Source organism: Oncorhynchus masou, chromosome 9 (assembly GCF_036934945.1).
Source record: "Oncorhynchus masou masou isolate Uvic2021 chromosome 9, UVic_Omas_1.1, whole genome shotgun sequence".
Classification (NCBI taxonomy): Eukaryota; Metazoa; Chordata; class Actinopteri; order Salmoniformes; family Salmonidae; genus Oncorhynchus; species Oncorhynchus masou.
In genome coordinates, this window is record NC_088220.1 from 30883786 (window position 1) to 31127578 (window position 243793).

The 243793-nt window shown below is 44.0% G+C and overlaps 7 protein-coding genes across 15 annotated transcripts; 3 read left to right on the forward strand and 4 right to left on the reverse strand.

Moving 5' to 3' along the window:
* Nucleotides 1-86841: 86841 nt before the first annotated feature.
* Nucleotides 86842-88542, reverse strand: LOC135545836 (transcription factor Sox-3-like). Its single transcript, XM_064973761.1, has one exon. The coding sequence runs from the start codon at nt 88345-88347 to the stop codon at nt 87454-87456; it is 894 nt and encodes a 297-aa protein (XP_064829833.1). The 5' UTR covers nt 88348-88542; the 3' UTR covers nt 86842-87453.
* A 29066-nt stretch (nt 88543-117608) lies between these two features.
* LOC135545837 (P2Y purinoceptor 4-like) lies at nt 117609-121653 on the reverse strand. 3 transcript variants are annotated; one of them, XM_064973762.1, is made up of 2 exons: nt 121549-121653; nt 117609-120185 (listed from the first exon to the last, which is right to left on the reverse strand). In XM_064973762.1, exon 2 carries the CDS (start codon nt 120140-120142, stop codon nt 119039-119041), a length of 1104 nt encoding a protein of 367 aa, XP_064829834.1. In that variant the 5' UTR covers nt 120143-120185; nt 121549-121653; the 3' UTR covers nt 117609-119038. The 3 variants fall into 3 exon arrangements, with proteins under 3 accessions (XP_064829834.1, XP_064829836.1, XP_064829835.1); XM_064973764.1 differs by lacking the exon at nt 121549-121653 and adding an exon at nt 121328-121542; XM_064973763.1 differs by lacking the exon at nt 121549-121653 and adding an exon at nt 120724-120896.
* Nucleotides 121654-134849: 13196 nt separating this feature from the next.
* LOC135545838 (phosphatidylinositol 3,4,5-trisphosphate 5-phosphatase 2B-like) lies at nt 134850-167610 on the reverse strand. Its single transcript, XM_064973765.1, has 26 exons — nt 167079-167610; nt 164061-164124; nt 157198-157478; nt 156904-157044; nt 156693-156780; nt 155421-155510; nt 154945-155151; nt 154594-154708; nt 154409-154509; nt 148558-148660; nt 148144-148340; nt 146735-146852; nt 146458-146554; nt 146130-146268; nt 145907-146006; nt 145276-145364; nt 144762-144843; nt 141933-142016; nt 141718-141831; nt 141541-141629; nt 139994-140081; nt 139367-139519; nt 137619-137700; nt 136687-137479; nt 136418-136527; nt 134850-136320 (listed from the first exon to the last, which is right to left on the reverse strand). The coding sequence occupies exons 1-26, from the start codon at nt 167213-167215 to the stop codon at nt 136221-136223; spliced, it is 3762 nt and encodes a 1253-aa protein (XP_064829837.1). The 5' UTR covers nt 167216-167610; the 3' UTR covers nt 134850-136220.
* Nucleotides 167611-181768: 14158 nt separating this feature from the next.
* Nucleotides 181769-205170, forward strand: LOC135544991 (arrestin-C-like). The gene is made up of 18 exons (XM_064972666.1): nt 181769-181905; nt 182035-182355; nt 185839-185924; nt 186315-186450; nt 186553-186624; nt 194845-194890; nt 200705-200767; nt 200998-201058; nt 201271-201315; nt 201431-201624; nt 202311-202370; nt 202489-202565; nt 202675-202810; nt 202956-203040; nt 203275-203347; nt 203501-203638; nt 204548-204655; nt 205113-205170. Exons 1-18 carry the CDS (start codon nt 181769-181771, stop codon nt 205168-205170), a joined length of 1896 nt encoding a protein of 631 aa, XP_064828738.1.
* Nucleotides 205171-211802: 6632 nt separating this feature from the next.
* Nucleotides 211803-219466, forward strand: LOC135545839 (ras-related protein Rab-6A-like). 5 transcript variants are annotated; one of them, XM_064973769.1, is made up of 8 exons: nt 211803-212071; nt 212976-213034; nt 213891-213944; nt 214940-215045; nt 215515-215626; nt 216504-216597; nt 217178-217244; nt 217462-219466. In XM_064973769.1, the coding sequence occupies exons 1-8, from the start codon at nt 211993-211995 to the stop codon at nt 217524-217526; spliced, it is 636 nt and encodes a 211-aa protein (XP_064829841.1). In that variant the 5' UTR covers nt 211803-211992; the 3' UTR covers nt 217527-219466. The 5 variants fall into 5 exon arrangements, 4 of the variants coding, with proteins under 4 accessions (XP_064829841.1, XP_064829839.1, XP_064829840.1 ...); XM_064973767.1 differs by lacking the exon at nt 214940-215045 and adding an exon at nt 214294-214399 and having other exon boundaries at nt 211806-212071; XM_064973768.1 differs by lacking the exon at nt 216504-216597 and adding an exon at nt 216042-216135 and having other exon boundaries at nt 211806-212071.
* Nucleotides 219467-220735: 1269 nt separating this feature from the next.
* LOC135545841 (START domain-containing protein 10-like) lies at nt 220736-229318 on the forward strand. Its single transcript, XM_064973770.1, has 6 exons — nt 220736-221198; nt 222872-223019; nt 223524-223627; nt 226063-226180; nt 226321-226373; nt 227563-229318. The coding sequence occupies exons 1-6, from the start codon at nt 221010-221012 to the stop codon at nt 227776-227778; spliced, it is 828 nt and encodes a 275-aa protein (XP_064829842.1). The 5' UTR covers nt 220736-221009; the 3' UTR covers nt 227779-229318.
* Nucleotides 229319-230028: 710 nt separating this feature from the next.
* On the reverse strand, nt 230029-234389 carry LOC135545842 (PDZ domain-containing protein 11). Of its 3 annotated transcripts, XM_064973774.1 has the most exons (7): nt 234325-234389; nt 232105-232208; nt 231858-231998; nt 231641-231739; nt 231285-231345; nt 231082-231144; nt 230029-231007 (listed from the first exon to the last, which is right to left on the reverse strand). In XM_064973774.1, the coding sequence occupies exons 2-6, from the start codon at nt 232195-232197 to the stop codon at nt 231110-231112; spliced, it is 429 nt and encodes a 142-aa protein (XP_064829846.1). In that variant the 5' UTR covers nt 232198-232208; nt 234325-234389; the 3' UTR covers nt 230029-231007; nt 231082-231109. The 3 variants fall into 3 exon arrangements, with proteins under 3 accessions (XP_064829846.1, XP_064829843.1, XP_064829845.1); XM_064973771.1 differs by having other exon boundaries at nt 230029-231144; XM_064973773.1 differs by lacking the exon at nt 234325-234389 and adding an exon at nt 234050-234300 and having other exon boundaries at nt 230029-231144.
* Nucleotides 234390-243793: the final 9404 nt, after the last annotated feature.

Below are 243793 nucleotides of genomic sequence, written 5' to 3' on the forward strand. Positions count from 1 at the left end.
TTGTGGTGGTGGTTGTGGTGGGGAGGGATTAATGGATGGGGGGGATTACTGCTTTGCTTAGAGGGTACCAATTCATAGGCAGTCCAGGCCTCGTTATTCACTGAATGCATCCAGTGCAGGAATGCAGCAGCATCAATTAGAATGTGTTAGCAGCAGATAGCAAGGCGCAGAAGAAAACCCTTTCTCTCCCTTTTGGTTCCAGGACAACACAGTCCCACTATAGGAGGTGTCAAAGCCACAAAGCCTTTTTTTGTGGCCCTCTCTCCATTACATTACCAGTGCAATATGTAAGGTGGAGACTCTTTTGATTGAAATTAAGTGGAAAAAACACTAAATCCTATTTTTTATTCAGCAGGAATAATGGTGTTATAGTCTATAAAGGTCTTTAACTTCTTATCTGTGGCTTGAAATCTCCCCCTGGCTTTTTCTCTGCTCTCTCAGTGTCTTACTCTCATTCGGAGCATTATATTTATTCAGTGGTGGAGGGTCAAAGACAGACTGTTCAACAGAGCTGCTTGTAGCCTTAACTGCCACATCACTTCTAATGTGTATCAGTGGGTCAACGGTGTGTTGTGTGTCCCCCTTTAAGAAAGGGAGAACGGATATGAATTCAAACAGTATCTTGTAAGCCATTGTTTGTTGTGGGTACAGGCCTCCACTTCAGACACTGAGGGGCTGGTAGATAATGAGTTGTTCTAGAACTTTCCAGGGTAAAGGATATAAAAGAAGGGAAGGAGTGGGAAACACTTTGACCATGATCAGATGTCAGGGAGACACACCACTTCGTTTTGTTTTACAAACAAAGATAATGGGGCCATATTTAAACTAATTAGCCTGCATTTAATTGAACGCTTTGTCAAGGCTTAACAACACTAAAGGTCCACAAAATTAAAATGTCAAAAATAGAAGATTTGTTTATATTCATCTTTGAAATATTTATTAATGTACGGTTCAAGCTATGTATTAAGAAATGACTTTTAAAAGCATGAAGTCTTAGTATCTATAAAGCTATAGGCATAGAGTAAGAGTATGTGTTTGGCCTCCAAGTAACTCCAAAATACAGTGACTAACCCAGGCTTGAGTGGTTGTTGTACGGTAAGAATGTTCAGCATCCATTTCATCACCCATTTCCTTGCTCTTACTACCAAATGGCACAGCTGCCACGTGAGAATTTTAGATTTTTGTTCTCCTATGATTTAATGTGCGCTAACTGGCAGGAACCTCTCGTTGAAAGGTGTACGCTTCGCTATGAGCAATTAAGCTGCATTTGGAGCTGAGTGAGGCAAAGCACCTTAAGAATAGGAAAGTAGAGGTAAACTGAACAGTGCAGAAAATTGGGACAAACAGAGCAACATGCAGAAAAGCATCTCGGCTCTAGTTGTGTAATTGTAGAATAGCTGTCTAAATGCATCTCCCAATTAAACGTGCTTCTTCTGCCAGGCAAAGAATTGGCAGGGAACTATGACGAAAAGTATTGCCACGTTTTAAAAGCTGCCTCCTTCAGAGTTAAGGGGTGACGGGTGGGTGTGGGATCATTTGCACCAAAATGGAAAATCTGCTTTAAATATGGACAGATGTCTTCATACAGTACATGTGATGCGGGGGGTTACGGCGGGGGTGAGACCAAGACGGAAGGATGGAGCTCTCCTCCAGGAGATGGTGCTTCCTGAGTGATGAGAGGGCACAGGAAGGAGAGGGTGAAAGAGGAGAGGAGGAAAGAAGGGAAGAGAAGAGAAGGGGAAGTTTACACTCTCAGTGGGGGGAGACATTTCCCTGAACACCAGTTGATGGGTCTCTCTGTCCCACAAAGAGTGGAGTGGTGCTGTCTACAGAGCTGCAGAACAGCCCTGTCTCTGTCTGGATTAGACCCTGCCTGGGTGCAGCACACAAAGGAGAGCTCAAGTAAACGGTTCATGAATGCTGATTAATTGATGCCATTTTTCTGCAGTGTGCCATGGAGATTTAGAGGGATGGGGACTGGGGAGGGTGTGTGGGAGGGGGAGAGTGTTCAGGGTGTTAGGTTGTTGTTGTCTTGGATGCTCACTGTCTAAGTAGGACTACCCTACTTCTGAGTTTCAGAAGTCATTTTCCTGCAAAGTACTGTAAGCACTACTTCTTTGAAATAAAAACAACAACCTCAACTTCAAATATCACACTGCCCATCTCTAAACCCTCTGTGATAAACTTAATTAACAGTTATTATTGCCATATTTAACCAGCACTGTCTTCCAGTCCAAGCTCAGGTGGAACCGGCTGAGATGGAGGTTCCCACGATGGGGTTGAGGGGTACAGGTGTCCTGGGAGAGTGAGGGTGGCCCGGGGGATGGAGGGGCGAACCACTGGCCCATAGCCCGCCTCAATGGAGGGATCCCAGGGGCCAACTCAAAAGGCCGGGTTCCACTTGATGGAGAAAGAAAAGGGCTGTTTCAGCCACTGCCCAGCAGGAAAGATCTGGTTGTGGAAGACCTCTTTCAGGACTCTCTGTTTGTCTGAAGGCTGTCACAGCAGATGAGTACTCAGCAAACAGCGTGAACAAGGATTTGAACCAGAAAACCAACAGAGCCTTGACAATATTGTGATTGGGACTTGTCTCTTTAGTGGGGGCTGAAAGGCGAATTGAGAGCAGGGACAAGTGCGCATTCAGAGCTGGACGTGGAAGCTTTCGGGTTGTTTTTTGATGGATTCTGGCAGATAAATCGCAGTCTGTATGTGTTGGACAAAGTTAAATCATGTTAATCTCCTCTTTCGCTCATTTAAGGTAGAATGGGTGTGAACCTGATCCACTTCCTGTCCTCTTCTTCATTGAGGTCTCACAAAGTCATTGGGTAATCTTATGTCCACTTTGTTCTGTCTTGAAAGATTTGGGTGTCCTTGTCAAGTCGCCATGTTGGCACTGGCCACTATCCCTCTGAAAATGTATTGAAATAAACATCAATCAGTAGATGATTCAATAAATAATTTAAATTGATTTAAATGTACAGTTCAACATCATTTCAGTTTCTAGCTTTTCCATTTCTTGTTCCTGACCCTGTCCTTCTGGCAGGCGGATGCTGCAGTGTACCACTCAGAGCTGCCGCTGTGTGGAGCTCAGAGGTAACCTATGACCTTAGAGTTTAACTGTCTGGGGTTAGGATTCACCTTTCCTTGTTGCTTTAGGCACCACACGCGAGCATATAAACTCACACACAGACACACACACACACACAGACACACACACACACACACGCACACACACAAATACGCTCATGTGTATACACAGACACTCACACGCTCACGTGCTTCCGTACACACCTGTCACCTGGAAACCATACAGAGGGATTAGTGGGGAAGCCTCTGCTTATTACACTGAAGGAGAGGAATGGGCCTAGATTAACCTCCATCTCACATAGGGGGTCTGTCTATCATGCAGCTCAAATGAGACATCATATTTTCTGGTAAAATTGTGTTTTATAAAGTGAACCTCATTTGATGCTATTGCATTGCTTTTAGTTTACCTCAATATAATCCCAGTTTTTGTATTTTTTCTAAATAAAATGTTCACACTAAGAGTGAAAATGACATTAAACGTTAAAAACGAACAGAAAGAGCAGGCTGGATCGGTGGGAGTAGATTACACATAAAAACGAACCGATTTTATGCTACTATTTTGTTTCCTTTTTGACTTTGTATATATTAATCAACCTATTTATCCATTTGATGGTGGGGGTGGAGAGGCTAAGAAAGAGCAATGTTGTCTGTTGGATGAGTAGCTCGAACTTTGAAGGTTTGTGAAGAGAGAAGGCTTGTGATGGAATGGGCCTGGGAAGGACTGTGACTTCTCCATTGAGAATGAAGGGGCACGCTGAATTAGCTTGATTTGCCTGTGAATGGGAGCTTTCCATTGTTCCTGTTAGGGAGCTGTCAGATCCAATAGAGAAAGTGAAAACCTCCTTTTATCCACCTTTTCCAAGTGAAACTGAACAGGCAATCAATAACTGAATTCAGGCCCTGGGGAAAGTCAAACGGAATGATATGGAGGTGTTACAAAGGGAGTATTTGTCAAATTGCTAACGGGGAAAAAAGAAAATAACTGATGTCATTTGGGTACAGTTTGGTAGTGAGAATAACAGCAAATTGAAAATAACGCATCAATCATCCCAGCAAATTGAATGATTATGTCTGGGATTGAATAACTAAATACTACTGAAAAGAAATACAATTATGGCTATTTTATTTTATTTAACCAGGCAAGTCAGTTAAGAACAAATTCTTATTTTACAATGACAACCAACCCTGGCTAAACCCTCCCCTAACCCAGACAACTCTGGGCCAATTGTGTGCCGCCCGGGTCTGTATTGATGCCTCTTGCACGGAGATGCAGTGCCTTAGACCGCTGCGCCACTCGGGAGCCTTACCAAGATAAACTGATTTCATAAACATTTTAGGTTATTGTGATCTTATGTTGATGTCATTAGCTATATTTGTTTTAAGTCACATGATTCATTGCAAGTCTGGAAACATTCATTAGAAAACTGCAGGATACCTGTTTTGAGAATGTAAAATGTACTATACACATTCAACACAAGGATTTACTTTTTAAATCAAACTTGATGAGATTCCATTCAATCTGTTCTAACCAAAATGTAGATGTTTTGGGAAAAATTCCTAATGAATAAAGAGCTCACAGCATATACGGAGACTATTAACAACAGACAGTAACTATTTGTGATTATTTTTTGAAAGACACTCCGTATATCACTGTCTGTAATAAGACAGAATCATTGGGAGTGTCAAACTTTCTTAATTAAAGGAATGACACCATATTATTTTGGGGTTTCATTATATTGACCTTATTGTGCTATTGTCCCGTCCCTGACACCATGATAATGCCTGAATACAGGAGGAATTATGCTGAGGATAAAAAGATCCTATAGTGGCATCCCGGTTCAATTATCCCTCTAAACACCGACAACATGGAGAGAATAAAACACAAGCCACAGTCCAAGCTGCTCCCAAGACCTCTCTTCTTTGTTATAACAACCATTGTTACAGACCTGAGCAACATTGTTACAGACCTGAGCAACATTGTTACAGACCTGAGCAACATTGTTACAGACCTGAGCAACATTGTTACAGACCTGAGCAACATTGTTACAGACCTGAGCAACATTGTTACAGACCTGAGCAACATTGTTACAGACCTGAGCAACATTGTTACAGACCTGAGCAACATTGTTACAGAACTGAGCAACATTGTTACAGACCTGAGCAACATTGTTACAGACCTGAGCAACATTGTTACAGACCTGAGCAACATTGTTACAGACCTGAGCAACATTGTTACAGAACTGAGCAACATTGTTACAGACCTGAGCAACATTGTTACAGACCTGAGCAACATTGTTACAGAACTGAGCAACATTGTTACAGACCTGAGCAACATTGTTACAGACCTGAGCAACATTGTTACAGAACTGAGCAACATTGTTACAGAACTGAGCAACATTGTTACAGAACTGAGCAACATTGTTACAGAACTGAGCAACATTGTTACAGACCTGAGCAACATTGTTACAGACCTGAGCAACATTGTTACAGAACTGAGCAGCATTGTTACAGAACTGAGCAACATGAATACAGAGGAGAATTTGAGGTGCTTACTTTTTCAGTTAGTTACACACACTTGCTTGTTTATCTTTTGTCATTGTATTTGATTTGTGTTCAACGATTTTTGTATAATATATATTTTTTAAAGTTAATTTAAAAGACAAAATCCTGGTGTACTTCAGCAAATATTATGTCAAAACATCTAAACAAAAACACAACACTGACTGTGAAACAAACAACGTATTGTGAGAAATAGAACACATATAGCAGGACAAATATACTGAAATTATCTGTGAATTGTGTTTATCAAGAACACGTTTCCTACAGAACTGTGAGCTGAGAAAATAGAGAGAAACATTCAGTGTATATTACTGTCCCCTGGGTTCAAAAGCTGTTCATATCGGCTTCTTAAATACATTCATCAACTAATTTCCCTATATTGGTGCTTCCAATTTTTACGCTGGATGGAGAAAATGAATCGGATCATTTGGCCTCATCAATCAATTTAGTAATTGAGGACTTAATTGATGGCAGTGATCTACAGTTAATTGAGCACCTCTATTTTAGCTTGTCATTGTTAACGGTGCTCAGATACACTACCCAGCAACTGGCCCAAGTCTTTGGGTGAGTTTGGACAAAAGATACAAGTTTTGTTTCCTGTTCCCATTCTCTGAAATAAACGACCAAAACAAACATCTATATTGTTAAACCGCCAAAACAAACATTTATATTTTTAAACAGCCAAAACAAACATTTATATTGTTAAACAACAAATACAAACTCCAAAAGATTTTTCCTCCATAATAGCAAATTCAGTTACTCAATCAAAATTTGGGTGTTTGAAATTGTTGATGCAATTTTACAATGTGAAACTACTCTTTTCCTTCCAATGACGAGGGAATGTGAGTTTTTCATCAAAGTAATAGTCAGCCATCCATCTTCTGTGCACTGTGACGCGATAAAACTGTGTGACAAAGCAATCATTAGGTTTAATGAGTGTCTCAGTCACCTCAGACTGGGAGCCTGGTGGACAGCCCTGCACCGCAGAGCAACTATTCCCAGGTATTCCACTTCACTGTCCTCCTTTCTCTCCACCTCAAAACCCTTATACCTTTACACTCTCCCCCAAATCCCCCCTTTCTCAGAGTAACCAGTCCAGTTAAACACTTTAGGCCCTGGGCTAAGAGAGTGGTCGGGAGACCATAAAGAGGGTTAAGTCGCCAAGCTCTCCCAGGATCGAGTCACTCTCGCCGGGGCTAGCTAGGTAGGGCTGTGACTAGGGCTGAGACTGTGGTGCTGGAGGGCAGCACCCTTAATTGGGTTAGAGAATACTTTAATTACGGCAGGTTCCCACATTCCTGCTCCGGGGAGCGAGGACGCCTCCAAACACAATACGAGCCTGAGCCTGGGTGAAAAAAAACAGCGAACTCCAGGCCCGGAGTGCAGCTGCGAGGCAATTATCATCAAGCACTCCCACATCTGTGTACAAACAATCCCACAGCTGCTGGCATTGATACTGTAGATGCAGAGCAGGAGAGTGAAAGCCCAGGTCGCCCTCCAGGGCCCCAGTATCGCCTGTGAGATGGGTGCCATGCCTCTATTCATAACAGTGAGGTATCTGTGACACCTCAGAGCATTGAACCTGTTTACAATTTCAAACGAACTGTCACACACTGGCAACAGAGTGTGCTCATTGTTGACATAGAGTGTTGGATAAATGTTTATTTCATTATGCAAAACTCCCAGGAGACTTTATAGGCCGGCTAAGTGCTGAGGGTATACAGCCCTTGTCAGCCTTAGCGACAGTGTAAACTCCCACCTGCCCCAAATCTGCTATTTGCTGTTGTAACGGACACTTCCTTAAGAGGTGATAGGCCTTGGAGATGGAAATGTCACATTAACAACAGCAGCATCAGCTAGAGGAGAGGTCCTATAACCGGAGAGGCCTGAAGTTTTGTTCCCCCAAGATTATAGCATATTGTATTCACACTTTCTACATTTTTAGGAGTAGATTGTCAAATAATTTTCCTTTCATAAAAATGTCTTTGTTATCTGAAGTAGGGCTGGTAGTCAAGTGGTTGTTAGTACAGTAGTAATCTTAGTAGATGTGAGGTCGTATTATATATGGGTTGGGTACTAACAAAGTGTTTATTGATTATTTGTTTGGCAGCATACTATGAAAATGGGGGAGTGTGAAGCTGTGAGAGTATCTGAACATGTTTAGGTAGTGTAAAAAAGTGTGAATTTGGTAAATGTGCTATAGCATTGTAGAAATGTGTTTGGGTGTGAACGATTTGAGGAATGGGGTGTATGTGTGTGAGGGGGCTGTGAGTGTCAGTGAGTGGGCCCGTTTGTGAGAAGAACTTATCCCTACCATGACAGAGAGGGGTTAGTGTGGGAGAGGGTAGATGAGTAGGGCTTTACACAGAAGGGTAGAGGGGGTGTAGTAGGGGGTAGATGGGCTGCCCTGCCTGTCAGAGCTGAAGGCTGCTAGAAGACTCAGCGGGAGTCCCGCTTGGCCCCCAGGATGCCCTGTTGCTACGGCAAGGCCCCGGAATGCGACCAGCACACAATGGGTTCTTAGGGATCAGAGGGCACTCCGATTTGATAACCACATTAAAGTCCCAGCAACATCTGTTGGGGTGCAGGAGAAAGGGCCTATCACCAGGCTCTAACCCCCCAGAACAACAATCATTAACCCCAAACCTTGAGAGAGAAGGGGGACAACGGCCCTCTATTTGTCAGCCGCCCTGCTCCGGGGGCTAATGTTTTACCACCAAACAGCGTGAGAAGAGGAGCTGGCAGGGGATCCATGCAAACGAGAGAGGGATGATGGAGAGAGGAGAGAATGATGGAGGGAGGAGAGGTTTACCATAGTTTACTCACATCATTAGCGGAATGGCATCATAATTTATGGGACCTACCCATAAACACCCCCACACCTCCACAAAAGACCTCCATCTTGAAAAACGGCAATTAAGTTGTCTCTATTCAACTGCTAGCAAGCATTAATTCAAGTCAAGTTCTATAAGAAATAAAAACAATACTCAGTTCATATTTTATATAACTATGGACACAAGGGGGTAAATGAAACTCTGGAACCCTGACACACTACATGGACAAAAGTATGTGGACATCCCTTCAAGGTAGTGGATTCGGCTAGTTCAGCCACATCCGTTGCTGACAGGTGTATAAAATCAAGTGCACAGCCATAAAATCTCCATAGACAAACATTGGCAGTAGAATGACCCATATTGAAGAGCTCAGTGACTTTAAATGTGGCAACGTCATAGGATGCCACCTTTCCAACAAGTCAGTTCATCAAATCTCTGCCCTGCTAGAGCTGCCCCGGTCAACTGTAAGTGCTGTTATTGTGGAGTGGAAACGTCTAGGAGCAACAACGGCTCAGACGCTGATGTAATTGGTAGACCACACAAGCTCACACTTGGCGCCTAAAATCATCTGTCCTCGATTGCAACACTCACCACTGAGTTCCAAATTACCTCTGGAAGCAATGTCAGCACAAGTCCTGTTTGTCGGGAGCTTCATTAAATTGATTTCCATGGCCGAGCAGCCGCACACAAGCATAAGATCACCATGCACAAGAACAAGCATCATCTGGAGTGGTGTAAAGCTCGCCGCAGTTGGACTGGAGCAGTGGAAATGCGTTTTCTGGAATGATGAATCATGCTTCACCATCTGATAGATCAACAGACGAATCTGGGGTTGGTGGATGCCAGGAGAATGCTACCTGTCCAAATGTACAGTGCCAACTGTAAAGTTTGGGGGAGGAGGAATAATGGTCGGGGCTTTTTTTCATAGTTCGGGCTAAGCCCCTTAGTTCCAGTGAAGGGACATCTTAACACCACAACATACAATGACATTCTAGATGATTCTGTGCTTCCAACTGTGTGGCAGCAGTTTGGGGAAGGTCCATTCCTGTTTCAGCATGACAATGCCCCCACGCACAAAGCGATGTCCATATAGAAATGGTTTGTTGAGATCGGTGTGGAAGAACTTGACTGGTCTGCACTGAGCCCTCACCTCAACCCCATCGAACACCTTTGGGATGAATTGGAACACTGACTGCGAGCCAGGCCTAATCTCCCAACATCAGTGACTGACCTCACTAATGCTCTTGTGACTGAATGGAAGCATGTCGCTGCAGCAATATTCCAGCATCTAGTGGAAAGCCTTCCCAGAAGAGTGGAGGCTGTTATAGCAGCAAAGGGGGGACCAAGTCCATATCAATGCCCATCAGTGGAGGCTGCTGAGGGCAGAACGGCAAATAATAATGGCTGAAACAGAGCGAATGGAATGGCACCAAACACATGGAAAGCATGTTGATGTATTTCATACCATTCCACTTATTCTGCTCCAGCCATTACCATGAGCCCGTTCTCCCCAATTAAGGTTCCACCAACCTCCTGTGATGCCCATGATTTTGGAATGAGATGGTCGACGAGCAGGTGTCCACATACTTTTGGTCATGTGCTATATGTCCTGTTGGTAATAAGATTTGGCAAGGTCTGGAGAAAGACAAGAGGGCCGAGATGGTGAAAGAACAGGTGTCCTGTCACAAAGGGGCTTCTCAGGCTCTAGGATGCTCCTGTGTGATTCGTGGGTCAGCAACAAGCCTCATCATCCGCCTCCACAGGTTTCAAACGAAGGCCGTCTCTCTTGGATGAATAATTAGGAAACAAAGGCTTATGGGGGAGGAAAGGAAAGGAGAGGCAAGCCAAGGCTACCAGGCCAGATGCAGAGGAGGAGGTAAGCTTTTAGCCCTGTGGTCCATCCATACACACACACACACACGCACACACACACACACACACACACACACACACACACACACACACACACACACACACACACACACACACACACACACACACACACACACACACACACACACACACACACACACACACACACACACACACACACACACACACACACACACACAGCATCCACCTCCTCAATGTATTCCCTGGAGATGAAGGGCCTGCAGGAGGTGCCCCAATGCACAGGCTCCTCAAGTGCCTCCACACAAGTAATCCCATTCACTGCAGCTCATTACATGGGCAATTAAGTGCTGGCTTGGGGTGGTAGGGTGGTAGAGGTGCGGTAGTGGTGGGGCGGTACATTAGTGCAGTGTGGGGGGCGTTGGTACATTACGGAGGCCGGGTATGGGGGGGTCGCCTATTGGTCTAAGGACCCCCCATCCACACACACACATGCCTCCCTCCTCCTCGCCATCCCTGCTCTTTCTTCACCTGGGCCGGCTTCATGTGGACACCTGCCTCTCCTAATGAAGATCCATTGCTTCATTTCCATTTCTGGAGTCATATCAGAGACAGTGAAGCAACAAAACAAGCCTGTTTCCTCCCCGCCCAGGCCTGGAGGGCCAGATTGAATGACATGGCTAAGTGCTCTGGCGGAGCAGGGGCAGCTGCGGAGCCTGAAAATGGGATTTGGTCCGGGGGGCTGATCTGAAGTGGGGGGCCTGGAGGATGGAGAGGGATGGATAGGGCCCTGTGTTTGGATTGGCTACAATGGCAGCCGTGTGCTACCTCAGCAGCTCCTTAACAGTAATGAGGCTTTCTGCAGAGCAGGATGAGGAGAGGAGGAGAGCAGAGGAGTGGGGGTGCCACTACACACCTACCTCACACACTGCTCTCACCTCCTTAGCAGACAAGAGCCACGCTACTCTGACACACACAATAACATGCACACTCGCGTACAAGCTCAAACTACACCTCCAAAAATCCATTTAGACAATAAATAAATTACAAAACACATGGGTGTACAAAAATATGGGGTTTTAGACAATCTCAATATGGTAGCAGCTGTAATCTGAGTTTAAAACATATTTCTCAGGACCATGTATCATAATGAATAGTGTAGTTAGTAGATGAAGTAGTACAAGGATATTAAATGTAGTCAAGTTTAGTCCTACCCGGGCAGGACGGCTGCTTGTGGGAACCTGAGCTTTTAACCTTGTCAACAAGCTTTGAACAAACAAACAGCAGGCCGTCATTACTGTATGAGACCACAAAAAGTGAAGGGGGGGGGGGGCAAGATCGAGACCAGAATGGGGACAAGGGTTCTGAGACCGAGTCAAGACCATAACCAGAATAATGTGAGTCCAAATGAAGACCTTGATTGTAATTTTGTAAATGACCCCCATAATAAGAGTTTGAAATGTCCAGTATTTCTGTGTTCATATTTCAGAACAACATATGGATTCTTCAGAATAGTGAAAAATCCATGCTGAGATAAAATAGAGCCACTCTACAAATTATTACTAGCCCAAACACAATGGGCATCAATGGCACTTCTACGCCTTCAGAGAAGGGCTCGGGATTTATAAAATAATGATAATGATAATGTTATTACTTTTTTCGACATTGTTCGGATTTCATCTCTTCAGTTTTTGTTGGAAAGGAAATGGTTAACACTGAAGAGAAAATGTTTGTTTTTTTGCTGGTCTTTGGGGAGATAAATCTAGGTTGCAAGGTCAGCCATTGGCTAGGTGTCAAGGCTGTGGGTAACTGGTGAAAGGAGTCAGGCACAGGAGAGCTGAGATGTGTGAACAAGGCATTTAGTACAAGATAACACCAGTATAAAACACTATACAATGTTTTATGAAATGACAAGCAGGTGTGTATGAAAACAAGACAAGACAAATGGATATATGAAAAATGGAGCGGCGATGGCTAGAATGCCTGTGACGTCGATCGCCGATCGCCGCCCGAACAAGGAGAGGAACCGACTTCAGGGGAAGTCGTGACACCCAGGAGGAATATGACACTTATTTTTAAAAATCTGACAAGCAACCACTTAGATATGGTAATTTTCACGTTTTCATAAATTCTTAGAATGTTTGGGAATTACGTATAGTAATGCATTTGTGAAAATTCTATAGCAATATAGAGTTGGAAAGTGACCGTGCGTTTGGACAATTAATAGACACTGCAGTAAATAAAACCGAATAAAAACATCTGTCTTGTCCAGGACTAGAGTCTACGCAGACCAGAGCTACAGTAGACCTTTATACAAACAAGCCAATTGCCACATGGGCCTGTCATCATTTACTTTGAACTAGACTGTGTGTTTACAGGCAGTTGCAACAATGCAACTTTAGATCATTAGAACGATCATTAGTTGGCCATCAAAATTGCACTGATAAACAATGGGGAATTGTAGCCTCTTAATCCTTCTGCAGCTTGCCTGCCAATGCATGCTTGTCCCAACCAAGCACCTAAGCTAACTGAAGACCTTTAGGTTCACTACTGTACTAACCTGTCACACTGAAAACCTATAGGTTCACCACTGTACTAACCTGTCACACTGAAGACCTATATGATCACCACTGTACTAACCTGTCACACTGAAGACCTACAGGTTCACCACTGTACTAACCTGTCACACTGAAGACCTATAGGTTCACCACTGTACAAACCTGTCACACTGAAGATCTATAGGTTCACCACTGTACTAACCTGTCACACACTGAAGACCTATAGGTTCACCACTGTACAAACCTGTCACACTGAAGATCTATAGGTTCACCACTGTACTAACCTGTCACACTGAAGACCTATAGGTTCCCCACTGTACTAACCTGTCACACACTGAAGACCTATATGTTCACCACTGTACTAACCTGTCACACTGAAGACCTATAGGTTCACCACTGTACAAACCTGTCACACTGAAGATCTATAGGTTCACCACTGTACTAACCTGTCACACACTGAAGACCTATAGGTTCACCACTGTACAAACCTGTCACACTGAAGATCTATAGGTTCACCACTGTACTAACCTGTCACACACTGAAGACCTATAGGTTCACCATTGTACTAACCTGTCGCACACTGAAGACCTATAGGTTCCCCACTGTACTAACCTGTCACCCTGAAGGCCTATAGGTTCCCCACTGTACTAAGCTGTCATACTGAAGACCTATAGGTTCACCACTGTATTAACATGTATATAATAGATATAGGATGTTTAGATATTCATGTTTCATTGGAAGCTGATAATTGTTAGTTTTTTACTTCGCTGGTCTCGGCTGGTTTCTGCCCTAGACCGAGTCAAGACCAAATACAAATGTATCCGACACAGAGACAAGACCAAGACACTCAATGTGTGGTCTCGAGACTGGACTCGAGTACTACAACACTGCTTTGTTGTTTCCATCAAGTACACAACATGTAATGGCCCATTTGATTACTAATCAACTTCTAAAAGAGCAGCAGCAATCCTGTCATTTCTTGCGTCATGCTTTCTCATGGTGGACCTTTTCCCCCTCCCTGCCATATGCGTATGTCTGTCAGTACAGTGGTTTAGGCTTCCCTTGTTAACATGTTCTAGCTCATTGACTCCTCTCAGCACCCTGGGGGCCTCAGAGCTGGGCCAGGTGAGAAAGGGGAAGACGGAATCATAACACACTAAGAGGAACTCAATGTCACAGCTTCCTGATCCTATGACACTCCTGTCAGGATTTGGCCAGGGTTGTTCCGGGTTTTGGTCAGTAGATGCCCCCATTGTGCTTTTTGTCCCTATGTTTTTCCCTTGATCCCCATTATTATTTGCACCTGTGTCTCGTTTCCCCTGATTGTATTTAAACCCTTTGTTTCCCTCAGTTCTGTGCTCTGTGTTTGTATGTTAGCACCCTGCCCTAGTGTTCTGTGTGCTCTTGGCGATTCCGGGTGACGTTCTTGTGGTATTCTTTTTTTTGTTTTTGTTTATTTTTGGTGAGTTTCTTTTGAGGTCTTTTTGTGTTTTACCTACCACCTTTTGGATTTGCCATTTTTTGTATTTTAGGATTTTTTCTTTATTAAATACACCGTCTTAAGTACTGCTGTGTCTGCCTCATCTTCTGGGTTCTGCTGTCTATTCGTGGCTCAGTTGGTTAAGTGACTGTTTCTCACTCCGGAGACCCAGGTTCGAAACCGGGTCCTGACAACTCCTGCAGTGTGGAAGAATTCAGCATTTAGTTCTACTTATTTTATTCAATTAAGAGTTTAGACTGTGAATTGTGCAGATTTTTGCAGTGCAGTTTTAAGCTATCATACCTTTGATATAAGATATCATTAATGGTATCCTGGATACAAGGATGCTCTGAATTCACTGAGCGAAGAGAGAAACTCTGCCCCTCCCCCGGAGGCTGGTTACCCGCCTGTCAAGGGTTAGTGTCAGGCCGATCCACCCAAAGTACCCCCCTTCTCTCTTTTCCACAGGACTGAGAGATATACCCTACCTATGCAAATTTATCAACACAACTTTTTCAATGTCCTTATTATCAGTCATTTTACTTGTGATTTCAACTGTAAAGTGATTTTGTGTGCTTAATGTGTGTGTGTGTGTGTGTGTGTGTGTGTGTGTGTGTGTGTGTGTGTGTGTGTGTTTGGGGTGGAGGGGTAGGTATAGGTTGGAGGTTGGTTGGTTGTGTTTGGTGTCATTTTGCAGGTCCCTCTGCACTCACCTGGAACACAGCACTTCCCCTCCATTGGTCTTATCAGGTCCCAGAGGAAATACCTGACACAGGTAAACACGACCCCTCGGCCATCCGCCCGGCCCCAACCCTAGCCTGGATGTTGTTCTTTATGCATCACTGAGGAGCCCCACCCACCATTCCTTACCCTCCTCCTACACCTCCACCCCTCATCTCTCTGTCTCAACTGTAATCGTATCTACGTATCAGCAGGTGTAACCGTATATCCTGCTCATCAAGCCGCAGTGTCTTCAGCTCTGTTTTACATTGTCACCGCAATGATATATGGGAGTCTTGTCTGACAGAAATAATACAAAATTGGAAGTATTTTTTTATAGAAAAGTAGTCCTGTACTAATGTAATGAAAACGAAATCAATTAAAATGTGATTTTTTTTCAAGGATGATGATGATGATGATTAACATACAGAACTGTTCAGTCCTACATTTAATGGCTTTAGAATGTAATTCATTCTTCATGATCTATCCTGAGGTGGATAATAAATGTGGGGGTGGTGATTCATACATCATATGAATTATTTCCTACAGATTAGTAATACAGGAGTTCTCGCTCTCTCAAATAAGACACAGTTGATAATCCCAAAACAACATCACACAGCCTGGTCAGTTTACAAACCTCCTACCCCCACCATGTACACTCGCACACGCACTCGCACACTCTCGCATACACACACACACACACACACACACACACACACACACACACACACACACACACACACACACACACACACACACACACACACACACACACACACACACACACACACACACACACAGAGAGAAACACTACCACCACTCTGCTCCTCTTCATATGACAACCTGTTGTCCAGTCGGAGGGGGAACTGAGTGATGCCATGTCCGTCTCTCATCTCATGAGGGGAGATACACACCAGTGACACGAGAGTGAGACTTCACCTTTAGAGGTGGAGGGGAGATTGGGAATCAACCCGGAGATATTTCAACAGAAACAACCACAAACACACTCCTGATTAGTTCATTGTGATCAGCCACAGCAGTATACCTGCACATACAGATAACAGCTAAAATAATGGAAACACTTGAGTAAATGAGGGTTCTGTCGGCCCTGTTATGGTGTGTGGAGCTTTTTCCTGACAAGGTTTCTGTCCCCTCTAGCCTTTCGAGGACAGGGTTAACACCAGTAAATAGACAGCCATTCTGAGTAATCTGCTTCAACCTATGATGAATAATTTTAATCCTGATGGAAGTGGATGACAAACTGTAATTTGTCAACGTATTGTGACGTGGAATCTACGTAGAAAATACATCAGATTTGAAAAAAGTAATCCAATTGTTGTTTTAAGGATGAAATGTCTATCACGGGATTGTGTCATCACGGCAAACAAATTTTGACATAAACAAACCTTGTATAAAATATGTTGAATTTCTACTTTTAAAACAGCATTCGATTTTCAGCGTTATATCCACGATCAGAAAAATGTACAAAACAGTCTGGGCAGCACCTTCTACTGGATAGTTGATTTAACGACAGCTATCCCTTGGTCTCCCATTCAAGGTTTTAACCAAGCCCTGCTTAGCTATGACACGTCACTGACTAATACCAACATGCTATCATGATAATGATTGTTAAAAGATCTCCACTTAAAAACTAAATAGATTCACTGTTGCTATCAAAGTCATTCCAAAGGGTAGGTTTTAACAGAGCAAATTACATGTGTAAAGTCATCAACAGCAATTATTTAAATTCAAACCAGAATTCAACTAAGAATAGACAATAGAATAGGCTTAGGGTTTAAAGCTCTGGTTGATTTCAAATGGAATGATATTTAGTTATATTGAATTGTGTTTGGTTGTCAACACAACCAAGATGTATCTTCTGCTTGGATAGTTCCATCTGTGTCACTGACTTAGTCTGGATTTAAAAGAATGATGGAGGCCACTCTGTTCTTGGGGACCTTCAATACTGCATACATTTTTTGGTAGCCTTCCCCAGATCTGTGCCTCGACACAATCCTGCCTCAGAGCTCTACGGACATTTCCTTCGATCTCATGGCTTGGTTTTTGCTCTGACATGCACTGTCAACTGTGGGACCTTATATAGACAGGTGTGTGCCTTTCCAATCATGTACAATCAATTTAATTTACGACAAGTTGACTCCAATCAAGTTGTAGAAACATCTCAAAGATGATCAATGGAAACAGGATGCACCTGAGCTCAATTTCAAGTCTCATAGTAAAAGGTCTGAATACTTAGGTAAATAAGATATTTCATTTTTTAATTTTCTTTTATAAATGTGCTAAAAATGTGCTATAAATGTGCTAAAAACCTGTTTTCGCCCCATCAGTATGGGGTATTGTGTGTAGATTGCTGAGGATTTGTATTTATTTAATTTATTTTAGAATAAGGCTGTAACGTAACAAAATGCCGAAGGCTCAATCCCCAAAACATATCACTACAATTCTACTTTACTATCAAGTACTTTAAAGTTGAAACAATGCAACAACAAAAAAACATTTTGCAGTATTTTACAGTATAAAGGACATTCTATGTTTTTGTTCTATGTTTTGTATTTCTGTGTTTGGTCTGGTATGGTTCCCAATCAGAGGCAGCTGTCTATCGTTGTCTCTGATTGAGAACCATACTTAGGTAGCCTGTTCCCACCTGTGTTTGTGGGTAGTTGTTTTCTGTTTTGTGTGTCTTTGTTAAGACTAATGAGTGAGGAGGTGTGGAGTCAGGCGCAGAGAGCAAAAGATGTGGGGAAAAAACACGCTTTAATGTCCAGGAAAAATAACATGAACAAAAGTAGAAAAACAAATGATCAGAAAATAATAACGGACAGCGCGAAACCCATAATACAAACAAAATACACTCAAACACAAAACAGACGAACAAGCCCGCACGAAACAGAAGTGGTCTGAACAAACTATATATAACCCCACCCTAACAACCAAACAAGAAACAGGTGATACCAATCAGACAAAACCAAAGGAACACAGAACAACGGATCGGTGATAGCTAGTAGACCGGCAACGACGACCGCAGAGCGCCACCTGAACAAGAAGGGGAGTCACCTTCGGTAATATTCGTGACAGTACCCCACCCCTGACGCGCAGCTCCCGCAGCGCGCCGACGCTGGCCTCGGGGACGACCCGGGGGCCGAGGCGCCGGGCGATCCAGACGGAGGCGATGGAACTCTCTCAACATAGATGGATCTAGAATATCCCTCACCGGAACCCAGCACCTCTCCTCCGGACCGTACCCCTCCCAGTCAACGAGGTACTGCAAGCCCCTCACCCGGCGTCTCGAGTCCAGAATAGCTCGTATCGTGTACGCCGGGGACCCCTCGATGTCCAGAGGGGCGGAGGGTCCTCCAGAACCTCACCTTCCTGCATGGGACCAGCTACCACTGGCCTGAGAAGAGACACATGAAACGAGGGGTTAATACGATAATACGAAGGAAGTAATAATCGATAACAAACCTCGTTTATTCTCCTCAGGACTTTAAATGGCCCTATACACTGCGGACCCAGCTTCCGGCAGGGCAAGCGGAGGGGCAGGTTTCAGGTCGAGAGCCAGACCCTGTCCCCAGGTGCAAACACGGGGGCCTCACTGCGGTGACGGTCAGTGCTCTTCTTCTGCCTTACACTCGCTTGGCGTAATGACTCTTGGACAGCCCTCCAGGTCTCCTTAAAGCGCTGCACCCACTCCTCCACCGCAGGAGCCTCAGTCTGGCTCTGATGCCACGGTGCCAGGACTGGCTGGTACCCCAACACGCACTCAAATGGTGACATGTTGGTAGAGGAGTGGCTTAGTGAGTTCTGGGCTATATAGTACAGTGGTGAACCAGGGAATATATCTCGCCAACTCCCCTGGCCGGTCCTGGCAATACGACCGCAGAAATCTACCCACCTCCTGGTTCACTCTCTCCACCTGCCCATTACTCTCCAGGTGATACCCTGAGGTCAGGCTGACCGAGACCCCCAGACGTTCCATAAATGCCCTCCATACACGGGAGATAAACTGGGGGCCCAGATCAGAAACTATATCCTCGGGCACCCCGTAGTGCCGGAAGACATGGGTGAAAAGAGCTTCCGCAGTCTGTAGGGCCGTAGGGAGACCGGGCAATGGGATAAGACGACAGGACTTAGAGAACTGAGAGGGGGGAAGGTCAGTAAGAAAATCCACAGGACTTAGAGAACTGAGAGGGGGGAAGGTCAGTAAGAAAATCCATCGATAGATGGGTCCACGGCCGTTGTGGAACGGGAAGAGGTTGTAATTTACCTCGTGGCAGGTGTCTAGGAGCCTTACTCTGGGCACACACCGAACAGGAGGAGACATAGAATCGCACATCCCTCCTCAAAGTGGGCCACCAGTACTTCCTCTGAAGACCTCGCACTGTCCTAAAAATACCTGGGTGACCCGACGAGGGTAGACAATGAGCCCATCGAATCAATTGATCACGAACAGCAAGCGGCACATACCTACGACCCTCCGGACACTGTGGAGGCGCAGGTTCCTCCCTTAGCGCCCGCTCGATGTCCGCGTCCACCTCCCATACTACTGGTGCCACCAGCTTAGCTGCCGGAATGATGGGAGTAGGATCGATGGACCTGTCCTCAGTGTCATAGAGTCTTGACAGCGCGTCGGCCTTCGTGTTGAGGGAACCTGGTCTATACGAGATAGTAAAACGAAATCTGGTGAAATACATGGCCCACCTTGCCTGACGAGGATTCAGTCTCCTAGCTGATCGGATATACTCCAGGTTACGGTGGTCAGTCCAGATAAGGAAAGGGTGCTTAGCCCCCTCAAGCCAGTGTCTCCACACCTTCAGGGCCTTAACCATAGTCAACAACTCCCTATCCCCCACATCATAATTCCGCTCCGCTGGCCGAGTTTCTTCGAAAAAAAGGCACAGGGGCGGAGCTTCGGTGGCGCACCCGAACGCTGTGAGAGCACCGCACCAACCCCAGCCTCGGATGCGTCCACCTCTACTATAAACGCCAAAGAAGGGTCCGGATGCGCCAACACCGGCGCCTTAGTGAACATCGCCTTCAACTTACGAAAAGCTCCGTCCGCCTCTGCTGACCACTGTAAACGCACCGCCCCCCCCCCTTCAGCAGTGAGGTAATAGGGGCAGCTACCTGACCAAAACCCCGGATAAACCTCCGGTAGTAATTGGCAAACCCCAAGAACCGCTGCACCTCCTTTACCGTGGTCGGAGTCGGCCAATTACGCACGGCCTTTACGCGGTCACCCTCCATTACCACCCCCGAGCTGGAAATGCAATAACACAGGAAGGAAACTGATCGTTTGGAAAACTCACATTTCTCCGCCTTCACATACAGGTCATGCTCCAGCAGTCGTCTAAGAACCTTGCGCACCAGAGATACATGCGCAGTGCGTGTAGCGGAGTAGATCAAAATATTGTCAATATACACCACTACACCCTGTCCTAATGGTCGACTATCTAAAGAGTGCACGGGAAAAGGGGGGTCTACTTTTACTAACGGAATCCTCAACCTCTGAGCGAGTCCGCAATCTATAAAGTTTCCAGCTGCGCCTGAATCTACCAGTGCCTTATGCTGGAAAGAAGGAGAATAATTAAGGAAACAAATTAATAAGAACATGTGACCAACAGGAAACTCTGGGAGAGTGTGGTGCTTACTCACCTGGGGTGACCGAGGAGTGTTCTGCCTGCCTTCTCGATTCCCAGATGAATTCCTCCAGCACCGACCAGATGTGTGCCCTCTCCGGCCACAACTGGTACAGGAGGAGCTTCCTCCTCCGATCTCCCTAGACGCGGTCCCTCCTAGCTCCATCGGGATAGGAGCAGGAGCGTCAGGAGGTAGAACTGACAGGACCCTTTCAGAACGTCCGCGAGCAGCTAGCAGATGGTCCAACCGGATCGACAGGTCTATCAGTCCATCCAGGCTAAGTGTAGTGTCCCGACAGGCCAGCTCCCTGCGGACGTCCTCTCTCAGGCTACACCTGTAATGGTCTATCAGGGCCCTGTCGTTCCACCCTGCTCCAGCGGCCAAGGTCCAGAACTCCAGCGCGAAGTCCTGCGCGCTCCTCGTCCCCTGTCTGAGATGGAACAATCTCTCACCCGCCACTCGACCTTCTGGAGGGTGATCGAACACGGCCCTGAAACGGCGGGTGAACTCCGGGTAATTGTCCTTTGCTGAGTCGGGCCCATTCCAGACCGCATTATCCCACTCCAGGGCTCTACCCGTAAGGCATGTGATGAGGACCCACACTCTCTCCTCGTTCAAGGGAGCCGGCCGAACAGTGGCCTAGCTGACCTAAGACAGGGAATTTTTACTGGGATTAAATTTCAGGAATTGTGAAATATATTTGACTAAGGTGTATGTAGACATCTGACTTCAACTGCATCTATTATTTTGAATGCTAGAAAGTAAACAAAATTATTTAAGATATTGTATAGTCATTTAAAACAAAGATGGCTATTCAAATACTTCAAAAAATTATTACAAATCAAATATGCATCCATACGTTTTATGTCATTAACTTTGCCGCATTGACAATCATTCATCACAAAGATATACAAGGACCTTGAGCATTCCCTCCAGTGGCAAACTGTGATCGGAGAAAGGGTCTATGTTGAAGAAAATTATTCGCTTATCACACCCTTGCAGTATGTCATACATTTGAGGATTCCATTGATATTTTGACGTGTCTAAATGAAAAGTGTATATAATGTTAATCAACTTAAATGAAGGGACATTTAATCGTGAGCACAATGAACAATCTAATTATTTTTAAAGGGTTAATGACCTGATATTTGAGCATCTGTGGCCTCCATTTAAGAACATCCTGAATTACCATTTGTTCATTGGTGTTGCTACACCTACTGGTGGCACAATGTTATTGTAATGGTAAAACAATTATAAAAGTAATTTAAGTATTTTAAAGCTACCATATTACTTCATTTAAAATGAGAAGATTTACCCAAATACCTTTAAGTAAATGTTTTTCAAAATGCCATGAACAAATGCCACTGCATTTCAATAATTTCCTGTCGTCAGTGATGCTTGTGTGTGATCTGGATGGTGATTGAACTGGCACTTCCAGCCCTGTGCTGCTGTAGTGAGGTGAGGAGGGGGGGAGAGCTACTGCTGCCACTTCCGGAAAGGGGAGAGTTCTACTGGGACCAGCTGGCCCCATTATAAAGGGAACATTCCCACAGTCTCAGTCTGCCTCCAGGACAGAGGGGCCAGGAGGGGCCAGGCCGTGGGGCCGAGGCCACCCTCCCCCTCCCTCCTCTGGGCTGGCTAACCTCTCTGGTTCTCACCCCTGGGCCTCCACCCCATTTACCCCCCACCCCCATCCCCACTGTCACCTGAGCCACACAGGTAAATGCCTAACTTTATTTGATGGATGCGGTTTCCCACGGCAACCCCGCGTCAGATTCTGGAGTGGGGTGGTGATTGCGGGCTGATAACCCCCATGGAGCACCTCTCTCCTGACCGCCAGGACGGGGTGAGAGAAACACAAGACAAAACATCCTGGCCGTGTCACACACCTGTGTGAACGCCTCATCAGCCCGAGACAAAGGGCGCTCCGTCCCTACAATCCAATTAAGAGCTCCTGCCCACAGCAAATAACACACGCTTACTGCTTGACATAGATGACACTGTCAGTGATCGTATTTCCTTGGGTTTTCAGATGGATAAATCCTGTGTTTCATTTAAATCTGACGTTTTCTCTGCCAAGGCTGGGATATTTGCCAAGTGATGTCTCCATGTTGTTTTGATGTGTAAAGGAGTGGAACGTCCAACGACTGGCTGACTCAACACCGTCCGAGCTTAGCTGACCACTGACCCATTCCACCGCGTCGACTACTGGCTGCTGCTGCTGCAGCGCGCGTGTGTGTGTGTGTGAGAGAGAGAGAGGCAACTGTGCATTGAAATGTGTGTGAGTGAGAGAGATTTGTGACCTGTGGCCACAAGAAATGGGAAACCAGTGAAGAACTAACACCATTGTAAATACAACCCATATTTCTCTTAATCTTTACCTTTTGTACTTTAAATATTTGCACATAATATGAAATTTGTAATGTCTTAATTAATTTGGAACTTTAGTGAGTGTAATGTTTACGGTTCAATTTTATTGTTTATTTCACATTTGTTTATTATCTAGTTCATTTGCTTTGGCAATGTTAACATATGTTTCCCATGCCAATAAAGCCCTAACATTGAAATTGAATTGAGAGAGAGAGAGACGCAGACAGACAGACAGAGACAGAGGGAGAGAGACGCAGACAGACAGACAGACAGACAGACAGACAGACAGACAGAGGGAGAGAGAGAGACGCAGACAGAGACAGAGGGAGAGAGAGAGAGACGCAGACAGACAGACAGAGACAGAGGGAGAGAGACGCAGACAGACAGAGAGAGGGAGAGAGAGACACTGACAGACAGACAGAGACAGAGGGAGCGAGAGAGACACAGACAGACAGACAGACAGACAGACAGAGACAGAGGGAGAGAGAGAGACGTAGACAGACAGACAGACAGACAGACAGACAGACAGACAGACAGACAGAGGGAGAGAGAGAGAGAGAGAAGCACCACAGCCTATATTTGTGTTTATTTATTTTCTCTATTTTTTTAAATATATTTTTTCTCTCTTTTGTACTTTAAAAATTTGCACATCATTACAACGTGACATTTGAAATGTCTTTAATTATTTTGGAAGTGTAATGTTTTGTTTATTATCTATTTCACTTGCTTTGCCAATAAAGCTCAAGCCCCTTAAATTGAATTGAGAGACAACAGTGCATTGAAATGTGAGTGATGTTATTGTTTATTTCACTTTTATTTATTATCTACTTCACTTACTTTAGCAATGTTAACATATGTTTCCCATGCCAATAAAGCCCTTAATACACTTAATTTTTTATTGAGAGAGATGAAATTGTGCATTGAAATGTGAGTGTCTGCGTGTGTCCACACTAATCAAGCAGTAATCTTAATTGGTGTTTCTTCAAGATTAGTATGGCATGCCCCTATCTTTCCTCTCCTTCTCAGATAGACAAAGTAGTAGAGGGGATTTGGGAACAATGGCTTAGAGGTGAAGACCTGTATCATTTTTTTATTTATTTTACCTTTATTTAAGTCAGTTAAGAACAAATTCTTATTTTCATTGATGGCCTAAGAACAGTGGGTTAACTGCCTGTTCAGGGGCAGAACAACAGATCTGTACTTTGTCAGCTCAGGGGTTTGAACTTGCAACCTTCCGGTTACTAGTCCAACGCTCTAACCACTAGGCTACCCTGCCGCCCCATGCCTGAGTCCTATCTGTTCCCTCATCTCCATGGTGTCTCATCTCTGTCAGAGGATGTCGATAAACCAACTCAAACATCCTGCAGCCGCCTGGTGTCACGTGCTCCGGCTACCCCCCCCCCCACCTCTCTTTTATTGCCCTTCACACTCAGTCTATAAGGCCAGGCTGCTGTGGACTCTTCTCAGGCCTAGGGCCCAGGGATGTTTGCTGAGGTGAGGTGGGGAGTGTGGAGGTTTCATGGTCAAGCCAGACTAAACACATAGACCTGCACTACAGCAGTATGAGAGAGAGATGAGAGACAAGAGAGAGAAAGAGAGAGAGAGAGAGAGAGAGAGAGAGAGAGAGAGAGAGCAACATCATGTAAACAAACCTGCTAAAACATTACCTATCTAAAAGAATAGGAAAATCCTTCCGTATTCTATTCGGTATGAATCTACTGTCGTTGTGACTGTAGACAAGCTTTAGTATGACTTCTGGTGTCCAACCACAAGTGTGGATGCACATACACACACAACCCTTTTCCACACACACACACACACACACACACACACACACGTCTAGAGCAGCAGGAGGAGGAAGTGCCAGTGAATGTAGGTTAATATCAGGAGCACTTGACAACAATAGCGTGTTATGAAAAGCTTGGTCTGTAATAAGGTCTTCGTTGGGACTTTAGAGCCACATCACATCATTACTCATCCTGCTAGCCAATTTGCCTGTCGGCATGGCAACCGGCCCAAGCTGAAGCCAGAGGCAAGACTGGAATCTTAATGCCTGCCTGGTCGGGGAGAGAGAACACACAGAATGTTCTCGTGGAGAGAAAAGTTCACAAGTGGCCACAGTGACCCTTCACTGTCCAAGCCAAGATCTCAGAAATGGGGGTTGGAGTTGGTCAAGAGAAAAACTTCAACATAAATGTAATCTTTTCTAACATTCAGCACGCACAGCATCCGCGGAATGCATACATTTACTCCTAAGACACCATCTGGATGTAACCAACCAGTTGCTGCCTTGTGTGACTGTGTATATGTATACACTGCAGTGGTGGTAGGCGGGCAGGAAAGCAGGCAGGCTGTGACAGTGGAGGTATTCGGCGGGGGTGTGTGCTGGGTGGGTGTGTGTGCGGAGTTATCCTGCAGGTCGCGGAGTGTGTTGGGTCAGTGTGGAGCGGTCAGCAGCTGCTGCCTGGCCTGGGTCCCACGATTCCCAGGCTAGGGGAGGTAGTGGAGGGATGGATGGAGGGAGGTGGGGGACTGACAGGGCCGTAATAAAATCAGGCGCCGTGGTTGGGCTGTGTGCGGCTCATTGTTCCCTGGGCTGGGCCCGCGGCTGCTGTTTACTTTCTCCCATATGCATTATTCAACGGCACAGGAGCTCCCAGAGAAAGGGGCCCCATTCAGGGATCCTCTTGCCCTTGTTTTGTTTTGCTAATTTTCAATTAAAATAAACCAGCTCTCGCCAGGGCCCGGGCCAGGCTGAGCCGAGCTGAGCTGAGTGGGAGAGAGAGACAGGGGACGGGGGACGGCGAGTCTAATGCTGGGGCGTCTGAGAAGATTAGGCTGATCATACGGATGAGGATAAAATGCTGCTTATCATCTATTACGGCTGTGGCAGGGATATGTTTTCTTGCAGTGGGGTTTAAGGCAGACAATGAGATGGGATGCTGTTCAGTTGAGAGCGTATTGGCCTCTTAGATTCTGTTGTTGTTGTCCCGCTAACATGACCCACTTATCATTGTTCAAATGTCTGTTTCCGCTTGATCCATGTCAACATACTCAAATGTGTTCATAATTCTACATATATCAACAAGTACATTTGTTTTGCATTGATCCATTAGGCTACAGACGTTCTGATTCAATTTTCCCACTGAGTGAGACACAGGATTACCATATGCCCAGTGAAAGAATGAACTAATCACAAAGACAAAGCCTTGTCAATAATGAGTCCCAGAGGTCATTAAATGAAGCTCGCCAGGGCAAGCTGGACTAATCAATAAGTCCACTGATAGCTCCTGCATTCACACAGGAGGGGGCAGAGCCAAGGGGGACTGAGGAGGGGACATTGCCGGGGACAGATGCGGTGACAGTGGGAGTGAGGAGCTGTTAGGAGTGTTAAAGATTCACCACACATCTGCCACTCCAACAGGGAGGGAAGCAGCTACCCAGGGTGGGTCTGCCCCCGCCGACAGCCTGCCTCCATGACTCCATGCCTACCTGTCTCTGTGTCGGTCTGTCGCTCAGCCTGCCTCTCTGCCTGTCATTCTGTTAGCCTCCCTTCACGACTCCATCACTCTATCCGCCCCGTTCCCAGTCAGATAACTGATACAACCTGTTACCTAACCATGTTCTCCCTCCAGCAAGTGCCTCTTAAAAATACATTCAAATGTTCACAAACATCCCACCACTCTCACAGAAACTAGAGTCTCCTGATCATAATTACAGCTGTCGGCAGCAACCTGTTGCAGCCTGCTCTGCACTACACTGTCAGCGTCTGTGTTGACTGAACTCTTCACCATTAAAGCTGTGTTCTAGCACTAACAGCTAATAACGATCCCAGGCCATCCCAAACAGGGAGGGATTCTCTTCTTTGACAGTGTCCCTGCTCCCCATTAGTGCTGCTAGTGAGTGGAGGATGAATGTGAATGTGGAGGGCCTCTTGGCTTGGATGGATAGAAGCTGTTCCCTGCTGGGTGCAGGTGAGCTCCCAATGCCTCCCCTCGCACCTGGCCTCTTTGTTCCCCACTGATGGCTTTATGGCACAAGACGAGGGGATCTATCCGTCTGCCTCTCTGTCTCTCGTAAAGCCGGCGGCCCAGCAGAGCGCTGTAGAAGCCCAGTAAAGCCCACACTGCTGCCAGGGCATTGTGGTGACCCAGTCAGCCAGAGAGAGAGAGAGAGAGAGAGACCCTCTCAGCACCCGCCTCCCCATACATACACAAAAACATGTTCACGCACAAACATATTCACTCGTTCACACACGCACACGCACACGCACACACACACACACACACACACACACACACACTACCTGGGATCAACTAGATTCAGCCACAGGCCAATTTTTTTTGAGCAGATGGTCAGGGGGCCGGAACTTAATTACTAATCATTTGTAGACTGCAAATTGACCGCAAGAAACCCAAACAGACATTTGACTAAAACATAATAATTTCAAACCTTCAAACATTTGTCAGATATGCTGCACTACTGCACACTACTACACTGTTGGAGCTAGGAACATTTCGCTACACTGCGATAACATCTGGGAAATATGTGTATATGACCAATAAAAATGTGATGACTCGATGATATGTGTGGGAATACTGTAAAAAAAATTACATGGAGCTGATTTGCTGGTGTTTTCACAGTCTTTATGTCCAACAATTAAATTAAATAACAATAAAATCCTGCCTCCACACCTCGGTGAAAAACAGTGGTCCCCCCTAGTGTTTCCCCTAACATCACAGATGAGATGTCAGTCAATGGAAGATAGGGATATAAGTTGCCCATCAACATCTGTAGCATAAAAGCATGAAATCCACATCTGACACAAAAAGATGGATTGACATTTAATGCCATGGTAGATAGTAATACTAACTCCTTAAGCAGATGAAACCTGCACCCATTTGACTGACAAACAGCCAGCCCCCTGACTCAATACAGCAGGCCAATGGCCGCGGGAAGTCAAGGATTACACATCTTCAGCGGGTTCGGAGAAAACGGAAGCATCTGGAAGAATCTGTTTTCTTTTTCAAGGGGGAAAAGCAGAGAAGAGGCGAAGCCTGAAAATGCTTCCGGGTTTCTTCCAACCCCGCTCAGGCTTTTCTTTTACACCTCCTACATTAGGTTAATGATTGCACAGAAATAAGCAGCACATTAAAGTTCAATTTATATGATTTTCCTGGATATGAAACGTTACTGATACGCTCAAGCAAATTAAGTGTCTGAAAGGACGTCCACAAGCAGCTTTCTATTTAAGGTTTGCTAAGGCTTTGAGTGGGGGCATCTTCAAAACCAATTACCAGACAAGAAATAGATCAGATTTTTCTCTCCAGGTTGGGGGGGTTGGGGGGCTACAATAAAGACATAATCATCTCCCCTCAACTTTTCCTTTCCAACTTTCAGATTTTAATTTGCAGACTCTGAAGTGGTACCTAATTTACTTTTGCCTCGTCCCTTCAATGCGCCATTGTTGCTGCCGCTGAGACTCGGAACTTCCTCTCTTAGCTCACCTCGGCGTGAAATTGGTTTAATGAAGCTGAAAGGTATGGGCTCTCACAACACTGCAGATTCCAGCCGTACTGCTTCATCCAACCCTCCCTCCCTCCCCTCTCTCTCTCTCTCTCTCTCTCTCTCTCCACTCACTCGCATTACAGTGACAATTTATAACACCGTGCACAAAAGATTCCTATCTCACACATTACATCAGTGGATATTACTGTCCCCTTTGAGAGGAGCCAACTCTTAGGCAAACACTAGGGGTGACCACTACAGAGTGGCCAATGGGCTTTGGGCATGCATGAGATGCTTCAAATTAGCAGCAGATACAAATATTAAAATGGATCAGATGTGTTGCAGCAGCCCTAAGGTGAGAGATAGAGAGAGCGACAGAGACAGAGAGCGAGAGAGGATAGCAGGTATGGAGAGGTGAAACTATTCTTTGAGCACCTCACTGCTTCCCCACCTCTTCCAATCTGACTTTGTGAAAGGTGTTCTCCTGTTACTTCTCCCCCTGGGTGTGGCTTCTAATGGGAATGGGAAGGAAGTCCTGTGGGATTATTGTGTTTGTGCGTTACATTAATATGATCCCCGTAGTCATATCGCTTACTTCTTCTTGGCCCCTTTAAGGACAATCGAATGGAAATACATCCGTAACCAAATATTCTGGCTGCCACTGCTCGTTTCTGGTTGGAGGCCCAGTTTGGAGTTTGGTATTTGGTAAAGAGGAAGAGAAAGTAGGCTGGTTGAGTGCAGTGAAGCTGCAACATAAGGTGTGAGAGAGACTGATGGACATCTGTTTGGTAAAGGGGGGTGTGTGTGTGTGTTAGACCTTCGACTGAGAGCCTAAGGAAAGCAAGTGGGGGAATAGGGTGACTTCTTCTCTTACACTCTAATGATACATTATGTGGAACTACTTTCACTACCTCAATGGCCGCTATAACTCAAACAGAAAGACCACTTTTTGTGTCTGTGTGTGTGTGTGTGTGTGTGTGTGTGTGTGTGTGTGTGTGTGTGTGTGTGTGTGTGTGTGTGTGTGTGTGTGTGTGTGTGTGTGTGTGTGTGTGTGTGTGTGTGTGTGTGTGTGTGTGTGTGTGTGTGTGTGTGTGTGTGTGTGTGTGTGTGTGTGTGTGTGTGTGTGGCCATTCCTGTTTGTCTTTCCAACAAGGCTGAGGCTGCTAGCAGTGCGAATGTGAAACCCCCAAAGGACTGTCAAATTGTCATCTTCCTTTTTGGTGCAATCAGCTCTTCTCAGGGTAAAATTAGTTCTAAACCTTTTCTTGTTGATTGCCAGTTTAGGCCAGTTTAGCGCATAGGATAGTTAAGCATTTTTAAAGCTGCTAACACACACACACACACACACACACACACACACACACACACACACACACACACATACACACACACACACACACACACACTTGAGAAAGCTAGTGGTGCTGCTGCTAAACTGTAGTGTTTAGCCCCTGCTGTGATAAAACCTGATCTGCAGTGGAACCGGGCAGGTAAGATTAGCTGTACTGAACCATGGGAGTGCTATATTTTACACCTAATTACTCAATTATCATTAAACACTGTCGTAGCAGACACAATGCCAGAGGAGAAATCACACATATCACAAACTGCTTCAATTCAACAGCGCTAGTTCATTCCTGGTTGCCTGCACAGCGTGGTTGGCTCTGTCAGACTACAGGCAAATCATTGAAAAGACTTTACAGAGCAGACTTTTCATAAGAGAACGGGAACCATCTTTTTGATAGTACTGGCTGTTCGAATACATTTTGAAATATAAGACTCAGAATGTATTTCAGCACCTTCAAGTGGGGAAATGCTTGAATATGTAGAGTCACAAATAATGTTTAATCATAAAAAGATCAAAGATTTTAAAAATTATAAACATTTTAAGGTATTATATATCCATTAAAATATCAAAACATCCAGCTTGCAGTACTTCTACCTTCCACTGGTGGGGGCTAGTAAACAGGTGAGAGGCTACCAGATTATTCTGTCGTCCCCACTGATTTTTCCTAGCCTTATTTGAACAGTGTTGGGAACCAATAGTGATTTTATGGGTTTGTTCAAAGACAAAAGGTTGACAAAGGTTAAGACACAGACAGTCAGGTAGACAAGTAGAGAGGGTAGATTGACGAGGCTGGGTGTTCAGTTACACTGATAAAAGCTGAAAGGACGAGCAAACCCACGAGTCCCCAGACAAATGCACCAATATCAAATCAACAATCAACAGAGCATACAAGTGTGTCTCCGCTCGCACCTCTATTGTTCCTCTCTAAACATTTAACAAAGATTATCAGTGTGGATAAGACCTAATACTAACTTATCTGCATCTGACCTTATCATAGGGCTTGATTGGTGAGCATGCTAAAGTCTGGCTGAGGTTCTTCAGAGATTCTCTTTCTATATAGAGTAGTCAGGACAGAGACACACACACATTCAGAAGAACCCAAAGTGTGGGTCACCTGCATGACCCATGTGGTCAATGGTCATACACCTGGCTGCTGGCTAACTCCCTCCCGCAGTGAGCCCCTGTGGTCCAACACGCTCACCGCATGGCTTAATACACACTTACAACAACACAGTGGCCCGCACACACAAAGAGGGAGCCCCGGAGGCGTCCTAATCTCCGCTGAGACACAGCCTACTGTGAGGTAATGAGGAATTAGAGACGAGGAAGGAGGACGAGGAGAGATTTACTGGGGTTTACCTCACGTTACTGTCACACAGGAAGACCCAGAGGCCGTGGAAACACAACCACCACCTCACAGCCACTTTATTGCCATCTCATAACCACAACACAACCGCGGCTGATACCATTACCTCCGGTCCTGCACCCACAACCACACTCAGAGAGACCCATTCATTCAACTACTATCCTCAACACGCTTGAGTACTGTCAAAACAAGCGGCATCACTACACCAAGTCTGCTACACCAACACAAACAGACACACTAGGCATGCTTCAGAGGGCTTGACACTTTACGTCTCACAGCAACATGCCACTCTAATCATTTTCACTTACGTTCATTAGACAAGATCCATTAGTTAGCTTAACAGCCTATCAGCTAAGATCCCTATGGGCATGTGTATGACATGACCATTCTCTATAGAGGACCTAGCTATCTGTAGGGCCATGGGGGAGGTATACGTTGAGATGAACATTGATATACAATGATAATGACGGACAGATTAGGGGCCACCCTCTCCTCCAGTAACGACACTCAGCTGTACCCGAATTGAACAGGTGTAGACTTGCTTACTTGCGAGCCCATTCCCAACAGTGCAGAGTTAAAAAGTACAAGAAATATTCAGTAAATAAAAAGAAAAGGTAAATAGTAACATACTAAAAAACAACAAGGCTATATACAAGGAGTAACGGTAACGAGTTCATGTGCAGGGGTACTTGGTATTTGAGGTAACACAGTGGGTAGGGGTAGAAGTGTACATTAATATACACTGATAATGAGGATCTCTTCCAGCTAGGTTATTTTATGCTCTGTGGATGGGCTTACACCCAGTACAGGTATGTACCATGTAAGTACTTGTACCACACTAGCTCGGAGCATGTACTAATGATGGCGTTGTCTGCTATTTAACTGTGGGGGTGGCAGCACCAACCGCTTTAAAGAGAGACCACTAGCAACAGCTGACTCATTCTGAGTTGGGTGTTTCTCTAGGTGTGAGAGAACGCATGGTGAGAGTATTTCCGATTTGTTTTTATTTCTACTAATTTTTAGAGCTTTATCTCTTTATCTGTTTCAGTTAGTTTTCAGATTTGATTTACTAGTTTTTATTTATTTACAATTTGGTTAAAAAAAAATGTATATTTGGTCTTTATATTATTTAGTTCGAGTATTAGTTTTAGTTAGGGACAGAAAGTAGCCTACACGCTTAGAAAAAGAGATAGGTTATCTATAACCTAAACATTTCTTTATGCTGTCCCCATAGGAGAACCCTTTGAATAACCATTTTTGTTTCCAGGTAGAACCATTTTGGGATCCACAAAAGAACCCTTTCCAAAGGAATTCTACCTAGAACCGAAAAGGGTTCTACCTGAAAAAAAAGAGGGCCAATCAGGTCTGCTTATTGCCCCCTCCCCGATCAGAAATAAATTGCTAGTGCGATGTTTCGCTTTGGGGCACCCCCTCCACAGGGTGTGAGCAAAAAGCAGACCAGAGTGGGCCTGCCCTGATCTGAAAAAAATGATGGGGTGTCTCGCTTTCTCTACTGTCTCTGCCCTGGATTTGTTCCCTTTTGTTAGCTAGTGATAGCAAAGATGATCAGGATGTACAAGTAACCGCTCTAACAATGAAAACACATGTCCTCAAAAGATGGAAGGCAGGCGGGATGAGACGAGATCAGGTGGGACCATTGTAGCCAATGAGAAGGCAGATAGATACATGTGTGAAGTAAGTTGTTTTTCAAGTTGCCGAATGCCACGTGCGTCGACTTATATCAGTACTTTTGTAACAATCTAAAACACAACCCTATTAAAAACTACGTTTTAAGTGAGAAGTAGGCATTGGTCTGAAGCCAAAAAGGAAAGGAAATTCACATGCATATTCCACCCATACTCTCCCAAGGTTTTCCAGGACACAGCTTTGACCTACTATAGTGGCTACAGTATGGTGGTCTATTGTACTTCAAACAATGTGTAGGCAAGTATTCAAACCTTCTCAAACAGCCTAATTCATATTTTTCGGGAAGATGCCACATACAAGGTAAAGTATTGGATTCTTCACGCACCACACTAAGACATTATCCCATTCCACTACCTTTTCAAGTTTTGAAACCAAGCTCTGCTTTCATATTTACGAGACGATCAGGCCTGATGGAGTGAGTTGTTATGTCTTGTAGTAATGTGGTGCCTGCCTGTGTTTCCTTCATCTTCATCATGGCAGTACATATCATTGAGAAAAAACATCATTTTTGGGGTCAGTAGGTGCCCAACATAACAAAAGGTTTGGACACAGTCAAGTATATCTATATAATGAGCTAGTCTGTATTCCTGATTTCTGTAACTGTTAGTTTACCTGTGTAATATTGCCATAAACTCAGATCTACTTGTTTGGCAAACAAGGTCCTGTTTATTCCATTTCTGTGCTGATCAAAGGGTAGTTCATTACCTCTGTCAAATGGATATGTATATTAAAGTTGTGTGTTTTTGTATTTCTTTTTGTAATAAACATGGTGTCACAAAATGGCGCCGACAGAGATGGTCGACTCGCTTCGAGTTCTTAGGAAACGATACAGTATTTTGTTTTAAAAAATATATAATTTCTTACATTGTTACCCGAGGAAATCTTAAGTCTTATTACATACAGCCAGGAAGAACTATTGGATATAAACTCAGCAAAAAAAGAAAAGGTCCTCTCAAAGTCAACTGCGTTTATTTTCAGCAAACTTAACATGTGTAAATATTTGTATGAATATAACAACAACGGAGACATAAACTGAACAAGTTCCACAGACATGTGACTAACAGAAATGGAATAATGTGTCCCTGAACAAAGGGGGGGGGGTGTCAAAAGTAACAGTCAGTATCTGGTGTGGCCACCAGCTGCATTAAGTACTGCAGTGCATCTGCTCCTCATGGACCGCACCAGATTTGCCAGTTCTTGCTGTGAGGTGTTACCCCACTCTTCCACCAAGGCACCTGTAAGTTCCCGGACATTTCTGGGGGAATGGCCCCAGCCCTCACCCTCCGATCCAACAGGTCCCAGACGTGCTCAATGGGATTGAGATACGGGATCTTCGCTGGCCATGGCAGAACACTGACATTCCTGTCTTGCAGAAAATCACTCACAGAACGAGCAGTATGGCTGGTGGCATTGTCATGCTGGAGAGTCATGTCAGGTTGAGCCTGCAGGAAGGGTACCACATGAGGGAGGAGGATGTCTTCCCTGTAATGCACAGCGTTGAGATTGCCTGTAATGACAACAAGCTCAGTCCGATGATGCTGTGAGACACCGCCCCAGACCATGACGGACCCTCCACCTCCAAATCATCCCGCTCCAGAGTACAGGCCTCGGTGTAACGCTCATTCCTTCGTCAATAAACGCAAATCCGACCATCACTCCCCGGTGAGACAAAACTGCGACTAGTCAGCGAAAAGCACTTTTTGCCAGTTCAGTCTGGTTCAGCATCGGTGGGTTTGTGCCCATAGGTAACGTTGTTACCGGTGATGTCTGGTGAGGACCTGCCTTACAACAGGCCTACAAGCCCTCAGTCCAGCCTCTCTCAGCCTATTGCGGACAGTCTGAGCACTGATGGAGGGATTGTACATTCCTGGTGTAACTTTGGTCCCAGCTCTCTGCAGTTCATTCACGAGGTTCCCCGTGTGGTTCTGGGATTTTTGCTCACCGTTCTTGTGATCATTTTGACCCCACGGGGTGAGATCTTTCGTGGAGCCCCAGATCGAGGAAGATTATCAGTGGTCTTGTATGTCTTTAATTTCCTAATAATTGCTCCCACAGTTGATTTCTTCAAACCAAGCTGCTTACCTATTGCAGATTCAGTCTTCCCAGCCTGGTGCAGGTCTACAATTTGGTTTCTGGTGTCCTTTGACAGCCCTTTGGTCTTGGCTATAGTGAAGTTTGGAGTGTGACTGTTTGAGGTTGTGGACAGGTGTCTTTTATACTGATAACAAGTTTAAACAGGTGCCATTAATACAGGTAACGAGTGGAGGACAGAGGAGCAACTTAAAGAAGAAGTTACAGGTCTGTGAGAGCCAGACATCTTGCTTGTTTGTAGGTGACCAAATACTTATTTTCCACCATAATTTGCAAATAAATTAATAAAAAATCCTACAATGTGATTTTCTGGAGAAAAAAAATCTCATTTTGTCTGTCATAGTTGACGTGTACCTATGATGAAAATTACAGGCCTCTCTCATCTTTTTAAGTGGGAGAACTTGCACAATTGGTGGCTGACTACATACTTTTTTGCCCCACTGTATTCAATGGCTCCCTATCCCAGTCTGTTGTCCCCGCCTCCTTCAAGATAGCTACCATTGTTCCTGTACCCAAGAAGGCAAAGATAACTGAACGAAATGACTACCGCCCCGTAGCACTCACTTCGGTCATCATGAAGTGCTTTGAGAGACTAGTCAAGACTCATATCACCTCCACCCTACCTGACACCATAGACCCACTTCAGTTTGCTTACCGCCCCAATAGGTCCATAGATGCCACAATTGCCATCACATTGCACACTGCCCTATCCCATCGGGACAAGAGGAAAACCTATGCAAGAACCTATGACTACAGCTCAGCATTCAACACCTTAGTACCCTCCAAGCTCATCATCAAGCTGGAGGCCCTGGGTCTCAACCCTGCCCAGTGCAATTGGGTCCTGGACTTTCTGACGGGCCGCCCCCAGGTAGGAAACAACATGAAGTTAGGAAACAACATCTCCACTTCGCTGATCCTCAGCACTGGGGCCCCACAAGAGTGCGTGCACAGCCCCCTCCTGTACTCCCTGTTCACCCATGATTGCATGGCCATGCACGCCTCCAACTCAATCATCAAGTTTGCAGACGACACAACAGTAGTGGGCTTGATTACCAACAACAACGAGACAGCCTACAGGGAGGAGATGAGGGCACTCGGTGTGTGGTGTCAGGAAGTCAACCTCTCACTCAACTTCAATAAAACAAAAGGAGATGATCGTGGACTTCAGGAAACAGCAGAGGGAGCACCCCCCCTATCCACATCGAAGGGACAGCAGTGGAGAAGGTGGACAGTGGTAAGTTCCTCGGCGAACACATCACAGACAAACTGAAATGGTCCACCCACACAGATACTGTGGTGAAGAAGCGCAACAGCGGCTCTTCAACCTAAGGAGGCTGAAGAAATTTGGCTTGTCACCCAAAACCCTGATAAACTTTTACGCACAATCGAGAGCAACCTGTGGGGCTGTATCACAGCCTGTTATGACAACTGCTCCACCCTCAACCGTAAGGCTCTCCAGAGGGTGGTGTGGTCTGCACAACGCATCACCAGGGGCAAACTACTTGCCATCCATGACACCTACAGCACCTGATGTCACAGGAAGGCCAAATATATAATCAAGGACAACAACCACCCAAGCCACTGCCTGTCCAGACCGTTACCATCCAGAAGGTGAGGTCAGTACAGGTGCATCAAAGCTGGGACCGAGAGACTGAAAAACAGCTTCTTTCTCAAGGCCACCAGACTGCTGAACAGCAATCACTAACTGCTGCCTACATTGAGACCCAATCACTGGCAACTTTAATACATTGATCACTAGTCACTTTAAAACACTGGCACTTTAAATAATGGCACTTTAATTGAACTTACATTACCTCTATCACATGTATATACACTGTAATTTATACCATCTACTGCACCATCTATCTTGCCTATGCCGCTCGGCCATCATTCATCCATATACTTGTATGTACATATTCTCATTCACCTCTTTAGGTTTGTGTGTATTCGGTAGTTGTTGGGGAATTGTTTGATTACTTTTTAGATATTACTGCACTGTCGGAACTAGAAGCACAAGCATTTTGCTACACTCTCATTAACATCTTCTAACCATGTGTATGTGATCAACAATATTTGATTTGATTACAATAAAATACCATTACAATTGGCCAATTTCTAAAAATACATACAGCCTCATACATACAGCCTTTTATACACACTACATGACCAAAGATATGCTGACACCTGCTTGTCGAACATCTCATTCTAAAATCATGGCATTAATATGGAGTTGGTCCCCGCTTTTCTGCTATAACAGCCTCCACTCTTCTGGGAAGGCTTTCCACTAGACGTTGGAACATTGCTGCAGGGACTTGCTTCCATTCAGCTACAAGAGCATTAGGGAGGTAGGGCACTGATTTTGGGCAATTAGGCCTTGGGCAATTAGGCCTGGTCGGTATTCCAATTCATCCCAAAGGTGTTTGATAGGGTTGAGGTCAGGGCTCTGTGCCGGCCAGTCAAGTTCTTCCACACAGATCTCTACAAACCATTTCTCTATGGACCTCGCTTTGTTCACGGAGGCATTGTCATGCTGAAACAGGAAAGAGCCTTCCCAAACTGTTTCAACAAAGTAGGAAGCACAGAATAGTCTAGAATGTCATTGTATGCTGTAGTGTTAAGATTTCCCCTTACTGGAACTAAGGGGTCTATCCAAAACCATGAAAAACAGTTTGCTTGTGTGTGTGAGGGAGATTGACTGGAGTGAAGGTGTTTACATGGGTGTGGATGTGAATGAGGGAATGATGTCGAAAGAGTGTGTGTATGTCTGTGTTTGCATGCATGCATAGGTGGGTGTAATTGTGAAACTATACATGTTTTTGAGTAAGTTTAGTATGTTTCATGTTGTGTGTGTGTTTCATGTGCGTGTATGTGTTTTGCGTGTGTGTATACCAATGTCTGCAGGGCGAGGTGGAGGACGACGTTTGGCAAAGGGTCTGGCACGTCTTTCAGGTCTCAACCTGCAGACAGAGAGAGAGAGAGAGAGACAGAGAGAGACAGACAGACAGACAGACAGAGCACGAGAGAGCACGAGAGAGCGAGAGCAGGAGAGAGAAAGCGAGAGCACAAGAGAGAGAGAGCACGAGAGAGAGCGAGAGCACCAGAGAGAGAGCGAGAGCACGAGAGAGAGAGCATGAGAGAGAGAGCACTAGAGAGAGGGCGAGAGCATGAGAGAGAGAGAGAGCACTAGAGAGAGGGTGAGAGCACGAGAGAGAGAGAGAGCACTAGAGAGAGGGCGAGAGCACGAGAGAGAGTGCACGAAAGAGAGAGAGAGCACTAGAGAGAGGGCGAGAGCACGAGAGAGAGAGCGAGAGCACTAGAGAGAGAGAGAGAGAGAGAGCACAAGAGAGAGCGAGAGCACCAGAGAGAGGGCGAGAGCACGTGAGAGAGAGCATGATATAGAGAGCACGAGAGAGAGAGCATGAGAGAGAGAGCACTAGAGAGAGGGCGAGAGCACGAGAGAGAGAGAGAGCACTAGAGAGAGGGCGAGAGCACGAGAGAGAGAGCACTAGAGAGAGGGCGAGAGCACGAGAGAGAGAGCACTAGAGAGAGGGCGAGAGCACGAGAGAGAGAGCATGAGAGAGAGAGGGCGAGAGCACGAGAGAGAGGGCGAGAGCACGAGAGAGAGGGCGAGAGCACGAGAGAGAGGGCGGGAGCACGAGAGAGAGCACTAGAGAGAGGGCGAGAGCACGAGAGAGAGAGCATGAGAGAGAGAGCACTAGAGAGAGGGCGAGAGCACGAGAGAGAGAGCATGAGAGAGAGAGCACTAGAGAGAGGGCGAGAGCACGAGAGAGAGGGCGAGAGCACGAGAGAGAGGGCGAGAGCACGAGAGAGAGAGCGAGAGCACGAGAGAGAGAGCGAGAGCACGAGAGAGAGAGAGAGAGAGAGAGAGAGAGCGTGCAAGCGAGAGAGCATGACCAAGAGAGCGAGAGACAAAGACAGATGTGACGTTTTCACTATTTCTGCCTTCCTTTTGTCCTTTTCTATTTGATATTCTTCATTTCAACTGTGGAACCTATACCCCTATGGCTGTACGGCCAGCATTAGAAAGAGAGGGATAGTTGGTTAAGAGCGAAAACAAAGGAGTGAAAGGTGGAGGAGAACCCAGGTGAGGTGTTGTGGTGCTGGGTGTTTGCTCAGCTATGTGGTATTCTGAGTAACTTGGCAGGTAGACTTCTTCATCTTTTCCCTCTCTCTGTCTGTCACCCACCTCTCTTTTTTTCTCACCTTCTCGCTCTCTCTTACCCTAGTCAATTCTATTTGCACAGGTAAGAGGAGCCCAGCCCAATACATATGTGTATGTTAGTATGGGAGACTTGAAAGTCTGGTTTGCCCAGTATAAGAGAGCTCACCTGTGGATGGATGGTAGGGGACACCCTTTGTCTGGAGCATCAGCCAGCCTGAGGAGCAGGATTGAGAGAGACAGAGAGAGACAGAGAGCGAGAGAGGGGAGGACAGAGAGAAAAACAGAGAGAGAGAGAGACAGAGAGCGAGAGAGGGGAGGACAGAGAGAAAAACAGAGAGAGAGAGACAGACAGAGAGATGGACTGGTGTAAGAGAGTGGAAGATGGAAAATGAGTGAGAGAATGAGAGGAAACAAGAAGGGCAGATATAAAAAAAAAGGGAGATGACAGGGTAGAGGAAGAGTTGGGGAGATAATAGAGGGATGTAATGAAGGAAAGTATGAAAATAGAGGGAGTAAATGAGAGAGGGAGAGAAGGAAAGAGGGAGGGAGAGGGACTCAACAGGGAGGGGGGCAACTATGCTCCCAGGGCCAACAGTTCAGTGAGCGAGGAGGGCAGGCAGGCAGAGTGGGGCCCAGTGAGGCAGGACAGGTAGGTAATCCAAGCCACCATGTGCCAGAACCTCACGTGTTTCTCTCATTGTCTCAGGAGTTGCTGGCTCAGGTTTCTAAAGCCCTGAGCTTCCTGGGAGCTGGCATCCCATCACCACCGCCCCCTGCCCCACAATACACACACACAATCTGACGCACACAGCAAAACACATACACACAGCAAAATAAACACACATACAGCAAAAAGCATACACACACATTGAAATAAACACATGCCTACACACACACACACACACACACACACACACACACGCACACACACACACACACACAGATACCCACACCGCTCACTCGCACATACAAATATAGCAGCTGCCACATAACCACAAAATGATTAACATGTTCCACTCTTTTGCTGAACATTCTGACCCTCTCTACAACTCTGTGACACGTAGAGAGACAGACAGTAAACTTGATCATGATTACTAACAGAGACAGTCCTAAGAAGCGGAAAGAAAGACCAGCTCAGACACATAGCGCAAGATTACACCGGAGGCCCATTTATGCTCTCTCTCGCTCCATCTCTTTCTGTCTCTCTCTGTCTCTGTCTCTCGTTCTCTCACTCTCTCTCTCTCACACACACACACACACACACACACACACACACACACACAGTAATTCCTAGAGAGGACCTGTGTCTGATTCCTATATCTGACAGTAAATTATATTCTTTGAGTATCTCCTCTGTTTCTAGGGTCAGGTTGCCAATGCGACCAGCTTCCTTTCTGGTTTCCCATCACCGATGAACCAGATATGTCTTATAGCATTAGATATTTCTACATAGTATAAAATGTGGTTCATTCAATTATTCAAGCGCAATTTAATGCAGCCTTTACAGCATTCACAGTAAAGGCTGCATATGTCAGCTCAATCGGAAATGACCTATGCATCTATAATGGGGTATAGGGCAGATCTTCAGCACTACAGATTGAATCTACCCCCTAGTCTGAATGAGATAATGTTGTTCTAAATATAGGAAGTTTGGCACTTTTTTCGTTCCGCCCTATGTACAGCTTTTGGTGTTTCCCAAGTGGGAGACAGGTCTGCTGGATGTTTGTACATTGTGGGTTGATTTGGCTAACTATAATAACCCAAAACACTCCACATGACCCCCCCCCCCCTCCCTCTGACTCTCCCCTCTCTCCCCCCAATACCCCAAATCTCTCCCTATCCCTCTCTCTCTCTCCCCCCTCCCCAACAGCTCTCACTCAACCCCCTCTCTGTCCTCCCCCTCGTACCCCCTCTCTCTCCACTGATCCAACTCTTTCATCTCTCTCTCTCTCTCTCTCTTCTCTCTCTCCTCTCTTTCCTCTCTCTCTCTTTGTGTGGAGCCAGACATGAGGCCTGTCCAGAGCTGAGTGGTCACTAAGCGCACTAGAGCCTGGGCAACTGTGATGTCACCAGGATTCCACAAGGCTCTAGACAATGGCTGTCTCCGGGCATAACTCAGCCAGAGAGAGAGGTTGAGATGTGTGTGTATGGTTGTGTGTGTATGTGCGAGCGTTTGGGTGTGTATGTAGGGGGGGGGGGGGCTGCTAATCACAAGCCAAACACACTCACTCAACCGCTCACTCTCTAATTCTTTCTCTGTCTCACAGATTCACAGTCTCACAAACGGAAACCAACTCAATTCACTCACTTGATGATATCGCCACTCACAAAGCTTGATGATATTGCCACTCACAAACCCATTTTCTCATCCCTACCTATCTAAAACCACAGACACAGAGCACATCAGACCTTCTCCGTAGGCATCACGGTAAGACACCAGCCACGGGTCAGTCTCTGATTGCTGCAGAGTACCTATGGAGCCCTCATGGGTGAGACACAGAGTTGGGGAGTGAGCTTCATACTGTGTTCAGTCCCAACCCACAAGACACAATTGTAAACAACAGAAATGTCTCTTATCTAAAGAAATCTAAACCCAGACGGACCAGTCTCCAGTGGACCAACCCGCTAGTCTGGAGACCGTTCGGTTCCAGTCAAACCACTTGTGAGGACTCTCCTCCTGAAGCCCAGGGTCTCAGCAGAGGTGAGGTGAGGTGTGAATGCTAATACAGCTCTATCAGTGTGCCATCCAGAAAACAATCCATGCTAATGCCTCCACAGACAGGAGTCCAGTTAGCCCAATCAGCCAGGGGAATCATCTGGAGTGGCGAGGTGAGGGCTCCAGGAGCCATGGGGCCCTGATTGCGGGCCGATTTACAGGCTGCATGGATAATGGCTGGCAGGGACAAGGTTATGATGGAGAGGGCTCTGACTGCACTACTGGAGGTGAGGTAGGGCCAAGACAACCTGTACTGTCCAGAGACACAAATGTACGAGCTCTGGGCAAAACACACCTTGTAGGAGTGATGGTAAAGAAAGTGTGATGTGGATTTCCTGGGTTGACCCTAACAGTTCACTACTGTTATATGACCTATGCGTGGCCCTGAGGGCTTTCGATGAGTTTGACCCTCTAGTTCAACATCACAAAAGATAACATAAAACAACCCAGCAAGCTACTTCCTAACCCGGTTGCTAACAACCAGACAAAGGGGACACTGCCATTGGGCCCTACAGTGGGGTTTGTAAATAGATGTGAAAAGGGTGAGGTCCGCAGGAATGAAGAGGGTTTTCAAATGGTAAGTGTGTATATGAGGGGAGGTGAGAGGGAGGAGGGGTGATGGGGGAGGGGGGTGGCCAGGATCGAGAGGGGAGTTTCTATAGAGCATCCCTTTGATGTTCCTGAGTCCACCTTGCATTAGAGGGGTGAGGAAGGGCCCGACGAGCAAGAGAGGCCTCTTCAAAATGGCCCTGTGGCCCTTTGTGGTTTTGGTGACCAGCCAAGGGGTGGGCCAGGGGACATCCATGAGTGGAGGCCATCTGGAGGTTATCTCCATGGAAACACTAAGACATGTATCTAATGCAGACATCTCACTGGCTGGCTGTCCCCACAGTCAGTTTGGGACAGAAGGAGAGATCCAGTATCTAGTTGAACCCAAACAGGCTAAGTCCCATTGGCGTAGACCAGAGTGATACTACTACTAGAATTCTGTTTGGAGTGGATGTGCTCCAGAAATCAAATGAAATTGTATTTGCCACATGCGCCGAATACAACAGGTGAAATGCTTACACTGAAATGCTTACTTACGAGCCCTTAACCAACAATGCAGTTTCAAAGAATATGCATAAGAATAAGAGATTAAAAAGTAACAAGTAAATAAAGAGGAGCAGTAAAAAATACAGGGGGGTGCCGGTACAGAGTCAATGTGCGGGGGCCCCGGTTAGTTGAGGTAGTATGTACATTTAGGTAGAGTTAATTAAAGTGACTAGATAATAACAGAGAGTGGAAGTGGTGTGTTGGGGGGGGGCAATGTGAATAGTCTGGGTAGTCATTTGACTAGATATTCAGGAGTCTTATGGCTTGGGGGTAGAAGCTGTTTAGAAGCCTCTTGGACCTAGACTTGGCGCTCCGGTACCACTTGCCGTACGGTAGCAGAGAGAACAGTCTATGGATAGGGTGGCAAGAGTCTGACAATTTTAGGGGTTTTCTCTGACACGTATAGAGATCGTGGAGGGCCTTTCTCCTTTGTCTTGATCACGTTGAGGGAGAGGTTGTTGTCCTGGCACCACACGGCCAGGTCTCTGACCTCCTCCCTATAGGCTTCTTGTTGTTGTCAGTGATCAGGCCTACCAATGTTGTGTCATCGGCAAAATTAATGATGGTGTTGGAGTCGTGCCTGGCGTGCAGTCATGAGTGAACAGGGAGTACAGGAGGGGGGCTGAGCACGCACCCCTGAGGGGCCACCGTGTTGAGTATCAGCGTGGCAGATGTGTTGTTACCTACCCTTACCACCTGGGGAGGCCCGTCAGGAAGTCCAGGATCTAGTTGCAGAGGGAGGTGTTTAGTCCCCGGGTCCTAAGCTTATTGATGAGCTTTGAGGGCACTATGGTGCTGAGCTGTAGTCAATAAATAGCATTCTCACATAGGTGTTCCTTTTGTCCAGGTGGGAAAAGGCAGTGTGGAGTGCAATAGAGACTGCATCATCTGTGGATCTGTTGGGGCGGCATGCAAATTGGAGTGGGCCTAGGGTTTCTGGGATGATGGTGTTCATGTGTGCCATTACCAGCCTTTCAAAGCACTTCATGGCTACAGACGTGAGTGCTACGGGTCAGTAGTCACTTAGGCATGTTACCTTAGTGTTCTTGGGCACCGGCACATGGTGGTCTGCTTGAAACATGTTGGTATTACAGACTCGGACAGGGAGAGGTTGAAAATGTCAGTGAAGACACTTGCCAGTTGGTCAGCACATGCTCGCAGTACACGTCCTGGTAATCCGTCTGGCCCTGCGGAATTGTGAATGTTGACCTGTCTAAAGGTCTTACTCACATTGGCTGCGGAGAGTGTGATCACACAGTCTCTGGTACAGCTGGTGCTCTCATGCATGTTTCAGTGTTATTTGCCTCGAAGTGAGCATAGAGGTAGTTTAGCTCATCTGGTAGGCTCGTGTCACTGGGCAGCTCTCGGCTGTGCTTCCCTTTGTAGACTGTAATGGTCTACTGGCCCTGCCACATCTGACGAGCATCAGAGCCGGTGTAGTACGACTCGATCTTAGTCCTGTATTGATGCTTTGCCTGTTTGATGGTTCGTCGGAGGGCATAGCAGGATTTCTTATTAGCTTCCGGGTTAGAGTCCCGCTCCTTGAACGCGGCAGCTCTAGCATTTAGCTCAGTGCGGATGTTGCCTGTAATCCATGGTTTCTGGTTGGGGTGTGCACATATGGTCACTGTGGGGACGACGTCATCGATGCACTTATTGATGAGGCCAATGACATATGTGGTGTACTCCTCAATGCCATTGGAGGAATCCCGGAACATATTCCAGTCTGTGCTAGCAAAACAGTCCTGTAGTTTAGCATCTGCTTCATCTGACCACTTTTTTATAGGCCGAGTCACTGGTTCTTCCTGCTTTAATTTTTGCTTGTAAGCAGGAATCAGGAGGATAGAATTATGGTCAGATTTGCCAAATGGAGGATGAGCTTTGTATGCATCTCTGTGTGTGGAGTATAGGTGATCCAGAGTTATTTTCCCTCTGGTTGCACATTTAACATGTTGATAGCCAATTCCTCCTTTGGTTGTCTTTCCTTCCAGTTCTCTGCTGCCCATGACTGGAACGAATTGCAAAAATCTCTGAAGCTGGAGACTCACATCTCCCTCACTAGCTTTAAGCACCAGCTGTCAGAGCAGCTTACAGATCACTGCACCTGCACATAGCCCATCTATCTACCTACCTCATCCCCATACTGGTATTTATTTATTTTGCTCCTTTGCACCCCAGTATCTCTACCTGCACATTCATCTTCTGCCAGTGTTTAATTGCTATATTGTAATTACTTCGCCACCATGGCCTATTTATTCCCTTAACCTCATTTGCACTCACAGTATATAGACTTTTTGTTTTATTTTGTTCTACTGTATTATTGACTGTATGTTTTGTTTATTTCATGTGTAACTCTGTGTTGTTGTATGTGTCGAATTGCTACGCTTTATCTTGGCCAGGTGGCATTTGCAAATGAGAACTTGTTCTCAACTAGCCTACCTGGTTAAATAAAGGTGGAATAAAAAATAGAAAGTAGGTAAAACTGATTTAAGTTTCCCTGTATTAAAGTCCCCGGCTACTAGGAGCATCGCCTCTGGGTGAGTGTTTTCTTGTTTGCTTATGGCGTAATACAGCACATTCAATGCTGTCTTAGTGCCATTCTCTGACTGTGTTGGTATGTAAACAGCTGCAAAGAATATAGATGAAAACTCTATCGGTAGGTAATGTGGTCTACAGCTTATTATGAGAACTCAACCTCAGGCGAGCAGTAGCTCGAGACTTCCTTAGATATCGTGCACCGGCTGTTGTTTACAGGAGGCTGCTGAGGGGAGGACAGCTCATAATAATGGCTGGAACGGAGCAAATGGAAAGGCATCAAACACATGGAAGCCATGTGTTTGATGTATTGATACCAAGCCACTGATTAGTGGTTGGTTTAGAGTGGTCATTTCACTCAGGTCTTCTCTATGAAGAGTTAGTGGTTGGTTTAGAGTGGTCTCTTCACTCAGGTCTTCTCTATGAAGGGTTAGTGGTTGGTTTAGAGTGGTCTCTTCACTCAGGTCTTCTCTATGAAGGGTTAGTGGTTGGTTTAGAGTGGTCCCTTCACTCAGGTCTTCTCTATGAAGGGTTAGTGGTTGGTTTAGAGTGGTCTCTTCACTCAGGTCTTCTCTATGAAGGGTTAGTGGTTGGTTTAGTGTGGTCTCTTCACTCAGGTCTTCTCTATGAAGGGTTAGTGGTTGGTTTAGAGTGGTCTCTTCACTCAGGTCTTCTCTATGAAGGGTTAGTGGTTGGTTTAGAGTGGTCCCTTCACTCAGGTCTTCTCTATGAAGGGTTAGTGGTTGGTTTAGAGTGGTCTCTTCACTCAGGTCTTCTCTATGAAGGGTTAGTGGTTGGTTTAGTGTGGTCTCTTCACTCAGGTCTTCTCTATGAAGGGTTAGTGGTTGGTTTAGAGTGGTCTCTTCACTCAGGTCTTCTCTATGAAGGGTTAGTGGTTGGTTTAGAGTGGTCTCTTCACTCAGGTCTTCTCTATGAAGGGTTAGTGGTTGGTTTAGAGTGGTCTCTTCACTCAGGTCTTCTCTATGAAGGGTTGGTGGTTGGTTTAGAGTTGTCTCTTCACTCATGTCTTCTCTATGAACAGTTGTGGTTGGTTTAGAGTTGTCTCTTCACTCAGGTCTTCTCTATGAAGGGTTAGTGGTTGGTTTAGAGTGGTCTCTTCACTCAGGTCATCTCTATTTATTTATTTATTTCACCTTTATTTAACCAGGTAGGCTAGTTGAGAACAAGTTCTCATACACAACTGCGACCTGGCCAAGATAAAGCATAGCAGTGGGAACAGACAACAACACAGAGTTACACATGGAGTAAACAATTAACAAGTCAATAACATAGTAGAAAGAATAATCTATATACATTGTGTGCTAAATGCATGAGGAGGTAGGCAATTAATAGGCCATAGGAGTGAATAATTACAGTTTAGCAGATTAACACTGGAGTGATAAATGATCAGATGAACATGTGCAGGTAGAGATACTGGTGTGCAAAAGAGCAGAAAAGTAAATAAAATAAAAACAGTATGGGGCTGAGGTAGGTAAATTGGGTGGGCTATATACCGATGGACTATGTACAGCTGCAGCGATCAGCTAGCTGCTCAGATAGCAGATGTTTAAAGTTGGTGAGGGAGATAAAAGTCTCCAACTTCAGAGATTTTTGCAATTCGTTCCATTCGCAGGCAGCAGAGAACTGGAAGGAAAGGCGGCCAAATGAGGTTTTGGCTTTAGGGATGATCAGTGAGATACACCTGCTGGAGCGCGTGCTACGGGTGGGTGTTGCCATCATGACCAGTGAACTGAGATAAGGCGGAGCTTTACCTAGCATAGACTTGTAGATAGATGACCTGGAGCCAGTGGGTCTGGCGACGAACATGTAGCGAGGGCCAGCCGACTAGAGCATACAGGTCGCAGTGGTGGGTGGTATAAAGTGCTTTAGTAACAAAACGGATGGCACTGTGATAATGAAGGGTTATGAAGGTTTAGTGGTTGGTTTAGAGTGGTCTCTTCACTCAGGTCTTCTCTATGAAGGGTTAGTGGTTGGTTTAGAGTGGTAATGCTATACAAATTCTATTTCTCTCTCACTCTTTCTCCCTGTCTCTCAAACACCACAGGGCCCTCAGCAATCATTCACTGACATGACTGTAATGGGGAAGTTGAAAAAGGAGGATATAGAACAAGTTCCTCAAATAAAATGTCAATTTCAGATGTCAAATTGGATCTCAAATATGGATGAGATTATCTGTCCCACCGTTTCATTCCAAACGTACAGTATATGTTGAAAGTTTGTGAACTGAGCCGCAAGTACTTTGTGTCTATTTTAGGATGTCAGCAACACCTGTTAGTTAGACAGAGACAGAATGCTCACAGGCCAGTTTGATAGGAATTTAGGTCAATGGTGACTACTGATACATACTATCTACGTATTTTGGCCACTTTGAAGACAGATTCATGAAAGTAAAAACAACAATGAGTTTGCAGGTTCAGTTGTTGTATATCCCCCCAGCCCACATACATCCCAGGAGGACAGAGTGGGAAGAGAGGGGTACAGAGGGGGAGAGGGGTTGTAGGGAGTTTTGGGGATGCATGGAGTATTTGGGGCTAACTGGATCTATTTAGCCCCCAGCCATACGCACCCCATCTCTCCACCCCTCCTCCTATTCCTCTACCACCCCTCTCCTCTCCTCCCCCTGGCTTTGTGCGCCCTGAGTCCACTCCTCCCCCTTTTGTCACCCGGCCATTCCGCTTTGGTTAGCACACACAATGGCCGCTCAGTGCTCAGCCTCCTGACGCTGCATTCTGCCTGAGCACCGGGGTGCGGGCCAAGGGAGGCGTGTGGGAGGCAGAGGGGCTCCTGCAGGGGGGGCGGGGGGTGACAGCAGAAGCAAATCCCATGTGACTAAATGCCCCCTCCTCACCATCACCATCCAACTTCAGCCCCCATGCCCCATCCACAGTTCAACACATATGGGCCATAAAACAAGTGCCATTGAACCAGAGCACAGTTCAAAACAAAAGCTCAACTCAGCTGGTCAAACAAACAGGTGTCTCCTATGGCTGGCTATCTGCATGGGTGTGTGTTGTTGTAGTTGTTATAACCAACCAGCTTCTCAGACAGAACATGTGCCCACCCCCCATCTACCTGTGTGTTCTCTTCATTATATATAAGCTATTGGGCACACATCCCAAATTGAATATTAGAACCTGGCTTCAAACATTTCTGTCTGAAAATGAATCCCCAACTTTCACCAATGTGAGTGTAAAATTGGGACAATTAAAATGGACTTTAGACATTTTTATCAAATATTTCCCTGGAATATTGTTAGTGTAGGTTTAACTCGATGTTATGTCAAGTCAGTTACTGTTTCCCTATCACAAACACTTGTTCAATTGTGATTTAAACAAATATTCTTCAGCATATGTCATTGTGGAAAAACTACAAACCATATAACTGTTGAACGTTGTAAATGAGCATTTGTAAGTTTGAGAAAAAGTTGCAAAATTAGCATTACAAAGAGTGGCTTCTCTGGTATAGGTAAGACAGGGGTATAGAGGTGTGAGTGTGAGTGTGTGTGTGTAAAAAGGGGGGTCAGTTGGAGTTTCAAAGCCCCTGCTTGTTCATCCATATTTCACACCATGGTGACATCTTAAAGCCTAGACGGGCCTGGTTGCTTCGCCCTCTCTTTCACTTTCTGAGGAAAAAAGGGGAATTGGGAGGCCAGGGGGGGTGGCAAAATATATGCAAATGGACACCAGAGGGGATACGAATTTTATGGGTTTAGAATTTAGTTCAGCCAACCTGAATAATGAAATGTCTGAACAAAAAAAAAACAGCCCCTCCCCAACTCCCCAACTCTCTACCTCTCGTTCCCACCCCCACCTCAGGCCTCGTCTCTCCTCCCTCCTGCCAAGTTCCTCACATCTGAGGAGCTCAGTACATCCAAACTCTCATTAGGATCTCCTTACTGGCCAGGGAGAGGGAAGGGAGTCACGGGCAGGGAGGAGAGGAAGGGAGGAGGAGGGGAGAGAGGGAGAGAGAGGAGTGGGGGCCAGCGTACCTGATCAGGCAGAACATGTGGCTCCTGATTACGACACTATTTTCTCAGCAGGTCCCCCAGCCTCAACCTGGGCATGTGAATATAGAGCAGAGGCCCAGCCAATTGCCTTAGCACTGCCTCTCGCTGTCTCTCATTGCCGATCGCCTAATGGTAGAATTAAGGCCGTACAGAGTGATTTCATCAGCCTTTGTGTTTTTTTCTTTCAAAGAGAATCTTTTTTTTCTCCTTCTTCCAAATAGCTGTATTGTAGTGTGGGGGGTCTAGAGTGCATGGGGAGTGGGCGAGCAGTTCTACAAGACTGAACATAACGTTACAACAGGTGGGGTGGAGACGTAGAGTGGCGCCGCTACGACGATCTTAGGGAACATCATGGCTTTGATACGATCTACATGTGTTGAAGTTGTGAGGCTGACCTCCAAAACAAAAGGTTTATTAAGGAAACAAAACACAACGTATATGATCCATGTAGATTAGATTACCCTGTGGCAGTTTGCTCAACAATACGGAATGTTTCAGTACTATACGGTCCTCTGTTCTACGTACCTGTTCTACCTACATATCTGATGATGTTACTGTAGGTTACATTCACTAAGCTGAGCTGAAACACCAGATTGTTTAGAGGACAGGCATATTTAGGGTTAATCGGTTGTTAGCTGTCCCTTCATATAGATTAGTATTGACACAAACCTAGAAAGGTTACGTTATGGGACAGCTTTAAAGACTTGCCGTATATCTTATGTTTCACCTGAGTCGTGGCTGAACTATGACATGGATTACATACAGTTAGCTGGGTTTTCGGTCCATCGGCAAAATAGAACACCTGCCTCCGGTAAGACAAGGGGTGGCGGTCTATGTATATTTGTAAATAACAGCTGGTGCATGAAATCTATTATTAAGGAAGTCTCAAGGTTTTGCTCGCCTGAGGTAGAGTATCTCATGATAAGCTGTAGACCACACTATTTACCAAGAAAATGTTAATCTATATTTTTTGTAGCTGTCTACTCGTAGCTGCCTACACAAACCATTGCTGGCACTAAGACGGCACCCAACGAGCTGTCTAGGGCAATAAGCAAACATGAAATGCTCATCAAGATGCAACGCTCCTAGTGGCCATTGACTTCAACACAGGGAAACTTAAATCCGTTTTACCTAATTTCTACCAGCATGTTAAATGTGCAACCAGAGGGGGAAAAAACTCTAGACCACCTATACTCCGCACACAGAGATGCATACAAAGCTCTCCCTCACCCTCCATTTGGAAAATCTGACCATAACTCTATCCTCCTGACTCCTGCTTACAAGCAAAAACTAAAGCAGGTAGTACCAGTGACTCACTCAATAAGGAAGAGGTCAGAGAACGCAGATGCTAAGCTACAGGATTGTTTTGCTAACACAGACTGGAATATGTTCCGGGATTCTTTTGATAGCATTAAGGAGTACACCACATCCGTCACTGGCTTCATCAATAAGCGCAATGATGATGTCGGTCCCAGTGACCGTACGTACATACCCCAACCAGAAGCCATGGATTACAGGCAACATCCTCACTGAGCTAAAGGGTAGAGCTGCTGCCTTCAAGGAGTGGGACTCTAACCCAGACAAGAAATCCCGCTAGGTCCTCCAATGAACCATCCAACAGGCAAAGCGTCAATATGGGACTAAGATCGAGTCATACTACACCAGCTCCGACGCTCGTCAGATGTGGCAGGGCTTGCAAACTACTATGGACTAAAGTGAAGCACAGCCGCTGCCCAGTGACATGAGTCCACCAGACGAGCTAAATAACTTCTATGCTTGCGTTGAGGCAAGCAACACTGAAGCATGGGGGCCTCCCGGGTGGCACAGTGGTTAAGGGCGCTGTACTGCAGCGCCAGCCGTGCCATCAGAGACCCTGGGTTCGCGCCCAGGCTCCGTGGGGCGACGCACAAGAAAAGGCCTGCTCGCTGAGAAAGGGAGCGTTTGACAGTGATGAGTGGAGCGTTTGACAGTGATGAGTGGAGGTCGCTTGACTGCTGACCCCTTACGGATGCAGGCAATAAGGCAGTGATCGCTGAGATCTTGGTTGAAAACAGCAAAGGTGTATTTGGAGGGCAAGTTGGTTAGGATGATATCTATGAGGGTGCCTGTGTTTACTGCCTTGGGGTGTTACCTGGTAGGTTCAATGATAATTTGTGTGAGATTGAGGGCAACAAGCTTAGATTGTAGGATGGCTGGGGTGTTAAGCATGTTCCAGTTTAGGTCACCTAGCAGCACGGGCTCTGAAGATAGATGGGGAGCAATCAGTTCACATATGGTGTCCAGAGCACAGCTGGGTGCAGACGGTGGTCTATAGCAGGCGGCAACGGTCAGAGAGTTGGATTTTTAAAAGTAGAAGTTCAAATTATTTGGGTACAGACCTGGATAGTGGGACATATCTCTGCAGTAGATTGCAACACCGCCCCCTTTGGCCGTTCTATCTTGTCTGAAAATGTTGTAGTTTGGAATGGAGATTTCAGAGTTTTTGGTGGTCTTCCTAAACCAGGATTCAGACACGGCTGAGTGTGCTAAAGCAGTGAATAAAACAAACTTAGGGAGGAGGCTTCTAATGTTAACATGGATGAAACCAAGGCTATTACGGTTACAGAAGTCATCAAAAGAGAGAGCCTGGGTAAGTAGGAGTGGAGCTAGGCACTGCAGGGCCTGGATTCACCTCTACATCACCAGAGGAACAGTGGAGGAGTAGGATAAGGTTACGGCTAAAAGCTATGAGAATTGGTTGTCTAGGACGTCCGGAACAGAGAGTAAAAGAAGGTTTCTGGGGGCAATAAAATAGTTTTGGGGTATAATGTACAGACAAAGGTATGGTATGATGTGAATTCAGTGGAGGTAAACCTAGGCATTGAGTGATGACGAAAGAGATATTGTCTCTAGAAACATAATTGAAGCCAGGTGATGTCATCACATGTGTGGGTGGTGGAACTGAAGGGTTGGATAAGGTATAATGAGCAGGGCTAGAGGATCTACAGTGAAATAAGACAATAACAACTAACCAGAATAGCAGTGGACAAGGCATATTGACATTAAGGAGAGGCATGCTTAGTCGAGTGATCATAAGGGTCCAGTGAGTAGTGAGGTTGGTTGGGGTCACGCCGATTCAGACAGCTAGCCGGGCCATCGGTAGCAAGCTGGCAGAGGATGGAGGTCTGTTTTTAGCCACCTCGTGTGTTTCCGTCGGTAGATTAGTGGAGTTCCGTGTGGTAGAGGGGACCAATCCAATTGGCAAATTAGATATAGTTATAGTGACTCAATGAAATTGTCCGATAGACCTATTCAGATAGCAGCCGATAAGACAGCTAACGATTAGTGGGCTGCAGATGGGCATTCAGGTAACGTCGCGACGGAGGGGCCAGTTGGATAACACCCCCGGGCAGAGGGCCTCCACGTAAGCCGTAAAATTGGTCTGGATAGGTGATTGTAGCACAGGAGTGGCTGATGGAACTCTTCAGCTGATGTTTGCTCCGGGACCGACGTAAGCCAATAGTCACTCGGATAGCAGCTAGCTAGCTGCAAGATCCAGTTGTAAATGTAAATGCTTGGGGTAGAAATCCAGGGATATGGAGAGAAAATAGGTCCGGTATGCTCTGGTCTGGGTCGCGTTGTACAAAACTGGCAATAGCTTTTCGAGCTTAAGGATAGCTGATGACCACCAACCGTGGTTAGCTGAATACTAACGTTAGCCAGTAAACTGGCTAGCTTCTACTGTGGATTTCAGATTTGAGGTGAATAGTTTTTTTTCTAATTGGTGAGGCAGGTTGCAGGAGAGTGTTTTGAAGTTGAGATTTTTAGAAAAAATATATATAAAAAGATGCGAAGAAAATATGTCAATATACAGTGCCTTGCGAAAGTATTCGGCCCCCTTGAACTTTTCCAACCTTTTGCCACATTTCAGGCTTCAAACATAAAGATATAAAACTGTATTTTTTTGTGAAGAATCAACAACAAGTGGGACACAATCATGAAGTGGAACAACATTTATTGGATATTTCAAACTTTTTTAACAAATCAAAAACTGAAAAATTATTCAGCCCCCTTAAGTTAATACTTTGTAGCGCCACCTTTTGCTGCGATTACAGCTGTAAGTCGCTTGGAGTATGTCTCTATCAGTTTTGCACATCGAGAGATTAAATCTTTTCCCATTCCTCCTTGCAAAACAGCTCGAGCTCAGTGAGGTTGGATGGAGAGCATTTGTGAACAGCAGTTTTCAGTTCTTTCCACAGATTCTCGATTGGATTCAGGTCTGGACTTTGACTTGGCCATTCTAACACCTGGATATGTTTATTTTTGAACCATTCCATTGTAGATTTTGCTTTATGTTTTGGATCATTGTCTTGTTGGAAGACAAATCTCCGTCCCAGTCTCAGGTCCTTTGCAGACTCCATCAGCTTTTCTTCCAGAATGGTCCTGTATTTGGCTCCATCCATCTTCCCATCAATTTTAACCATCTTCCCTGTCCCTGCTGAAGAAAAGCAGGCCCAAACCATGATGCTGCCACCACCATGTTTGACAGTGGAGATGGTGTGTTCAGGGTGATGAGCTGTGTTGCTTTTATGCCAAACATAACGTTTTGCATTGTTGCCAAAAAGTTCAATTTTGGTTTCATCTGACCAGAGCACCTTCTTCCACATGTTTGGTGTGTCTCCCAGGTGGCTTGTGGCAAACTTTAAACGACACTTTTTATTGATATCTTTAAGAAATGGCTTTCTTCTTGCCACTCTTCCATAAAGGCCAGATTTGTGCAATATACGACTGATTGTTGTCCTATGGACAGAGTCTCCCACCTCAGCTGTAGATCTCTGCAGTTCATCCAGAGTGATCATGGGCCTCTTGGCTGCATCTCTGATCAGTCTTCTCCTTGTATGAGCTGAAAGTTTAGAGGGACGGCCAGGTCTTGGTAGATTTGCAGTGGTCTGATACTCCTTCCATTTCAATATTATCGCTTGCACAGTGCTCCTTGGGATGTTTAAATCTTGGGAAATCTTTTTGTATCCAAATCCGGCTTTAACCTTTTGGAACTCTAGGGGCGCAATTTCATTTTTGGATGAAAAACGTTCCCGTTTTAAACAAGATATTTTGTCACAAAAAGATGCTCGACTATGCATATAATTGCTACTGTTCGAAAGAAAACACTCTGACGTGTCCAGAAATACAAAGATCTTCTCTGTGCGTGCCCTTTAACGTGAGCTTCAGGCAAAACCAAGATGAGATGGCATCCAGGAAATGACAAGGATTTTTGAGGCTCTGTTTGTCATGATCTCCTTATATGGCTGTGAACGCAAGAGGAATGAGTCTGCCCTTTCTGTCGTTTCCCCAAGGTGTCTGCAGCATTGTGACGTATTTGTAGGCAGATCATTGGAAGATTGACCATAAGAGACCACATTTACCACGTGTCCGCCCGGTGTCCTGCGCCGAAATTGGTGCGCAAAAGTCACCTGCCAGTATTTTTCCAAACAATACAGAGAGTAAAGCAAGCTTCCACGAACTGCATGTCAATGAAGAGATATGTGAAAAAACACCTTGAGGACTGATTCCAAACAACGTTTGCCATGTTTCGGTCGATATTATGTAGTTAATCCGGAAAAAGTTTTACATTGTAGGTGACTGCATTTTCGGTTCGTTTCAGTAGCCAGGCGCAATGTAGAAAACGGAACGATTTCTCCTACACACAGACGCTTTCAGGAAACACTGCGCATTTGGTGTGTAACTGAGAGTCTCCTCATTGAAAACATCAGAAGCTCTTCAAAGGTAAATGATTTTATTTATTTGGTTATCTGGTTTTTGTGAAAATGTTGCGTGCTACATGTTATTCAAAATGCATTGCTAGCTTTGCATACTCTTACACAAATTAGTCAATTTCTATGGTTCAAAAGCATATTTTGAAAATCTGAGATGACAGTGTTGTTAAGAAAAGGCTAAGCTTGAGAGCAGATGCATTATTTTCATTTTATTTGCGATTTTCAGAAATCGTTAACGTTACATTATGCTAATGAGCTTCAGGCTATAACTGTATACAGGGTTTTTTCATAGCCAAACGTGAACAAAACGGAGCGATTTGTCCTACACAAATAATATTTTTTTGAAAAACTGCACATTTGCTATGTAACTGAGAGTCTCCTCATTGAAAACATCCGAAGCTCTTCAAAGTTAATGATTTTATTTATTTGGTTATCTGGCTTTTGTGAAAATGTTGTGTGCTACATGCTACACAAAATGCTATGCTAGCTTTGCATACTCTTACACAAATTAGTCAATTTCTATGGTTCAAAAGCATATTTTGAAAATCTGAGATGACAGTGTTGTTAAGAAAAGGCTAAGCTTGAGAGCAAACGCATTATTTTAATTTTATTTGCGATTTTCAGAAATCGTTAACGTTGCGTTATGCTAATGAGCCTGAGGCTTTAGTCACGATCCCGGATCCGGGATGGGGAGTTTCAACAGGTTAAACTTATTCACCACAGTATCTCGGACCTGCCTGGTGTGTTCCTTGTTCTTTATGATGCTCTCTGCGCTTTTAACGGACCTCTGAGATTATCACAGTGCAGGTGCATTTATACGGAGACTTGATTACACACAGGTGGATTGTATTTATCATCATTAGTCATTTAGGTCAACATTGGATCATTCAGAGATCCTCACTGAACTTCTGGAGAGAGTTTGCTGCACTGAAAGTAAAGGGGCTGAATAATTTTGCACGCCCAATTTTTCAGTTTTTGATTTGTTAAAAAAGTTTGAAATATCCAAAAAATGTCGTTCCACTTCATGATTGTGTCCCACTTGTTGTTGATTCTTCACAAAAAAATACAGTTTTATATCTTTATGTTTGAAGCCTGAAATGTGGCAAAAGGTCGCAAAGTTCAAGGGGGCCGAATACTTTCGCAAGGCACTGTATATATACACGGGACACGAAAAGACGAGGACAAAGGACGTCTGACTGCTATTCCATCTTGGGGAAGAAAAATTGACATTGACTCTGTACCCAAATCCCCCAGATACAGCCGCGCTACTATTATTGTATTTTTGTTCCTTAATTATCAATTATATTTCACATTTTTTCCCTTAAAACTGCACTGTTGTTTAAGGGCTTGTAAGTAAGCATTTCACTGTAAGGGCTACACCTGTTGTATTCGGCGCATGTGACATATTACATTTGATTTAATAACACCTCCCCATATCAAAAGGCAGTACTTAGAAATGTGCTGTTTAATAGAGTCCCCCTCTAACCCTCAGAAGACCCCAATCCCTCAGCTCTATGGCCTGGACTTAAGGTCTGCAGGTGCATGGCCTAAAACGAAGAGAGTGGAGTGGATTGAGGAGAGAGAGAGGGGTGAAGGGTGTGAAACTGAATGGTCAGAGGGGAAGAGGGGAGATGAGAGGGAACACACCCCTACACCCCTTCCCTCCTCCTTTACTCTCTCCCTTTAACCCCCCTCGCTCTATACCTCCCTGCTGCCACACGAGAGAGAGAGTGTGAACTGTGAATGGTGCCGCCTGGCGCTACCAACCCTTCCTGGGCGCAGGGTGGGCAGGCGAGCAGGGGGAGGGCAGCCATGCGGCAAGGAGCCCCTTTCTTCCCAGCCACCAGAGGAGCAGTAATGACAGTGGGACTGCAGCTGTGCTCGCTGAGGCCTGTGTTGGCCTCTGCACCTCACCACACTCCCAAAACTAACTCCCCTACCCCTGGTCCTGCCTCACAAACACCACTCAACCACCGTGCGCTCCCCTAGCCACTACCCACCATGATAGGATCATGCTGTCAGATAGAGTTGGGGTCAAATCCATTGGACAATTGGACAATTTGGACAATTTCTTCATAGGAGAGTAAGTCTGTTTTTGGATTGTCAGGAATTTAGATGGACTCAACCATAGATTTGGTATGGGAAGGAGAAAGGGAAGTAGACCAAAGCCCTTATCAAAGCCTGAGTGGGCCTCTAAACCCACCTGTCAGGTGGTAGGGTACTCCAATGTTGCTTCTGACCTTCTCTGGGTTGGGTGGAGGATTTCCTCTGCTTCTCTTCAAACCTACACCTCCAATGGGGTTTACATGGCTACCTGTGAACAGACTAGATCACACAATATCCTGTTAATTTAATGTAATAAGCACAACGTTTTATGCCAAAAATATTTGCAAGCACAAAATATGTAATCCAAAAGGCAGACATCATTGCCTTCTCCACAGACCCAAAAGACCCAGCAAGCACATAATGTTCTGAGAACCATATGTTTCTTAGAGCTTGGTTGTCCTATGGTCAACCTTGCCACAACTTTCTGGGAATGGTGAGGGTTCGTTACTTGGCTTTGGAACATTCATAGTATGCATTTAACCTCTTAAATGTAATGGCAATATGTAGATTTCTGCCTAAATATACATACCCAAAAGTAACTGCTATTCATGTGGAATTACAAAAACGTGGTACATTTGGAAAGACGACATCTGGGAAATTGTGAGGAAATGATCAGAAGATAGGAGTTACATAGTTCAGAATACACACGATCAAGCACTCACAAAATAACAGTTTTTGTTTTGTTTTTTGAAAGTCATCTTTCAAATCAAATTGTATCTGTCACATACACATGGTTAGCAGATGTTAATGCGAGTGTAGCGAAATGCTTGTGCTTCCAGTTCCGACAATGCAGTAATAACCAACAAGTAATCTAACTAACAATTCCAAAACTAATTTCTTATACACAGTATAAGGGGATAAAGAATATGTACATAAAGATATGAATGAGTGATGGTGCAGAGCAGCATAGGCAAGATACAGTAGATGGTATCGAGTACAGTATATACATATGAGATGAGTATGTAAACAAAGTGGCATAGTTAAAGTGGCTAGTGATGCATGTATTACATAAGGATGCAGTAGATGATAGAGTACAGTATATACGTATACATATGAGATGAATAATGTAGGGTATGTTAACATTATATTAAGTAGCATTGTTTAAAGTGGCTAGTGATATATTTTACATCCTTTCCCATCAATTCCCATTATTGAAGTGGCTGGAGTTGAGTCAGTGTGTTGGCAGCAGCCACTCAATGTTAGTGGTTGCTGTTTAACAGTCTGATGGCCTTGAGATAGAAGCTGTTTTTCAGTCTCTCGGTCCCAGCTTTGATGCACCTGTACTGACCTCGCCTTCTGGATGATAGCGGGGTGAACAGGCAGTGGCTCGGGTGGGTGTTGTCCTTGATGATCTTTATGGCCTTCCTGTAACATCGGGTGCTGTAGGTGTCCTGGAGGGCAGGTAGTTTGCCCCCGGTGATACGTTGTGCAGACCTCACTACCCTCTGGAAAGCCTTACGGTTGTGGGCGGAGCAGTTGCCGTACCAGGCGGTGATACAGCCCGCCAGGATGCACTCGATTGTGCATCTGTAGAAGTTTGTGAGTGCTTTTGGTGACAAGCCGAATTTCTTCAGCCTCCTGAGGTTGAAGAGGCGCTGCTGCGCCTTCTTCACAATGCTGTCTGTGTGAGTGGACCAATTCAGTTTGACTGTGATGTGTATGCCAAGGAACTTAAAACTTACTACCCTCTACACTACTGTTCCATCAATGTGGATAGGTGGGTGTTCCCTCTGCTGTTTCCTGAAGTCCACAATCATCTCCTTAGTTTTGTTGACGTTGAGTGTGAGGTTATTGTCCTGACACCACACTCCGAGGGCCCTCACCTCCTCTCTGTAGGCCGTCTCGTCGTTGTTGGTAATCAAGCCTACCACTGTTGTGTCGTCCGCAAACTTGATGATTGAGTTGGAGGCGTGCGTTGCCGCGCAGTCGTGGGTGAACAGGGAGTACAGGAGAGGGCTCAGAACGCACCCTTGTGGGGCCCCAGTGTTGAGGATCAGCGGGGTGGAGATGTTGTTGCCTACGCTCACCACCTGGGGGCGGCCCGTCAGGAAGTCCAGTACCCAGTTGCACAGGGCGGGGTCGAGACCCAGGGTCTCGAGCTTGGAGGGTACTATGGTGTTAAATGCCGAGCTGTAGTCGATGAACAGCATTCTCACAGTTATTCCTCTTGTCCAGATGGGTTAGGGCAGTGTGCAGTGTGGTTGAGATTGCGTCGTCTGTGGACCTATTTGGGCGGTAAGCAAATTGGAGTGGGTCTAGGGTGTCAGGGAGGGTGGAGGTGATATGGTCCTTGACTCGTCTCTCAAAGCACTTCATGATGACAGAAGTGAATAGGTGAATTATTGATGACTAGAGGTGGAAACACATCAGATGGCTTCCACAACATGTGAACAATATTATTGAAAAAATGGGATTAATAGACCTAACAACTAGAAATGGCCAGATGTTTTAGTAAGTGGTGTCAGGTGTGGTCACTAAACGTTTCCAAGTCTCTGAGCGAGGAAGCAATAGTTCACATCATGCATAAAAGGTCCTAGGCCTTGCTTTATCCCACCCTGGTCAACTGCATATCCCTGGAAAGCATATCTCATTGGCTACAAGACTGTCAAGGTGCATAGTAGCCAATCCCCTGTGAAATGGATAACTACAGAGTGTAAGCAGGCAACATCATATATTTTTGATGGGAAAAGTCACTAAGCGATGGGCTAGATTTGTTCCTACCCACCTAAGGTTTAATTTGATACCCCAAATATAGCTGGAGCTCAAACACAGACCAAATTGAAGCTTACCTTGTAAGATGTATGCTGTTTGATGAAAATGTTGTGTAAAATAAACATTTTGACTCTCGGAGCTGGTGATCAATAACGGTAGGTCACAGGCAGACAAATAAGATATCCTCATGATCTGTGGCGTCCCGGCTTTCGGTGTGTGTCAATGTATTGTGTATGATGTGTTTATTTCGTTTATGCTTCACAACACTAACCGGAATGTAGGTAGCAGACATCTTGAAATGAGGTCATCGGCTTGGCCTGCCCTTATACATCCGTATGCCCATATATAAGACACATGAAAGATCTGAAGGCACCAATCAATAGCCAAGACTCTCAGCTTTCCGGAAACACCGTGCTTTTGCAGATAGGGGCTACCGTTCTCATACCAGACTGAATAAAATGAAATAAAATCTAATAGGGTCCACAAATGTGGGGACTTTACACTTAAGAGGTTTAAGTAACTTCACAAAAAAAAAAACATTTTCTTGGTATTTCATTAATTTAACGGAATGTTTCCTAAAAGTTCTAACATGCTTACATTACATTTCAATTTTGGTAATGTTCTAGGAACATTCTCCAACTGGTTTGACATGGGAGATGTTTTCAAATAGTTCAGAGAACGTTAAGAAACAACTTTCTTCTGTGGGAATTTCAGTACTTAAGTCAAACGTTTCCTACAGGTTTCCTCATGGTTCTATTTAAAGTCATGTTCGTAAATTGTTCCAAGAACGTTCATAAAACTTTCCATAAAAAATACAAGAATACTTTAGTAAAGTTCAGAGAACATTCTAAGAACGTATTTAAAAAAAAAAATACATTCCATTCTCAGAATGTGACGAAAACGTTAATTAACGTCCAGAGAACGTTGTAATAATGTTATTTAAAAGCATGTACATTCAGTTTTCAGCATCAACAAAACTCTCTCTATCCTCTATCTTGTTAAGTATGTTGGCAGCGTGCACTAATTGGCCACACCTGATCTTAATCTTGCTTGTTTCCTCTGAAATGGGATCTGGTTGGGTCCTGGACTTTCTGAAGTGTCGCACCCAGGTGGTGAAGGTAGGAAACAACATCTCCACTTTGCTGGCCCTACAAGTGTGCGTGCTCAGCCATCTCCTGTACTCTCTGTTCACCCACAACTGCGTGGCCATGCACGCCTTCAACTCAAACATCAAGTTTGCAGATGACGGTGGGCTAGATCACCAACAACGACGAGACAGCCTACAGGTAGGAGGAGAGGGCACTCTGAGTGTGGTGTCAAAAAAAAATAACTCTCACTCAACGTCAACAAAACAAAGGAGATGATTGTGGACTTCAGGAAACAGCAGAGGGAGCACCCCCTATCCACATCAAAGGGACAGCAGTGGAGAAAAGGCACAGATAGTGTGGTGAAGAAGGCGCAACAGCAGCAGCGCCTCTTCTACATCAGGAGGCTGATGAAATTTGGCTTGTCACCCAAAACTCTGACAAACGTTTACACATACACAATCAAATCAAATCAAATGTATTTATATAGCCCTTCGTACATCAGCTGATATCTCAAAGTGCTGTACAGAAATCCAGCCTAAAACCCCAAACCGCAAGCAAAAACCTCTCTAGAAACCTAGAGAGGAACCAGACTATCAGGGGTGGCCAGTCCTCTTCTGGCTGTGCCGGGTGGAGATTATAACAGAACATGGCCAAGATGTTCAAATGTTCATAAATGACCAGCATGGTCAAATAATAATAATCACAGTAGTTGTCGAGGGTGCAGCAAGTCAGCACCTCAGGAGTAAATGTCAGTTGGCTTTTCATAGCCGATCATTAACAGTATCTCTACCACTCCTGCTGTCTCTAGAGAGTTGAAAACAGCATGTCTGGGACAGGTGGCACGTCCGGTGAACAGGTCAGGATTCCATACCCGCAGGCAGAACAGTTGAAACTGGAGCAGCAGCACGGCCAGATGGACTGGGGACAGCAAGGAGTCATCATGCCAGATAGTCCTGAGGCATGGTCCTAGGGCTCAGGTCCTCTGAGAGAGAGAAAGAAAGAGAGAAAGAGAGAATTAGAGAGAGCATACTAAAATTCACACAGGACACCGGATAAGACAGGAGAAGTACTCCGGATATAACAAACTGACCCTAGCCCCCCGACACATAAACTACTGTAGCATAAATACTGGAGGCTGAGACAGGAGGAGTCAGGAGACACTGTGGCCCCATCCAATGATCCAAACAGGAAGTATATAACCCCACCCACTTTGCCAAAGCACAGCCCCCACACCACGAGAGTGATATATTCAACCACCAACTTACCATCCTGAGACAAGGCCGAGTATAGCCCAAAGATCTCCGCCACGGCACAACCCAAGGGGGGGCGCCAACCCAGACAGGAAGATCACATCAGTGACTCAACCCACGCAACCGACGCACCCCTCATAGGGACGGAATGAAAGAGCACCAGTAAGCCAGTGACTCAGCCCCTGTAATAGGGTTAGAGGCAGAGAATCCCAGTGGAAAGAGGGGAACCGGCCAGGCAGAGACAGCAAGGACAGTTCGTTGCTCCAGAGCCTTTCCGTTCACCTTCACACTCCTGGGCCAGACTACACTCAATCATATGACCCACTGAAGAGATGAGTCTTTAGTAAAGACTTAAAGGTTGAGACCGAGTGTGCGTCTCTCACATGGGTAGGCAGACCATTCCATAAAAATGGAGCTCTATAGGAGAAAGCCCTGCCTCCAGCTGTTTGCTTAGAAATTCTAGGGACAATTAGGAGGCCTGCGTCTTGTGACCGTAGTGTACGTGTAGGTATGTACGGCAGGACCAAATCAGAGAGATAGGTAGGAGCAAGCCCATGTAATGCTTTGTAGGTTAGCAGTAAAACCTTGAAATCAGCCCTTGCCTTGACAGGAAGCCAGTGTAGGGAGGCTAGCACTGGAGTAATATGATCAAATGTTTTGGTTCTCGTCAGGATTCTAGTAGCCGTATTTAGTACTAACTGAAGTTTATTTAGTGCTTTATCCGGGTAGCCGGAAAGTAGAGCATTGCAGTAGTCTAACCTAGAAGTAACAAAAGCATGGATACATTTTTCTGCATCATTTTTGGACAGAAAGTTTCTGATTTTTGCAATGTTACGTAGATGGAAAAAAGAGTCTTGATACAGTCTTGATATGTTCTTCAAAAGAGAGATCAGGGTCCAGAGTAATGCCGAGGTCCTTCACAGTTTTATTTGAGACGACTGTACAACCATTAAGACTAATTGTCAGGTTCAACAGAAAATCTCTTTGTTTCTTGGGACCTAGAACAAGCATCTCTGTTTTGTCCGAGTTTAAAAGTAGAAAGTTTGCAGCCATCCACTTCCTGATGTCTGAAACAGGCTTCTAGCGAGGGCAATTTTGGGGCTTCACCATGTTTCATTGAAATGTACAGCTGTGTGTCATCCGCATAGCAGTGAAAGTTAACATTATGTTTTCGAATGACATCCCCAAGAGGTAAAATATATAGTGAAAACAATAGTGGTCCTAAAACGGAACAATCGAGAGCATCCTGTCGGGCTGTATCACAGTGCATCACCGGGGGCAAACTACCTGCCCTCTATGACACCTACAGCACCCGATATCACAGGAAGGCCAAAAATATAATCAAGAACAACAACCACCTGAGCCACTGCCTGTTCACACCGCTATCATCCAGAAGGCGAGGTCAGTACAGGTGCATCAAAGCTGGGACAGAGAGATAGAAGCTGTTTTTCAATCTCAAGGCCATCAGACTGCTGAACAGCAATCACTAACTCAGAGAGGCTGCTGACTACATTGAGACCCAATCACTGGACACTTTAATAAATGGATCACTAGTCACTTTAAACAACGCCACTTTAAATAATGCCACTTTAATTGTGTTTACATATCTTACATTACTCATATCACATGTATATACTGTATTTTATATCATCTATTGCACCTTGCCTATGCCACTCGGCCATCGTTCATCCATATACTTATATGCACATATTCTCATTCACCCCTTTAGGTTTGTGTGTATTAGGTAGTTGTTGAGGAATTGTTAGATTTACTTGTTAGATGTTACTGCACTGTCGGAACTGGAAGCACAATTATTTTGCTCCACTCTCATTAACATCTGCTAACCATGTGTATGTGACCAATATAACTTGATTGAATAGACTAAAATGAACAGCTTTGTACGCAGAAAAAAACATGACATGCTAGTGCCATACTGGTGGCTCAGTGGATTTATTCCATAGATATAGAACAGAAGATTATTGGTTCAAATCTCACTGATGCTGTGTAACAATAAAAAATAAAAAAAATATGATTTTGCATGATTGATGTCTAAGGAAATGAATTTGTGTTATTAAAAGTCATATTGAAACATTAAGTGAAAATTAAGGAAGTTACTCAAAAACCTCCAAACGACATATAATTTCTGTTCTCAGCGCGTTAATAAAACCTCCTAGGAAAACCTTCACGGAACCAGACCTCCCTGCAACCTAAAAATAAACTCTCACAGAAAAGGCTAAATGTTCACTTCTGGTGAAACCAAAAACATACGTTCTCACAACTTCCAAGGAACCAAATGTGCTCGCTGGGGTGTGAGTCACACACGCTCGCTTAGACAGTAGCATAGTGCCACAGAAGAGGTAGCAGTAACACAGAGGGTAAAAAATATATATTTAGCTGCATAGTGGAAGGACAACTGAAGTGGCTTAGTTACTGCAACTCTTGAACTCGGCCAGAAAAACTGTATCCGTCACCTGTTTTAACCGTTACGACACACACACACACACACACTGTCCTATGTCACTAGAGCTTCTCCAAGTGCAGAGAAGAGAACACACCCAAGGGACAGGAATAACAGGCCACTCCAGCAGCAGCAGCACGCCGGACACATCGGACACAGTGGCACCACACAAGAGCAAAGGTGTGTCAAAAGGGCCTGACTAACCAACATCTCCTTATCTCCATCTCTAATCCCCTGCCATCTCACCAGCACCTTCTCCTGCTCCACAGCTACTGTTTACAGGTCGGACAAGTAGGGGGGAATGCCGGCTTGACTGCCGAAAGTAGACATCTCTTTCAAAGAAAAGTCCTGGGCTGAGAACAGAAGAGTTATACAAGAGAGGAGTAGGAAAACGATGAGGGAGAGATTCCAATTTACATGACAACTTAGTAAAAATGTTTTTTTTATTACTCATTCAGCCCCTAAATCACTCTGCTTCCCCGCTCTTTCCCTTCTTTAGCCTGTGCTATTAAATCCCCTTCTTGACCCCTGACCTGGGGCCTGGGCCATAAAGAGCCCCTCACGGGTCACAGGCCTGATTGTAGCATTTGAATATGAAATGGCCTCCATCCGTCAGGCATGGAAACAGCCCCCTGCTCTGAGACTCCTGAGACATAGGCTGACCCCCAGGAAAGAGGGGCTCCCGCCGTTCAGATCAGCTCAGCAGCCCCGGGCACAGCCACTCTCTATCTCAATTTAATTCAATTCAAGGGGCTTTATTGGCATGGGAAACATATGCTTACATTGCCAAAGCAAGTGAAATAGATAGTAAACAAAAGATAAATAAATGATATTCCAAAAAAATAAAGACATTTCAGATGTCATATTTCAAATCAAATCAAATTGTATTGGTCACATACACTTGTTTAGCAGGTGTTAATGTGAGTGTAGCAAAATGCTTGTGTTTCTAGCTCCGGCAGTGCACCAATATCTAACAAGTAACGGTGTTGTAACAAAGTTCAAATAGTGAAAAAAAAGGAAGATAAACATAAATATAGGTTGTATTTACAATGGTGTTTGTTCTTCATTGGTTTCCCTTTTATTGTGCCAACGGGTCACACATCTTGCTGCTGTAATGACACACTGTGGTATTTCACCCAGTAGATATGGGAGTTTATCAAAGTTGGATTTGTTTTCAAATTCTCTGTGGGTCTGTGTAGTCTGAGGGAAATATGTCTCTCTAATATGGTCATACATTTGGCAGGAGGTTAGGAAGTGCAGTTCAGTTTCCACCTCATTTTGTGGGCAGTGTGCACATAGCCTGTCTTCTCTTGGGAGCCAGGTCTGCCTACAGCGGCCTTTCTCAACAGCAAGGATGTGCTCACTGAGTCTGAATATAGTCAAAGCTTTCCTTAATTTTGGGTCAGTCACAGTGGTCAGGTATTCGGCCACTGTTTACTCTATGTTTAGGGCCAAGTAGTATTCTAGTTTGATCAGTTTCTTGGTTAATTCTTTCCAATGTGTTAAGTAATTATATTTTACTATTCTCATGATTTGGTTGGGTCGAATTGTGTTGCTGTTCTGGGGCTCTGTGTGGTCTGTTTGTGTTTGTGAACAGAGACCCAGGGCCAGATTGCTTAGGGGACTCTTCTCCAGGTTCATCTCTCTGTAGGTGATGGCTTTGTTATAGAAGGTTTGGGAATCGCCTTTTAGGTGGTTGTAGAATTTAAAGACTCTTACCTGGATTTTGATCATTACCGGGTATTGTCCTAATTCTGCTACGCATTCATTATTTTGTGTTTTACGTTATACACAGAGGATATTTTAGCAGAATTCTACATGCATAGTCTCAATTTGGTGTTTGTCCCATTTTGTGAATTCTTGGTTGGCGAGCGGGCCCCAGACTTCACAACCATAAAGGGCAATGGGTTCTATAGTTGAGTATTTTTAGCCTAATTGTTATGTTGAATTTGATGTTCCTTTTGATGACATAGAAGGCTCTCTCTCTCCCGCTTCCTCTCGGTCCTTGGGAGGATGAGAAGGAGTGAAGGATGAAGAGAGAGGAGGAAAGGGGGGCCGAGAGTGAGGGAGTGGAGAAAGAGAGGGGATGAAAGGGGGGCGAGATTGAGGGATAGGAGAAAGAGGGGAGGAAAGGGGGGCGAGAGTGAGGGATAGGAGAAAGAGAGGAAGAAAGGGGGGCGAGAGTGAGGGATAGGAGTAAGAGAGGGGAGGAAAGGGGGTGAGAGCGAGGGATAGGAGAAAGAGAGGGGAGGAAGGGGGGAGTGAGGGATAGGAGAAAGAGAGGGGAGGAAGGGGGGAGTGAGGGATAGGAGAAAGCGAGGGGAGGAAGGGGAGGAGTGAGGGATAGGAGAAAGCGAGGGGAGGAAGGGGAGGAGTGAGGGAGTGGCGAAAGAAAGGGGAAGAAAGGGGGGAGAGAGTGAGGGATAGGAGAAAGAGAGTGGGGGAAAGGGGGTGAGAGTGAGGGATAGGAGAAAGAGAGGGGAGGAAGGGGAGGAGTGAGGGAGTGGCGAAAGAAAGGGGAAGAAAGGGGGGAGAGAGTGAGGGATAGGAGAAAGAGAGTGGGGGAAAGGGGGGTGAGAGTGAGGGATAGGAGAAAGAGAGGGGAGGAAAGGGGGGTGAGAGCGAGGGATAGGAGAAAGAGGGGTGGAAAGGGGGTGAGAGTGAGGGATAGGAGAAAGAGGGGAGGAAAGGGGTACGAGAGTGAGGGATAGGAGAAAGAGGGGAGGAAAGGGGGGCGAGATTGAGGGATAGGAGAAGGAGAGGGGAGGAAAGGGGGGTGAGAGCGAGGGATAGGAGAAAGAGGGGTGGAAAGGGGGTGAGAGTGAGGGATAGGAGAAAGAGGGGAGGAAAGGGGTACGAGAGTGAGGGATAGGAGAAAGAGGGGAGGAAAGGGGGGCGAGATTGAGGGATAGGAGAAAGAGAGGGGAGGAAAGGGGGGTGAGAGTGAGGGATAGGAGAAAGAGAGTGGGGGAAAGGGGGGTGAGTGAGGGATAGGAGAAAGAGGGGTGGAAAAGGGGTGAGAGTGAGGGATAGGAGAAAGAGAGGGGAGGAAGGGGGGGTTATTTGAATATGAGACAAGAGGCGATTTGTGTTAGCATGACAAAAGAACCCACCCTCTCCCCTGATTGGTGTCACAGCTCAGGCACTAAAGTCATGCAGGCCCCCTGGGTGGGGTGATGTGGGGAGCACTGGCATATTTATGCATCCGAGGTGTGATATTGGGGATATTTTGAAGAGCCGAAGTGTGCACAGCTACTAAATGGAGAAAAGTTTGCATTTCTTGAAGAACTGCCCAAGACTTAAACCCCCCTCGCTTTTTCCTAAAATGGAAATAAAGCAGACTACACCTCACTGCTTTGACAGGTGAGAACTCCAGGCCAAGCCCACATTAACAAACGCATGACAGCCTTGAAAAAAGAGGAGCCAAGAAAGGTTTTGGGAAGATCTCACGCACTCTAACCCTCCATAGCAACCGAGCAGTGCTTTGACTTTCCTTATTTTCTATCTTCTGCTCTCCGTCTTCCTTCATGTCCCATGTCTCCATGTATCCACATGTGGCCCTGGCTGAGGTACATAACAAGCCTCCCTTCACTTGGTGGACTGTGGCCTCTGGGCTCCAACAGGGCAGTTTGCTACTGCAGGTGAAATCCTGGCACTGCAGGGTCCCTCTCATTCAAAATGGGTCTACAATACCTTTTTGTCTCTGACCTCATGACCAGGGACAAGAATTTTCTCTGACCTCAAATTACCTGGCCAACAAAAAAATGATCTGGATCATAGTCATCGCCTAAACCTATGGCCTAGAGTTTTCCTGGTTAGTTGGCATAGTCATGAAAAATGTACGACCCCACTTATGACCATAACAAGAACAGTACAGAGATAAGTGAAGCTGGATCATACAAGATATCAACCCAGCGGAGCCACAGGACTTCACAGTTCAATAACTAGAGACCATCTATGTACAATCCATGTCATCATCTGACCCCATGAGACTGGCTGTGTGCATATTGTCACCAAGATGGAGGAGATGGATAGGGCTCCGGAGCAGATTAACTGTAGCTGATTCAGCTTTGGGAAAGCCACTTGCTTAATGACGCAGACCTAGAAACAACTGAGACAAGACCAAAAGGAGAAGATGGAGAGAGTGAGATAGGTCACAGCCCTCTCCAGACAAATTGTGGGCAGGCTAATCTGGGCAGCCCTGCCTGGCCTCCAGGACACACCTCCAGCCGGTCGGGAGGGAGGGAGAGAACACTGACTAACTCACCATGGCAATTAATCAATAAGTGACAGGGTCAGTCAGAACTGAACGTGCCCCACCTCCCCCACGTTCCCAGGGTAACCAACGCTCCCCACCCGGCAGGACAAGGCAGGAGGTGTCTCCCATAAACACCTCACAGATCAGATCAGGGAGGGAACTTTATCCCCCTCTGCACAAGACTTAGTGTGGGGGTCAGGTGTCTGTGGAGGAGGGTGTGTGTGATATGTGTGTGAGGTGGGGCGGGGGGGGGGGCGTTGTGTGTTTATGGGTTTTGAAGGGGGGTTTTGTATATATGTTTGCACGCGTGTTTGTGGGAGGTTGTTGAATGGAGGGGCGGCATGGGTATTGAGTTTGAAACAGGTCACAGCCAGCAGCTTAATGAACACTGATCCCGACAATAAGAATATGATCAGGAGCCATCTTATGGGGCTAAGTCGCCGCGCAGCCATTGTGTGTCTGTCAATCTGTGTTCCTTCTCACTGTCCCCCAACCAACACTAATCAATATCTGTAGCCTAGAGGAGAGTCTGCCCCCCGCATCGCCTCCCTCCTACCTCCATTAACCCCTGCGCCCCAGTCACTGCATTGTCCCTGCATTGTCACTGCATTGTCTTTATACTGTACCATTTTCAGATTGTTGTCACTGGACATATGACATATGTACCTCGAGTGTAACTTTCACACACTTGGACCCATTTTCTAGGCTCTCAAGACGGGTCAAGTAGGGTCAAAGGATTACTTCCTGCTCTTGGTGAGTAAGGTGAAACCCCACTACACGCTTTAGTGTTGGTAGACAATGTGAAATATGACAACAAATGAATATGGCTTACAGAACTTGGACCATCTTCAGGGTTGGATTTCACACTGGAGAGGTTGCCCTCAACAACTCTGATATTATCCCTGACGTACATGACACACAACCGTCGGTATGCTATGTCATTTCTGCATGCAGGTATCCCTCTCGGCTGTATGTATGTGTCATCCACCAATCACATGCAGTCATATTCCCAAAAGTTCAAGTGAACCTCAACAACAGGGCTTCATGGAACACGAGACCCAAAAAAATCCCTGAAGGGAGAACCCTCTACAAACATCCCTTCGCTAGAACAACAACCACCAGCACCAGCGAATACTACATTAGCCCTGCGTGGGATCTGTGTGTTTTCTTTGGGGACAAAGGAACTATAAAACCTGTCTCCTATTCACACGCACCTGCTGTTCTAAAACAAACAGTGCTGGGGATTCAGACACCTTAATGGATGAGCCGACCATTAGGGACTAAGTCTGGGTAAACCAGGCCGTGGGCGCTTGGGTTCTGTTGACGTACGTACGCTAGACTCAGGGGATAGGGACGGGGATGGGAACCGGCTAGGTGCTGGGTGTTGTCGAGGAAAGGTAACTCTAGTGTGGCACCTAAGGTCACTTGGCTGGCAGCCTGGCACGCCCCCACACTGCTGAGTCATAGGTGAGGTATGTAAAAACACACAATGGCAGTGGGTAATATGGAGAGGAGATACTCTGGTCAGGCCTGCTTTCGTACTATTTCTGAGTGGGCAGGTTTAAAAGGGTATGTTGAGTATAGCATGTGAACTGAAGTTATAAATCTATATTAAATTCATAAATAAAGTTAGCCGATTTCCCTTTCTGTTTTCTTTCATCTACTTCCTGAATAGAATTGACATTCACCCCAACCCTGAGTGAGTGGATATGGATTCCACACGCCTTATCAGGTGAAGACTAACAATATCAGCATCTCAACCAAAGCTGTTGGACAACAATCCTCGATTACACAAGATTGCCATTCTACAAGACTGCCAATAGTTTCTCCCTGTTAATTAAAGGGAATGCCACAGTTAGAAAGTGGTGCAGGCCTAGACAGATAACATAGTGTGTATGTTTAATTGAAAAACAAGTACAATTATTTATTTTTAACTTGAATTCTTTCAAAGAACCCTTCCCTAACACACGTCTTCACATTTATACCTAAAACCTGTCCAATGTCTATAAACCTTTCATTCTAATAATGTACCTTCCTACTGACATCAATGGAAGTCATTTGGTCCTAAGGCCCTGCTCTGATTTGGAAGTGGCGGTGGCTTTGAAGCGTCTCCCACTCTGCATTCTTTGTGGTTGTGCAACGCATGGTGATACAACCATAAGCTGTAATTAACAAGAGACTTTACGGAGCACGTCTGTTAGGCGGATCGGTGCTGATATCCTCTCAGGCAGAGGAGTATTGAGTTGGTGAACAAAACAAATTGGATGAGAACAGAGAGGGAAAATAACGTGTCCAGTGTATTGACTGAGGCCTCTCTATCAGTCAGTTAGGGTCAGTGTATTGACTGAGGCCTCTCTATCAGTCAGTTAGGGTCAGTGTATTGACTGAGGTCTCTATCAGTCAGTTAGGATCAGTGTATTGACTGAGGTCTCTCTATCAGTCAGTTAGGATCAGTGTATTGACTGAGGTCTCTCTATCAGTCAGTTAGGGTCAGTGTATTGACTGAGGCCTCTCTATCAGTGAGTTAGGATCAGTGTATTGACTGAGGTCTCTCTATCAGTCAGTTAGGATCAGTGTATTGACTGAGGCCTCTCTATCAGTCAGTTAGGATCAGTGTATTGAATGAGGTCTCTCTATCAGTCAGTTAGGATCAGTGTATTGAATGAGGTCTCTCTATCAGTCAGTTAGGATCAGTGTATTGACTGAGGTCTCTCTATCAGTCAGTTAGGATCAGTGTATTGAATGAGGTCTCTCTATCAGTCAGTTAGGATCAGTGTATTGAATGAGGTCTCTCTATCAGTCAGTTAGGATCAGTGTATTGACTGAGGTCTCTCTATCAGTCAGTTAGGATCAGTGTATTGACTGAGGTCTCTCTATCAGTCAGTTAGGGTCAGTGTATTGACTGAGGTCTCTCTATCAGTCAGTTAGGATCAGTGTATTGACTGAGGTCTCTCTATCAGTCAGTTAGGATCAGTGTATTGAATGAGGTCTCTCTATCAGTCAGTTAGGGTCAGTGTATTGACTGAGGTCTCTCTATCAGTCAGTTAGGGTCAGTGTATTGAATGAGGTCTCTCTATCAGTCAGTTAGGGTCAGTATATTGACTGAGGTCTCTCTATCAGTCAGTTAGGATCAGTGTATTGACTGAGGCCTCTCTATCAGTCAGTTAGGGTCAGTGTATTGAATGAGGTCTCTCTATCAGTCAGTTAGGGTCAGTGTATTGACTGAGGCCTCTCTATCAGTCAGTTAGGATCAGTGTATTGACTGAGGCCTCTCTATCAGTCAGTTAGGGTCAGTGTATTGACTGAGGTCTCTCTATCAGTCAGTTAGGGTCAGTGTATTGACTGAGGTCTCTCTATCAGTCAGTTAGGGTCAGTGTATTGACTGAGGTCTCTCTATCAGTCAGTTAGGGTCAGTGTATTGACTGAGGTCTCTCTATCAGTCAGTTAGGGTCAGTGTATTGACTGAGGTCTCTCTATCAGTCAGTTAGGGTCAGTGTATTGACTGAGGTCTCTCTATCAGTCAGTTAGGGTCAGTGTATTGACTGAGGTCTCTCTATCAGTCAGTTAGGGTCAGTGTATTGACTGAGGTCTCTCTATCAGTCAGTTAGGGTCAGTGTATTGAATGAGGTCTCTCTATCAGTCAGTTAGGGTCAGTGTATTGAATGAGGTCTCTCTATCAGTCAGTTAGGGTCAGTGTATTGAATGAGGTCTCTCTATCAGTCAGTTAGGGTCAGTGTATTGACTGAGGCCTCTCTATCAGTCAGTTAGGATCAGTGTATTGACTGAGGCCTCTCTATCAGTCAGTTAGGGTCAGTGTATTGACTGAGGCCTCTCTATCAGTCAGTTAGGATCAGTGTATTGACTGAGGCCTCTCTATCAGTCAGTTAGGGTCAGTGTATTGAATGAGGTCTCTCTATCAGTCAGTTAGGGTCAGTGTATTGACTGAGGTCTCTCTATCAGTCAGTTAGGGTCAGTGTATTGACTGAGGTCTCTCTATCAGTCAGTTAGGGTCAGTGTATTGACTGAGGTCTCTCTATCAGTCAGTTAAGGTCAGTGTATTGACTGAGGTCTCTCTATCAATCAGTTAGGATCAGTGTATTGAATGAGGCCTCTCTATCAGTCAGTTAGGGTCAGTGTGAGTGGATGAGGCCTGGCTGAAGAGGAAAAAAGAGAGAGGGCGGGATGGATGGCTCTCAGTGGGTCAACACCAAAGCCCTGACCCCAGGAGGATTTGATGCCATTTTCCCACGCAGGGAGCCGACCTGAGAGTAGCTTGTTAACAACATCTGCCCCAGTTCAGGGAGATTAACCCCCACCACCACACCTCCACACATACACACACTGACTGACTTGACACACACCCCTCTCTGCTGGCTGTGAGTCTTGACAGTCCCGCACGAGTGTCACCACTTCGGACAGGCCTGCCTCAAGCTGGACATACAGGGTGCTCCAGGTCAAGCCAGCTCAGAGGGGAGGGCCTCCTGGAGAGGCCAGCCACAGCAGATCAATACCAATACAGCCTGTGTCTGCTTCTGGTCTGGATTGCAGCCTTACAGACAGACTGAATTGAACATCTCATCTGAGTTTCAGTCTCACTGCAACAGTCACCTACTGTATCTGGCACAAAACGAACCAGATTTACTTCTAACTATGTGGGTTAATTTTTGGAAAGAGGTGTGTCCTGATAGGTGTCCACGGAGACAGAGAAGGCGTGAGATGTCTCAACATCAGTCAGTCTGTCTGGCACAGATTTTGACAACAACTTTTCCACACATCACAATGACGTGGACAGAACCTTCCAAAACACCCACTCATATTCCATCACACCACCTAGTTCACATACTGGGACACCCATGTAACTTGTTATAACGAGAGAAAAAACGCACAGTATATCAATGGAAGTATGACACTGAAGCGCTGCAACACACACATAGAACAAGTATTTGATACACTGCCGATTTTGCTACTTACAAAGCATGTAGAGGTCTGTAATTTTTATCATAGGTACACTTCAACTGTGAGAGACGGAATCTAAAACAAAAATCCAGAAAATCACATTGTATATTTTTAAGTAACTTAATTTGCATTTTATTGCATGACATAAGTATTTGATCACCAACCATCCAGTAAGAATTCCGGCTCTCACAGACCTGTTAGTTTTTCTTTAAGAAGCCCTCTTGTTCTCCACTCATTACCTGTATTAACTGCACCTGTTTGAGCTCGTTACCTATATAAAAGACACCTGTCCACACACTCAATCAGACAGACTCCAACCTCTCCACAATGGCCAAGACCAGAGAGCTGTGTAAGGACATAGGGGATAAAATTGTAGACCTGCACAAGGCTGGGATGGGCTACAGGACAATAGGCAAGCAGCTTGGTGAGAAGGCAACAACTGTTGGCGCAATTGTTAGAAAATTACCGTCATCTTGAACGTCTTCCAATCACCCTCGGTCTGGGGCTCCATGCAAGATCTCACCTCGTGGGGCATCAATGATCATGAGGAAGGTGAGGGATCAGCAAAGAACTACACGGCAGGACCTGGTCAATGACCTGAAGAGGGCTGGGACCACAGTCTCAAATAAAACCATTAGGAACACACTACGCCGTCATGGATTAAAATTCTGCAGCACACGCAAGGTCCACACATAGGGAAACAATCATTTACCAGGGTTGGGGTCAATTACATTTAAATTCCAGTCAAGTCATAAAGTACACCAAGTACATTGGAAGAGAATTGGAATTTCACTGCACTTTCTTAATTGACTGGAAGTGAAATGTAATTGAACTCAAACTGATCATTTAAACACACAATCACAAGCACCACACAGAAGCAGATAGAAGCCTCTGGGAATCCACTGAATTTGTGTTCTACAGGGTTGTAATTACATTCATTTTTGAGAAGGTTAAACAAACAGGCCCAGTGAGGTCATAGGCAGATGGAAGTGGGGATATGCCCGCACTCGCTCAGTGGGCACAGTGCTCCACATGACAGGCCCTGAGAGAGGCCCTCTGGGTGCTGCTCAGCGAGAGGGCGGAGAGGAAGGTTGTGTGTGGGGGGGGGGGGTTAGCTACTGAGGGTTTAGCTACTGAGTTACACAGTTTTAGCCATGTTTTAAGTGTCCTCAGGAGAAGCAATACAGATCATAGGAAGTGGGATCTAGGAAGTTACATACATTGGAAAACAAAGCTTAAGACTCAGTGCAGCAGTAAGACTTTGATAACTGTTGCATCATATTTCCTGTAGGGCCTTGCTATCCTAATGGAAAAGTACCACAAAACTGAACCCTACAAACGATGAGGGCTGAGCCTGGAGGCCGCTCCGCTTGGGCATCACATACCAATTGACTGATCTAGCACATTTTGACAGATGGCACAGAACCGTGACTCTCTCTGACTCTGACCCAGTGCAAACACCTCTGACATGGCCAACCGGGAAGGGAAAAGCTGCTTAATTGCAAAAAACTTGGAGAGGGTGATTAGCTGATAGGCAGCCGCTATCGTACTAGAGTGACATAAGACCCTGTCAGTGAATGCAGGGAGGTCCGGATAATCTTTCCCTCCACAAAGGTGCATGGGGCTAATCCAGGCCGCTGTACTGAGCTCTGGATCAAATCCTACAGGGAGTGTGGGAAGGCCCGCTGGGACTGCCAATGCTCTGGCCCTCTTCGTGGCTGGGGTAGCCTATCCCAGGGTGCTTTGCAGCAGTATAGGCATACCTGCTGAGAAGGGTCTGACTGCAACCTGCATCCAGGGAAACCCCAGGGAAGAACAGCCCAGGTTAACCACGCCCCCTCTTGCTTCTCATTCTATTGGCTCCTTCCTCGTTCTATGGGTGACTATAGCATTGTAGCTAAGCCTAACCCTTTTCCTAACCTTAACCTCATTCTCAACCTGCTACGTTAGTTCTCCTCACCTGCTGCGTTAGTTCTCCTCGCCTGCTGCGTTAGCTTTCCTCGCCTGCTGCGTTAGCTTTCCTCGGGTGCTGCGTTAGCTTTCCTCACGTTCTGCGTTAGCTTTCCTCACGTGCTGCGTTAGCTTTCCTCACGTGCTGCGTTAGCTTTCCTCACATGCTGCGTTAGTTATCCTCACCTGCTGCGTTAGCTTTCCTCACGTGCTGCGTTAGTTCTCCTAACATGCTATGTCAACAAGAACCTTGGGCGGTTCTTCCTTGGGCAGATCTGCCCCGGAATTTCCCTGGACGCGGGTCGCAGTCAGACCTTATTGTGTCTGCTTGCTCCATAGCTCTACTGTAAGCACGTTGGATAGAGGGAGTGAGCTGGGATGCCAAGAAGCAGGGTCTCAGAAAAACTCATAATGAAACTGACTGGAATGGTTTTGCGTAACAGACTGCAATGAAGCCTACGATAGGCCATAGAGGTGTCTGGGTTAGTGATTTAATAGTAAACTCATCATGTAGACCCAGCAGTCATAGTAAAGAACGGTGTCCCACCGCTGCTTATCTAGGCATCAAAGACAAGAAGAAAGTTAGCGTTTGTGTGTGAGTATGTGTGTGTTTCAAAGGGATTTATGAATTCCAGTGCCTTTGTAAAGTATTCAGACCCCTTGACTTTTTTCCACAATTTGTTAGGTTACAGCCTTATTCTAAAATGTATGAAATTGTTTTTTTTCTCCCATCAATCTACACACAATAAACTCGTATGTCAAAGCAAAAAACAGTTGACATTTTTGCTAATATATTTTTTTTAAATCAAATGGCAATATCACATTTACATAAGTATTCAGACCTTTTATTCCCGAGTGACGCAGCGGTCTAAGATACTGCATTGCAGTGCTAGAGGCGTCACTACAGACCCTGGTTCGATTCCAGGCTGCATCACAACAGGCCATGATTGGGAGTCCCATAGGGCGGAGCACAATTGACCCAGCATCATCCGGGTTGGTGTTTAGCCGTGGTAGGCCGTCATTGTAAATAATAATCTGTTCTTAACTGACTTGCCTAGTAAAAAAAAGGTTTAAAAAAATTACATACAAAAATAAGTGACTCAGTACTTTGAAGCATCTTTGGCAGCAATTACAGTTTTCTTGGGTATGAAAAACAAGCTTGACACACCGGTATTTGGGGAGTTTCTCCCATTCTTCTCAACAGATCCTCTCGAGCTTTGTCAGTTTGGATGGGGAGTGTTGCTGCACAGCTTTTTCAGGTCTCTCCAGATATGTTCGATTGGGTTCAAGTCCGGGATCTGGCTGGGCCACTCAAGGGCATTCAGAGACTTGTCCATAAGCCACTCCTGCGTTGTTTTGGCTATGTGCTTTGGGTTGTCCTGTTGGAATGTGAACCGTCGCCCCAGTCTGAGGTACTGAGAGCTCTGGAGCAGGTTTTCATCAAGGATCTCTTTACTTTGCTCCGTTCATCTTTCCCTCGATCCTGACTACTCTCCCAGTCCCTGCTTCTGATAAACATCCCCACAGCATGATTCACCGTGGGGATGGTGCCAGGTTTCCTCCAGACATGATGCTTGGTATTCAGGGCAAAGACTAATCTTGGTTTCATCAGTCTTTAGGTGCCTTTCGGCAAACTCCAAGCAGACTGTCAAGTGCCATTTACTGAGGAGTGGCTTCTGTCCGGCCACTTTACCATGAAGGCCTGATTAGTGGAGGGCTGCAGCGATGCTTGTCCTTCTGGAAGGTTCTCCCATCGCCACAGAGAAACTCTGGAGCTCTGTCAGAGTGACCATTGGGTTCTTGGTTACCTCCCTGACCAAGGCCCCTCAGTTTGGCCGGGCGGCCAGCCCTAGGAAGAGTGTTGGTGGTACCAAACTCCTTCCATTTAAGGATGATGGAGGCCACTGTGTTCTTGGGGACCTTCAATGCTGCAGAAATGTTTTGGTACCCTTTCTCCGATCTGTGCCTTGACACAATCCTGTCTCGGAGCTCTAAAGACAATTCCTTTGACCTCGTGGCTTGGTTTTTGCTCTGACATGCACTGTCAACTGTGGTACCTTATAGAGAGGTGTGCGCCTTTCCAAATCATGTCCAATCAATTGAATTTACCACAGTTGGACTCCAATCAAGTTGTAGAAACATCTCAAGGATGATCAATGTAAACAGGATGCACCTGAGCTCAATTACGAGTCTCATAACAAAGCGTCTGAATACCTATGTTAATAAGGTATCTTTATTTTTAATACATTTGCAAACAATATATAAAAACCTGTTTGCACTTTGTCATTATGCGGTATTGTGTGTAGATTGCTGAGGATTTTACTTATTTAATCCATTTTAGATTAAGGCTGTAATATAAAATGTGGGAAAAGTCGAGGGGTGCAAATACTTTGCGAAGGCACTGTACATCCAAATGGAAGGAATGGAGTCTCTCTTCCTAATAGCAGCAGAAACTTAGCGGAAACCTGAAGGAAACCTTTAGGAAATGGTTTCAAATTCAAGCGTTTTATTCTGTTTGTCAAGTCACATTCAAAACAAGGATATGACTAATGCAAGTATATTAAGAGCCACATTCAGACAAATCATTCAATTATTTAATCTAATAATATTCTGCTTTTTAATTTTCTGACAAAACATGCCTCGTAAAATAATTGTCTGGAAATGAAAGATTTCAAAAAACTGAATGAATCAAGTTACTATAGGCCTACTTTGTCAATAAAGGGTGTATAGGCCTATGAATTCCCAAATAAATTGGAATTCTTTCTTGTTCATTAATTTAGTCAAAGTATAGACTAAGTCTATATGATATGCCAAGTCCTGCAGTCTCTAGTTTTCTTATCTTGATTATTGTCCAGTCATACGGTCAAGTCCTGCAGTCTCTAGTTTTATCTCGTCTTGATTATTGTCCAGTCATATGGTCAAGTGCTGCAGAGAAGGAGCTAGAAGAACTACAGCTGGCCCAGAACAGAGCGACATGTTTTGCTCTTCATTGTAATCAGAGGGATAATATCAATACTATTAAAATCTAAAAACTAAGTTTTAGGTGAGAATAAGCATTGGTCTGAAGCCTATTCTACAATGCTCTACCAAGGTTTTCCAGCACACAGCTTTGACCTACTGCAGTAGCTATGTTGGTATTGTACTTGGAACTATATGTACGTACGTTGCTTTGGATTCAAACCTTCTCAAAACAGCCTAATTCATAGTTTTAGAGGTGCTTCCACAATAATGGGATTTGTACCACATACAAGGTAAAGTATTGAACTATTCCCACACCACACTAAGACATTATCCCATTCCACTACCTTTTCAAGTTTTTTTTATTTTATTAAATGAAAGCAAGCTTTGCTTTTATACTTACAAGACCATCAGGCTTAATTGAGCCGTTTTGTCTTGTAATAATGTGGTACATGCATGTATTCCCTAATCCTTTATTTGAACAAAACAGGTCATAAAGAAAGCTTCATAATCCGATTCTTTATTGGTCAGTAGGTGTCCAACATAACAGGCAGTGGTGTGTTGGACACAGTATCTCAGATGGAGTCCATCTGCCTTCCTGATTTCTGTAGCTGTTATAGCTTACCTGTGTAATATTTACTCAGAACCCCTTGTTTCAAACATGGTCCTGTTTTATCAAATTGCTGTGCTAATCAGTGGGTAGCTCATTGCTTCTGTCAACTTAGTTGTATCTCCTTGAATTAATTGTTGCATTAAAGATGGTAATGCCACAATAATGCACATTTACAATAGGACTATATCTAAAAAAAATACACCGAACAAAAATATAAAACGCAGCATGCAACAATTTCAAAGATTTTGTGTGTGGATTAATTGGCAGAGTAGAGGACCTTGAGCATTTCAGGCAAAATAACGCAATGATATTTTAACCTGCGTGTCGTGATTGCGTTTGGTGTGGGGGGACAAAATAAATGTATGCACGATGGCACGCGCGTGCAGCCGGCTTGGGTTCCGTGTAAGCCACCTGTCTACACACAGTTTGAAGTACAATACCAACAAAGCTACTGTAGTATGTCAAACCTTGGTAGAGCATGGGTGGAATAGGAATTGTGGTGGTCTTGTGAATTTCCTTTCTTTTTCCGCTTCAGCCCAACGCTTATTCTCCGTTAAAACTGTTTGTTTTTAATTTCCATGGTTTTTACACCGGAAGGTGATTATGCAACATTATACAACATTGTAATTAAGCAATAAGGTACGAGGGGGTTTGGTATATGCCCAATGCACACCTAATGCCTGGATACAGCGCTATTGGCCATATACCACAAAACCCTGAAGTGCCTTATAGCTATTATAAAACAGATTACCAACGTAATTACATGTATATAGAAGTACAAATAAATATTGTCATACCCTGTGGTATACGGTCTGATATACCATGGCTTTCAGCCAATCATCATCATCGTTCAGGGAACAACAACCCAGTTTATAATACAGCGTAACACAGCAATAAAAGTAAAGTAAACAATGACAGACAATGTAGTTCATATTTATTTAATATTAACAGCTGATTTTCCAGATGGAAGGAAAAAAACAGAAACCCACTTATGTCAATACGGAGAAAACTGTAGAAAACAAATCCCTGATCTCCCTTAAGACAATTGAGCAAGCTCCTGGAAAACACACACATAAATCAACAAGTACCCATGAACTAATTTACATGAAAATATACCTTCAAGTTCACTGAAGGCCTAGTACTACATTACCCAAAATTCACCACTAAATAACATTTACAAACCAAATGTACACTCATCAGATATAGTCAACTTTGTAAATATAATTCAGGGATGGCCACAATTGCTCTTGACAAGCCACATGTTTATACAGGCTTTTTATTCATGGTCTCGATAAACATCTGACGTCTCGATAAGCAACTGAGTAGTAGAATCAGGTGTGGTAGCACTGGGCTTGAATAAAAAAAGCCTGCATAACTCTGTGGCTAATCAAGAGCAATTTTGATATTTCCTGCTATAGACACTAAGGAATGGGAAACACTTGTCAAATACAAAAGTAATTAGACAAGTGCAAAACTGAAGAAACATACAGTACAAATCAAAAAGTTTGGACACTCCTACTCATTCAAGGCTTTTTCTGTATTTTTACTATTTTCTACAGTGTAGAATAATAGTGAAGACAAACTATGAAATACCACCTACGGAATCATGTAGTGAGCAAAAAAAAAGTGTTAAACAAATCAAAATGCTATATTTGAGATTCTTCAAAGTAGCCACCCTTTGCCTTGATGACAGCTTTGCACACTCTTGGCATTCTCTCAAACTGCTTCATGAGGTATTCCTTTGGAATGCATTTCAAGTAACAGGTGTGCCTTGTTAAAAGTTCATTTGTGGATAATCTTTCCTTCTTAATGCATTTGAGCCAATCAATCAGTTGTGCTGTGACAAGGTAGCGGTGGCATACAGAAGATGGTCTTTTACCAAATAGGGCTAAGTTCATATCATGGCAAGAACAGCTCAAATAAGCAAAGAGAAACAACAGTCCATTACGTTAAAGACAAAGGTCAGTCTATACTGAACATTAATACCTTTGATAGTTTCTTCATGTGCAGTCGTAAAAACCATCAAGCGCTATGATGAAAAACTGCCACTCAGGAGGACCGCCACAGGAAAGGAAGACCCAGTGTTACCTCTGCAGGACCCACACCCTCCGACTACTTTTTAACTTGTTGATGGCAACTTCAGATTTTCTGGGAACACACTGAAAAGTAACGACACTTAATCAGTCAGCACAAATGTGGATTATAATGACTAGGCAGGAAAGGGAGCTGGACTGTATTCTCCATGTTTGAAACAGCTATTCTGGACAGTGGCAGCGCAACACAGGCTCATGTTCACATGTGTGTTTGGGGGTTCAACCATCATTTGGCCAGGGGGCTTTACTTGGCCCTTTGCGCTCTAGTGACTTCTTGTGGCGGGCCAGGCGCCTTCAGGCTGACCTTGGTCGTCAGTTGAACGGTGTTTCCTCTGACACATTGGTGTGGCTGGCTTCCGGGTTAAGCAGGCGGGTGTTAAGGAGTGTGGTTAGGTGGGTCATGTTTCTGGGTGCGTATGACTCGACCTTCGCCTCTCAAGCCCGTTGGGGAGTTAGAGACAAGAGCGAAATTGGGGCTACATTTTTTAAAATCTAGGCCCTACAAACTTATTCAGTCTGAAAAGGTGGCAAGTCTAATTGTCACTTTATGTACTCAGTTGTCTAGTTCTTATGATGCCTAGATATTGAGCTGGCACAACCACCTATTGAGTGTAAGGGGGCAATTACTTGTTCACACAGGGGCATTGGGTGTTGCGTAATTTTGTTTATGAAATAAGTATGTAATGGTTGTGTTATTGGTTCACTCAGGTTCCCTTTTTCCTATATTAAGTTTTGGTTGAAGATCTGATACCGTTCCGTGAAAAACGAAATATGCAAAAGTAGAGAAAATTAGAAATGGGAAAAATACTTTCATGGCACTGTAGCTATATGCCCCGGGGGCAACAGTTTTGATTCATTTCTAATCGCTCTCACGAGCTCATTTTTGTCCGTTAAGAACAAACAATGTGCTACCTTTTTGTAGCATTTCTGACAATGCTAATATGTTTTCAGGCTAATCTGAGTTCTAATGCCCGGTGGTCAAATGCTCTGCAACACGGCTGCTTGCACCATGCTACCAGTCATTAGAAGTGTATGCGAACAAACCTAGGCTGCTGTATATAGCTAACTATATGATGGTATTCAATATGAGGTTAATCAATAAAATGCAAGCAGTTATTGATTAGCTAGGTAGCTAACTAGTTAATGCTACCTAGCTAACGTTAGCTTGCAAAGTCCGGCAGCTAGCCTCTCTAGCTAGCTAACACCAGTCAGCTGAAAGCTAGCTAGATAACAAACAGGTAAATGAGAAGGTAGCCAGCCAATAAATGTGTTTTTGTTTTGATTAGCTAGCTAACTAGTTATCTGACGTAATGTTATACCAATCAGATGAGCTAATGTTGGCTAAGTAGCTAACCAACAAACAAGGAATGCTAGATGGCTATATTTTGCCAAGTATGAAATTTATAAAGCCCTTTTTTTACATCCGCAGATGTCCCAAAGTGCTTATACAGAAACCCAGCCTAAAACCCCAAACAGAAAGCAATGCCGATATAGAAGCAAGGTGGCTAGGAAAAACTCCCTAGAAAGGCAGGAACCTAGGAAGAAACCAGGCTCAGAGGGGTGGCCCTTCCTCTTCGGGCTGTGCGATGTGAAGACTAAGTACATGGAAATGAAGGCTAGATCGTTCAAGATGTTCAAACGTTCATAGATGACCAGTAGAGTCATCTAGCTAAGGTTTTTAATATAAGGCTAAAGTCATCATGTGTAAAATGCTCATCTAGACACTTGGGTGTAATCGTGGCACAAACATGATTGAGAACATCCTTGGCTGCTATAATAGCCAGTTAACGTTAACTAGCTAGGTAACGTTAACCAACTTAAAACTAATGTTAGATAACGTGTATGGCAAGTTCATTCACCACAATATATCCTACTTTCTTACACAAGACATAGCTAGTTAATGTTAAGTTTACAACCACCAAACTTTGGGAAACTGCCACGCTGTTCATGTTAATTTGCATTGCACAGACCAAGCGACAGTAAGACAAGGTAGCCCGATTTTAGACAAGAAAAACAGGAGTTATCTAGACATTTCCTCAACTAAGAACAATCCAGACCACAAACCACAGCTGAGAAAACAAATGGCTTTGAATAAACAGTAAGCTAGTTATTAACCGCATATACAGAGCTGTGAAAAAGTATTTGCCCTCTTTGATTCTCTCTTTTTATACTGAATGTGATCAGGTCTTCAATCTAATATTAGATCAAATGGAACCTGAGTTCACATACTTTTTATTAACAAAGTTATGCAACACCCAATTCCCCTGTGTAAAAAAGTAATTGCCCTCTAACACGCAACTGGTAGTGCCACCTTTAGCTGCAATCAAACGCTTCCTGTAGTTGTTGATCAGTCGCTCATATCGCTGTGGAGGAATGTTGGCCCACTCTTGCATGCAGAACTGCTTTAACTCAGTGACATGTGAATTTAAGCAAGTCCTGTCACAACATCTCAATTGGGATTAGGTCTGAACTTTGACTAGGTCATTCCAAAACTTCAAATTTGTCTACATTTCCATGTAGACTTGATATTTTGGGTCATTGTCTTGCTGCACAGACAGATGGCCTGACATTCTGATGCAGAATTCATAGTTCCTTCTATTAAGGCAAGTCTTCCAGGTCTTGAGACAGAAAAGCATCCCCAAACCAAATGTATTTAAATTAGCCCCTTCTTACATCAGCTGATTAAAAAAAAAATGTTTACCTTTATTTAACTAGGCAAGTCTGTTAAGAACAAATTCTTATTATCAATGACAGCCTAGGAACAGTGGGTTAACTGCCTGTTCAGGGGCAGAACGACAGATTTGTACCTTGTCAGCTCGGGGGTTTGAACTTGCAACATTCCGGTTACTTGTCCAACGCTCTAACCACTAGGCTACCCCACCTCCTCATATCATATCTCAAAGTGCTGCACAGAAACCAGCCTAAAACCCCAAACAATGCATGCGTAGAAGCATGGTGGCTAGGAAAAACTCCCTAGAAAGGAAACCATCACACTACCACCATCATGCTTGACCATTGGTATAAGGTTCTTACTGTGTAATGCAATGTTTGGTTTTCGCCAGGCATAATGGGGCCTATGTCATCCAAAGCAATTGTCTGACAACCCTAATTTTATTTATCCTTTATTTAACTAGGCAAGTCAGTTAAGAAAATATTTGTACCTTGTCAGCTCGGGGATCGATCTAGCAACCTTTCGGGTTACTGGCCCAACGCTCTAGCCACTAGGATACCTGGCGCCCTCATGCTAACGACCTTGTTAAAAATCTGCTCTGTGGTTCTCGGTAACGGACGAATGGCTCATGAGAGGCAGGGAGTGTGTTCATAACCTACAATCAAATTGATTTGCGAATTTTCATAAATATTGGCGTCATATTGGCAGGGACATTTGAATTTAACACCGAGCTTCAACCAAGGGCTATAATAGACACGACAATAATGCATGCCAGTCTCGCATGGCCAAGAGCTTCTTGTTTTTATAAGAAACATTGTTGAAAATTTCAAATTGTTTGTAGTCAATTTACACACCCTACAGGGGGTCTTTTCACAGTCCCCAGGTCCAGAACAAATACAAGGAAATAAAGTATATAGAGCCATGATGGTGTGAAACTCCCATCTCATATAGCGCAAGTGGACAGAAAACCTGGTTCCAAAAACAAATAAAGTCACACCTCACTGCAAAACGCTTCTCCCCATGCGACCTACTTTTTGTGTATGTATAACAGATGCATACACTGTTTTAATGTATGTAACTTGTAAAGTATTTTACCTGGTGTCTTTTTGCTTGTGTCTGACCCTAGTAAGACTGGACATCTGGAAGACTAGCCGTCGCTATTGAGGATCCTAATAAAATATACACACAAAAACAAAACTTCAAATATGAATCGTCACACTCAGTCACCCCGTTGAACATGTTGGCGTTGAACTGTGCACAATAAAGGAGTGGATTTACAGGTAGGCCTACCTAGATTCACCTTGCCATCTGATATGACTATGTATAAAGGATCCAAAGTCAATATTGGAAAGACTTTGCTGAACTCCACACTGAAAAGGAGCGTTAACGATTAGATTAAGAGTCAACGCAGCCTTCATAGTTCGCCATCATTTATGGCAGAACCATTCAGTGAACACATTCCATGGAGTCAACCAGACTACAGTAAATATACCCAATCGACAAAACATTCCATTTCGAAATACACTATATTGAGTAGCCTTAGTTGTATGTCATGGCTTGGTAAGAAGCGAAAGTTAAGCCCAATGGGCCTTACAAGCAAATCAGTACGTTAAATTCAGATGAGTAAATTAAAACAATTTCGCTTTTCAGAAAAAAATCAAGTCAGCAATAAAAGGAAAACGTTAGACCGACACTTTATAGGACCATTGTCTTCTACATATTTTAGGTGCTGCCGTATTTCTCATGTCCCAGCTATTCAACAAAATTGCATAAGTGAGTAACTAGTCAGATACCGGTGTATTTCGTTAAGCCAAAATAGTCATGGCAAAAAAAATAAAAATTCACCGCAACCAAAGTTAGGAGGGGAAAAAATCCTATATTTCGATAATTGGAAGATATGCTGATCATTAAATTAACAGAATTATGCAAAACACTAAATTGGGCTATGCAACACTATACAAAATATAAATGAACGTATATTTTATTTACTAAAATTAGTGTTTGCAGTAGGCCTATTTTAAGTGGACGAGATTATGAAAATTTGAGTTATACAAAACCGTGTTCATCCGTCATGTTTGAGTTCTCATTAGTCACACTTCGTTAGACCCATCGCCTAAGATAAATCACTTTGCTTTTCAATGTTCCACTCATTTCATTCTGTGAAGCGGCATCTCCCATGATACCTGACAGATTTCACCCATCAAACTCACGTCCCCTATCGACAAGTACTCATGAGGTGGCTCATATACCCACACAATTACCAAAACACACGGACTCAGTAATCTTGTTTCGTACAAATTTATTCATCATTTAAGAATAGAGGATGGTCTTAAAATAAGTAGAAACGTCAGTTTTAAATAAAACCTCCTGGCCCATGATGGGTTAACCTGACTAAAAAAAAATGACAAACAAATGGAACATAACAATTTTTTTTTTTACTATAAATAAAAACTTGCACCCCACAGTCTTACATTTCATTAAAACCTAGGTCATGAAGAAAAAGACTACAAAGATTTGGACACAGCCGACACTGACATTCTACAAATTAAGTGTAAACACGTATGAACCAACTCTCAATCCAGCTTTTCTGAAATACAACGCCTCTTCACGAGGCCAGATGCCTTTTTCAGAGAAAATATGATGGCATTATTAAAATAGAAGTCCAATTCTTCTACAGAAGTTGATTGCTTATAAATCATGATAAAAGCCTATTTGCAATGCAATTTACTCTGGTGGACTGAACATTCAGTTTCAGCCCAGGATATGTAGTTTTAAAATGGACAACTCAATGAAATAAAAATCAAATGCCTTGTTTTTTTTAACTACTGAACGGCGATTATTTTAGCAATCAAAATGTTCAAGTATACGAAGTACTTAAGTTTATAGTCATTTTTTCAAATGTGGGTTAGGGGTAGCGTTCCGTTCACGCCAGTCCCCGCGGTCTGATAGTGCGGATGTACACTGTGTAACCGACTGGTCTGCAGGGACGGGTGATCCGAGCTGTCGCCACCGGGAGGCAGGTACATGCTGATCATATCCCTCAGGTCCCCCAAACACGCTCTCTGGGAGTGAGAAGTAATCGCCGGAGGTGGTGAGCTCGGCTCGGTCTTGCACACGGAGGCCATGGAACCCAAGCCCATGGCACTGGAGGTTTGCTGCGTGTATGCGGGGGACATGCTGTACGTGGATGCTGCGTTCATGTAGGTCTGCGCCGAGGACATCATGGGGTACTGGAGCCCTGCCATCTCATACCGATGCATCTGCTGAATCTGTGGGCTGTGATGCTGAGGGTAGGCCAACTGGTCCTGCATGAGGGAGTACGCACTGTTGGTCCAGCCATTCATGTGAGCATAACTGTCCATCCGCTGTCCCACTGAGACGCCGTTGTTGACAGCGTTGGCACCTGGCGCCAGAAGTCCTCCAGGCAAAGAATACTTGTCTTTCTTGAGCAGGGTCTTGGTCTTCCTGCGGGGACGGTACTTGTAATCCGGATGCTCCTTCATGTGCATGGCGCGCAGACGCTTGGCCTCGTCGATGAAGGGTCTCTTCTCCGCGTCGGTCAAAAGTTTCCAGTCTGCACCGAGCCGCTTGCTAATCTCAGAGTTGTGCATTTTAGGGTTCTCTTGTGCCATCTTTCTCCGCTGTCCACGGGACCACACCATGAAAGCATTCATAGGCCGCTTCACCCGGTCCTGGTCGTTGGCACTGTTGTTCTTGTTGCCCGCCGCTGAACCCGAATTGGACTGCGGGAGTGGGCTCTTGATCTCAGTTTCCATCATGTTATACATTCGAACGGCTTTGAAATGTTCACTCTCAGGCGTTGATAAAGTTCAACAAAAATACCATCAAAGACAAGAGAGATAGAAATAGTACTGACCAGTCTCATGTGAGGGAGAAAAAAAAGTTGTCAAAAGAAGCTCAGGCAATGTTAGTTTGTCAGGTGCTTCCAATTTTTCAGTGCTCATCAGTTCGCTCTGAAACAGAACTCTGCAAACTTGTCCGCCAACCTCAGCTGTTATTAGTTCCCGGGTCATGTGATTTGGATTGACAGCGAAACAATGCGTTGCTCCCGACCAATCACAGCACGGCTTCGTCTACCGAATTGAGTTGGACAGTGCTCTGGTTGGAGTTGTAGAAGGAAGGGGATAGATTCAACTTTATACATAAAGAACATATTATAAAACAGTTAATTAGATAAAAAAAAAACTAGGTGGTTCGATCCCGGAATGCTGATTGGCTGACAGCCGTGGTATATCATACCGTATAGCATGGGTATGATAAAACATTTATTTTATTGTCTAAATATGTTGGTAACCAGTTTATAATATCAATAAGGCACCTCTGGGTTTGTTGCGTCATGCATAAGAACAGCCCGTAGCCGTGGTATATTGGCCTTATACCACACCTCCTCTGGCCTTATTGCTTAATTATAGTTCATCTGAAGTAATTCAAACAAACTATACATATATATATATATTATATTATATATTATATATATATATTGAGATGTTAAAATGTAAGTTACTTCACATGCAGGAAACATTTTAGAAAATGGCTGAAATCTTACGGAAACAAACTGAATCATAGCCTATATAGGGTTTTAAAATGAAACGAATAAGTTTGATGGAACGGATCAAGTCGACAATTCAAGTCACCTTGAACATCAAATATATTATCCTAATAGTTAAATATATAGGTTTGAGGTGTAGGTGCTGCAGACATGACTGATCATAAATAAACCATTTATAAAACTCTAGCAAATCATGTCATTACAAACTTCATCATTTGTAAGCGGTCTTGGTAAAGAAAACTGTGGAAATCAAATAATCCCATTCAAGTGGTGACTGGAGGCGGGGTCCCAATGCCTGTATAGATAGACCTATGAATGCAAGGCAAATATAGAGGCAGAAAAGTCCCTCTTTAAATATCAAGATGATATATTAGAATTGTAGATTGGCATCTATATATAACTTGAGGTTCCTGTATGAAGGGTTTTTGTAAATACCATTTCAATTGCAGCCAATGTCAGACAACAAACAATTTGTTAATATATTTAAAATGTGTGTGCTTGTCATTTTCAAATGGGAATATATCATGAATTGAGTTAGAATGTATTTATTACATTAACATATTGACAAAAAGTCTGATTAATCAAAACAGCATGACACAGAAGATGTTTTAAATTTAAATGTGGGTTACTTAAAATAAACTGCACAGCAAGTGTGCGTAATTGGTACAGTATTGGATTAAATGTTTTGTTTACCATGTCCATCGATGTTTGCAAATGCGGATTCATTTTCTATTTCTCGACTAATTTTGGTTAATCTCAGTTGCCAATTCTCAAAACAGCCAACATTGGGAATGGTACAGCGGCGAAAGATAAAAACGTGATACATCAACGACCTCTTGTGGAGAAAACTGCTTACAGCCTACCTCTCAAGAAGGAAGGAAGGGTTGATTGGTGCTCTGAGAAAGTTCATATATATTTACGCTACTTCGTCGTGAAATTCGACAGCTCTTGTGCGTAAAACGTTTTCACTCTGCAGTGCTAATGGTTATTAATATGGTCACCGCAAAGACCCAAAACACACAGTTCCTGTTTTGCAGTTGAAACAGAAGTGAGATTTTCTCCCAGCCCTCGGGGAAACTTGACACCTGCTAATGACTACACGCGCTTCGTCTATCAAAAACGTCCTAAATGAACACCTCCGCCACTCAATTTTGAGCACCACAGATCTGGGAGCGATTAAGGATTTTTTTTAAATATTAACGAAAAGGAATTCTGCACACTAATGACTTCACTATTAAATCTAAAGAAGTTCCAAATGTCTATGTTTTATTCTAATTTATTGAAATCATGGGTAAGAATATTTTTGCATGTGAATTGGATTTCAAAATCGAAAGGGGAGATTATTTGATATCAAAACTTTAAATAACCTATTGTCACCTCTTTTCAACAGAATAGCATACGATTTACAACAAAATAATGATCAAGGATGGAAAATACACAGGCTTGACATTAAATAATATAATTTATAGTCCATGTACCCATAACAATATGCTGTAATAAACAAGCCTACATTTATTTTCTCCCTTTATTTAACTTGCCAAATACTTATTTTTAATTACGGCCTAGGAACAGTGGGCTAACTGCCTTGTTCAGGGGCAGAACAACAGATTTGTATCATGTCAGCTCAGGGATTCAATCTAACAACCTTTCGGTTATTAGTCCAACGTTCTAACCACTAGGCTACCTGCCGCCACACCCAAGCTGATGAAATATAGGGGGATATTGCATTTTATTTAAAAGCCAAGTGCAGTCAAAAACCTGATTTCCCCATGTTTTATATATGTTTCCACACTATGAGGTTGGAATAATACTGTGAAATTGTAAAACGTATGATAATACCCTTTCAGTGTAAGAGCTGTTTGCAAAGACCACCTGAAATTTCAGCCTGTTTTGGTGGGATGGAGTTTTGGCCTGCTTGGTGACTTCCCTGGGTGGTAGATTAGTTAATAGACCAATAGGAAAGAGAGTTCCAAGCCCCTGTCAATAACAGCTAGTTTTCAGTTTTCCCCTCCCCACTCAGGCCACTCCCAGACGTCCTAGCAAAATTACTGAGAAATTGCGGTTTGCTAAGAAGCAATTGTAGTTTATTTTTCACAATTTTCATTAAAAACCATCACAGTGTAAAGTACTTAATTGTTACCCAGAAATGATTTGATATTGAGATACAAACGGCTGCATTGGACCTTTTAATACATTTAACGAATGGAATTCACTTACAAAACATGTCTGTCAGAGAAAGAGTAGCCTACATTGAATTTAGTTGAAGACACAGTATTAATGTAAATCAATACCATAGAAACAGTTCAACACTTGCTATCCAGCTCATATAACACCATATTGATTTACCTAGACGTTAATAAATTGAAAAGCTTTGTTGATTGATCCGCCATCAACAGAGCACAGGACTTGTCGCTAACCTCTAATTAGTGCTTGGGTTAACCCATCTAATTCAGAAAGCAGTTATTTGTTTATCTGTCAAGATTCACAAACTTATCCGCTTGTAATCTTCTTATGGAAATCGACCAGACAGCGGGAAAGGGAAAACTCGAAGTTACCCGGGGTACGGTAATGAGGGCCTCTGTGCACCTCATTTCCTAATTAACGAAATCGGAGGGCGAGGAGGACCACCAGCAAAGCCTGCCAGTGTTCGGCCTCAGCGAGCTCCATGCCCCTCGGGCCCCATGGCCTGCAGCGTCACGGCTTGCAGAAACACACTGTTGAAAGTGTTTGGAGGAAATGTGTGTATGTTCATGTATGCAGAGTAATGTGCAATCAACAATGCCAGTTGAGCTACCATATCTGATATTAGCGTATTTCTAAACAAGCCCTTTATTTTAATTTGATTAACTTGTCATGCAACACCAAGGGATGCAGCAATTGAGTGACAAATGAAAAAACTATATTTTTAATCAAGTCTTATAAAGTATACACCAAGACACACTAAAGTCTCTTTCGATAAACTGCATCAGCCCCCACAGAAGGCCTCTCAGCAACAATTGGCCAAGAGCTCCCATTCATTGACAGGAACAAGCTCGGGCAACCCATCAAGTCATTTTTCTTTTATAGTCCAATGTATACCATTTTTTTAAATAAAAATGATTGAATAAAAACGTATTCCTCAAATGAAAGACAATTAAGACATTTATGACCCATCATGTTGAATAATCTCTATTTCACTCCTGATCTGAATCGTATTAATGAGCAGTAAATAAACAATATGGAAATGACAGAAAGGCACGCTATCGCATATCCGCACAATATGATAAGAGGATATAGCCTACTAAAAAGTATATAATGAACAACGTTATTTGCGCAGGGCTTCAGGCGAATTAATATTCATTCTAATTCGGTCTAATTGACACAAAAGATGCATTAATTCCCCCATTGAAAGGGCATGCAGTTAGTCTGCACAATGCCCCTATGCAAGCTCACTGAATAGGGCTTTTGGTCAGAGAAATTTAATTCAGGACGGACAATGTGCTGGAAGGCGCATGGTAAACTTAATATTCTATAATATCCCCACTGAAAGAAATCTATTAGACATGGCAGTGTATTTGTTTTATAATTTGAATAAAGACTATATACTGATTTAAATCCCCCAATATGAATAGAGAGAGTTATATGTGGTATTTAACTAGCCTTATCAATAGACTGATTCCTATATAACAGTGGTTTGGTTGCTGGCTATAGGCTTTGTTGGCATACATTTAAAGAGAACACGTGCGGTTAGAAATGCGAAACTGATCCCCACCGTTCTTTATTTAATCCAAGGGGGAAAACTATCATTTTGGCCTGGGAAAATATGAATATCCCCTCAAACAGACTATAAACCATTGCGTTAGATGTCCATTTAAACCCCTCGGCCTCTGGAATCAATAACTTTTTTGTTTCAGCTCAGTGACTGCGGACAAGGCCTTTGCGAAACAGTAATTAACAAAGAATGGGTTTTCAATTACAGCCACAATAGAGACTGTCTCATTAAGATTTGCATGATTTTTGGACCAGGAATGCAAATGAAGATGCAATTTACACACGGTCTGCTGTTCCCATTGTGTCAGTGTAAATGGTTGCGTCTTCCCTCGTTTTACCACAGGTAAAATAATATGCACGGGTCACTTCAAGGAAGGGCAGTAGAGCGGGGTTACTACCCTCATTTGTTGTAAAAGTCGTAACATTTGAACGAACTCATGCTCCTGTAGATATTTAATGTTATTAACCGCATGCCTTGCTGCATATATATTTTAATGTGTTTAATGTCTGTATGTAATGCAAGGTCATTACTGACTGTGGAATCATTTTAGCTTCTAATCACATTTCACCAGAGATTACATAATGTGCTAATTACATTGACAAAATGACCATAGCTTTGAATCACCCAAATTAATGATTTTGCAAAGTTAAATAATCATGAATATATAATAAAAATACATGTTCTATGTCTATGAATACAACTAAAGGCCATACATTGTTGTTAATTAAATGATCAAATATTGTTAATTTATATTTATTATTCTTATTCATATTTTTGTACAGTATATTTTCAATCGGCTGTTTATAGACTGTTATTAAGACAATAACGTGCCTTGCGTAATAGCCTATGGAACACCAAAGGTTAAGTGTCAGTGATAGACTACAAAATACTAAAATGTTGCGGTTTATTGCTAACGATGAACAACATCATCACTTGCGAATTATTGACTGTTTAGTAATCCTAACGATATATGTCACACTAGTTCGCATCATGCAGCAACTTGTACATACATCCCTGGAGCACATCAAGTAGTTGGACAGTGCACTATTAGCAGTGATTCATTTGTTCACGGTTAATTTAACATTTATCCATTACGTTAGCACCATTTCGTAAAACAGTCTATGACAAGGAGTGTAAGCCATCTATAAATACATATTTAGGAATATGTTAGCTCCATAAAAGAAAAAAGAAATAATTTGATTTCAAAATAAAACACGCTAATGGTAGAAGAGGGGCTTGTGTGTATAGCATCACTGCTCTCAGTGCATCCTCATAGTGGGTGTAAAGGAGGGCTGGGGGAAGTGGTTTTCATGACAAGCTGAGTGAGTGTGAACCAGAGAATGCTGCAGTGGCAGTGGATGTGTCCTTCACCGCTAACTGTCTCTGCACCCACACTTAAACTCGTGGTTCCTTCATAGCAAACCTATTGCCATGTAGTCTGGCCTAATGAATCGAGAGAGATGGGGAATGGAGAAGGGGGGTCTATTCAACTCACTGTGTGTTGGGTTGTGTGACTGTTAGAGCATCATTTCTTCCTCAGGGACGACCATGTTGTTGAAAGCCATGTCTGTGAGTCAGTCAGTCATTAAGACAGAGGGCCTGTCCTCCATACCTTCAAAGAGAAGAAAAACAATCATTCAGAACAGAACTCATTCCCCTTTTTCACAGGCAGCCAACGAGCTTTAGTGTTGTGTCGTCTGTCCACCAGGGCTAATGAAAAGGTCTTGCCACTGCTTCAGATGAGTCATTTGGTGTGTTGTCATTGCACCGATGAGGCTCAGCTCAGCTCTGAGACGTTATATTACGTCTGAACTCACCACCACCAGCCAACTGGCCACCTTGTTGGGCCCGCTGGAATGTAAGCGTCTCAATTGAGCTGATAAGCAAAGACAACATGCAACATGTTATTTCCCCCCTGTAGCTGTTTGTGAGGAATGCCACCCCCCCCCCCCCCCCCCCAGCAGCCCAAGCATGTCGTTGCTCATTGTGTTCCAGTGTGAGGAGGGCCGGGCCACGGCTGCTGACACACAGAGACCCCGGTGTAATCTCTTTAACCCGTCACTGTCATCAGCAGACAAGGCGTGACCACCCAGCACTCTCTCTGCTCCATCTCACTTAGCCAAAGAGAGTGTCCTGAGGCTCGCCACCTCGGGATTTATAGCTCTTGCTTGGTGTCGTACTCGTGGTCGCATCCATAAACACTTTTTCTCAAGCACACCCACCGACTCGCCTACTCACCGATACACATCCACACACTCACTGAGAAGACAGCAACACACCTTACAGACACAAGATGCAGTCACTTTTGAGCTACAACTCTCAGGCCCAGTGAAGGCTGCCTAGGGGAGGACGGTTCATAATAATGTCTGGAACGGCTAAAGGGAAGGGCATCAAAACATGTGTTTGATGTATTTGATTCCATTCCACTGATTCTGCTCCAGCCATTACCACAAGCCCGTCCTCACCAATTAAGGTGCCACCAACCTCCTGGGCACAGGCCTAAATTTAGTCAAGCTGTAACAATAGCTGCTTCCTCGCTAGAAGAGGTTATTTTAAATGACTATGGTGAACACTAAAACAGAATGGGTTGTTTACTTGTCTTTTTAGAATAGATAACACACACTTAATGTGTGAATATGTTGAATAGACTTAGTCAAGGCAATGAAAGGCAATCATTTTGTGATGCCTGAAGGACTCCTTAAGTAAAATGTGCATTTTATATAAGGGTTATTGGCCAATGTACCTCAAAGCTTTAATGAACATATGTCACATAAAAAAGGGCATTAGAAAATAAGCATTTTAAATGAATATAGGCTTTCAATTTGCTCCCTGGAGCACATTTTAAAACAATAATCCCTTACTTTTAGTATGGACAATTAAAAAAACATCCATAACATCACATTTGGTATATGATGCGTTAAATTAAAAAAAAAAATACTGAAATACCCAGAATATTAGATCATGACCATTCAAAGCAAATTTTGATTCAGTTTTAATTAAGCAGAAAATGTCATATGTTTTTTTCTACTGAGCCACTGAGTCAAGCTGGCTGTTATAACAATGCATTGTTTTGAAATGAGGATGTAACATGACTACTTCTATGTTTGCATGAGAGGAGATTCGGTTGCTGAGAACTTCCTCAACTGAAAAGGCCCTCGTATTAAAATGTGTTGTAATCTCTTGGATTGCCAGTCAATCATATTTGCACCTTCGTTTTTTTGAGAGGTTCTTGGAGGAAACTTTTAATGGTTCAATGTAGCAAAGGATTCCTTGGAGGAATCCTGGAGTGGAGGCAAGGCTTAGTAGGGGCGTGGCTTTAAGATAGATATTAACATAAATGTGATTTCTGTTCATCTGTTCTGCTGTATATGTTCATGTTGAACACTGACAGTTTTGTAGCTTCAATTCTGGTTAGAACCTTTACACAGGGGTTTGTCTAATACGCTTTCAGAAGGGGATCTTGAAAGACCATTTTCAGAGAGGTTTTCTCAAGGAGCCTCCGGTGTGGCAACCCAAAAGGTTCTTCAAGACACCTTAACTTCTAAGAGTGTACAGTATGCTTAATGTCATTGTTCAACCCCAGGCTGCTGAGTTCCTAACACAATACCCTGTCTGTCTGCAGGCTGATGATGCCATCCTGTTTAGTGACGTTGACGCTTGTAAATCACCTTTTATGAACCACCTCTGTCTACTCTACATTATCATTTTAAAGACTGTTATTGCCTACTGCATGGCTAATTACAGCACTCATTATTTCTCGTGTATCTTTTGAATCATTGCCATGTTCTACAGTTCCCCAAAAACAATAGAAACGTTCTCCTTTTTTTGTTTGGGAGAAAGTGCTGAAGCATCATCTTCTTTCTTTGCGCCCTGCCCTAGCAAGCGGCTGGCTTTTGTTTTAGACATAATTGAGATCCCACTAATCTGGCCCCTTTTAAAAAAAATAAGCAGTCTCTTTGTCGAGCCTTCATTAGTTTAAGATAGTATTGTGAGAATGCGCAATTAATTTTCAGAGTGTATATTGAATTAATTAAAAACATCCAATTTTGTAATATGATTAATACCATGAAGTTATCTGTATTTTCTCCCCAAAAATGACCTATAATAGGAATACTTTGTGCATTAATTGCAGAAACGGAGGCTTTTACAGTAGCCAAAGCTGGTTGAGGTAATTACAAAATGTAATTTATTATATGTTTAAGAGAGAAACAAACAAGTATAAATTGATAGATTAATCATGAGCGTCATTAAACCTAATCTGCGAGTGATTTGGAGGAAAATGACAAATCTCTGTTGCGCACCAAGCACTTGATAATGGAGATAGTGGCCAGACATTTAGTCTCAGTCACGGTCTCATTAAAAGAGGCATAATTTAATTAAGAGTTAGCCATCGCCCTCCAAATATATTAATTACCTTGAGCGTGACGAGATGCGTTTGGGTGATTACTGGTGGTTTCATTACAGACAGTGTTCTAAATTGAGCCCAAACTAAGGTGGGGAGGTAGGAGTGTTGACAGGATAATGGATGGCCTGGCCAGTCTGAAAGGAGTGTGCTGCTGGTGGCACCTTTCCTGAGGTAACGAGGAGTGAGCTGAGCTCACTTTGAGAGGTGAGACAGAGGACTGTGCTGCCGGCTGGATCTCCAGAGGTAGCAAGACATCAACTCACTCACTGCCTTACCAGGGTCTATAAACATGACATCAACTCACTCACTGCCTTACCAGGGTCTATAAACATGCAGCGCATTGGAAAGTATTCAGACCCCTTTACTTTTTCAAAACGTTGTTACATTACAGCCTTATTCTAAAATGTATTATATCGTTTTTCATCTACACACAATACCCCGTAATGACAAGCAAAAACAGGTTTTTAGAAATTTGTGCAAATTTATGAAAAACAGAAAAAACACATTCACATAACTATTCTGAACCTTTGCCAAAAATGTCTAAAAACCTGTTTTTGCTTTGGGTATAGGGTACAATAGGGTATTGTGTGTAGATTGATTAGGAAAACAATTCATTTGATCCATTTTAGAACAAGCCTGTAACGTAACCAAATGTGTGAAAAGCAATTGAACATGGACAAAGTCTACATAAGCAGTAAGGAACGTCTGGAATGAGGAGAAATCTTTTTTGGGAGTTTTAACACGGAACATTAGAAAATACAGCTACCCCCTCAAAAACACACTTCCCACCACATGCCCTTTACATCAGGACTGACACCATTCTGGAAAATAAACAGACCACAGGAGGCTGGTGGCACCTTCATTTGGGGAGGACAGGATCGTGGTAATGGCTGGAGTGGAATCGTTGGAATGGCATAAAATATATCAAACACATGGTTTCTATGGGTTTGGTCCCATTCCATTTGCTCCGTTCCAGATATTATTATGAGCCGTCCTCCCCTCAGCATCCTCCACTGGAACAGACAGGATCCTCAGCATCCTCCACTGGAACAGACATTAGGTTCTGTATATTATTGACAGAGAACATTGAATGGAGGAAACAGGCTTTTAGGAGTACTATCAATGTCTAGGAATAGACTTACTAACGTATCTATGGTCCAGTACTGGGTGCTATAATCCTGATGGTTTGTCCTGGTGTGCTTTGTGACACTACGTTCAGAGCCAGTGTCTTTCACTTGTACAGGGGATTGAATGAAGAGGATCTCAGTCAGAAGGGCACATACACTATATGACCAAAGGTAGACCTGCTCATCGAACATCTCATTCCAAAATCATGGGCATTAATATGGAGTTCGTCCCCCGTCCTTTGCAGCTATAACAGCCTCCACTCTTCTGGGAAGGCTTTCCACTAGATGTTGGAACATTGCTGCGGGGACTTCAGCCACAAGAGCATTAGTGAGGTTGGGAACTGATGTTGGGCAATTAGGCCTGGCTTGCAGTCGGCGTTCCAATTAATCCCAAAGGTGTTCGATGTGGTTGAGGTCAGGGCTCTGTGCAAGCCAGTCAAGTTCTTCCAGACCGATCTCAACAAACTATATCTGTATGGACCACACTTTGTGCACGGGGGCATTGTCATGCGTAAACAGGAAAGGGCCTTCCCCAAACTGATACCACAAAGTTGGAAGCACAGAAAAGTCTAGAATGTCATTGTATGCTGTAGTGTTAAGATTGCCCTTCACTGGAACTAAGGGGCCTAGCCCAAACCATGAAAAACAGCCCCAGACCATTAGTCCTCCTCCATCAAACTTTTTGCGGCTGAGCTGTTGTTGCACCAAGACGTTTCCACTTCACAATAACAGCACTTACAGTTGACTGGAGCAACTATAGCAGGAAAGATATTTGATGAACTGACTTGAAATGTAGCATTCTATGACAGTGCCACGTTGAAAGTCACTGAGCTTTTCAGTAAGGCCATTCTACTGCCAGTGTTTGTCTGTAGAGATTGCACGGCTGTTTTCTCAATCTGATACACCTGTCAGAAATGGGTGTTGTTGAAAAAGCCAAATCCACAAATTGGAAGGGATGTCCACATACAGTATCAGTCAAAAGTTTGGGTTATTCTTTATTTTTACTATTTTCTACATTGTAGAATAAGAGTGAAGACATCAAAACTATGAAATAACACCTACGGAATAATGTAGTAACCAAAAAAGTGTAAACAAATCTAAATATATTTGAAATTCTTCAAAGTAGCCACCCTTTGTCTTGATGACTAGGCAAGTCAGTTATGAATAAATAAAATCAAATTCTCAATGACAACCTAGGAACTGTGGGTGTTACCTTGTTCAGGGGAAGAACGACAGATTTTTACCTTGTCAGCTTGGGGATTTGATCTTGCAACCTTTTGGTTATGAGTCCAACACTCTAACCACTAGGCTACCCTGCAACCCCACAGTGTAGTGATCCCTGTACCTGTACACAGCCAATCTGTAAATGGGGGCGGCAGGGTAGCCTAGTGGTTAGAGCATTGGACTAGTAACCAGAAGGTTGCGAGTTCAAACCCCCAAGCTGACAAGGCACAAATCTGTCGTTCTACCCCTGAACAGGCAGTTAACCTACTGTTCCCAGGCCGTCATTGAAAATAAGAATTTGTTCTTAACTGACTTGCCTGGTAAAAATAAAAATAGCACACCCAACTACCTCATCCCCATATTGTATTTTATCTTTTTGCTCTTTTGCACCCCAGTATCTCTACTTGTACATCATCTGCACATCTATCACTCCAGTGTTAATGCTAAATTGTAATTATTTTGCCTCTATGGCCTATTTATTACCTTACCTCCCTAATCTTCTACATTTGCTCACACTGTACATAGATTTTTCTATTGCTTATTGACTGACGTTCGTTTATGTGTAACTCTGTGTTGTTGTTTTGTCGCACCGCTTTGCTTTATCTTGGCCAGGTCGCAGTTGCAAATGAGAACTTGCTCTCAACTGGCCTAACTGGTTAAATAAAAAAATAACATTTCAGCTGTTCTTGCCATAATATGGACTTGGTCTTTCACCAAATCGGGCTATCTTATGTATACCACCCCTACCTTGTCACAAAACAACTGGTTGGCTCAAACGCATTAAGAAGGAAAGAAATTCCACAAATTAACTTTTAACAAGGCACACCTGTTAATTGAAATGCATTCCAGGTGACTACCTCTTGAAGCTGGTTAAGAGAATGCCAAGAGTGTGCAAAGCTGTCATCAAGGCAAAGGGTGGTTTTATTTGACTCTATGTAAACTGGAAACCACATATCCTGAGGCTGCATTCATTGTAGCTGGGGATTTTAACAAGGCTAATCTTAAAACAATACTCCCTAAATTAGCATATCGATTGTGCTACCAGGGCTGGTAAAACACCTGGAACATTGTTATTCTAACTTCCGGGACGCATATAAGACCCTCCCCTGCCCTCCTTTCGGAAAAGCTGACCACGACTCCATTTTGTTGCTTCCAGCCTACAGACAGAGACTAAAACAAGAAGCTCCCGCACTCAGGTCTGTTCAACGCTGGTCGGACCAATCTGATTCCACGCTTCAAGTCTGCTTCGATCACGTGGATTGGGATATGTTCCGCATTGCGTCCAACAACAACATTGAAAAATACGCTAATTCGGTGAGCGAGTTCATTAGAAAGTGCATTGGCGATGTTACACCCAACATTCCCAAACCAGAAACCGTGGATTTATGGCAGCATTCGCACGAAACTGAAAGCGTGAACCACTGCTATTAACCAGCATACAAACAGTGTAGCTATTCCCTCCGCAAGGCAATCAAACAAGCTAAGTGTGAGTATAGAGACAAAGTAGAGTCGCAATTCAACGGCTCAGACACAAGTGGTATGTGGCAGGGTCTACAGTTAATCACGGATTACAAAAAGAAAACCAGCCCCTTCGCGGACCAGGATGTCTTGCTCCCAGACAGGCTAAATAACTTTTTTGCTCGCTTTGAGGACAATACGGTGCCACTGACATGGCCCGCTACCAAAACCTGCGGGCTCTCCTTCACTGCAGCCGCCGTGAGTAAAACATTTAAACGTGTTAACCCTCGCAAGGCTGCAGGCCCAGACGGCATCCACAGCCATGTCCTCAGAGCATGCGCAGACCAGCGACTGGTGTGTTTACGGACATATTCAATCAATCCTTATCCCAGTCTGCTGTTCCAACATGCTTCAAGAGGGCCACCATTGTTCCTGTTCCCAAGAAAGCTAAGGTAACTGAGCTAAACAACTACCGCCCCCCGTAAGCACCTACTTCCGTCATCATGAAGTGCTTTGAGAGACTAGTCAAGGACCATATCACCTCCACCCTACCTGACACCCTAGACCCATTCCAATTTGCTTACCGCCCCAATAGGTCCACAGACGACGCAATCGCAACCACACTGCACACTGCCCTAACCCATCTGGACAAGAGGAATACCTATGTGAGAATGCTGTTCATCGACTACAGCTCAGCATTTAACACCATAGTGCCCTCCAAACTCGTCATCAAGCTCGAGACCCTGGGTACTGGACTGGGTACTGGACTTCCTGACGGGTCACCCCCAGGTGGTGAGGGTAGGTAACAACATCTCCACCCCGCTGATCCTCAACACTGGGGCCCCACAAGGGTGCGTTCTGAGCCCCCTCCTGTACTCCCTGTTCACCCACGACTGCGTGGTCATGCACGCCTCCAACTCAATCATCAAGTTTGCGGACGACACTACAGTGGTAGAATTGATTACCAACAACGACGAGACGGCCTACAGCGAGGAGGTGAGGGCCCTCGGAGTGTGGTGTCAGGAAAATAACCTCACACTCAACGTCAACAAAACAAAGGAGATGATTGTGGACTTCAGGAAACAGCAGAGGGAGCACCCCCCTATCCACATCAACGGGACAGTAGTGGAGAGGGTAGTAAGTTTCAAGTTCCTCGGCTTACACATCACGGACAAACTGAATTGGCCCACCCACACAGACAGCGTTGTGAAGAAGGCGCAGCAACCTCAGGAGGCTGAAGAAATTCGGCTTGTCACCAAAAGCACTCACAAACTTCTACAGATGCACAATCGAGAGCATCCTGTCAGGCTGTATCACCGGCTGGTAAGGCAACTGCTCCGACCACAACCGTAAGGCTCTCCAGAGGGTAGTGAGGTCTGCACAACGCATCACCGGGGGCAAACTACCTGCCCTCCAGGACACCTACACCACCCGATGTCACAGGAAGGCCATAAAGATCATCAAGAACAACAACCACCCGAGCCACTGCCCGTTCACCCCGCTATTATCCAGAAGGCGAGGTCAGTACAGGTGCATCAAAGCAGGGACCGAGAGACTGAAAAACAGCTTTTATCACAAGGCCATTAGACTGTTAAACAGCCGCCACTAACATTGAGTGGCTGCTGCCAACATACTGACTCAACTCCAGCCACTTTAATTATGGAAATGTATGTAAAAAATGTATCACTAGCGACTTTAAACAATGCCACTTAATATAATGTTTACATACCCTACATTACTCATCTCATATGTATATACTGTACTCTATATCATCTACTGCATCTTGCCATCTTTATGTAATATATGTATCACTAGCCACTTTAAACTATGCCACTTTATGTTTATATACCCTACATTACTCATCTCATATGTATATACTGTACTCTATACCATCTACTGCATCTTGCCTATGCCGTTCTGTACCATCACTCATTCATATATCTTTATGTACATATTCTTTATCCCTTTACACTTGTGTGTATAAGGTAGTAGTTGTGGAATTGTTAGGTTAGATTACTCGTTGGTTATTACTGCATTGTCGGAACTAGAAGCACAAGCATTTCGCTACACTCGCATTAACATCTGCTAACCATGTGTATGTGACAAATAAAATTTAATTTGATTTGTGTTCCTTGTTCTAAATCTGATCTGTACAAAATACATTCCTGTCTGGTTTCTGAAATGTAAAAAGAATATACTTCATTTGATTTCATTTGATTTTACGTTGTTTAATACTTTTTGGTTCCTACATGATCCCATATGTGTTATTTCATAGTTTTGATGTCTTCAGTATTATTCTACAAAGTAGAAAATAGGAAAGGAGATGAGATGTCTCACAGACTCACTGACAGTAACACAGTGACACTAAGCTACCTCCAACTGGAGCTCTCTCACTCTCATTGATCTTTTCCTCTTGCCTTTCCCTCCCTCCCTCCCTCCCTCCCTCCCTCCCTCCCTCCCTCCCTCCCTCCCTCCCTCCCTCCCTCCCTCCCTCACTCACTCACTCACTCACTCACTCACTCACTCACTCACTCACTCACTCACTCACTCACTCACTCACTCCCTCCCTCCCTCCCTCCCTCCCTCCCTCCCTCCCTCCCTCCCTCCCTCCTCCCTCCCTCCCTCTCACTCACTCACTCACTCACTCACTCACTCACTCACTCACTCACTCACTCACTCACTCACTCACTTGCGCAAACGTGGATGCATGTGCTTGTACAAACACACGATCAGCCGCGTAAACACATGGAAGCATTCAAGCGTATGAAGGGAGGAGTGAATCGTGCCATGCATTACGTAAACTGTTGCCAGCTTTGTCTTTGAAGTTTGATTTAGATTTTATTACATCCCTGTGCACTAGGTTAACATGTCAATACATTACAGTCAAAAAGCTGTAGTGGGTCTGTTAAACCATCACATTTATTTTGAAACCACCAAATTGCCATTAGTTTGAGTTTGAGCTCTGATCTAAAGCGACATACCTGCTTTAAAAGTAACTTTAATCACATGATCTCTTCTGTTGGCCCTGTCCACCTTGTGTCTTGACATTTTGCCTGATAATTTTTACTAACTTACCCCTCAATACACACACAATATACAATCATGGCATCCGGACCAATAGGTGAAACCTTTACAGAAAATGTCTGTATCTGTATCATTTGTAGTCATTTGATATTTTTGCCAGACTGGACATGAAAATGTTTTCATGATTTATCTTACAGTGAATGCATTCCTACCCAACAACTTTGTAAATTAAAACCCTATGACTCAGATGGACCGCAAACTTTTTGCCGTTAGATTTTCTGCTGTCTTGGAGCTGCATAGAGCTACAGAGAACATGCCATCTCTCTCTACACCACCCTCCCACTTTCCTCCCTCACAACTCCCAACCACCACCATCTCACACTCAGACACTCACCCAGCTCAGACTGGCCTCTGGGGCTCCGGGGGGTCCGGCTCTCTGATCCCTGGGTGAGGTGTCACACGTCCAGTGGCTCCAGGCGACATGTCCAGTGGGATGGGGCCTTGGGATGAGGAAGGGCTCGCGGCGAGGACTGACGAGAGGGTGGAATGCCCAGCCCCATGCAGACGCAACCGGCTGGGTTAAGACAGGGACGAGAGGGGCGGCTGCTCCTGCCTCCTCAATCCCACCTGCAGCAGAGCAAGAGAGGGAGAACCAAGCAGGCGTCTGTGGTGTCTCTATGCATGCTACAGCCGAGCCCTCCCTGCTCTGGGACCCATCTCATTCAGCCAAGATTGCTTCATACAAAAGTTGACAATGCACCAGTGAAAGCCATTGTTGATATTCAACATTTTTTAAATAGCTGAGCAGAATAGACAACATGGCAGGCCGTAAAACTTGGAAAGGGAAACTGACCTGGAGCTTCTCATTTTTGAAAAGAGCTACAGTGCAGCGGGAGAGAAGAGAGAGGAGTCTCTGTGTCAAAAAGGAGTGCTGGTGTGAAAAGAGGACACAAACAAAACGTCTCCTATCCCAGGGGAATGGACAACAATGCTTGTTGTGTGGCGTTGAAAGGACAATACCCTCACCGGGTCAGAACCATATTAGTATTCAACAGATCGTATTAATAGATATATAACAATGCAGTCAGTGTTATCAGATTCACTGTAATACAGGATGTTGCAATTCTAGACTTCATAATATCCTCAGAAGTCATCTGAGCAGGTTAACTTAATTCAAGCATATTAGTGATTATTGGAGTTAAAACTACAAAACCATTTTCGGTATTTACAGCAATGCCATTAGTGGCTGATCTAGCCCTAATGTCCATAGAGATAGTGACAGTGAGGGCCATCCATCCACTTCTGGGATGTTGTTCTGATGATCCCCCTTGACGCATACTGACAGCTAATGGTGTTCTGTCACCGTGACAACCCTGCAGATTGATATAGACATTTAAGAAGCCTTTAACCTCCCATCTGTCAGAGCATGAGGGCCCAATGAAGCTCTGAGAAGGAGCTATGCTACCGTGCTATGAAGGGAGGCAGCAATCGATAAGGCAGTCAATGTTATACTCGGTAATGATGTATGTTTGTGTGAATGTGTGACAATTCCTGACATTTAATCCGAGTAAAAATTCCCTGTCTTAGGTCAGTTGGGATCACCACTTTATTTTAAGAATGTGAAAAGTCAGAATAATAGTAGAGAGAATGATTTATTTCAGCTTTTATTTATTTCATCACATTCCCAGTGGGTCAGAAGTTTACATACACTCAATTAGTATTTGGTAGCATTGCCTTTAAATTGTTTAACTTGGGTCAAACATTTCAGGTTGGCTTCCACAAGCTTCCCACAATATGTTGAGTGAATTTTGGCCCATTCCTCCTGACAGAGCTGGTATAACTGAGTCAGGTTTGTAGGCGCTTCCACACGCCTTTTCAGTTCTGCCCACAAATGTTCTATAGGATTGAGGTCAGGGTTTTGTGATGGCCACCCAAAACCTTGACTTTGCTGTCATTAAGCTATTTTGTCACAACTTTTTAAGTATGCTTGGGGTCATTGTCCATTTGGAAGACCCATTTGCGACCAAGATTTAACTTCCTCACTGATGTCTTTTGATGTTGCTTCAATATATCCACATACTTTTCCACCCTCATGAAGCCATCTATTTTGTGAAGTGCACCAGTCCCTCCTGCAGCAAAGCACCCCCACAACATGATGCTGCCACCCCCGTGCTTCACGGTTGGGATGGTTTTCTTTAGCTTGCAAGCCTCCCCCTTTTCCTCCAAACATAACGATGGTCATTAAGGCCAAACAGTTCTATTTTTGTTTCATCAGACCAGAGGACATTTCTCCAAAAGGCAGAGGCACTGAGTTTTAAGGTAGGCCTTGAAATACATCTACAGGTACACTACCAACTGAATCAAATTATGTCAATTAGCCTATCGGAAGCTTCTGACGCCATGACATAAATTTCGGGAATTTTCCAAGCTGTTTAAAGGCACTGTCAACTTAGTGTATGTAAACTTCTGACCCACTGGAATTGTGATACAGTGAATTATAAGTTAAATAATCTGTCTGTAAACAATTGTTGGAAAAATGACTTGTGTCATGCACAAAGTAGATGTCCTAACCGACTTGCCAAAACTATAGTTTGTTAACAAGAAATGTATGGAGTGGTGTAAAAACTAGTTTTAATGACTCCAACCTAAATGTATGTAAACTTCTGACTTCAACTGTACATAACTGCAAATTAGTGTTTGTTTTTCACATGTGAACTTGTAATTCCACATGTGAGGTGAAAACATGTTATTCTCCTCATATTTGAAAAGGTGGTGTTAACATTTGAACTTTAAATTGTACAATTTTATAAAAGGCAGTGCATAATATGAATTTTATCTCTCTCCCTAACCAGGAGAAGGAACATAGTCAGACTTGTTCTGCCATTGTCTTCCCAGACATACAGGCTGATCTCTGTGTGTGTGTGTGTGTGTGTGTGTGTGTGTGTGTGTGTGTGTGTGTGTGTGTGTGTGTGTGTGTGTGTGTGTGTGTGTGTGTGTGTGTGTGTGTGTGTGTGTGTGTGTGTGTGTGTGTGCGTGCGTGCATATGTGCATGTATATGTGCGTGTGTGTGTGGAAGATTTATCAACAACACAGAACAGGACTGGTCTGGCCCATTGACATTAGGGAGGGTGGGGTGGAGAAGTATAATTATATTGATCAGGGAGAAATTACAGCTCTGAGAGCAGAGGTTGGGCCTGTATAATCTTTTCAGGTGTGTCAGTGTCAGGGCCAGCTCCAGGCATAAGCGGTCGATAAGGGCCCCCAGCCGCTAGGGGGCCCTAAGCAAGGAACAGGGGTCAGGGGTCTCAATTTACTATTGAGAGAATATGAATAGTAGAATACACGCATCAGCAGTTTTTCTCTTGTTATGTCAGTCACTCAATTAGATGACAATTATCCATGTCACTTTTCAGATTGGTAGTTAGCCTAGCAAGCTTCTAAACTTCTAGTAATCATGGTGAACACTAACCGGGCACGCAGGGCATGTGCCCAGGGACCTTGAACTCCTGTGGCCCCCTATGGATTTTGTTAGTCATTCTCACTCAGATATCATATTAACATGGTATGTCATGGCAAAATGTGTAGAATTGCATTACATTTGTTAGAAAATTCTCTCCGCCCCCATGGCAAAAGCAGCAATTTAACTTTAAAACGTGCATTTTTATCTCCATTGTCAAGAAGGGGGCCACTAAAATGTTTTGCCGTGAGGTGGAGGGCCCCCCAATCAAATCTCGCTTAGGTCCTCCAAAAGGCTAGGGCCGGCCATGGTCAGCGTCCCTGTCGGGAGAGAGAGAGAGACAGAGAGAGAGAGACAGAGAGAGACAGAGAGAGAGAGAGACAGAGAAACAGACAGAGAGAGAGAGAGAGAGAGAGAGAGAGAGAGAGAGAGAGACAGAGAGAGAGACAGAGAGAGACAGAGAGAGAGAGAGACAGAGAAACAGACACAGAGAGAGAGAGAGAGACAGAGACAGAGAGAGAGAGAGAGAGAGAGAGAGAGAGAGAGAGAGAGAGATAGAACAAGGCCAACAACCTGCAGTGTCTTTACTGGAAGTCCCACATCAGTGCCACCCGTCACATAATGTTAACTGCCATCAAAGCAATCATTTTACTCTAGCATTACACCCCCTCCCTCCTCCATCCTCCCTCCTCCCTCTCCCGCTGGGCTGGATGGCGAAGGCTGGTGGGAAAACGACATTCAATCTGCTGGCCTCCCCATTCAGGCCAAATTGGCAAATGACAGCTCTCCGCCTCTCGGATTTCGGGAAGTGAAAGGTACCACCGCCACCGTCTGCCTGAGCCATGGGTAACAGAGGAGTTGATGGAGGGGGCGGTAAGGCCGAGGGGTGGGGGTGAGGCGGGTGAGGATAAAACGTTCCTGTCTCCTCCCCATGTCTGCTACCTAGTTCTGGTGTGCAGGTAGAGAGGACAGAAAAGGGGAGCAGAATGCCGGCTCAGCAGATCAAAGGAGCTTCCCTGTAAAAAAAAAAAGTTTACACACCAAACATTCCCACTGTAGTCTGAGCTTTACACAGAGCATTTGACCTTATAGCAGATCAGAGCAGGGAAAGGAAGAAAAAAATAATATTATTTAGATAAACACATGCTTACACAACACAGGCCTGTGTGGACAGCTTTTCACATGATGGCAAAACAAGCTTTTTCATGGCTGCAGTTCAGAGCAGATATCTGTTTTTGGTCATTCAAAACAACATATTATCCTTCAGCTCAGCTACAGCTAACCATGAAGATATAAACCCACTCGTTCATCCCAAAGACTTAGCGGTAGAAGAATATCAAATGAACATCCGATGTACAATGTAGAGAACACAGCAAACGCCTGGCAGGCATATGCAAGCAGGCATAGCATACATGCACTTTGCACACACACACACACACACACACACACACACACACACACACACACACACACACACACACACACACACACACACACACACACACACACACACACACACACACACACACACACACACACACACACACCAAACACATGCGCTAACAAAAGACACACTGAGAGACAGAACCAGAACATATTGTGTTGGACAATAACTGACCCCTATCTGAATGGTACTCTTACTGCTAATAAGTGCTAATGGCAGTCCCCCTGCAGAGAATACTCATTCATGCTCCATTCTTCTCCTGAGTGTGTACTTCACTACTTCAACACAGGCTGATGAGCAGAGGCAGGAGACAGATTTGTCTTCACCCTGGCCCAGATGGGTTAAGAAGGTGGTCCATTTTGTGGTTTGGGAGTGCTGGGTGAAGAAGAGGGAGCTTCACGTCCCCATTGCTCCTAACATAACCCCCCACAAAACTGGAGAGGACTGAAGGTGTTGAGAGAGCCAGCCCATTGACACCTCTAGAGTGGAGCCTCAGTCAACAACATGTATCTACACTCAGTGGCAAGTTTATTAGGTACAGTCATCTGGTACCGGGTCAGGACCCCCCTTTGCTTCCAAAACAGCCTGAATTATTTGGGCATGGAAACATTTCTCAATTGGTATCAAGGGACCTAACGTGTGCGAGGAAAACCTTCCCCACACCATTACACCACCGCCACCAGCCTGTACCTTTGACACCAGGCAGGATGGGGCCACGGACTCATGCTGCTTACGTCAAATCCTGACTGGTCCGACAAACCAGGCAATGTTTTTCCACTCAATTGTCCAGTGTTCTTGTTTTTAGCTGTTAGGAGTGGAAACCGGTGAGGTCGTCTGCTGCAATAGCCCATCCGTGACAAGGACCAACGAGTTGTGCATTCCGAGATGCTGATCTGCACCCTACTGTTGTACTGCGCCGTTATTTGCCTGTTTGTGGCCCGCCTGTTAGCTTGCGTGATTCTTGCCATTCTCCTTCGACCTCTCCTCATCAAACAAGCTGTTTTCGCCCACAGGACTGCCGCTGACTGGATGTCTGACAGGAGGCCAGCCATTTCTGAGATACTGGAACCGGCGCACCTGGCATCGACATAGCACACTCAAAATCGCTTAGGTCACTCATTTTAACATTCAGTTGAACAGTAACTGAATGCCTCGATGCCTGTCTGCTTTATATAGCATGCCACGGCCACTGAGTGTATAGTATAATAAGTGTACGCTGCTGTATGTGATGACAGAATAAAGGACAAGGCCAGTCTTTAGATAATGAACGCAAACTGTTCCAACTCATACAAAATACTAACATGTTTAATGGCTGTAAATCGCTACTCCTCACCTACTACAAAAATTGCTTTGTTCAAGGACATTTGAAATGGTGAAGGTCCAAAACCTATTCCTCATATGTTAAATAAAAGCATACACAACCTTATCACCTTGTAAACAAATACAACCTTGTCACCTTGAAAACAAACTGCCAATGTGTGCATATTTGAACAATGTTCATGCACCTTCAAAATAAATAAATAACTATAAACATTGAGTATTGCATTTATTCTAAACCAATAAAATTGCTTCTTGGAAACTGCTGATGTCTCATAGGAAATGACTCCAAGGTGATATAGTTTCTACCTCGGTAAGCATATGCACATCAAAATAAATACATACATACCACATTTGGAGGCAGACAGCGTGTGGGGGAATCAGATTCAAAGTGTTAAAGAATGAGTGAGTGCGCAAGTGCGTGCATGTGTGTAAACATAGATTAAGGACGGTATTGGAATTACCTGAGTGAGATAATGGCAGGGCATTAGATTAACTTTCATTCCTTAAATGCAACACATTTAGGTAATCTTGTCCCCCAAAAAACACGCCAATGGCGTGAAAGACCTCCCTCTCGCTATCAGGGGCCTCTGGTCCCCCACACTGATGCAGCTGGCAAGGCGCTACCGTCGACTGTCAAAACGCAGCAGCAGATCTAGTTATAAAATAATTGAATTTTCATATCAGAGGGGACCAGAGTCCCAGCAGACAATAGGAGTGCTGAGTCCTCTCTGATATTGGCTCAGGCCCTTTGCCACGCGCATGAAATCAGTATGTTAATGTTCTGGGAATTTATTTTTTGAAGGGCACTTGTGCTCTCTGCAATGTACTACCGATGCGGTTTAAAAAAAAATGCAACTATTGATAAGTAGTCTCCCAGCAAACCCCCCCCCCCCCCCACACACACACACACACCCCAGCTCCCCACGCGCACTCCTCCACAACCTCCCAACCAAGCAGGACTCCAGACATCCTTGCACCCCCATCCTACACCATTATTAAAATTGTAATTTATTTTTCTAAATCAGAATGACAGCTTGCTTTCTTTTCTCTGCAGCAGGCGGTGAATCACAGAGCTTTAATTACTTTCGTAACTTCACTGACCCTGTGGGCGTGCGGCTCCGCTGGAGAAAATGGTCCTCTAACAAAGGCCTTCCACAGCCACAGACGCCTCTGTTCATTTAAAATGGGAGAATTTATCAAACTCTGGATTTGATAAGATTTAGTTAATATTTCACATATTTTTTTAACCTACAACTCCCCTCCTTGCATCTGCCCTGTAACCCCAATCTTATGACCCACCTCCTGAAAGGAAGAGGTGCACACAGGATAACTAAATAAACTCACTATTATCATGTGTGATTGTGTGTGTGTGTGAAAGAGAGAGAGAGAGAGAGAGCGACAGAGTGTACGTGTGTGTGTGTGTATATGTGTGTGTGTGTGTGTGTGTGTGTGTGTGTGTGTGTGTGTGTGTGTGTGTGTGTGTGTGTGTGTGTGTGTGTGTGTGTGTGTGTGTGTGTGTGTGTGTGTGTGTGTGTGTGTGTGTGCGTGTGTGTTTGCCCTCTTGTGTGTTTAAGTGCATGCCTGTGTGGATAAAGGCAACAGAGTCCCTCCAGAGGCCAGTAGCAGGCCAGAGGTCATCCTAGTCGTAGACCCTCAGAAGCCCCTTCATATCCAGGCCACGGCCCCACAACATGATGACAGACAGAGCAGGGTCCGGGGCCACAAAGACCAGATCAACAGGGATAAATGATGCACTTGATCACTTCACAGACCTTTGGCCCACATTGACCAGGTTCAAGCTGCAGACAGAGGAAGCAATTCAGAGTCTATCGCAGAACTATCAGTAACCATTTCTGACCACAGGTCAAGACAGGATCGGACTTACTTTGATGCTTTTCAAGCTGACCGCAAAGCTGTCTCAATAACCGTAAAACGATACGTTGATCGGCTCTATCACTGACTTTCAAGATGAACAGAAAAAAGTACTTTGTTTTAAGATGGTGCACTTTTTCATTTCATATAGCTTTCTTTGTTGATAATGATTCCAGTAGTGCATCTTCTTGTTCACCGGCAGAGTCAGACCCCTATTGGTTCACAGGGTGCCCGCCATCTGTCTTATTAAAGTTGCTAATATGGTGTAATCCCCACTATCTCTCTCCCTTTCTCACTGGCGCATCTCTGTTGTGGCCCCGGCGCTGGTGAGAACTAGGGGAAGGCAGGCGCGATTGGTCTTTCGTTGACTGTCTGATAATTGAATGAGCGATTATCCCTCCCATTAACAGACAATGATACAGAAAGCACTGTCATATGTCCGGAATATTAATGAGTGGCTGCAGCGGCCCAGATAAGACCAGGCACCATGCCTTTGCTGTAATAGGGGTTAAAACTATTTGCCAGGAGTGCCACAGCCCCATCTTGCCCACCCGCCCACAGAGTGAGCCCGCCCGTGTCTCCCTGCCTCTACCCTATGCTAATGCCTGGTCCCCACTAACTAGGCCTCCATCACACCCCACGGGCTGCCCTTGTGCTTCGGCCTGACCTTGCTGCTCCCGGGGCCATGAACACCATTGTGTTGCGGAGCTCACTGAAGGCCACTCTGAGGCATGATGACATGCTGATGGCATGAAGCAGCCTGTGTTTGGGATTTATGGGATTTTACATAAATGGGATTTATGGGATTTCTACCAGGGGTTGAGGGGGAGGGAGGGTTGACGCTGAATATCTGCCTCTTAACTTGTCCAATTACTGTCTACATAATGTTAGTGATGAAAGAGCAAACATTGATGTTTGAAAATAACAAATCATACCAAGTAAAACAAATGGAAAAACAGATATCACCGTTGGTTTCTGAATTTCAGCGCAAATTCAATATCCACACCTCTGCACGCACTTCCACTCTCCTGCCTTTCCCAGTTAGTTTAGTGTGTCAGCGATGGGCCACTGACGGCCAGTGGGAATCTGATGAGTTCCAATTATTTGTGGCCCCCTCCACCATCAACGTTGCACATCCCTGTTCTAGTGTCTAATAGGTGTTTTTCCACTACGAAATGACATGTTATGATCAGTGAGAGAGAGTTGAGAGAGTCTAGATCCTCAGTGCATCGCAGAGACATCAGGGATAACCTCTGAGCCACTCATGTCCAAAGTCACCATTTAACAGGCTGGAGAGTGCCAGGTGAAACATTTAGGGCAAAGCTCTACATGAATCGCCATGCCAATCAATATCTAACATCTATTAGCATTGGAAAGCAATATTTCCTCTTTTTTACCTTGCAAATTGCTTAATGCTGTGAAGTACCTTATCATAGGTCTGAAAGCAAAAGAAAGGCCGGTTCCCATGGAGACTGTAAAAGCCGTTGGTTTCCTTTTCACCTGGATAATGAACTTCTCTCCTCTTTATGTCACTCTTCCCCTCCGCTCTCAGCCTCTCCAGTTCAATTCAAATCCACACATCCTTGAAATCCTACATTTCTTCCAAATAATTTGTCCCTTTACAGAAATTGCCTACAGACAAAGAGAGAACCTTGAAGCTCAACAAATACCATATCATAGGATATATCATAGGATATTGACTCTAGAAATCTAAACATAAACTCAAGTGTATTTGCATAAATAAAACTCAAAACTAGTTTATGTTTAAATACATTAAATAAAAGAGGGTAGGTACCCTACACTGTTCATTCTATGCTAGTAGGCTAACAAACAGTCGTATTAGGCAAAACACTGACCTCCAAGACTGACCTCTGTTCAGCAATGCAATGGTTTTCTTATCTTCTCCAACGCTCATGACTTGTGTAATTTCTCTGACACTTGCCCTACACCAAGTTATAAGTACATTTGTTGTGGGCCTAACTGATAAACATGAAACATTTATGAATCCAAAAGTATGAAATTCACTGGTGGAATGATTGAACAAATTGTGTCAACAAGGCCAACGAAAATGTGTGAGTTCAATTGACTTCGAGCACCTACTGTTTTGGCGCATTTTTTTCAGTAGGACTCAATTGGGGAGATGAATTAAGATAGGCCTAACTGTATTTTCTCATTTCTAGAGAATACAGACATTATATTCCGCACTTGCCAAATGCATTAATTATTTCCTCAGGCCCCCTCGTTCATAGCTCGATATCATGTCTGTTTTACAAAAACATTTCTGACCATTCTAAACATATCATTTGGATGCTACCACTGTCGATGGAGTTCAATAGATAGCCTCTATGGCAGATTCCCTAGCAGAACTCACAGAATCATTTTATTGCCGCGGTAGGCCTGACCCACTGGACGCACACTAGTTGAATCAACGTTGTTTCCTCGTCCTTTCAATGAAATTACGTTGAACCAACGTGAAATAGACGTTGAATTGACGTCTGTTCCTAGTGGAGAATTATGAACCTGTTATTAGTAGTAATAGTAGATATTTGAAAAAGTATTATTATATAAAAAAAGACATGCACCTTTCAGTTGACATAGGCCTATCAGTTCCCGCTTCTTCTGTGGACCTATCAACTCAACTTTAGGTTTCGTATGCCAAACTCCTTGGGATGTCCCACCCCAATTGAAGATTACATTTAAAATAGGTAGTCTCACACGAAGAGATTTGGAAAGACTCCTTAAAAATTGGGTAACATGTTTTTATTTTATGTATCTAACAAACATGATGGAGAATATTATTTGCTTCGCCTGGAGAAGTCGATTTACTGCGTCTTCTTCCTTTCACACTTGATATAATAGTCTATGATTAGAAACGTATTATCTGTTATTTTTCGCATAGTCTGGTGTCTACAATACTGTGACCATGAGCATTCAACACAGATTTTCCTCTCACCTGTGCAGCGCCGGATGGCCTTGGAGGGTAATGATCCCATCACAAGAAAAGGATTTGCGCGAACCTCCACTCCACCCGCGCGGATCCTTCTCTTGTGATGGGATCATAACTTAGTGGGTGAAAAATAATACATGCAATTCCATATAGAATTAAATGCAGCTGTTTATCTCATGCAATACATTAAAACACTGCATGTCAGCAAGCCTAATATCAAAACAAAAATATTCGAATTAAAAAAGGAAAAAAAATATGGGGCCGAATGAAAACATGCAGCAAAAATATTTTCTGTGTTTATTTAAGTATATATATTTCAATTAAATCAATATATTTTACGTTTTTGGTGGAAAGTATATATAATCGACAGCTGATACGTTTTTATGGAGCCCATCAAGCTTTTGGAATTTATAACCCCATATCCTGCAAAATAGCCGAGATGTTTAGAGATCATTACGCTTTAAACATGAAATAACTCAATAAAAAAATTATACAAGTTCTATTAAAATATGTTTCGCGTAATATTCTGAAAGTTGTAGGCTATAACAACGCATGGTTTCCATATGCATGTGGATGTATGCTAATATTTACATAATACTTTAATTTACATCTATCAAAATATGCTATTCGCAAATTACAAAGGTTATTGTATACGTCCATTGCAGCCTTCATAAATGTATACAAATATCAGAGAACTTATTGCATTAATACATGTTCTGCATGTGCGTAGTCCTTACAAAATATGAAGGGACAATATTCACAGATATTTACAAAATAGAGGTTTCAAATAAGTATGTTTGCATTTTATTTAATTTTATACCAACTTCTAGCATTGAAATATCGTTTGTGGTAAATTAATTACAGAGACTAGGCTGTATAAACTTGCTTTATGATAAACGTGATGGTTTCTCCATTAAGCCTCCTCCTGTAGCAAGCGATACAGAGCTTTTTTTACTTGGCTGTTTACACTATACCAATTAAAATGTATAAATTCCTCATGTTTTGTTGATATATGAAATATCGAGACCCTTCATATAGTCAATTTCCGTAAAAAACAAACATTGGTTTGGTCCTGACTGAAAAAAATATTGTTGAAGCCCCTCATTGTAAAACGTTTCCTCTTTTATCTATTTTATTTCTGGTTAAGATTATTATCAACTCATCATCACCCCGAACAATATCAGCCTATATCCCAATAAGAGTGATAAGCTCATACCTAAATAACTGATATGGTTTCACGATGCTCATGCTTCAGTAAAGAAGCCAATGGGGACACCTACTGACCAAGCTGAGAACATCCTACATGCAACAACAAGCTGCTGTAAAGAGGTGCAGTGAGAGGTGCATTGATATAGTATATAGCATAATGGCATTTTATGTGGTTGGTTTACACAATATTATATATCCTAACCACCGAGTTGATCATATATTTTGTTAGGCCTAAGACTTATTTTGTAAAAAAAAAAATGTTTTTTAAAAGTCCTTGAAATGAAATGTAAACATTTTTTGAGAAAGATATAGTGATTAGTACTAAACCATTTAGGCCTAGGTTACATTTTTATTCCATTGCTCCATTTCTATTCCATCTTCAAAGGCACCAATGCACACCACTAATCCATCTTGTCTCACTCAGCCCACAGAGAGGCGCTAGTGCTCATGGCATTCCTCTGACCCAGAGAACAAATGTTCAGATACATATCCATGTAAAACATATTCTTCCTGGGGCTTGCATTCACATCACTGGACGACTGTAGCAACTGGTCTCTTTGAGCATAAATAGGTGTATTTCAATATGCCCGTTGATGCAGCCTTTTGGAAAGGAGAGCATCGACTAGTAATGCCCAACAGAAAGATGGAGAATACACCTGCTGTGTACTGCGGAGAACATAACATTATCTATTCCTTTATGGAGAGCTGGTCTTCCCCACTTTCAGATCTCAATGTCAGATTATTTCTGGATGATTACAATGGACAATCAAGACAGAGCCTTGTCTGGAAAGAGGAAACACAAGCTCTTTTCCATGGTGTGTTGGTGGGACCAGCTTTGTTTTCTTGGCACGGCCCAGGCAGGGAAAAACCCAAACAGTACAGTACCATGACCAGCTCACTTCCTGGTCCTATTTCTCTGTGCTGCCCAGTTCTGTCCTCCCGCTTCCTCAAGTCTCCCCTGTCTGATTAATGGAGGACCTACACCCAGTAACGCCTCATGTTTCGGTGAGACACGCAACCGCTCATCACTTTCCCACACACCCCCTCTACCATAACCCCATTCAAGTCTGCAAGACACTGCGGCATGGAGTTCAATTTCATACACACACACACAAACTTAGATTGTGGTTAATCAACCGATGTCATGGATGGTTATTGACATTGCACAATAGGGATATTGTTATTACTTGGTAATAGTTGGTGCAACAATAACATGATAACCAGTAAGCAAACAAAAAAAGTAGATATATAAAACATATATTTAATGTCATTATAATGTTATAGACCTATAGAACCAAGTGTTTTCCTATCATACCTTGAACCTAGGTTATAATGCCCTTTATAAACATACTAGTAGCTTAAACATGACAGCAGTAAAGTACTTTAAGTACCCTTAGGAACGGACCTCTGACTTGCAATCTACTTTACAGAGACATCTGCTTTGCCATGGACAGACTGTCCACAACAACAACAACCAAAATCAGTGAGAAAATAGCCATGTTGTGTGCAAGTCTACGTCCCAATTGGATAATGAAGGAAAATCCCCCATTTATCCGTAGTGTGGGTTGTTGGATGGAGTTGATACTCCGGCCTACACACCCATTCAGTCTCTCTACTCCCCCACGCCACCCCTCCCCTGGTTTCCTCACAGCAGAGACAGACAGAGAGACAGCTGTGGAGGCTCTGCGCTGAAGGACAAAAACAGCTGGGAGAGGGATAAAGCTCCAATATCTACCAGAATGAGTCTCCTGGTACATGCACTGTTTCTGTTAAACTGTTTCAGATTGCCTCACAATATCTGAGCCTGTTGCTAAATATGATGTCACCTCCACTCTTACTGGAAGCCAGCGGAAACCCTTCGATCATATGTCTAAATAATGTTTTCTAGGATTTTGACCGTCTCTCTAGATGATCACAATAACACACTGTTTTTAACATCTGTCATATCCATTCACAAATCTTCTCTCTGAGTACGTTCTGCCATAATAACACAAGTCCAAACATTTAGATGACAGATCGCATACATTGTTTTTCTTTCTGCTCTTCAGAGTTCTGTAGCTATTGTACAAAACAGGCTTTGTTCCTGTAGTTCCTCAGTCTGTGGTAACAGTAGGAAACTACAGTCTGGCTCAGACAGAGACACAGAGACTGTTTTGTTTCCCTGGTTGAAAGGATTTTAACTCTGTCTTCCAAACACTACAACCGCCACAATGAAAATGAGGGAAACTGACGGAAAAGCATTCAGAGTAGGAACTAGAGACTGTATGTAAATGTATAAAACAGACTTGGTTTTCACATAGATTCTTGCTAACAAGGGGGAATGTAGATAGGATTTAACGGTACTGCACCCAACACTGCTGCAAAATGCTGTTGGTGATAAGGGGTCTGTTTTCTGACCAATCCCAAGCCCACTTCTTCATTCCCCTTTAAGGAAAGGCTTTGCCCCAACAGCCTTATAGGAACTGAACCTCTCACAGATCTGGGCTCTGTAATGAGGCCCTACCGATCAGCATGTAGTCATCCGGTGTCCGAAATGACAGAACAGCATCCAAAGGAGGTGCAGCTGTGTGGTGGCCAGCCCAGGACTGTTAACCGTTTCCTCCGTGTTTATATTACGGAGGTTAGCCATATCTATATATGATACCCCATAGATGTCCATATGAATGACCCACTATCTCTCAGGTTCACCACTGGCTTTCGAGTCTGAGTTCTTATAGACCAGGGCGATCTCATGGTTGTTACTGGGGCGGTTTTGCAGGTAAGCAGCAGAGCGACTGGTGGTTGTCTGTCTCTTACCAGTGAGAGCTTTGACCAGCTTAGCGCGGTAGTGATCCCCAGCCAGGAAATACAGGAGGGGATCAATACAACTGTTCACACTGGCCAGGGGCCTGGTGATCTTATAGGCAAAGTTAACGATGTTCAGGAACTCACATTTGGCATCCAGCACGCGGTAGGTATAGTAGAGGGTGCGTGTGATGTGGAAAGGTACAAAACACACGGCGAACACCACCAGCACCACCACAATCAGCTTGATGGACTTGGTGCGTGAAGGTGATCTCCGCTGGCTTGGTGAAAGCCCCCGTCTTGGCCGACACAGAGCCCTCGCCATCAGACAGTAACAGACCATGATGACCACGAAGGGAACGCCGAACAACAGGACCATGACCGTAGAGCTGTAGTCCACATACTCCTCAAACTGCTCCGGACTGGTCGTATCGTGACACAACGTGTCGTTGTCCCTCTGACTGGTGGTGACGAAGATGAGGTTGGGCACCAGACACGCCGTGACGGCAGCCCACACCATGCCACACACGGCATGGGCATGGCGCGGCTTCACCATGGTCAGGGCCTTGATGGGGTGGCAGATGCCCAGGTAGCGGTGGACGCTGGTGCAGGTGAGGAAAAGGATGCTGCAGTAGAGGTTGGCGTAGAACAAGAAGCGGACGATCTTGCAGGCGGCGACGCCAAAGGGCCAGTGGCTGCGATTAGCGTAGTAGTAGATGAGGGTGGGCAGGGAGAGAACGTACAGGAAGTCTGACAGGGCCAGGTGAAACATGTAGACGGTGCTGGGGTTCCACGGTCGCATCTTGGTCAGGAACATCCACAGAGCCACTGAGTTCAGCACCAGACCCATAACACACACCAGGCTGTAGGACACAGGCAGTAGGATGTACTTAAACTCCTCATTGAAGCGACAGGTGTCGTTGGAATACCCAGCATGCAGAATCAGACTGGACTGGTTCCGCACAAGATGGCTGTGGATAGCTGAGTCCATCTTCTGTCTTTTCAGCAGAGAGCCAAAACTTGTCTTGTAATATCTGTGGAGAAATGTAACAAATTAGGTATCCACATGGCATCACTGGGAAAATACTGGTTTCGCTCAAAAACATGAATTTGAATTTTGAAGCAGTCCCCGATTCTTTTCTTCGGGACAAAATATAACAGCATGTTCTGTTAAAAATACAAAGCGTCTTGTTGGCATCTTTGATGAATTAACTGATGTTCGTTGCCAATTAAAGTTCACTGCACTGCGTATAGACATAGCCTAACCTAAACAATAGTTTTATCTTCCCACATAGCCTACCCTGAAATGCACCCCACCTCCCCGAGCTATAACTATAAACTGACAACATTGGTGTTGTATCTAAATCTCTTATCCAACTAGCCCGGTGGGAACATAGTTTACAGAGAAACGCGCGAATGCACTATTTCATTCCATAGAAAAAAACTGACGACGATGCGGACTTCTAGATAACCTAGTAACCGTAATAATAGTACTATCGCGAATTAACCTGACATAAGGAATATATAACTTAAAAGTTTAATTTAAGTCCGAGATATTGGTGTACAACTTACCCAGTTAAGATCCCAATGTGACCGCTGCAGTGAGTGCACTATCTTTGCAAACAGTTTGGATAGATAGGATATACGCCTGACTGACTGTGGGTTGGGTTGGACCGTTCGGCAAATAAAGGAAATAGACCCCTCTCCTCGTCCGTCCCCCTGAAATCCAACTCCTATAGGCGATCACTGAGGTAGGTTAGGCCTATTCGTATCAAAGCCGATATTCAATCAATGTTTATTCATTATAATAACACCGATTGAAAAAACATTTTGACATTGATTAATAGCATTTATTTTATTATTTAATATTTTTATAATAACATGATGTTATGTTATTCATAAAATAACATTGATTTCAAACATTGACTTTCAACGTCTAGATTGCTACGACTTTTTTTTAGTAAATGTGCCATATGTTCACAGGAACTTGTGATTAAGCCTCCTCGGAAACAAATTGTTCACAGAGAACCGCAACCACTCTATAAAGCAAATCAGTAGATTAGCTGGAAATTACGTGCTTAGCCTATAAACCAGATACATAAAGACATACGGCACATTGAGAAGTGGTGTCAGGGACCAAATTAGGATATTGATGAGATGAGATGACACTACATACCTGATCTCAAAAGTATGTAACTTCCTTTCAATAGCAGGGGAATTAATCCTACCAATTTCATGAGAACTGGCACATAACCAAAACCCCTGAAATATTATGGCTCAACATGCGGGCGACCCACTGTGTATTTAATTGCATACACACTGTAATACATCAGAGTGGAAATACAACGAACTGCGATTAGCTGTATAATGATCTTGTAACGACTGCTTCCAACTCACACTCTCAAACACGTAGATCCCCTGAACGCAGCTCACTTTCCAGCCCACTTTCCAGCTCACACTCAAACACAGATCCCCTGAATGCGGCTCACTCTCCACGTCTCAATCATCTGAACCCCCCCCCCCCCCCCCCCCCCCCGTAATTTACTCCTCCCGTATATGATAGCTGTTGCCTGTCTCACTGACAACGCCTTTTGCCTATTCCCTACCTGTACTTTAGCCTATCGGATTTCCTGTTATCAACCTATTGCCTGATCTCCCAGACAACATTACTAGCCTTTTCCCTGCCTGTACTGTTGCCTTTTTGGACCCCCTGTGTATGACCTTCTGCCTGCCTCTGGACCCAGCTACCTGCCTCCACCTGTGGTCCTTTACAGTAAATACCTGCTGCACCCTCTCCTTGAAACCTGCTCTCTATCTCCCATCGTGTTCATTACAGACCTAGACTTCCACTAGCCACCTAATTGCACTCGCTTACTAATAATTGACCAGAGCAGCTGTCTCAATATTGAGAATAAAGCATCAGTTTGTTCCCATTTAAATAACCATTGGTTGTTGGTAATGTATTTGATTTTCCAAATGACTGATAAGGTTAGTATAAAGTGAAAGGGATTCATCAGACTGTGTATTCTACCAGAAAGTAGTCTGCTATGTCTCTCCACCTTGTCCACCTCTATCCCACCTCTATCCCACTAGTTCTCATAATCATGCTTCTCTACTGCCACCCACGCCTTCCAGAATGGCAGCTTACTAAACAGTACATCTCTCCCTGGGTGACACATTGCTCCAGTTTTGTTTTTATGAAGTTAATATTTACACAGTTCTGTAAATGTTTGTCGCAAAGTACCACATTTACACAGCGGTTGATCCTGGCGTGATAGGAGAAATTGAATATTGTCTCTGGACAACTTTCCACATCACCTGCCCGATTTTGCCTTGAGATGTGAGTGATAAAATTATAAACATGATCATAAAGAAATAAATGTGGGCAGCATGAGCAGTAACCTTGTGTTGGAAGAGATACATAGTACAGTTCTTATCTGGCTGGGAATGTCAGTTTTCTCATGACTCGAAACGGGCCCACCAGAAACCACAATATGTATTCTCCTAGAGATATACATTAGACCAAGGGTCATAATTACCAAGTGTTTTAGAGTATGAGTGCTGATCTAGAATCAGCTTTGCATTTTCGTTCACAATGACTAAGATTGTATTGACAGGGAGGACCTGACCCTAGATCAGCACTCCAACTCTGAGACGCTATGTGAATACGGGTTCAGATTCCGTTACTGTACAATAGATAGTGATATTTAGACAGTGTGTCTACAAAGCCATAGGGCTGGCCCTGTAGGAAAATATAGATTTGATTTATGGCGCCTCAAGTGTGTTTATCTAAGTGAACATATTCCTGCAGGAATTCCGAAACAATGTACTGACTCATACAGTAAAATAACATAGGGACACACCTCTGCAGGAAGAGAGATCCCTATACATCATTGTGATCACCAATAACAGGATGCTAACGCTGAAAATGTTGAAATGTGCCTTTTGTTAAAACCTCTATGGGATCGGTGTCCCCCCTGCGGGATGTTGAGCTAACAGAGGCTAATGTGATTAGCATGAGGTTGTAAGTAACAAGAACATTTCACAGGACATAGACATATCTGATATGGGTAGAAAGCTTAAATTCTTGTTAACCTAACTGCACTGTCCAATTTACAGTAGCTATTGCAGTGAAAGAATACCATTGCTATTGCTTGAGGAGACTGCACAATTATGAACTTAAAAATGTATTGATAAACCAGTTAGGCACATTTGGGCAGTCTTGATACAACATTTTTAACAGATATGCAATGGTTCATTGGATCAGTTTAAAACATGGCACATACACTGCTGCCACCTAGTGGACAAAATCTAAATTGCGCCTGGGCTGGAATAATACATTATGGCCTTTCTCTTGCATTCCAAAGCTGATGGGGGGTGGGGAAAAACACAAAAAAATCATGTTTTTTTCTTTGTATTATCTTTTACCAGATCTAATGTGCTATATTGTCCTACATTAATTTCACATTTTCACAAATGGTATCAAGAATATGCCTATCCTTGCCTCAGGTCCTGAGCTACAGGCAGATAGATTTGGATATGTCATTTTAGGCGAAAATTGAAAAAAAGGGTCCGATCCTTAAGAGTTAAGTTAATATTTTTGCCCTTACAGATGCCCTGCAAAAACAACATTACTTCCACACGTGAAAGATTGCTATGGAGTATTTCTACTGTGAATGACTATTGATGATAAATGTGCAAATTCGGATCTTCTAACAGATCCGGTTCATTTAAGTGTCATGGTGTCATGGTGCTAGTTTGCTATGCATTCTTTCAGTGGGTCCGGCAGTGTTACTACTTATATCCTGGGGCCAGTTCAGCTTTGGAGAGGAGCCAGGGTTGCGATGGTAATTTGCCCTCCTGCCCATCCTCTGCCTTACCCTTTAAAGCCTGACCCCTGACCCATGGAGATGTCAGTACTGCTGTGTATGTGTTGTGTGTGTTTGTATGCACACTACAGAAACCCATTCAATTTGCCCTCCTGCTCCGCCTCTCCAGGAGGGCAGGCAATATGTCCCCAGTGATGCGTTGGACTGACCGCACCACCCTCTGGAGAGACCTGTGGTTGTGGACTGTGCAATTGCTGTACCAGATGGTGATACAGCCTGACAGGATGGTCTCAATATTGCATTTGTAGAAGTCTATGAGGGTGTTGGGTTCTGAAAATATGAAATATATTTATTCATGTCACGGAGGGAGAGAGGGGAACGTATAATGTTTACATTCTGTCCGGATATGTTATTTTTAGCCATCAGGGATCCGATGGGAGGAGAAAAGACACTGTCTGATAGGAGTAAACATGACAGCCGTGAGTTGGGGCAGAGGTCAGGTCAGATGAAGTGAGGAAGAACAGATATCACTAAGGTTCTGTCTAGCAACAGAGATGCATTTGCTGTTCAGATGTGTAGGAGACTCAGCATAGGATCAAGGTTTAAACATCAGTGCTTCTGTGAATATGTATTTTGTCTTATGCAGCTGTATTGACCCAATTGGTGAATAACCTTGGTTGGAGCTTTCATAGTGTCCGTCAAGTTCTTATGCTGATATTTAGAACCTAACAAGAGGGAGGATATCTACAGGGGGTACCGGTAGAGAGATTAACTGTGCGGGGGCACCGGTGTCGAGGTAATTGAGGTAATATGTACATGTAAGTAGAGTTATTAAAGTGACTATGCATAGATAATAACAGAGAGTAGCATCAATGTAGAAGGGGGGGGGGGAGTCTAAGGCACTGCATCGCAGTGCTAGCTGTGCCACGAGAGAACCTGGTTAGAGTCCAGGCGGCCGCGACCAGGAGACCAAGGGCATGGCCCACGATTGGCCCAGTGTAGTTAGGGTTAGGGGAGGGTTTAGCCGGCAGGGATATTCCTGTCCCATCGCGAACCAATGGCTCCTGTGGGGGAATGGGCGCAATGCACACTGACACGGTCGCCAGGTGTACGGTGCGTCCTCCAACACATTGGTGCGGCTGGCTTCCGGCTTAAGCGGGCGTTGTGTCAAGAAGCCGTGCGGCTTGGTTGGGTTGTGTTTTGGAGGACGCACAGCTTACAACCTTCGCCTCTCCCGAGTCCGTACGGGAATTGCGGCGTTGGGACAGGACTGTAACAACCAATTGTATACCACGAAATTGGTGAGAAAAAGGGGTAAAAAAATTAGGAGGCTTATGGCTTGGAGGTAGAAGCTGATGAGAAGCCTCTTGGTCCTAGACTTGGCGCTCCGATACCGTTTGCCATGCGGTAGCAGAGAGAACAGTCTATCACTAGGGTGGCTGGAGTCTGACAAGGGCCATTTTAGGGCCTTCCTCTGACGCCGCCTGGTATAGAGGGCCTGGATGACAAGAAGCTTGGCCCCGGTGATGTATTGGGCCATGCGCACTACCCTCTGGATGAGAGGGGAGGATGAGCAATTGTCATACCAGGCAGTGATGCAACCCATCAGGATGCTCTCGTTGTTGCAGCTGTAAAACCTTTCGAGGATCTGAGGACCCATGCCAAATCTTTTCAGTCTCCTGAGGGGGAATAGGTTTTGTCGTGCCTTCTTCACAAATGTCATAGTGTGCTTGAACCATGTTAGTTTGTCGGTGATGTGGACGCCAAGGAACTTGAAGCTCTCAACCTGCTCCACTACAGCCCGGTCGATGAGACTGGGGATGTGCTCGGTCCTCCTTTTTCTGTAGTCCATAATAAACTCCTTTGTCTTGATCACGTTGAGGGAGAGGTTGTTGTCCTTGAACCACACCGTCAGGTCTCTGACCTCCTCCCTATTGGCTGTCTCATCGTTGTCGGTGATCAGGCCTACCACTGTTGTGTCATCCGCATACTTAATGACGGTGTTGGAGTCGTGCCTGGTCGTTCAATCATGAGTGAACAGGGAGTACAGGAGGGGACTGAGGGGTCCCCGTGTTGAGGATCAGCATGGCGGATGTGTTGTTACCTACCCTTACCTCCTGGGGTGGCCTGTCAGGAAGTCCATGATCCAGTTGCAGAGGGAGGTGCTTAGTCCTAGGGTCCTTAGCTTATTGATGAGCTTTTAGGGCCCTATGGTATTGAACGCTGAGCTTTAGTCAATGAATAGCATTCTCAAATAGGTTTTCCTTTTGTCCAGGTCTGAAAGGGAAGTGTGGAGTGTAATAGAGATTGCATCATCTGTGGATTTGTAGAGGTGGTATGCAAATTGGAGTAGGTCTACAGTTTCTGGGATAATGGTGTTGATGTGAGCCATGACCTGCCTTTCAAAGCACTTCATGGCTACAGACGTGAGTGCTACGGGTCGGTAGTCATTTAGGCAGGTTACCTTAGTGTTTGTTGGCATAGGGACTATGGTGGTCTACTTGAAACATGTTGGCATTACAGACTCAGACAGGGAGAGGTTGAAAATGTCAGTGAAGACACTTGCCAGTTGGTCAGTGCATGCTCGGAGTACACGTCCTGGTAATCTGTCTGGCCCTGCGTCCTTGTGAATTACTCAAATCGGCTGCGGAGAGCGTGATCACACAGTCATCCGGAACGGCTGGCCATGCCTTCCTCCTGGCTACTCCAACCTCGGTCAACAGCTCCGCCCCCCGCAGCTATTCGCCCAAGCCTCTCCAGGTTCTCCTTTACCCAAATCCAGATAGCAGATGTTCTGAAAGAGCTGCAAAACCTGGACCCGTACAAATCAGCTGGGCTTGACAATCTGGACCCTCTATTTCTGAAACTATCCACCGCCATTGTCGCAACCCCTATTACCAGCCTGTTCAACCTCTCTTTCATATTGTCTGAGATCCCCAAGGATTGGAAAGCTGCCCCAGTCATCCCCCTCTTCAAAGGAGGAGACACCCTGGACCCAAACTGTTACAGACCTATATCCATCCCGCCCTGCCTATCTAAGGTCTTCGAAAGCCAAGTCAACAAACAGGTCACTGACCATCTCGAATCCCACCGTACCTTCTCCGCTGTGCAATCTGGTTTCCGAGCCGGTCACGGGTGCACCTCAGCCACGCTCAAGGTACTAAATGATATCATAACCGCCATCGATAAAAGACAGTATTGTGCAGCCGTCTTCATCGACCTTGCAAAGGCTTTCGACTCTGTCAATCACCATATTCTTATCGGCAGACTCAGTAGCCTCGGGTTTTCTGATGACTGCCTTGCCTGGTTCACCAACTACTTTGCAGACAGAGTTCAGTGTGTCAAATCGGAGGGCATGCTGTCCAGTCCTCTGGCAGTCTCTATGGGGGTGCCACAGGGTTCAATTCTCGGGCTGACTCTTTTCTCTGTATATATCAATGATGTTGCTCTTGCTGCGGGCGATTCCCTGATCCACCTCTACACAGACGACACCATTCTGTATACTTCCGGCCCGTCCTAACCTCCAAACGAGCTTCAATGCCATACAATACTCCTTCCGTGGCCTCCAACTGCTCTTAAACGCTAGTAAAACCAAATGCATGCTTTTCAACCGTTCCCTGCCTGCACCCACACGCCCGACTAGCATCACCACCCTGGATGGTTCCGACCTAGAATATGTGGACATCTATAAGTACCTAGGTGTCTGGCTAGACTGTAAACTTCCGCAACAAAGCCTCCTTCACTCACGCCGCCAAACTTACCCTAGCAAAACTGACTATCCTACCGATCCTCGACTTCGGCGATGTCATCTACAAAATAGCTTCCAACACTCTACTCAGCAAACTGGATGCATTTTATCACAATGCCTTCCGTTTTGTTACTAAAGCACCTTATACCACCCACCACTGCGACCTGTATGCTCTAGTCGGCTGGCCCTCACTACATATTCGTCACCAGACCCACTGGCTCCAGGTCATCTACAAATCCATGCTAGGTAAAGCTCCGCCTTATCTCAGTTCACTGGTCACGATGGCAACACCCACCCGTACCACGCGCTCCAGCAGGTGTATCTCACTGATCATCCCTAAAGCCAACACCTCATTTGGCCGCCTTTCGTTCCAGTTCTCTGCTGCCTGTGACTGGAACGAATTGCAAAAATCGCTGAAGTTGGAAACTTTTATCTCCCTCACCAATTTCAAACATCTGCTATCTGAGCAGCTAACCGATCGCTGCAGCTGTACATAGTCTATCGGTAAATAGTCCACCCAATTTTACCTATCCCCATACTGTTTTTATTTATTTACTTTTCTGCTCCTTTGAACACCAATATCTCTACCTGTACATGACCGTCTGATCATTTATCACTCCAGTGTTAATCTGCAAAATTGTAATTATTCGCCTACCTCCTCATGCCTTTTGCACACAATGTATATAGACTCTATTTTTTTCTACTGTGTTATTGACTTGTTAATTGTTTACTCCATGTGTAACTCTGTGTTGTCTGTTCACACTGCTATGCTTTATCTTGGCCAGGTCGCAGTTGCAAATGAGAACTTGTTCTCAACTAGCCTACCTGGTTAAATAAAGGTGAAATAAATTAAAGTAAAAAAATAAAACAGCTGATGCTCTCATGCATGTTTCAGTGTTACTTTCCTCAAAGCGAGCATAGAAGTAGTTTAGCTCATCTGGTAGGCTCATGTCGCTAACAGTTCTCGGCTGTGCTTCCCTTTGTAGTCTGTAATAGTTTGCAAGCCCTGCCACGTCCAAAGAGTGTCAAACCTGGTGTAGTACGATTAGATCTTAGTCCTGTATTGATGCTTTACTTGTTTGATGTTTTCGTCTGAGGATAAAGCAGGATTTCTTATAAGCTCCCGGATTAGAGTTCCGCTCCTTGAAAACGCTTTAGCTCAGCGTGAATGTTGCCTGTAATCAATGGCTTCTGGTTGGGGTATGTATGTACAGTCACTGTGGGGACGTCGTCATCGATGCACTTACTGATGAATCCAGTGACTGATTTGGTGTACTCCTCAATGCCATTGGAAGAATCCCGGAACATATTTACAGTCTGTGCTAGCTAAACAGTCCTGTAGCTTAGCATCTGTTTCATCTGACCACTTTTTTATAGACCGAGTCACCGGTGCTTCCTGCTTAAATTTTGGCTTGTAAGCAGGAATGAGAAGGATATAATTATGGTCAGATTTTCCAAATGGAGGGCGAGGGAGAGCTTGGTATGTGTCTTTGTGTGTGGAATAAAGGTGGTCTAGAGTTTTTATCCTCTCTGGTTGCACATTTAACATGCTGACAGAAAGGGCCTCCGTCAGGGCCCTCACCCCCCTCATTGTTGTTGGTAATCAAGCCTACCACTGTTGTGTCATCAGCAAAGTTGTTGATTGAGTTGGAGACGTGCACGGCCACGCAGTCATGAATAATATTACTGAATCCATGTTTGGTCTATATGAACCTTGTTCTCTGAGCAGAACTTTGATGCCATCTACAGTTGAAGTCGGAAGTTTACATACACTTAGGTTGGAATCATTAAAACTCATTTTCAACCATTCCACAAATTTCTTGTGAACAAACAATAGTTTTGGCAAGTCGGTTAGGACATCTACTTTGTGTATGACACAAGTAATTTTTCCAACAATTGTTTGCAGACAGATTATTTCACTTATAATTCACTCTATCACAATTCCAATTGGTCAGAAGATTGTACCTGTGGATGTATTTCAAGACCTACCTTCAAACTCAGTGCCTCTTTGCCTGTCATCTTGGGAAAATCAAAAGAAATCAGCCAAGACCTCAGGAAAAAAATTGTAGACCTCCACAAGTCTGGTTCATCCTTTGGATCAATTTACAAACGCCTGAAGGGTACCACATTCATTTGTACAAACAATTGTACACAAGTATAAACACTAAGGGGCTACGCAGCCGCCATATCGCTCAGGAAGAAGATGCGTTCTGTCTTGTAGAGATGAACATACTTTAGTGCGAAAAGTGCAAATCAATCCCAGAACAACAGCAAAGGACCTTGTGAAGATGCTGGAGGAAACAGGTACAAAAGTATCTATATCCACAGTAAAACAAGTCCTATATCGACATAACCTGAAAGGCCGCTCAGCAAGGAAGAAGCCACTGCTCCAAAACCGCCATAAAAAAGCCAGACTACGATTTGCAACTGCAAAGTCTGTAACTGTTTTGATGTCACCATTGGTCTCATGGTGAAATCCCTGAGTTTCCTTCCTCTACGGCATCTGAGTTAGGAAGGACGCCTGTATCTTTGTAGTGACTGGGTGTACTGATACACCATCCAAAGTGTAATTCATAACTTCCACCATGCTCAAAGGGATATACCATGTCTGCTTTTCTTCATTTCTACCCATCTACCAATAGGTGCTCTTTGCGAGGCAAAGGAAAACCTCCCAGGTCTTTGTGATTGATCTGTGTTTGAAATTCACTGCTTGACTTATGGACCTTTCATGTACAGTGGGGCAAAAAGTATTTAGTCAGCCACCAATTGTGCAAGTTCTCCCACTTAAAAAGACGAGAGGCCTGTAATTTTCATCATAGGTACACTTCAACTATCACAGGAAATTTGTACTGAAATTATTTGCAAATTAACAGTCAGTCATGTCAGGATGAGCCTGCAGGAAGGGTACCACATGAGTGAAGAGGATGTCTTCCCTGTAACGCACAGTGTTGAGATTGCCTGCAATGACAACAAGCTCAGTCCGATGATGCTGTGACACATCGCCCCAGACCATGATACAATGACGTACCCTCCAGCTACAAATTGATCCTGCTCCAGAGTACAGGCCTCGGTTTAAAGCTCATTCCTTTGACGACAAATGCGAACCCAACCATCACCCCTGGTGAGACAAACCGTGATTCGTCAGTGAAGAGCACATTTTGCCAGTCCTGTCTGGTCCTGCTACGGTGGGTTTGTGACCATAGGCGACGTTGTTGCCGGTGATGTCTGATGAGGACCTGCCTTACAACAGGCCTACAAGTCCTCAGTCCAGCCTCTCTCAGCCAAATGAGGACAGTCTGAGCAACTAATGGAGGGATTGTGCGTTCTTGGTGTAACTCGGGCAGTTGTTGTTGCCATCCTGTATCTGTCCCGCATGTGTGATGTTCGGATGTACCGATCCTGTGCAGGTGTTGTTACACGTGGTCTGCCACTGCGAGGATGATCAGCTGTCCGTCCTGTCTCCCTGTAGTACTGTCTTAGACGTCTCATAGTACGGACATTGCAATTTGTTGCCCTGGCCACATCTGCAGTCCTCATGCCTCCTTGCAGCATTCCTATGGCGTGTTTACGCAGATGAGCAGGGACCCTGGGCATCTTTCTTTTGGTGTTTTTTAGAGTCAGTAGAAAGGCCTCTTTAGTGTCCTAAGTTTTCATAACTGTGACCTTAATTGCCTACTATCTGTAAGCTGTTAGTGTCTTAACGACCGTTCCACAGGTGCATGTTCATTAATTGTTTATGGTTCATTGAACAAGCATGAGAAACAGTGTTTAAACCCTTTACAATGAAGATCTGTGAAGTTATTTGGATTTTGAAAGACAGGGTCTTTTTTAAATTTTATTTAACCTTTATTTAACCAGGCAAGTCAGTTAAGAACAAATTCTTATTTTCAATGACGGCCTAGGAACAGTGGGTTAACTGCCTGTTCAGGGGCAGAACGACAAATTTGTACCTTGTCAGCTCGGGGGTTTGAACTTGCAACCTTCCGGTTACTAGTCCAACACTCTAAGTTGCGAGGCATTGGAAAACCTCCAGTTTATATAACGAGTTGTCATCTCTAATATCTGAGTTTTGGAATGTGCCCCTGGCTGTCCATAAATTACAAAAACAAGAAAACTGTGCAATTGTCGTTCCCGGGCAGTGATACAAACCGACAGAATGCTCTCAATATTGCATTTGTAGAAGTTCATGAGGGACTTAGGGGCCAAAAACATTTCTTAAACCCCCTGAGGTTGAGGAGGCTGCTGTTGTGCTTTCTTCACCACACTGGATAGACCATTTCAGGTTGTCAGTGATGCGCACGCTGAGGAACTTGAAGATTTTCACCCTCTCCACTGAGACCCGTCGATGTGGATGGGGTGGGGGGTGGGGTGCTCTCTCTGCTGTCTCCTGAAGTCCACAAATATGTGCGTTTGTTGACGTTGAGGTAGAGGTTATTCTCCTGGCACCACTCCGCCTGGGCCATCACCTCCCTGTAGGCTGTCTCATTGTTGTTGGTAATCAGGCCTACCACCGTTGTGTCATCAGCAAAGTTGTTGATTGAGTTGGAGACGTGCACGGCCACGCAGTCATGAATAATATTACTGCATCCATGTTTGGTCTATATGAACCTTGTTCTCTGAGGAGAACTTTGATGACATCTATATGGATGTATGATGTTTGACATATCTCTGTGGTCCTTTTATTCTCTAACAACTTGTTCTGTATGCAAGAGGTTTTATTGCCCTTCTTAGGAATGCTGCCTCATCTGCATTGGACCGAACCCCCAGAAAAACCTTTGGATGCTGTGACCTCCTGTGTGGAGGTTGGGCTAGCTAGTTTAATGTCAGTGTACCTTGAAATGGTCTGATTGGTCTATGGTGGTCAGTTTTGGTTTGAAAAAGTCACACCTTCATAGGAATACATTGTTCTGTCCTGCTTCTTCTTGCATCCTGTCCTTGGAGAAAAAGTCTTCTGAGGAATGCTCTCATTTCTAGGCTACTAGTCTTATGGCCCGAGTCGGACCGATTTGTTCATGCTTTGTCTTGTAACTTTACGATGTACAACAAATGCCTAAACTAATGCCTTGTTGACAGTAATGTCTTGTAACTTATGGTTTTGCCTTGTATAATGTAATTAATTCCCTTTATAATGTTATTAAATAGTTGCATTTTATATTCACATCTAATGACCATTTCTTGATCTTAGTCAGCTAAACTATTAATACTTGATTGCACATTGTTTAATCCTAATATCTAAAGGAGTGAAATATATTATATGCATATTATTCAATATAATTTAGCCCTACGTGTGTGTGTGTGTGTGTGTGTGTGTGTGTGTGTGTGTGTGTGTGTTTGTGTCCGCGTGTTCCAACGTGTGTGTATGTGATGGCCAGTTAATGGCTCATAAGTCTGGAATGTGAGTGGGCCGCTGACACAGCACACTAGAGAAACCCATTCAATTTGCCCTCCTGCCCCTCCTCTCCCTTCCCCTTTAGAGCCTGACCCCTGACCCTTGGATAAGTCAGTACTACTGTGTGTGTGTGTGTGTGTGTGTGTGTGTGTGTGTGTGTGTGTGTGTGTGTGTGTGTGTGTGTGTGTGTGTGTGTGTGTGTGTGTGTGTGTGTGTGTGTGTGTGTGTGTGTGTGTGTGTGTGTGTGTGTAATTTGAGTGGGCCAGTGACACATCATACTACTGAAACCCACTCAGTACCAGTCAAAGGACAGGCTGACTGGCTTTATATAGCATTCACAGACAGACTGTCAGTGTACTGTATTTCCCTTTAGATCAAAATCTAATACATTGTTTAGTAGACTACCTTGGGAATGAGTTAGCATCAGGTGAGCATTCAGACAGTCTCGCTGAATCACAGCCACACAGAATCACAGTCACACTGTATCACAGTCACACTGAATCACAGTCACACCTTATAACAAGCGCACTGAATCACAGTCACACTGAATCACAGTCACACTGAATCACAGTCACACTGTATAAGACATCTTTGTTCCAAATCTGGCATTGAACCAACCTCCTGTAGTGGCAGGACAATGGCTGTTTGTTTTTATAGAGAAGCAGGCAGGATCACTGTTTTGACAGTATGCCAAATGTCCCAGAATCACCTGAGGACGTCCTGTGATGACATCACGAGAGTTCCACCGTAGCCAGTCTGACTGGGGGTCTTATCACCCAGCGGAATCTGAATCCAGGAGAGGAGACCAGTACACGTTTGCCTCAGCGGTTAGCCAGGCGGTCACTGACCTGCTGTCAGGGAATCAGAGGAAAGTGTTGGCTCGTGATATAATGACCTGTCGTGTTGTATACACCACCACAGAAGATAGCTAACACAGAGACCAATAATATATACAGATTTCTCATAATCTCACACAGACAAACACATCATCCACTCTTACCTGTTGTTAACTATAGAAGTAGAATGAGTAGGACTGACAGAACTAGCTAACCCACATACAGTTTGCTTGTATTGGCAGAACATTTGCTGTAAGGACTGATACTTGTTATTTTCACATGATGACTGTTGCTCAATGGTTACATTCTTGGAATGGCACAATTTACATAAACATGCAGGCCTTGATCTACTGAGCTACCGGGTCAGTGTACCACAGAGACAGAGTAGTGTGGTTTGTGGGTGTAAGTGACGATATAGTGTGAAAACAGACACAGGAAGTTCTGCTTCAAGTCTAAACGAGAAGATGGTTAATGAAGAAAGACTTTGACAAAAGTTACGATTAGCAAATTAAACAATTATAAATTATTACTAAACCTGTGATGATTTTGCAAATTAAGTGAGTGATGAGAGTTATGCAATTGTGTTTCGGGTCAAGTCTATGATTGGAATGTAATTGTGCTTATACCTAGCTTTCTAGCCTAACGATTATATCAAGGTGTGGTCTTCTGGATTGGCTTTTCCACCGTTGGATGTTTGTACCAGCAAGGTGTTTGTCATAAAGAGAGGAATAGCCCAGTTGGTGCGGATAGTTTATAGTTTTCTATGTAGACAAAACAAACATGTTGCCATAGTGCAGTCTGTGATGTCAAACCTCCCAATGCACAATCTCATTTGTTTTGCATGGTCCCTGTAACATTCATCGTTAAGGGTAGACCAAGGAGCAGCGTGATTTGAGTTCATCATATTTTATTGAAATGTGAACCAGCAAAAAAAAACAATAAACAATACAACGAACGAAAAGCTTCGTAATGCAAAAAATACATGCAACCAAGCAAAGACAAGATCCCACAACTGACGGTGGGAAAAAGGGCTGCCTAAGTATGATCCCCAATCAGAGACAATGATAGACAGCTGCTTCTGATTTGGAACCATACTAGGCCAACAAAGAAAAAGAAAACATAGATATACAAAAACTAGAGTACCCACCCTAGTCACACCCTGACCTAACCAAAATATAGAGAATAAACAGGGATCTCTAAGGTCAGGGCGTGACAGGCCCAACTGTCCTGATAAATATGTGCAATCCATTTCATAATGTTGTCACAATATTGTTTTATTCATATCGTCTCCCATTGGGTTGAATGAATGTAATATACATGGAAAACTGATGAACTTCCTTCAACAACCTTCAGAGAATAAAGTTGTAAAGTGCCAAGATCCACAGTTAAGTGGCACCACTGACAAATAACCACAGGCATCAAGAACAGGTTTAACGCAATAGCAATGTCAAAGAACCCACACTATCTGTCACTCAGTCAACAGTTCGTTTTATACAATTCTGTTTGAAAAGGCAGTAAAAAAAATATTGAACAGTGCACAGAAACACATGTTAAATGGGTGCGTGGCCCTTGAAGAGCGCACAAGAGTTATGGTCTAAGAGGGAGATAACCAGATAGGGAAACAGGATATACAATGTAGGAGTAAAGGACAGAATGTAAATAAACTAGCCCAGGGTTCACTAATTCCTCCCAATGGATTCTGCTCTTATCACTAAGAACAACTACACCCCGGTTATAACATAATGCTACCATCAGACAGCAAACAGAAAGATAGGCACTTTTTTCATATTAACTTTACAGGCCATGTTTAAAAGTGTACTGGCAAATATGCACAGCTATATATTTCCCCCTCCGTGGCCCTTATTGAGTGCTTTAACAAGCTCCGTGCTGTTCTCTATGTCGGTAGAGGAGTGGAAAGAGCAGGGGAAGAGGTCATGGGTGTGAATGCTTAGTAAACACTACATTTTGGTGACTGCTGAGGAGACACATAATCAATATTTGGCTATGTGGATCTAAATTGGATATAAAAATGTTTGACAGTGGCTTGAATCCACATCTCTCATTTGAAGGTGTACCCGTGAATGGTAAGGGATGTGAGATGAGGATTTCATGGGACATTGCATTGCGTCTTTTGTATGTTTGCATAAAAGCAACTCGTTGTTACTGTAAATTAAATGATGGCGTGGAGACTTATATTCCATTAGGGCAAGTAACTGTCACTGATGTCCTTCGGCTTCAGTTTGAAAAGTCAAACAACGGAAGTAGGTCTATAGTGAATCCCAGATCCTGGGTAGGTTCTCCAGGATCCTCCGGCGATGCGAGGGGTTTGACACTCCGGCTGCACGCAGGTCCTCCTCTGTGATGCCACTGTGGAGAGGGCAAAGGTCATAAAGGTATCCATAACTGACTTAGACCACTGAGACCAAAATAATCCGTTTCCATTGACTATTATTCTTCCTCTCACCTGAAGTAGTCCAGGTCGTCCCAGCCATTGAGGCTGAGTCCCAGGGTGTAATTCTGCAGACCCAGGGTGCTGAGTAGCTCCCGCACTGTCTCTGGAGCCCCACGGAGGACCTGCATTAGACACCCCCCCCCCAAAACATCCCTCTCAAAATGAGCCCAAACCAAAGTGTTTGTTGCCATATTATTGAGGATAGGAGTTTTTCCTGATCAAGTGAACTTTAAGAAAAACCATGACTAGACCCACTCTACATATTGTGTCTAGTCACCCACCTCTTTCTCCCAGCAGTAGCCTCTCTCGGTAGACATGGCCAGGTCATTCCTCTGGGCCGGTCTCTGGACTGGTGTTGATGGAGCCCTGAGGTCTACAGGGAAGAAGTCCACCTCACTTAGTGACTTGGCAATCTGCAGGGCTGTGAGGGAGTGGTCCCCTAGGGGCTCAACTGGCTGCTCCGCCACCCAGGGGGCTGAGGCCTGGACGTGGGGCACATGGGTGGATACATAGGGGTAGAGTGAGGTGGGTTTGCTGCTCCTTACAGGGCTGGCTCGTTCCTGTTGGTGCACCCTAGGCTGTTCTCTCCTGGAGGTCTCTCTAATGACAGCGGAGTGGTTCGTGTACATGTTCCTCAGGTACTTGGCAGGCAGGATGGCGTCCTGGACAACATTGTTTTTGCTTGGTTGTGGTTGTATGGGCTGTTCATGATAGTGAGAGGTGGTGGTGGGGTTCGGGGCAGGGGGGATTGGCAATGTTTTTTTTGCTGGGAAGAGCTGATAGGAGGAGTTGGCCTGGGGAGGATGATGGTCATTGGAGGAGGAGTAGTGGGGCAGGATGCCTGGAATCTCGATTTCAGTGAAGTCCGACCTGCGAGTGGACTTCCTGTCATAGCCACGCCCCCCAGAGAGCTTTGGGAGCTGCAGCGCTGAGTCGCCGGCCCAGACCACCTGGGGGTCCCTACGAGGGGGTGGAGCCTCCTCCACCCTGCGCAGGACAGACACACCTTCAAATATGAAGTAAGCAGGGTTTGTGTAACTGCTAGGGGCTGGCTTGGGTGGAGGGGGTGAGGATCTGAAATGAATGGACAAATCATAATGAGACTAAACCATAACTATTTGCCCATCACTAACCAACTACATCTTTAATCAAATGTTGACAATGTATGTTAGTTTCACTGTGAGCGTCTTGAAAAACTCCAAAATATCCTCACCGGCTGATAGGTGCCTGAGTGGACTGAGGAGACAAGCGTCCCCTCACCAGACCCTTCTCATCCTTCTCGAAGCAGAACCACTCTGAAAAAGCCAAACAGGTGTTTACTGGACATACTCTAACTCATGTCTTCTTCATATGTTCTGTGTTGTCTGGGGTTAAGACCCAGACTAGCATGTGGTGGCTGTGTTTGCGTGTTGCCATGGCAATGTGTGAGGATTGACCTATAGGGTTAAGGGCACCCACTCACACTGTGTCCTTTGAATGTGTCAGGATGCATCTCGTCAGGCTCAGCCAGGGAGGAGCCAAAAGAGGAAGTCAGGGCAGAGACCAGAGAGAGAGAAAGCCTTGGGTCATTGAGGAGATAAAAAATAGGAAGTCAGGGCAGAGACCAGAGAGAGAGAAAGCCTTGGGTCATTGAGGATCCAAAAAGAGGAAGTCAGGGCAGAGACCAGAGAGAGAGAAAGGCTTGGGTCATTGAGGAGCCAAAAAGAGGAAGTCAGGGCAGAGACCAGAGAGAGAAAAAGGCTTGGGTCATTGAGGAGCCAAAAAGAGGAAGTCAGGGCAGAGACCAGAGAGAGAGAAAGGCTTGGGTCATTGAGGAGCCAAAAAGGAAGTCAGGGCAGAGACCAGAGAGAGAAAAAGGCTTGGGTCATTGAGGAGCCAAAAAGAGGAAGTCAGGGCAGAGACCAGAGAGAGAGAAAGCATTGGGTCATTGAGAAGCCAAAAAGAGGAAGTCAGGGCAGAGACCAGAGAGAGAGAAAGCCTTGGGTCATTGAGGAGCCAAAAAGAGGAAGTCAGGGCAGAGACCAGAGAGAGAGAAAGCATTGGGTCATTGAGAAGCCAAAAAGAGGAAGTCAGGGCAGAGACCAGAGAGAGAGAAAGCCTTGGGTCATTGAGAAGCCAAAAAGAGGAAGTCAGGGCAGAGACCAGAGAGAGAGAAAGCATTGGGTCATTGATGAGATAAAAAATAGGAAGTCGGGGCAGAGACCAGCGAGGTACACGAGAGAAATCCTTGGATCATTGAGGAGCCAAAAAGAAGAAACCAGGGCAGAGACCAGAGAGAGAGAATGCCAAGATGTGGATCATTGAGGAACCAAATAGAGAAAGCATTGAAAGATACACAGGAGAACCAGAGGGCACATGGACTGTCACGATGGAAACACAGCGAGAAGCAATAGTACGAGCAGAGTGAAGAGAGGAGACTAAACGAGAGGAGAGCAGAGTGAAGAGAGGAGAGCAGAGTGAAGAGAGGAGAGCAGAGTGAAGAGAGGAGACTAAATGAGAGGAGAGCAGAGTGAAGAGAGGAGAGCAGAGTGAAGAAAGGAGAGCAGAGTGAAGAGAGGAGAGGAAGAGTGAAGAGAGGAGAGGAAGAGTGAAGAGAGGAGGGAAGAGTGAAGAGAGGAGACTAAACGAGAGGAGAGCAGAGTGAAGAGAGGAGAGCAGAGTGAAGAGAGGAGACTAAACGAGAGGAGAGCAGAGTGAAGAGAGGAGAGCAGAGTGAAGAGAGGAGACTAAACGAGAGGATAGCAGAGTGAAGAGCAGAGTGAAGAGAGGAGACTAAACGAGAGGAGAGCAGAGTGAAGAGAGGTGAGCAGAGTGAAGAAAGGAGAGCAGAGTGAAGAGAGGAGACTAAACGAGAGGATAGCAGAGTGAAGAGAGGAGAGCAGAGTGAAGAGAGGAGACTGAACGAGAGGACAGCAGAGTGAAGAGAGGAGAGGTTGGCAGGATGGCAGCAGGCTAACCCACCGTAGATCTTCTCACGTGTACCTCGCCGGTCCTTGGGCACGTGGACCCTGACCCGCCCACGTATGGAGCCCATCTCCTCGCCCCGGTGGGTCAGAAACATTTCAAACAGCTCCGCCGCGCCGATGAGGGAGCGCAGCGCCACACAGCACTCACCTACAGGACCAACAGTAGGATCAACAGTGAAGTGGGATGAAGCTTCTTTCTCCCGTAATGGTTAAGATTAAGACTTGGAGAAGGTAAACTGGTCATTGATCTGTACCTAAAATACACTTGTCAATTAATAGGTTTCAAGGGGGCGTTGATTGACTTCTTGCGAAATGACTGATGAGAGGCAAAGTAGTGAATGGTGGTGGTTATGAACATGAAGGGAAGGACTTATGGGCTCTGGAGTGGGGCAGTGTTCTAAGGCACTGCATCACAAGGCTAGCGGCATCACTACAGCTCCTGGTTCAATCCCGGGCTGTATCACAACCGGCAGTGATCGGAAGTCCTATAGGGCGGAGCACAATTGGCCCAGCGTCGTCCTGGTTAGGGTTTGGCCGGTGTAGGCCGTCTTTGTAAATAAGAATTTGTTCTTAACTGACTTGCCAAGTTAAATAAAGGTGAAATAAAAGACTCATGACCAACCGTATGACTCAAACCCATCACATGACTTGACGCACAGCAGGAGGTGCTGATCCTGAAGGAACTCCATGTCAGAGACGATCGGGAGAAGCTATGATATGTAGACACACACAAAGGTTAGCTACAGTGCATTCTCAACATTTTTTGTTTTTTCTCCTCATCAATCTACATTTTTTGCAATATCACATTTACATAAGTATTCATACCCTTTACTCAGTACTTTGTTTAAGCACCTTTGGCAGCAATTACAGCCTCAAGTCTTCTTGGGTATGATGCTACAAGCTTATCACACCTGTATTTGGGGAGTTTCTCCCATTGTTCTCTGCAGATCCTCTCAAGCTCTGTCAGGTTGGATGGGGAGTGTCGCTGCACAGCTATTTTCAGGTCTCTCCAGAGATGTTCGATCAGGTTCAAGTCCGAGACCTGTCCCGAAGCAACTCTTGTGTTGACTCGGCTGTGTGCTTAGGTTTGTTGTCCTGTTGGAAGGTGAATCGTAGCCCAAGTCTGAGGTCCTGAGAGCTCTGGAGCAGGTTTTCATCAAGGATCTCTCTGTACTTTGCTCCGTTCATCTTTCCCTCAATCCTGACTAGTCTCCCAGTCCCTGTTGCTGAAAAACATCCCACAGCATGATGCTGCCACCACCATGCTTTACTGTAGGGATGGTGCCAGGTTTCCTCCAGACGTGATGCTTTCCATTCAGACCAGATAATCTTGTTTCTCATGGTCTGAGAGCCCTTTAGGTGCATTTTGGCAAACTCCAAGAGGGCTGTCATGTGCCATTTACTGAGGAGTGGCTTCCGTCTGGTCACTTTACCATAAAGGCCTTATTGGTGGAGTGCTGCAGAGATGGTTGTCTTTCTGGGAGGTTCTCCCATTTCCACAGAGGAAATCTGGAGCTCTGTCAGAGTGACCAACGGCTTCTAGGTCACCTCCCTGACCAATGCCGTTCTCCCCGGATTGCTCAGTTTGGCCGGGCGGCCAGCTCTAGGAAGTCTTGGTGGTTCCAACTCCTTCCAGTTAAGGATGATGGAGGCCACTGTGTTTTTGGGGACCTTCAAATGCTGCAGATATTTTTTGGTACCCTTCCCCAGATCTGTGCCTCGACACAATCCTGTCTCGGAGCTCTATGGACAATTCCTTTGACCTCATGGCTTGGTTTTTGCTCTGACATGCACTGTCAACTGTGGGACCTTTATATAGACAGGTGTGAGCCTTTCCAAATCATGTCGATTCAATTGAATTTACCACAGGTGGACAGCAATGAAAAACATCTCAAGGATGATCAATGGAAACAGGATGCACCTGAGCTCAATTTCGAGTCTCATAGCAAAGGTTCTGAATACTTATGTAAATAAGGTATTTCTGTTTTTTATTGTTCATAAATTAGAAAAAATGTCTAAAAAACTGTTTTTGCTTTGTCATTATCAGGTATTGTGTGTAGCTTTATGACGAATATGTGGAAAAAGTGAAGGGGTCTGTATACTTTCCTAATGCATTGTATGTGTCTTTGGGATGGGTCTGGTGATCTATCTCCAGATTGATTTATTTACCTTGGGCAGCTGCTTGGAAGACCAGCCCAGTTTGAGGAAGCAAGGCACGTCACAGCTCTGTGAGTCATTCTCTATGGAACGGCGGATCTCTGCAAGAAAACAAAGTCATTCATCACATCATTATATTATAGAACTTCAGATGAACTATCTGAGAAAATGTTATGAAGGACAAAGCACCGTCAAGGCAGGATGAGTGAAACTCAATGAAGAACTTGGCTTTGCCGGCTGTCTTCACAATAGCCTCGATGCCCTCTAACTCTATCCAGGCCCTCTCCATGCTCAAGCTTGGCTCTGTTTGGAGGCATTAAAAGGCCACAAGCGAGCATAAACATTATATTGTCTTACGTGTATTCATTAAAACGATCATGCCAAAATAACTACAATGACTCCACCTATTTTGAACTTTGATGTCACCCCTACATGGAACGTGGCGAAAACAGGCGAATGGTCACTGGTGAAGATGTCATCTGTACAACCTGGAGACAGACACAGAGATCTCAGTCATAATGATACAGCCCTGTCATAATGATACATACCAGTCATAATGATACAGCCCAGTCATAATGATACAGACCAGTCATAATGATACAGCCCTGTCATAATGATACAGACCAGTCATAATGATACCGACCTGTCATAATGATACATACCAGTCATAATGATACAGCCCTGTCATAATGATACAGCCCTGTCATAATGATACAGCCCTGTCATAATGATACAGCCCTGTCATAATGATACAGACCTGTCATAATGATACATAACTGTCATAATGATACCGACCTGTCATAATGATACCGACCTGTCATAATGATACAGACCTGCCATAATGATACAGACCTGTCATAATGATACAGACCTGTCATAATGATACATACCTGTCATAATGATACATACCTGTCATAATGATACAGACATGTCATAATGATACCGACCTGTCATAATGATACCGACCTGTCATAATGATACCGACCTGTCATAATGATACAGACCTGTCATAATGATACAGACCTGTCATAATGATACAGAACTGTCATAATGATACCGACCTGTCATAATGATACAGACCTGTCATAATGATACAGACCTGTCATAATGATACCGACCTGTCATAATGATACCGACCTGTCATAATGATACAGAACTGTCATAATGATACAGACCTGTCATAATGATACAGCCCTGTCATAATGATACAGACCTGTCATAATGATACAGCCCTGTCATAATGATACAGCCCTGTCATAATGATACAGACCTGTCATAATGATACCGACCTGTCATAATGATACAGACCTGTCATAATGATACCGACCTGTCATAATGATACCGACCTGTCATAATGATACCGACCTGTCATAATGATACCGACCTGTCATAATGATACCGACCTGTCATAATGATACAGACCTGTCATAATGATACATAACAGTCATAATGATACAGCCCTGTCATAATGATACAGCCCTGTCATAATGATACATACCTGTCATAATGATACATACCTGTCATAATGATACAGACATGTCATAATGATACCGACCTGTCATAATGATACCGACCTGTCATAATGATACCGACCTGTCATAATGATACCGACCTGTCATAATGATACAGACCTGTCATAATGATACAGACCTGTCATAATGATACAGAACTGTCATAATGATACCGACCTGTCATAATGATACAGACCTGTCATAATGATACAGACCTGTCATAATGATACCGACCTGTCATAATGATACCGACCTGTCATAATGATACAGAACTGTCATAATGATACAGACCTGTCATAATGATACAGCCCTGTCATAATGATACAGACCTGTCATAATGATACAGCCCTGTCATAATGATACAGCCCTGTCATAATGATACAGACCTGTCATAATGATACCGACCTGTCATAATGATACAGACCTGTCATAATGATACAGACCTGTCATAATGATACAGACCTGTCATAATGATACAGACCTGTCATAATGATACCGACCTGTCATAATGATACAGACCTGTCATAATGATACAGACCTGTCATAATGATACCGACCTGTCATAATGATACCGACCTGTCATAATGATACCGACCTGTCATAATGATACCGACCTGTCATAATGATACCGACCTGTCATAATGATACCGACCTGTCATAATGATACAGACCTGTCATAATGATACATAACAGTCATAATGATACAGCCCTGTCATAATGATACAGCCCTGTCATAATGATACAGCCCTGTCATAATGATACAGCCCTGTCATAATGATACAGCCCTGTCATAATGATACCGACCTGTCATAATGACACAGACCTGTCATAATGATACCGACCTGTCATAATGATACAGACCTGTCATAATGATACAGACCTGTCATAATGATACCGACCTGTCATAATGATACCGACCTGTCATAATGATACACACCTGTCATAATGATACAGACCTGTCATAATGATACCGACCTGTCATAATGATACCGACCTGTCATAATGATACAGACCTGTCATAATGATACAGACCTGTCATAATGATACAGCCCTGTCATAATGATACAGCCCTGTCATAATGATACAGCCCTGTCATAATGATACCGACCTGTCATAATGATACAGACCTGTCATAATGATACAGACCTGTCATAATGATACAGACCTGTCATAATGATACCGACCTGTCATAATGATACAGACCTGTCATAATGATACCGACCTGTCATAATGATACCGACCTGTCATAATGATACCGACCTGTCCGTTATCATTATGCTGTTAAGTGTACCATCAAATGAGCACTCTTATGTCACTGATGATGACTTCAGTACTCTATGTTGTTCGACATTATCATCAAAACCTGTGGCATAGACTAAACTAGCCATCCTTTAATGACTGTAATGGTGTATGGTGAGTATACTGTGTTTGCTGATGGAAGTCAAAAGCATGGTCCTGGAGTCAGGGCCGCGGTGAGGAAATGACTGTTCGTCTGAGGACCACAGACCAGAGGACGTAGGAGTTGCCAATCATACCTTAACAGGGCCTCTCACATTTTACAGGAAAACAATGAAAGAAATGGCCACGAAATGTCTCATTTTGGAATGCCACAGGAAATAATACTATGATATCCAATTTGCTGTGTCTAAATGCTAAACCACAATGCTGTTATGTCTGAGGATAATGTTATGCACCTAAAAAAAATGTCCGAAACAAACCCACCATAGGAGTTGCAGGTGATATGTGTCTCTGAGTAGGACTTCCACAGAATCCGGTCACACCATGACGGCACATTGACACGCACCTGTTGACACAGAACAGAATAATGACTATATGTAAAGTCTGTTTTTGTTAGATGTGAGGTATGTAAAAATAGCATTGATTCAAAATTGAATTATACAACGAAGGGAACCCTGCACTCCAATCCTACCAGCCATTTCAGCCTGTGAGGTATTATTAGCCCCGTGACCCCTGTGACCCCCATTAAAACTGATTGGGTTACGCATAAAGGAAGTCCGGTAGGGAGCTATAAGTCTCTGTTTAGTCTATTTCGGGGTGTATGGTAGCATTATGACATGTACTTATTTGTCGACTTCTTCACAAGACTCACAGGTAATGCTTGGTGTGAATTACTCATCACTTTGGGATTTAAAGTCATTCAGACAACAGCATGACGTGGGACATGATGCAGCTCTGAGAGGTTGTGTCAGAGAGTGTCACAGGGAGGTAGACTCACGCCAGAGGTCTTGTACTTCTGCCACAGGTAGCTGTCCCTGGACCCCCTCTCGTACCGATAGGTGGGCGGAAACACAATCTTCTCTTCCTCTTAAACCAGGACAAAGGGAGAGAAATGGAGAGAGAGATATAGGATATAGAGAGATAGGAGAGAGAGATAGGAGAGATACCACAGTGTGCCATCACAGAGGCAAGATTTGTGACCTGTTACCACAAGAAAAGGGCAACCAGTGAAGAACAAACACCATTGTAAATACAACCCATGTTTATTTATCTTCCCTTTTGCACTTTAACTATTTGCACATAATATGACATTTGACATTTGAAATGCATTTATTCTTTAGAAACTTTTTTGAGTGAAATGTTTACTGTTCATTTTGCATTGTTTATTTCACTTGTGTTTATTATCTATTTCACTTGCTTTGGCAATGTAAACATATGTTTCCCATGCCAATAAAGCCCTCGGAGAGAGAGAGAGATGGGAGAGAGAGGGGGTAGATTCTGAGACAAAAGCAATGAAGAGGAGAAATTGACTGAGCAGAATCAATAACACAGCTATTTTCACCCACACATAAACAAACAGCTTGACATCAACTGGGAGGAGGATGAAGGAGCTGTAGGATGCTACTCACTGAAATGGAGAAAGGCCTTTCTCTTGTGTCGTTCTTGTGTTAGCTGATCAGCACACATGAGCTCATCAAACTCCCGGTTGGACACATGTTTCAGAATGTCCTGTAAAACGGGGAACTCAGCTTCAGTGTAAGAGAAAGTAAGGCAAGGCTCTGTTTTCCGGGTTACACGACATGTGATCTATTTTCTGGGGGCACAATGAAAGAGGAGACGGGTCTGTCTGACCTGTACGTCCAGGTCCAGCCTGTAGTTGAGGTCTCCACACCAGAAGAGATGTGTGAAGCGCAGGCTCACGTCAAAGACACTGAGCTGCCGGTCACCCAGGGACAACAGCCTGACGATGTCGGCAAAGTTCTGGTTCCTCCTGACAGGACCACAAGCACAGGGACATTTAGGGGCACACATAGATATGCTGCACGCATAGAGTAGGAACATTCACACACTGTGCAGCCCTGGCATGTCACACCATACACATCAATCTGATGACATCTGTGTTGAACAGCCAAATGTTCTACCAGTCAACCAGCTGGACATAGGAAATTGCTGTGCATACCTGACTACTTTCTCACTGCCAGAGGTCAGATGGCAGTTGACAAACCCAAAAGAGGTACTGTTGAAGAGGAAGGAGACGCCAACAGCACCCTTGTTTCCTGGAAGCAGATCCATTTGAAAGGTTAAACTGAGTAATTAAAAACACATTTCATTCCTCTTAATGACGATGCTCTGATGTCTTAGGAAGTTGGCCACCGTGTGGTTTTCTGAGAGAAGGAGGGTGTGGTGTTATGGGTAGCCAACCCATAAACGACCCAAGTAGAGGCCTGGCATCATACCCAGTGTGTTCCCCAGGCCAGTCTTCACACTGGCTGTGTTCACATGGCTGATGCGACTCTCGTGCTCTGGCTTCACAAACACTGCCAGCCTCATGTTCCACAGGGACTGTACTGCCACCTGCAGGACACATCACCACAGTACACTATAACAGAGCAATTTTATTTTTCCTTTATTTAGCTAGGCAAGTCAGTTAAGAACAAATTCGTATTTACAATGACGGCCTAGGAACAGTGATTTAACTGCCTTTAACAGGGGCAGAACTATAGATTTTTACCTTATCAGCTCAGGGATTTAATCTTGCAACCTTTCGATTACTGTCCCAATGCTATAACATCTAGGCTACCTGCCGCCCCAATCAAGACATAGGCATAGACATATGTTGACAGTACTGCTGTGTAAACAAGACTAAAGTAATTATAACATACACGGTGTCTTGATTTTTCATGAAAGTATCGTAATCACAGACATTTGTTTTTAGAAGTTCTCTTGTCAAACTCCAGGAAGAATCTGGTAAATGAATGAGAACTCAATGTCAACATGTTATTTTGTTATTTTATAGACATACAGTTTCTACACCCTGTGTTGTGTACCTCTGGTCGACAACGTGCACATACAGAGAGCAATGGCAAGCAGTACTTGACTTGGAACAGGAGATCACCGGAGCTGAGTACCGGCACCATACATGTTCTACTGCTTGAGCTCCTGTTCCTCTTACAGAATGTTAGCTAAAATATATTGTGCAGCTTCTGCACCTAAATATAAACAGTACCCAAAATGAGTACAGGCACCTATTTCAGTCCAAGTCAAGCACCATGTACAGTAAATTAACACCAATCATTATTTCAGGATGAATGGGTAAAAGAAAACGTACATCAAACAAATATCCCATAAGGCAGGGATCCCCAATTTGGCCCACGGGTGGTTTTATTTGGCCCACGGGTGGTTTTATTTGGCCCACGGGTGGTTTTATTTGGCCCACGGGTGGTTTTATTTGGCCCACGGGTGGTTTTATTTGGCCCACGGGTGGTTTTATTTGGCAGGAAAAACAACAGGAAATCAGCTCCAAGTGATTTTTATTTAAGAAATCTATTTCCAAGTATTCCCACCCATAATAGAGAGACAAGTTATCGTGCACTAATGTCGGCAAGGTTTGAAATGATTATGTTTTAGTCCAACATTAAATCTGTTTGGGCTTCTTGTGGTCACTTTGCAGTCTACAAATGATTAGTAGTTGTGTTCCGGCCCCCCGACCATCCGCTCAAGGAAAGAAAATACCCGTGGCTGAATCTAGTTGATGCACATACAGTAGAGAGCGAGAAAGAGAAAAGAGAAAGAGAGCGAGGCAGAGCGAGAAAACTGAGATAGATGGCGATAAATGGAGACCAAGAGAGGGAAAACTGATGCTCACCTGTTTGTACTCTATGTGAGTGTAGCTGTGTAGGGTAGTCTTGACGTGCTCGGTCCACTCCTTCTCCCCCTGAGAGTTCTCCTGGGTACCCAGGGCATAGATGTCATGAGGCAGCAGAGCTGTGGACTCATCTGGGGTTCGACCCAGACCACAGCACGTCACCCAGGACTGCAGACTGCGAGGGGGAGGGGAGCCACCTGAACACACAGGCATTAAGATCATTTGTGAGGGGCTAACATAGACCAACATCTAGTGCTCATGTTTCCAATAAGATAATTATGTCTCTCCAGTGTAATAACCCTGTAATAACTTAGCTAGCCGTAGCTAGCGCTACCAGTGATAGTATTGATGTCAGACAGTAATAGTGAAAGACATTGCTCTAGGACAGCGAGGTGCCATAGGTGTCTTCGTTACCCATGTTCCAGCTGCCCACAAACACAGAAATGAGGTCAGGTTCACTCAGACGGGAGTGCCTGGTCTTCATCAGCTGTAGCAGCTGGCAGAACGCCTCCCGTTTCTGGAGGGAAGAGAGAGTGTTCTCAGTCAATGTAAAGACTACAATGGAATCCGATGGATAGAAACATGCACATCAGAGGGGGCACAAAGTACATGGGGATGGCTGGGATAGAGGCCCCTCACCCCCTTGACTGTAATTCGGAGAATTTTAAATGTTTCAAACAGCTTTTTCCTGCAATCTAGAGCCATAATCACTTTGTTTAAAGGAATGTGAGTCTTATTCAAGACATTGCTTGCTTTTCTGAAGTCCAACAGCCATGCTGTCAGGACCCGGTTTCGAACCTGGGTCTCCGGAGTGAGAAACAGTCACTTAACCAACTGAGCCACGAATAGACAGCAGAACCCAGAAGATGAGGCAGACACAGCAGTACTTAAGACGGTGTATTTAATAAAGAAAAAATCCTAAAATACAAAAAATGGCAAATCCAAAAGGTGGTAGGTAAAACACAAAAAGAACTCAAAAGAAACTCACCAAAAAATAAACAAAAACAAAAAACAGAATACCACAAGAACGTCACCCGGAATCGACAAGAGCACACAGAACACAAGGGCAGGGTGCTAACATAGAAACACAGAGCACAGAACTGAGGGAAACAAAGGGTTTAAATACAATCAGGGGAAACGAGACACAGGTGCAAATAATAATGGGGATCAAGGGAAAAACAAAGGGACAAAAAGCACAATGGGGGCATCTACTGACCAAAACCCGGAACAACCCTGGCCAAATCCTGACAGAATCCCCCCCCTAGGAACGGCTCCTGACGTTCCTACCAGCTCTCTCAGGGTGGAGGACCCTGAACTGACGAATGAGGTCAGGGTCCAGGATGTCTTTGGCAGGAACCCAGGAGCGCTCCTCAGGACCGTAGCCTTCCCAGTCCACCAGATACTGCCAGGACCGCTGCACCCGGCGGGAATCCAGTATCCGGTGGACGGTATAAGCCGGCTGGCCTCCAATGACACGAGGCGGAGGGGGAGGTCTGTCTGCCGGGACAAGGGGAGAAAAAACAACAGGTTTTAACAATGACACATGAAATGTGGGATTAATCTTAAGGGATCTGGGTAAGTGTAGGCGATAAGAAACTGGGTTAACTCTCCTGGCAACCTTGAAGGGACCGATGTATTTTTGGGACAGCTTGCGAGACTCCACCCGTAGAGGTAAGTCTCTTGTGGAGAGCCAGACTCTCTGGCCGGGGCGCAGGGTAGGCCCGGGACGGCGACGTCTGTTGGCTTGTTGTTGATACCTCTGTGAGGAACGCATCAGATTAAGACGGGTCTTCCTCCACATAAGCCGACAGCGTCTGACGAACCTTAAGGCTGAAGGCACTCTGACTTCTGCCTCCTGGTCCGGGAACAATGGAGGAGCATAGCCAAACTGACACTCGTGCGGGGACATACCAGTGGAGGAGGAGCGCAAGGTGTTGTGCGCGTATTCGGCCCAAACAATAAAGGATGACCATGTGGACGGGTTGTCACGAGTCATACATCGGAGGGTGGTTTCCAGCTCTTGATTCATCCTCTCTGTTTGGCCGTTGGACTCCGGATGGTACCCTGAAGATAGACTGGCAGAAGCCCCCATGAGTTGGCAGAAGGCCTTCCAAAACCTTGAGGCGAACTGGGGACCTCTGTCAGAAACCACATCTTGAGGAATGCCGAAGACTCGGAACACATGATTAATTACCAACTCAGCCGTTTCCTTGGCAGAAGGTAACTTAGTCAGAGGGACGAACCTGGCCGCCTTTGAAAACCTGTCGATTATGACTAGGATAGTAGTATTGCCATGGGATGGAGGAAGTCCAGTAATAAAGTCCAATGAGATATGGGACCAGGGTCTGTGGGGAACAGGTAAAGGGTGAAGGAGTCCTTGAGGGCGGAGGTGAGAAGATTTGCCCTGGCAGCACACGGGGCAGGCATTGACGAAAGTGGCAACGTCTTCTCTTATGGTAGGCCACCAGAACTTACGCTGGATGAACTCCAAGGTGCGACCTACGCCCGGATGACAGGTGAGGCGAGAGGAGTGCCCCCACAGAAGGACCTGAGTCCTCACTGCCTTGGGGACAAACAACCGATTGGCAGGGCCTCCTTTAGGGTCCGGTTCGCTAGCTTGAGCACGTCTCACGGTATCCTCAACTTGCCACGAGATCGGAGCCACAATCTTAGCAGCAGGAAGGACAGGCATGTCCGTGTCATCTCGAATGGCAGGAGCGTAGACTCGGGACAGGGCATCCGGTTTGAGATTCTTCGACCCGGGCCGATAGGTGAGGATAAACTGGAATCGATTGAAGGAAAGAGACCATCTAGCTTGTCTAGAGTTCAATCGTTTCGCCTGCTGGATATACTCCAGATTTTTGTGGTCCGTAAGCACTTGAAACGGGTGAGAAGCCCCCTCGAGCCAGTGTCTCCATTCCTTCAATGCCATCTTAACCGCTAGGAGTTCACGATCCCCCACATCGTAGTTCCTCTCAGCCGGGGTAAGCCGGTGTGAGAAGAAAGCGCACGGATGAAGCTTCTTGTCTTCACCCCTCTGAGACAGGACAGCTCCAACACCAACCTCTGATGCGTCTACCTCCACCACAAATGGTTCATCCGTAGTCGGTAGTATCAGGATGAGAGCAGAGAGGATGCGCTGCTTGAGTCCTTGGAAGGCCGTCTCAGCTTCTCTTCCCCAAAAAAACCTTGCATTGCCACCTTTGGTTAAAGCTGAGAGAGGAGCTGCCACCAAACTGAAGTTCTTGATGAACTTGCGGTAAAAGTTTGTGAAGCCCAGGAAACGCTGAACATCCTTAACGGATTTGGGGGTGGGCCAATCCGCTACCGCCCCTACCTTCCTAGGGTCCATTTGGATTCGACCGGGTTCCACTACAAATCCCAGGAATTGTACTCGGGATGAATGGAATTCACATTTTTCCGGCTTAACGTACAGATGGCTGTCCAGGAGGCGTTTGAGTACTTGTCTGACATGCTTAGTGTGTTCTTGAAGGGAGCTCGAAAAGATGAGGATGTCATCCAAGTAAACGAACACAAATATGTTAAGCATATCCCTAAGCACATCGTTTATGAGCGCTTGGAACACCGCTGGGGCGTTGGTCAGGCCGAAGGGCATCACCAAGTATTCATAGTGACCAGTAGGCGTGTTGAAAGCGGTCTTCCACTCGTCACCAGGTCTGATCCGCACAAGATGGTATGCGTTCCGCAGGTCAAGCTTAGTGAAAACAACTGCTTCCTGGAGCAGCTCGAAGGCTGTGGCCATAAGGGGTAGCGGGTAACGGTTACGGACGGTTATGTCATTGAGTCCCCGGTAGTCGATGCAAGGACGTAACCCACCGTCTTTCTTGGCCACAAAGAAAAACCCTGCTCCCGCCGGGGAGGTGGATGGACGCATGAGGCCTGCTTCCAGAGCGTCCTTGATGTAGGTATCCATAGCAGCTCGTTCGGGTGGAGATAGGGAAAAGATCCGACCCCTGGGGGGCAAGTGCCCGGAAACAGGTCGATGGGGCAATCGTAAGGTCTATGGGGTGGTAGCATGGTGGCCCTCTGTTTGCTAAACACCAGTTTGAGGTCATGGTAACACTCGGGAACTCGGGTCAGGTCGATGGATTCTAAAGACTCGGGAGTAGAACTCGGGAATTCTGGAAAATACAAGTAGCTTGGCACGTAGGACCCCACTGCTTGATAGTGCCCACAGACCAGTCGATGTGAGGGTTATGGCTGTGAAGCCAGGGGTATCCAAGGACGAGAGGGAACTCGGAACAGGAGATCAAATGAAAGTTCATCAATTCCTGGTGTTGTGAAACTGAAAGTCTCAAGGAGGTAGTGACATGAGTGACAAGTCCAGATCCCAAAGGGCTTCCATCCAATGTAGTAACCTTCATGGGGTCACTTAGAGGTTCAGAGGGAACGCCATTCTCCTTCGCCCAGACACCATCCATGAAGTTACCTGCGGCTCCAGAGTCTACCAAGGCTTGAAGGTGAAGCTTGTGGTTGTCCCAGGAGAGGGTGACTGGAATGAGCAGATGGGAGTTGGACGGATGGGAGGAGGTTATGTTTCCCGTTACAGTTCCCCCCGGTCTGTACGGGACAGAGCGTTTCCCTGGAGCCCGGGACACGTGGAACGGAAATGGCCCGGTTTGCCGCAATATAGACAGCGTCGCTCCCTCATCCGGCGGTCTCTCTCAGCCTGGGAGATGCGTCCAATCTGCATGGGTTCCGGTGGAGCCAGCGATGATAAAGGTGGGGACTCGGAGCTGGGACTGATAGGGGCTAGAGGTCTACGGTTGAGTTCTCTCTCTCTCAGACGCTGGTCAATGCGTGAGGCCAACTTGATCAGGGACTCGAGATTGTCCGGTGGTTCCCGAGTGGCCAGTTCATCTTGGATAGTGTCGGAAAGGCCTTTCAGAAAGCACACCGTGAGCGCCTCGTTGTTCCAGCCACTCGCTGCTGCCACCGTGCGGAACTGGATGGCATAGTCCGTCACGCTGCGCCAACCTTGATGGAGAGTCAGGAGCTGTTTGGCTGAGTCAGAACCACTGCTTGGGCCTTGAAACACTCGTTTGAATTCCTCAGCAAAGGCAGAGTAGCTGGCACAGCAGGAACTATGGGCATCCCACACAGCAGTAGCCCAGGCCAGGGCTTTTTCCGACAGCAGGGTGATGATATATGCGATCTTAGACCGGTCGGTGGGAAACGACGAGGGTTGCAGCTCAAAGGAGAGAGAACATTGAGTGAGAAACCCTTTACAAGCACTTGGATCACCTGAGAACCGTTGGGGAGGTGGAAGACGAGGTTCAGCCAGGGGGTTAACTGCCATGGGTACTTGAACTTGAGGTACTGGGACGGGAACTGTTGCCGGGGTAAGTCGATCAGATATTTGCTTAATGGAAGTCAGCATCTCCGACAGAAGATGAGAATGTCTAGCCATTAAGGCCTCTTGCTGAACCAGGGCGGCTTCGTGGCGTTGGACAGTCTCCTGGTGGTGGGACAGCGTGGCAAAAGGTCCTGGGAACTGGCTGCCTCTGGGTTCATTTTTGGCTCTGTGTTTCTGTCAGGACCCGGTTTCGAACCTGGGTCTCCGGAGTGAGAAACAGTCACTTAACCAACTGAGCCACGAATAGACAGCAGAACCCAGAAGATGAGGCAGACACAGCAGTACTTAAGACGGTGTATTTAATAAAGAAAAAATCCTAAAATACAAAAAATGGCAAATCCAAAAGGTGGTAGGTAAAACACAAAAAGAACTCAAAAGAAACTCACCAAAAAATAAACAAAAACAAAAAACAGAATACCACAAGAACGTCACCCGGAATCGACAAGAGCACACAGAACACAAGGGCAGGGTGCTAACATACAAACACAGAGCACAGAACTGAGGGAAACAAAGGGTTTAAATACAATCAGGGGAAACGAGACACAGGTGCAAATAATAATGGGGATCAAGGGAAAAACATAGGGACAAAAAGCACAATGGGGGCATCTACTGACCAAAACCCGGAACAACCCTGGCCAAATCCTGACACATGCCAGCTAGGCTACTCTAACTTGATGGATCGCCTGAAATGGCATCTTGGCAGCTAGTTATAAGGTTGGGAGATTGGGAAGCTATCTGGGCTGAAGACAACTTCATAAAATTGCTCAGTGGCTCGAAGTATTACAGAGAAACAACAACAACAACAAAACATTATTAAGTACATATTTTTTGGACAGGACACATTTAAGGGGGGCCCCTGCATACAGCTGAATGTAGAACTTGATGTACCCTTGCACTCTCAAACATGAGCTCCAGTGGGTTGTTGTGATGACTGTCCACGACCATGCGCAGCTTGGCTGGGCTGCTCTGGAACATGACTAGCTGCAGAACTGAAAAATAGGTGAAGCATTTAAGATCACTGAACCTGAGCAAACTCAGTCAAGTAGCATTAGATGTCGTTGTCGTGCTCCTACTCTGTTCATGTGAGACCGTCTCCACTCCAAATGACCCGGCCTTCCTGTCAAACAGCAGCACTCCTGTGTCCACATCCAATGACACTGTCTGTCTGCCATAACGCACCATCTTAATCTAGACACACACACACACAGAAGCACACACACAGATAGAAGCACACACACAGACAGAAGCACACACACAGACAGAAGCACACACACAGACAGAAGCACACACACACACAGACAGAAGCACACACACACAAACACACATAAACACACACACACAGATGATGAAAAATAGGAATCACTGTACCTCAAAGATGATCAAAATATCCCCCCTTAAAAGTTTCCCTTGTCGCTCTCTTTCACCTGAAAGGAGCGGACAGGTATGGGCCTGGAATGGTTCTTGGCTACAGGGACAGGAGCTGGAGCAGGAGCTGGAGCTGGAGCTGGAGCAGGGGCTGGAGCTGGAGCTGGTCCAGGGGCTGGAGCTGGAGCAAGAGCGGGCTCAGGTGGAGGGGCAGGCTGCACAGCCAGGTTGTGATTGGTCACAGCATCTTGAAGAGCTTTCAGCACCTGCACAGTCAGAGCATAGAGAGTGTCAGACTGTATAGGCCAGTGGTCCCCAACCTGTTTCGGTTCCTGCACCGCCAACTGAATTTTCCTCTGCCCTGAGTACCCCTGAAGTACCACCTCATGTGCATTTTGCCAATCGTGAGTCTTCTCAAGTACCCTCTATTAATAAGCCAAGTAAACCCAGGGGTCCTTGGGAACCACTGGTCTAGACCATGAAACTATGACTGATATGTACTGGGCAGGTAGTGTGTGAGGATGTGGGTACCAACCCTCTTCTCCAGGGAGGAGAGCAGGCTGACCAGGACAGAGATCTTACACAGCAGGCTGTCCAACTCCATGTCCTGACCTTTACCCGTGTTCTGAAAGGAGGTACATTAATATAGTAAGTTGCTGTGTGCTATGTGGAATACAGATGGACATACACTGAGTGTACAAAGCATTAGGAACAACTTCCTAATATTGAGTTTCACCCCCTTTTGCCCTCAGAACAGCCTCAATTCATCAGGGCATGGACTCTACAAGGTGTCGAAAGTGTTCTACAGGGATGCTGGCCCATTTTGACTCCAGTGCTTCCCACAGTTGTGTCAAGTTGGCTGGATGTCCTTTGGGTGGTGGACCATTTTTGATAAACACGGGATACTGTTGAGAGTGAAAAGCCCAGCCGCGTTGCAGTTCGTGACACAAACGGTGCTCCTGGCACCTACTACCATACCCTGTTCAAAGGCACTTAAATATTTTGTCTTGCCCAGTCACCCTCTGACTAGCATACATACACAATCAATGTCTCAATGGTCTCAAGGATTAAAAATCCTTCTTTAACCTGTCTGCTCCCCTTCATCTACACTGATTGAAGTGGATTTAACAAGTAACATCAATAAATGATCACAGCTTTCACCTGGATTCACTTGGTCAGTCTATGTCAAGGAAAGAGCAGGTGTCCTTAATGTTTTTTACACTCAGTATACTGTATATTGTACCCCATGAAGGGAACATAGAGCATTTTTATTTTCAATTGGTGCACTAGAGGGCGTAACAAAGCAGATTTCCATTATTTTTTGTCTTTTTAGTTTGTAGGTCCCCTGTGGACCATAGTAGAGTAGACAGAGGGTTACAGACAAGGTATGACTGACAGGCAGGACAGACAGGACAGGACAGACAGGACAGATAGGGTAGGACAGACATGACATGACAGGACAGACAGGACAGGGAAAGATAGACAGGGCAGGACAGACATATAAGGACAGACAAGGTAGGACAGTCAGGACAGACAGGACAGGACAGACAGGACAGGACAGGACAGACAGGACAGGACAGGACAGACAAGACAGGACAGGACAAGACAGGACAGACAGGGCAGACAGGACATGACAGGACAGACAGGGCAGACAGTACATGACAGGACAGGACAGACAAGACAAGACAAGACAGGACAGGACAGGACAGGACAGGACAGAACAGACAGGACAGGGCAGACAGGACAGGACAGACAGGCCAGGACAGACAGGACAGGTCAAACAGGATATATCACAGAAGGGATGTACCTGTGGCTTGGTGGAGGTTAAAGGGCAGATAGGATGGTCAAACACTTTGGCCAGCGTCTCCAAACTGGACATGATCAGGTCAATCTCACTGTGGATCAGAGAATCCATTTAATTTTCTCCTCATGATAACCAACAAAATCCTCACATCCCAAACACCAAATGACGCAGATCACTTGAACTGTAATAGCAGTTATAACATGGTGAAACCCACCTGTTGAGCCCCTGGCATGCGGTGCCCAGGGTTTGGTGTAGATGGCGTAGGCCTGTTGCTCCTCTACGTAGACCCTCCACATCCAGAGGCAGCTCACTGCGCAGATACTCACTGAGCAGCCCAACCACCTCACCTGCCATGCTGTGAAACCAGGGGACCACAAACACCACTCAAGCAAGTTGCAGAGAGACACCACAGGAAAGTGCTAAAGTACTTTCATCTCTAAATCCCCAGACCAATGTTACACATTTTGTACATCTATATACTCATGGTGTGTGATGGGGACTTCTGTACCTGGATGTGTTGAGCTCCTGTAGCCTGTGGAGGAAGAGGAGGTGTGGGGACGGGGTCACTGGGAGTCCTGCGGGGGGAGATATACTGACCGAGACTGGGAATGGGCTGGGACTCCACACCAGCCCTGGCTTCTCATCATCACCTGAGCTCTCATCCCCAGGCTCCATGTCCCTCCCCACAGGGTACAGCAGAGGGGTGACCAGACCCTTATGGGGGTGCTGGTACCCCAACACCAGGTCCCCCAGTGTACGGAAACAATTCACCTGCACCCCCTGAGAAGTCTGTGGGGAAACATACACACAGACATACACTGGGTGTACAAAGCATTAGGAACACCTTCCGATTATTGAGTTTCACCCCCTTTTGCCCTCAGAACAGCCTCAATTCATCAGGGCATGGACTCTACAAGGTGTTGCAAGCGTTCCACAGGGATGCTGGCTCATGTTGACTCTAATGCATCCCACAGTTGTGTCAAGTTGGATGGATGTCCTTTGGGGGGTGGACCATTCTTGATACACATTGGAAACTGTTGAGTGTGAAAGCCCCAGCAGCATTGCAGTTCTTGACACAAACAGATGCCTCACAAATCCTCAACTGACAGCTTCAATAAATAGTACCCACAAAACACCATTCTCAACGTCAACAGTGAAGAGGCGACTCCGGGATGCTGGCCTTCTAGGTAGAGTTCCTCTGTCCAGTGTCTGTGTTCTTTTTCCCATCTTAATATTTTCTTTATATTGGCCAGTCTGAGATATGGCTTTTTCTTTGCAACTATGCCTAGAAGCAGCCAGTTGAGGACTTGTGAGGCATCTGTTTCTCAAACTAGACACTCTAATGTACTTGTCTTCTTGCTCAGTTGTGCACCGGGGCCTCCCACTCCTCTTTCTATTCTGGTTAGGGCCAGTTTGTAATGTTCTGTGAAGGGAGTAGTACACAGCGTTGTACGAGATATTCAGTTTCTTGGCAATTTCTCACACGGAATAGCCTTCATTTCTCAGAACAAGAATAGGCTGACGAGTTTCAGAAGAAAGTTCTTTGTTTCTGGTCATTTTGAGCCTGTAATCAAACAAACAAATGCTGATGCTCCAGATACTCAACTAAAGAAGGCCAGTTTTATTGCTTCTTTAATCAGAACAACAGTTTTCAGCTGTGCTAACATAATTGCTAAAGTGTTTTCTAATGATCAATTAGCCTTTTAAAATGATAAACTTTGATTAGCTAACACAACGTGGCATTGGAAAACAGGAGTGATAGTTGCTGATAATGGGCCTATGTATGCCTATGTATATATTCCATCAAAAAATCTGTTGTTTCCAGCTACAATAGACATTTACAACATTAACAATGTCTACATTGTATTTCTGATCAATTTGATGTTATTTTAACTGACAGAAAATGTGGTTTTCTTTAAAAAACAAGGACATTTATATATTTAAGCATTAAGGCCCGGGGGGTATGGTATACAGCCAATATACCACGACTAAGGGCTGTTCTTAAGCGCGACGCAACGCAGAGTGCCTGAACACAGCCCTTAGCTGTGGTACATTGGTCATCTATCACAAACCCCCGAGGTGCCCTATTGCTGTTATAAACTGTTTGCCAATGTAATTATAACACTAAAAATAAGTGTTTTGTCACACCTGTGGTATACGGTCTGATATACCACGGCTGTCAGCCAATCAGCATTCAGGGCTCGAACCACCCAGTTTATAAATATATATATATATATATAGCACCTACACAACACAGGTGATCATCATGTTCTTAAACTGTTCGTAAAAGCTCCTAAAGCTTGGAAGACTGTCTCAGATATGCAGTGCATCTGTTCAGTGTCAGCATATGTTGTTCTAACATTATCCACAAAAGAAAAATGGCTGTTGATGTTTTGAATGTGACTGCATGTCTCCAGAGCTCCTCGTGTCTGGAAGCCTAAATTACCTGGATATACTCAGAAGGGACCTTTGGAAAAGAGGTGCTAATCTCCTAGATCCTGGAGGTGCCAAACAGAAGCCACAGCCCCTCACCTCTGTTTGAATGGCCAGTGCAAGAACCACATCAAACACACACCATCCAGCGGACTGCAGAAACCCCTACTATCCCCACAGGCCAGGAGATGGTATCACAACCAACCACCCACGTCCTGGTCACTGCCAATATTGGCTGCCATGAGTCACAGTGTTCCAGCAGTTTACTAGCCGACCTCTGTGTCCTGAGCCAGTCTACCGTACACACCCGCTGCCCGATATAAACAACACTCCAACCGACAGACGCCTCAGACATGTACAGTAAACACGGAGGGGGAAACACACGTTCACCAGCCATAGACAAACACATTAAGGTGCCAGTCAAAGACACAAAGAGTGTTTACACTAAATGCACTCATAATACCCACAACGCTGCAGGCACAGACCTATTAGATGTCATAGACAAACTCAGACACAAAGCCCACAGGGGCACTCACTGCAACACCGCAAAACAGAGAAAACATGTTCTTCATTTTAGAAGTGTTTGTTTTTCTCGTGTGGTTTGATTTTTTTGGTGGAGGGCAGACATTACCTGTCCCAGCTGCCAGGGATTTCAAATGATTGATGAATTTTTTTCGAGGAGCTCTTGAAAAGTGATTATAAAGCAAATAAGGACAGAATGACACAAGGAGACAAAAATGGCTTCTCTTTTTGCTCAAAATATCCCTCTCTTTAAAATAACTCTCTCAGAAAAACTAGGAAGCAACCCCCCTAATCCCTACGTGGTAATGGCTTCAAAGCCAACTAGACAATCTGCTTATTGGAGACTTTAGTGACTTCAGGGGAAAACAAATGAAGCTGAGATACAGTATGTGGATAAAAGCCCTGATCTGACAATAAAGTATTTGAGCTGTTGTCTTTGGACTTGCGCACATAGTCACGGTGAAGGAATGTACAGGCTGCCTAAAACCTTTTAGTTTTTGTCTGTGTTGGTCCTGATAATAATTAGGACCAGACACTGCGGCTCTTGAATTGAGTCGTCCCCAATAGTTACTGTGTCTAATACACACACATATAACCGCCACACACCAACCAATCCCAGCCACCCCTATCCTCTGCCCGGCTAACCCTCAACACACACATCCCTGTCCATGACACACACACACACACACACACTCAAAGCACAAACAGAACCAACCCCCTTTGGAGCACTGGTCAACGACCCAGTGCATGGGTAGCGCAGGAATTTGTGACACACACACACACACAATTTGTCCTCTGTGCAGCTGAGGTCACGCTCGGAGCATGTGGCAACATGGCAGAAAGAGATGCCGTTCAAACATCAAGGTCTGTAGCAGAATGAGCCCAGTATGTGAACACAAGACGCTTCCTGTTTCCATTAAAACAGACAGCACAACTCTGTTGTCGTAGAGTAATGATAACAACTACAGTATTGTACTACGCATTCTTTCTCGTTAGTGGTTGCTACAAGAGGATACTGTTGCACTTGAACATGTAGGTTACAGTATATTAGCTTATTTACCAGGCACAGATAAGGGTCTACCTGTGGCCGAGAACTTGCGCCTTTGCCCTCCCACTCGCCAAGTGAGTTTTGGTCTTATCTTGCTTCTTGCTAGCTTGATGATAGTTGTTTGTACCCTTATGGTACTGTAAATAATTCAATCATTTATATACACAGTCCCAGTCGAAAGTTTCAAGGGTTTTTCTTTAATTTGACTATTTTCTACATTGTAGAATCATAGTGAAGTCATCCAAAGAAGGAACAGTTGATGTTGAGATGTGTCTGTTACTTGAACTCTGTGAAGCATTTATTAGGGCTGCAATTTGGGATGCTTGTAACTCTAATGAACGTATCCTCTGCAGCAGAGGTAACTCTGGGTCTTCCTTCCTGTGGCGGTCCTCATGAGAGTCCGTTTCATCGTAGCGCTAGATGTTTTTTGCAACTGCACTTTTCCGGTTTGACTGACCTTCATGTCTTAAAGTAATGATGGACTCTTGTTTCTCTTTGCTTATTTGAGCTGTTCTTGCCATAATATGTACTTTTACCAAATAAGGCTATCTTCTGTATACCACCCCTACTTTGTCACAACATTACTGATTGGCTCAAACGCATTAAGGAAAGAAATTCCACAAATGAACTTTTAACAAGGCACACCTGTTAATTGAAATGCATTCCAGGTGACTACCGCGTGCATCTGGTTGAGAGAATGCCAAGAGTGTGCAAATCTGTCAAGGCAAAGGGTGGCTACTTCGACAAATCTCAAATATAAAAAATACATTGATTTGTTTAACACATTTTTGGTTACTACATGATTTCATAAGTGTTATTTCATTGTTTTGATGTCTTCACTATTATTCTACAATGTAGGACCATGTTTGGGACATCCTGATCTAGAGAGTTTCCTAACCCTGGTCCTTGAGTACCCCCAACAGTACACATTTTTCATTACAGCCGTGGACAAACACACCTCATTCAGCTCATTGAGGGCTTGATGATTAGTTGACAAGTTGAATCAGGTGTACTTGTCCAGGGTTACAATAACAATGTGTACTGTTGAGCGTACACGAGGCCAGGGTTGGGAAACACCTCTATACTCTAGCTAACCACCATATACTAAAATATCCACAGCCAGCCATAAATCATGAGTTAGAAGATTATGAAGTTAGTTATTAGTTAAGAGGAATGAAGATAAATCACAATCAGTAAAAAAAAAAAAAATCTGATTTTTCATCTACAAGCATTTCGCTATTACCCGCATTAACATCTGCTAAACATGTGTATGTGACCAATCAAATTTGATTTGATTTTGATCAATGATCAGCAGATAGCCCACCCTCTTTTCTCAATGTCTTTAGGAGGCACTGTAACTTCCTTGCTTATAATTTGCGATGAGTGTGTGCTGCTGCGGAAATAAATAGGCCAATGCTCAAAATGTAAATAACAAAATCACAACAGAAGCGGTTATTATGTTATGAACTTTGAGATATGAATGATGCAATAGGGGGGTGCCGGTGGGTGCCCTTATTCATTTTGAGATATGAATGATGAAATAGGGGGGTGCCGGTGGGTGCCCTTATTCATTTTGAGCACCTGCCCCCTGACAGGTCTGTGCACAGCCCTACTAGTTCAGAGATTCTTTAAAGACGGGACAATCTCAACTGTTTCCCACACATATTTGTCTTAATAGTAATTGTGTTAATATTAACACAGTTTGAAATAAATATCTTGATAGACCAAAGTATCAGCTATTTATTTTCTCAGAAATTTGCAACTAACTGGATTCATGTCACCTTTGTCAGACACCATAAAAGGCTAATTTCGTTAGCATTTTAGCACGTTTTTGTTTTTACATAAAACAACAATCATGCCTCCCGAGTGGTGCAGTGGTCTAAGGCACTGCATCGCAGTACAAGCTGTGCAACTAGAGATTCTGGGTTCGAGTCCAGGCTCTGTTGCAGCCGGCCGAGACTGGGAGACCAATGGGGAGGTGGACAATTGGCCCAGCGTCGTCCAAGTTAGGGGAGGCTTTGGCCAGCAGGGATGTTGTTGTCCGATTGCGCGCTAGCGACTACTGTGGTGGGCCGGGAGCAGTGCATGCTGATATGGTTGCCAGGTGTACAGTGTTTCCTCCGACACATTGGTACGGCTGGATTCCGGGTTAATTGGGCATTGTGTCAAGAAGCACTGCAGCTTGGTTGGGTTGTGTTTCGGAGGACGCACGGCTCCCAACCTTCGCCTCTCCTGAGTGCGGGAGTTGCAACGATGAGACAAAACGGTAACTACCAATTAGATACCACGGAATTGGGGAGAAAAAGGCAAACTTTTTTAAAAATAAATAAATACAAATAAAAAATAAAACGACATTCATAAAGCAAACATTATCACAAAAGTGTGAACATATTGTTGCAGAACAGCGATTTTTTTATGAATATTGACCCCAAAACAATATTTTGAGGGAGTTTAGCCATCAGTGATGGATTTAACAAGCCACTGACGGAGTTGAAAACGATACTCAAAACATTTTCACCCCTAAAAATTAAAGTTCAATACAAACATTTCTAAAACATGGATAATTATTAATTTGAAAATCCCCGATAAAAACATGACCATTCCATCAGATCATTCAACATAAATAAATCGGATGGAGTTGACAGCTCATTCAAGTCATATATACAGTAGCAATTTCATTTTTCCTCAGTTGCTTTATGATTCAAAAATTCTAAAACCTTATTAAATCTAACATTTTTGAACCAGAATTCATATTATATCTCGATCTATCAGGCAGATGGAGTTGACAGTTTATGGTTGTGACCATGGAGATTTCAATATTGTTTGTTTAAATCTATCAAAAGGAGAGAAGTTTACAGACTATGAGAAGTCTTGTGACACGACAACAAGGGGTCCTTATGGCATAGCTGCCCCTGCTTATTCCTGATTCATTTAGGATTTTAGACATATTGACCAAATCTCCGGGCACATCGTTTAGGAATCTGAGTTTTGAGAGAAATGTTCTTTAAAGTCCCAGAGGGTTATTGCAAGAAACTACATAAGATAATTGCTCAGTTAATATCTATTATTGGCAGTTTATAGAATTCAAAACACTTTTTTGAAGGGTTTCAAATTGAGATCCTTTGCTCCAGACAAAGGCATTTCCATACTATAGAGCTGACATGGAAATGACTAACATAGAAAATATTTAGAAAATTCCCAAAACAGATCTTTTCCCTTATAAAATTATCATCAATATTTTTTAAGCTCAAATATATATCTTTTGTAACTATAAAAACAATGTTTCCCTGTCGAACAAGGATTGTCCCGACTTTCAATGTGAGTGGGGTATGGAAACTCGAACATGAACTTTAACGATGGTCACTCACCTGAACAGCTAATAGGCCATCTACATCAGGAAGAATACGATAAGTGTGAACGTGCCGTTGGAACCTGAAAGGGGGAAAATAACATTCATAAAGGTACGATGAACTCCAAGACATCACAACAGCACTATACCACTGCCTTTGGGACAGAAATAAACTGAGGAAGAGCACATGTGCTGCCCTTGTTAAAAAACACTGCAACTTTATAAACAAGACGCCAATTTGTTGATGGTGTGACTCATTTACGTGGTTATTTTAGCAACTTCACAGTCCACTGCGGTAGCATGAGACGACATGACTACCCATAGACCTACTGTTCTTACACACCACTGTTTACACAAGCCACAACTACACAAACCGTCCTGAGGGGTGTCACTCGCCTGAAACATGTGGGCTTCATGTTCCATAATAATCACTTGGTAGTAAAATCATACCACTTTGTCTTTGTCAAGTACACAAAGGAGAGCTAACTTTTATCTCTACTACCTCGCACGACCTTGAGACACAGTACAGTAAATGCCTGTAACTCCCCCTCTGTTAATAAGCCCCCTGTTGAAAGCCTTCTGTTGAAAGCCCCTTGTTGAATTTTATTTATCCATTATTTTACCAGGTAAGTTGACTGAGAACACATTCTCATTTGCAGCAACGACCTGGGGAATAGTTACAGGGGAATGAATGAGCCAATTGTAAACTGGGGATTATTAGCTGACTGTGATGGTTTGAGGGACAGATTGGGAATATAGACAGGACACCAGGGTTAACACCCCTACTCATACAATAAGTGCCATGGGATCTTTAATGACCTCAGATAGTCAGGACACCTGTTTAATGTCCCATCCGAAAGACAGCACCCTACACAGGGCAGTGTCCCCAATCACTGCCTTGGGATATTTTTTAGACCAGAGGAAAGAGTGCATCCTACTGGCCCTCCAACACCACTTCCAGCAGCATCTGGTCACCCATCCAGGGACTGACCAGGACCAACCCTGCTTAGCTTCAGAAGCAAGCCAGCAGTGGTATGCAGGGTGGTGTGCTGCTGGCATAAAAAATCCCCTTGTTGAAAGCCCCCTGTTGAAAGCTTGGGGGGGGGGGGGGGGGGCATCAAATTCGACATACCAATTAGGATCTGGATAAAAATATTTTTCACTTCTAGAACCCATTGCCCTTTATGGTTGTGAGGTCTGGGGTCCGCTCACCAACCAAGAACTCACAAAATGGGACAAACACCAAATTGAGACTCTTGCAAACGCATGCAGAATTCTGCAAAAATATCCTCTGTGTACAACGTAAAATAACAAATAATGCTTCCAGAGCGGAATTAGGCCGATACCCGCTAATTATCAAAATCCAGAAAAGAGCCATTAAATTCTACAACCACCTAAAAGGAAGTGATTCCCAAACCTTCCATAACAAAGCCATCACCAACAGAGAGATGAACCTGGAGAAGTGTCCCCTAAGCAAGCTGGTCCTGGGGCTCTGTTCACAAACACAAACACACCCCACAGAGCCCCAGGACAGCAACACAATATATTTTTTTAATTTAACCTATATTTACCAAGGCAAATCAGTTATGAACAAATTCTTATTTACAATGACCGCCTATTAGACCCAACCAAATCATGAGAAAACAAAATGATAATTACTTGACACATTTGAAAGAATCAACAAAAAAGCAGAGCAAACTAGAATGCTATTTGGCCCTAAACAGAGAGTCCACAGTGGCAGAATACCTGACCAGTGTGACTGACCCAAACGTTGACTATGTACAGACTCAATGAGCATGACCTTGCTATTGAGAAAGGCCGCCGTAGGCAGACCTGGCAGACCCATATCTACTGGGTGAAATATCACAGTGTGCCATCACAGCAATACGATTTGTGACCTGTTGCCACAAGAAAAGGGCAACCAGTGAAGAACAAACACCATTGTAAATACAACCCACATTTATGTTTATTTATTTTCCCTTTTGTACTTTAACCATTTCCACATCGTAACAACACTGTATATAGACATAACATGACATTTTAAATGTCTTTAGTCTTTTGGAGTGTAACTTTTACTGTACATTTTTATTGTTTATTTCACTTTATTCATTATCTAGTTCACTTGCTTTGGCAATGCTAACATATGTTTCCCATGCCAATAAAGCCCTTGAATTTAATTGAATTCAGAGAGAGGGAGCAAACGAGCGAGCGAGGGAGAGAGAGGGAGTGAGAAAGAGAGAGGGATTGAGAAAGAGAGAGGGAGTGAGAGAGAGAGAGAGGGAGTGAGCAAGAGAGAGGGAGTGAGAAAGAGAGAGGGAGTGAGAAAGAGAGAGGAAGTGAGAAAGAGAGAGGGAGTGAGAAAGAGAGAGGGAGTGAGTGAGCAGCATGAGCAGCAGTGGGGCTCAGCTTTCAGGAATGTGTCTGGCTCAGGGCCGCTTTGCACAGAGAGCCATGTGGTCACAGCAGCTCCCTCCCTCTTCCAGGGGCCCCAAGGAAGACTGAATGAATGAGAGAGGAGACGAGAGGAGAGGGGGGCAGGGAGCCCTAACCAGGGTTACACACACACACTGGCCAGGCTGGGTTGGGCTGTATCAGGACAGGGCAGCCTGACTGTTCTTGGGCTGAGCCACAACCTTCTCCCTGCCCACCGGCCCAGCTCTGGGTGAGACTGATGGAGATGACAGAGAGACAGGCTGCTGAATACAATACAGACATTGAGACAGTCATTGAGTCTATAAAACTTGTGAATATGAGGTTAGTTCCCCTTCCACTGACATGTAGGGGAAAGTTACCAGTGTCCCATGAGCAGGTGTGGGTGTCTGACTGCGAGCACCACTGGGTTCATAATGACCATACACACTCAGAGGTGGAAAATAAGTGTGTGTGTGTGTTTGTGTGTGTGTGTGTGTGTGTGTGTGTGTGTGTGTGTGTGTGTGTGTGTGTGTGTGTGTGTGTGTGTGTGTGTGTGTGTGTGTGTGTGTGTGTGTGTGTGTGTGTGTGTGTGTGTGTGTGTGTGTGTGTGTGTGTGTGTACTCACAGCAGACAGAGGGCGTAGGCTCCAGGCACCGACTCACTGTCCCTGACAAGGAAGCTGCCGTCCCTCCCAGCCCGGGCCAACAGGTCCTCTGCATGCACACGGCTGATGTCACGGTGGTACCATGCCGCCATCGCCATGACATCCGACGGTGTTGTTGTCCACCTGTCAGTCAGTGGAGTGTCTGTCTTTCCAACAGAGTAAACCACAGTAAGGTAGAAGGTCAGAGGCGACACACACAGTCTGTCTCAGACACCTGTGTCATGGCACCATGGGACCCTCCAATCAGGAGCTCACGTTGTGCTGTCCTCTTGAGTGTTCACAGCTTCTCCAGCATTCTGGTCCTAATTAATAAGGTCAACTCAGGAACATCAACAGCAGCCCTCCTCATTTACTACAGGCACCCCCTCCGGGGTCTTACTGGGTTACGCGTCCTGTTGTGGTTGAGGATTGTTGCCGTTGTAGAGTCAGAGTGAATAACCCTCCCACAGATTTCTGTGTGTGTCCAGATTCCAGAACTCCAGTTGCTTCCTCTAGATGAACTTTGGCCCACCTTGCTGTTAGCTCCCCCTCAGAAAGACACCGTCTCAGTGTGCAGGCTGCTGCCAGCCGGATGTTCGTCTCAGGCAGACAGAGCCCATTGTGGAGGAGAGAGAGAGAGAGAGAGAGAGAGAGAGAGAGAGAGAGAGAGAGAGAGCAATTGTGCGTAAAGCCAACCACCCCTGGGGGCACTGACAGCAGTGCCTGTAGCCTCACCACAAACACCAGCAATGCTCCTGCCTGCTGTCCCCTCAAAAGCCCTGCATGCAAACAACACAGAAAAGAAGAACCAAAAGCAGTCAGTCAGCCACACAAACAAACCCTGCTGCACAGCCTGCTGTGGTGGATAGAAGTCAGCGCCCAGGCAGCCGTGCAAGAGAAACCAGACAAATTCAAATCATTTCCCAGTTGTTTTGCCATATAAGGGAAAGGGGGAACACCCTACAGAGAGTTCATCTGATGGTTGCAGTTCTCTCTGGATATCAGTCTCTCTCTCTCCCTCTCTGTTTTCAGACGTAGATTCCAGAGGGTGGGTGGGGGGTGTTGGTGGGGGATGTCCAGGGTCCCTGGTCGGTCCTGTGCTGAGAGTGTTTTGGGGAGGTCCCATCCCCCTGGGGTAATGTGTTCCGTATCTCTTTGGAGTATCGTCAGAGGAGGAGGGGAAGGGATAGTAGAGGACGAGAGGACGAGCCCTGTTAAAGCACAACGCGGGCAGCACAGACAGAGGAAGTGACTCCCCGCTCCAGATGTGAGTAAGAAGGAAGAGAGAGAGAAAAAAACTGACGGAGCAGCCAAAATAATTCCTGCGAGTGACTATACTTCATTAACCAACACTGCCAGCAGACTCCTTTCTCTGGGCTCACCCCTCCCTTGTCCTCCTCCTCCCCCCTCATTCTCTTCCATCTTTTTCCTGAATTTTCAAAGACCAAACACAGCAATGCCGTGCACACTCAGGTGGGTTGCTTGGCACAGCCACTGTCTGTCTCACTTGTGCGTTCTAGTCCTCTTTTCCAGACTTTTTTCCACTGTGCTGGCTAGCTTTACCCCTCTCTCTTTATCCCTCCAACCGTCTCCTTCTCTTCCCCTCTCTCTTTCTCAACTCTCTCTTTCACCTCCCCCTCTCTCTTTCCCCTGCCCCTTCTCCATGTCACTCTCACTAACTTCCCTGCCTTCTCTCCCTCCTTTCTCAGCAGAAAAGCAGCCTCCATATGAATTTGATCATCCCTTACTTTCTGAATCATATTTTTGTCCTCCACAACAATGCCCCTCCTCTTCTCCCAGGGTATTGTGGTCAGTTTTTTTGTCTCCAGCTGTGCTGCCTCTTACTACTCAGCAGAAATCCATCACACACACCATTGCCCACCCTCCCAACTCCTCTGTTTATTACAGGCCCAATGCCATCTCACCACTTTCTGAAGGTCATAAACCAGTCATTGTTGTGCCTCCATGTGGCTGCGTCTTATTTTTATAACCTTTATTTAACTAGGCAAGTCAGTTAAGAACAAATTCTTATTTACAATGATAGCCTAGGAACAGTGGGTTAACCGCCTTGTTCAATGGCAGAACAACAGATTTTTAACTTGTCAGCTCGGGCTTCGATCCAGCAACCTTTCAGTTACTGGCCCAATGCTCTAACCACTAGGCTACCTGCTGGCCCTTATTGGACAGTGACTGCTGAGCCCCACACCACTCTGCCCACCCATCCTAACCCGGTCCTGTCCTTTCTGGTCCTGTCTGGTCCTGTCTGACCCGGTCTTATTATTACCCTGGGCTCATCCATCACCTGTCGCTGTCCGTTTAAATACCAGGGCTAATATGTTTAGGGAAACACTGGATTTACACAGGAATCTATAACAACCAACCTGCCCTTTCTTGTAACTTAGTTATCTACTTTCACTTTCTATAATGGCCCTAAGTTCTGCACTGATGGAGGAAGCCTGTCTACCATATCAGCTCGACGAATGTATCAGCGCTAGCAAACTATCACATATTACAGAGGGAAATCCAGCTGCAAGCTACCCAGACAAACTAAATGCCTTCTATGCTCGCTTCGAGGCAAGCAACAATGAACCTTGCGTGAGAGCACCAGCTATTCCAGACGACCTTGTGATCTCGCTCTTGCGAATGTAAACATGTTAACATTCGTAAGGCCCCAGGGCCAGATGGAATACCGAGCATGGGCTGACCAGCTGGCAAGTGTCTTCACTGACATTTTCAACCTATCTGTAATACCAACTTGTTTTAAGCAGACCACCACTGTACCCGTGCCCAAGAATGCCAAGGTAACCTGCCTAAATGAGTATCGCCCCGTAGCACTCACATATATAGCCATGATCCCAGAAACCCTAGACCCACTCCAATCGCATACCGCCCCAACAGATCCACAGATGATATCTCTTGTACTCCACACTGCCCTCACCCACCTGGACAAAAGGAATATCTATGTAAGTATGCTGTTTATTGACTACAGCTCACCATTCAACACCATAATCCTCTTCAAGCTCATCACCAAGCATAGGATCCTGGGACTGAACACCTCCCTCAAAAGATCCTCAAAAAGATCTACAGCTGTACCATTAAGAGCATCTTGACTGGTTGCATCACCACTTGGTACCGCAACTGCAAGGCACAGACGGTGGTGAGTACGGCCCAGTACGTCACTGGGGCCGAGCTCCCTGCCATCCAGGACCTCTATACCAGGCGGTGTCAGAGGAAGGCCCCCCCAAAAAAAGACTCCAGCCACCCAAGCCATAGACTGTTCTCTCTGCTACTTCATGGCAAGCGGTACCAATGCACCAAGTCTGGAACCAACAGGACCCTGAACAGCTTCTACCCCCAAGCGATAAGACTGCTAACAAGACTGTTAAATAGCTAATCAATTGGCTATCCGGACTGCCTGCATTTAACCTTTTTTGAACTAGCTCTCTTGCAATGACTCGATGCACAAACACGGGACTCTACCCACGCACTCACACGTACTTACACTGACACCCTAAAACAGACATACGCACTCACTACATATGCCTGTAACAGGGCGGAGGTGCCACTATTTTAGCAATTACTGTTGTCCTCTGAATTGTAGAAGCGGCTCTACAGAATGCACCTCCACCTGTTCCTACAAACCGGTGGTGCATTTCCTGGAGCGGGAGTAGGGAAAGACAGCGACAGACTGCTGCTGTCTCCCAAGTTACAAACCAGACCAAGAGTAGCTTGCAAACTCACAGATAACATCTTTTATACAGTCTCTGTGTGTTTGTGTTAATGTGCGAGCTGTAAGTATCCAGAGTACACTTGGGTTTGGCTGTGTGGACTTGGAGACAAGTCAACAATGTCATTCTTGTGTTTGTAATCTATTGTGTCTATTGCTACAGTTAAGGTCTTGCCTGTTTATTGCTTGGGCGCTTTAGTCTGTGAAGACCTTTTGATGTTTAATCCTGATTGAATACTGTGAGCTTTGCTGTGTTACACTAGGATCTGGTTTGCTGTGTTACACTAGGATCTGGTTTGCTGTGTTACACTAGGATCTGGTTTGCTGTGTTACACTAGGATCTGGTTTGCTGTGTTACACTAGGATCTGGTTTGCTGTGTTTTCCACCTGTTTGCTGTGCTGGCTAGGATACTTCCCCTGACATTGCATGCAACTACTCAATTATTGGTGTAGCCATTTTGTACTGAAGACTGAGACACACTGTAACTTGCCTTTTTGGTATGATTCCAAGCCCAACCAGTACAGCCCTGTTTGTACATTTTCACCTGATATCTTTGTAATAAAAGGATATTATTGATAATCCTGTGTTGCGTTTCTATACCAGTACCCAGTTCAAGTGTCTATTGATCCTGCCTTATCCTAAAACCTGTGGTGGTTACATTTGGTGTATTAGGCATTTATGTGTAAAATCCCCCACGTTACATGCCCACACACACATAACATACTGACACCACACACACACACACACACACACACACACACACACACACACACACACACACACACACACACACACACACACACACACACACACACACACACACACACACACACACACACACACACACACACACACACACAACATACGCTGCTGCTACTGCATCTATCCTGTTGCCTAGTTACCCCTGCTATTTGCATTTAGCTACCTCCATTAGCTCGTACCACTGCACATCAACTCGGTACTGGTACTCCCTGTATACAGCCATGTTATTTTGACTTGTTATTGTTATTCCTTATTCGCTGTGTATTTATTCCTTATGTCACTATTTCTATTTTTTTTATCGATTTTTAACATATTTTTCTTTAACTCTGTATTGTTGGAAAAGGGCCTGTAAGTAAGCATTTCAATCAATCTAGCAATCAATCAAATGTATTTATAAAGCCCATTTCACATCAGCAGATGTCACAAAGTGCTATACAGAAACCCAAAACTGCAAGCAATGCAGATGTAGAAGCACATTGGCTAGGAAACACTCCCTAGAAAGGCAGGAATCTAGGAAGAAATCTAGAGAGGAACCAGGCTCTGAGGTGTGGCCAGTCCTCTTGTGGCTGTGCCGGGTGGAGATTATAACAGAACATGGCCAAGATGTTTGACCAGCAGGGTCAAATAATAATCACAGTGGTTGTAGAGGGTGCAACTGGTCAGTACCTCAGGAGTAAATGTAAGCTGGCTTTTCATATCTGTGCATTCAGAGGTCGAGACAGCAGGTGCAGTACAGAGGGAGAGAGAGTCGAAAACAGCAGGCCTGGGACAAGGTAGCATGTCCAGTGAACAGGTCAGGGTTCCCTAGCCGCAGGCAGAACAGGAGCAACAGCACAACCAGGTGGACAGGGGACAGCCACGAGTCATCAGACCAGGTAGTCCTGAGGCATGATCCTAGGGCTCAGGTCCTCCGGGAGGGGAGGGATGGATAGAGAAAGAGAGAGAGAATTAGAGGGAGCATACTTAAATTCACAGAGGACATCAGATAAGACGGGAGAATTACACCAGATATAACAGACTGACCCTAGCACCCTGGAACATAGACTACTGCAGTATAGATACTGAAGACTGGAGACTGAGACAGGGTTGGGTCGGGGGACACTGTGGCCCCGTCCAACAATATCCCCGGACAGGGCCAAACAGGCAGGATGTAACCCCACCCACTTTGCCAAAGCACAGCCCCCACACCACTAGAGGGATATTAACAGACCATCAACAGACCACCAACTTACTATCCAGAGACAAGGCTGAGCATAGCCCACGAAGATCTCTCCCATAGAACGAACCCGAGTGGGCGCCAACCCGGACAGGAAGATCACGTCCGTGACTCAACCCACTCAAGTGACACACCCCTCCTAGGGACGGCATGGAAGAGCACTAGTAAGCCAGTGAACAAGCCACTGTAATATGGTCAGAGGCCAGTGGAAAGAGGGGAGCTGGCCAGGCAGAGACGGTAAGGGCGGTTCGTTGCTCCAGTGCCTTTCCATTCACCTTCGCACTCCTGGGCCAGAATACACTCAATCATAGTTCAGTAAAGACTTAAAGGTCGAGAACGAGTCTGCGTCTCTCATAGGCAGACCGTTCCATAAAAATAGAGCTCTATAGGAGAATGCCCGGCTGTTTGCTTCAAAATTCTAGGGACAATAAGGAGTCCTGCGTCTCGTGACCATAGCGTACGTGTAGGTATGTAGGGCACGGCGAAATTGGAGCAATAGGTAGCAGCAAGTCCATGTAATGCTTTGTAGGTTGCAGTAAAACCCTTGAAACCAGCCTTGGCCTTAACAGGAAGCCAATGGAGAGAGGCACTGGAGTAATATGATCAAATGTTTTAGGGGGGTTCTAGTCAAGATTCTAGCAGCCGTGTTTAGCACTAACTGAAGTTTATTTTGTGCTTTATCCAGGTAGCCGGAGAGTAGAGCATTGCAGTAGTCTAATCTAGAAGTGACAAAAACATGGATTCATTTTCTGCATCAACCAACTGAAGACACTGTTGCATCAACACGTCCTGATCTGTCCCAAAGTCAGACTTAATCTGTTGGAAATACAACAAAAGAGGAAGCAGGGCAGAGGAAAGGTCAGAAAGAGAAAGGGGGAGAGAGAGAGAGTGAGGGAGATAGAAGGGAAACCTTGGTTACCAACCAAGTGTTTCTGGATCCAATGGTTATGTTAATACCCATGGTATTTCCCAAGAAATGTGGTCCCTGGATATGCGTATGTCCTAGTAGATCTCTTGGCACTGTTCTACATAAAGATAGGGACATCACTCTTTTACCCTGGAATTTCTCCAAGCCTGGTAATCCTAATCTGACAATTTAGTGACCCTATATATCTCATAGCTAATACCTGCCTGCCCATCACCACTGAGAAAGTATGGGAGGACACAGAAACAGGTGGACCTCATGGCTGACGTACGTTGCTCAGTACTGGTGCTTTAGTTGGGGGTCTGACTACACGTTGTATTGATATAGATGAGTATAGTGCAATATAAAGTCAATACAGAGTCCTACACCACAACTGTTTGAATTGGTCATTTTGATACATGTGATAACATTTTCAAAATATACACATTTGTGTTTTATTCATACACATTAGTCTCCTTGCATATCGATCAGTGTCCTGTTCTTCACTCTCCATCACAGGACGTTGGTGGCACCTTAATTGATGCCTTTCCATTTGCTCTGTTCCAGACATGATTATGAGCCGTCCTTCCCTCAGCAGCCTCCACTGGTTTCCATGGTTTCCCTGTGTTTGATACCTTTCCATTTGCTCTGTTCCAGACATGATTATGAGCCGTCCTTCCCTCAGCAGCCTCCACTGGTTTCCATGGTTTCCCTGTGTTTGATACCTTTCCATTTGCTCTGTTCCAGACATGATTATGAGCCGTCCTTCCCTCAGCAGCCTCCACTGGTTTCCATGGTTTCCCTGTGTTTGATGCCTTTCCATTTGCTCTGTTCCAGACATGATTATGAGTCGTCCTTCCCTCAGCAGCCTCCACTGGTCTCCATGTCACTTGTTGTGGCTTTTATAATCCTGCAGGGTGTGGTGATTTTGTGTGTTATAACTGGTCTCTCCAGCGGTCCGGGACATTGATTAAGTTACTTTTTGTCTATATCAAGTTTTCAACCACATGGAGCGCAAATGGGAGCGAGTTTAGCTGTAAGGGGATTAGATGAAGACATACTTTGTGATCTCCTTCCTTCAGCTGAAATTGGCAGGCGAATACCGCGAAAACTCATTATATAACCAAGGGAGAGGCCTGCAAATACAACTATGGTGTTGGATGTTCCTGGACCAAGCTTTTTTCTGTGTACCTTAATCCCTCTACATCCTTTTTTTTTGGCACCAGCTAAAAAATAGGAGATAAATAGGAAATACACATTGATTGAATTGATTTCATTATACAATTCTTGTAATGCTTACAATGCAAAGTATGGACCATACTGTACCAACAACACATTGGGATGGCATCCTAGTCCACACATTCAGTGCACTTCAATTAACGGTGTCTAAAAGCAGCACTGAGTCCAGTTAAGCCCAGTGTGAATGAGGATAGGCGATTTTCTACACACTTATAGCAACTTAGGCTTTCGTTGAGAAGTGGAGAATCAAGCTGCCAGAAGTGCGAGGCGTAAGAGGCTTATCAATAAGACACAGCCAATGATTTCACACTAACATTGCTATTCTGGCATCTCAAGTCCAACGATATCTCTCATCGATAAAGAAATCACACACAGTGGATATTACGATATCAATATCTGGACTTGCACCACCTTGATTTATTGGAATAGAATGGAAGGAACATCTGTCTTAACCTTTCGTTACATATATCATTTATCAAGGGTCTTTAAACTGACAGTAGGCACAGAGTATTATCAAAAAACTGTTGTAGAATAGGGTGGATTTTTATCAACTTCTTTGAATGAACAGTCGCGGCCAAAAGTTTTGAGACTGACTCAAATATTAATTTTCACAAAGTCTGCTGCCTCAGTTTGTATGATGGCAATTTGCATATACTCCAGAATGTTATGAAGAGTGATCGGATGAATTGCAATTAATTGCAAAGTCCCTCTTTGCCATGCAAATGAACTGAATCCCACAAAAAACATGGTTATCTGCAAGGAAGCATGTTCCGTCATCATTGCTTTGCACAAAAAAAGGCTTCACAGGCAAGGATATTGCTGCCAGTAAGATTGCACCTAAATCAACCATTTATTGGATCATCAAGAACTTAAAGGAGCACGGTTCAATTGTTGTGAAGAAGGCTTCAGGGCGCCCAAGAAAGTCCAGCAAGCGCCAGGACCATCTCCTAAAGTTGATTCAGCTGCGGAATCGGGGCACCACCAGTACAGAGCTTGCTCAGGAATGGCAGCAGGCAGGTGTGAGTGCATCTGCACGCACAGTGAGGTGAAGACTTTTGGAGGATGGCCTGGTGTCAAGAAGGGCAGCAAAGAAGCCACTTCTCTCCAGGAAAAACATCAGTGACAGACTGATATTCTGCAAAAGGTACTGCAGACTGCTGAGGACTGGGGTCAAGTTGTTTTCTCTGATGAATCCCCTTTTCCGATTGTTTGGGGCATCCGGAAAAAAAGCCTGTCCGGAGATGACAAGGTGAGCGCTACCATCAGTCCTGTCATGCCAACAGTAAAGCATCCTGAGACCATTCATGTGTGGGGTTGCTTCTCAGCCAAGGGAATGGGCTCACTCACAATTTTGCCTAAGAACACAGCCATGAATTAAGAATGGTACCAAGACATCCTCCGAGAGCAACTTCTCCCAACCATCCAGGAACAGTTTGGTGACGAACAATGCCTTTTCCAGCATGATGGGACGCCTTGCCATAAGGCAAAAGCGATAGCTAAGTGGCTCGGGGAACAAAACATCGATATTTTGGGTCCATGGCCAGGAAACTGGTTCTCAATCAGAGGCAGGTTTTATCGTTGTCTCTGATTGGGAACCATATTTAGGCAGCCATATTCTTTAGGTCTCTTGTGGGTGATTGTTCCTATCTCTGTGTTTGTTGCACCAGATAGGGCTGTTTCATTTTTTTCACATTTCTTGTTTTGTAGATTGTTGTACTTTCATCTTTATTAAAGATGTACAAAACTAACCATGCTGCATTTTGGTCCGCCTCTCTTTCACCAGAAGAAAACCGTTACAGAAACTCCGCAGACCTTAATCCCATTGAGAACTTGTGGTCAATCCTCAAGAGGCGGGTGGACAAACAAAAACCCACAAATTCTGACAAACTCCAAGCATTGATTATGTAAGAATGGGCTGCCATCAGTCAGGATGTGGCCCAGAAGTTAATAGACAGCATGCCAGGGCGGATTGCAGTGGTCTTGAAAAAGAAGGGTACAACACTGCAAAAATTGACTCTTTGCATCAACTTCATGTAATTGTCAATAAAAGTCTTTGACACTTATGAAATGCTTGTAATTATACTTATTCCATAGTAACATCTGACAATATCTAAAGACACTGAAACAGCAAACTTTGTGGAAATTAATATATGTGTCATTCTCAAAACTTTTGGCCACGACTGTACAGGACATGTGGTGCCCATTTGAAATATATGAATATGTCACCTGTATTGGCAGTGGTTGTAGAATGTTTAAAATAGCAGCCTCAGTCAGATCTAGACATTGCACAGAGTTAACTCAGACTGAGCTCATTTTAAGCAGATTTTAACATATTAACATTGCGCTAACCAATTTCATTTAGGCATTAGCAAAATCTCCTCGAGTAGCTTTACTCCTTGCCGCTTGGTTAATGCCACTTATGGAGTATACTTCAGACAAAACGGGAGGGATCTTTAAGTGTGTCTATGTACATGAAGTCTTGAATTTGTTAGGACATCCATGGGGAAGAGGATGGATTCAGAAGTGAAATGTCTTAATCTGAACTCAACTCAGATTAAGGGACCAATGCATTGTTCTGGTAATCTCAACTCCCAGTGATTAGCTACACTGGTTTACATTCATACACTTAGACAAAAAGGTGCTATCTAGAACCTAAAAGGGCTAATCGGCTGTCGAAATAGGAGAACCCTTGGAAGAACCCTTTTTTGGTTCCAGTTAGAACCCTTTTTGGTTCCATGTGGTTCTATCTTATGGGGACAGCCGAAGAACCCCTTCCTTTGGAACCATTTTTTCTAAAAATGTATAACGATATCAACATCAATAAAATAAATATAGTTCCTAAGGTACGAATTCACTTTGCCACAGACCTGACCAATAGACACTAAGATACAGGAATGAGGAAGTGTTTGTTCCTTTTAGTTAGTGCACACAGAGCAGATGCACTCGAAAAAGAAAAGGTTCCTTGAAACCTTACCTTAAATTGAGGAGATATTAAACATGTTCAGTTAAGTGCCTGCACCTGCTGTTTTTTCAGTTTGGCAGTTAGGTTCCTGCAAGAACCCCCAAGAACTAAGAAGGTTCCTCGACTAACCCTAACTCCTATGGGGTTCTTGGAAGTACCTTTTGGGGGCATTTTTCAGTGTCAATAACCCTAATGTTCTTCAAAGAACTTTAAGGACCTTAGGAGAACCCTTGTTTGAACCCCTCATTTTTTGTGTGTTCATTGTTCTTCGTCATCATTGAATGATTGACTATACTGCAGATGCATCGTAACAGGCCCACAATGTGGTTACGATGTGGATGTATTTTGACTGTTTTCACTGCCTAACATTTAGAAGTAGTCCCTTTTCAGGTTTAGAAGAAGTGACTGCTAAATGCTAACCTCCGTTCATATATAAACGGATAGCATAGCTAGCTTAGAGAAATCAGTGATGGGAGTCAAAATCATTTTTAACTGTAATGCAGTTGATAGGTGACGATGACGTGAACATGTATTGTGCTTGACATCCATGTAAGCATTATACTCCAATTTTTACCTCAACATAGTGTGAAATACACACATTGTATAAACAGTAGCCAAAATGTAGGCTAATTTTGCTGGGGGGCAATGAGGCATCTCTTTCCCCCATGGCATCTTTCCCCCACACGTTTCCATGGCATTTCCATTGTTTTGTTCGAATTCCATTTACCTCTTCACTGTATCTATGGCATCACCCTCATATGGAGAGTCATACTGAAATCAATGGAGAAAATAACCTAATCATGCTTACTGAAGGCCCGGTAGAACCCAAAATGAACTGTTTTAGTGGAATCAACTTTCCTTTTTTGTGTTGCGTGGCTTGAATTCATACCCGATTGAAACTCAAGATAGAGCTGTTGCATTGTCTGCCGCAGTGTCTTTCCTGGAGTGCCAGGTGTCTTTCAAAGAGCTGTACAGTACACATAAATAGAATCATTCTATTCTTTGCTACAGTAATATGTTCAGTAGGAGAAGGGGTAGTGAGGTTACTGAGGAGGAGTACAGGTCACAGGTATTAACGTACTTACAGGTATTCCCAGTTACCCTTCTTCGGCCGGCCTCCTCTTGATCATCTCAACCTGCCCTCATGATCCGGCAACGTAATCCCCAGCAGGTGTCCTTCTGTCTGGTTACATTTAAGGAAATCCCAGCCTTTCTGGCCCATGAATGGCAGCAGGCAGGGCCGGGCCATCTGTTGATAAGCAACTTCTTTCTAAGGTTAGGGTTAGGTTTAGGTTTAGAATAAGGGTTATGGTAAGGGTTAAGGTTAAGGTTCGGGCTAGGGTTCAAATCAAATCAAAATCAAAATGTATTGGTCACATACACATGGTTAGCAGATGTTAATGTGAGTGTAGCGAAATGCTTGTGCTTCTAGTTCCGACCATGCAGTAATATCTCACAAGTGATCTAACAATTTCACAACAACTACCTTATACACACAAGTGCAAAGGAATGAATAAGAATATGTACATATAAATATATGGATGAGCGATAGCCAAACGGCATAGGCAAGATGAGGTAGATGGTAAAGAGTAGAGTATATACATATGAGATGAGTAATGTAGGGTATGTAAACATTATATTAAGTGGCATTGTTTAAAGTGACTAGTGATACATTTATAACATCCAATTTCTAATTATTAAAGTGGCTCGATATTTGAGTCAGTATGTTGGCAACAGCCACTCAATGTTAGTGATGGCTGTTTATCAGTTTGTTGGCCTGGAGATTGAAGCTGTTTTTCAGTCTCTCGGCCCCAGCTTTGATGCACCTGTACTGACCTCGCCTTCTGGATGATAGCGGGGTGAACAGGCAGTGCCTCGGGTGGTTGTTGTCCTTGATGATCTTTTTGGCCTTCCTGTGACATCGGGTGGTGTAGGTGTCCTGGAGGGCATCTGTAAAAGTTTGTGAGTGATTTTGGTGACAAGCCAAATTTCTTCAGCCTCCTGAGGTTGAAGAGGTGCTGCTGCGCCTTCTTCACTAGGCTGTCTGTGTGGGTGGACCATTTCAGTTTGTCCGTGATGTATACGCTGAGGAACTTAAAATTTTCCACCCTCTCCACTACTGTCCTGTCGATGTGGATAGGGGGGGTGCTCCCTCTGCTGTTTCCTGAAGTCCATGATCATCTCCTTTGTTTTGTTGACGTTGAGTGAGAGGTTATTTTCCTGACACCACACTCCGAGGGCCCTCACCTCCTCCCTGTAGACCGCCTCGTCATTGTTGGTAATCAAGCCAACCACCGTAGTGTAGTCTGCAAATTTGATGATTGAGTTGAAGGCGTGCATGGCCACGCAGTCATGGGAAAACAGAGAGTACAGGAGAGGGCTGAGAACGCACCCTTGTGGGGCCCCGGTGTTAAGGATCAGTGGGGTGGAGATGTTGTTTCCTACCCTCACCACCTGGGGGCAGCACGCCAGGAAGTCCAGGACTTCAGTTGCACAAGGCGGGGTCGAGACCCAGGGTCTCGAGCTTAGTCACGAGTTTGGAGGGTACTATGGTGTTAAATGCTGAGCTGTAGTCGATGAACAGCATTCTTACATAGGTATTCCTCTTGTCCAGATGGGTTAGGGCAGTGTGCAGTGTGATTGCGATTGCGTCGTCTGTGGACCTATTGTGGTGGTAAGCAAATTGGAGTGTGTCTAGGGTGTCAGGTAGGGTGGGGGTTATATGATCCTTGACAAGTCTCTCAAAGCACTTCATGATGACGGAAGTGAGTGCTACGTGAGTCATAGTCATTTCGCTCAGTTATCTTAGCTTTCTTGTGAACAGGAACAATAGTGGCCCTCTTGAAGCATGTGGGGACAGCAGACTAGGATAGGGATTGATTGAATATGTCCATAAACACACCATCCAGCTGGTCTGCGCATACTCTGAGGACGCGGCTAGGGATGCCGTCTGGGCTGGCAGCCCTGCGAGGGTTAACAAGTTTAAATGTTTTACTCACGTTGGCTGCGGTGAAGGAGAGCCCGCAGGTTTTGGTAGCGGGCTGTGTCGGTGGCACTGTATTGTCCTTAAAGCGAGCAAAGAAGTTGTTTCGGGTAAGGGTTAAGTTTAGGGTTAGGATAAGGGTTAAGGTTAAGGTTAATGCTAGGGCTTGTAGATAGTTTAAATGTTATTGATAGTCTGTATAGCATCTACAGATGGACCAGTGGCGACCCCACATATTTTGAGCTCTACCTGCTTAGAAAAAAATAAATATATACAATACCAGTCAAAAGTTGGGACACACCTACTCATTCAAGGGTTTCTTTATTTTTTTCTACATTGTAGTATAATAGTGAAGCCATCAGAACTATGAAATAAAACACATGGAATCATGCAGTAAGCAAAACAGTGTTAAACAAATCTAAATATATTTTAAATTCTTCCAAGTAGCCACCCTTTGCCTTGATGACAGCTTTGCACACTCTTGGCATTCTCTCAACCAGCTTCACCTGGAATGCTTTTGCAACAGTCTTGAAGGAGTTCCCACATATGCTGAGCACTTGTTTCCTGCTTTTCCTTCATCTTGCGGTCAAACTCATCCCAAACCATCTCAATTGGGTTGAGGTCAGGTGATTGTGGAGGCCAGGTCACCTTTTGAGCATTTAGTCATGAAATCTATGCACCCTACTCAATCCCTTTATATAGTGTAACGATGTACGCAATATCAGGGAGTGAGTGTTTTAATAAATAAATTAAACAAAACATGTAACACAAACAATGCACAGACATGACCCAGGAACTGAAACAATGATGACTGGGGAAGGAGGTCAAGAAGGTGATGGAGTCCAGGTGAGTGTCATTATGCGAACACGCGTGTAACGATGGTGACAAGTGTGCACCATAACGAGCAGCCTGGTGACCTAGATGCCGGAGAGGGAGCACATGTGACAGTACCCCCTGCCAACTCGCTGCTTCAGCTGCAGGATGCCGACCAAGATGATGATCCTGGGGATCAAGAGTGGACTGGTCACCTCTGCTAAGCCGCGGGAACCTGTCGATCCAGCTGAGGTGCGGGAGCGCGGCAACCTAGAGCGCCGGAGAGAGAGCATACTTGACAGTACCCCCTCCCCGGCACATTCGACTCCAGCCGCAGGACGCCAACCACAGGAACAATCCCGGTGATCCGGAGCGGCCCGTACGCCTCCCTTGAGGCGCAGAAACCTGATGAGCTGGCTGAGACTTGCCTCGGTCGACGCATGGAACCTGTTCACCCAGCTGAGGCATGGGAGCCTATCGAACCCGCTGAGGCATGGCAGCCTCTTGAGCCAGCTGAGGCATGGAGCTTATCAGTCCCGCTGAGGTATGGAAATCTGTCGAGCCAGCTGAGACAGGGGATCCAGCTGAGACAGGGGATCCGGTCGAACCCGCCGAGGCATGGGAATCCGACAAACCGGCTGAGACCTTCCAGGTAGCTCCGGCTCCAACACCCGAACCCGACATCACCTCTAACACAAAAACAAAACAAAACACGCCCTGATGCTTCCCTTAGTTGAGTCGTTATTCTGTAACGATTTACGCTGAGACTTGGGAAGCAAGTTCAGGGAGTGAGGGTTTTAATAAATAAATGAAACAAACACATAGCACAAATAACAAATAGACATGACCCAGGAACAGAAATAATGACAACTGGCGAAGAAACCAAAGGGAGTGACACATAAAGGGCAGGTAATCAAGGAGGTGATGGAGTCCAGGTGAGTGTCATTATGCGCAGATGCGCGTAACGATGGTGACAGGTGTGCGCCATAACGAGCAGCCTGGTGACCTAGTGGCCTTAGAGGGAGCACACGTGGCCTCCTGGGCCGTATACAGCATTCCAAACTGAGTTTCCTGAATTCCTATCGGACCTTGTAGTCATGGCAGTTAATATTCACATTTTTGGTGATTCTAAAATTCACATGGAAAAGTTTACAGACACACTCCAAAAGGCTTTCGGAGCCATTATCGACTCAGTAGGTTTTGTGCAACATGTCTCTACTCACTGCCATAGTCATACCCTGGACCTAGTTTTGTCCAAAGGAATAAATATTGTGGATCTTAACATTTTTCCTCATAACCACCATCTTATTACGTTTGCAATCGCAACAAATAATCTGCTTAGACCCCAGCCAAGGATCATCAAAAGCCGTGTTACAAATTCTCGACAACCCAAAGATTGCTAGATGCCTTTCCAGACTCCCTCCGCCTACCCAAGGACTTCAGAGAACATAAATTGGTTAACCACCTACCTGAGGAACTAAATGTAACTTTGCGTAATACCCTAGATGCAGTTTCATCCCTAAAAACCACTAGATTCAGTCGACACACCTAAGAAACTAGCTCCCTGGTATACAGAAAATACCCGAGCCATAAAGCAAGCTTCCAGAAAATTGGAACGGAAATGGCACTCCACCAAACTGGAAGTCTTCCGACTAGCTTGGAATGACTGTACCGTGTAATGTTGAAGAGTCCTCTCTGCTACTTGATCATCCTATTTTTCCAGAGAGGAGAATAAGAATGATTCTACATTTATTTTTGATACTGTCGCAAAGCAAACTAAATAGCAGCATTCCCCAAGAGAGGATGGCTTTCAGCAGTGATGAATTCGTGAACTTCATTAATGAAAAGATCATGATCGTTAGAAAGCAAATTACGGACTCCTCTTTGCAGCTGCGTATATGTCCTAAGCTCTATTGTCCTGAGTCTGCACAACACTGCCAGGACCTAGGATCAGTGGAGAAAATCAAGTTTTTTAATCCTATACCTCTTGACACATTCATGAAAATAGTAATGGCCTCTAAACCTTCAAGCTGCATACTGGACCTTATTCCAACTAAACTACTGAAAGAGCTGCTTCCTGTACATGGCCCTCCTATGTTGAACATAATAAACGGCTCTCTATCCACTGGATGTGTACTGAACTCACTAAAAGGGGCAGAAATAAAGCCTCTCTTGAAAGAGCCAAACCTTGACCCAGAAAATGTAAAAAAAGATTGGCCTATATCGAATATCCCATTATTCTCAATAAAACAACAACTGTTGCGTAGCAACTCATTAACTTCCTTTAGACAAACAATGTATACAAAATGCTTCAGGCTGGTTTTAGACGCCATCATAGCACGGAGACTGCCCTCATAAAGGTGGTAAATTACCTTTTAATGACATCAGACAAAGGCTCTACATCTGTCCTCGTGCTCCTAGACCTTAATGCTGCTTTTGCCAACATTGATCACCACATTATTTTGGAGAGATTGGAAACCCCTAATTGGTCTAGACGGATAAATTCTGGCCCGGTTTAGATTTTATCTGATGGAAGGATATCAGTTTGTCTCTGTGGATGGTTTGTCCTCTGACAAATCAGTTCACTTCCGGCTCTGACAGAGATGGCCGCCTCACTTCGCGTTCCTAGGAAACTATGCAGTATTTTGTGATTTTAGGTGTTATTTCTTACATTGGTACCACAGGTAATCTTAGGTTTCATTACATACAGTTGGGAGGAACTACTGAATATAAGAGCAACTGCAACTCACAATCATTACGACCAGGAATGTGACTTTCCCGAAGCGGATCCTGTGTTTTGCCTTCCACCCAGGACAATGGATCGGATCCCAGCTGGTGACCCAAAACAACGACGCCGTAAAAGGGGTCAAGCGAAGCGGTCTTCTGGTCAGGCTCCGGAGACGGGCACATCGCGCACCACTCCCTAGCATACTACTCGCCAATGTCCAGTCTCTTGACAACAAGGTTGATGAAATCCGAGCAAGGGTAGCATTCCAGAGAGACATCAGAGACTGTAACGTTCTTTGCTTCACAGAAACATGGCTCACTCGAGAGACGCTAACGGAGTCGGTGCAGCCAGCTGGTTTCTTCACGCATCGCGCCGACAGAAACAAGCATCTTTCTGGTAAGAAGAGGGGTGGGGGGTATGCCTTATGATTAATGAGACGTGGTGTGATCATAACAACATACAGGAACTCAAGTTCTTCTGTTCACCTGACGTAGAATTCCTCACAATCAAATTTCGACCGCATTATCTACCAAGGGAATTCTCTTCGATTATAATCACAGCCGTATATATTCCCCCCCAAGTAGACACATCGATGGCCCTGAACGAACTTTATTTGACTCTATGTAAACTGGAAACCACATATCCTGAGGCTGCATTCATTGAAGCTGGGGATTTTAACAAGGCTGATCTGAGAACAAGACTCCCTAAATTCTATTAGCATATCGATTGCGCAACCAGGGCGGGTAAAACCCTGGATCATTGTTATTCTAACTTCCGCGATGCATATAAGTTCCTCCCCCGCCCTCCTTTTGGAAAATCTGACCACGACTACATTTAGTTGCTTCCAGCCTTCAGACAGAGACTAAAACAAGAAGCTCCTGCGCTCAGGCCTGTTCAACGCTGGTCCGACCAATCTGATTCCATGCTTCAAGACTGCTTCGATCACGTGGATTGGGATATGTTCCGCATTGCGTAAAACAACAACATTGACGAATACGCTGATTCAGTGAGCGAGTTCATTAGAAAGTGCATCGGCGATGTTATACCCACAGCACCGATTAAAACATTCCCAAACCAGAAACCGTGGATTGATGGCAGCATTCGCGTGAAACTGAAAACGCGAACCACAGCTTTTAACCAGGGCAAGGTGACCGGAAACATAACCGAATACAAACAGTGCAGCTATTCCCCCCGCAAGGCAATCAAACAAGCTAGCCGTGAGTATAGAGACAAAGTAGAGTTGCAATTCACCGGTTCAGACACAAGAGGTATGTGGCAGGGTCTACAGGTAATCACGGATTACATAAAGAAAACCAGCCCCATCGCGGACCAGGATGTCTTGCTCCCAGACTGACTACTACGTGAGAATGCTGTTCATCGATTACAGCTCAACATTTAACACCATAGTACCCTCCAGACCCTGGGTCTCGGCCCCGCCCAGTGCAACTGGGTACTGGACTTCCTGACGGGCCGCCCCCGGGTGGTGAGGGTAGGTAACAACATCTCCACCCCGCTGATCCGCAACACTGGGGCCCCACAAGTGTGCGTTCTGAGCCCTCTCCTGTACTCCCTGTTCACCCACGACTGCGTGGCCATGCACGCCTCCAACTCAATCATCAAATTTGCGGAGGACACTACAGTGGTAGGCTTGATTACCAACGAGATGGCCTACAGGGAGGAGGTGAGGGCCCTCGGAGTGTGGTGTCAGGAAAATAACCTCACACTCAACGTCAACAAAACAAAGGAGATGATTGTGGACTTCAGGAAACAGCAGAGGGAGCATCCCCCTATCCACATTGACGGGACAGTAGTGGAGAGGGTAGTAAGTTTTAAGTTCCTCGGTGTACACAACACGGACAAACTGAATTGGTCCACCCACACAGACAGCGTGGTGAAGAAGGCGCAACAGCGCCTCTTCAACCTCAGGAGGCTGAAGAAATTGGGCTTCTCACAAAAAGCACTCACAAACCTCGACAGATGTACAATCGAGAGCATCCTGTCGGGCTGTATCACCGCCTGGTACGGCAACCACAACCGCAAGGCTCTCCAGAGGGTAGTGAGGTCAGCTCTACGCATCACCGGGGGCAAACTCCAGGACACCTACACCACCTGATGTCACAGGAAGGCCATAAAGATCATCAAGGACAACCACCACCCGAGCCACCGCCTGTTCACCCCGCTATCATCCAGAAGGTGAGGTCAGTACAGGTGCATCAAAGCAGGGGCCGAGAGACTGAAAAACAGCTTCTATCTCAAGGCCATCCGACTGTTAAACAGCCACCACTAACATTGAGTGGCTGCTGCCAACATACTGACTCAACTCCAACCACTTTAGTAATGGAAATTGATGGAAAAAATGTATTACTAGCCACTAGCCATATAATGTTTACATACCCTACATTACTCATCTCATATGTATATACTGTACTCTATATCATCTACGGCATCTTGCTATCTTTATGTAATACGTGTTTCACTAGCCACTTTAAACTATGCCACTTTATGTGGGTCGGCAGGGTAGCCTAGTGGTTAGAGTGTTGGACTAGTAACCGAAAAGTTCAAATCTCTGCGCTGACAAGGTACAAATCTGTCGTTCTGCTCCTGAACAGACAGTAAACCCACTGTTCCTAGGCCATCATTGAAAATAAGAAATTGTTCTTAACTGACTTGCATAAAGGGGAAAAAAATAATGTTTACATACCCTACATTACTCATCTCATATGTATGTACCATCTGCTGCATCTTGCCTATGCTGTTCTGTACCATCACTATTCATATATTCTTTATCCCTTTACTCTTGTGTGCATACGGTAGTAGTTTTGGAATTGTTAGGTTAGATTACTCGTTGGTTATTACTGCATTGTCGGAACTAGAAGCACAAGCATTTCTCTACACTCACATTAACATCTGCTAACCATGTGTATGTGACAAAGAAAATTGTATTTTATTTTATTTGTAATTTTCGGTGTTCCTCAAGGTTCCGTTTTAGGACAACTATTGTTCTCACTATATAATTTACCTCTTGGTGATGTCGTTCAGAAACATAATGTTAACTTTCACTGCTATGTGGACGATACACAGCTGTACATTTCAATGAAACATGGTGAAGACCCAAATTTGCCCTCCCTGGAAGCCTGTGTTTCAGACATGTAACCTTTATTGAACTAGGCAAGTCAGTTAAGAACAAATTCATATTTATAATGGCGGCCTACACCGGCCAAACCCGGACAACGTTGGGCCAATTGTGCGCCACCTGGCCAGTTGTGATACAGCCTGGATTCGAACCAGGGTGTCTATACTGACGCCTCAAGCACTGAGATGCAGTGGATGACGACAAATGTTTTACTTTTAAACTCGGACAAAAAGGAGATTACTATTCTAGGTCCAAAAAAACGAGATCTTCTGTTGGATCTGACAATTAATCTTGATGGTTATGCAGTCATCTCAAATAAAACTGTGAAGGACCTCAGCGTTACTCTGGACACTGTTCTCTTTTGACAAACATATCAAGAATTCAAGGACAGCTTTTTTCCAACTTCGTATCATTGCAAAAATCTGAAACTTTTTGTCCAAAAATTATGCACATCTAGATTAGACTACATCAATGCTCTACTTTCTGGCTAACCAGATAAAGCACTGAATAAGCTTCAGTTTGTGCTAAACATGGCTGCTAGAATCTTGACAAGAAGCAAAAAAAAAATATTAAATTACTCCAGCGCTAGCCTCTGGCTTCCTGTTAAGGCTAGGTATGATTTCAAGGTTTTACTGCTAACCTACAAAGCATTACATGGGCTTGCTCCAATTTGGTCCTACCACACATACCTACATGTACGCTACGGTCACAAGAGGCAGGCCTCCTTATTGTTCCTAGAATTTCTAAGCAAACAGCTGGAGGCAGGGCTTTCTCCTATAGAGCTCCATTTTTATGAAATGGTCTGCCTTTCCTTGTGAGAGACGCAGACTCTGTCCTGATCTTTAAGTCTTTATTGAAGACTCATCTCTTCAGTAGGTCATATGATTGAGTGTGGTCTGGCCCAGGGGTGCGAGGGTGAACGGAAAAGCATTGAAGTGAAAAACTGCCCTTGCTTTCGCTGCCTGGCCGGTTCCCCTCTCTCCACTGGGATACTCTGTTTCTGACCCTATTATGGGGGCTGAGTCACTGGCTTACTGGTGCTCTTTCATGCCGTCCCTAGGAGGGGTGCATCACTTGAGTGGGTTGAGTCACTGACTTTGGCGCCCCCTCGGGTTTGTGCCATGGGGGAGATCTTCATGGGCTATACTCAGCCTTGTCTCAGGGTAGTAAGTCGGTGGTTTGCGGATGTCCCTCTAGTAGTGTGGGGGCTGTGCTTTGGCAAAGTGGATGTTTATCTTTGGATGGGGCCACAGTGTAGCTGTGGAGCCAGGCTAGTAACCATCACCCTCTGTCTTCTTTCGGTGGTGTAGCTACTGAGCCAGGCTAGTAACCATCACATTCTACCTTCTTCCCGTGGTGTAGCTGTGGAGCCAGGCTAGTAACCATCACCCTCTGTCTTCTTCCTGTGGTGTATCTGTGGAGCCAGGCTAGTAACCATCACCCTCTGTCTTCTTCCTGTGGTGTAGCTGTGGAGCCAGGCTAGTAACCATCAACCTCTGTCTTCTTCCTGTGGTGTAGCTGTGGAGCCAGGCTAGTAACCATCACCCTCTGTCTTCTTCCTGTGGTGTAGCTGTGGAGCCAGGCTAGTAACCATCACCCTCTGTCTTCTTCCTGTGGTGTATCTGTGGAGCCAGGCTAGTAACCATCACCCTCTGTCTTCTTCCTGTGGTGTATCTGTGGAGCCAGAAAATAAAAATAAAAGAGAGCCGCACACTCTTGGAGCTCAGATGCAAAAATTTTAATACCAACGTTTCGACAGCCAAGCTGTCTTCATCAGGGTATAATCACAAACACTGCGGGATGACTCGTTTATATAATGTCAAAGGACACAGGTGTCTGTAATCATGGCCAGGAGTGGCCTAATATCATTGGTTAATAATCAAATATTAAAATGTCATACAAAGAACAGCATACAAACAAATGGATAGCATACGATCATAGATTAATTTGACTATACAAGTTTACACACAATTACAATGGCAAAGTCACAATAATCACAAGAATGGCTTCAGATCAAAGTCTACGTTGAGACCGAAGGGCGCAAGGGTCTTTAAATTAAAGATCCAGGCAGCTTCTCGTTTTAACAATAAATTATCAAGGTCACCCCCTCTCCTAGGGAGGGTGACATGTTCGATGCCAATATAACGCAGAGACGAAATCGAGTGGCCTGCCTCCAAGAAGTGGGCCGCAACTGGATAAGTCAAGTTTTTACACCTAATGGTGCTACGATGCTCTGAGATAAGTACTTTTAATTCACGCTGTGTTTTACCTACATAATTTTTACCACAAGGACAAGTTATAAGATAAATAACTGCCTTAGTGGAGCACGTAATAACACCTTTTATTGGGATCGATTTCCCTGTTTGTGGGTGTTTGAAGGATCTACATTTATAAGTGCCATTGCATTGAGCACAGCCATTACATTTGTAATTTCCATCCAGTAGGGGCGCAAATAGACGTTGTTCAGGAATATCTTGGGGTGGTAAATCAGAGTGTACCAATTGGTCTCTGAGATTTCTGCCCCGCGAGAATACGACCAAGGGAAGGTCCAAAAACACATTACCAAGACTATCATCGGATTTTAGGATGTGCCAATGTTTGTGAACAATTCCCTTAATTTGTTCAGAGCACTTTGAATAACGGGTAGTTAGAACGCAAGAATGCGTCTTTTTGCGAGACTTACCTTGAAAAAGGTCATGTCTCGTTTTGTTTTGAATTTTCTCAATGGCAATATTAATCTAATCATTCTTGTAGCCCCTCTCCTTGAACTTTCTTTGCGTCTCAGCCATATTTCTGTCGAAATCGGACTGTTTTTTGCAAATTCTTTTGATTCGACAGAATTGGCTGTCGGGCAAACTGTTTTTCAAGGGAAGTGGGTGACAACTATCAGCCCTCAACAAACTGTTACGATCAGTAGGTTTACTGTAAAGATCAGTGTATAAAACATTATCTTCACACAAGATCAGAAGATCAAGAAAACTGATTTGACGTGTATCAAATTGCATAGTAAATCTCAGATGCTCAGAACAGGAGTTAAGAAAAGCATGGAACGCCTGGAGCTGTTTAGCATCACCCCTCCATAGAACATATCTGTGGAGCCAGGCTAGTAACCATCACCCTCTGTCTTCTTCCTGTGGTGTATCTGTGGAGCCAGGCTAGTAACCATCACCCTCTGTCTTCTTCCTGTGGTGTATCTGTGGAGCCAGGCTAGTAACCATCACCCTCTGCCTTCTTCCTGTGGTGTATCTGTGGAGCCAGGCTAGTAACCATCACCCTCTGCCTTCTTCCTGTGGTGTATCTGTGGAGCCAGGCTAGTAACCATCACCCTCTATCTTCTTCCTGTGGTGTAGCTGCTGAGCCAGGCTAGTAACCATCACCCTCTGCCTTCTTCCTGTGGTGTATCTGTGGAGCCAGGCTAGTAACCATCACCCTCTGCCTTCTTCCTGTGGTGTATCTGTGGAGCCAGGCTAGTAACCATCACCCTCTGTCTTCTTCCCGTGGTGTAGCTGCTGAGCCAGGCTAGTAACCATCACCCTCTTCCTTTTACCGGTGGTGTAGCTGTGGAGCCAGGCTAGTAACCATCACCCTCTGTCTTCTTCCTGTGGTGTAGCTGTGGAGCCAGGCTAGTAACCATCACCCTCTGTCTTCTTCCTGTGGTGTATCTGTGGAGCCAGGCTAGTAACCATCACCCTCTGCCTTCTTCCTGTGGTGTATCTGTGGAGCCAGGCTAGTAACCATCACCCTCTGTCTTCTTCCTGTGGTGTATCTGTGGAGCCAGGCTAGTAACCATCACCCTCTGTCTTCTTCCTGTGGTGTATCTGTGGAGCCAGGCTAGTAACCATCACCCTCTGTCTTCTTCCTGTGGTGTAGCTGCTGAGCCAGGCTAGTAACCATCACCCTCTGTCTTCTTCCTGTGGTGTATCTGTGGAGCCAGGCTAGTAACCATCACCCTCTGACTTCTTCCTGTGGTGTAGCTGTGGAGCCAGGCTAGTAACCATCACCCTCTGACTTCTTCCTGTGGTGTAGCTGTGGAGCCAGGCTAGTAACCATCACCCTCTGTCTTCTTCCTGTGGTGTATCTAGGCTATTAACCTTGAACACAGTTCAATGCCAGACAGATGTTGCAGGAGCTTTGTGTGATCTACTAGATCAAAGGCTTTGGACATATCAGCTGTTAACACCCTCACCATTGTTGTTTTTGTGGAGTCTGTAGCTGTCAGCCAGGAGTGTGTGGCTTTCACAAGGGCAGTAGTAGTGCTGGAATTTGGTAGGTAGGCATACAGATTTGAGCACTCAGATAAAACTGTTGGAATTCGTTTTTTTAATGAATATCTCCTGGATCTCCTGGGACCATGCCTCAGGACTACCTGACCCGATGACTCCTTGCTGTCCCCAGTCCACCTGGTCATGCAGCTGCTCCAGTTTCAACTCTTTTGCCTATGGCTATGGAACCCTGACCTGTTCAACAGATGTACTACCTTGTCCAGGACCAGCTGTTTTCAACTCTCTCTCTCTACCGCACCTGCTGTCTTGAACTCTGAATGCTCGGCTATGAAAAGCCAACTGACATTCACTCCTGAAATGCTGACCTGTTGCACCCTCTACAACCACTGTGATTATAATTATTTGACCCTGCTGGTCATCTAGGAACGTTTGAACATCTTGGCCATTAACTGTTATAATCTATTATCTAATAAACTATTATATATAGGAGATTATTTAATTTAGCCATCCTTTGCTTTGAAGACAGCTTTGCACACTCTTGGCCTTCTCTCAACCAGCTTCATGAGGTAGTCAACTGGAATGCATTTCAATTAACAGGTTTGCCTTGTTAAAAGTTAATTTGTGGATTTTATTTCCTTCTTAATGCGTTTCAGTTGTGTTGTGACAAGGTAGAAGATAGCCCTATTTCATAAAAGACCAGGTCCATAATCTGGCAAGAACAGCTCAAATAAGCAAAGAGAAACCACAGTCCATCATTACGTTAAGACTTGAAGGTCGGTCAATTCGGAAAAATTCAAGAACTTTGAACGTTTCTTCAAGTGCAGTCGCAAAAACCATTTTGCTCCATGATGAAACTGGCTGTCATGAGGACCACCACAGGAAAGAAGACCCAGATTCACTTCTGCTGCAGAGGATACGTTCACTGGAGTTATCTGCACCTCAGTTTGCAGCCCAAATAAATGCTTCACAGAGTTCAAGTAACTGACACATCTCAACATCAACTGTTCAGAGGAGACTGCATGAATCAGGCCTTCATGGTCAAATTTCTGCAATGAAACCACTACTGAAGGACACCAATAAGAAGAAGAGACTGGCTTGGGCCAAGAAACATGAACAATGGACATTAGACAGGTGCAAATCTGTCCTTTGGTCTGACGAGTCCAAATGTGAGAATTTTGGTTCCAACCGTCGTATATTTGTGACACGAAGAGTATGTGAAAGGATGATCTCCGCATGTGTGGTTCCCATCGTGAATCATGGAGGAGGGCGTGTGATGGTGTGGGGTGCTTTGCTAATACACTGTCAGTGTTTTATTTAGATTTCAAGGCACACTTCACCAGCATGGCTACCACAGCATTCTGCAGCGATATGCCATCCCATCTTGTTTGCGCGTAGTGAGACTATCACTTGTTTTTCAACAGGACAATGACCCAACACTCCAGGCTGTGTAAGGGCTTTTTGACCAAGAAGGAGAGTGATGGAGTGCTGCATCAGATGACCTGGCCTCCACAATCACTTGACCTCATCCCAATTGAGATGTTTTGGGATGAGTTGGAGCGCAGAGTGAAGGAAAATAAGCCAACAAGTGCTCAGCATATGTGGGAACTCCTTCCAGGCTGTTGGAAAAGCATTCCAGGTGAAGCTGGTTGAGAGAATGCCAAGAGTGTTCAAAGCTGTCATCAAGGGAAAGGGTGGCTACTTTGAAGAATCTAAAATCTAGAATTTATTTAGATTTGTTTAACACTTTTTTGCTTACTGCATGATTCCATGTGTGTTATTTCATAGTTTTGATGTCTTCACTATTATACTACAATGTGGAAAATAATACAAATATAGAAAAACCCTTGAATGAGTAGGTGTGTCCAAACGTTTGACTGGTACTGTATATTGTGAAGGAAAATGTTGTGTTTGTTCTTTTCTGATAACCAATTTGACTGGGTTCATGCAAGTGACTGATTGATCGTGCCTGGGAGGAATCCTCACTATCAGTATAAGCAATTTGCCAGTGTGCCCAGAATATTGTTTTGAGAACAGGTGTCTCAGTTTCAAGGTCTCAGCTTGGAGAGAAGAAGCCTCGTGAGGTATTGGTCGGTCACATGCATGAACCAAATGTTAATGATGAATTAATTATGAATAATGAATCATGTAAATCATGCAAATATAAGTTGTCTGTGTAAGCAGTATATAAGAGGCTGGCTTCCGGCGGGCATTGTATCAAGAAGCCTTGAGGCTTGGTTGGGTTGTGGTTTGGAGGACGCACAGCTCTCGACCTACGCCTCTCACGAGTTCGTGTGGGAGTTGCAATGATGAGACAAGACTGTTGGATACCAATTGGATACCACGAAAAGGGGTAATATATGTATATATATTAACAATCATCTAGGACGTCATTGTATGCTGTAGCATTAAGATTTCCCTTCACTGGAACTAAGGGGCCTTGCCCGAACCATGAAAAACAGCCCCAGACCATTTACAGTTGGCACTATGTATTTGGGCAGGTAACATTCTCCTGGTAACATTCTCCTGGCATCCGCCAAATCCAGAATAGCCCTTCAGACTGCCAGATGGTGAAGTGCGATTCATCAATCCAGAGAACACGTTTCCACTGCTCCAGAGTCCAATGGCGGCGAGCTTTACACTACTCCAGCTGACATTTGGCATTGCATATGGTGATCTTAGGCTTGTATGCGGCTGCTGGGCCATGGAAACCCATTTCATGAAGCTCCCGACAAACAGTGCTAATGTTGCTTCCAGAGGCAGTTTGGAACTCGACAGTGAGTGTTGCAACTGAGGACAGGCAATTTTTGCTCGCTACCTGCTTCAACACTCGGCAGTCCCGTTCTGTGAGCTTGTGTGGCCTACCACTTCACAATAACAGCACTTACAGTTGACCGGGGCAGCTCTAGCAGGGCAGAAATTTGACAAACTTGTCACATCCTGATCTGTTTCAACTATGTTTCACCTTTGTGCTTGTCTCCACCCCCACCAGGTGTCTCCTATCTTCTGCCATTATCCCCTGTGTATTTATACCTGCGTTTTCTGTTTGTCTGTTGCCAGTTCGTCTTGTCCCGTCAAGTCCTACCAGCGTGTTCTCTTGTTGCATGTGTGCTAGTTTTTTCTAGTCTTCCCAGTTCTGAACTTTTTGCCTGTCCAGATCCTGCCTGCAGTCCTCCACCTGCCTGACTGATTTGGATTACGACTCTTTGCCTGCCTTGACCTACCGATTGCCTGCCCGCCTGTACCAGCCTAACTCTGATTTGGATTATGACTCTTTGCCTGCCCCTTGTACTGTAATAAACTCTGAGACTTGTACTATCCACCTCCTGTGTCTACATCTAGGTCTTTGCTGTGCGTTCGATTTTATACACCTGTCAGCAACGGGTGTGGCTGAAATAGCCGAATCCACTAATTTGAAGGGTTGTCCACATACTTTGTATATATAATGTACCCATTGATTATTGAAGGATATAACTTATACATGCCTCATGAGCTTAGTTCAACTGTTGTACCTGATCAAAACCTCAAATATAAGCTTGTTTTACTCCAATGTTTGTAAACATTGTGAATGTAAACAAACACTGGACTGTATAGCCTGAAAACCTGTTTAAAACTATAATTTGATATATTGGATGGTCAGCCCTTGCATCCATAGATATGTCTATCAATTTGAAAGTGGTTACATTTCTCCAGGCCCATCCCTTAGCGTTTTACCAAAACAGAGGAGGGAAGGCTGTTTCCACTGTTGATTTCCCCTTTGAGTGACAACTAGATTTAGATTCAGACATGTCCACTAAGTGGCTTATTATGAGTCAGAGACAGACAGACAAGTAGAAACATACATACATACGGACAGACGGACAGACAGACAGACAGAGACACAGACAGACAGATAGAGACCGACAGATACAGAGAGACAAACAGACAGACAGACAGACAGGCAGATAGAGACCGACAGATACAGAGAGACAAACAGACAGACAGAGACACAGACAGACAGATAGAGACTGACAGATACAGAGAGACAAACAGACCGACAGACCGACAGACCGACAGACAGACAGACAGACAGACAGACAGACAGACAGACAGACAGACAGACAGAGACACAGACAGACAGATAGAGACCGACAGATACAGACAGACAGACAGACAGACAGACAGACAGACAGACAGGCAGATAGAGACCGACAGATACAGAGAGACAAACAGACAGACAGACAGACAGACAGACAGGCAGATAGAGACAGACAGATACAGAGATACAAACAGACCGACAGACAGACAGACAGACAGACAGACAGACAGACAGACAGGCAGATAGAGACAGACAGATACAGAGATACAAACAGACCGACAGACAGACAGACAGACAAACAGAGAGGCAGATAGAGACCGACAGATACAGAGAGACAGACAGACAGGCAGACAGACAGACAGACAGACAGGCAGGCAGACAGACAGACAGACAGACAGACAGACAGACAGACAGACAGACAGACAGACAGACAGGCAGATAGAGACCGACAGATACAGAGAGACAAACAGACAGACAGACAGACAGATAGACAGACAGACAGGCAGGCAGGCAGGCAGACAGACAGACAGACACGTGGCTTGTATGCCTCACATACACACACTGAGGGAGAGAGCATAGCCAGTTGTGTGGTGGCGTCCCCCAATGGTATTGTTATCCTTCTGTACTGACTCATAGTGCAAGCCAAGGCACCACAGAGAATACAAGCCCAAAATGGACCCAGACAGGATAACATGCACACAGAGATGTAGACTGACAAAGGACAAGACCTTTGTCTGGGATTAAGACCAGCAAGACAAACTAAAATAGCCCGCTACCAAAATCCTGCGGTCTCTCCTTCACCACAGCTAACGTGAGAAAAACATTTAAACGTGTTAACCCTCGCAAGGCTGCCGGCCCAGACGGCATCCCCAGCCGTGTCCTCAGAGCATGAGCAGACAAGCTGGATGATGTGTTTACAGACATATTCAATCAAGCCCTATCCTAGTCTGCTGTCCCCACATACTTCAAGATGGCCACCATTATTCCTGTTCCCAAGAAAGCTAAGGTAACTGAGCTAAATGACTAGTGCCTCGTAGCACTCACTTCCGTCATCATGAAGTGCTTTGAGAGACTTGTCAAGGATCATATCACCTTCACCCTACCTGACACCCTAGACCCACTCCAATTTGCTTACCGCCCCAATAGGTCCACAGATGACACAATTGCAATCACACTGCACACTGCCCTAACCCATCTGGACAAGAGGAGTACCTATGTGAGAATGCTGTTCATCGACTACAGCTCAGCATTTAACACCAAAGTACCCTCCAAACTCGTCATCAAGCTCGAGACCCTGTGCAACTGGGTACTGTACTTTCTGACGGGCCGCCCCCAGGTGGTGAGGGTAGGAAACAACATCTCCCCCCGCTGATCCTCAACACTGGGGCCCCACAAGTGTCGGTTCTCAGCCCTCTCCTGTACTCCCTGTTCACCCATGACTGCGTGGCCATACACCTCGGGAGGCTGAAGAAATTTGGCTTGTCACCAAAAACACTCACAAACTTTTACAGATACACAATCGAGAGCATCCGGTCGGGCTGTATCTCCGCTTCCCACAACCGCAAGGCTCTCCAGAGGGTGGTGCAGTTTGCACAACGCATCATCGGGGACAAACTACCTGCCCTCCAAGACACCTACACCACCCGATGTCACAGGAAGGCCAAAAAGATCATCAAGGACAACAACCACCTGAGCCACTGCCTGTTCACCCCGCTATCATCCAGAAGGCGAGGTCAGTACAGGTGCATCAAAGCTGGGACCGAGAGACTGAAAAGCAGCTTCTATCTCAAGGCCACCAGACTGTTAAACAGCCATCACTAACATTGAGTGGCTGCTGCCAACATACTGACTCAAATCTCTAGCCATTTTAATAATTTAAAATTGGATGTAATAAATGTATCACTAGTCCCTTTAAGCAATGCCACTTTATATAATGTTTACATACCCTCATTACTCATCTCATATGTATATACTGTACTCTATACCATCTACTGCATCTTGCCTAAACCGTTTGGCCATTGCTCATCCATATATTTATATGTACATATTCTTATTCATTCCTTACACTTGTGTGTATAAGGTAGTTGTTGTGAAATTATTAGATTACTTGTTAGATATTACTGCATGGTCAGAACTAGAAGCACAAGCATTTCACTACACTCGCGTTAACATCTGCTAACCATGTGTATGTGACTAATACAATTTGATTTGATTTGATCATATTCCCTTTAATACAACCAAACAGCCCCATTCCTTACACCCACCTATTCAACAACAAGTTACTCAGGATTTAATCCTTTTAAGTCACCTTCTCTGCTTATTTGTAACCCTGTTGTAGCCCAAAAAACTCAGCCAGCTAATTAATTAATAGGATATGGCCTAAAAGTAGCTTCTTATAACGGCAGGGGAAGCCAAAGGGAGGGTGGTGGGGTTGAGAGGTCGAGGTATAAAGGTGGAGGACGGAAGGTGGTAGATGCTAAAACTCGCTACACATGCACAGAGTGACGGATTACAGGGACAGCAGCACCAGACAACAGACACAGTCAAGACACTGAGGTGAGTACAACGCAAGACCGGCGGACCCTGCTTTACATCAACAGCATAGCCCACTGGGGAACGATGACATCATGCATGGGGGATCATATTGTGCATGACATCTTATCTTGTCAACATCTCAGAAAACTGCATCTAATTTACATCTTAAGTGATAACTATCACGCTGATTCTAGGAATGACTGATTAGGAGATGGTTGGACGTGCCATGTAGCCTTTACTGCAAGGATTGAATATGGGTAACAGTGTGAGCAAGCTTGTCTTCCAGCCCTGCTCAGGTTAGGGATGCACTGGAACAACGACCTACACTCACTGAGGCTGCCCAGGGCTGGATTTGCCCACCTTGCTTTGTTGTCATGGAATGAGAAGGAACATTTGTCTTAACCTTTCATTGCAGATATCATTTATCAGGGGTCTTTAAAACTGATACTAGGCACAGAGTATGATCAAAAAACTGTTGTAGAACATGGTGGATTTGACCAACTTCTTTGAATGTACAGGACATGTGATGTGTCCATTTTGAAATATATGAATATGTCACCTGTATTGACAATGGCAGCCTCGGTCAGAAATAGACAGTGCAGAGAGTTATCTCGGACAGAGCTCATTTTAAGCATATTTACATTGCAGTAGCCAATTTCATTTAGGCATTAGCTAAATCTGGTTGCAAATAAGAGTAGGAACAAACTACTCACTGTACACAGACGTCAATTCAAGGTCTATTTTTGATTTACATTTGGTTGAGTTGTCAACTAAACGTGAATTCAATGTGAAATCAACAACAAATGTCAACGTGCCATTGGATTTGGGTTAAAATTTGGGTGAAAAAAAGATGAAATTCCCTTATCTATTTGTTGTAAATCCGATCAGTTTTCCACGTTGATTTAAGATCATCCCCAAAAATGTTTTATGTTGAAATGATGTGGGAACAACGTTGATTCAAGCAGTTTTTGCCTAGGGGGTAATTTGTCTTTGATTTGATCTGTGTAATTACCAGCGTAGCGAATCAGATTAAGGGACCAACGCATCATGTTTATCTCCCACTGATTAGTTACACTGGTTTAGACTAATCAAATCAAATACTAAGTTGAAATTGTCCAGCTTCCACCATATAACTAATTTGCAACCAGGGAGGACTCTTATTTAGTTTGGAAGAGTGTTACTTGTTATTGTATCCTAATACATTTCATTAAACTGTATTTTCTACCTCTACAGACAACCTCATCCAATTAATCACAGACATGGCAAAGTGAGTATCTTTTAAATTCCCCAATCACCTACCAAAAATGTCTAATTTCTACAGATATATCGAGGTAGAGTTTATTTTCAGAACATACCAAACCATAGACTGTGGCACAGAACAGAGACGCTGACGCTAGATTATGAATATCTATTAGGGCAGCAGGTAGCCAAGCGGTTAACAGCGAGTAACCCAAACGTCACTGGTTTGAATCCCAGAGCTGGCTAGGTGAAAAATCTGCCGATGTGCCCTTGAGCAAAGCACTTAACCCTAATTGCCTCTGTAAGTCGCTCTGGATAAGAGAGTCTACCAAATGACTAAAATGTCAATGTAATTACTTTGCTACCTTTAGCACATTGCCTGTGTCATGTAAGGATGTGTGACACTTCTAAGGTTAAGAGGATCCAGAAAGAACCTGATTAGGACGGATCATCTCTGGATTAGATCCGGAATAGAGCAGTTTAGAATTAACAGCAAACACGAGCAAAGATGTGAGCAAATAGGCAAATAGCGATGCGTGCTATACTGATTGATAAACTGATATAAGGGATTAGGCGAGGTAAGAAGGACATCAGGAATATTGATCTGATAGGATTATATTATGAGATACCATATGAAAAAACATTGTGGTTGCCTCATTGTTACGTGAAGATAGCTGGCTGTACCAGTCATGCCAGTGGCTCCCATGCCACCCTGGGTCCTAATCAACCCAGAGCCTCAGTGGGAGGAGGGAGGGATGGAGGGAGGGGGAGTAGAGGCCTCAACTTTTAATTCAACTGGAACTGACAGCAGGCCAGTTAGGGTAGGTCACTAAGCAACGTACTGGGATGGCTCAGTAAGGATAGCAATCACAAAAAGTGCAGTGAGTTTAAAGACTGTAAAGACCCACTGCCACGAGGGTACGATAACTAACTAATACCACTAAGTGGAATTAGACGGAGATTCTAATGATGACAGGGTTTAGGTTAAGACAACATGTGTCCTACAATGAATGGAGGACACAATTAATAGTTATATTGCATGATACAGATTTGTTGAATCCAATCTAGTGTCTAAACTTCCTGTCACCGTCTCTCTGTAGGATCTACAAGAAGACCAGCGGCAACGGCTCGGTAAGGACCCCCTCTGACATCATAGCTGTGAGACACACTGGTCGAGGCCTGCTCTGATGCACTTATCGCATACCAGAGCAGGAATCCATAGGCTTCCTCTAACCGAGCCAACTTACAAACGGCACTGCGATTCCTCATGCTCCATCAAGATAACTGAGATTAGGCCTATCTATATGGTGTTGATTACAGACAGGAAGTAATGTCTCTCTATCCCTTTCTCCTTTTCCCAGATTGCTCTCTACCTGGGGAAGAGAGACTTCGTGGACCATGTGGAGACTGTTGATATCGTCGGTGTGTTACAAAGTTATCTCTGAATATCTTTGCACTTTACTAATCTAAGACTAGTGTATCTGTGTGTGTGTGTGTGTGTGTGTGTGTGTGTGTGTGTGTGTGTGTGTGTGTGTGTGTGTGTGTGTGTGTGTGTGTGTGTGTGTGTGTGTGTGTGTGTGTGTGTGTGTGTGTGTGTGTGTGTGTGTTTTTCATACATATATCTTCTCTTGCAGATGGTGTGATCAAGGTTGACCCCGCTGAACTTGAAGGCAGGAAAGGTAACAATAAGTTGATTTCACTGTATCTATTGAACCAGGAAAGATGCATGAAGTCCAATTCAGCCCATCGAGGTTCAGTCTTAAAATCAAAGATCTATCTTTAATCTCGTTGCAGTATGGGTGTATCTAGCATGCTCCTTCCGTTATGGGAGTGACGACCTGGACCTGATCGGGATGAACTACAGAAAAGACATCTGGATACAGAGGCAGCAGATCTACCCTGTTGTTGGCACCAAACCAGCCAACACCCCCATGCAGGAGGCCCTCCTGAAGAAATGTGAGGACCAAGGCCATGCCTTCACTTTCAATGTGAGTTTCACTGTGTGTTTCCTTCTGTCTCATCCTTCACACGGCATCACATAAAAAAGATATTATGTCTGTGCATAGCTCACTGTTCAGCCACACAATGTGTAATCTCGGTCCGCACTTTTAGCTGATGTTGCAAATCACATCAAAGACTTTTGTCACAATGTACAATCCCATGAATGGCCTAGTGCAGTCCAAAACTTGATTTTCCTGTGTTTTATATAGATTTTATATATACACTGTGAAGTTGGAATAATACTGTGAAATTGGTAAAATTATGATAATGCCCTTTAAGACTGCCTGAAATTTCAGCATGTTTTGGTGGGAGGGAGTTTTGGCCTGCCTGGTGACATCAGCAGTAAATTAAATAAATAAATAAAATTAGTTAATAGACCAATAACAAAGACAGTTCCATACCTCTTTGCCAATAACAGATAGTTTTCAGTTTTCCCCTCCCTACTCAGACCACTCCCAAACAAGATTAACAAGATTCTTGCTTGAGATATTGCTATTTGCTAATACCATTTTAATTGAAAACAATCACAGTAATGTACTAAATTGCTACCCAGAAATGATATGATATTGAGATAAAAAATGGCTACATTGGACCTTTGAAGGAAATGGACATCCTAGCCTGTTGGTTTGTACCTATCCACACCTGATCACTTCTTACTTCCTGTCCGTTTCAGATTGATACCAACCTACCATGCTCAGTCGGCCTTCAGCCTGCACCAGAGGATGTCGGCAAGGTATGTGTCTCTCCTCTTGCTCTCTCTCTCTAATCTTCTCTCTATTTCTTCTTTTTCACTCTCTCAATTTTATCATTTCATCAAAGACAAATCACTCCTTTGTTTCCTACCTCTGCAGGCTTGTGGTGTCGACTATGAGGTGAAAGCCTACATCGCCAATGAGGCAGACGACCCTGATGAGAAAATTAACAAGAAGTGCGTATCAGTGGAATTCCACTACTGTGCATACCATTTGCTGTTGCCAGTAATCAGATGAGTGTGTGTTCTGATGGTTTTCTACCCCTCTCTTCCTCTCTCCTGTCAGGGACACTTGCCGTCTGATCATTCGTAAGATCCAGTTTGCCCCAGGAACAATACCTGCTGGACCCCAGGCTGACATCAGCAAGAACTTCATGATGTCTGACAAGCTAGTCCACCTGGAGGCCTCTATAGAGAAGGAGGTAGGCCTGTAGCCCTTCCATTTATTAGACTTGTATCCTGTCAGCCTAGGAGAACGTTGATTACTGGGCTGGTTTTCTGTTGATGGATCATTCTGTATGATTCCTGTTTATTTGAATATGATTGCTTTCCTTTGGTGACTTTCAGCTCTATTTCCATGGAGACCCAATCCCTGTAAAAGTCAAAATCAACAATGAAACCGCAAAAGTGGTGAAGAAAATAAAAATAACAAGTGAGTCAACGTAAAAGTGGTTTTCTGTTCTGATTGGCTTCGTTGGTAGAGCATGGCGCTCGCAACACCAGGATTGTGGGTTTGATTCACGGGGCAACCCATACGTAAAATGTATGCACAGATGACTGTAAGTCGCTTTGGAGAAAAATGTCTGCAAATATATATATTATTCTCTGTCATGATTGCGTGTGTGTTTCAACTCTTGTTCTGACCAACACACATCTTTCTGACCAGTTGACCAGACAACAGAGGTGCTGCTTTACCAAGCAGACAAATATACCAAGACTGTTCTGAATGAAGAATTTGCGTAAGTTAAGAACACATTCATTCCATTTCTACTGTAATGTAGAATTACTAAACCTTGTGTCTATAACCCAATACTGAGTCAAACAATAAAGTGTATTTTGATTCTCACTGTTGGTGAATCACAATGTCCTGTTTGTGTGGTCGTCCTGCGCAGGGAGGAAGTAAAAGGAGAATCCACCCTGGAGAAGACTTTCACGGTGATCCCTCTTCTGTCCAACAACAAAGAGAAGCGTGGTCTGGCTGTGGACGGCAGACTAAAGGATGAAGATACCAACCTGGCTTCTACCACACTGTGAGTCAGTGAGTTACCCAAGACATACACTACTGTTCAAAAGTTTGGGATCACTTAGAAATGTCTTTGTTTTTGAAAGAAAAGCTCAACTGGTGTTTTGCGGGTACTATTTAATGAAGCTTCCAGTTGAGGACTTGTGAGGCATCTGTTTCTCAAACTATACACTCTAATGTACTTGTCCTCTTGCTCAGTTGTGCACCGGGGCCTCTCACCCCTCTTTATATTCTGGTTAGCCAGTTTGCTCTGTTCTGTGAAGGGAGTAGTACACAGCGTTGTACGAGATCTTCAGTTTCTTGGCAATTTCTCGCATGGAATAGCCTTCATTTCTCAGAACAAGAATAGAATGACGAGTTTCAGAAAAAGGTTCTTTGTTTCTGGTCATTTTGAGCCTGTAATCGAACACACAAATGCTGATGCTCCAGATACTCAACTAAAGAAGGCCAGTTTTATTGCTTATTTAATCAGAACAACCGTTTTCAGCTGTGCTAACATAATTGCTAAAGTGTTTACTAATGATCAATTAGCCTTTTAAAATGATAAACTTGGATTAGCTAACACAGCGTGGCATTGGAACACAAGAGTCATGGTTGCTGATAATGGGCCTCTGTACGCCTATGTAGGTATTCCATTAAAAGAAATCAGCTGTTTCCAGCTACAATAGTCATTTACAACATTAACAATGTCTACACTGTATGTCTGATCAACTTGATGTTATTTTATTGGACAAAAAATAATTGTATTTCAAAAACAAGGACATTTCTAAGTGACCTCAAACTTTTGAACGGTGGTGTATCTCCACCACACCCCGCTCTCCTTCTGTAGATGATGATAAAAAAACTTTTCTGCATCATCATCTATTGTCAAAAAGCCTGAGGTAACCCATCCCTGTTCTGTCCTCCCCTCTCCTAGCATTCGTCCTGGCATGGATAAAGGAATGCAGGGAATCTTAGTTGCTTACAAAATCAAGGTGAACCTCTTGGTCTCCAGCGGAGGCCTCTTGGGAGGCCTAACAGCCAGGTAAGAACAGGAGATGATATATGATATGTGCACTTTATTACATGACAAACAGAGTACCCATGGGAAACTGTTGAGCGTGAAAAACACAGCAGCGTCGCAGTACTTTACACAAACCGGCATGCCTGGCACCTACTACCATACCCTGTTCAAAAACACTTTAATTTTTTTGTCTTGCCCATTCACCCTCTGAATGGCACACATACACATTTCTCAATCATATCTCAAGGCTTCAAAATCCTTCTTTAACCTGTCTCTTCCCCTTCATCTACATTGATTGAAGTGGATTTAACAAGTGTCATCAATAAGAGATTATAATTTTCACCTGGTCAGTCTATGTCATGGAAAGAGCAGGTGTTCTTAATGTTTTGTCACTCGGTGTACATGAACGTCAGCAAGGTTTTGTTGGAGAAACATGATTATGTTGCCCACTGATAATGTACATTTTGTTTCGCCACAGTGATGTCGGAGTAGAATTACCTTTGGTATTGATGTCTCCCAAACCTGCAGATGTGTAAGTATGACTCTACCACCTGGTTTATCAGTGTGAAATGGGGGATTCATACGTGATGATATTCTGGCATGCGTGACAATTTCAGTTTTCCATTGAGTCTATAGTTTCTAATTGTTACCATAAGAATGTTGATCTTATGTGTGTTTGTGCATTTATGAACTGCAGCCCAGTGGAATAAATGCCTGTGTGGTGCAGGTGAGGTCACTCTCAATGTCACATGTTTTCGGCCCAATATTCACTTCTTCAAGGGATAGAAAAACATTATTATTTGGAAAGGGTTGAAATAGTTGCAGTTAAAGAAACATTTTCCATTGTTGCTCATTGGATATACTGTCAAGGTATAGAAATAGCTCTTAAAGAAGTGCACAATGTCAACACAATGTATCCTCTTAATATGCTTGTGTATTGTGCTACTGAACGATCATACACTTGGATACATATGCCAATTAGGATGATATAGAGATACCACTGTCATGGCCGCAGGAAGATGTTTTGTATTGGGTAATAATAGTTAATAAATATTTTTATTTCAGCAGGCAAGTCAGTTAAGAACAAATTCAATGACAGACAACCCCGGCTAATTGCGCACCACCCTATTGGACTCCCGATCACAGCCAGTTGTGATACAGTCCAGGATTGAACCATGTTCTGTAGTGTCGCCTCTAGCACTGAGATGCAGTGCCTTAGAACGCTGCGCCACTCTGGAGGAGGTGCTGCAACACCCTCAACACCCCTACTTCCCACGGCTATGACTGCTGTAGTACAATGCACAAGACTTCATGGTTTGATAGTGGACTCAAAAAGAGAGAAACTATTGAACAGAACAACCACATATTCAAGCAATTCCTTGTCAGATAGCTGATGTTATGTTGTGTTTGTCCATGTCTCCCCCTCTAGAACGGATATAAAATTTGAGTAGATTCCCCAACAGAAGATGCAGAAGAACGATCAGTAAGAGCAACAGCAACAGACTCGTTGAAAGGCCAACTGACACCAAAGAAACTGAGCACCAATAACATATAGCAGAGACCCAAGAGGATCACAACAACAATATTGCTTTCTCTCTTGCTTAGACCCTTCATCAACATTACACCTACTGATGAGGGCACACTGGGATGGCATCATATAGCAGATAGATGAGGGCTCTGAGTCCCCTTGAACAAAACACAATTAATTACTAGCCACTATAGGTCCAAAAGTAATTTCAATAGTTTAAATTGTTTTGCTTTTTAAAGTGAACTCTACAATAAAGAGTATATAACAGCTATTTATTTTTTTGCACACATGATGGTATCTCAAAAGGAACTGTACCAGCATATGAGAGTTATATGAACAAGTGGGGAGCAGGCTGTGGGGGAACCCTGATTGTGGCACTGTACATTTCAGTCATTTAGCAAACGCACCTATTCAGAGCAACTTGGTGAGTGCATCCATTTTCATGTAGGTCCCTCATGGGAATCGAACCCTCAACCCTGGCATAGCAAGTGCTAAACTCTACCAGCTGAGCTACACAGGATCATGTCTTATTCAACAACAAAAAAATAAAAAGATGTTCACCTCCTACTTTCTGTGTAAAATCTTTAGTGTATCTCCTCACGGTCTTCTGTTAGTTCACCGCTTCTCTCCTCTGATTACGATAAGCAATTCCCCACAGCCATCAAAGCCATTCCAAACACATGACAATCTGCAAACAACAAAGGATGTTGGGCCAATTGCATGTTTTTCAATGCAATAAACTCTTGCATTTTGTCAACCTCAAACAAACAATGTCTGAACACAAACAACCACACACCCCAAACAATTATCAAGACAGCATGGGGTTTCAAATGGGTCTGAAACAAACGACAAGCACAAGTACAAACTGGAATGCGGTGATTTTATATCTTTCACACTAATTAGGGCCCCTGGGAAACGTGGACCAAAACTATAGTTCCTAGCGTGTCACACATGGACTATGGCTAATGCAGTCACATAAGCCCACAGACGAATAATTCCGAACATTTAAACCATTAGCTATGTATTATATTTTACAACATAAGAAATAAGTTGCAACAAAGCAAATTGTAGCACCATCACTTGTTCATTGTTGTTTGCACCGAGGGTCAGGAGAAAGAGGAGTCTGTGACGGTAGAAATTCAATTTTTGGAAAAAGTGGAGCCCTGCCTTTTGGCTGATACATTTGTGGTTTTAGGGTGGGTGAAAACAAGAGTTGGGTGCTGTGGAATCAGTCAACGTAACTAAAAGAGCTCTTGTGATAATTGTTTGTGTTTCTGCTGGTCATAGGTAGCAGGCACTCCGTGTTAAACGAACGGGGAAAAGAGATGTGAATTGTTCTGCTCTCAAGAAAAGGGTGCCATTGAAAGGAGTGATTACTGGGGTAGCGGTGAAAGTACCCAGTGTTTGTGATGCTCGTTGTTTGGTAAGACGCAGACAGGGTGGCACGAGTGGTGAAACAAATTAGTCATTGTCTGTCCTTTTAAGTTTGGATGTTGAGTCTTTGTTTGACAAAGTGATGTTAGGATATAGAAGTAATCCCATACGAGCATTTGTGCCGAAAACATTACGTTGTTACAGGTGTCAAACTTATGGGCATGTGGCAGCAGTGTGTAGGAGGGAAGTTCCTAGGTGTGAGAAATGTGCAGAAGGGCATGAGACAAAGGAATGTGTAGCATGGGGGAAAGTAGTGGTATGTGGTAATTTTAAAGGTGCCCAATGGGGCTGGGGTTCAGAAATGTCCCGTGTGAGAGAGGCAGGTTGAGGTTTCCAGGGTTAGAGTAGTGCAGAGGTTGTCGTATGCTGAGGCATTGAAGGATGTAGAGGAAGATTGGTCTAGGGGAGGGATCCTGGGAGGAGTGGTGTGAGTAATAGATCTGTACTAATACTGAGGGATAGGCCAACAAGTGAAATACATTTTGTGACTGTAGGGTTAGATGATAGGGGATTTGTTGATTTTCATAAATTTTTTAAGCACAGTACAAGGTAGTTATACTCCAGTCTAGTAGGTGGCGGTAATGCAACGTTTATCAGATGCCAACCGCCGTTAAACCTTATCAAATAAGAAGACTTGTCCATTGGGCTGCATTTTGAACTCATAAAAGACACACACTCCTCCACTTACACTCGCCTTATGCCCTTGGGGGAATCCCCGCGGCTATTTGTTTTGTTAGTCCAATTTTTATTTTATTTTTATATTTTGTTTTATATTTTTTTAAATTTTTAACCAGGAAGGCTAGTTGAGAACAAGTTCTCATTGGCAACTGCGACCTGGCCAAGATAAAGCAAAACAGTTTGACACATACAACAAGACAGAGTTACATGGAATAAACAAACATAAACTTGTCCATCAATAATAGAGTAGGACAATCTATATACAGCATGTGCAAATGAGGTAGGATAAGAGAGGTAAATGCAATAAATAGGCCATGGTGACGAAGTAATTACAATATAGCAATTAAACACTGGAATGTAGGGTGTGCAGAAGATGAATGTGCAAGTAGAGATACTGGGGTGCAAAGGAGCAAGATAAATAAATAAATACAGTATGGGGATGAGGTAGATTGGATGGGCTATTTACAGATGAGCTATGTACAGGTGCAGTGATGTGTGAGCTGCTCTGACAGCTGGTGCTTAAAGCTAGTGAGGGAGGTAAGAGTCTCCAGCTTCAGAGATGTTTGCAGTTCGTTCCAGTCATTGGCAGCAGAGAACTGTAAGGAGAGGCGGGCCAAAGGAAGAATTGGATTTGGGGGTGAGCAGTGAGATATACCTTCTGGAGCGCGTGCTACAGGTGGGTGCTGCTATGGTGACCAGTGAGCTGAGATAAGGCGGGGCTTTACCTAGCAGAAACTTGTAGATGACCTGGAGCCAGTGGGTTTGGTGACGAGTATGAAGCGAGGGCCAGCCAACGAGAGCATACAGGTCTCGTTGGCTCGTGGGTAGTATATGGGGCTTTGGTTACAAAACGGATGGCACTGTGATAGACTGCATCCAATAGAGTGTAGAGTAGAGTGTTGGAGGCCATTTTGTAATTAACATTGCCGAAGTCAAGGATCGGTAGGATGGTCAGTTTTACAAGAGTATGTTTGGAAGCATGAGTGAAGGATGCTTTGTTGCAAAATAGGATGCCAATTCTAGATTTAGTTTTGGATTGGAGAAGTTGAATGTGAGTCTGGAAGGAGAGTTTACAGTCTAACCTAGGTATTTGTAGTTGTCCACATATTCTAAGTCAGAATCGTCCAGAGTAGTGATGTTGGACAAGTGGGCAGGTGCGGGCAGCAAACGGTTGAAGAGCATGCATTTAGTTTTATTAGCATTTAAAAGCAGTTGGAGGCCACAGAAGGAGTGTTGTATGGCTTTGAAGGTTTGTTAACACAGTGTCCAAAGAAGGCCAGAGGTATACAGAATGATGTCGTCTGCGTAGAGGTGGATCAAAGAATCACCAGCAGCGAGAGCAACATCATTGATGTATACAGAGAAGAGAGTCGGCCCGAGAAATGAACCCTGTGGCACCCCCATAGAGACTGCCAGAGGTCCGGACAACAGGCCCTCCGATTTGACATACTGAACTCTATCGGAGAAGTAGTTGGTGAACCAAGCGAGGCAATCATTTGAGAAACCAAGGCTGTTGAGTCTGCCAATAAGAATGTTGTGATTGACAAGGGTCGAAAGCCTTAGCCAGGTCGATGAATACGGCTGCATAGTAATGTCTCTTATCGATGGCGGTTATGATATCATTTAGGACCTTGAGCGTGGCTGAGATGTACCTATGACAAGCTCTGAAACCAGATTGCATAGCGGAGAAGGTACGCTGAGATTCAAAATGGTTGGTAATCTGTTTGTTAACTTGGCTTTCAAAGACCCTAGAAAGGCAGGATAGAATAGATATAGGTCTGTAGCAGTTTGGGTCTAGAGTGTCACCCCCTTTGAAGAGGTAATAGGGGTTGCAACAATTTTGGCAGATCATTTTACAAAAAGAGGGTCCAGATTGTCTATCCGCAAAGAAAAGTGAGCCAAAACTTAAAACCAATGTTAATATGGAGAAGTCAACACACAAGTGTTAGTAAAAATGAATGTAAAATTGTGCTACTAATGCACATGACGACTCAGACACGTATCATAAAAGTAATTATGTTTTTGTTTGGTTAGCTTTTGTAAACATTAACTTGAGCACATTTCTTTTCCTGATATCACACATATACATTGTCATTTTCCATTTACCTGATATAGTAGGTTGGCTAACACTTCATGTCTGCGGATCAAATCTAATCAAATCAAATGTTATTTGTCACATGCGCCGAATACAACAGTGAAATGCTTACTTACAAGCTCTTAACCAACAGTGCTTTAAGAAGTTAAGAAAAAATAAGTAAAAAATATAAAAGAAAAGTAACAAGTAATTAAGCAGCAGCAGTAAAATAACAATAGCGAGGTTACATATAGGGGGTACCGGTACAGAGTCAATGTGCAGGGGCACCGGTTAGTCCAGGTAATTGAGGTAATATGTACATGCACGTAGAGTTAAAGTGACTATGCACAGATAATAAACAGAGAGTAGCAGCAGCGTAAAAGAGGGGTCTGGGTAGCCCTTCGATGAGGTGTTCAGGAGTCTTATGGCTTGGGGGTAGAAGCTGTTAAGAAGCCTTTTGGAGAACAGTCAATGACTAGGGTGGATGGAGTCTTCCTCTGACACCGCCTGGTATAGAGGTCCTGGATGGCAGGAAGCTTGGCACCAGTGATGTACTACCCTTTGTAGTGCCTTTCGGTCGGAGGCCGAGCTGTTGCTATACCAGGCAGTGATGCAACCAGTCAGCATGCTCTCTATGGTGCAGATATAGAAACTTTTGAGGATCTGAGGACCCATGCCAAATCATTTCAGTCTCTTGAGGGGGAATAGGTTTTGTCGTGCCCTCTTCACGACTGTCTTAGTGTGTTTAGACCATGATAGTTTGTTGGTGATGTGGACACCAAGGAACTTGAAGCTCTCAACCTGCTCCACTGCAGCCCCATCAATGAGAATGGGGTGTGCTCGGCCATCCTTTTCCTGTAGTCTACAATCATCTCCTTTGCCTTGATCACGTTGAGGGAGCGGTTGTTGTCCTGGCACCACACGGCCAGGTCTCTGACCTCCTCCCTATAGGCTATCACTGTTGTTCTTGGGCACAGGGACTATGCTGCCCTACCAAGCAAAAATGCAGTAACTGATCACAGCGTGGAAATTAGAAAAATGGCTTGTATATTTAACTTGGTTTCACAGTATGCAGTTACTGCTAACATGACCCCCAATTTCTCCAAAACACAATACAATAGAGGCAGGATACTTGTCCACATAATTAAGCATGTGTTTAATATAGCAAAAATTACATTAACTCATTTTTGGGAGCTGTCTTTTAGCCAAGATATGAAATGCAATCATAATTGACTGTAGCACATATAAGGCACACACAACAGTTGGTATGAACTAGTGACACATTTCCGGGCAAGAGAGATCCCATTTGAAATTAATGAATTCTTCCCTCGACCGTTGCCTTGCAAGTGTATACTCGTCCGACGTCAGGATACGTCATCAGAAGTGTCCACTTAATTTGAGGGCTGAGGGGATAGGGTGTGTCTTTTAAGTGTTTGGAATGCAACCCTGCACTTTTTGGTACTCGTAGTCTGTCCGTCAGGGGGTGCTGGCTCGCGCGTCACAATTTCACATACAGAACTAGCATACACACAGCACATAACAAAAGCTAGGCTATCGATATACTACCCTGTGTCTCTTTCCCGTCGAGACAGCTTAGGAAATTGGCAATATAGCTAGCCAGCTGTTATTTATCGTTTAATAAAGATGTCGACCACGACCGGCGGTGGAGAGTTTGGCAACCCTCTGCGGAAATTCAAGCTTGTATTCTTAGGCGAACAAAGTGGTAAGTGGAGGTCTTTTCAGCAGAGCATGTGAGTATTTGTTTTGGTGAGAGTACCGCTATCCGACGTTAGCCTGGCTGTTAGCTAGCCAGGCCGAAACAGAAAGATTATGCTAAACGACGCCTTGTTATGTTATTTAGCTATATGTTAGCCAAGGGAACTTGCTTACTAGCTAACGTTATCCCTTTGAATCAGCAAAAATTGGTTGCTTGAAATCATGTTGCCAAAGATATTGGTGGATAAAGCTATCTAGCTAATTTAGGTACTAGCTAACGTTAGCTTGGTAATATATTTGGTCGTATCCCGAAACTAACTAACGTTAAGATACTGAACTGTCGGTGTCATTCACGAGTTCAAGTTACATTCTTTCCATTTGATGTGAATGTTTTTCTGTTTACTTGGTATCTAACTTCAGCTTGTGTGGGTGGAGTCAGTTTGCTAAGCCACGTCTGTCAGAGGGGAGCCAGTTGAGCTTGCTAACTCACTGAGCCTTTTATTCAACCTTGGCCATTTCCTGTGACAAACGTCAACATTCAGAGAAATAAACCAGACATATGCTATATTATTTCCTCAAACAAATATTAATTCAGATTTGCATAGCCCCAAAACGGTATATCGATTTTCCAGTCAATTTTAGCTAGCTAACGTTAACTAGTTATCGCCTTCATTCGTGGCTCCACCCTTTGCCAGCTCAGCGTGGGTCAGTACTCCAACGCCTAGTTTTTCGATTTATCATGGAAATAAACAACACCATCACATATATGATCACTGTCAGTATTGTGTTTTAAATAGCTAAATGTTTATTATAAAGGTACGTTTTATTGCTTTTCCTCACGAATTACAGTTGCAGAGGATCATGCAGAATTTAGAAAATGTCAATGTAAATGAAATGTTCTGTCTTCACAGTGGGAAAGACATCGCTTATCACCAGGTTTATGTATGACAGCTTTGACAACACCTATCAGGTACATTATCTTATCTCAAGTACAGTACTGGTAATTCATTGCATGTAACTAACACATCAATCAAATGTATTTATAAAGCCCTTCTTACGTCAGCTGATATCTCAAAGTGCTGTACAGAAACCCAGCCTAAAACCCCAAACAGCAAGCAATGCAGGTGTAGAAGCACGGTGGCTAGGAAAAACTCCCTAGCAAGGCCGAAAACTAGAGAGGAACCAGGCTATGAGCGGTGGCCAATCCTCTTCTGGCTGTGCCGGGTAGAGATCATAACAGAACATGGCCAAGATGTTCAAATGTTCATAGATGTCCAGCAGGGTCAGATAATAATAATCACAGTGGTTGTAGAGGGTGCAACAGGTCAGCACCTCAGGAGTAGATGTCAGTTGGTGTTTCATAGCTGATCATTCTGAGTATCTCTACTGCACCTGCTGTCTCTAGAGTTTAAAACATCAGATCTGGGACAGGTAGAACGTCCGGTGAACAGGTGACGGTTCCATAGCCGCAGGCAGAACAGTTGAAACTGGAGCAGCAGCACCACCATGTGGACTGGGGACAGAAAGGAGTCATCAGGCCAGGTTGTTCTGAGGCATGGTCCTAGGGCTCAGGTCCTCTGAGAAAAAGGGCAACATTAGTTGGCATCCACACCACTCTGAGCTTTGGGTTGTTTTGCTTGGTGGAAATGTCTGCCTTTGATAGCCATGTTCTGTTTTTTGTAACCTGATTATAGCTTGCATACAATATGATACAAAACTGGGGGGGAAACAAGGACACAAGGCCATATTTTTCTTTGGCTTATTGTTGAATGTAGTACAGTCATGCAGTTTGTCAGTATCTGAGAATAATGTTTTTTGTCTTGCAGGCAACAATTGGCATAGACTTTTTATCGAAAACAATGTATCTAGAAGATCGTACGGTAAGTACCACTTGGCTTCTATATCATCTGCATCACTTGAAACCATTTCACATGTCCCTTAAGTTTGTGCCCGTATGAAACCATTGTATATCCCCCTCCAAGCCACTGTCAAAAAGGGGCTTAGGTAGTCTTCTTTTTATCTAATCCTGACTAGACTGCTGGTTTAAAGCATGGACGTAGATGCACTATGAGTTGCAGTTTTCATTTAGCCCATGTTTTCTTTCCTACCATGATTCTGTTTTTAGTTCCATCATCATACGTTTTTGTCTCTGTCCACCCCTCCCCTCCATCCCCATGGCTGGGTTTCGAACTGTGTCCGCTCCTCGGTTTGTTGTGTGGTTGGCCACAGATTCGGCTCCAGCTGTGGGATACAGCCGGGCAGGAGCGGTTCCGCAGTCTCATCCCCAGCTACATCAGAGACTCAGCCGCTGCTGTGGTGGTTTATGACATAGCAAGTAGGTATCACCTCCCTGCCCTTCCCTCAGTGGACGGAAGGGGAGAACAGGGCAAACAGCATTTCCGCAGCTTGGCAACGTCACTGGACTGTAGTAATGAAAATAGCCTCCTAGTGCTTCAGGGCTTCCATTGTCTGAGAATTATGTGCTACCATAAAGTCAGTAGATATTATAAGTGACATTGTTGGTGAAATGGTTCCAATAGAGTGGAATGGTAGTCCTCTCAGTACATCCAGTGGTGATTGTGCTTGTGGAAATGTTGTCCCTAAAGGGGCTTGTCTAAGGAATGGGGAAATGCTTTCCTTGCTCCAAATGCATTGATTTGGAACGTTTGCCATCTGTACTAGGTAACTAAAAAGCATCAACATTGGGAACAGGTCATCTGCTAGATACATGGGAAAGCTTTTTCCTATTCCAGGATGCATGAGCATTTCCGCCTCTGCTGCCATGATGTTCTCTTGCAACTATTTTATGTCGTTCCTCTTTTCCATTTTCCCTTTCCGTCTGTCCCGTTTCCTTCTCCTCCATCCCACTCCCCAGGTCCGACTCCAGCTCTGGGACACTGCTGGACAGGAGCGTTTCCGTAGTCTCATTCCCAGCTACATCCGCGACTCCACCATCGCTGTGGTGGTTTATGATATCACCAGTGAGTTAGAGCTGTGCTCTCATCACTGTAATGGGGGGGGGGGAACTGGGATATTACATTGGAAAGGATGCTGTCATAAGACAGTAGCAAACCTCAACAGCTTCTAATGTATGAGTAGTGTTGCTATTATTGGAGGCATTTAGTGTCGCCATGTAGGGACTTTGATGATGCAACTTCATGGAGGTTAGGGAGTTTTCCCTTGTATTAACAGTGGCGTGGGGACTACTATTCCTTTATGTGCTTAAACTTAACTTACTGTTTACTTTTGCTTACTAACACCTGGCTACTGTGTGTTCACTCCTCCGCTGAAATCAACTGTACTTTCAATGAGGAGCAATGACTGTTCTGATTTGCAAATGTACCTAACGTGTTCATATCCCCTTCACCCGGAGTTCAAACCTCATAAGATATTTAAAGTGATCATGCTCACTCTGTATGCGTTCTGAATTGCTACTGTTCTTCCACTCAGACCTCAATTCATTCCAGCAAACCTCTAAGTGGATTGATGATGTCAGAACAGAGAGAGGAAGTGATGTCATTATCATGCTTGTGGGAAACAAAACAGACCTGGCTGATAAAAGGTACATGGTGTGTGTGTGTGTGTGTGTGGAGAGTTGATGAGGTGGTAAACAGCAATGTTGTCTCTGAACTGGATGTTGACCTATTTGACAACTGTTGTATGTGTGAACACTTTGTCTCAGCCTGGTTCCTCCTCCCTCGATTGTATTTGGCATCCCATCTTATTTAGATTTTAATGAGTATATTGGGCACAACATTCATTTTCAAGTGTTTTCTGTTTTTGATCTATTGAACTTTACTCCATGTTCACCCTGCTTACTTTTTGGTTAAACGTTTCTTTTTGGTCAAATTTTGGTTTTATCAACATTTTTTTGTTCCCTCTCCCCGGTGTCTCCCCATGTCACTTTGATTTGGTGTCCACTCCCAACCCCCTGACACCACCTTCCCCTCCTGTCAATCCCCCTGGGACCATGGCAGACAAGTGTCTGTAGAGACTGCAGAAAGGAAAGCTCGTGAACTCAATGTGATGTACATAGAGACCAGTGCCAAGGCTGGCTATAACGTCAAACAGGTGGGTGTCCAGTTACCACCAGCAGATGTTCAAACAGCCTCCAGAACTGCTCATTATTTTCCCCCTTAGGGAGAGTAATTTGTCATGTACTACGTGGATTAGATGTTTAATGTGGACCAAGTGACTGTGCTGTGAGTGACTTTGGATTCCCTCTATAGCGTATCAAGCTGTTTCATCTTTTCTCAGCAAAGCTGCTCCCTCCTATCCGTTTGTCTCTCAGAGGCATGACCAAACTAACCCTCTCTCTTTCTAACCAAAAACTCTGAGCTCTTCGTTTTCTCTCCATCTCCCCCTTTCCCTCTCGGCCTGTCCTCTTTCATGTCTGTCTATCCCTCCATCTCTCCACCTCTCGGCTGTGGCTTGAGCAGACAGATCACCACGGAAGAGGGCGAGCAGAGAGCTAAGGAACTGAATGTCATGTTCATTGAAACCAGCGCAAAGACTGGCTACAATGTCAAACAGGTAGAGCTTCTGTTCACTCAGGATAGTCCAGCCCAATCTTCCCTCCAAGACTATTTTCACAACTTCTAGTTTTCCCTTCTCTTTTCCCTTGACTCCGCATGGCCTGCCCTCCTTGTCCTCTCTGCGTTGTGATTCACTTCAGTGCTCAGGTGTTGTGTTGACGTTCACGTCCATTGCTTTAGAACGCTTCGGCATCAATTGTACTGCGCTGTCTGGCTCCATGTTGTTTTTTCTTATTTTGCCTCGTTCCACATAATGTCTGCTTGTGTTTCTCACTGTTTCGCATGGAGCCATCAACAGGCTTATTGAATGGGGATAGAATCTAAATAATCACATGACCAATTTGACGCAAGTTAACGACTCTTAATGTGTATTAAATATCAGGATCAATTTTGTCATGTTGCCCCATGTACAAATATACTGTAGATTTTTTTTTTTTTTTTTTTTTTTAAGTGTGAAATGATCTCTTAAATATTGACTTACCATCTAGGCTTTAACTTATGTGGCCAACATTACATTATTGATGCACTGTGTGGTACGGCTGTTTTGCTCCACTGTTTCCTTTCTTGTGATTCCTCAGCTGTTTCGCCGTGTTGCCGCAGCCCTTCCTGGGATGGATAGCACACCAGAGAAGAGCAAAGAGGACAGTATCTTTTCACAAAGGGGTTATTCCCGAGGCAGAATGGTTTGTAGTGTGTTTGAGCTCAACATGTAATCAACACTCCAGAAATGTGTCAGTGTCTGTTGTAATGTTATCTGTTGCTTATTGATTTAATTTAGTTGAACTTGCATAATATCCCCCCCTAAATGTTTGATGCATGAAATGTCTAATGGAGAATATTCCTTAAGCACTTCCTCTCTCAGTGATCGATATCAAACTGGAGAAGCCGCCGGAGATGGCTGTGACAGAGAGCAGCTGCTCCTGCTAGTAAACACCTAAACCCCCACCTGACCTGCCTCCTCCCCACCAACAGCTTGTGTCTCAGTGGCCACTCTCCCCACCCATGGCTCACTGCCATCGGCTGCAGAACCTCTTTCGACTCAGTGATTTTTCAGAGTAACTGTGTGGATGTGCTATTACTCTGTATTTAAACAGATCTAAAGATTATATTAAAGGTAATACTGTCAACACAGAATAGGTTAAATGCTGAATATGATCAGATTGTCATCCAACTGCATGGCATTATTTAGGACTGCAGACTGACAACTAAATGCTCCTGGGTTATTGCACTTTTTGGAGCATTAGTGCCATCACACTTGACATTGTTGTAAAGTGATATTGTTTGAGATTATTTAAGTGACTATGAAAGGTCTCAGTCCCTTTTTAGTTCTTTGGTTTTATTTCCAATGGAGAGTCTAGTGGGTCAGCTACAGTATTCTATATATGTGATCAACAAGGTGTCTGTTACTGATTCCCATAATTCTTTAAATACTTTGTTGCAAAAAGATTCCCCTCAACTTAATGAACATTATTTTGAATCATTGAATCATTGTTGGCTCAAAAGCCTAATGAATAAGGGATATTTTTAAGGGCAAGAACAGCCAAATAACTTCATTTAGGATTACTGTAGTTAGTCGACTGAAGATTTCAATGGCGGCTGGTTTGTTAATTTGGCAGGTTTGGCCAAGGGGATGCTTCAGAAAGTACGTGTAGCCAATCCGATAGGAAACAAGGGTATACATTTTTAGAAAGGGGATATAATCCCAAATTCATTGTACTGGAAAATACTAACTTAAATCTACTGATGTACACTTCAAAACTATGGCTGCTCTGTCAGAGAAACGTTCCTCAGTCATCTACATGCATACAAACATCTTGTGTCTGAGGAGAAAAGGTGATTCAAGTCCATGTGTGGGGCTATGGAGTGAGCAGGTGTCAACCCTTTTACACACTAAATGGAAACATGTCACTTGGCCCATACAATGTCTCCTAATCACCCTCCAATTGATATATGTATTGTCTTGTTTTCATCACACTTGCAGGAACAGCGTGCTCATCATGCAGGATTTATAGACGGTTAAGAACACAGATGCCTTGCTTGTTTGTTCACCAACGGTGTGCACTGAATCGAGTCCCAATATTGTAAAGATCGAGAGGCCTGCTGACGGGCCTCTGGCTTCATTAGTTGTTTTGTAGAGCAGTTTAGATAGTTGATTCTCAGATACAGCTAACGCTTCCTAACACCCTTGCTGTAAAAAAACAAGTGCAGTGAAGATAATTTTTATTGCTATTGCCTGTATGAATGTTGTTTTTAATGTATTTAACACAAGCAACTGTAAAATTGCATTGTATGCTTGACAAAAATTAGAGTTGCTGGCACGCACGTGGAAGTTAGTGTTTTATTTATTTCCGTGTCTCTGCTTGGATGCTGAATTTCAAAGCAAAAGCCAGGCCTGGTTGTTTCGTCTCAAGTCACCACGGTCACAGTGATGATGTTGACTCCCTGCAGTGTGTATAGTCAGTGGATTGGTTTAGGTACAGAAAAGGCTTCTCTTCACCACTGTCCTTTACCACGTACACACGGTGGCATACACAACCCAAATAACCACAGTCAAAAATGGCACAACCACACACCAATAGCTGTAGATTGTTTGCAAATGTCAACATTTTAAAATGTTTAAACAAATGTAGATAAGTATTTAATTACATCAAACAACCTTTAGCTTAATAGCTAAATCTATTACCTGTCGCTGACTGAATACTCAGCTCTGTGCTTTTCTGAAGTGTCTGTCCAGTTGAAATATGTCTACTAGTGTTTAGCAATGTTTCTGTGAATAATAATGTACTGTTAGTATTACTCTGCTGTAAACAAAAAGGATAGTTAAAGAACACAAGTGTATCACATGAAGTAAAGGTATTTCACCAAAACTGTTCCAAGCTTCTCGCAAATGATTTTTATGAATATTACTAATAGGATAAGCCTACCTTTACATACACATTACTTTAGAAATGTTAATTTAACTTTGTTCCTACAAAATGAAGAATGTCAGATTTGTTTTTTTATCAGTGTGGTCTTTAAAATATCTTATTTTACCTCTTTCTTTTTTTATCCGTGTAATATAGTATTACAGGTCAAAGGTTATTGGCCCTAATGAATGGAATGTTGCCTTTTGTCACTACAGTGTAGCCCTGATCAATAGATGTATGGGCCTTGTCATGTATTCCACAATGCATTAGTGATAATTGTAACCAACAATGTGACCGTTTCTGTGCCAGGAGGACATTTTATTTTTGCATAAGATATTGTGCATTTACAATATACAGTATGTAGACTTTGAGAGTGACTTATTGGCCAAGCATAAACTATTTATGACTGATAGGATCAGCGTTCTCCGTTTTCGATTTTACCTTAAGACCTGAAGGTCATAATTATTCCGAGATATCACCTATGGCTACAACTATTGAGGTGGCTTCTAATATTCTAATACCCAACAATAATTAATTACCAAAATCAAGATTTGTCACATTGCACACGTCACACATCATGAATAATATATAGAGGCAAAACTTTGACAGTGTACAAATAGCTAAATACAACTCAATTGAATTGACATGAGTCTGATTTAAATATCATTGAAATATATAGGTCTATGTAGCCTAAACTATGGCCTATTTATATTTTAATACAGTAATCTCGGTTTTCATTTGAAGCGTCTTTATATCCTTCGCTTGTTATGCAAAGAAATTGGCAACTTTGTAGTTGTCACATTCCTTCTGAAGTTGTCAGCACAAAAGACAGATAAACATTTTGATTGTGTTTTGCGGAAGTCTGTATAAAGTGTCGCGGAAGGGCAAAAAAAACATTAACGACGTACTTGGGTGTTCAACGAGTGGTCGGTAAATAACGAGCGTTTTCAATAATCACTTTAGTAACGATGGTTTTGGGAAACAGCTAGGAGATTTAACGATTCTCCTACCAAGGTTAAAACGATTGACGTAGCCTTAATATGCTTTTGGGAAACTGGGCCCTGGACTTTATGTACGAATTAAATCTAGACGAATTAAATCTAGGGATACCATCATTCCCAATGTCAGCCAAGTTGAGCTAACACAAGCTAGGAGTAGTTGTTCTCATTCCAAAACCATGTGGGCACTGTGTAGACAAGAAAAGATTCCAGTAGGCTACCTGTTTGAATTCCGGAAGCAGTTACGTGTAGAGTTGTTCTGCATTATTTTCGGCTGGAAGCTGGGTGGGTCAGGAATCCAGCACAAAAATCTAGTCTAACTTGATATGATAATTAGTGAGTATATCCGGATTGATCTCACTGTCATAATAGAATAGCATTTGGAGGCAGGAGGATCGGACTGGATACACAACATTAATTCAGTGACTTTACTAGCATTGCCGTTCGCACTTGTTTTACTGCTTATTAAGTAGCTACCCTTTTTCCCGTTCATCCAGAACGTTATTATGTCTCGAATTCTTTCGGGAATTATACCAGACGAGGCAGTCTTCACAGACTTCAGAAGACAAGCCTTGTCAACAGACAACTGGTACAGTAAATATGACAAGAACGGAATGGAGGTCTGGGTCGAGGTGGCCCCAGTAGCATCATCCCCTCAAGGAAACAAAAACATCCCTAAAGTTCACAAGATAAAGGTGAGGACACTGGCTTGACTTGACTGTCGATTTGATACACAGTAGTGTAGCCTAATGTTTTAGCACTAACACTTAACAGTTTATGGTCATGGATAAGTTGAGTTGTTTGACCAAAATATGTTCTCTCTATATATATATATTTTCCCCCACCTTCATTTAACCAGGTAGGCCAGTTGAGAACAAGTGCTCATTTACAACTGCGACCTGTCCGAGATAAAGCAAAGCGGTGCGACAAAAACAGCAACACAGAGCTACACATGGAATAAACAAAGTACAGTCAATAACACAATAGAAAAGTATGTTTACAGTGTGTGCAAATGAAGTAGGCCAGTTGAGAACAAGTTACAGTGTGTGCAAATAAATAGGCCAAGTACTGTATACTTGTTCAAAAGGTAAGGCAATAAATAGGCCAAGTACTGTATACTTGTTCAAAAGGTAAGGCAATAAATAGGCCAAGTACTGTATACTTGTTCAAAAGGTAAGGCAATAAATAGGCCAAGTACTGTATACTTGTTCAAAAGGTAAAGCAATAAATAGGCCAAGTACTGTATACATGTTCAAATGGTAAGGCAATAAATAGGCCAAGTACTGTATACTTTTTTTACCTTTATTTAACCAGGCAAGTCAGTTAAGAACAAATTCTTATTTTCAATGACAGCCTGGGAACAGTGGGTTAACTGCCTGTTCAGGGGCAGAACGACAGATTTGGTACCTTGTCAGCTCGGGGGTTTGAACTCTCAACCTTGCGGTTACTAGTCCAACGCTCTAACCACTAGGCTACACTGCTGCCCCATACTTGTCCAAAAGGTAAGGCAATAAATAGGCCAATAGTGGTGAAGTAATTACAATTTAGCAATTTACACTGGAGTGATATATCTGCAGATGAGGATGTGCAAGTCGAAATACTGGTGTGCAAAAGAGCAGAAAAACAAATATGGGGATGAGGTTGGTAGTTGGTTGGATGGGTGGGCAATTTACAGATGGGCTGTGTACAGCTCTGACAGCTGACACTTAAAGTTAGTGGGGAGATATAAGTCTCCAACTTCAGTGATTTTTGCAATTCGTTCCAGTCAACTATATATAGTTAACTATATTAACAAAATATGGGAATATCCTGTTTTCTATTATGAATCCCATAGTCTGAATAGAGCAATAGACATTGCATTAAAGGGCTAACTTTTACCCATTCCTGTCCTTTGCCTGACCTTTTCCAATGTATCTCTATCGGGGCTCTCCACCCCTGTTCCTGGAGAGCTGCCGTCCAACCCTAATCTAGCGCACCTGATTCTAATAATTAGCCGGTTGATGAGCTGAATACGGTTAGTTACAGCTGGGGTTGGAGCGAAAACCTTTCAGGAGGGTAGCTCTCCAGAAACGGGGTTGAAGAGCCCGGCGCTAAGTAGTCTTTTGACATTTCAATGTCCCTTGGTGACAGCGTAACACGGGTTTTCTGTTCCACAATTCCACCACAATCCTTTTACTTTTGTGTGGCAGCATTGTTACAAGAACACCTCGGGGTTTCCAGTTTTCCATGACCATTGGTTTATCTGGTATCGTATTTTATTGTAGTGAGTACTCAACAGATAAGGCCTGATCTTGAGATGGAATGAATTTATTGTGTTACTTCAATAATCAATTGACTTCAATGCTCTCTTTTGCTGTTTGGATTTCAGTGCAGAATGACCATAAAAGATGTGTCAGCCGCCACCATGTACGACGTCCTTCATGATGGCCTGTATCGCAAAAAGTGGGACCCCACCATGTTGGAGAGCTTTGACATTGCCCGGCTCTCCCCTAACACTGATGTGGGCTACTACTCATGTGCGTGCCTCTTATTTGCTTGAGTTAGAAGTGCTATTCCACATTCCTCTGTCATTGTCTCTTTCTTTACAGTGCAAAAACCCGACGGGTCAAATTTACTAAACGTTTGTGGTTCAAAGATAACCCCGGTTGAAAATGTGCAATAAATCTGGTGTAAAGTATTTTATTTACATTCCTTCCACTGTCCCATTGCTTTGAGGAACCCATTTCTGCATGGTGCCCCTCCACTGTGTCTCTGTTTCCATTGCCTCCTCTCTCACTAACTTCCATTACACCATATCGCATTGGTTCCATCAGCAGTTGTAGTGTACTTCTTATTCTGCCCTCAGGAGTTCAGATAAGGCATAAGGGAGCTGGTTTTTAGAGTGTATTTGTAGTCTACACGAGAGTGCAGTTGCTGCCATTGAAGGTCTTCGGAATCTTTGGTTACCATGACAAGAGGGTGTTTGTAGGAAGCTCTCCTCAAGTAGTTTTTCATTTGTTGTTGTCCCTTTTGGTTTTCAGGGCTGTGTCCGAAACCACTGAGGAACAGAGATGTGGTGACGTTGCGTTCGTGGCAGGTGACGGACGACGAGTATGTGATCGTTAACTACTCAGTCAAACACCTGGTACGTATGCCATGCGCCTTCACCTCCATGGTCTGTAGACTCTCTGGCTCTCAGCAACCACCCAGTATATACAGCAGTCTGTCTCCGCTCTGCCGTTCCTATAGTTCAATGGCAGTTATTGTCCTCATACAGGCCCTTGCAAAAGTATTCAGACCCCTTGGATTTCTTCACATTTTGTGTTACAAAGTGGGATTCAAATGGATTTAATTGTCTTTTTTGTTGTTGTCGACAATATACATAAAATACTTTAATGTCAAAGTTGAAACATTTGAAGAAAAAAAAAGACTAGAATATAGTCATTGCATAAGTATTCAGACTTTGTTCAGGCAAGCCTAAATTAGTTCAGGAGTCAAATTTGGCTTAACAAATCACATAAGTTACATGGACTCACTCTGTATGCAATAATAGGGGTTGACATGATTTTTAAATGATTAAGCATGTCTCTGCCCCCATACATACAACATCTGTAAGGTCCCTCAGTCAAGTATTGAATTTCGAGCACAGATTCAAGTACAAAGACCAGGGAGCTTTTTGAAAGCATCATTAAGAAGGGCAGTAATTGGTAGATGGGTAACAATAACAAATCAGACATTTAATATATCTTAAAGATGAGCTGGTTAATAATTATGCTGTGGATGATGTATTAAATCACCCAGACACCTCAAAGATACAGTCGTCCTTCTGAACTGAGCTGCAGTACAGGAAGGAAACTGCTCAGGGATGTTACCATGAGGCCATTGGAGATTTTAAAACAGGTTCGAGATCAATGGATATGATGGGAGGAAACTGAGGATGGATCAACAGCATTGTAGGGACTCTATAATAATGACCTAAATGACAGAGTGAAAAGAAGAACACAAATACTTGTATGGAACAAGGCACTTAAGTAATACTAAGAAAAAAAAACATGGCAAAGAAATACACTTTTTGGCCTAAATGCAAAGCCTTATGTTTGGGGTAAATCCAACACATCACTGAGTAACTGCCTCCTTATTTTCAAGCTTGGTGGTGGCTGCATCATGGTATGGGTATGCTTTACATTGGCAAAGACTGGGGGGATACCAGAATAAAAAGAAACGGGATGGGGCTAAGCACAGGCAACCTGGCTCAAGTCCACTTTCCACAGGACTCTGGGAGATGAATTCACCATTCAGCAGGACAATAACCTAAAACACAAGGCCAAAGCTACACTGGAGTTGCTTACCAAGAAGACAGTGAATGTTCCTGAGTGGCCAAGCTACAGTTTTGACACAACCCAATGAGTCCCACCGGTGTGATTTAGGACTTCTAACCCCTTTTAAAAATGGTGGTATCAACCATTAGTCTGTGTGAGACAAGGGCGGATCTCGAAGGGGCCCGGGGCTGGGTCTTTTTTACAAAAATGTCTGTAGAGTGAGAATGGTTTGAGCTACAAAGTATTCAAGCTACAGTATTTCTGAAAAGCTGAGACTAACGAACACGCATGTTTTGCTCTATGTCCCTCACAAGCTACACAAGTCGTTAGAAGCTGAGGGGTTCATCTACATAGGTCATAGGAAATCCCAGGACATGGTGTCTATAAGCTCACATAGTTGCTGTCACAAACTCAACACAGTTGTCACTGACTATTTGGATATTCATTTCCCACTGAGCAAACCATTTCTGTACTTACAACATTCATATAAATTCATTTTTATCCAATTTTTGAATGCAACTTTTGAATGTCAAATAATTTTGTGTTCTACTTGTAGACCTGGTTGTCCTGAAAAGAAAATGGTAAAACACTTCATTGTGAAGCTAAATATAAGGGCTGGACATGTAGATAAATGATTGTCAGAAAAAATGAAAAGCTGATTTTTGCTGGGGTCTCGGGACTGATAGGGTTAAATCTAATTGAAATTCTATGGCAAGAAATTAAAATTGCTGTCTTGCAATGATCCCCAACATCTTGACAGAGCTTGAAGAATTTTGAAAACATTAATGGGCAAATATTGCACAATCCAGGTGTGCACTTACCCAAGAAGACTTACAGCTGTAATTATTGCCAACATGTATGGACTCAGGAGCTGAATACTTATGCAAAGACTGTTTTATTTAATACATTTTATGAATCTTAACAAAAATATATAAATTGTTCTTCCACTTTGACATTACAGAGTATTTTGTGTAGATTGTTGCAAAAAAAAAAAAAGATAAGTCATTGTAATCATACTTTGTAACACAAGAAAATGTGAATAAATCCAAAGGGTCTGAATTATTTTGAAAGGCACTGTAGATGAGTCATATAACAGAACCACCTAATGTATATTTAACAAGATGAGGTGGTTCTAATGGGGATGAAGAAATTATGTTTTTATTGCAATGTAACATTCCGTTACTAATAGGTACTGGATGTTACATCGTTCTACATACGCCCAAAATCTCAGCTGATTTGGTTCTTATTTCTTCCGTCACAGAAATATCCTCCCAAAAAGGACCTTGTGAGAGCCATCTCCCTCCTGACTGGCTACCTGGTGAAGGCCACAGGACCCAATAGCTGCTCCTTTACCTACCTCTCACAGGCTGACCCCAAAGGTGAGACCCACTGACCTTCTTCAGATCCTATGCTTCAGTTGTCTTTTCTTTACTGAAAGATATTTGATACAGGGTATGTTATACTACAGGTACCAAGAGTTGCTGTGAATATTGATTATTTGGTTTATTCTGTATTTCAGGTTCTCTTCCAAAGTGGGTGGTGAACAAAGCGTCTCAGGTTCTGGCTCCCAGGGTACGAATAATATCAGCCATTGTTACTAATCTTCTCCTTCTGCTAAATTCTGTAGCTTCTTTGTGTTTGACGACAGAGTTATAACTGGTTTTTAATTTAGTTCCAAAGCAACAATCAGCCAATACCTCTGTGTGTTTGTGCGTGTTACGATGGTAATTCTTGTCCTGAACTAGGTAGCAAAAGCTTGCCATCTTAAGAATATTGAGAGTGGGTTTCAAGTCCCTTAAATTACCATGGTAACCATAAAAAACCCACTGGAAGGTCCAGTCCAGCTCTGTTTTATTTTTTTGACATTTAAGTCTCTCTCAGGAAGAGAAAATGACTCTCAGCAGCCCTGTATAACTTGTTCTTCTGGTTTCATAGCATGTGCAGCATGAAACTATTCAGGGCAAGGTGTGTCTTTGTGTGCGAAACCGAGACTGTGTGTGTGGCTCATAACTGTGATTGAATGGAAACCTGATGATTAATGATTAACAGCTAGCTGTTAATCATCTTAAATTGCACTCCACTTACGCTCTTTGTAATATCATTACATTATGTACAGTGCCTTCAGAAACTATTCACACCCCTTGGCTTTTTCTACACATTTTGATGTGTTACAGCCTAATTTGAAAATTGATTAAATTGACATTCTTTAAGAGTGGTACTCAGTTGATATGTTGTTGGATTTGACACACATAACGCTTTGTATTCAGGACATGAAGTTAATTTCTTTGCCACGTTTATTTAGCAGTTTTACTTTAGTGCCTTATTGCAAACAGGATTCATGTTTTGGGGTATTTGTATTCTGTACAGGTTTCCTTCTTTTCACTCTGTCAATTATATTAGTATTGTGGAGTAACTACAATGCTGTTGATCCATCCTCCATAAAATACTTATTGACTCAAGACATTTCAGCTTTTCACTTTGAATTAATTTGTAAACATTTCTAAAAACATAATTCCACTTTAACATTATGGGGTATTTTGGCTGTAGGCCAGTGACACACAATCTCAATTGAATCCATTTTAAATTCAGGCTGTAACAGAACAAGTGGAAAAAGTAAAGGCTTTGGGAGGTGTGAATACATTCTGAAGGACTGTAAATGCATATGACCCAGGGCAGAACTGTACAAAAAAAACGAGGTGAAGGGGAAAAACTAGGCTGAGGCTCAGGTCTCGTTCTCTGACGCACTCCTCTCTCCCTGCAGGTACTGAAGTGTGTGCACAAGGCGGGCCAGAGTTACCCAGAGTGGAAAGAGCAGAACTCTCCGGATCAGAAGCCCTGGTTGTATCCAGAGCAAAGCACCCTGCCCATGATGGACCCGGCCGAGCTGACCATCCAGCGGGCAGACTCTCTGGAGAACGTAGATGAGAGCTCTCAGCTGGACATTCAGGAGAGTAACAAAGCAGAGGACAGCAGCTGAGCACGTCTGTCAGAGGAGATGAAGCCTAGACAAGAGAGGATGGATGGACAAGCTCACGCAGACCTAAAGACTCAAGTCCTCAACCTCTCCATGGCACATGATCCCAATCTTTAAAGTTTTAAGATCCACCCCCAATTTATTTTGTACTTATCCAGTTCTTGCCTTATAAACCACTATTTATGCCTATATGGAGGACGAGAGAATAAACTGTTTACATCTGTTTGGCCTTATGGAGCTGAACAACATACCAACAAGTGGAAATTATGGTTCTTCCCCTCCACCTGAACTGATAATGCAGCCAGTTTTTGCCAACGAACTGTGCCAACTCCAGACAGTGCACTGGCAGAGGTGCTAGATGGACTTGGTTGTTGATTGTTACGTACAGCTACTTTTAGAAACGACAGCATCAGGTATTTTATATTACCAGCCATGCTTGATAGTGTTTTATACAATTTGATATGAGGTTTGGAATAATTCAGAACCAAGTTAAAGAAAAGCCAGGATTGGCTGTTTTGATTTCCTGAGTATAAATTAAAGTGAAAAGATTGTATTTGTGTATGATTTTTTATTTGATGGAATACTTGTTTTTTTGAGCTTCATTGTATTTCACTATTGTCTTTATGACTGGAAACCATGAGTATGACTAGACAGAAAGTGCCTTGTTTTTCTGTAGGTTCCCAAATGGGTATTTATTGAAAGTTTGTGCAATCTGGGAGGGAGACAGTGGAATTCATTCCATTGCTGGTTATATATGCATGCTTTGGACTTACTGTAGGCACTGCATATAGGAACCAATGGTGACTTAATTAAATGGAAATAGTTTTAGCATAATATCATACATAGTATTTTAACAAATGTACACAGTGAATTGTATGATTTCTTTTGTGTTATTACCTGAATAATCACCATCCTAGACCTTACCCCTTTTAAAGTGTATTTATTTTCATAAAGTTACTGATAAGTAATGTCATGACAGAGCAAGCAAGGATCCTGAAGTTAGCCTTGCATACAGCTCTTGAACTTGACTTTGAAGACAAATGATTGTACATTTTTTTTATAAACCTCATAGGGTTCACGTGTATGTGTGTGTAATCAGTGTTTTGCTGTGACAGTCAGTCAACCCCCCCCCCCAACAGAAACTCAAAGTGGAACAACAAGTTAATCTACTGTGGTGTCACTGGAGCAATACAGGGAGACCTGTTTTTCTCAGGAAGGGGGGTGTTTGTGTTTCAGGGAACATATTGTAGTTGCATGTGGCGCATGACCTGATTTAGCCTACATGACCTTTATATGTTTTTCCTTGTCAGCTTGGGGATTCGATCGAGCAACCTTCCGGTTACTGGTCCAATGCTCTAACCACTAGGCTACCTGCTGCCCCAACCTGATTTAGCCCAGATTAAGCTTCTGTAACCATGTAATGATTCTTTCATTGAAAGAGGAAACCAAATGTGTCACTGTCACGTAGAATAGGCCAGAAGGCTATACTGGAAAACTTAACCTCTATCAAAATAAAAAAAAGATGGCGGAGACGCAAATGTTCTTCTGTGCTTCAGGGTGTTTATTTACAAAGTGATTCCAGAACAAAAAAACAACAGTACTGCCATCAAATGTATACCTTATGGGACCGCTGAAAACAATGCTGCCCCATTCACAGCTCAATCCAAAATGCCTCTCCATTAACTGAAAGAGAGGCTCCTTTTGTAGGGCTAGCCCCTCCCCTCAGAACAATTAACCCTAATTAATTATGCAATTACCTAGTCAAACCTACATTTTCCATTAACTAAACATACTAACGTATATACATTGCAACATTGTTTTTTAAACAATATCACCACATAACATTTACAAAATTACATCACTACTGACAGTTTATTTTAATATGCCCATTACATTACTGAGCAATTTGGGACAGGCACTACAAAGTCAGCCCAATTCCCTTTGCTTAGGTCCTTATCCAGCATACCCGAAAGCTACAGAGATAGAGAGAGGAACAGAACAAACAAACAAACGGGCTCATCCACAACATAGATAAGTATAATACATATAACTTATATTAAAAATGAACACTGACAAGTGTGAAATGTATGCACTAAGACAGAGAAGTTAAGTTAACAATATGGGTCGACACACAAGTTATCTTATAACGGAGCAGGGAGGAGTGATGAATGTGTGCCTTAAACAACCAAATGCTGCCCGCGGCCAGTGACGGACTTCTACATCACAGAAGATCAAATAAAGTTATAGCGAGGCTTGAGAGTTTAGACGTGTTTTATTTAGTGTTTTACAAGAACATGATCTGTGAAGTGGGTCACAGGACAGAAGATAGAGTTTACACCGTGAAAACAGGTTCTACTATCCTGACTCCATCTTTAGGGTCATTAATGGACAAGTGATTTATTTACACCATCTAATCTATTTTGACATGTAAAAACAGATTTGGAACTCATTCCATGCTGACATTTTATAAGTGATGGATCATAAACTACAGCACAGGAAACAATGTGATTTTGTTTAATGTATTGAGCTTCATACAAGGCAAGTATTAATTTATATGAGATGATGGTGTCGCCATAGTTGAATGAAGGACGTTGGCACCTTAATAGTCGACATGTTATGTCAAATATAATTTAAGTTAGTTAATAATAGTTCTACAGTTTGTAATAGCTCGTCTGGAAAAATGTTATCTTAGATAATCGAAACATTTCATATTAAATTAACTTAATCTTTTACAGTATCAAGGCATTATCAGGTCCTCGGTCCATTCTAATGTTTTTTGGAATATCATTAAACTGTGTATAAATGTATATAAATACACTGAACAAAAATAAATGCAACAATCTTTTAAAAACAATGTAATTTTAGAATAAGGCTAACGTAAAATGTGGAAAAAGTCAAGGGGTCTGAATACTTTCCGAAGTGTATGTCTATAAACTCAGCAAAAACAGAAACGTCCCTTTTTCAGGACCCTGTCTTTCAGGGACCTGGAGCATTATGGTATGCAAATAATATACATTACTCTATGTCGTGTCTTCAGGGCATGACTCACTGTGCAAGTGAGTGAACACCTGATATAACAACATCCTTTCAGCATCTGAAGCAGTGTGCATCGTTTAGTATGCGGAGGGGGAATGCAATGTCTTTATGTGGTCCTGGGGTGTAAATGTGAATGGATCCAGTTAGTCATGCGGTCGTTCATCCTTAGGTTGAAACGGAGGACAGGGGCTGTAGTCTGTGGGAGGAGGACACTAGTGAAGTGCAGGTCTATCCACCAAGGACATCAACTCCTACAAGACGGACACTCACACACTCTCCCGGGGAACTCGTCTGCCACCTAATGCACAGTCCTTTCCTTCTGTCTCTGGTAGTCTATGGGAAACAGGAAGTTATATAACAACCGTTATTAAAACTTCACAGGTTGGAGAGGAGAAAGTGAGGCAATAATGGCGTCAGATACAATTTAGGCACCTAAAATATTAGATGGCGGAGCAGGTGATGGCAACACTTACTGTAGGGAAAGAAGCGCACCCTCATCAGAATCTCTCTGGCAGTCTTCAGAATCTCAACAGCCTGAGAGGAGAAGAAACCTTTTCTATGAGTGACAAATGTATTGCCGCAAAGTGTGAATCTTTTTATACACATACGTTTAGTGCTGCAGTACAAAATTAAGTAATGAGATTTATCAAGAGGTATAGTGTGGTGTGTACCAGAGGAGGCTGGTGGGAGGAGCTATAGGAGTGTGAGTGGTATCAATGGAACAGAGTCAAACACATTGTTTCCATGTGTTTGGTACCATTACATTGATTCCATTTCAGCCATAGTCCTTCCCACCAGCCTCCACTGGTGTGTACATTCTATCACTGACCCTCGAGTGCTCTATGTCCTGGAAGTCCACTTCATTGACAGACAGCACCTGATCTCCCTCCTGGAGCTCTGCTCTGTGGGCGTCCGAATCTGGGACCACCTATCATACACACAGAGATATGAAGGAGATAGGAGAAAACAGAGATGCCAACATTTGGGAGCCTTAGAAGTGTAATTGGGCAGTAGCACGAGCCTCATCCTCTTTCTCACACACACACCTTGGAGATGAAGATGCCCAGCTGAGAGGCCTTGCCCCCACGGATGTTGAAGCCTAACTGTGCCCCCGGAGGTTTCTTCAACACAATGGTGCGTGGCAGGAACTGGGTCAGCTCATTGTTGTAGTCAGGATGGTGGATACGCTACACAGACAGAGAGGGAACATCGTTGAAGATCTGTGGTGGCGGCGCCCTAGACTGAACGTTGCCAGTGTTATGACAGGGTATGGATGCCATGTCAGACTCATACCTCCTGCGGGGCTATCCATGCTGGGGGACTCTCGTAGGAAGGCAAAAAGACAACTGGGAGTTGGTAGTCATCATACGGGATCTTTTGGTCCATGGTTTCAAAACCTATTGGTTAAAAAAAAAGCATAGGCAATTATCATTACAGCATGCAATAGTCTCTCCAAAACAATAGGTTATGTCTGTTTGGAGGCTGTGGGACACTAGATGGCGCTGCATGGTCAATCCGAATGTCTGCATTGGCCGTGGAGCATTTACAGTGATATGACCTATGCAGAAGTCAGGGCATGTTGTGAAAGATGTTGTCAAGAAAGTGAGTTTGTGTTTATACAGGACCTCCCGCCTTCATCTACTGTACATCAATTTAATTTTTTACCTTTAATTTAACTAGGCATGTCGGTTAAGAACAATTCTTATTTACAATGACGGCCTATCCTGGCCAAACCCTGACGATGCTGGGCCAATTGTGCGCCGCACCATATGGGACTCCCAATCACAGCCGGATGTGATGCAACCTGGATCCGAACCAGGGACTGCATCGATGCCTCTTGCACTGAGATGCAGTGCACAATTTGGCATTGTTACAATGCGTCGCTGCACTGTTAAAACATTTGAGAAGAGCACGGCGATGCGATACAGAGAATAATTTGGCCTCTGCGTACCTCCAGAGGCCCACATTTCGGATCAAGCATAAATTGGCTCTTAGCGATTTCAATGAGGAACAATTGTACCGGTCAAGTGCACTTCGTTGTTTTGTGTCAATGCTTAATTAGCGATTCACGATTTTGCTGGGGTGCAACTTACTTTTTTTTCTAAAAGGGAGGGGTTCATTTTGTCATGGACAGGCGAGAGGAATTCAGAGACCTTATTCTGTGCTGGCAAAATCACAGATGTACAGGCAATTTGGCTAAATAAAATAAGGCAATATATAATCATAGGAGGTTTGCCTCTGCAATAACAGTATAAGCGAGACAATAACTTATTGAACAGGGACTCAAATCAACATCCATAAACGTTACTGGCTTAGCCATTAGTACCTGCATTTTTCATGTTCGCAACCTGTCCTGACATTTTTTTACTCATAATACTAAAATAAACTTACATTGCTACATCAAACATTTCTAACAAAACAAAACACAGGTATTAACAAGAAAAGAGCAATAAAACAATACAAAAAATACATTTGAGTGCAATTGTAATCACTCAAAAAAATCTTAATATAATAATGATTCAGGAAGATGTTATTCTTGTTGTTGTTCACTCTGGTTAATGTTTTAATAAAATAGTTGAATTCAATCAGAAAAATGTGTAATTTTTTGGCAAGTATTTGGCAACAAGAATACATAGAAATAAAAAAAATCTGTGGTCTTGTTATCATTGCAATAGTAACATATTATATATTTCATGTCAAAAACATAGGCAGTGTTCATAATGGTAAATAAGTATTTTGCAAGGTTTTCCCAAAATTCTGACACATATTTACATTCAAAGAACAAGTGAGACAGATTCTCACCTTTTTCACAGAAAACGCTGATATCATCAATAGCCACAAATTTGGATATCATAGAATTACATGGATATATCTTATGTACAATTTTGAAGTGCACTTCCTTAACTTTGTTTGGTATACAATATTTGTAAGGCCTTAACCATGCATTTTTCCAGACAATGTCAGGAATAAGCATGTTCCAGAAAAACTTTCCTCTCGGTGTAAGTTGGTTTTGTGAATGAAGAATTTGTCGTATATATTTATTACAACAAGATCTCTAAAGTAAGCCCACGCCTTCCAATCTGAGTTCTGGATAAACTTTGTGATCATTCCCAAAACTAAGATGAGTTTTCATTAGTGTGGTTAGACCACTGGGAACGGCTTTGATCACAGAAATAAACTCTGAAAGGTATTGGAAACTCTTTCAATGTTATAAATTGTTAATATGTGAGAATATTACCCTTGTTGTCGAAAATATCAAGAACAAAATCAATATTCCTCTCGTGCCAGCTGGGAAGCGTGTCCTGACATTTGTTGTTCGCTAGCTATCACCAGTTAGCTAGCTAGCTTAGGCGGTGATTACGAGCTGCACCATCGTCATTCTGACAATATAACGCAAGTGTAGCAAGTAAACTACAGATGACTTTAAATGTTACAATGAATCCAAAATATAAACACCGTTATTTTATTAATGTAATGTGTTAGCTAGCTACAAATAGCAACAAACAATCTTACCAGGCAAAAAAGACAACTTCCCCTTCAAGCCACGCCCTGCCGACGAGTGATGGATTACTGCATAGAAAATAATAAAACTTTATTGTCCATCAAGGATGGAATTTGTTTCTTTAGAATCACCTTCCAAAGTCGCATACAAATACACAAATGTGTATTTTGTGACTGTGACCCAGAAACTCTTGACCATTTATTTTGGGTCTGCTCTTATGTCAGTAGATTTTGGTGTGAGTTAGAAGATTTTATTTTCAAAGAAACAACTATTAATGTTAATTTGAAAGACTATATTATGTTTTATTTTGAACCAAATTATACGGACCCTGATTTAACTTCAATTTTTAAGTTGTTAATCTTTCATGGAAGATTCTTTGTCCTTAAATTGAAGTGGGTGGAGAACAAACCCCTCTTCACATTATTTAAAATAGAATTTAAATATGATTTTGAAATGATCAGTAAATGTAAAAACAAAAAAGCAATACGCACCATAAAAGTATTTAACAAATTGAAAATGAATCTTGACATGTAATACCCATCTGTTAGGTTTATGTACTCTTGTTTGTATATATAATAAAATAATACAATTTAAATAAAAATGTAAAACAAAATAAATAAAAGGGTCACATACGCATACACATTTAAACCAGTCAGTCCATCATTTTGCATACACCAAAAACATTAATACATTCACTCACAACCGACCGCTGTCCCCCAACTGCACTGGATAGATAAGTACATATACTGATACAATTTAGTTTGCATTTAGTATTCCAACAGCACAAGGAACAAATGAATGTTTGAACACATTCTTCTTGGCCATGGGCATTCTGAAGAGCTGGCCAGAGGGAAGTCTCTCCAACTGAGGGTGGAAGCGGTCGCCAATGGACAGCCAATGCCTTCTTTTTGGTTGCCTTGTGTAACAGACTAACTCAAACCTGCCTATGGTCGACCAGTTACTTTGCAGGCTGTGTTTACTATTCTGGTCAGTTGAGTGCCTGGAAGTGGGCATAGAAAGTGAATCAGCTAATTGGAAGATTTGTTTTCACATAAGACCGTGAGCCAATCGGACCCAGGAAGAGAGCAGACGGACGGAAGATGGCGGAAACTGAGGTTTTGTTTGAAACTAGTGAGTCGAGTGAAGCTAATAGTACAGAAAATGGGAATGAGTGGGTTACAGTGGCAAAGAAAAAGGGAAACGAGAAGTAAAGCTATGTTGGAAAATAGGAAGCCACTAGACTATTTTTTTTATCAGAGTCAGGGTTTTGAATGAAGGAATGAATGCTACGTGGGAAATCCGTTTAACATCTCCAGGAAAATCTGGAATGTGTTGGAAGAAAGTGTGGAGTAGGGAGAGTTACAAGAAGTGGTCTTATTATGATTTTTTGTGTGTGTCTGCGGAGCAGAAGAAGCGTGTGTTAAGACTCAAAAAGATGTGGAGTGGAATGTGTCCTGCATGGATTTTCGTATCAGGGCTGAGGTGGAGGTGAACATGCACCTGATTTCTTGGAGTGCCCTGTTAGGGTGAGGGAAAATGAGGTGGCAAGAGTAAGGAGTGTCCAGCCTGTCTCCTATCTGGAGGCGGTGAGAAAATTGGAAGGAACAAGTGGCAGGGAAGAAGCAATGGTAGTAGAGCCACCAAGACCAGTGAAGGTTTCTCATCAACCAAGGGGTAGTGAAATGCTACATGTTAAAAAGGTGGACTTTGTATTATTTCTTGAAATGGTCATAAACTGTACAGCACAAGCGAACAGGCACGGTGACCTCTGTGCAGAGGCCAGATCAAGGCCAGTGAGCTGGTGGAGTTTCCTCAGGAAGAAGAGAGCAACCTCCAAAGTGGAGACTCTCATGTCTAGCCTGCTCAGACCGCACCGTAAGGACAACAGCAGAAAGAATCTGGTTATCTCTACTTCCTCACTCTACTGGAGGTCCTTCTCTAGGAGGAGGTGTTCAGGTTTGTGCGCCTGGACGGCACTGAGCCAGAAGAGGTGGGCGCAGGTCATCCAGGAGTTTCAGAGCAATTGCACCCGGCAGCCCATTATTCATGTTTCTTTCAATCAAAGCCGGAGGTGTGGGGCTAAACCTCACACTGCCTCGTGCATCTTCCTCATGGACCCAGCCTGGAACCCAGCAACAGAGGACCAGGGTATGGACCGCTGTCACCGCCTCGGCCAGAAGAGAGACGTTGTCATCACTAAGTTCATAGTGAAGGACTCCGTGGAGGAGAACATGGTGAGGATTCAGAAGGAGAATCTGGAGGGGAAGGCTTTTGGCCTCCTCTGTGAGAAGAAGTCACGCATAGATGATGTCAAAACAAAACGGACTGGCTTCTCCTCCAACCGTTTACACATTCTCCAAAATAGGAATATTGTTCTGGGATGTAGTAGAATTTGGCGGGAGAGTTCCTTTGGTCTACTGAGTTCCTTAGGTCTCTCTCCCATACTGCATGGTCAGGGAGACAAGAGTCTCTGCAAGGAATTTACGACGTGGTTGTAAAGTCGTAAAACTGGGTGAGAGAATGCCAATAGTGTGCAAAGCTGTCATCAAGACAAAGGGTGGCTACTTTGAAGAATCTCAAAGATAAAATATATTTTGATTTGTTTAACACTTTTTTTGTTACTAGATGATTCCATATGTGTTATTTCATAGTTTTGATGTCTTCACTATTATTATACAATATAGTAAAAAATAAATGAAAAACCCTTGAATGAGTAGGTGTGTCCAAACTTTTGACTGGTACTGTATGAGTTTCTTATTTCTTGCGAACATGGTCAAGTGCTCAGTTAAGATGCCGAGACACAGTGTGTGTCCATAACATCTGCTCCAGACATAAGATAGCCTATGTGCTATTGCACTGCAAGGTGTAGCCTGCATAGGACTGTTGTGGTCTGATGAGAATGAATGGATATATCTCTGTTCAAACATGTATTATGCCTAGATGGGTTAATTAATAAAGTTGGTATGGGGTGGTCCCCAGTAGGCAAGATGACACCCACATTGAAAATAGATCAATTAGGCTAAACTCCAAAGATGAACTAGATGAAAGAAATGCATTAGGCCTATCATCCTTTCATACCTTCTGTGCTTTTTGCCTTTGTAGCTTACATGTTCATCTTGGTCAAGAGCACAGGAGAAAATAATGTGTGTGACCATTTCCAACAGAAACCAAGTATTACATGTATTTTGTTGAGCTTTTAAAGGTTAGAAGTGTAGGTATTGTTGTTGAAAGGACTTTAAGTCTAATTAACAACTCTCACGTCAGGTCAGTTCCTTCCAGGATTATTATAGTTTTGTTTTCATTTCAGTTATGTTGTTACAATATTTCGTTTCAGTTTTAGTTTTGGTGTTAAAGAACAGAAAGTAGCCTATGCTTGGGTTTTTATTTCAGTTAGGTTTCAGATCTGATTTACTTGTTAGATTTTTATCCCAATGTTGTTTTTATATTATTTAGTTTCAGTATTAGTTTTGGTGTTAAAGAACAGAAAGTAGCCTATGTGTGGGGAGTCTTGGAGACATATATGTGTTGTGTAGGGTTTGTGTTTTTGGAGATGCCACTTCTTGCCACTGTGGGGCAGTATTGCATAAGGTGATGGCTCAGGTAGGTTAGGTTTGGTTTAAAGGTAGACAGATGACGTAGATGCACAAAGTAAACAGTAGTCGTGGGTCAATTTCCGCAACAACCATTTAGCTTTGAAACATGAGGCAAGTGTTGTAATTAATTGTAATAATTCATAGTTACACTGTAATAACAACATGTACTGTAACTAACTGGTGGTAACTGCAGTCTGTAATTACAGGGGTGTAATAACAAATACTTGTTACCATGGTTGTTACAAATGTTAAAGTTTACGATAACATCCCAATGCACCATGTTCAGCCTGCAAAAACCATGTGATACGTGTTAGCCAATTGAAAATTGACCACCTCATTGACCAACTCTGCACCAAAGGTTTGTGCAATTCTGGATCCTTGGGATGTCTCTACCCCATTGAAGTTGACATTTCAAATGGTTACGGTAAGGGTTATGGTTTAGGGTAGGGCGTCCTAAGGATCCCGGATAGCACCGAATTATGGTTAAAATTGTGAGATAGTCATTTTTGTTGGCCAAATTGTAATAAGCTTGGTTGAATAATGTTTTATAAATGCACTTAAAATGGTCATAAGACAAACCCTGCAAGAGTTTCACTCTCACAATTGGATGTGATGCATTGGTGCAATTATTTATTTCTCACATCAAGTCAAGGTCTTGCCCATCTGCACAAAAGGCACGAAATAATGACAACCTCGAATGTGCCCACGTGTTGATATTGACATAATGTAACAGTGTGCAAAGAACTGGGTCAAGAAGGTCAGTGTGCAAATTCCAGACATTAAAGATTGCCACTAAAAAAACTAAGTGCTGTAGGTCAAAAATGTCAAAACAGGAGAGGGGAAAGTACGCTTTCCATGCAATTTGTTTAACCTTTTTGGATACATGAATTCTGCATACATGAATTCTGCTGGACGATTTAGCATAGGTAGCTAAGGTTAGCTGTAGTTTTTGTTGGGCCTGCCAACTAGGCTAGCTGGCAAATATGCTATGGTCGCTACTCGCTAGATACTGTAACTATCTAGCTAGCTAACGTTAGCTGAGCTCGATGGTCTTATTTGCGTGAGACACACCCAGCATGTTTAGGTAGCTAGTTACTTGTGTCAACACACTATGGGCTCTATTTTAACAAACACAATGGTAAATCTAAGCACAGGCAGTAGCGCTATAGGTTCAGGGTGTGTCAGAAATATTTTAGCTATTTCCACTATCACAATTATCGCTGAACTTGCTGGCGTTGGTGTGCAAAAAGGCTGGGTTTTGATGAATTAACAAGTTGTGGATGTGTTGAGACTTGGCCCCTCAATCAGAACGTGCTCCATGGCAAAGTATTGTATGTGGTTGCTTCGGGTTGTGTGTTAACGGTCTTTTGTATATTGTCTTCGAATCAACTCAAATTCCAATGTTAGTCCGTTATATTTGTTAAATGGCTTATAGAAACTAACTAACAAAATGTAGACCTATCCCATTTTTGCTAAATAGGTTAACTTGAACCCACCTGCAGTCCACATTGTTCTAAGTAATTGCAATTATAATTCAATAGCATTCACACTGATATAGGGGCTAGACATTATAGCTGAGCATGGACATGCCAAACATGGTCAATAAACAAGATTCAATTCATTATTAATAAGGACTAAAAAAGAGAATGAAAAATTCTAATCAAATTCTAAACAAAACGAAACAACAACTTGTTTTAAATAGGCTATGTCACACTTACAGGCACCATAATTTCCAGGCAATCCAAGATGGCAGTCAATCAGTCTGTCGTTTGTATGTCTGATCCTTGAGATCTGAGATTTAACATTGTTTTTTTGTTGTTGTAATTATCTTTACATTATAATGTTATTTTCTTTTAACAGGGGTTACACAGACACCAAAAAAATGCACCACATAGGCCAAGTACAATACAATTAATTAGGGTTGAGCAAAACATCATACAAAAATGCAGTCCTAAAAAAATATACAAACATCACAATTATAACATGGGGCATTTGTGGGAGTTTTACTACATAGGACCACAATGGAGACTAGATTTTCCAAACTGTATCAGACATGGTTTATGTTGACCTTGATACTGTCTATAGAAGCAAACACTTTTGATGTGAAGGTTGATGCTGAATATAACAACATTATTTTTAGATCTCAGTTTCTATTTTTACGAAATTTGCTTGTACAAATACATCTGATTGAAAAAGGCCTTTTTTCTGCCTCGGGTCGCTCGTAAACTGTAGCCTACACCTTTTTGGAGTTGGAGCGCGCGCCGAGTCAGGAACGTCTGTTTGCGAGCAATAGCGCAAAATAGTACGCAGCATCATCTGGATATGTATTCAGACAACGTTTTAACATTCACCTTCTACTACCATTTCTGTCAAGCCGTCTACGCATACAGTTTGACGCATACTTTCGATAAATCTAATGTATGCACTGCAACTGCCTCTGCAACGCAATGCTGCAAGGCAAACGCAGCGTTTGATTGGAAATGAATGTAATTCTGGTGTACCAAAATACAGCGAGGCTGTCGGAGTGTTCGAAGCATGTGTGAGAAGCGGTTGCCAGATTGGGAAACCTGATGCACCATCGGCCGTGGGAAAATCTACATCGTTCTACACAACATCGACTGGTCGTTGCACACTTGTGCTGAAAGACCTCTAATAACCGGCATTATGTATCTGTTACTGTGCCTGCTCTTTGTCGTGTAATCAAACTTGTATGTATGTGAGTAAAATAACTACTAATGGTGTATCTTTATGAAAGCCCATTCATTGCTAATTTGACATTGCTTCACATGCCAAGCCACAAAAGAGAGAGATGCTTTCCTCATGGATCCTGAGTGGTGCTGCGGTCTACAAGCATCGCAGCCGTATCACCACCGGCTGCCCTATGTGCGGCGCACAATTGTCCGCGTTTGGGGGGGTTTGGCCGGGGTAGGCAGTCATTCGAAATAAAAATGTGTTCTTAACTGTTAAATAAAGGTTAAATAAATGATTCACTCACTAGTCGGGTGAGTGAATTATCTTCGCTTTATGGCCTACAATTTGTAAACACTTCGACGAGACCATGTCAAAACTACCAGGAACTTGGTCTCTCTCTGCAATTACATTTGTACCAGTCTCAAACGCAACTGGACCTACACTTGATGGCATACTTCCAAAATCTCAAACTCTTGAATTACTTTTTTTCTCTGTCAAAAGACTCAGCTCGTTTTATTGACAATGGTGCTGGCTCCACCAAGTCCTCACACATTAGGCAACTGAGATATATTGTTATGCTTTTATTGTTTATCTCTGATAATGTGCGACCAACCTCTGGGCCGGTAGATACCATGCAATCTCTACCAACTCCCTAGGATTTTACAAACATAGCATGTGTTGGCCTCTTGCATGTTAATGTCAGAAGTCTATTTCCAAAAATAGACATGATGAGAATATGGGCCAATTCGACAAATGCAAACGTAATGGTTTTATCAGAAACTTGGCCAAAGAAATCTGACAAATAACTATTGATGGGTCCGCGGTTTTATGACAGATTTCTATTGATGGGTCCGCGGTTTTTAGAACAGATCAGATGAGTAAAGGAGGAGGGGTTGCAATCTATGTGAAATTCAAGTTTAACACCTCGGAAATGATCTCGATTACCAAAGCCAAACATTTTGAATTGCTTGCGATTAAAGTGAACGTATATAAGTGTAACGGATGTGAAATGGCTAGCTAGTTAGCCGTGGTGCGCGCTAATAGTGTTTCAAATGGTGACGTCACTCGCTTTGAGACCTTGAAGTAGGGGTTCCCCTTGCTCTGCAGGGGCCGTGGCTTTTGTGGAGTGGTGTGTAACGGTGCTTTGTCGGTGTCAGTTGTTGATGTGTGCAGAGGGTCCCTGCTTCAAGCCCAGGTAGGGGCGAGGAGTGGGATGGAAGCTATACGGTTACATAAGGAATCCCACATCATTGTAGTCGGCTGCGACAGACCCCTTCGTCTTCGGGAGACGCACTTAACTCTTTCTGATGTCCTGCACAACTTAAATGACTCTGCATTCATTATTTTAGGATATTTTAACTGGGACATCTGTACTATTTTAAAGAACTGTGTGACTCTGAATCTCGTGCAATTAATTAATGTGCCGACAAGACTGAACCCAGAGCAACTAACAAATCAACGCTATTGAACATTATTCTAAAAGGAATACCCCTCACAAATACACATCGACCTAGATATTCTGTAACGATGTCAGTGATCACTGTGCAATTGCTTGTGTTAGAAAATAAATACATACCAAAGTCAAACCCCATTATATTTTTAAAATACATTTTAGACAGTTTGGTGAGTACGTGTGCTTACAGGATCTGTACTATTATATTGACACAGTTAAGTCTGATTCCCGATGTTGACCGCTGCCTGGGACTATTTTTATATGACATGTGTGTCCATTTGTGATAAGCATGCCCCTGTGAAGAAATGTAGAATCAGTGGAAGGGAAAATCCTTGGTTTTCAGAAAATGAATTAGAAAGAGAAATGTCTCTTGGGCTCAAGCTAGACATACAAATGCTTCTGTTGACTGGGCCTCCTTCAGAGCGCTAAGAAACAAATGCACAGGATTGATCAGGAAGTCCCAATCAGATGACTATTTAAATGCAGTCACAGAGAACCTAAACAAACCTACCATGTTCTGGAAGCTAATCAAATCAGTGTCAGGTTCGAATGTATCCTCTGGCCTTCCTGACCATTTAATGAGGGATTCTAATGAAGTGAAGGATAAAGCAGATATTGTAGGGGTTTTTAACAAGCACTTCATATCTGCTGGTTCAGTTTTTGATAATGGTGTGGCCCAGGCCTCTAATGTAAGCTCATCTATGATATGGGCCCTCATGTGAACCATTTTAACTTTGAGCCTGTGTCTTATGCTGAGTTCTATAAAGCACTAAAGGCAATAGACACTAAAAAGTCTGCAGGTCCAGACAACCTGGATCCCTTCGTCTTAAAGATACCAGCTGGTATTATTACTGAGCCTGTGGCTCATATTTTCAACTTGAGTCTCTTGACCAATTCCATACCCAGCCTTTGGAAATCAGCGTATGTTCTCCCACTGCTAAAGGGTGGAGATCCCTCAGATGCTATTAATTATCGTCCTATCTCTAAACTCCATATCCTGGTCAAAGTCTATGACTCCCTAGTGAACTCAGTTAAAAAAACATATTATTTGAAAAGAACATACTGAGCAGGGTTCAGTCTGGCTTTAGATCGGGGCACAGCACCACAACTGAAGCTATAGCAGTGGCAAATGACATCATAAATGCACTTGATAAAAAGCAACATTGTTGATTTATCAAAGGCATTTGATTCAGTTGACCATGAATTGTTGCTAGCTAGTAACATTGGTCTCAGTGAAGGGGCAGTAAATTGGTTGAGGAACTATCTTTCTGACAGAACACAATGTGTATATACTGACAATCACAAGACTAGCTTGCTTGAGATTAATAGTGGTGTGCCCCAGGGTTCCATTTTAGCTCCTGTGTTGTTCTAAATTTTTATTAACAATTTGGGAAATGGGATGCAACCAGCAAAGTTACATCTATATGCAGATGATACAATCATATGCATGTGCTCCTTGTTTGGTTCAGGCTGTTGAAGAGCTCCTGCTTTTCAGTCACCGCAGGCCTCCCTTTATGGTCTCAAACTGGTCTTGAATGTACATAAAAACAACATTCATGACCTTTATTACAAATACCAAGTCACTCACCCACCATGGTGAGTTGGACCTCACTTTAAATGTGCAGAAAGCTAAATTTGTATGTGTTTATCTACAAAGCCCTTTTGGGTAAACTCCCTCTTTACCTCTGTAGTCTGGTCTCCTTCACCACCAGCAGTTACCATACCCGGTCTGCTGTGGTTTCT

Excerpts from the sequence above, each read along its gene's own strand:
- LOC135545836 (XM_064973761.1), bottom strand. The coding sequence starts at position 88,347 with ATGTATAACATGATGGAAACTGAGATCAAGAGCCCACTCCCGCAGTCC.
- LOC135545837 (XM_064973762.1), bottom strand. The coding sequence starts at position 120,142 with ATGGACTCAGCTATCCACAGCCATCTTGTGCGGAACCAGTCCAGTCTG.
- LOC135545838 (XM_064973765.1), bottom strand. The coding sequence starts at position 167,215 with ATGGCGATGGCGGCATGGTACCACCGTGACATCAGCCGTGTGCATGCA. Across the intron at positions 157,045-157,197 it reads CAGGAGCTCAACACATCCAG|CATGGCAGGTGAGGTGGTTG; the intron begins GTACAGAAGTCC and ends CTGGTTTCACAG. Across the intron at positions 137,480-137,618 it reads ACTCAGGCACCTATCAGCCG|ATCCTCACCCCCTCCACCCA; the intron begins GTGAGGATATTT and ends CATTCATTTCAG.
- LOC135544991 (XM_064972666.1), top strand. The coding sequence starts at position 181,769 with ATGGTGACAAGTGTGCACCATAACGAGCAGCCTGGTGACCTAGATGCC. Across the intron at positions 185,925-186,314 it reads CCCCCGGGTGGTGAGGGTAG|ACAGCGTGGTGAAGAAGGCG; the intron begins GTAACAACATCT and ends CCACCCACACAG. Across the intron at positions 202,371-202,488 it reads CACCAGAGGATGTCGGCAAG|GCTTGTGGTGTCGACTATGA; the intron begins GTATGTGTCTCT and ends CTACCTCTGCAG.
- LOC135545839 (XM_064973769.1), top strand. The coding sequence starts at position 211,993 with ATGTCGACCACGACCGGCGGTGGAGAGTTTGGCAACCCTCTGCGGAAA. Across the intron at positions 213,035-213,890 it reads GCTTTGACAACACCTATCAG|GCAACAATTGGCATAGACTT; the intron begins GTACATTATCTT and ends TTTGTCTTGCAG. Across the intron at positions 216,598-217,177 it reads CTGGCTACAATGTCAAACAG|CTGTTTCGCCGTGTTGCCGC; the intron begins GTAGAGCTTCTG and ends GTGATTCCTCAG.
- LOC135545841 (XM_064973770.1), top strand. The coding sequence starts at position 221,010 with ATGTCTCGAATTCTTTCGGGAATTATACCAGACGAGGCAGTCTTCACA. Across the intron at positions 223,020-223,523 it reads TGATGTGGGCTACTACTCAT|GGCTGTGTCCGAAACCACTG; the intron begins GTGCGTGCCTCT and ends TTTGGTTTTCAG. Across the intron at positions 226,374-227,562 it reads CTCAGGTTCTGGCTCCCAGG|GTACTGAAGTGTGTGCACAA; the intron begins GTACGAATAATA and ends CTCTCCCTGCAG.
- LOC135545842 (XM_064973774.1), bottom strand. The coding sequence starts at position 232,197 with ATGGACCAAAAGATCCCGTATGATGACTACCAACTCCCAGTTGTCTTT. Across the intron at positions 231,999-232,104 it reads CATGGATAGCCCCGCAGGAG|CGTATCCACCATCCTGACTA; the intron begins GTATGAGTCTGA and ends CTGTCTGTGTAG. Across the intron at positions 231,346-231,640 it reads AGGACATAGAGCACTCGAGG|GCTGTTGAGATTCTGAAGAC; the intron begins GTCAGTGATAGA and ends TTCTCCTCTCAG.